The sequence below is a fragment of the Oncorhynchus kisutch genome, linkage group LG14 (assembly GCF_002021735.2).
Source record: "Oncorhynchus kisutch isolate 150728-3 linkage group LG14, Okis_V2, whole genome shotgun sequence".
Taxonomy (NCBI): Eukaryota; Metazoa; Chordata; class Actinopteri; order Salmoniformes; family Salmonidae; genus Oncorhynchus; species Oncorhynchus kisutch.
Genome location: NC_034187.2, coordinates 41883592 through 42171949, shown reverse-complemented (window position 1 = coordinate 42171949; position 288358 = coordinate 41883592). Strand labels below are relative to the sequence as shown.

Here is a 288358-nt window from a genome sequence, read left to right as displayed (position 1 = left end):
TCAGTATATGTGTGCAGAGAGTAGAGTGTTACAAAAATGTCCTTGCTTGAATCATTGCAGCAACTTCAAAATTAAAGCTAAGCAATACTGAATATTTTCCTGTTTCAGAAAATGGAAGTAAGAGTATTGAGCATCTTCCTCCTCCTGGTGGGCTTGACAGCTGTTCATGGTAGTGGTTCATATATAGTGAAGAAGGTAATGAAGGCCTCCCCCCAGTACCAGCCCTACTCTGTGAAGAGCCACGGTAAGAACCAACATCCTAGTCTACATTGCCTAGTATGATACAGGTGATGTCTTTGAAAATCCTGTGATAGTTTCAATGGACAATGTAAGAGTTCAACTATAATCAATGATAAATCTAACATCTTCACACTTTACCACAAATATGCATATATATGTGCACATTTTTCCACTTAACATGTGATTTCCATCTGAGGATGTCCACTTTCATTTCTTGCACAGGGACACTCAGACATACAGTTGAATTAATAAATTACATTTTATTTTTGTGTCATATTGGCAGTAGACAACCCATCCCTTATGGGATCAATTGACACATAAACACACAGCGATAGTAACACAGCGATAGTAACACTTGAATCACATTATCTTGCATACTGTCTGAAGTGAGTATACTGTGTATGCAGTTGTTATGCTCTCATTCAGGCTAAGGAGCCCTATTTCTTCAACAGTCATTTTGTTACAATTCGTAACGCGTTTTAATACCTTCACGATATCTTCACTTCAAATGAGTTTAAATCAAATTTTCTCAGTCAATCTCTTGGTGCCTTCATTAGGTCTTAAGAATTGATTTTAGGATGACCAGTTAGAGCAATGATTCAGCAGTTGATTGATATTAGGATCCCCAGTTAGATCAGTGGTTCAGTTGTATAGAACTTAGTGGGGAATATAGATGTGCTGATATTTTAGTTTTTTTTAAATATTTAACCTTAAAAAAATGGACACTTCAGTACAGATGATGGCTCATTTCAGTCATTTATAAAATGGCAATAAGTTGAGCTGTCTATACATTATTTAATTGTTATCTTCTATATCTTCCATTGTAATGAATAGCTGACTTTGCCCTACCTAACTGATGGTAACAGTACCGATACTAGATTTTTTTAAAGTCATAGATATAGTTAGCTAATGCATTACTAAGGATAAAGACACATATTGTATGATTCTTCTTATGTTTGTTTTAATTAACTATATATATATATATATATATATGACTTTTAAAAATCCAGTATCCAGTAACTGTTACCATCAGTTAGGTAGGGCAAAGTCAGCTATTCATTACAATAGAAGATCTAGAAGATAACAATTAAATAATTTATAGACAGCTCAACATCATTGGTTTCTTGCTGTAGCAAATGGACATTCACTTGTCTTCAACTGTATTTTCATATCATATAAAGTAGTGTGTAAAATAGTATGTGCCTCTTGTTAATATTATACGACTTTAACACCGTCAATTACAGTTCAATCACCCAGAAATGTATAGGCGTGCCTTTCAAAAAGTAGAGACATATGTTTTGATGAATCTAAACTAGGCCTCTACATTTGACCAAGGACATGTCGTTTACACACTGGGTCATGTGACCACATAAACAATTAATTTTAAAAAGACTCTTACAATTCATCATTCTGCTTTATAAATGCTTGTTTTCTCGCCATACTTCAGTTTCTTAAGACAGTTTAAATGTCTATGCAGGTTTGACTTGCACTCTTAATGCTATCATACCCAATGCTTTCGAAGTGGCAATTCCTTAAAAAAAAAAAGATTTAATATTCTAGTTTGCCTTATTAGGCGATTTCCTCCCCCATGCAGGTTTAACATACATGGACAAAAGGGCAATTTCATTGATAAACATTTTGAATAAATGTGCCAAAATTGTTGGAACGACCTTGAGGGAGAGAGTACCCCGACAATTTGCAGTTGATTGGGGGCCATATATAACAAGCATCTCTGAGTAGGAGTGCTGATTCCGGATCAGTTTTGGATCAGATCACAATGAATAAGATTATATGGATAATACATCAAAACTCCTAATTTGAGACACTTGATACATACAGCCCCAGGACTCAGGTTCCCATGTTTCCAGCAAAAGGGGGTGTTAACCAAATGTCAAACTAGAGCGAGATTAAATTGGGAAACACTACTTACTTCTGTCTAGCTAGCTAACTATCCTGCCTACCCAAAACAAAGATGTAGTACACCATTTTGGTAAATGCGGTGAATTCCATTCTGGGAATCTTAGTATAAACAAATAAGGTTTCCACCAAATGTACATGAAATTTGAATATGGAAGCAAAACAGAGCAAAAAAATATGATCGTTCCTCTGACAATTGCTGAGTGTAACACAATACTTTACTTGTTTTAATAAGTTCTAATCCTCTTCATTTTTCATGTCCATAAATTAAAATGCCCATCCTCCATCACTCAAACAAATAGGAGGGCCTGTGCCATGCCAACCCAATTAGATTGAGCAAATACAAAACAAGAATACGTTATTATGAAAACAATACTCCATCCACCATCCACCAATGTATTTCTGGCTATGCCCCTGCTGTACAAATACCAAAAGTGCCTCAATTTGTTGCCTGGGGTGGTCTAGCGGTCTAATCGGCTGCCTTTGATCATATGTACTGTGCAGCTGTGAGCATGGTTTCCGAATCCGACTCAGTGCTCTAGCACCCTCTCTCCTCCTTTCTTTCATCTCTACACCTCTATATCTACACCCTATCCAATAAAACACGACAAATAGGATAAGGTGCCCCACTTGTTTGTAAATTAGTGTTATTATTAGTATTATCTTAGTATTCTTTTTTTTAATTACATCCTGGCACCTAAATGTGCTCAAAGTACCTTGAGGTGCCCACATAGGGTAATGGAAGTCAAAGAATTGTGCTTTTAAAGTGCACTACATTTCTGCCTCCCAATTCTATACACTTCTGAACAAGTATGTGCACTTATATATACTTAATGGATTCAAAAGGAAAAATATATAAATATGCTTACACCTTTCCAATGCTTTAAAATATGTATGGAGGAGTGGACAAATGCACACTTCAGGAGTGGCACACCAATCAGCTCCTAGTCTTAAATTAAAATAATAATAAATGGAGAATGATCGACAATAGTAGCTGACTAAATTATAATTCTATAATTAGGTAGAGACAATTGCCAATAACACATTTACTACAAGAGGATCACTTGGCATCAGTTGTATTAATAAGGTGACTTGTATTTCTCCACAGTGGTGTCAGTGGCAGGAGAGCCCGGTACCCCAGGTGAGCCCGGCCCAGAGGGCCCCCCTGGCCCACCTGGCCCCGCAGGGGAAAGAGCTGTGGGACAGCCCGGACCAGAGGGCCCTGCCGGACCACCCGGACCTGCTGGCTACTCCGCACCTGGCAAACCTGGCTCCCCTGGTGGTCCTGGTAAGCCTGGTGTTCCTGGTGCAGCTGGCGAGAAAGGAAAGGTGGGGGCAGCTGGACTTCAGGGTCCCAGGGGCATGCCTGGACCTGCTGGAAGCCCCGGACCTGCTGGAATCTCTTCCACCGGCATACCTGGACCTCACGGTCTGCCCGGAGCAATGGGACCAAGGGGGGAAACAGGTCTTAAGGGACATCCAGGTGTGCCTGGTTTGTCAGGAGCTAAAGGGGACAGAGGAGTGGGTATCCCAGGGGCACAAGGTGAGACAGGGGCTGTGGGACCTATGGGACCAGCTGGGCAGCCTGGAGCAGTCGGTGTTGGAAAGACAGGAAAGCCAGGATTCCCAGGTGAGGCAGGAAAATCAGGTAGCCCAGGTAGGGATGGGGGCGCTGGTCCCATTGGATTGCCAGGTGCTAAGGGCCACACTGGGGCTCCTGGTGTAGGTCAGCCAGGAAAACCAGGTGATAATGGGGCTCCAGGTATGCCTGGTTCATCTGGTCCTAAAGGTCATCAGGGAGCAACTGGAGCAACTGGTGCTCCTGGTATCCCTGGATATGGAAAGCCAGGAGCAAATGGACAGAAAGGTGAAAGGGGAGTTGTAGGAAGCTCAGGTACAACAGGTCAGAAGGGTGAGCCAGGAGCACATGGATTCACTGGAGCTACTGGTGCTACTGGGCCCATGGGTCCCACTGGTCCTCAGGGTGCAAGAGGCTTCCAGGGAGATACTGGGGCAATGGGTCCCAAAGGTGACACAGGTGAAATGGGACCCCAGGGACCAAAGGGATATAAGGGAGATCAGGGAGCACAAGGTTTCCAGGGCAAGCAAGGTTATACTGGGGCAACAGGGCCAACTGGTGCCACTGGAGCCACTGGAGCTCCAGGTAACAAAGGTGACACTGGCCACACAGGTTCAACTGGTGCTTCAGGTGTCCCAGGACCTGCCGGGCCCAAAGGTTTCCCAGGGCGCAATGGTGAGGCAGGTGAGGCTGGAGCTGCCGGTGCCCCCGGTACCAGAGGCCCGGTTGGGCCTGCTGGTCCCGCAGGTACACCTGGCCTTAAAGGACACCCAGGTTTCCCTGGCACACCTGGCCCAGCTGGACTTGCCGTTAAGGCCACCCCCGGCCCTCAGGGTCCCCCTGGGCTCCCTGGTAGTGATGGTCAGGATGGTGGCCAAGGCCCTGCTGGACCTCCCGGCCCACCTGGTCCTCCTGGCGAGGTCATTTTCGAGAAGAGCATAGGCATGAGTGAGGTAATGGTGCCTACTCTTGTCAAGGTCCCAATGTCTGCTTTCTCTGTTTCCCTGGCTAGTCCTTATCCTCCATCTGGGGAACCCATTAAGTTTGACAATGAGGTGTACAATGCAGAGAATCACTATGACACTACCACTGGGAAGTTCACTTGCCAGGTCCCTGGAGTATACTACTTCTCATACACCATTCACGTGAATGGGGCTCATGCTCTGGTGGCTCTGTACAAGAACGTCAAACCGGTCATGTTCAGCTATGATGAGTACAACAAGGGCTTCCTGGACCAGATGTCCGGTAGCACTGTCCTTATGCTTGATGTGAATGACACAGTCTACCTTCAGATTCCTGATGATGAGGCCAATGGCGTCTTTGCCGCTGAGAACGTCCATTGCTCTTTCTCTGGGTTCCTTATCGCTTCAACGTGATATCGGTGTCACCCAATAACCACACAACAAAATCCGCAAGCTATTTATCAAAGTTATCTCCCTGTCTTTACCAACCAGGCAGTTCTCTCTTTTTGAGGAATAGAAGCATCTCAAATTGAAAATACAAGAAGTGGGTGCTAAGAGGAAGGAAATCTAACACATTATCAGGGATGGGGAGGCAATCAACAAAGTTACCAATGATTCAGAGTTTTATTTTGTGAGTGGAGGCAACATGTGAAATTGAGGTGTTATGGCTATGTTGTGTCCTGAAATGTTCTTATTTCACTTTTTTTTCATTTTTTTTACTGATTACAGCAAGTGATTCTTTGATTTTGTGTATGTCTGTGTTTTTGTACAACCTTTTTTTTGGTGACCAATCAGATACATTCATTACTTTATGTGCACCATGTTGTACCTGACTTCCTTGTATGTGACTTGAATATTGTGAAATGGCAATGGTCAAATTGACCATAAGAAATAAAACAAAATATAACACATCACAAAATACTGACATACAAATGTAAATTGTTTACCAACAACATTGTTATATCTCCAAAGATTAATGTCATGTAAAGCAAAATGACCTAAATAAATGTCTTTAAAAAAAATGGTGTGATTGGGACTTTCAAACAATGCAAAGGCCATTAAAATGCACACATAATACTGATGAAGTTCTTGTCACATAGATGTCATAACATTTAAGGAAAGCCAGGCAGTTAGCTAGTTTACATAAAGGGATAGTGCAAGATTATTTTACATAGCATCAGATGGATACCCTTTTTGCGTCTCTGCGTGCATTTTGAAGGAAGTTGCTAACTAGTGTTAGCGCGATTGCTAACTAGCGTCAGCGCAGTGACTGGAAGTCTATGGGATCTGCTAACATGCTATAACTTATGTGGCAGTGTCATCTCTCTCTCTTTTTCAGAAAGCTCAATTTTCAGAGCAGAACTTTAGCTTGGCTTGTGGGGGCGTCGCAAATTGATGAGGAAGTGGGGGGGGGAGGCATTGCACATGCAAATTAGATGCATAGGAGAACCAATCAAAAATTCGGTCAAAGACACTCAAATCTTTTGCTAACTTCTCTTTTTACAAGTCTGATATAGCAGACCAGTGAGTCACAGCTCGCTGTGTTTAGTCATGTGTGTTTCATGTCAGCCAGGCTTAAGCTGACACTTTCTAACTGAGCGAGGCCGCAAAGCGGGAAAAAACAGCCCGCCCAGCTTCGCTTAGGTCATTATAATTCAAAACACACTAGCTTTTGTTGAGTTTAGTTCATAACTGTATTGACAAGCTAATGGCTGATGTGTCTTTGGTAAATTCAACCAATTTAAATGAAGTATTTGGTGCTGGGAAATTGGATGTAGCAAGGGTTGTGCCTGCATATGACACATTGTGATATTTTAAGGGAAGTCCAAGATCAAGGCTTAACGTTTTCTGTGCAGTGCAACACATGGTTTACAGCTCAAGTTCGATTATGGAAGGAACTACATTTAGTTAATCGTTAAACAATTGGTGCTCATCACATTATCAGATTTCACTATTTGAGACTTTAGACTGCACATTATGCTCATAATGGGGTGTACACAAAGGACTAAATTCCTTTTCACGCATTTTTCGATTTTGTAAGAACAAACGTTTGGAAGATATTTTTAAGCATACTGTATGTGTGTGTAGCCTCACCCCAACCCTAACCCCAACCCTACTGACGGACTGACCCTAACGCCCAGCCATCGCACCCCAGAGCCTTTTTATTACAGGTGGGCAACCAAGGGGTCTACAACTCTGTCCGGGTGTACCCGGATCCCACGGGCTCATGCGTCAATGCCGTGGAGTCACCGTCTCTAATCTCCCCTCCGGTTTCCACATGGCAGAGATGGAAGTGGATCAACCGACTCCACAACTAGCAAAGAACCTAACCCTAACCCGAGTTCGCATCCCACCCCTAAACCTAATCTTAACCCTTACCTGTGTTCGCATCCCACCCCTAACCTTAACCCTTACCCTAACCTGGTTTCGCATCCCACTCCCACCCCTAACCCTAACCTTAACCCTTACCCTAACTCGGATTCGCATTCCACTCCCACCCCCGACCCTAATCCAAACCCAGGTTCGCATCCTGCTCCCAACCTTAACCCTTCCTCCTCATCATCCCATCAACAGAAAATACTCATCCCCTTGGTATCAACATGTTCACATAGAGTCAGACCCCTACATCAAAATAAATAAAACACAACTTCTCCATAGTACAACAAGTTTACCCACCCCTTCAACCTTACAGAATCATTTCAGCATTCAGGAAGAAGAAAAATCTCAAAGACTTACAAAGTTCAGTAACATACCACCACAACCCCCCAAACCCCATACCACCCACTACAGAAAGAGAAAATGAATCTCCAATCCCAACAGTGACACCTCTGCCCCGATCACAGATAGCCTCTCCCTCAGCACCTCTAATGTTATCTATATTATCACCTGTACACTATGAAATAAACACTATCGGTCAAGCAAAACATACAATAGAAACCCGGTTTAAACAACATCTGTACAACATCAAACAAGCATAATTACAGACAGTACTGGTTAATCACTTTCAAGATCACCCCATCACAAACCTCAGTGTATCGGGTCTGCAGTCGGGTCCTGGGTGGACTGGGAGACAGCGAGGGGCAGCAGAACGCAATTGGATCAGAGTTTTAAAAACCATAACACTGGAGGGTTTAAATGAGAAACAGTGATAGGGCTGTGGGGAGGGGTTGGAGGGATTGAACCTTTTCAGTTGTAATACAAAAATTGCAATTATGAAAGAAAGATGTTTTGATGAATAATGTGTATGTTTCTCTGTTAATAAATAGTTATAAAACGGATTGATTTTAGAGCATGCACTTGTTTATTCATGACTTAGAAAATTCATCCCTCCAGAGGCCTGGCCTACTGCTTTTAAGAATCTCTCAGTACCATCGTTGTTTTATTTATGATCCTATGCTGCCATCTAGCGACTCTTATACTGCATTTGAATAACACATTTTATTGAGACATTGGAGGGGCACATAGGAATAGGCCTGTGCACCTAAAAAAACAAACAGTTTATTTTAACCCTACCAAACATAAAACCTAACCCTATAACGCCCATCTCAACATTAACCCTAATCCTAAACCTAACTCCCAACCCTAATCCTAACCCTAACCCCCATCCTAAACCCCGTCCCATCCCATCCCAACCCTAATCCTAACCCCATCCTAACCCCCATCCCAACCCTAACCCCCATCCCAACCCTAACCCTAACCCCATCCCAATCTGGACGTGCTTGTGTGCAAATGGATTTTGTCCCCCCACACCAAAAACGATCAAGACACGCAGGTTGAAATATCAAAACAAACTCTGTGCCTGACCTCATGTTGTTAACCTTGTCTGCCCCTTATAATGTATTGCGATCCCCATTTTGTCACACTCCATAGTTTTATCCATACCGAATAACGTTTTAACAAGCCTTGTGTTACTACAAGGTTGGACTTTTGTCATATTGGGTCACCAATGTATTGTTGTCATGTGTGCCTGACCTTAACTCTAACCCCCCACCAACTTTAATTGCATCCCACTCAAATTCTCCCCTTAATCTGAACCCCTTACCCCAAAACCTGTTTTCTGCCACACGGCATAGCAACAATACGGACCAACCAAAAATTCACAACACCACCTGGGCCACGCCCACCAAACACTAGAGGAGCAGCAAACCCCCTTCCACACACTTCTCATAATTTTACAGTGGGACAACCAGAAACACATCACTCCACAAATGTAACCAAGATTACATCAAAGGTAGGCAAAACACATAGAACACCACACCTGCAGATATACACACATTTTCACTGACCTTAACTCTAACCCTACACCAACGTTAATTGCATCCCACTGAAATTCTTATTTCAATCTGAACCCCTCAACCCAAAACCTGTTTTCTGCCGCAAGGCAGAGTAACAGAACGGACCAATCGAAATGACCCACAACACCTGGGCCATGCCCACCAAACACTAGAGGAGCCGCACACCTCAACTTTACAGGGGGACAACCAGACAACACATTGCTCCACAAACTCAACCAAGACGACAACAAAGGAAAGTAAAACACACAGAACACTGCACCTATAGATACAGTTGAAGTCGGAAGTTTAAATACACTTAGGTTGGAGTTATTATAACTCGTTTTTCAACCACTCCACACATTTCTTGTTAATTAACAAACTATAGTTTTGCAAGTCAGTTAGGACACTTTGTACATGACACAAGTACATTTTCCAACAATTGTTTACAGACAGATTATTTCACTTATAATTCACTGTATCACAAATCCAGTGGGAAAGAAGTTTACACTAAGTTGACTGTGCCTTTAAACAGCTTGTAAAATTCCAGAAAATTATGTCATGGCTTTAGAAGCTTCTGATAGGCTAATTGACATCATTTGAGTCAATTGGAGGTGTACCTGTGGATGTATTTCAAGGCTTACCTTCAAACTCAGTGCCACTTTGCTTGACATCATGGGAAAATCAAAAGAAATCAGCCAAGGAGCAATTTTCAAATGCCTGAAGTACCACGTTCATCTGTACAAACAATGGTAAGCAAGTATAAACACCAGGGGACCACGCAGCTGTCGTACCGCTCAGGAAGGAGACGCGTTCTGTCTCTTACAGATGAACGTACTTTGGTGCGAAAAGTGCAAATCAACCCCAGAACAACAGCAAAGGAACTTGTGAAGATGCTGGAGGAAAGAGATACAAAGTATCTATATCCACAGTGAAACAAGTCCTATATCGACATAACCTGAAAGGCCGCTCGGCAAGAATGAAGCCACTGCTCCAAAACTATCATAAAAAAGCCAGACTATGGTTTGCAACTGCACATAGGGACAAAGATCATACTTTTTGGAGGAATGTCCTCTGGTCTGATGAAACAAAAATAGTTTTATTTGGACCTAATGACCATCGTTATGTTTGGAGGAAAAAGGGGAGGCTTGTAAGCTGAAGAACACCATCCCAACCGTGAAGCACAGGGGTGGCAGCATCATGTTGAGTGGGTGCTTTGCTGCAGGACTGGTGCTCTTCACAAAATAGATTGCACCATGATGCAGGAAAATTATGTGGATTTATTGAAGCAACATCTCAAGACACCATACAGGAAGTTAAAGCTTGGTCGCAAATGGGTTTCCAAATGGACAATGAACCCAAACATACTTCCAAAGTTGTGGCAAAATGGCTTAAGGACAATGAAGTCAAGGTATTGGAGTGGCCATCACAAAGCCCTCATCTCAATCCTATAGAAAATATGTGGGCGGAACTGAAAAAGTGTGTACGAACAAGGAGGCCTACAAACCTAACTCAGTTACACCAGCTCTGTCAGGAGGAATGGACAAAAATTCACCCAACTTATTGTGGGAAGCTTGTGGAAGGCTACCCAAAACGTTTGACCCAAGTAAAACTATTTAAAGGCAATGCTACCAAAAATGTATTGAGTGTATGTACACTTCTGACCCACTGGGAATGTGGTGAAAGAAATAAAAGCTGAAATAAATCATTCTCTCTACTATCATTCTGATATTTCACATTCTTAAAATAAAGTGGTGATCCTAACTGACGCAAGACAGGCATTTTTTTATGAGGATTAAATGGCAGGAATTGTGAAAAACTGAGTATACATAATATAATATACAAATACAATCAAGACAAAGACATAAATTCCACTCACAAAAAGAAACAAAAAAGAAACAGGTTAAATGCAACTATAGAAACCAAATAAAATACCAAAACAATGCTTTCAAAAATTATATGTGATTCCTCCACCATCCTCCCTTGCAACTAACCCACTCCCATCAACAAAAGCTTAATCAAAATCCAAATGTTCCATTCTATAAAAATAAAATATATCTATGTGCTTCTTAAACGATGCTATAAAAATACTCCACACCCTTACCCCCTATTTTTACATTCAAATTTATTTCCAGGTAAGTATACATTTTTCCATGATAGATTAACATCCAAATTCAGAAACAGTTCCACCCACATCTTCTCAGCAGCAGGCCTGTCAGTAACCAGTTATCTAGAAGAAAAAGAAACGCACACCTATTCAGACGAGGTGCTGGCTAGCGGAATAGAAACTTGAAAATAAAAGAGAGCGGCACACTCTAGGAGCTCAGATGCAAAAAAAATAATTATACCAACGTTTCGACAGCCAAGCTGTCTTCATCAGGGTGTAATCACAAACACTGCGGGATGACTCGTTTATATAGTGTCAAAAGACACAAGTGTCTGTAATCATGGCCAAGAGTGGCCTAATATCATTGGTTAATAATCAAATATTAAAATGTCATACAAAGAACAGCATACGAACAACAAATGGATAGCATACGATCATAGATTAATTTGACTACGCAAGTTTACAAACAATTACAATGGCAAGGTCACAATAATCACAAGAATGGCTTCAGGTCAAAGTCTACGTTGAGACCGAAGGGCGCAAGGGTCTTTAAATTAAAGAGGCAGCCTCTCGTTCCCTAACAATTGGATACCATGAAATTACCATGAAATTGGGGAGAAAAGGGGGTAAAATTCCCCCCCCCCAAAAATAAAATAAAATAAAACATTCAGGCCAACTGTGGGCACAAGTCTGGTTAGGAGACACCGCTAGAGACACTGTAATTGTGATGAACTGAGAGAATATTAGGATAGCACTGTAATTCATGAATCATATGCTGTCTGCCTCTGTTCTTACCTCTTTCCCTTTCTGTCTTCTACATCTCTCTCCTTACCTCGTCTTTCTTCCTCATTTTATAATGCACACCATATGTGCATTGAAGTACAGATTGAACTTGTAATATAATAATATATAATATAATATTATATTACAATTATCATAATTAATGTGCATGTAGCATGTATTTATAACACCTGGATAATGAACTTCTTTCAATAAAGCGTTTCACATTCTCCACTGGTTGAAATTAAGTATCTCATTGAAATACTATCCTGTGTCCTCAGATTAATGCAGATGAAGGGAGATAGATATGCATCGTTTTTTTTCTGTATATATGAATTTCAAATCAGCCTTTACTTAAATCATGTTTCTAGTCTATTGCATAGTTACAATGTGTAATCATTGATGTCCCAGTGTCACGATCGTCATAATGATTGGACCAAGGCGCAGCATGCGTAGAGTTACACATATTTTAATTAATAGAAACTCACCAAACAAAATAAACAAGCACAAACGAAACGTGAAGCTACTGGTGTGCACACAGGCAACTATCTGTAGACAAGATCCCACAAATCGCAATGGGGAAAATGGCTACCTAAATATGATCCCCAATCAGAGACAACGATAAACAGCTGTCTCTGATTGGGAACCATACAAGGCCAATATAAACCATTAATCACCTAGATGACCCACCCTAGTCACTATCACCCCCCAACCAACATAGAATAAACAGCTCTCTATGGTCGGGGCGTGACACCCAGGAGCAGGAGTGGTAAACACTGTTGAAGTGTGTAATTGTAATACATACATGCAGACACAGCATCATTCAAATAATGGAGTTTGATAAACCTGGTATTGGATATGACTGAAAAATAATGTCTCACATCTGAACCACATCTTAATATGCCAAGGAAGAGTACATGATCAGTGAATATGTTCAATGTACAGGCTACAATGTGGGGATCTCATGTGTGGTAATAACTACAGTACATGTATATAGGATTTGCATCCTTGGCACAATAAAGTTATTATATTCTACTCTATCCATAGGCTTCATTAATGTCATTCAGACATGAAGTTGATCCAACAGCTATGATAGCTGAGGTTCATAGATTGGTATTAATATTAGTTCAGAACCTAACATTTTACACAGATCGGCTACATACCGTAGCTAGCTACACATCCATAGGCATACAGTTATTTTTATCCTCCATTACACAATAAGCAAGCAAATAGTTAGCTAGCTATGTTACTTCAGCTGCATTGCACGGCAAGGCAAGCTTACACAATTATACATTCAATTTGCAGTAAATGCTTTAGCTAGCTAGATTCGTTACATCCACTGTTTCCCATGACGACAGCCTGGTTGGCTGGTTTTCGCAGGAGTCCCTAAAACATTAAACAACACGAATTACAATGGCATACTCATGTCATAACACCAGCTAGCTAGCTGGCTAATGTTAGCTAGTCAGTTAACTTGCTAAATAGCGATTTCTGTAAATTAACTTTATGACAAAGAAATATGCACAATCGTTTGTCGCTACATTAACTAACATATTCCTCTCAATTGTAATGTTTTTGCTTGACTCGTTATGACGTTATAATTACTTACATTTGCTTCCCGCGTAATGTTTTGTCAGCCATTTTTGCTGAAGAAAGTCACCAGGGATGGGTGGCTCGCATCAAATTTGTTATTGGAACCACTCGATATGATTGGTCATATAAAAACTTTGGGACCCAAATGCATAATGAGTGCTCTAACTCCCTCTTGTGGGAGTCTGGAGCAATTCAGCCTGGACGCTGGGTACCTCTAAGTCCCGTGGTGTAAGCTCAACACTTTTAAAGGAGGAACCACTGTACCAAGCATACAGCACACTGTCCATGACACCAATCAAAATTGAGAAACATAGTATGTCCATTTGCAACATTTTGTTTACCCCAGAGCAGTTCCAAAATCACCGATCGGCGTTCGCGGTAATGCTCCCCATACTTTCAATGCATTTTTCTGCAAAAGGTGGGTAACTGCTCATTTAAAACAGCGTTTACGTGCATTTACCTTCCACTACCCCACTGACTGAGACTTTCCGAACCTCTCTGAGACATAAGACTGATGTTCTTAAATGGACATCATACCCATGTGCAAATTGGTTTCAAACTCCTAAAATGAACATAAGTTCTGCATGACTGTTACTGTCAAAGTTGTGATTCTATTTGAAAATGTCTTTGGCCACCAGTCCCATTTTTTTAACTCCATCATTCCCAATATCACGGATCCGTGATTTGGACTGGTTCTGAACACCTCCTTAGTCGCCTGATTCAGCTACAGTCTTCCAGAACGCGTCATTTGGCATGTCTATTTGTCCTGGATCCGCCCATAGTATCCACAGGCCTGTGCTATGGACGGAGGTTGAGTTAGAGTGTAGTTTATGAGACCAGGAGACATCCCGAAATCAGTTCTCATGGAAACGTCTTTAAAGTCCGGACGGGTTAAACTACAGGAAATGTTACTAATTTCCGCACATGAAATAGTGTCTATAATGTTGTAATAAGCTTACATAGTTGCTGTCACAAACTCCAAACTCCACACAGTTGTCTGATTAGCTGGATATTCATTTCCCACTGAGCCACCCATTTCTGTACTTACAGCACTCTTATAAATAAAAAGTTGATCAGGTTTTTGCTTGCAGGCATTATTAAATTTTTGAATGTCAATAAACAAAGACAATTGTGAAACACTTCAATCTGAGGCTAAATAAGCGGGCAGAGCAAGCAGATGAATGAAAGTAGTGAATTTCAGATTGTTTTGCTATGGCCTGGTTACAATGGCGTAAATACTTGTGTGTGTGTGTGAATTCTCCAAAACCTCTATGATGGTGCATGCAAAGTCCTTTTATGTAAATATAGCAGGTCTATCTGAAGGTGTCTTCCAGGATAGCAGCTGTTGCTGACAGTGAGGATGAAAAAAGACCCACCCCAGCAGATGTAACTTTGTCTAGACACCTGGCCATTAAGGATGTATTTCTCACTTATGGGCATCAGTTCTGCTGGTTGAAATGTAAAATGTTGGCCTCAAATTAATTATCCACCATGCCATGTCTTTAACATTAAATCCATATATTTCTAGTGAGCCACACCTTTTATGGCACTTATTAAAGTACAAAACCGGTGGGGAAAGTGAAGGGGAAAAAAACTGGTTCTTACCCGCTTGTATCTTGTTTTGATGAGGTGATCTGTCAATGGGAAATAGGTAGTATGATATAAAATATTGAAATACTACCGGAAGCATATTTCAGTTTCTGCACCGTTTCTATTAAAATACTGTTTTGAAAGTTTCGAACTCATTGCATCTCTGCTTTAATAGTTGAATGCGTAGTGTACCCTTCAGGTGCTTAGTTACAACACATGGAATATAAAACAAAACTCTGTGTGGCTGTAATGTGGTGCGTGCTGGTGGCAGGGAAGTCAGCCGCAGGAGAATGAACTTGGTAAAAATTGAGCTCTTTAATGAACATTCAAAAAACCTTAGAAAACCAAAGTATACAAAAATAACATAATAGGGTGCAAAACCCATCACACACCAGAACAAATAACACACCTACATAGAAACAAACAATCTCTGACAAGGACATGAAGGGAAACAGAGGGTTAAATACACAACATGTACTGAATGGGATTGGAACCAGGTGTGTACGAAGACAAGACAAAACCAATGGAAAATAAAAAATGGATCAATGATGGCTAGAAGGTCGGTGACGTCGACCGCCAAACACCACCTGAACAAGGAAAGGGACCAACTTCGGCGGAAGCCCCCCCCCCCCCCCCCCCCCCCCCCCTCAGACTCTTGGAGAGGACCAGCCACCACCGGCCTGAGGAGAGACACATGGAACGAGGGGTTAATGTGGAAAACGGGGAGAATCTGTAACCTATAACATACCTCGTTCACTCTCCTCAGGACTTCAGCTTCAGGCAGGGCAGGCGAAGGGGCAGATTTCAGGTCGAGAGCCAGACCAGCCTCACTGCGGTGACGGTCTGCGCCCACTGAAGGTGGACATGAGCCACCACAGGAGCCCTGGTGTGACTCTGATGCCAAGGAGCCAGAACCAGCTGATACACACTGGAAAGGGGTGAGGTTTGTGGAGGAGTGACGAGGTGACGGAGCGAGTTTTGGGCCATCTCTGCCCAGGGCACGAACGCTGCCCACTACCCCGGCCGGTCCTGGCAATAGGACCTCAGAAACCTACCCACATCCTGGTTTACTCTCTCCACCTGCCCGTTGCTCTCGGGGTGAAAACCTGAGGTAAGGCTAACCGAGACCCCCAGACATTCCATGAACGCCTTCCAGACCCTTGAAGTGAACTGGGGACCTCAATCAGACACTAGTAGTGTGTCAACAAGGCCTCCGAAGTCTGTAGGGCCGTAGGGAGACCGGGCAGAGGGAGGAGACGGCAGGACTTAGAGAAACGATCCACAACAACCAGGATAGGTGTGTTTCCCTGTGAAGGAGGAAGATCAGTCAGGAAATCCACTGACAGGTGCGACCATGGCCGTTGTGGAATGGGTAAGGGTTGAAACTTACCTCTGGGCAGGTGTCTAGGAGCCTTGCACTGAACGCACACTGAGCAGGAGGTAACATAAACCCTCACGTCCTTAGCTAAAGTGGGCCACCAGTACTTCTCACTAAGACAGCTCACCATCTGACCTATACCAGGATGACCAGAGGAGTGTGACGTATGGGCCCAATAGATTAGCCAGTCGCGGACAGCAGACGGAATGTACATGCACCCAGCCGGACACTGAAGGGGAGCGGGCTCTGTATGCAACGCCTGCTCAATGCCCGCATCCAGCTCCCACACTACCGGTGCCACCAGGCAAGAGGCCGGCCGGGAGTATGGGAGTGGGATCCATGGGCCGCTTCTCTCTGTCATACAGCCGGGACAATGCGTCTGCCTTAACATTTTGAGAGCCTGGTCTGTATGAAAGGGTAAATACAAAACGGTTGAATGGTCGCCACCTTGCCTGGCGAGGGATCAGTCTCCTTGCCGCCCGGATGTACTCCAGATTACGGTGGTCAATCCAGATGAGAAAAGGGTGTTTTGCCCCCTCAAGCCAATGTCTCCACGCCTTCAAGGCCTTGACGACAGCCAACATCTCCCGTTCCCCCACATCATAGTTTTGCTCCGCCGGGCTGAGCTTCTTCGAGAAGAAGGCACAGGGGCGGAGCTTCGGTTGTGTACCTGAGCACTGCGAGAGCACCGCTCCTATTCCAGCCTGGAACGAGTCCACCTCCACTATGAACTCCAAAGAGGGATCAGGATGGGCCAGCACGGGAGCTGAGGTAAACAGAGGTGACTAAAAGCCCTGTCCGCCTCAGCTGACCACTGCAAGCGCACCGGGCCACCCTTCAGCAGTGAGGTAATGGGAGCTGCCAGCTGTAGCTATGAGCGGTAGCGAGTAACTATACCTCACAGGGATCTGATTCAGACCCCGATAGTCAATATACAGGCACAGACCCCCATCCTTCTTCTTCACAAAAAAGAAACTCAAGGAGGCGGGTGAAGTGGAGGGCCGAATGTACCCCTGACGCAGGAATTCGGAGACATATGCTTCCATAGCCACCATCTCCTCCTGTGACCGAGGCTACATGTGACTCCTGGGAAGTGCAGTGTCTACCAGGAGGTCTATTGCACAATCTCCCCGTCGATGCGGTGGTATTTGAGTCACCTTCTTTTTAGAGAAGGCGAGAGCCAAATCGGCATATTCAGGGGGAATGCGCACGGTGGAGACCTGGTCTGGACTCTCCACCGTTGTCGCACCTACGGAAACCCCTAAACACCTACCTGAGCACTCTCGCGACCACCCCGTGAGAGCCCTCTGTGGCCAAGAAACAGTGGGGTTATGACAGGCTAACCAGGGTAGGCCCAGCACCACAGGAAACGCAGGAGAGTCAATGAGGAAGAGACTAATTCTCTCCGTATGACCCCCCTGTGTCACCATACTCATGGATTCCACTTGGTTCAGGCGGGAAAGGGGCATTCAAGAGAGACCCAGGTTGGGCTGGTGTAGGCGCTGGAAAAACTCCCTGTCTCTCCCAGCGGTCCATAGTTTGGACAATGCGATCCATGGTGGTGCTAAGTTCGTAAAGCATTGCTGCATGCTCCTGGACGCACTCCTCCACCTCAATGGCAGGGGTATCCTCTCCTGCTGACTCCATAGTGTGGTCAGAGATTCTGTCGATCGGTGATGTCGACCCCCGAACAGCACCCGAACAAGGAGAGGGACCTCCGTCGGCGGAAGTCGTGACAGCGGCAGCTGTGCCAGTTGAATTTCAAGCACTTAGGTTCTGTAATAAGCTAAAGTTGACCAAGCTGTGTGTGTCCATTATTTTGTCCAAAATCAAATAACTCCTACTATGTGCCACATAAAAAACTGTCCCCCCCAAAGAGTCATTGATTATGGCAGTCTAACTGTTTGGATGCCCACATTCCAGATGTCACATGGTATCTGTGATCAATGTCTCTGCCCCACCAAGCCAATGACCTGGAAAGCATTCTGGGCTCTGCTGTAAAACCTATATAAATAGCTACACATATTCATTACAAATACTGTCCACAGAGTGTATGCACTTGAGCTTTCTAATGCCTTTTGCAAACAGGAATAGATTATGTTTAGAATGTCAGCGGGGCCATAATGGAAGTACATCCCCAAATCCAGTTCCAGTTGAAACTGTGTCAGTCCTCAGCAATAGGCAAAGATCATAATGGGAAGCCAACACATCTAGGATGACCAGTGATGTAGAAGCTAAAGGACAGAAAACCTGTTTTAAATCTGTCCCACTCAGCTGGCCATGGTTCAGTTGCCTGTGCGAGCGATTTCTAAGGGTGCAGCTCCAAACTCCAGCCCTCAAATGCAGAACGGATCAAAAAACGGATCGTTCCACTTCATGATTGTGTCCCACTTGTTGTTGATTCTTCACAAAAAAATACAGTTTTATATCTTTATGTTTGAAGCCTGAAATGTGGCAAAAGGTCAAGGGGGCCGAATACTTTCGCAAGGCACTGTACATTTCATATAGGCCTATGCCTATCACAAAAATAATAATTTAGTTGTGTTTATGAAGGTAACATTAGAATATGAAAGAAAATATATTTCAAAGAACACAATAGCATTTTCATTAGTTTATGTAACTGTGGACTATATGTACAAATTTAAAAAACACACAAAAAACACCACAATTCAAGTGTAAATAAACGGTTGTGAAATCCGTTGGATGTACTGCCAAATTCTCTAAAACAATGTTGGATGTGGCTTCTGATAGAGAAATGAACATTAAATTTTCTGGCAACAGCTCTGGTGAACATTCCTGCAGTCAGTATGCCAACTGCATGCTCCCTCAAAACTTGAGATCCATGGCATTGTGTTGTGTGGCAAAACTGCACATATTAGAATGCCATTATATTGTCCCCCGCACAAGGTACACCTGTGTATTGATTATGCTGTTTAATCAGCTTCTTGATATGCCACACCTTTCAGGTGGATAGAATTATCTTGGAAAGTTATACATTCTCACTAACAGGGACATAAACAATTTTACACAACATTTTAGAGAAGTAAGCTTTTTGTGCGTACAGAAAAAGGTTCTACAGCTGCAACTGCAAGGCACTACAGAGGGTAATGCGTACAGCCACGTACATCATTGGTTCCGAGCTTCCTGCCATCCAGGACCTCTATACCAGGCAGTGTCAGAGGAAGGCCCAAACAATTGTCAAAGACTCCAGCCACCCAAGTCATAAACCGTTCTCTCTGCTACTGCATGTCAAGCGGTACCGGAGCGCCAAGCCTGGGACCAAAAGGCTCCTTAACAGCTTCTACCCACAAGCCAAAAGACTGCGAACAGTTAATCAAATGGCTACCCAGACTACTTGCATTGACCCCTTATTTTATTTGTATCAATTCTTATTCTTTGCACTGACTCTCTTACATAGACTCAACTCTAACCACACACTCACACATACTTTACTGACACTCCAACACACGCACACATGCATATTGTAGGGGGAGGTATTATTTAATTTCTTGGCAGGGGAAAAAATAGGGAAATAACATTGTAAAAGTAATGACCTGCTAATTTGAAAAAGTAACTAAGTAACTGATTACTTAAATTAAATAACTAACATGTTAAGTTACTTGTTACCACACAAACGTTATCTGAGTACTCTAACAAGTTACAAGTAACACATTACCCCACAACACTGGCCATCACCGGTGAGTAGGCTAGGCTTCAATTTATTTAGTAGCCTATAATATTTAGTCTACAAAACATGCTCTTTACATGACATAGACTGACCAGGTGAATCCAGGTGGAAGCTATGATCCCTAATTGATGTCTCCTGTTGATACTCCCAAGTGGCGCAGCGGTCTAAGTCATTGCATCTTAGTGCTAGAGGCATCACTACAGACCCAAGTTTGATCCTGGGCTGTATCTCAACTGGCCATGATTGAGAGTCCCATATGGTGTCGCACAATTGGCCCAGCGTTGTCTGGGTTAGGGGAGGATTTGGCTGGGGTAGGCTGTCATTGTAAAATAAGAATTTGTTCTTAACTGACTTGCCTACTTAAATAAAAGTTAAATAATATAAATCAACTGTTAAATCCACTTCAAACACTGTAGATGAAGGGGACGGAACAGGTTAAAAAAAAAATTTTTAAGCCTTAGTATAATTGAAAAAGATTGATTATGTATGTGTGCCATTCAGAGGGTGATTGGGCAAGACAAAGGAAGTAAGTGCCTTTGAACGAGGTATGGTAGCAGTTGCCAGGCGCACCGGTTTGAGTGTGTCAAAAATTGCAACGCTGCTTGTTTTTCACGCTCAACAATTTCCTGTGTGTAATCAGGAATGGTCCACCAGCCAATGGACCTCCAACTTCAAGTTTTAATGTCACATGCACAAGTACAGTGAAATACCTTTCTTGCTAACTCAAAACCCAACAATGCAATAATCAGTAACAATTTAATACTAGAAGAAAACACACAAGAAATAAGAAAAACTGTGAAGAACACAATGAGAAAGTAAGTATGCATACTATATATAGGGTCAGTTCCAATACTATATTTACAATTAGCCAGCAGCGTACCACCCTGCACCCCACTGCTGGCTTGCTTCTGAGGCTAAGTAGGGTTGGTCCCTGTCAGTCCCTGGATGGGAGACTAGATGCTGCTGGAAGTGGTGTTGGAGGGCCAGTAGGAGGCACTCTTTCCTCTCGTCTAAAAAATATCCCAATGCCCTCTGTAGGGTGCTGTCTTTTGGATGGGACGTTAAACAGGTGTCCTGACTCTCTGTGGTCATTAAAGATCCCATGGCACTTATCATAAGAGTATGGGTGTTAACACCAGTGTCCTGGCTAAATTCCCAATCAAACCATCACAATCACCTAATAATCCTCAGTGAGGACTAAGAGGGTTGCAGTGGGTATACCAGTTTACAGAGGAGTATAGAGTCCAGTGAAATGTTTTACATTTTTTATTTGACCTTCTCCCCTGTAACTATTCCCCAGGTTGTTGCTGCAAATGAGAATGTGTTCTCAGTCAACTTACCTGGTAAAATAACAGATGAATAAATACAATGTGTAGGGATGCTGGAGGTAGATATGTATAGGGGTAAGGTGAATAGGCAACAGGATATAAGATAAACAGAGTAGTATCAGCTTGTTTGTGTGTGTGTAGAGTCAGTATAAATGTATGTGCATTCAGAAAGTATTCAGACCACTTCACTTGAACCACATTTTGTAACGTTACAGCCTTATTCTTATTCTTTCCCCCCCCTCATCAATCTACACACAATGCCCCATAATGCCAAAGCAAAAACAGGTTTTTAGACATTTTTGCTAATTTATTACAAATAAAAAATGGAAAATGTATTCAGACCCTTTACTCAGTACTTTGTTGAAGCACCTTTGGCAGCCTCAAGTCTTTTTGGGTATGATACTACAAGCTTGGCACACCTGTTTTTTGGGGAGTTTCTCCCATTCCTCTCTGCAGATCCTCTCCAGCTTTGTCAGGTTGGATGGGGAGTCGCTGCACAGCTATTTTTAGGTCTCTCCAGAAGTGTTTGTTCGTGTTCAAGTACGGGGTCTGGCTGGTCCACTCAAGGACATTCAGAGACTTTTCACGAAGCCACCACTGCGTTGTTTTGGCTGTGTGATAAGGGTAGTTGTCCTGTTGGAAGGTGATCCTTCGCGCCAGTGTGAGGTACTGAGCGCTCTGGAGTAGGTTTTCATCAAGAATCTCTGTACTTTGCTCCGATCATCTTTCCCTCTATCCTAGTCTCCCAGTCCCTGCCACTGAAAAACATACCCACAGCATGATGCTGCCACCACCGTGCTTCACTGTTGGGATGGTGCCAGGTTTCCTCCAGATGTGATGCTTGGCATTTAGGCCAAAGAGTTGAATCTTGGTTTCATCAGACCAGAGAATCTTGTTTCTCATGGTCTGAGAGACCTTAAGGTGCCTTTTGGCAAACTCCAAGCAGGCTATCATGTGCCTTTTACTGAGGAGTGGCTTCCGTCTGGCCACTCTACCACAAAGGCCTGATTGGTGGAGTTCTGCACAGATGGTACTTCTGGAAGGTTCTCCCATCTCCACAGAGGAACTCTGGAGCTCTGTCATGGTGACCATCGGGTTCTTGGTCACTTCACTGACCAAGGTCCGTCTCCCCCGATTGATCAGTTTGGACAGGCGGTCACCTCTAGGAAGAGTCTTGGTGGTTCCAAACATCATCCATTTAAGAATGATGGAAGCCACTGTGTTCTTGGGGACCTTCAATACTGCAGACATTTTTTGGTACCCTTCCCCAGATCTGTGCCTCTACCCAATCCTGTCTTGGAGCTCTACAGACAATTCTTTCGACCTCGTGGCTTGGTTTTTGCTCTGACATGCACTGTCAACTGTGGGACCATATATAGACAGGTATGTGCCTGTCCAAATCATGTCCGATCAATTGAATTTACCACAGGTGGACTCCAGTAAAGTTTTTGAGTCTCATAGCAAAGGGTCTGAATTGTAATGAAATAAGGTTTTTCTGTTTTTAATGTTTAATACATTTGCCAAAATTCTAAAAAACAGTTTTTGCTTTGTCATTATGAGGTATCATGTGTAGATTGATGAGGGGGAAAAAAACTATTCAGGCCATTTTAGAATTAGGCTGTAACGTTACAAAATGTGGAAAAAGTCAGGGGGTCTGAATACTTTCCGAATGCACTGTATTATGTGTGTGAGCAGATGATGCAGTGAGTGTGTGTTTGTGTGTAGGGCCCTGTTAGTGTGCATAAACTAAAACTAAAACTAAAAGCTCAATAAAGATACAAGGTTAACTCTGATTGTCCGTGTAGTTATTTTGTTAGCTATTTATCAGTCTTATTGGTGGGAATAAAAGCTGTTCAAGAGCCTGTTGGTGCCAGACTTGATGCACCGGTACTGCTTGCAGTGCAGAAGCAGATAGACGATTGGTAGTTGTCGTCTTTAACGATTTTCCGGGCCTTGCTACAACACCGCCTGATATAGATGCCCTGGATGGCAGGGAGCCTGGCCCTAGTGATGTACTGGGTTGTCCACGCTACCCTCTGTAGAGCCATGCGATCGAGGTAGGTGCTATTGCCACATCAGGCAGTGATGCAGCCAGTCAAATTGCTCTCAATGGTACAGCTGTAGAACCTTTTGAGGATTTGATGACCCATGCCAAACCTTTTCAACCTCCTGAAGGTGAAGAGGTGCTGTCGCGCCTTTGTTCACGACTGTGCATGTGTGTTTGGACCATTTGAAGTATTTAGTGATTTGGACACCGAGGACTAAGCACACAACCCTGGGTTGCGGGTCAGTGTGGCGGAGGTGATGTTGCCTACCCTCTCCACCTGAGGTTGGCCTGTCAGGAAGTCCAGGATCCAGTTGCAGAGCTCCCTCTGTTCAGACCCAACTTGACACAGCTGTGGGAAGCATCCCTGTGGAACACTTTCGACACCTTGTAGAGTGCATGCCCTGACGAATTGAGGGCAAAACTGGGTGCAACTCAATATTAGGAAGGTGTTCCTAATGTTTTGTATACTCAGTGTATATTTTCCTCTCCTAATATTGCAAAATCTGTGTCCCTTCGTAGTCTTTATTGCTCTCGGTTTGTCACTGTCAGAGTAGCCTCTTATTTAAGTTATTTGTGTGGTATTAAAAAATATTCTACTTATGCCTTCTATCATGTAAATGCGTTTATAAAAGTCATTTTTTTCCAGACCCCGCTAAAAGATTCTCCCCATGTGTAGAAATCCCCAAAAAATGCTATAGACATGTTTAATAGCAATGGACATAGCCACGGGAAGATGTTTTGAGTTGGAGGGGCTGGGATAAAAATCCCCTTTATAATAAAGCGTTGCATGAATAAATAATCGCATTTGCGTATTGGCATACAGGTGAGCAGACAGATTACTTAGTTACAGTATGGTGTACAAAACTACACAGGCAGGACAGAGTTTTATGTAATGGCGTACACTTTGCAGCTAAGCCATAAATGCAGATACACACATTTGACATGTTTATGAATGGGATTATTTTCCCACTACAACCTAATTTTACAGGTAATCCAAGCCTTTTTACAAACTTGGATACAATCATGGATTTGTGTAATGTCAATGGAATAGACTGCAGTTATACTATATATCTGTTCTAGACATCTGTTGCCCATATACAATTTTTCTCCCCTCTAAACTGTGAGCAGCCATAGCAATATAAATACTGGTGATGGTTATGGTCTTTGGCATATGTCGAAAAATATACATCGGCTTTATTCACAACCCCTCTCACTCACTGTCCATGCTGAGAAGAAACATGGCTGCTTTGACAGATGGTTTAAAAACACATTTCACAATTTTCGCTGCCTGTGAAGGTACCCAACATAAATAATTCACAATCCTCTTTCTTTGGCTTGGCTCCAGCGTTGCTGCTTCTGAAATGCCATTAACAACAGTGGTCTCTTTAACACTGCTAAGGGCACTAGGGTAGTAGTATGGGCTATTATACAATGGGTGGGTCTAATCCTGAATGCTGATTGGTTAAAACCACATTCCAGCTGTTACCACCATCTAAATCTATGATCTTAAAATGCCTATTTACTCTGGTCCAGCTGACTGCGCAATACATTGTCATCAGCTCAGCCAGGCAATTTTTAAACTTGATCTACAATATAAAAAGCATCTAGACATTGTCTCACATTTCTTTTAGACTAAAATGTAGTTTTCAACAGTGGAGATTTGTATAAACCTTGCTCTCTGTCTCTACCGACATTTGCAGCATTGTTTCAATTTGATCTCCAGCTGTCCCATAGTAATGAACATGTCGGGAGTCGAGATGAGACAGACAGGTAGGCAGCTTTTCTCAGCCAGTCGAAATCATGAATCGGCATCATTTTTATGGATATATACAAAGAACTATCAATAGAAAACAGGTAAAACTAAACAAAGTGCAGCTACTTTGAAGTCGTTCCAATTTCAGTTTGGAGTGATTGTGTTAGCTGTGTTTTTGGCTAGCTCTCAAGCAACAGTGTCCATTTTCTATGCCAGGTGAAATTGCACATCATTAGCTCATTGTTATGGATGTTTCCAAATAAATGTTGATAGAAAACAGGTTAAACAAATGCAAATGCAGCTACTTCGTTGTCATTCTGGCTGCACTGTTTGACGTGACTGTAAGTTAGCCGTAGTTGGCTAGCTGGTAAACACGGGATAAGAACGTTGCCAGCCAATATTGCATAGGAAAATTTAGAATGAGCGACTGGGTCGCCATTGATGAAGAACAAAAAGACTGAATGACTGTCACATCTCTGGCAACCGAACTGATAGAACGAAAAACCAGCCGGCTTGGGTAGCAACCCAACATTTGTGTCGGGACTATATCTTGTGGAAGGATGAAATAGTATAAATAAAGTAAACAAAATAACGTTTTTTTTATGAAAATATGTCAATCATTATTTGAATTTGTTAGTAACCTGTTGTAAAAAAGTGATAATGCACTCGAAGCCGGTGATGCACTGCTGTTAAAGGAAAACTTTAACAGCAGTTACATATCAAGTTTTCAAGATATGTAACTTTCAAAATACAGTAATCTGAAAACTAGATTTTTGACATGGAAAACATGTTGGGACTATATCAACAATGGACTAATGAAACAAATACCAAAATATTGTTTTTGGGTGGAGTTTTCCTTTAAGACTGAGGTAGGTATAATTGGTGGTGTGGTCAATTTTGACCTCTGCTAGGGTTAAGTGGTATTTATTTCCTTTTGTTTTACTCATGTTCACTGTCAGTGTCCAGTTTTGTGACCAACCGCCTCGATTCGGTCTTATGTAGAAAGTTGATAAACTTGTATCTCATTTTTGCGCAAAAATGGTCCTTGAATATTTTTGGTACACCTACTGGAGAGCTCTTCTTTGTCTACACCCAGTTATGAAAGTAGTAGCCTACAATAAGGGAAAACACCAGGTAAAAATACACTTGATCTAGTCCTTGGCCTATATCCTAAACTGAGTTTAGTGCAGGTCATGCTGTTCTTCACATTACCGTCTCTGATAAACACACACTATAAAATAAAAGGTTGATTTGTCACATGCACAAGATATAGAAAGTGTAAACAGTAGAGGGAAATGGTTACTTATCAAAAACAGAAAGATGACGCTTACCTGAGACACTTGTCTAAATTAATGAGTCATGTGAAGGAAATGCTATAACCAACCCCCAGCCATATCTAGCTAAGTCGATGGGTTACTATTGTCTAGACATGTACACATGTTCATGAAATAAAATAGATGGCAATAATCACCCCCAAACACACCTGGCTAAGACAATGGGTCATGTAATAATCTGGAAAAGTGTTTTGTTTAGACACGTAGTCTTTTGTTTAAATATGTAGCTAGCTAACTAAACAATAAACTGGCATAATCCCAACTCATACTATTACCAACCAAAACAAACATAGTCACAGCTGTAGTATTAATCTGCAGGTAGCTAAAGCTAACTAACCAGGTTCAATGTTAGCTAGCTAACATTAGGCTATAACTAAGAACGCAAATGGATTTCTGATTCGAATAATATTACTACACAGATCAGACACGTAATGTTAACTAGCGATCCAGCTAGCGAACAGTACACTTTAACTTGCAATGAAAATCACTTTCTGACAAAAATGACTTACTGAAAATGTAGCTCGACTCTTACCCTTCATTGCAGACTGGAACCATTTAACAAAATTTTATTGGTAGCTTACATCTTGTTTGGTCAGCGTTGTGTCAAGTCCGGTTCACACTGACTGGCGTGTGCAGAAAATAGCAAATCACTTTATCCAACTGATCTGTCGACAGCGCATGCTAAATTCAGGGCATCAATGTTGAGAAAAGTAGCAAAACCTTTGTAGTTCTCGATGGTTAACGTTATATATTTTTAAAATGGCGCAGTAGAAAGGACTTTCAACATATACTGAGCAGCTCACGTTATAAACAAAAGCAATGCTACATGGAAGACCAATCCAAATTCTGGCATGTCTAGCCAATGATTTATCTGAGCCAATTATAGCTAGCGGGAAGGTTCCTGACTTTTTCCATGGCTAAACCAACTAGGCTCATAATTAAAAAAAAATATTTGTATTTACGGATGAAAAACACATTTGTTATTAAGGCACATTAACGTTCAGATGTTCCAGACGGCATTTCTGCCAAAAAGCATACAGAAATAATTTTTGTTTACGTTCAAGTGCCTCTCCATTAAACTAGTAACATGCGACAAACGCTTAGTTTCCTGAAAGTGTTGCACTCACATTGAGGGGGATGTAATGGAGCTGGTCCAAACACACCAACAAAGTTGTGAAGAGGGCACGACAATGCCTATTCCCTCTCAAGAGGCTGAAAAGGTTTGGCATGGGACCTCAGATCCGTTCTACAGCTGCACCATCGAGAGCATTCTGACTCGTTGCATCACCGCTTGTTGATCATTGTGAGGTCAGAGCTTTCGGAACAGCCCTACTTATTGGCCAGAGCGTCCAGTGTACGCTCTGAATGCGAAACACTCTGAATTTATGAACGGACAATCTGACAACACAGCTGTTCTCTCTCTCTTAGATGTCTGGATGTAGCTGGCAAGTTAGTACAGAATGCACAGATCAACCCTTAAAGAGATGGGTGGGGCTAAGGCTTAAGAGGGTGTGAACAATGCTGAATGGGTGTAGACAAAGGGCTCTCCAACAGTAGTACCAAAATATACAAGTTGATCAACTTTCAAAGCAGAATTACTTTCCCATTGTTTCCTCAAATGGAGTGTATGATATACCATTTTGTAGCTATGAGTCTCTACTTTTATCCAGTGTAAAAAACAGAAGTTCAAATGTTGCTACATAAGACAGAATCCAGGCAGTGAGTAATATCTTTTATTTCTATATCTATATACAGTGCCTTTGGAAAGTATTCAGACCCCTAGACTTTTTCCACATTTTGTTGTTACAGCCTTATTCGAAAATGTATTAAATAAAAAAAATCCTCTGCAATCTACACACAATACCCCACAATGACAAAGCAAAAACAGGTTTTTAGATGTTTTTGCCCCAAAAAATTGCGAACATAAAACAGAAATACCTTATTTAAGTATTCAGACCCTTTAGAGCTCAGAGCAGGAGGCACAGATCTGGGAAAGGGTACCAAAAATGTCTTCAGCACTAAAGGTCCCCAAGATCACAGTGGCCTCCATCATTGTTAAATGGAATAAGTATGGAACCACCTAAATTCTTCCTAGAGCTGGCCGCCCAGCCAAACTGAGCAATCGGGGGAGAAGGGCCTTGGTCAGGGAGGTGACCAAGAACCCGATGGTCACTATGACAGAGCTCTAGAGTTCTTCTGTGGAGATGCGAGAAGCTTCCAGAAGGACAACCATCACTGCAGCAATCCACCAATCAGGCCTTTATGGTAAAGTAGCCATAAGGAAGCCACTATTCAGTGAAAGCCACATGACAGCCGCTTGGAGTTTGCCAAAAGGCACCTAAAGGACTCTCAAGATTCTATGGTATGATGAAACCAAGAATGAACTCTTTGGCCGAGAGGAAACCTGGAACCATCCCTACGGTGAAGCGTGGCAGTGGCAGAATCATTCTGTGGGGATGTTTTTCAGCTGGTAGGGACTGGGAGACAAGTCAGGATTGAGGCAAAGATGAGCAAAGAAAAGTACAGAGAGATCTTAGACTGGGACAAAGGTTCACCTTCCGAACAGAGCAACGACCCTAAGCACACAGCCAAGACAACTGAGGAGTGGCTTCAGGACAAGTCTCTGAATGTCCTTGAGTGGCCCAGCCAGAGTCTGGACTTAAACCTGTTCAAATATCTCTGGAGAGACATGAAAATAGCTGTGCAGCAACGCTTCCCAACCTGACAGAGCTTGAGAGGATCTGCAGAGAAGAATGGGAGAAACTTTCCAAAACAGGTTTGCCAAGCTTGTAGCGTCATACCAAAGAAGACTCAAGGCTGTAATCGCTGCCAACGGTGCTTCGACAAAGTATTGACTAAAGGGTCTGAATACTTATGTAAATGTAATATTTCAGTTTTTTATTTGCAATAATTTTGTAAAAATTTCAACAACAATTTTTTTTTTTGCTTTGTCATTATGGGGTATTATAGGTCTGAATACTTTCCGAAGGCACTGTATAATATGTGACCAACCGGCTTGATTCGGTGTTATGTAGCAAAATTTGAAATTGCGTTTTTTACATTGGATAAAAGTAAAGACTCAGAGCTAGAAAATGGTGTATCCTACACTACAGTTGGAGAACAATTGGAAAGTAATTTGTATTGAAAGTTAATAAGCTTGTAACTTCACTTTTGAGAAATTGGCCCTTGAATGTTTTAGTACCTACTGGTGAGCTCTTTGTCTGCACCCATTCAGCATCGTTCACACTTTCCTAAGCTTTAACCCCACCCATCTCTAAGGATTCACGTGAGGCTATTGTCGTGATGTGACTATCCTTAATGTAATGACTGTTATTTATCAAATAATTACCTACTATGTTTAGTTGATACTCAATTAAATTAATCATGTAACAATTAACTCATTAGGAATTTGGGACACCATGGGAAAAGTTATTTAACGTGTTAATATCTCCCGACTTAAACCCTAAAGATATATAAATATCTCTAACATCAATAGCAGTCACACCCTGATCTGTTTCACCTGACGTTGTGCTTGTCACCACCCTCTCCAGGTGTCGCCTATCTTCCCCATTATCCCCTGTGTACTTATACCTGTATTCTGTTTGTCTGTTGCCAGTTAGTCTTGTTTGTCAAGCTTAACAGCATTTGTCCTGTCAGCTCCTGTTTTTTCCTAACCTCTCTTTTCCTTGCCCTCCTGGATTTGACCCTTGTCTGTCCTGTCTCTCTATCCGCCTGCCTGACCACTTCCTGACCCTGAGCCTGCCTGCCGACCTGTACCCTTGCCCCATCTCTGGATTATTGACCCCTGCCTGCCTTGACCCGTCTCCTGCCTGCCCCTTGGACTATTTCCTTTTTTTTGTGAATTTCACCCCTTTTTCTCCCCAATTTCGTGGTATACAATTGTTTTTAGTAGCTACTATCTTGTCTCATCGCTACAACTCCCGTACGGGCTCGGTTGAGATGAAGGTTGAAAGTCATGCGTCCTCCGATACACAAACCAACCAAGCCGCACTGCTTCTTAACACAGCACCATCCAACCCGGAAGCCAACCGCACCAATGTGCCGGAGGAAACACTGTGCACCTGGCAACCTTGGTTAACGCACACTGCGCCCGGCCCGCCACAGGAGTCACTGGTGCGCGATGAGACAAGGATTTCCCTACCGGCCAAACCCTCCCTAAACCGGACGGCGCTAGGCCAATTGTGCGTCGCCCCATGGACCTCCCGGTCGTGGCCGGTTACGACAGAGCCTGGGCGCGAACCCAGAGTCTCTGGTGGCGCAGCTGGCGCTGCAGTACAGCGCCCTTAACCACTGTGCCACCCGGGAGGCACGCCCCTTGGACTATTAAACCATTGTTTATTGAACGTATCTGCATCTGGGTGTTACCTACATAAGGGACACAAACGGCATTTGCTGTATGATTGATGAGGATCTCCATATTGCAAATGTATTATCCCAAACTAGACGTCCGCGAATGTCTTTAAAATACACCAACGGCCTCGGACTGTAGCGAATGGCTACATGGCTACATGGCCATTTCTCCTAAACGGAAAAGACTTTGAAGACTAAACTTGGTGAGCACAGGTTTGGCCTAATGGGCTGTTATCCCAGAAACAAGATGGCGTCGAGGCCCCAACACTTTTTGAGTTAAGGCCATTGTTCTGGGATTAACTTCTTGGCACACCCATCCCGTTAGCGGGATCATTTTCGTCAACATCCGCTGAATTGCAGAGCGCCAAATTCAAATTAAATTACTAAAAATATTTAATTTTCATGAAATCACAAGTGCAATATAGCAAAACACAGTTTAGCTTGTTGTTAATCCACATGGCGTGTCAGATTTCAAAAAAGATTTACAGCAAAAGCTATCCAAGCGTTTATGTTAGGACATCTCTCTCAGCAGACAAAACATTACAAGCAGCAAATCAGATTGGTCACGAAAGTCAGAAAAGCAATAAAATGAATCGCTTACCTTTGATGATCTTTGGATGTTTGCACTCACGAGACTCCCAGTTACACAATAAATGTTCCTTTTGTTCGATAAAGATTATTTTTATATCCAAAAACCTCCATTTGGTTGGCGCGTTTTGTTCAGAAATCCACAGGCAGGTCATGGCGGGCAGACGAAAATTCCAAATAGTATCCGTAAAATTCGTAGAAACATGTCAAACGTTTTTTATAATTAATCCTCGGGTTGTCTGTACAATAAATAATCGATAGTATTTCAACCGGACCGTAGCTTTTTCAATAGGAGAGAGAGAGAAAAAGTCTGCTCCAAGCAGTTGCGCATACAAAACCCTGCTGGCATCAAGCCATCCACTGACGTGATGTGATTGTTCTCGCTCATTTTTCATAATAAAAGGCTGAAACTATGTCTGAAGACTGTTCACACCATTTGGAAGCCATAGGGAAATAAATATGGTTGATATCCCTTTAAATGGAGGGAAGGCATGCAATAGAACAGGGAGATTAATTTCTCTTAGGCACTTCCTGGTTGGATTTTCCTCAGGTTTTTTTGCCAGCAATATCAGTCCTGTTATACCCACAGACAATATTTTGACAGTTTTGGAAACTTTAGAGTTTTCTATCCTAATCTGACAATTATATGCATATTCCAGATTCTGGGCCTGAGAAATAGGCAGTTTCATTTGGGTACGTTTTTCATCCAAACATCAAAATACTGCCCCCTACACTCAACAGGTTAAAGTTCAAAAACAAAAATAGAGCACTAATTTGACCGCTTCAAAGTACATGAACCTACAATGTCAGCAAAAAAAAAGAACCAGCAATTTATCTATCACAATTTACGAGAAATCGTACAATTAGTGATCGTCAAATAATAATAATTTTTTCTTTAAGTTGCAGATACAGTTGCGGCATGTTCAGATGAATCCGTTAAGGCGAGTTCTACGTGATTTCTGTGATTTTCTGAAATCACACACACAGTCAATGGGGAGTAACACAGTAAGGGGCTTACAGACACACAGAGCCTGCAACAGTTACCTTTGTTCGAACTATCAAAGAAGCGTCAGACCTAAAGCTCTGAGACTTTAGAAACCTGTTCTAGAGCTCAAGTCAATAGTGCACGGTGAGTTATGTGGCTCTTTTACATTTTTTTTATTTTATTTAACCTTTATTTAACCAGGAAGGGCTCATTGAGATTTAAAATCTCTTTTTCAAGAGCGTCCTGGCCAAGATAGGCAGCACCAAGTCATTGCAAAAATTACAGACAAACAATAAGAAACTACAAGTAATCTAGTAAAAACCATAGAATTCACAAGAGTATAACAAAATCAAAAACAGCTAATTAAAAACATTGACAGGTCAGGGAATCAGTCTCAAGATCATTCATCAGTGATTTAAAAATACCAATCTGGACAAGTTCTTCCAGTTTAAAAGTATTTTGTAAGGCATTCCAAGACGATGGCGCAGAGTACATAAAAGCCCTTTTACCAAATTCAGTTCGGACATTTGGAACAGTTTGTAGGATAAAGTCCAGCGAAAGAAGAGAGTACCCACCACATTTCTGAACAATAAAAATGCCCAAATAAAAAGGTAGTAAACCCCAAATGGCTTTGTAAATAAAAGTATACCAGTGCCTGAGCCTACGAGTGACCAGCCAACCCTGGTATACAAAGTGCAGTGGTGCGTAAGGATTTTGCAGTTTAAAATAAATCTCAAAGTGCCATGGTAAAGGGTGTCAATTGATCTCAAACACTGAGCGGAATCATTCATATATAAAATATCCCCATAGTCTAGTAAAGGCTGATACTCTCCGCCTTCTGGCTTCAAATGAAAAACAGGCCTTATTCCTAAAATAAAATCCTAATTTCATCTTAAATTTTTTTGTAAATTGAATATGCAATTTAAAAGAGGCCGTCATCAACTTAAATTCCAAGATATTTATGAGGTTACAACCTCAGTCTCCTTGCCCTGACAGGTAGTAATAGGTGAAAGGTTCAGAGGTCTATTTCCTGCTTTAGAAAACACCATTAGTTTAGTTTTGTCAGTATTGAGGATAAGCTTCAATTGACACAAGGTATGTTGAACAGTATAAAAAGCAGTTTGTAAGTTCTGGAAAGCTTTTGTAAGAGACGAGGCACAACGGTAAATAACAGTATCATCAGCATAAAAATTTAATTGCGCATTTTGGACATTTTTGTCTAAATCATTTATATAAATAGTTGTGTTGTGTATTTGGCTATGCCGGATTAAGTGATATGACATGCTATTCGATAAAATAATTTATCCGTAAATAATAATATCACCTGATTGAGCTAATCATGTAAATGTAATTAACTAGAGAGTCGGGCACCACAAAATAATATTTATAGAGCTGTTATCTTCCGAATAAACTCTTAAAGACCTAGTAATATTTTACATCCATAGCAGTCAACATTAATCTTAATCTTACTTCAGTCTCATCTGAAAGTTGTAAATTCTTGGTTATCTGCAAGAACCCTGGCTAACAATTTGAATCAGCAATAAAAAATTGGGTTTAATCATTTATTTACTAAATACCTAACTAATCACACATACACATAATTAAATCATAACTTGATTACAAATTATGTCATAAAGGAAAACGTCCCTAGCGGGCGGAACAGATATGACAGCTTGTTACACAAAGGAAAAGGGGCTGGGTTGAGTGAAAGAGCGGGACACTGAGGAACAATGGGAAAAAGCTGTGCTCTCGTAAATACAGTATCTTATGCATTCTAAATTACCGCCCATTTGGAAAAGGAAAATGCAATGAATATTTACTCTGAGCTGCACTTCAGTAGGTTGGAGGTAGATGGAAGACCGTGTTGCCAAACCGAGTCCTCTGTCATTTGAAGAATGTCTCTGGTGGTCACTTGGATAAATTGTAGTAACGTCATTGTGTGATAGACAGGATACTCTGTCTGTTCCTTCCTAACCTGCGTTTGCAGCTGTGGTCGCTAACTCAACAGCTAGAAGGTATCACTTCGGTAGTGAATAAGAGTTGAAAAGTTCATACCATTCGCAACCAAAGCTCATGCTGATGTTGGCTTCGTTCTGTAGTTATCATCTGAACCATTCTGACATAGGACCGTCACCCTCATATCCCCGGTGACGGAACAGAAAACCAACATCTCTCATTTTAGAAGCTAAAATCACATTTCATAACGTCACAAATAATTTCATATTCAAACATTTAAATTGAACAACAATTCCATGTGAATCCGATAACTCTGATGTGTAGACTTTCCACTGTAGAGTTTATGTAATCTTATCATTGATGAGAATGTCTCAGATGACAACCGAACTGACATCAGATTCATTAAGTACCACCGCATATGTTCAATTGTTCGGATCACCAGAATATAGTTAATTTCCCCCCACATTCTGACGTTCCCCAGAATCTCTATGTTAACCAAGAGCTTTGCGAATGTAACCTTATAGTAAGGTAGAGAGAGGAAAAAGGGGGGAAGAGGTATTTATGACTGTCATAAACCAACCCCCCAGGCCAACGTCATGACAGTTGATTTAGGTGCAATCTTACTGGCAGCAATATCCTTGCCTGTGAAGCCCTTTTTGTGCAAAGCAATGATGACGGCACGTGTTTCCTTGCAGGTAACCGTGGTTGACAGAGGAAGAACAATGATTCCAAGCACCACCCTCCTTTTGAAGCTTCCAGTCTGTTATTCAAACTCAATCAGCATGACAGAGTGATCTCCAGCCTTGTCCTCGTCAATACTCACACCTGTGTTAACGAGAGAATCACTGACAGGATGTCAGCTGGTCCTTTTGTGGCAGGGCTGAAATGCAGTGGAAATGTTTTGGGGGGATTCAGTTCATTTGCATGGCAAAGACGGACTTTGCAATTCATCTGATCACTCTTCATAACATTCTGGAGTATATGCAAATTGCCATCATACAAACTGAGGCAGCAGACTTTGTGAAAATTAATATGTGTCATTCTCTCAACTTTTGGCCACGACTGTATATATTTACATGTTGAAGGTCTTCGTTGGTTATCTCTGTTGGGCCCAGGCCTTCGTGGGCAGGGTTCCGCTTGGTAAGAAGGGGGGCCTTTTCTCCAGATGGTCTTCTACTTCGTTCTCAGGTGTAAGTCTCTGATTGTCCACAAGAGGTCACAATGTCCTCCCTCTTAGTTGTCTGTTTACTTGCACTCTTTCTGGAAGAGTGGTCTTCTGAGGACGGTGTCAATGATCCCATAGTGGTGATGAAAGCAGTGTAGGCAACGATGATTTGAAGAGAATAACTGGATGGTCCTACTAAAATTTACCGTCTTAGACACAGAACAGCTACTCAACCGTAGCATTGATTGTTTAGAGGTCTTTTTCAACCTCATGTTGCAGTTTTCGGGGTTGTGACTAATGTGGACCAAGCGGCAGCTTATGGTCCGTCTAGTCTGGTATGTTAATTCTTAACTCAAACCTCTTATACCCTTGGGTAGAAAGGGGCGTTTACGTCATGCTGACACACTCTCTGGGCTCCCTGGGGTGTGGCTAGTTACGAGGCAAGGTATCATCATTTACTATGATCTAGTTAAAGAAATAAAATCACAATCTTATCTTCACAAAAACATTCTTTATCCTTGATATTTTCTACACAACAAAAAGGGTGTAAACCTGATAAACACAGTGTAAAAGCTCTTCAAGTTACAATGTTTTCATTATATTATTTTAATGGCATCACAAAATAGACATAAATTTTCCACATTCCATCTCTCATCATTCCCAACATTCGGATGTTGAAATATATTGTCCCAGTGTTCATTGTTTGATGTTGAAGTTTACAGTTGCCAGAGTCTCTCTGTAATTTTTAATACTGCAGGGCAAGAGAGAGCAAGTTCTCTCTAAATTTACAACCAGCTGTTAAGTCATAAAAACCGGCCCAACTCCCCCCTCTCCTGTGGGAGAGAGGGGGGTCTGGCTATCTGTCAGCCATTGCCAGTTGATCTGCACCTTTGATCCTCACCAAGGAGAGAGAGTCATGACACCATGGACTAAACAACCAAAGATTTCAAGATTAAAGTCTGGTTTATACTACAGGTGTGTTTGTAAATTTTATCTGGAGTGTCAGAGTGTGCTCTGGGCATTTGTAAACTCAGAGCGTTGTCAAATTGTCCGTGAATAAATCTAGAGCGTTTCACTCTCGGAGCTTTCATAGCACACTCTGGCTGAGGAGTTAGGTCAGAACGCTCGGATCAACCCAACAACAGCAGTCAATCACCCAAGCTAACTGGCTAGCGTTGGCTAGCTTTCTAGCTACTTCCAGACATAAATTAGAGAACAGCTCACTCTGACCATTTTACTCACACTAGCAGAGCTGGTTAGGCTGTTTTTATGTTTTCCAGCACGTTGGTGACTGCAACTGTGCAGCAGGCAACAATTTAATTACGCTTTTTTTGCCAATGTTTACTGACACCGGTCATATTCAACTGTCATATAAATTCGTCGTTATTCTGCGCTCTAGCACACTCAGACAAGAGTGCTCTGAATTCAGAGTAGATAGACAGAGTGAATTCACCAGCTACATTGTCGCAGTGACAACGACATTCTATTGAAATATTTACTTGCATAGTGTTGTATTTTGTTTAGACATGTAGCTAGCTAGCTAAACAATGAATCATAATCCCAACTCATATGATGGCTTCTCCCTCTCTGTCACAGATGCCATGGTTGCCCTTAGTTTGAGGATGTAATCTGGAAACATGTGTTTTATACAACAGCCTTCTGTGTTCTCTTTTAGACTCCGTCTGCATATTTGCAATCAAATGTCAGAATTTTCTCCATCCCCTTAGCTATTATACTCTAATTCCACTGATTTCAAAACTCGGTCCTCCAGAAAGTGGACAGCAACACTTATGCAGTTCTATTACGTGATATCTTTCAAAAAAGAAACATACTGATGTTATAGACTGAAGTGTGCTATGCTACATGGCAGACCATTCTGAACTCATCTCTCAGCATGTCCAGCTCATTCTATCTCAGCCAATCATGGCTAGCGGGAAGGTTGCTGACTTTTTCCATTGCTAAACCAACTAGGCTCCTAATTTAACTATTTTATTTGTATTTACAGATAGCATACACATGTGTTATGAAGGCACATGAAAGTTCACATGTACCAGATGGCATTTCTGCCAAAAGAGGCATTTCGATTTAAAAAATATGTTTACATTCAAATGGTGCTCTGTGAAGTAGTGACGTGCGAGATACGCCTAGTTTCCTGAAACAAGTCACATATGTTATCCAACAACAGGAGCAAGCTCTCGATGTTCAAAATACCAGAGAGCATCATTTAATAACTGTGGATTAAGTTATCACAAGCACATACAGATATCTGCCAAAATTAATGAAACACCAACATAAAGTGTCTTAAAAGGATGTTGGTGTCATGTCTTGTCATATTATGTCTTGTTCCTGTTCTTTCTCTTCACTCTGTCTCCCTCTGCTGGTCGTATTAGGCTACCTTCTCTTTCTCTCCGCCTCCAGCTGTTCCTCATCTCCTCTAACTACCTCGTTCACCCTTTTCCCACCTGTTCCCTTTTTCCCTCTGATTAGGTCTCTATTTCTCTCTCTGTTCCTGCTTCTTTCTTTGTCAGATTCTCGTTTGAGTTTCTCATGCCAGAACCAAACTATCGTCTTGTTTGCTTCACCCTTGTCCCATCCTGTCGGAATCTGCCTGTTCTTCTGATGCTACGTGTGATCAGGTACCTCTGTCCGCTACGACCCGCGCCTACCCAGAGAGACCAGCAGTCTGTCGCCGCAACCCAGCTATTCTCCTCTGCTGCTAAGAAGGGGACTCTTTTGTAAATATCAGAAGGACTTTCTGTTTCATTTGTCGCCCTCTCTGAGGGTTGTCTATTTTGCCATTTTCTACATCTGAAGAGGATCTATGTCTTCCCTGTGTTTTTACATTAAAGGACTCTGTTTTTGTTAAATCGCTTTTGGGTCCTCACTCAAGTGCACAACAGTTGGGCCACCACGATTTGCCAGAACAGCTTCAATGCACCCCACACCAAAACAAATATTTTGTATCCCTTGTTTACTCAAGTGTTTTCTTTATTTTGGCAGTTACCAGTACGCCTAGAGTCGGGGGCCGCAGTTAAAAAATCCATAGGATTTCTTAATCCAGCCCTGGTGCTGGGGACCCTGTTGCAGTCACTGCTTCATAGCTATTCTGTTGTGCTGCATGTTGTGCTGGGTGCTCTGCAAGGGATGGCTCATGGGGGGAGGCATGAGGACCAGGAGTAGTGGTGGCTGGGTCCAGTGGTGATGTGGGCTCTCTGTAGCTTGGGGCACCTTGGATGTTGAGGAGGGGCCCTGGGATTCTTGAAGTGTTGGTTAGAGTCTCTGGGTTTGGTGTATTTAAGGGGGTCCAGTCCAGGGCCGTATCTTTCAGGGCTTTTGCAAAGAACCTAACTCCGTTCTTGGTGAGGCTGAATGTCCCAGTGATGCACTAGGTGCACCTTTGTCAGAGGGGAACAAGCCTGTGATACCTCTGTGTTGATGGTGTCTGATTGGCTGGGGCACATCTAGCCTGGGGAGTTGAGTGAAGTGTGGTTCTGGCTGATGGGAACTCTTTAGTAGCTGCTTGGATCAGAGCATTGGCAATGTTGTCCCTGGATACCGTCACGTTGTTTGTCCCGGTGTGGATCAGGATGTGTCCTGCCTCTTTCAGTCTCTTGTCTGAGAGCAACTCCATGGCAGTGTCTGTGGTGGGGCACCAGAGCTTGATGACTCTTTTCCCAGGGAAGAGACACTTCAGGTCAATGAACTTCCCGTTAGAATCACACGAGTGCAATCCCTGGGTTGTTCCTCTCATTGTTTCAGTGCTGGGCAGGGGTGTGTGTGTCAGTGCTGGGTGGGTCATGGTGTGTGTCGATGTGAGGGGGACAATGTGTGTGTGTGTGATGGGAGGAAGAGGGAGAGGGGGTGGCTGTTTGTCCGGTCTGGTGGCTGATGACCTTTTCCTTCAGCTCTCTCTGTTAGTGATGCAGGTGGCTGTGGTAGTCAGCAACTCTCTCAGCGACAGCACTTCCATTCTGAGGCCCTGGTTGTCCTCCTCCAGTTCTCTCATGGTGGACTATAGCTCCCGAATCTTACTCTGTTGCTGTTTCGTGTGAGATACCAGACTGGTCTCCTCCTCTGTCGGCTGCTGACTGCCTCTGTTCTCCTGTAGGCAAGTCAAGGATTTCCCTCAATGCAGCAAAGTCTCTTTCTAAAACAGACTGTCAATGAGCAATTTGATGTTGGATGAGAGTCTTGGAGAGGGCTGCTGTCAGAGCTTGGAGCGGTGTTCTCCTGGGTTTTGGTCTGTGGAGAGGCTTCTTGCTCCTTTGCTTCTTCTCTGAGGCAATGGAAGTCTTCCTGGAACTTCCTCAGGCTGCTTTCTGACCCATGATGGTGCCGTTATGGTAGATGTTAAAGGTGAAGCACAGGCCGTTTCCATCATTGTCCTCGTTGATTGTTATCTGTTTTTCCAATACCATTCTTTCTGTTTGGGGTATTTCGTGGACAGGGCAGTGTGGAAGGCTGTGGGGCTCTCCCTGTGAAATAAGAGATTTAATGTTTTTTCAGATCTATTATTGAGAAGCTTGCCACCGAGGTCTCAGGTAACTCTCTCTACTTTACTTTCAAAGTTTTTCTTTGTCCTGGAAGAGCAGACATCTGTAGGGTACATCATCTCCAATTATATTTTCTCTTAGTCATTTATTTTCTAGTTCTTTTCCAAGCTTTTTCAGCTTTTTATGGTTCTGTTTTTATCTCAGTTCAGTCTTTCTACTGCAACAGCACCCCAAAAACTTTAGCAAAATCAGCAGGTAATTTTCAACTTCAATTAAAAAAGAAAAGTAAAAGTAGAAGTTACCCATGGCCACGGGGGTACCAGGTCCCATTCTTGTTTTATCTTACTGTAAATCTGTCATTTTCCTCTCCTCTCTGTCTGTCTCTCTCTCTGTCTCAATGCTGATTTGGAGTGTGTAAGTGAGGGACACTTCTACCACTGAAAAGTGTCTCGTTAAAGATACTAGACTAGCCTCAGCTCAGTAACAACTGGGATAAAAACAGATTTTCCATATAATCTTTTCATTTCTTTCCCCTTTTATCTAACCCCCCTAGGCTTCTTCTGATGGAGAGATGTATGACATGAGGTAGGCTACTTTCACTTTTCAACCTCTGTGCTAATGTGCTGAAACACCACAAACCCCTCCTCTCTCTCCCTCCCACTCATCTCTGCCCCTCCTGCTTCATTCAGCTTTGAGGTCCCTCCTGCATGCTGTATTCAGTCAGCATTGGTGGAGGGCTTATTTCTCAATGCATGCTGCTACTGCTCAGAGCTCCAGATGCACAGACCTATTAACAATGTCATCGTACCGGTTGAAAATTAGATGTTAAACATATAAACGGTAAGCAGAGGAGATTGAGGGAAGCATGCGGTCATGAGTGGGTGTGCTGTTTGTGTTTGTGAGTGCGTAAGAGAAAGCTGCCATACAATTTACACATAATGATTGTGAATTCTTTGCTGGAGTCATTTTTATTTGCCTTGTGCTTTGCCTTGTTGCTTTTCTGACACTGTGAAAATTGAACCATTGACTGAGTGGTGAGATGATCAGGGTAAATTGTCAGGCATATTATGAGGCGGAAGCACATAATTCTATGTTTGTAGAATGCATGAAATACAGGAAGTGGACTTGCATGTGTATTTATTCATGCCGTGTGTTGTTGAGAGATCTTACAGTTAGTTTGATAATGGATATGGGTAATAGTGGTGTTAACACTTCTGTATGTAAATTATTTTTACCTTTGCCCATTAAGGTTATTTGTATCATGAATGAAATTGAACTAGGAATTATGGTACGCGAAGCATTTTATCTGTCATTTAGAGACACTTCCCTAGCTTTACAAAAATGGCACCACAGAAAGAGAGAATATGATGACATGAAACTAAGTTGTTATCCTCACTTGAAACTTTCTGTCCAAAACCATGACGATAAGGCTTTGCCAAGCATGGGAGATTGGAGAAGATTTGATTTAGCACAACGCTGAGTGATTTAGAACGCTATTTCCAGATATTGCTCTCAAACGCCTTGATAATGTTGTCGTCAGCATAATGGGACCATTACATTCTTGGAGTTAATTGCCTTCCCCTTAAGACTTAGAAAATGCATTTAGGAGAAGGTGGCGATTTTGCTGTTGAGTGATTCCTCACAAAACCCTGACAGAAAAATTATCATGATTTGGGGAATTTTTAGAAAATATAATCCATATAATAGTCCTTGGGATAAAGGATTGTTGACATATATTTGACATTTGTATCTAAAAGCATAACTGATGAATCATTTATCACAGTTGCCATATTTATTACATTCTGGCCTTACCCAGGCCTCCTTTAAGACTCCATAATGTATAGTCTGTAGATGCTACAAAGCAAACATTGGTGTCATATAAAGCTTCTATAGCACTCCTACACAGAGCTCACTTCAGATAGGCATGAAGGGATACTGTGTAATGTTGAAATATTACTGGCAGGCTACAGATATGCTGCTGATAGTCTAAATATGGATTGTTGAGCATCTTTCGATGGACTATAGACTACCTTGTTGGAAATTATGAGATATACTGTTGAGATGCTACTGAAAGGTTGAAGACATATTGCTGAAATGCTGCTTAGTCTACAGATAGTTTTTTGAACATCTGTAGATGGACTACAGACACTTTCTTGTTGAAAGTCAACAGACATGTTTCTGATAGTCTGTAGATTATTTGGATAGTCCATCTGTAGATGCTCTACAAACTAACTGTTATTCCACCTACTACTGGCCAGCTTGCTTCTCTCGTTAAGTACACCAAACCTTCACTTGTTTTTATTGGCTAATCTGACCAGGTACACCTCACAGGGGCTATGGCCAAAACAGAGTCAAGATTGAAGAAACAACGCTGTTCACACGGTTGTTTTAGGCTTAGGTGAACACTAGCTAGCTAACATCAAAAGCCTCATGGCTAAGCTTCGACTAGCAAAACCCAGTTAAGAAATGCTTCTCCCCAGAGATATTATGACCCCGCTGTACCCAATGGGAAACATACATGCTCAGGCAGCTCTTCTACAAGTCCTGCGAGTGTTGTAAAGTTTTTTCAGTGTACCGGCCTGTGCTGAGCTTAAGTACCGCGACGAGTCCTCACAACTAACGCCAGCTAGCTACCCACATCTGGCTATTGCTAGCTTTGCTCTCGTATTAAGTTTGCCTAGCATTGAGTTGCTTTGTGCCCACTAAGTGAACCAGCCCCACTTTGCAGTGATCTGGTCCGTGACACGGATTATAACAGGCTAGCTAACGCGACATGGCTGGCTCTACCACTGCTAACCTATGCTAGAAGTTTTTGTGCTTACTTACCCAAGTGCCCTTCTCTCCCCTCAGCACCTTTTTTAGGTTCAAGCCAAGGCTGGATGAGTAAATGTCAGTCGCCATCAAGCCCTGTCCGCACTCCATGCCTTCAGCACTTTGCCTCCAGAAATATATCCCTCTCTGTCCCCTTGAAACCAGGGGCACAGTGTCGTGTTATTTTGATAAAAGTGGCTGTCTTTGATGCCACCAGAGGTTGCAGCCAAACTACTTCTGGTGAGCGGGAGTCATCAGGCTTGTGGACAGCTTTTTCTCATAGCAGAGAATTGACATGCTTTTTAAATTTTATATTTTACCTTTATTTAACTAGTCAAGTCATTTAAGAACAAAATCTTATTTTCAATGACTGCCTAGGAACAGTGAGTTAACTACCTTGTTCAGGGGCAGAACAACAGATTTTACTTTGACAGCTCTGGGATTCGATCTTGCAACCTTTCGGTTACTAGTCCAACGCTCTAACCACAAGGCTATGCTGTTATGCCCTAAGTGCTGTCTAATATTACGAGGGGATACAAGCTTCAGTTCACTATGAAATCAATGATTTTTCTTCTGGTTTCTATTTTCAATCGCCAACATCGACTAGACAAAAGTCGCCTACATGCAGCTGAAGTGTGACATGCGCAAGAAAGTGCAGATGTCAGCATGTCAAAATCAAATAAAATGTTATTTGTCACATGCTTCGTAAACAACAAGTGTAGAGTCTCAGCAACACACGAAGCAGAATGGCAATATGTCTTTCGCCATCCACTGTAGCCCTTTCCCCTTGCCTATGGCCTTTTTTCCTCACTGTTAATGCGCAAGCAATCACTGTCAAGTCAGCTCTGAGACGCCTGTTTTTCTCCTGTTTTCCTGTCAGAGGGACCTTCCACTCTTAGAAAAAAAGGTGCTATCTAGAACCTTAAAGGATTCTTTGGCTATTCCCATAGGAGAACCTTTTGTGGTTCCAGGTAGAACCCTTTTGAGTTCCATGTATTACCCTTTACACTGAGGGTTCTAGATGGAACCCAAATAATTTCAAACTTGAAACAGAAAGCGGAACCTTTTTTCTAAGAGTGTAGACGCTTCCCAGTTCTACCGGAGAATAGTTACCAGGGCTCACTATGAAAGCCCTTTTTAGGTTCTGAGGGATGTTTATCCTCTACATGTCAAAGGCGGCTTGGCTTGGCGAACACTCTCCATTGAGCTAGAGATTATTCAGTGTAGTAATATAGTTTTACAAACTGTACTTTATGGGTCTTAGGAAAGAAGGGGGGAACAATGCACTCCCCAGGCGTCAGAGCCCCAGACAGGTATCTAGTAATCCCGAGTCCACAATGATAAATGTTTTCCTTGTCCCGTCTTCACTGCGACTGGTTCACACAACAGGGCCACCTACTCTGGCTCCCCATCTTACAAGAGCAAGAGAATGACAATATACACACCCCTTCAAATTAGAGGATTTGGCTATTTCAGCCACACCTGTTGCTGACAGGTGTATAAAATCAAGCACACAGCCATGCAAACTCCATAGACAAACATTGACAGTAGACTGGCACGTACTAAAGAGCTTAGAGACTTTCAGCATGGGACCGTCATAGGATGCCACCTTTCCAACAAGTCAGTTCGTAAAATTTCTGCCCTGCTAAACCTCCCCTGGTCAGCTGTAAGTGCTGAGAAGTGGAAACATCTAGAAGCAATAATGGCTCAGCCGTGAAGTGGAAGGCCACACAAGCTCACAGAACGGGACCACAGAACGGGAAAGGCCCTTTCCTGTTTCAGCATAACAATGCCCCCGTGCACAAAGTTAGGTCCATACATAAATGGTTTGTCGAGATCGGTGTGGAAGAACTTGACTTGCCTGCACAGAGCCCTGACCTCAACCTCATCGAACATCTTTGGGATGAATTGGAACACTAACTGTGAGCCAGGCCTAATCGCCCAACATCAGTGTCCAACCTCACTAATGCACTTGTGGCTGAATGGAAACATGTCCCCACAGCAATGTTCCAACAGTGGAAACCCTTCCCAGAAGAGTGGAGGCTGTTATAGCAGCAAAGGGGGGACCATCTCCATATTAATGCCCATGATTTTAGAATGACATGTTTGACGAGCAGGAGTTCACATACTTTTGTGTATCTTTGCTCTTGACAAGCATCATCCATGGAGCAGTACCACGATGAGTTACATAGCTGTCCTACTGCCCAGGATTAGGAATACTGCACTGCAGTTGTTTCTAGAGGACGACCGATTAATCGGAATGTCCGATTTCAAGTTTTCATAACAATCGGAAATCGTTTTTTTTGGACACTGATTTTGCCGATGTACACCTTTATTTAATCTTTATTAAACTAGGCAAGTCAGTTAAGAACACATTCTTATTTTCAATGACGGCCTAGGGTCGGTGGGTTAACTGCCTCGTTCAGGGCAGAACAACAGATTTTCTCCTTGTCATCTCGGGGGATCCAATCTTGCAACCTTACAGTTAACTAGTCCAACACAATAACGACCTGCCTCTCTCTCGTTGCACTCCACAATGAGACTGCCTGTTACGCGAATGCAGTAAGCCAAGGTAAGTTGCTAGCTAGCATTACACTTATCTTATAAAAAACAATCAATCATAATCACTAGTTAACTACACACTACACATTATCTAGCGTGTCCTGCCTTGCATATAATCTGACTGAGCATACAAGCATCTAAGTATCTGACTGAGTTGTGGTAGGTAGAAGCAGGCGTGTAAACATGAATTCAAACAGCACTTTAGTGCGTTTTTCCAGCAGCACTTCGTTGTGTGTCAAGCATTGCGCTGTTTATGACTTCAAGCCTATCAACTCCCGAGATGAGGCTGGTGTAACCGAAGTGAAATGGCTGGCTGCTTAGCGCGCGCTAATAGTGTTTCAAATGTCACTCGCTCTGAGCCCGTGGTTGTTTCCCTTGCTCTGCATGGGTAACGCTGCTTCGAGGGTGGCTGTTGTTGTTGTGTTCCTGGTTCGAGCCCAGGGAGGAGCGAGAAGAGGGACGGAAGCTATACTGTTACACTGGCAATACTAAAGTGCCTATAAGAACATCCAATAGTCAAAGGTTAATGAAATACAAATGGTATAGAGGGAAATAGTCCTATCATTCCTATAATAACTACAACCTAAAACTTCTTACCTGGGAATATTGAAGACTCATGTTAAAAGGAACCACCAGCTTTCATATGTTCTCATGTTCTGAGCAAGGAACTCAAACGTTAGCTTTCTTACATAGCACATATTGCATTTTTACTTTCTTCTCTAACACTTTGTTTTTGCATTATTTAAACCAAATTTAACATGTTTCATGATTTATTTGAGGCTAAATTGATTTTATAGATGTATTATATTAAGTTAAAATAAGTGTTCATTCAGTATTGTTGTAATTGTCATTATTACAAATAAATAAATAAAAAATTGTCTGATTAAATCGGTATCGGCTTTTTTGGTCCTCCAATAATCGGTATCGGCATTGAAAAATTATAATCGGTTGACCTTTAGTTGTTTCCTTCTTTCTCCGGCTAGATTGCCTGATATCTTATGTCCTTCCACTGGCTGCTCTAACGAGAAAGCCCTCTTCCAGCATCAATCAGTACTGACTTGCTGCAGACTGGTGGAAGCGACGACCCTGTGAGGCTGCTTAGAGACCCCAACCGCAAAACGATGACCACTCCATTTGGGGTGGGAGAGCTGTCACACCCATGAAAATAGGGTGATGCCGTATGCTTTTCCTCCTATGTTGCCCATCTTCACTTCCCTCATCTTTGAACCCTTCAATGACCAGTGACTTTCCGGTCTAAAGTTACACCCTGCTTACGACCAGTCCTAGCAGCTATCACCATGCAGAGTACCCTAGCAAATGAAGTAATTCTCTATCCGCACCCGGATGCTTTGCCATCAGGTATAGCTGGAGAGAGAGGAGACAGGCCCACAATTCTTGGAAATGAGTGCCAGCTCCCTTATGCACACTCTGTTTTACAGTTGTTTAGTTTTTCTTGGAGAAGTGGTGTGACTAAACACATTGTTACTTCCTACACTTTTCCATGGTCCTATCCTCCTTGTAGGATTTTGGGGATGGAGAGAGGGTTCATCATTAAGGTCCTTTAGCCACTTTCTTTTCCAGCCAAGGCCTCGACAGTGATACAGTTTATCCATACCCCTTAGAGAATTCACAAAGGTTATGTCACTTACGCCCAGTCTCTAAGCCTTTAGCTCATCCTGGGAAGTGTCTATTGTGCTTAACTTCTTTCGGATCATTGGGAAGCTAGCGCCCCACCTCGACAACATCCGGTGAATTTTCAGAGCGCGAAATACAAAAGTAGTAATATTAAACATTCATAAAAATACAAGTGTTATACACAATTCTTTAGCTTAGAATCTTGGTAATCGAACCGCTTTGTTCATAACCCGCCCAGGTGTCACACAACTCGAAAATAGCGATAAAATAAATCACTTATCTTTGAAGATCTTCATCTTTTTGCAATCCAAAGGGTCCCAGTTACACAATGAATGGTCGTTTTGTTCGATAAAGTCATTCTTCATAGCCCAAAAATGTCTGTTAATTTGGCGCGTTTGATTCAGAAATCCACCTGTTCCAACTCGCCCAACATGCCTACAAAGGAATCTAAAATGTTACCTGTAAACTTCATCCAAACAATTCAGACAACGTTTCAAATCCAACATCAGGTACCCTAATATGTAAATAATCAATCAAATTAAAGACGGAATATACTGTGTTCAATACCGGAGAAAAACTATGAGGAGTTTGCACTCATTCACGCGCGCCAAAAGACTAGAGTCCTTCTGAGGGATACTTCGAAAGAATACGAATACTTATTCCTTTTTCCAAAAAAAACAAGCATGACAATATTTCTAAAGACTGTTGATATCTAGTGGAATCCATAGGAACTGCAAAAGGGGACCTAATTAGACTTTCCCATAGAAAAGCATTGAAAAGTCCAATGACCTCAAAAATAAATAATTCCTGGATGGATTGTCCTCTGGGTTTCGCCTGCCAAATCAGTTCTATTATACAGAGACATTATTTGAACAGTTTTAGAAACATTAGAGTTTTCTATCCAATACTACCATGCATATGCATATCCTAGCTTCTGGACCTGAGTAACAGGCAGTTTACTTTGGGCACCTCAGTCATCCAAACCTCTGAATACTGCCCCCTAGCCTCAAAATGTTCAGATCCTTTCACAGCAGCTAATAGCCACTGAAAAGCGTGGAGATGTAATATCCCTCCATCCTCACCTTACTCCTGCTCTTGGCATCCTAAGAGTATTTTTGAACGGACATGCAATCGGACAGGACAGCGCAGAACTGGGAAACACAAAGACAGGTGACAATCAATGCAGCAGCGGGGAACAGAGCTGGGGAACTGACAAATATAGGGGATGTAATAAACAGGTGATGGAGTCCAGGTGAGTCCAATATCGCTGATGCACATGATAAGGGAAGACAGATGTGCGTAATGATGGTGGCAGGCGTGCGTAATGCAGGGTGCCCTCGAGCACCAGGGGGAAAGAGTGGGAGCAGGTGTGACACTACCCCCCCCCCCCCCCCCCCCCCCCCAGGGGCGTCACCTGGGGTCCCACCTTGGCGAGCATAACTGGCCAGCTGAGGAACGGGCGCTGGACAAGCTGGCTGGGCGTAAAATCCGGGTGAACAGTCAGAGGCATGGGAGCCTGTCGAGCCTGCTAGCTAGCTACAGTATGTGTGTATCTGTGTATGGACTCTAAAATGTTTGGTATGAATATTTGTTCCGAACCTATCTATGAACCTCAGCTATCATAGTTGTTGTATCAACTTCAAGTCTGAATGGCATTAATGAAGCCTATGGATACAGTAGAATATAATAACTTTATTGTGCCAAGGAGGCAAGTCTTATATACATGTACTGTAGCTATTACGCATGAGATCCTCACATTGTAGCCTGTACACTGAATATATTAACTGATCATGTACTCTCCCTTGGTAAATAAAGGTGTGGTTCAGGTATGAATCACAATGCATAATCATTGATGTCCCAGGAGCAGGAGTGGTAAACACTGTTGAAGTGTATAATTGTAAAACATACATGCAGACACAGTTTGATAAACCTGGTATTGGATATGACTGATAAATAATGTCTCACAGAAACTATGCTATAGACTAGAAACATGATATAAGTAAAGGCTGATTTGTAATTCATATATACCGGAAAAAAAACTATGCATATCTAACTCCCTTCATCTGCATTAATCTGAGGACACGGGATAGTATTTCAATGAGATACTTCATTTCAACCAGTGGAGAATGTGAAACGCTTTATTGAAAGAAGTTCATTATCCAGGTGTTATAAATACATAACACATGCATTATGATAATTGCAATATTATATTATAAATACAAATTCAATCTGTACTTCAATGCACATATGGTGTGCATTATAAAATGAGGAAGAAAGACGAGGTAGGGAGAGAGGTGTAGCAGATAGAAAGGGAAAGAGGTAAGAACAGAGGCAGACAGCATATTAATGAATTTCAGTGCTTCACTAATATTCTCTCATCACAATTACAGTGTCTTTACTGGTTTCTCCTAACCAGCCTTGGGCCCCCAGTTGGCTCTAAGGTTATCTTAAGAGCGGATGAGGTGGCGATGACGGGACTGGCTTCCTCTCTCACATCAAAACATACCTGCAGACGAGAGACAGATGGATAGAGAGAGAACATGATTAAGCCTTGTTTTGTTTTATTCTAACATGGTCAGTCATCATAATCATCAGGGGGTGAAAAGCAAAACTGACCTTGGACCATTAACTCTGGGACTACTACATCTCTATCCGTATTTATTTATTATGTTCAACATAGGAGGGCCAAGCACAGGAAGCAGCTCTTTCAGTAGTTTAGTTGGAATAGGGTCCAGCATGCAGCTTGAAGGTTTAGAGGCCATGGCTATTTTCATCAATGTGTCAAGAAATATAGTATTTAAAAAACATGAGTGTCTCCCTTGATCTTAGATCCTGGCAGTGTTGTGCAGACTCAGGACAACTGAGCTTTGGAGAAATACGAAGATTAAAAGAGGAGTCCGTATTTGCTTTGCTAATGATCATGATCTTTTCATCAAAGAAGTTCATGAATTTATCACTGCTTAAGTGAAAGCCATCCTCTCTTGGGGAATGCTGCGTTTTAGTTAGCTTGTGTAAAAAATACATTTTGGATAGTTTTTTTTCTCCTCAATTAAGTTGGAAAAATAGGATGATTGAGCAGCAGTGAGGGCTCTTCGCTACTGCACAGTACTGTCTTTCCAAGCTTGTCGGAAGACTTCCAGTTTGGTGTTGCGCCATTTCCGTTCCAATTTTCTGGAAGCTTGCTTCAGGGCTCGGGTATTTTCTGTATACCAGGGAGCTAGTTTCTTATGACAAATGTTTATTGTTTTTAGGGGAGCGGCTGCATCTAAGTTATTACGTAAGGTTAAATTTAGTTCCTCAGTTAGGTGGTTAACTGATTTTTGTACTCTGACATCCTTGGGTAGGTGAAGGGAGTCTGGAAGGGCATCTAGGAATCTTTGGGTTGTCCGAGAATTTTTAGCACGGCTTTTGATGATCCTTGGTTGGGATCTGAGCAGATTATTTGTTGCGACTGCAAATATAAAAAATGGTGGTCCGATAGTCCAGGATTATGAGGGAAAAAATTAAGATCCACAATATTTATTCCACGGGCCAAAACTAGGTCCAGAATATGACTGTGGCAGTGAGTAGGTCCGGACACATGTTGGACAAAACCCATTGAGTCGACGATGGCTCCAAATGTCTTTTGCAGTGGTTCTGTGGACTTTTCCACGTGAATATTAAAGTCACCAAAAATGTGAATATAATCTGCCATGACTACAAGGTCTGATAGGAATTCAGGGAGCTCAGGGAGGAACACTATATCCGGCCTAGGAGGCCTGTAAACAGTAGCTATAAAAAGTGATTGAGTAGGCTGCATAGATTTCATGACAAGAAGCTCAAAAAATGAAAACGCACAAAAAAAAGAATTGTCAATTGAAATTTGCTATCATAAATGTTAGGAACACCTCCACCTTTGCGGGATGCGCAGGAGATATGGTCACTAAAGTAACCAGGCCTCATTTAACACAGTAAATTCATCAAGCTTAAGCCATGTTTCAGTCAGGCCAATCACATCAAGATTATGATCAGTAATTAGTTCATTGACCATAACTGCCTTGGAAGTGAGGGATCTAACGTCAAGTAGCCCTATTTTGAGATGTGAGATATCAATCTATTTCAATAATGACAGGAATGGAGGAGGTCTTTATTCCAGTGAGATTGCTAAGGCGAACACAGACATTTTTAGTTTTGCCCAACCCAGATCGAGGCACAGACACGGTCTCAATGGGGATAGCTGAGCTGACAAAACGGACTGTGCTAGTGGCAGACTCCACTAAGCTGGCAGGCCGGGTAACAGCCTGCTGCCTGGCCTGCACCCTATCGAATGATGGAGCTTGGGGGCCCTCCTTTTCCTATAGAACACGATCAGCTCCTTTGTCTTGCTCACATTGAGGGAGAGGTTGTTGTCCTGGCACCACAATGCCAGGTATCTGACCTCATCCCTATAGGCTGTCTCATCGTTGTCGGTGATCAGGCCTACCACTGTTGTGTCGTCAGCAAACTTAAAGATGGTATTGGAGCCATGTTTGGCCACACAGTCGTGGGTGAACAGGGAGAACAGGGGGTGACTAAGCACGCACCCCTGAGGGGCCCCAGTATTGAAGATCAGCGTAGCAGATGTGTTGTTGCCTACCCTTTAGTCCCAGGGTCTTTAGCTTAGTGATGAGCTTTGTGGGCACTATGGTGTTGAACGCTGAGCTGTAGTCAATGAACAGCATTCTCACACAAGTGTTCCTTTTGTCCAGGTGGGAAAGGGCAGTGTGGAGTGTGATTGCAATTGCATCATCTGTGGATCTGTTGGGGCGGTATGCGAATTGGAGTGGGTCTAGGGTTTCTGGCATGATGGTGTTGATGTGAGCCATGAACTGCCTTTCAAAGCACTTCATGGCTACTGATGTGAGTGCCATGGGGCGGTAATCATTTAGGTAGGTTAGCTTCGCTTTCTTGGACACAGGGACTATGGTGGTCTGCTTGAAACATGCAGGTATTACTCGGTCAGGGAGAGGTTGAAAATGTCAGTGAAGACCACTTGCCAGTTGGTCCGCGCATGCTTTGGGTAGACGTCCTGGTAATCCATCTGGCCCCACGGCTTTGTGAATGTTGACCTGTTGAAAGCTCTTGCTCACAATGGCTATGAAGAGTGTGATCACACAGTCGTCCAGAACAGCTGGTGCTATCATGCATGCTTCAGTGTTGCTTGCCTTGAAGCGAGCATAAAAGGCATTTAGCTCGTCTGGTAGGCCTGCGTCACTGGGTAGCTCGCTGCTGAGTTTCCCTTTGTAGTTTTGAAGCCCTGTCACATCCGATGAGTGTCAGAGCCGGTGTATTAGAATCCAATCTTAGTCTTGTTTTGCCTGTTTGAGGGTTGGTCTGAGGCATCACGCATATTAGACATCGCGCACCAGCACCAGACGTAGCTGCTCTGTCTAACCTATACACAGAGAAGCCAGCCAGCTCTATATTATACATGTTGTCGTTCAGCCACGTCTCGGTGAAACATAAGATATTACAGTTTTGGATGTCCCGTTGGTAGGGTAGTGTTAAATCGTAGATCGTCCAGTTTGTATTCCTAGGATAGCAATCAAATTAAATTGTTTACCTTTGATGAGCTTCGGATGTTTTCACTCATGAGACTCCCAGGTAGATAGCCAAAGTTCATTTTTTCCCAAAAAATCTTCACGTTTGTCTGAGAAATCGCCCAGAAATTGCAGTCACGAAAACGGCGAAAAATATTCCAAATTAGCTCCATAATATCGACAGAAACATGGCAAACGTTGTTTATAATCAATCCTCAAGGTGTTTTTCTAATATCTATTCGATAATATATCCGTCGAGAGTCACCCTGGGAGTCATCAGGTGACCACTTACGCAATGTAGCCGCCTACGGCTATTCTTCAACATAAACTACGTCACAATGCTGTAGACACCTTGGGGAATACGTAGAAAGTGTAAGCTGGTTGATAGCATATTCACAGCTCAATAGGGACTCATTGGAACGCAGCGCTTTGAAAATATGGGGCACTTCCGGATTGGATTTTTCTCAGGCTTTCGCCTGCAACATCAGTTCTGTTATACTCACAGACAATATCTTTACAGTTTTGGAAACGTTAGAGTGTTTTCTATCCAAAGCTGTCAATTATATGCACATTCTAGCATCTTGTCCTGACAAAATATCCCGTTTAAAACGGGAACGTTTTTTTCCCAAAAATGAAAATACTGCCCCTAGAGTCGCAACGGGTTTTAACAGTTTAGGAAACTTTAGAGTGTTTTCTATCCAAATTTACCATATGCATATCATATCTTCTGGGCCCGAGTAGCAGGCAGTTTAATTTGGGCATGCTTTTCATCCAAAATTCCAAATGCTGCCCCTTACTCTAGAGAAGTTAAAGAACACCCTCTGTGTTCTGTTAGACAAGTAACTCTTAATCATTATAGCAGGGGGTGTGAAGCCATAACACATACGTTTTTCCAGCAGCAGACTATGATCGATAATGTCAAAAGCTGCACTGAAGTCTAACAAGACAGCCCCGACAATCATTTTATCATCAATTTCTATCTGCCAATCATCAGTCATTTGTATAAGTGCTGTGCTTGTTAAGTGTCCTTGCATGCTGAAATTATGTTGTCAATTTGTTTACAATGAAATAGCATTGTATATGGTCAAACACAATTTTTTCCAGAAGTTTACTAAGGGTTGGTAACACGCTGATTGGTCGGCTATTTGAGCCAGTAAAGGGGGCTTTACTATTCTTGGGTAGCAGAATGACTTTAGCTTCCCTCCAGGCCTGAGGGCACACACTCTCTAGTAGGCTTAAATTGAATATGTGTCAAATAGGAGTGGCAATATTTTCTGCTATTATCCTCTGTAATTTTCCATCCAGATTGTCAGACCCCAGAGGCTTGTCATTGTTGATAGACAACATTTGTTTCACCTTCCACACTGACTTTATGGAATTCAAAAGTACAATTCTTGTCTTTCATAATTTGGTACGATATACTTGGATGTGCATTATCAGTGTTTAGGCTAGCTGGGCTTTCGCATTTCCCTCCCTATACAGGATCTGTCAGGATCCCAGACAGATAGCAGCGCTCACAGCAATTATGCCAAACAGAGCCGCAGGATTCAAAATAAAATAAAAGTATATAAAACACTGTCAGCTTTTAAATGGAGGTCTTTTGTTCTGGTTTCAGTTTCGTGATCGACAGCGTTCGAAAACTGCGAACATAAGTTGCGCTCTGAAGAAGTTGAGACATTGTGTATGTGTGCCAGTCAATGGTCAATGTTGACATTGAGACTGGTGTTTTGCGTTTACTATTTAATGAAGCTGCCAGTTGAAGACTTGTGAGGCGTCTTTTTCTCAAACTAGACACTAATGTACTTGTCCTCTTACTCAGTTATGCACCAGGACCTCCCACTCCTATTTCTAGGAGTGAAGGTTCTGTGAAGGGAGCAGTACACATCATTGTACCAGATCTTCAGTTTCTTGGCAATTTCTCGCATGGAATAGCCTTCATTTCTCAGAACAAGAATAGACTTACTAGTTTCAGAAGAAAGTTATTTGTTTCTGGCTATTTTGAGCCTGTAATCGTACCCACAATTGCTGATGCTCCAGATACTCAATGAGTCTAAGGAAGGCCAGTTTTATTGCTTCTTTAATCAGCACAACAGTTTTCAGCTGTGCTAACATAATTGCAAAAGGCTTTTCTGTCACGGCTGTGGGAAACTGGTTAAAGGAGTCAGGCGCAGGAGAGCTGAGATGCGTGGACAAGGTATTTAATACAGATCACACCCATATAAACACAATACTATGGTGCGGGAAAAATACCAGAACCACAAAATAAACGGGCGTAATAACAAAACCCGGCAACAAATAACCAGCCGTCAGTAACAGCCTGAACAATAGAACAAACACGCACACAAACATGGGGGAAACCAGAGGGTTAAATAATGACCATGTAATGGGGGGAATTGTAACCAGGTGTGTAGAAAACAAAGACAATACAAATGGAAAATGAAAAGTGGATTGGCGATGCCTAGAATGCCGGTGACGCCAAACGCCCGCTCGAACTTTGAGAGGGACCAACTCTGGCGGAAGTCAGAGTTGGTCCCCCCCCCCCCCCCCCCCCCTTGACGCGCAGCAATCCGGATGGAGATGCTGGAACTCCCGCAGCATCGAAGGGTCCAATACGTCCTCCAACGGCACCCAGCATCTTTCCTCTGGGAACGTACCCCTTCCCCACCCGACGCCTAGAGTCCAGTATGGATCGGCCTTTATACGCCGGGGCCCCCTCGATGTCCAGAGGGGGCGGAGGAACCTCCTTCACCTCAGACTCCTGGAGTGGACCAGCCACCACCGGCCTGAGGAGAGACACATGGAACGAGGAGTTAATACGGTAATCTTGGGGAAGCTGTAAACTGAATTGTGGTTTAATATAATATGCCTACGCTTCTATTTACGCTATTAGCTACATCTTGAGCCTGTCTGTCTATGTTCTGTAGCACAATTGTGCACCTGGCCTCTCTGGTCACACGAAAAGCCAGACTACAAAAGCTTGTTGGATACTTATTTCAACCATTTTTCTTTAGCCTTTTGGAGGAGAGATGCACGCTTGCTCTTGCTTGCTGAATATAAACATGCACAAGTACAGTGAAATGCCTTTTTTGCTAACTCAAAAGATAACAATGCAATAATCAATAACAATGTATTACTAGTAAAATAAGAAAAAATAAATAAAGTAAGTAAAGAAGCATACTAAATACAGGATATATTTAAAGTCCGTTCCAATACCATATGGAGGGATACTGGAGTGATGGAGGTAAACATATATAGGGGTATGGGGACTAGGCAACAGAGTAGCAGCAGTTTGCATGTGAGTGGGTGTGCGGTTGTTTAGAGTCAGTATACATGTATGCGCATATTATGTGTGAGTGAGCAAATTATGGAGTGAGTATTTGTGTGTGTGCTGGAGTGACAGTGTGTGTGAGAGTGTACCTTCACTATCTGGGGGCGGCAAAGTCAGAAAGTCCAGGACCCAATTGCACAGGGCGGGATCGAGACCCAGGGTCTCAAGCTTAATGATGAGTTTGGAGGGTACTATGGTGTTGAATGCTGAGCTGTAGTCAATGAAACTCATTCTTACATTGGTATTCCTCTTGTCCAGATGGGATAGGGCAGTGTGCAGTGCGATGGCATTTGCATCGTCTGTGGACCTATTGGTGCAGTAAGCAAATTGGAGCTGGTCTAGGCTATCAGGTAGGATGGAGGTGGTATGATCCTTGACGAGTCTCTCAAAGCACTTCGGGGCTTTGGGGCGATAGTCATTTAGTTCAGTGAAGCATCGTTGGGCAGATTACGGTTGGGTCTTCCTTTGTAATCCGTAATGGACTGTAGCCCCTACCACATGCAGCAGGCATCAGAGCCTGTGTAAAATGATCCCACCTATTCCTATATTCTCCTTTTGCTCGTTTGATGACTCTGCAAAGGTCATAGTACTTATTCCTGTCTTCGGCCGTAGCATCGGGGTTGTCTACGATAGCTCTGTGAGCGGTAGCCCTGCTCTTAATTTAGCGCCAACCTCTGTGTTAATCCAGGTTTTTTGATTTGGGAAGCATCGAACCCTCACCATACAACGTTGCCGATGCATTTTCTAATGAAGCCGGTGATGGAGGTGGTTAGTTCGTCGATGTGATCGGCGGAATCTCGAAACATATTCCAATCAGCGCTAGCAAAGCAGTCCTGTAGCATACCCTCTGATTCTGATTTGCCGAATGGCGGACGAGGGAGGACCTTGTTTGCTTGCTTGTGGGTAGAATATCATCAGTGGTCTAGGACTTTATCGCCCCTAGTGGTTTTGGAGACGTGTTGATGGAAGTTGGGCATCACGTGTCTTAGTAACGCCAACTTAAAATCACCAGCAACCAGAAAGGCCACCTTTGTGTGTAGGGTTTCCTGCTTGTTTATAGCCTAGTACAGTTTGTTAAGAGCCAGCGTGTTATTTTCATTGTCCCTGGGGTGGAATGTATACAGCAGTCCCGATAACAGCTGAAAACTCCCTCCGGAGGTCGAAGGGTCGGTATTTGACCATTAGGTAGTCCAAGACGGGTGAACAGTGTGTTGACACTTCCACCACCCTGGAATTAGCGCACCAGTTGGAATTGATGAAGTGGCAAGCCCCTCTCCCCCTCGATTTCCCCGACTCCACTGTCCTCTTCGCCCGGTTAATGGAGAATCTATCGAGTTGGATAGCCGTGGGGGGTATCTTGTCTGATAATTCGTTTATTAGTTATGCTTATTAGTTACTGGAATAAGCAATTTCATAAATGTGTCAAGTGCAGCATCTGGTTACTCCTCATTACACACCATAGACCAGCAAATATTCTTTACATCATTAACACAAGAATCACTACAAAACTTATTGTATGAGCTCTTATACACTATATTAGGCCCAGCCTTTGGAACTTTTCCTAGTTTTGACTACTATAATGTGATCACTACATCCTGAGGATCGATTAACAACATTGTAGTTACTCCACAATACTAAACTAATTGACTGAGTGAAAAGAAGGGAGCCTGTACAGAATATAAATATTCCAAAACATGCATCCTGATTAAAGTAATATTGGAAAAATGTGGCAAAGCAATTTACTTTTTGTCCTGAATACACAGTGTTATGTTTGTGGCAAATACAATACAACACATTACTGAGTACCACTCTTAATATTTCCAAACATAGTGGTGGCTGCATCATGTTATAGGTATTGTTGTAATCATTAAGGACTGGGGAGATTTTCAGGATAAAAAAAAGAAACAGAATGGAGCTCAGCACAAGCAAAATCCTAGAGGAAATCATTTGTTTTTGTTTACATTTTAAAAAGGTGACAAATCTGAGTCTCAGTAAATTCCGTTACCATGGGCTTGCCCTTATCGCCTTTGGTGGCGTACACTGGGGATTACATAGGAGCAGCTTGGTGGAGTGTTCAGAATCAATTGCTGTGTTTTGCCCACAGAAAATATGAAAAAAGTTGGACCAAACTGTTTTTAAATTCTTGCCATTCGTACAGCCAGTTTTCACTTTTCTATACAATGCATACTTTTTGCATGGATTTACACCAGTTGCATGTACTTTTTTGGTTTGTTCTCATAGGTACATTTACAATGTAAATACAAATTATAACCTAGTACCGACAACTGTTATACTATATAATGTAAAGTGGAACGGCTACTCCTCCAGTGCATTTTGTAGTTATTACGTGGTGGATCTGGTTCCTTGATTAAAACTTTAAAAGACCATGCTGTTATCCCTGAAAGTTCCACACAGTCTAGCCTATAAGGAGTGATCACATTACATTGTAGTAATTAAAATTGCAGACCTCCATTAGCTCATGAAGTAATGCATCTCGGAGGTATCTCTATCTTACCATCCATGACTCAAAGGCACTAAATAGCCTCCTGACGCTGGCACTAGCCACCACACTAAAGATGGATGTCGCATTGCAGTGACCTTTAGCGCATGTTCAGCAGAATTAAGGATAACTTATCTCCCCCTTTCTCTGAGGGGAAGGAATGCTCAAAGTTGTTGTGTGAAAATGTGTTTACTGTGCTGTGGAGGGTGGGAAATTAGAATGTATGACAATTGAACAAATATTTTGTTCAGGGTTTGTTTGTTGAGTAGCACATGTATTCAGGAGTACGACTAGGCTGCAAACATGGGCCCTTTGAAGACTGTGGAGACATACCTGTTCGTGTTCGTTTACATCCTCCAGTATCAGAGGTGTCTTATGTCGTAGGCCCAGTCCTCTCTTAACTCCCCTGAGGTATTCGATTACAGGTACAATGTCATACACACAGGGAGGGAGTAATAATGGTACCGGAGAGTAAAGAGGGGGGCGGCTAGCCACAGGCACAATTCCTTACTCCAGCAAATTTTCTCTGCGGGTTAGAGAGAAGACCACAGCTAGCGACCGTGTTCAGTGTGTATCCCGGCTCCTTTTTGTTTTCTAGCAGGCAGTGTGAAAGGGAGATTTAAAAATAAAATAAAAATAAAAAAAGGAGTGGTGTCTTTGGAGCGAAAGAGACAGGCGACGAACATTCATTTTGCTGCCTCGCTGTAGTACAGCAACTCTGTTCTGCAAGGCCCCAATGAAGTGTTACTGCAACTCTTTTGGTATTTACATTGAGGCTTTGGCTCTTAAAGCACAGTGATAACGCTTCCCCACAGATATGTATAACTTCATTGTCATGTTTTTATCAGGTTAATGGGTGCCTGCAGCTGGATCGTTTATAGGGTAAATTGCAAGACATTGACAGTATCTCTGCCTATTTTGTTTGTGCCGTTCTCTCAATAAGATGCTATCTGGATGATGTTCAATACTCTGTGGAGTCACAAATTGACACTTGAAGTGTTCTTCTAAAAGAGTTTGTTGTGGGATTAATGGGATTGAAAGTTTGTTTAGTATTTCAAATTCGTTTATGCTCTCAACCACTTTAAAAGCAATCATTAGTGGAGAGTTTTTCTGTAATAACTGTCAAAGCATGCAAAGGCGAAACGTTCCTTTTGACTAATCACTCGGCATAGGCGAGATCCCTGGAGTGGGGACAAGCCTGCACATAAAGGCCTCTAATCCCTTGCAACTGTTGTCATAGTGAATTATTGACAGCCTGAAGTTTCTCTTTCATTTTAGAGGATGTTTAGGAGCCAATTGCTAAAGATGTGTCTGAACTCTGTGGGGAATTAGAGTTGGTACAAATTCATCACGGTCTCCTTTGAGTTTGAAGGAGAGAAAATCAGTGTTAAGTGAATCAGTTACGGAGAAAATGTGTTAGATTAGTGTTGGATAAAATAGTGTTGGAGAAATCAGTGTTAAGAAAGTCAATGTTGGAGAAATCATTGGATATGAGATGTCTGATCACCTCCCACCCTTCAAGCTCCTCTTTTTCCTATCTTAGTATCATATCGTAAATCATGCAGTCAATACTGCCAACATTAGCCATAAATAAAGTAAAAATAGTAGGAAAGCAGCAGCCTGTCACTATTGTGATTCAGCTCCATCTCACAGTTAGCCAACCAGACCTTTTACCTATGACTCCCAGGGGGCACTGTGACAAGGTTAGCAATGCTAGCTAGGCATCTTCTTCAAGCTCCTCCACTGATACCAACCCCAGTCAGTTCAGATGGAGAGTGATGAATAGACACACCATAGGTTCCATATGCAGGATATTGTAACGCTGATCTATATAACCTGCCAGGTCATCGATGCTCAATAGGATTTTGTTATTTGTGGATGCAGCTGTTGATGATTATTAAAGTAACTGTCCAGCGAAAATTCCACGTTTGAAACTTCATATTCCATTAACTCAAACCCAAATGATGTTGTTGACTCATCCTATACTTGTATTTGTTGCCAAATCATAAATAAATAAATATTTTTAAAAAACACCTCAAAAAGGTATGTACAGTGCCTATAGAAAGTGTACACCCCTTTGAAAGTTTTTCACATTTCATTGAGTTAAAGTAAAACGTGGCCTAACAAATTACATAATACACTGCTCAAAAAAATAAAGGGAACACTTAAACAACACAATGTCACTCCAAGTCAATCACACTTCTGTGAAATCAAACTGTCCACTTAGGAAGCAACACTGATTGACAATAAATGTCACATGCTGTTGTGCAAATGGAATAGACAACAGGTGGAAATTATAGGCAATTAGCAAGACACCCCCAATAAAGGAGTGGTTCTGCAGGTGGTGACCACAGACCACTTTTCAGTTCCTATGCTTCCTGGCTGATGTTTTGGTCACTTTTGAATGCTGGCGGTGCTTTCACTCTACTGGTAGCATGAGACGGAGTCTACAACCCACACAAGTGGCTCAGGTAGTGCAGCTCATCCAGGATGGCACATCAATGCGAGCTGTGGCAAGAAGGTATGCTGTGTCTGTCAGCGTGGTGTCCAGAGCATGGAGGCGCTACCAGGAGACAGGCCAGTACATCAGGAGACGTGGAGGAGGCCGTAGGAGGGCAACAACCCAGCAGCAGGACCGCTACCTCCGCCTTTGTGCAAGGAGGAGCAGGAAGAACACTGCCAGAGCCCTACAAAATGACCTCCAGCAGGCCACAATTGTGCATGTGTCTGCTCAAACGGTCAGAAACAGACTCCATGAGGTGGGGGTTGTGCTTACAGCCCAACACCGTGCAAGACGTTTGGCATTTTCCAGAGAACACCAAGATTGGCAAATTCGCCACTGGAGCCCTGTGCTCTTCACAGATGAAAGCAGGTTCACACTGAGCACATGTGACAGAAGTGACAGAGTCTGGAGACGCCGTGGAGAACGTTCTGCTGCCTGCAACATCCTCCAGCATGACCGGTTTGGGGGTGGGTCAGTCATGGTGTGGGGTGGCATTTCTTTGGGGTGCCGCACAGCCCTTCATGTGCTCACCAGAGGTAGCCTGACTGCCATTAGGTACCGAGATGAGATCCTCAGACCCCTTGTGAGACCATATGCTGGTGCGGTTGGCCCTGTGTTCCTCCTAATGCAAGACAATGCTAGACCTCATGTGGCTGGAGTGTGTCAGCAGTTCCTGCAAGAGGAAGGCATTGATGCTATGGACCGCCCGTTCCCCAGACCTGAATCCAATTGAGCACATCTGGGACATCATATCTCGCTCCATCCACCAACGCCACGTTCCACCACAGACTGTCCAGGAGTTGGCGGATGCTTTAGTCCAGGTCTGGGAGGAGATCCCTCAGGAGACCATCCGCCACCTCATCAGGAGCATGCCCAGGCGTTGTAGGGTCATACAGGCACGTGGAGGCCACACACACTACTGAGCCTCATTTTGACTTGTTTTAAGGACATTACATCAAAGTTGGATCAGCCTGTAGTGTGGTTTTCCACTTTAATTTTGAGTGTGACTCCAAATCCAGACCTCCATGGGTTGATAAATTTGATTTCCATTGATACTTTGTGTGATTTTGTTGTCAGCACATTCAACTATGTAATGAAAAAAGTATTTAATAAGAATATTTCATTCATTCAGATCTATGATGTGTTATTTTAGTGTTCCCTTTATTTTTTGGAGCAGTGTAAGTTGTATGGACTCACTCTGTAGAAAATAATAGGGATTGACATGATTTTTGAATGACTACCCCCTTCCTCTGTCCCACATACATACAGTGCCTTCGGAAGGTATTCAGACCCCTAGACTTTTTCCACATTCTGCTACGTTACAGCCTTATTCTAAAAAAATATATATCTATATAATTAAATTCACCTCAGCAGTCTATACACAATACCCCATAATGACAAAGCGAAAACAGGTTTTTAGAAATGTTGCAAATGTATTAAAAATATAAAACAGAAATACCTTATTTACATAAGTATTCAAACCCTTTACTATGAGACTCGACATTGAGCTCCTGTGCATCTTGTTTCCATTGATCATCCTTGAGATGTGTCTTCAATTTGATTGGAGTCCACCTGTGTTAAATTCAATTGATTGGACATGATTTGGAAAGGCACACACCTTTCTATATAAGGTCCCACGGTAGACAGTGCATGTCAGAACAAAAACCAAGCCATGAGGTTGAAGGAATTGCCCGTAGAGCTCGGAGACAGAATTGTGTTGAGAAACATATCTGGGGAAGTTAACCAAAAAATGTCTGCAGCATTGAAGGTCCCCAAGAACACAGTGGCCTCCATCATTCTTAAATGGAAGATGTTTGGCTGAAAATCTCTCTCTCTCTCTGAAAATTACTCCCCAAATACAGGTGTGTCATACCCAAGGAGACTCAATGCTGTAAATGCTATTTATGCAAATGTTATTTCCTTGTTATTTATTTATTTATGTCCTGTGTAAAACGGATTACCAGGACGTGTACTCCGAGCATGCGCTGACCAACAGGCAAGTGTCTTCACTGACATTTTCAACCTCACCCTGTCTGAGTCTGTAAAAACAACATGTTTCAAGCAGACCACCATACTCCTTGTGCCCAAGAACTCTAAGGTAACCTGTCTAAATAACTATCGACCCGTAGCACTCACATCAGTAGCCATGAAGTGCTTTGAAAGGCTGGTCATGGATCACATCAACACCATTATCCCAGAAACTCTAGACCCACTCCAATTTGCATAACGCCCCAACAGATCCACAGATGATGCAACCTGGACAAAAGGAACACCGATATGAGAAATCTAATTGTGATAATTGTGGACTACAGGAATAGGAGGACTGAGCATTCGACGGGACTGTAGTGGAGCAGGTTGAGCACTTCAAGTTCCTTGGTGTCCACATCTCCAACAAACTATCATGGCCCAAACACATTAAGACAGTCTTGAAGAGGGCATGACAAAGCCTATTCCCACTCAGGAGACTGAAAAGATTTGGCATGGGTCCTCAGATCCTGAAAAAGTTTTACAGCCCCACCATCGAGAGTATCCTGACAGGTTGCATCACCGCCTGGTATTGCAACTGCTTGGCCTCCGACCGCAAGGCACTACAGAGGGTAGTGCGTACGGCCCAGTACATCACTGGGAAAAAGCTTCCTGACATCCAGGACCTCTATACCAGGCGGTGTCAGAGGAAGGCCCTATACATTGTCAAAGACTCCAGCCAGCCTAGTCATAGACTGTTCTCTCTGCTACTGCACGGCAAGCGGTACCGGAGTGCCAAGTCTAGGTCCAAAAGGCTTCTTAACAGCTTCTACCCCCAAGCCATAAGACTCCTGAACAGCTAATCAAATGGCTACCCAGACTATTTGCATTGTCCCACATTACCTCGACTAACCTGTACCCCCGCACATTGACTCTGTACCGGTACCCCCTATATATAGCCTCGCTACTGTTATTTTACTGCTGCTCTTTAACTGGCTGTTATTTTTTACTATCACTTATTTTTCTTAAAACTGCATTGTTGGTTAAGGGCTTGTAAGTAAACATTTATTTCACTGTTGTATTCGTTGCATGTGACAAATACAATTTGATTTAAGATCGGTGTGGAAGAAGTTGACTGGGCTGCACAGATCTATGACCTCAACCCCATCGAACACCTTTGGAATGAATTGGAATGCCAACTGAGAGCCAGGCCTAATCACCCAACATCAGTGCCCAACCTCACTAATACTCTTGTGGCTGAATGGAAGCAAGTCCCCGCAGCAATGTTCCAACATCTAGTGGAAAGTCTTCCCCGAAGAGTGGAGGCTGTTATAGCAGCAAAGAGGGACCTTCTCCCTGTTTGGGCGCATGAACCGCTAGCGGGACACCTACGACAACATCCGGTGAAATTGCAGAACACGAAATTCAAAATACAAAAATCGTAACATTAAACATTCATGAAAATACAAGTGTCATACATCATTTAAAATCTTAACTTCTTGTTAATCCAACCACGTCGTCAGATTTCAAAAGGCTTTACGGCGAAAACATACCATGCAATTATCTGAGGACAGCTCCCCACATCAAAATACTTTTTCAACCAGCACAGGCGTTACAAAATCACAAATAGCGATTAAATAAATCACTTACCTTTGAAGATCTTCCTCTGTTTGCAATCCCAAGGGTTTGATAAATTCCTTTATATCCAAAAAAGTCAGTTTAGTTGGCACCAATGATCTCAGTAATCCACTCGATCAACTTGCATACAAACGAATCCAAAAAGTTACGTCCATGTAAGTCAAACGATGTTTCTAATTAATCCTCAGGTACTCTAATATCTAAATAAATTATAATATTTAAGACGGGGAATAGTATGTTCAATAGGGAAGATAAATAACGAAGAGTGCGCACCTCATTCACGCTCCAACAAGACTACTTTTCTAATGAGAGACACCTTGTAGTTTTTCCAACTACTTGCTAATTTCTCAAAAAACAAGCCTGAAACCCTTTCTAAAGACTGTTGACATCTAGTGGAAGCCATAGTAACTGCAAGCTGGGTCCTATCTATTTGTATTTCCCATATGCTAGCACTGAAATGTCCTGTGACCTCAAATAAAGAATATTCAGGATGGATTTTCCTCTGATTTTCGCCTGCCATATCAGTTCTGTTATACTCACAGACATTATTTTAACAGTTGTAGAAACTTCAGAGTGTCTTCTATCCAATGCTACCATTATATGCATATCCTAGCTTCTGGGCCTGAGTAGCAGGCAGTTTACTTTGGGCATGTCAGGCATCCGAAATTCCGAACAATAACCAGTCTCCCAAAGTTGTTTTAATGGGGAGAAGTCTGTCTATAATAAAGCGATGCTCTGCCTTCTGAACAACTCTATCAACAAGGCAGGTCTTACAGGCCCTAGTTTTGTCCTTGACTACAGTTCAGTCATGTGGTAAGGTGACACAAAAAAAGGACTAAGGAAAATTGCAATTGGCTCAGAACAGGGCAGCACGGCTGGCCCTTGGATGTACACAGAGAGCTAATATTAATAACATGCATGTCAATCTCTCCTGGCTGAAAGTGGAGGAGAGATTGACTTCATCACTACTTTTATTTATGAGAGGTATTAACATGTTGAATGCACCGAGCTGTCGGTCTAAACTACTGGCACACTGCTCAGACACCCATGCATACCGCACAAGACATGCCACAAGAGGTCTCTTCACAGTCCCCAAGTCCAGAACAGACTATGGGAGGCACACAGTACTACATAGAGCCATGAGTACATGGAACTCTACTCCACATCAAGTAACTTGAGCAAACAGTAAAATTAGATTTAAAAAACAGATTTAAAAAAACACCTTATGGAACAGCAAGAACTTTGAAGCAACACAAACATTGGCACAGACACATGATAACAAGCACTATACATACACATGGATAGATTTTTTATTTATTTATTATTTTACCTTTATTTAAATAGGCAAGTCAGTTATTAAGAACAAATTCTTATTTTCAATGACGGCCTAGGAACAGTGGGTTAACTGCCTTGTTCAGGGGCAGAACAACAGAATTTTACCTTGTCAGCTCGGGGATTTGATCTTGCAACCTTTCGGTTACTAATCCAACGCTCTAACCACTAGGCTACCTGCACCCCAAAAGATAGATGTGGTGGTGGAGTAGGGGCCTGAGGGCACACAGTGTGTTGTCAAATCTGTGAATGTAATGTTTTAAAATGGTATAAACTGCCCTAATTTTGCTGGACCCCAGGAATTGTAGCTTATGGGGATCCAGAATAAAAACAAATGGCTATGATTTTGGAATGAGATGTTCGACAAGCAGGTGTCCACATACTTTCTCTTCCAAAAATGTTTAATTACACGACATGACCAAAAGTATTTCACTCATATTGTAATTAATTATAAGTCATATTTCATAGAATTGTGTAAACACTGGACAGTTACTGTACTTTAAATGGGACAAATGGAGAGATATGAAAGGGGAGCTCATTAAGTGACATATTGGGGCCACTGGAGAAAATCTTAGTTAATGATGTGTTCATTGATATCCATGAAGAATGAGTTTTTTTTCAATAAGAGCAAGTGATTGCATGAATTCACAGCACATACCATAGTAGTAATGTATTACATGTACACTTGAATCTGCAAAGCTTTTTTTTCTGTGCTCTGTTAGCAGGGTCAACAGTCAACCTAGATAGACAACTGCTTGCTGCCTGACTCCACAGGCAAGACTTACAGCTTGAGTGGTTGGTGATAGAGGTCACACTCTGCATCAGCGTCATCAGCAACTAGAAAACAAATGAAGGTGAATGCACAGCGAAAAATATGAAAAAAATATATATTGGGAAAACAGCTCTCAAAGCCCAGAGAAATGGTTGCAAGCATCAGAAAAGAAGGTAAGGTGGTGGTTTGACTTATAAATGCCATTGATTTCATGTGAATCAATCATATTCATTGGAGAACCCATTCCAAAAGATTTTGTCTCAATACTACCAAAATAATCAAAATGTATTTTCAACTATACACCACCTGTACGACCATCTCACGGTACCAATTTCTCAGTCATCAGTAAAACTTTTAGACATATAACCTTCAAAACCTGGATGTATTATACAGTACCAGTCCAGGGTTTTTCAGAATGTTTTTATATTTTCTACATTGTAGAATAATAGTGAAGACATCAAAACTATGAAATAACACATATGTAATCATGTAGTAACCAAAAAAGTGTTAAACAAATCAAAATATACTTAAAATAGCCACCCTTTGCCTTGATGACAGCTTTGCACACTCTTTGCATTCTCTCAACCAGCTTCATGTCACCTGGAAAGCATTTAAATTAACAGGTGTGCCTGGTTAAAAGTTCATTTGTGGAATGTATTTCCTTAATGTGTTTGAGCCAATCAGTTGTGTTGTGACAAGGTAGGGGTGGTATACAGAAGATAGCCCTATTTGGTAAAATACCAAGTCCATATTATGGCAAGAACAGCTCAAATTAGCAAAGAGAAACTACAGTCCAACATTACTTTAAGACATGAAGGTCACAGTAAACACCGCCACAGTAAAGGAAGACCCAGAGTTACCTCTGCTTCAGAGGATACTTTCATTAGAGTTAACTGTACCTCAGAATGCAGCCCAAATAAATGCTTCACAGAGTTCAAGTAACAGAGACACATCTCAACATCCTCTGTTCAGAGGAGACTGCTTGAATCAGGCCTTCATGGTCGCATTGTTGCAAAGAAACCACTACTAAAGGACACCAATAAGATGAAGAGACTTGGTTGGGCCAAGAAACACGAACTATGGACATTAGACCGGTGGAAAACTGTCCTTTGAGATTTTTGGTTCCAACCGCCGTGTCTTTGTGAGACGCAGAGTAGGTGAACGGATGATATCCGCATGTGTGGTTCCCACCGTGAAGCATGGAGGAGGAGGTGCGATGGTGCTTTGCTGGTGACTCTGTAGCATGGCTAACACAGCATTATGCAGCGATACGCCATCCCATTTGTTTTCAACAGGACAATGACCCAACACACCTCCGGGCTGTGTAAGGGCTATTTGACCAAGAAGGAGCATGATGGAGTGCTGCATCAGATGACCTAGACTCCACAATCACCCGACCTCAACCCAATTTTCGAAGTTTGGGATGAGTTGGACCGCGGAGTGAAGGAAAAGCAGCCAACAAGTGCTCAACATATGTGGGAACTCCTTGAAGACTGTTGGAAAAACATTCCAGGTGAATCTGATTGAGAGAATGCAAAGAGTGTGTGCAAACCTGTTATCAAGGCAAAGGGTGGCTACTTGGAAGAATTTCAAATATGAAATATATTTTGATTTGTTTAACACTTTTTTTGGTTACTACATGATTCCATATGTGTTATTTCATAGTTTTGATGTCTTCACTATTATTCTACAATATAGAAAAATAAATCAGAAAAACCCTGGACTGGTACTGTATAATACATCAGGTTTGGAAGGTTATATGTCTAAAAGTTTAAATAGAATACTGATAACTGAGAATGACTGAGAAATTGGTACCGTGAGTAAGTGGCCTAGTGGTTAGAGCGTTGGACTAGTAACCGAAAGGTTGCAGGATTGAATCCCCGAGCTGGTAAAAAAGGTTAAAAAAATCTGTCGTTCTGCCCCTGAACAAGGCAGTTCGCCCACTGTTCCTAGGCCGTCATTGAAAATAAGAATTTGTTCTTAACTGACTTGCCTAGTTAAATCAAATTAAAATTAAAATAAACTTGTCAAGCTGTTTCTGCACTAGCCAACCAGGCTGTGAGAAAGTCACATGGTCCCTTAAAATGTGCCGTCCTCTGACTTTTATGACATGAGATCAGTGTGCCACTGGCAGCTTGATATTGAACCTCTACAGGGGTACTGTCTCGGTGTCAGAATCTATAGTGCCTTGCAAAAGTATTCAGACCCCTTGGATTTCTTCACATTTTATTGTGTTACAAAGTGGGATCAAAATTGATTTAATTGTATTTTTTTGGTCAATCTACACAAAATATGTCAAACAGCATGTTTTTTATATATATATAAGATTAATACAAATGTAATAACTAAAATATAGTTGTTGCATAAGTATTCAGCTCCCTGCGTCAATACACGTTAGAAATACCTTTGGCATGGATTACTGCTGTGTCTTCTTGGTTAAGTCTATAGGAGCTTTGCACACCTGTATTGTGCCATTTTTGGCCATTTATTCTTTTCAAAATTATTCATGCTCTGTCAAGATGTTGGGGAATATGACTAGACAGCAATTTTCATGTCTTGCCATAGATTTTCAAGCAGATTTAAATCAAAACTGTAACTTGGCCACTCAGGAACATTCACTGTCTTCTTGGTAAGTATCCGGTGTAGATGTGTCCTTCTGAAAGGTGAATTCCTCTCCCAGTCTGGTGTAAAGCAGATCAAAGCAGATTTTTCTCTAGAATTTTGCCTGTGCTTAGCTCCATCCCGTTACTTTTTATCCTGAAAAACTCTGCAGTGTTTGCCGATGTTAAGCATGCCCATACCATGATGCAGCCATCTCCATGCTTGAAAATAAGGAGGCAGTTACTCAGTGATGTGTTGTGTTTTTTTCCCAAACATAAGGCTTTGCAAGTAGACCAAAAACTGTATTCCTTTCTTCTTCATGTTTTGGAATAGTTTTATTCTGTATATTCGTATTCTTCTTTCCACTGTCATTTAGGTCATTATTGTGGAGTCACTACAATGTTGTTGATCAATCCATCAGTTTTCTCCCATCACAGCCATTGAATTCTGTAGCGGTTTTAAAATCACCAATGGCCTCATGGTAACATTCCTGAGCAGTTTCATTCCTGTCCTGCAGCTCAGTTCAAAAGGATGACTGTATCTTTGATGTGTCTGGGTGGTTTAATACATCATCCACAGGATAATTATTAACTTGACCATGCTTAAAGAAATATCCAATTGTCTGATTTGTTATTGTTACCCATCTACCAATCACTGCCCTTCTTTATTTGACCAAGGGACCTTACAGATATTGTATGTATGGGAGACAGAGGTTTACTCGTAAAAAACAAAACAAAAATCACACAAAGTGAGTTCATGTAACTTATTATGTGATTTGTTAAGCCACATTTTACTAATGAACTAATTTAGGCTTACCTAAACAAAAAGGACTGAATAATTATAAACAACTACATTTACTTTGTAACACAAAATCCAAGGGGTCTGAATACTTTTGCAAGGCGCTGTATCAGTCTCCTCTAAATCCCCAGAGCAAACTGCTCCCTGTTCTACGCTCTCTTTCCGATCTACTTTATTTCCAGCCTCTCTGTTTCTTTGTCTGTGTACCTTTCTCTCTCACACACGCGCAAGCACTCACGCACACATTCTCTCTAATCATTTACCAAAGAAAAACGTTTGCACGTTAGAGAAACTCTCCAGAGTTTGTCAGTATTCTCCTGTATAATACAGTACTTTATAAGACCAAACTTATTCACCAACTGAGCAACCCCAGTCACATCCCTCTTCCCACAAACCCCTTATGGCATTGTATCTTGATAGAATCAGAATCTCTTTCTGGTTTGCCAGTGATGACACGCTGGAGATGTGTGTAATGGGACTCACCATTACATTGTGAGCTGCCCTGGTTCCCTATACAGTGGGGAGAACAAGTATTTATACACTGACGATTTTGCAGGTTTTCCTACTTACAAAGCATGTAGAGGTCTGTAATTTTTATCATAGGTACACTGCAACTGTGAGAGACGGAATCTAAAACAAAAATCCAGAAAATCACATTGCATGATTTTTAAGTAATTAATTAGCATTTTATTGCATGACATAAGTATTTGATACATCAGAAAAGCAGAACTTAATATTTGGTACAGAAACTATTGTTTGCAATTACAGAGATCATACATTTCCTGTAGTTCTTGACCAGGTTTGCACACACTGCAACAGGGATTTTGGCCCACTCTTCCATACAGACCTTCTCCAGATCCTTCAGGTTTCGGGGCTGTCACTGGGCAATACGGACTTTCAGCTCCCTCCAAAGATTGTCTATTGGGTTCAGGTCTGGAGACTGGCTAGGCCACTCCAGGACCTTGAGATGCTTCTTACGGAGCCACTCCTTAGTTGCCCTGGCTGTGTGTTTCGGGTCGTTGTCATGCTGGAAGACCCAGCCACGACCCATCTTCAATGCTCTTACTGAGGGTAGGAGGTTGTTGGCCAAGATCGCGATACATGGCCCCATCCATCCTCCCCTCAATACGGTGCAGTCGTCCTGTCCCCTTTGCAGAAAAAAATCCCCAAAGAATGATGTTTCCACCTCCATGCTTCACGGTTAGGATGGTGTTCTTGGGGTTGTACTCATCCTTCTTCTTCCTCCAAACACGGCGAGTGGAGTTTAGACCAAAAAGCTATATTTTTTTTTATTTCAGACCACATGACCTTCTCCCATTCCTCCTCTGGATCATCCAGATGGTCATTGGCAAACTTCAGACGGGCCTGGACATGCGCTGGCTTGAGCAGGGGGACCATGCGTGCGCTGCAGGATTTTAATCCATGACGGCGTAGTGTGTTACTAATGGTTTTCTTTGAGACTGTGGTCCCAGCTCTCTTCAGGTCATTGACCAGGTCATGCCGTGTAGTTCTGGGCTGATCCCTCACTTTCCTCATGATCATTGATGCCCCATGAGGTGAGATCTTGCATGGAGCCCCAGACCGAGGTTGATTGACCGTCATCTTGAACTTCTTCCATTTTCTAATAATTGCGCCAACAGTTGTTGCCTTCTCACCAAGCTGCTTGCCTATTGTCCTGTAGCCCATCCCAGCCTTGTGCAGGTCTACAATTGTATCTCTGATGTCCTTACACAGCTCTCTGGTTTTGGCCATTGTGGAGAGGTTGGAGTCTGTTTGATTGAGTGTGTGGACAGGTGTCTTTTATACAGGCAACGAGTTCAAACAGGTGCAGTTAATAAAAGGTAATGAGTGGAGAACAGGAGGGCTTCTTAAAGAAAAACTAACAGGTCTGTGAGAGCCTATGTGAGAACTTATGTCATGCAATAAAATGCCAATTAAATTACTTAACAATCATACAATGTGATTTTCTGGATTTTTGTTTTAGATTCCGTCTCTCAGTTGAAGTGTACCTATGATAAAAATGACAGACCTCTACATGCTTTGTAAGTAGGAAAACCTGCAAAATCGGCAGTGTATCAAATTCTTGTTCTCCCCACTGTAACTACAGTACCTTGCGAAAGTATTCGGCCCCCTTGAACTTTGCGACCTTTTGCCACATTTCAGGCTTCAAACATAAAGATATAAAACTGTATTTTTTTGTGAAGAATCAACAACAAGTGGGACACAATCATGAAGTGGAACGACATTTATTGGATATTTCAAACTTTTTTAACAAATTAAAAACTGAAAAATTGGGCGTGCAAAATTATTCAGCCCCTTTACTTTCAGTGCAGCAAACTCTCTCCAGAAGTTCAGTGAGGATCTCTGAATGATCCAATGTTGACCTAAATGACTAATGATGATAAATACAATCCACCTGTGTGTAATAAAGTCTCCGTATAAATGCACCTGCACTGTGATAGTCTCAGAGGTCCGTTAAAAGCGCAGAGAGCATCATGAAGAACAAGGAACACACCAGGCAGGTCCGAGATACTGTTGTGAAGAAGTTTAAAGCCGGATTTGGATACAAAAAGATTTCCCAAGCTTTAAACATCCCAAGGAGCACTGTGCAAGCGATAATATTGAAATGGAAGGAGTATCAGACCACTGCAAATCTACCAAGACCTGGCCGTCCCTCTAAACTTTCAGCTCATACAAGGAGAAGACTGATCAGAGATGCAGCCAAGAGGCCCATGATCACTCTGGATGAACTGCAGAGATCTACAGCTGAGGTGGGAGACTCTGTCCATAGGACAACAATCAGTCGTATATTGCACAAATCTGGCCTTTATGGAAGAGTGGCAAGAAGAAAGCCATTTCTTAAAGATATCCATAAAAAGTGTTGTTTAAAGTTTGCCACAAGCCACCTGGGAGACACACCAAACATGTGGAAGAAGGTGCTCTGGTCAGATGAAACCAAAAATGTAACTTTTTGGCATCATTGCAAAACGTTATGTTTGACGTAAAAGCAACACAGCTGAACACACCATCCCCACTGTCAAACATGGTGGTGGCAGCATCATGGTTTGGGCCTGCTTTTCTTCAGCAGGGACAGGGAAGATGGTTAAAATTGATGGGAAGATGGATGGAGCCAAATACAGGACCATTCTGGAAGAAAACCTGATGGAGTCTGCAAAAGACCTGAGAATGGGACGGAGATTTGTCTTCCAACAAGACAATGATCCAAAACATAAAGCTAAATCTACAATGGAATGGTTCAAAAATAAACATATCCAGGTGTTAGAATGGCCAAGTCAAAGTCCAGACCTGAATCTAATCGAGAATCTGTGGAAAGAACTGAAAACTGCTGTTCACAAATGCTCTCCATCCAACCTCACTGAGCTCGAGCTGTTTTGCAAGGAGGAATGGGAAAAAATGCCAGTCTCTCGATCTGCAAAACTGATAGAGACATACCCCAAGCGACTTACAGCTGTAATCGCAGCAAAAGGTGGCGCTACAAAGTATTAACTTAAGGGGGCTGAATAATTTAGCACGCCCAATTTTTCAGTTTTTGATTTGTTAAAAAAGTTTGAAATATCCAATAAATGTCGTTCCACTTCATGATTGTGTCCCACTTGTTGATTCTTCACAAAAAAATTAAGTTTTATATCTTTATGTTTGAAGCCTGAAATGTGGCAAAAGGTCGCAAAGTTCAAGGGGGCCGAATACTTTCGCAAGGCACTGTATCAATGGAAGATCATTACCGCTCGAGCCTCCATCTATCAATACATACCCACGGGCCTTCCTTGGCTAGGACTTTTCACACCATGCTGAATTAGATTTAATCTCCATTTCATACCTCTCTCTTTTGCTCTTATCGATGTCTGACTGTGTTCAGGTTATGCAACAGTACTGTGATCAATTAGTACCTTTTGAGAATTTAGTCACAATTCAGAAGATAGTTGATATGTAGATTACATATTGTATATTGATACATGCGTAGATAATAAATCATATATAATTTTTCTAAATGACTGTGAAATGTTGTTTTGTTCATTCATATCTAATGTACATTATGTCTAGTCATGCAGTTCAATTACCTAAAAGAATATTCAGCAGTTTGGCCACAGCCTAAATGAAGACCTCATGATACCATGAGCTGTTTTGACCCCGTCTGTCTGCCCGTCACTCTACTTCCTGTCTAGTTCTCTACATGATCACAAGGATGATTTTCACAAGCGCCTGTCCTACACCACCCACAAACTAGAGATGGTGGAGTCTGAGTTTGACTCCACCCGTCAGTACCTGGAGACGGAACTCCGTCGAGCCCAAGAAGAGTTGGAGAAATTCACTGACAAACTACGCAGGTATGTCAGCCCTGTTACATGACGTCAGTCCCGGTACACCATGTCAGTCCCGTTATGCCATCTTTATTCTCTTACCAGAGTTCCTGTGTCTAACAAAGCGTGACTATGCCATCTTTCACTTCAACCTAATGAGTCGATGGATTTACTAATCGACTAATTCAACTGCATTGTCTGCATTGGGAATAATCTAATGCAAGGTTCTACAACTATTGTCTATGATCCTATCCCTGCAGTAACATTGCTTGGCTACCCTTCCACATTGCTCTGGCCAACTGATTTTTCTTCTTCCAAGAATAGTCTGGATTTCTCTCCCTCCCCAACAATTTCTATAATGCGAACACATTCTGACATTCTGGTTGGTCCCTGAAACCGATTGGTTACTACATAAGGAAGTTATGAACTTTGATACTCTGATTGGTTCGATTTTTTAGAGACGATCCAATCGCTGATGAATTTGTTTTGTATAATGCCCCTCACTTCGAAGTCACACAAACGACTTCTAGGATGGCAGTTTCAGACTTAATGTATGTAGCGATCGATAGAGCAGTGGAATTCAATTCAGGGTGAGTCATCTGGCAGGCAGGAACACACCTTGATTCAACTAATCAATGGTCTTCAGTCCGGACCATAATTAGCCGAATCATCTGTGTTACTGCAGGGCAAGATGATCGAAAGCCAGTATTAATTCAAATGTAAGTCATTTACAACAGAAGTACATATGTAGCCTGTGGCTTTTCCTTTCGCCAGAGACAAATAAAAATGTTTATTTTATTTTATTAAGAGGTCACATTTTCTGACTTAAAGTAATTGATATTCCCAATTAATAAGGTGAGACGGGAGAATTGAGTTGTTTTAAAAATCACATGTACTTTAACACTGTGCTGTATAGATTTCAAAATGTACATTTGTCTGCTAACTAATAGTAACTAATAGTAACATTCAGAGAAATGTGACCTAAATGTCACTAAATGTGGCTTTTTCACAGTTCTGCCTTAAATCTGAAAAGATCCCGATGTTACAATTAACCCCAATAGCAGGGTTAGTTGAAACAGTATATTGGACATTATCTTTAATAGTAAAAATGAGTAGTAATTCAACAATGTTAAGATTTGAAACTGATATATTTGGATGAAAATACACTAAATTGACAAAATATTGTTATTTTATATTTTAGGCATGATATATTTAAATATCATATTTTGTATAAGCATTCAACATTATTTTTCTAAGGTGTAATCTTAGTTGCACTGCCAACATTTATGTAAAAATCTTAATTTGTCTATATACTATATCATTTTAGGTAAGGGGTAAGTTGTAACACTGTGTTACAACTAACCCCAAGTATACTAATTAAAGGCTTGTAAGAAGAAAAATATATATTATTGTCATGAACTATATTCATCAAAATACCTTATCTTACTGATAACAAATATATACTGTATGTTAGATATATGGAGAATGTTCCACAGATCAATAATCACTTGATTCATGAATTTCAAAATCTTCATAGGCATGTTTGTAAAGACACTAACCAAGCATCGGCTCATTGAATAACACCTTTCTAAGTGGCTTCTATTTGGAGTTGTTTATTCTGTAACCCGTGTCCCCGGTCTCTCCCTGCAATACCAAATGTTTTTTGGCCTACAATTTAACTTGACAGGAAACAAAGAAAAATATATATTTTTTAAAATATAGAATGTGTTATGAGATCAATCATTGTTGAGCAGCCCGAAATATAACCAAATCCACTTCTAAAAGCACCGTCTTCTTCTATAACAGACATTTTTTACAATGAATCTCCAAATGCTTGTATCCAAACCCCCATGAGACTGGGGCCAGTGATAATAACATGCAGAAAGCACTGTGTGCTGACAGAGATAGTAGCCTAATGCTGGTAATGATTTAACTAATGGAAGGTGAAAGAACAGCTTATTCCATTAATCCCACTAATGTTTTAGAAGCCGACCAGACAGTGTTTTGTGCTGGGAAACACACCTCGACCCGCGCTGAAATGTTGCCAAAATCCTCAGCTCATTCACGAGTCATGCATAAGTCCTATGGGTTTGATTCTACATTTTCCATCACCTTTTCTCTCCTAAAAAAAATAATAATTCTGCTTTCATCACATGAAATGCGTTTCTCCATGCTTCAATTGTGATGATTCACATCTAAAAAGTATTACTATACAGTATAGTACAGTAAATCAGATATATCCATTGAATGATCTTGAAATTCAAATAACTGTTTTGGGATTTTCATATTCATCATCTTGAATTAAAGGGCAATGAATAATTTGGTTTTGAAAGCATATTCATACTCAATACTGTTTCATCAATGTATATTCTTTCCTGTCCTGCAGGATCCAGAGCAGTTATGCAGCTCAGCAGAGGATCAATCAAGACCTGGAGGACAAGGTGCACAGGACAGTAAGACACCTGATCAGCCATACACTCTGCTGCTTCCGCCATACACTCTGCTGCTTCAGCCATACACCCTGCTGCTTCAGCCATACACTCTGCTGCTTCAGCCATACACTCTGCTGCTTCAGCCATACACTCTGCTGCTTCAGCCATACACTCTGCTGCTTCAGCCATACACTCTGCTGCTTCAGCCATACACTCTGCTGCTTCAGCCATACACTCTGCTGCTTCAGCCATACACTCCGCTGACACCCGCTTCCAATACCACACAATGTTTTCACTTTTGACACTTTGATTTGTTCCGCCGGTTAAGCTCAATCAAGCAGAACTGAAGTAACGCCATCCTTCACATTTGACTCCACTGAGCCGGTGTACAGTGAAATGACCTAAAAACAACTCTATTGTTCCTAGCAGTTTGTTGCGAGACTCCCAAACAGCATTGTGTCTGCCTCTGACAGTCTATACTGGTGTCAACGAAGAAACTCAGAAACAGCATCTCACCCCCTTCCCGAGACCTGCGAGAAGACCATTTGAATTGGCAACATTTCAACCTTAAAATGGCATTCCTACCTTCATTACTCTGTGCTACATTACATCACCTAGTGTGCCCATAAAGTCCTGTCCCTTAAGCACTTCTTCACACCTAAGAGTCTCCACCTCTTCACAGTTGTGGCGGAGGGGCATTACCAAGATGTTGGTATTGACATTGCAGGGAGAGATTTGTTGCGTCCTAATGCTCCCTGTAAGTACCTCAGCTCTAACTTTGTTCTCATAAATAATGTAGGAGGTGGATGGAGGTTTGCTCTACGCTCCCCACCGGCCACTCCGGTGGCACCCTTGGGGCCCCTGGTGAATACAGCATCTAAGGAATAAGCTCTATTTAGGGCAGCCTGGGGTGCAGCTCCATTGCACCACACTCCAGTGAATTGAGAAATCACGTTTACTTCCCCTGCAACCATTCCAATGATGGTTGCCAAGTTGATGTCTTGATAAGTTACACCTCCGCCGTGCACCTTATGTTGCATTTACAATTGAGTTATTTTAATGTCTCATATCCTTTAAGATAAAAAAGGCTTTAGAATATGAATGTTGCTGATAAGGCTGACCTGTTGGTCAGGGTCTGGCATCAGTGCATGAAAGGGGAAAGCCCCAGCTCTGTTTCACAAAGCAACACATAGAGCATAGCATCACACACGTACGTATGCATGCATGCACGCTTGCATCACACACACCCTCGTCCCTCATGGAGAGACTACATAACAGAAATGGTAGCGTCACATCTGTCAAGACTGCTGAATGCAACGACTAACGAGCAACCGTAGTTCTGGTGCTTTGGTTTCCCGTCACTGGTTATTTTGACTTATCAGGATTGGGTGAAGATGGTACTTAACGTGGGGGCGGGGATTTCAAGCAATGATTTCAAGCAGAACGTTATTGGAAGGGGTGGAGCTTTGTCTGAGATCTTCCGTTTAGGGGGGTTTGAAACTTTGTTAGTCTCGTTAGTATATTTTCCTTATACATCTCCCACCAGAACCTGATCGAGCATCTGACACAATCTCACGCACACACTTACGCACGTGCACACACACGGCTCTGAGGCACCTTGGCCCCTGTAATTGGAGCTTGGACAGATGGGCTCTAGGAGTGAGTGAGTGAGTGCGTTTGTTTGTTTGAAGACGTGTGCGACAGACTGCTAAGAGGCTTACCAGCTTTGTTTTGTAAAATAGAGCCAATATAACATAGGCCAAACAGTAAAAATTATAACAAGAACATCTATCATGAAAATATTAAAAGTAAGAACACCTAAGAATGGGTATATTGATTATCCATACGCCTCCTGAATTGAGGTGGAGCTGTCTCTCTTGGTGATCGGCTATGTGGTCTGTGGTTTGAGATCTTAGATGAGAACTCCAGTATAATTGATCCGAACATGCGGTCTCCGTTGGTGAGAGGCCCCTCTCACCACTCTAAAAGCAATTACATGATCAGAGACGGAGCGCAATCCATGTCCAAATTGATAGAACCTGCCATAGAACCTTGTTAGAAAACTACTACAACTTCTTTTTCTGGGCATATCTCTCCCAATCTCCCCCGACAAGAGCTCCCCTTTCCATTCGTTCCTCCTTCAGACCCCAAAGACACTGTCATTACTGTTCAAGATGAGTCCATGGTCAGGCCTCAGGTCCATATTTAAGACGTACTGTATGACTGTATCATGATTAAAAAGAGATTTTTAATCTCATCACAACAGAAGTTTGAGTCAATGGCTGATTCTCCGTGGCCATTTTAATAGAATACGACTGTGTGAAATTAATGTATTTTCCCAACCACCTCTTCTTAGATGATTAAGATGATTGCCTCAGGCAAGAGATTGTGGTGATAACACTGTCCATACAACATTGTCTCAACATTAACCCTAGATATGCCTATTTGTGGGCTACATGTTTTGTAGGCCTATTATATCCATTGGTGCTGAGGTATAAGAAAACCAATATAACGACATGTAATAGATAGGCTATGACAAATTTCGAACATTGTTCCAGGCAAAGTACTGTATATTATTTACACCAGTTCTACAGTATGTGTATTATTCGCTGTTTCTTCACTCATCGCTCTTTAGCACGTCTGAGTAATCAGAATTGCATTGTCACAAAAGACAACAGCCACAAAATGTATCCTGAATCATATTCTGTCACACACTTCTACTGTATTCCAGTCATGTGATAAAAAAAATAATAATTAAGTGGTTGGCTTTTCAAAGGAATTAGCTTCCTTGGACCTTGGTGCAACTAATCACCATTCATGGCAGGAAGTAGTACAGCATTGCTTCAGAAGCATGCCTCATTGTGATTGCCATTCCTTTTGATGTCCCGAAATTGCATTTTAAGGGCAAAATATTTCTCGAGCAGGAAATGGTCTTAGATAGACACTCGGTGACAAAGAGGTTCAATCAAATCATGCAATTAAAAAGTTCTGGAGGAGAAACTACAGGGAAGGTCATTAGAAAAAAAACTACAAACCAAACGTTTAAAAACAACCAAGTAAGAGAATAGAGTGGGAGGATTTCCACAAGGGTTTCTATTATTTTGCATCGGGACAAGAGTTGTTTGAGACCATGTTACTCAACTAAGGCCCAGAGTTTACCCTGGTCAGGTCACACGATCAGTGAAAAACCCTCCCTGGACCCTGGCTGTGGCGACTCCAGTGTTGACAGAGCTGTGGAGCTGTCTGCCTGGTCAGTGCTGAAAAGCCATTTGGGCAAAGGCCAGAGGAAAGGGCCCTCTCCAGGGTGCTGAACTAGTGCTGCCCAGCCAGCAGCACACTGAACCATATTAAATATCATATTAACTGTACCTTAACTATGTCTAACACTTTTCTAGCTCTACAAAGATCAAAATAGTATTTCGTAGAATACCATTTTGAACTGTATATGGATTAGTAGAATACAAGGCCCCCAGAACAAATGTGTACTCTAATGACTACTTTAATTAGCCCATCAGAATAGAGTGGAAAGCTTAATGAAGCCATGGTTCTATGAGGAAGGGTTAGCTTGCCTCCTCATGACACCAGTGAACAAGGTAATTAGTGGGGCTGAGGCCCCAGGAGTGGTTGTTGTTTTTGTTAGTGTTGTTGTTGTCCAAAGCCACCACACACGATCTGGGGGCGAAATAGCTAACAGCTAATGAATGATTCACATACAGTATGGCACCTTGAGGGTAATATTGCTCTTGTGATCAAGGAGATGTTTGTGTGTGTACTTGCACACAAGCAGGGGTGTGTGTGCCTTTCAAGATCCCGGCTAAGCAGGCAGCTCCCGGCCCTACTGGCACTGCAGTGAGCGGTGCTGACACTCTTAGTCTAATTAGAGTTCTCATCAGGGTGTGCTGCCTTTCTGCCATGCTCACCAGTGTGCCAGAAGAGCCTGTTTTCTGAGCCGTACATTTCTCAATGTGCTATTCGCAGTGCACTCATTAGCCAATGCTTTTCAATGAAAAGTGTAAATTACACCCAGGGGATAGGCATCACAGAACATACAGCTCACCAAATTGGGTTATTGTTGCCACCGTTCTGCTTTTTTGTTTGTTTACCAAGCTTCTTCAAATCAAATTTATTTCTAAAGCCCTTCTTACATTAGCTGATATCTCAAAGTGCTGTACAGAAACACAGCCTAAAACCCCAAACAGCAAGCAATGCAGGTGTAGAAGCAAGGTGGCAAGGAAAAACTCTCTAGAAAGGCCATAAACCTAGGAAGAAACCTAGAGAGGAACCTAGCTATTTTATTTAAAAATGTTTACTTAACCAGGTAGGCTAGTTGAGAACAAGTTCTCATTTACAACTGCGACCTGGCCAAGATAAAGCATAGCAGTGTGAACAGACAACAGAGTTACACATGGAGTAAACAATAAACAAGTCAATAACACAGTAGAAGAAAAAAAATAGTCTATATACATTGTGTGCAAGAGGAGGTAGGCGAATAATTACAATTTTGCAGATTAACACTGGAGTGATAAATGATCAGATGGTCATGTGCAGGTAGAGATACTGGTGTGCAAAAGAGCAGAAAAGTAAATAAATAAAAACAGTATGGGGATGAGGTAGGTAAAATGGGTGGGCTATTTACCGATGGACTATGTACAGCTGCAGCGATCGATTAGCTGCTCAGATAGCAGATGTTTAAAGTTGGTGAGGGAGATAAAAGTCTCCAACTTCAGCGATTTTTGCAATTCGTTCCAGTCACAGGCAGCAGAGAACTGGAAGGAAAGGTGGCCAAATGAGGTGTTGGCTTTAGGGATGATCAGTGAGATACACCTGCTGGAGCGCGTGCTACGGGTGGGTGTTGCCATTGTGACCAGTGAACTGAGATAAGGCGGAGCTTTACCTAGCATGGACTTGTAGATGACCTGGAGCAAGTGGGTCTGGCGACGAATATGTAGCGAGGGCCAGCCGACTAGAGCATACAGGTCGCAGTGGTGGGTGGTATAAGGTGCTTTAGTAACAAAACCGATGGCACTGTGATAAACTGTGTGTGTGTGTGTGTGTGTGTGAGAGAGAGAGAGAGAGTGAGTGAGAACTTCAATTCACACAGGACACCGGATAAGACAGGAGAAATACTCCAGATACAGTGCCTTGCGAAAGTATTCGGCCCCCTTGAACTTTGCGACCTTTTGCCACATTTCAGGCTTCAAACATAAAGATATAAAACTGTATTTTTTTGTGAAGAATCAACAACAAGTGGGACACAATCATGAAGTGGAACGACATTTATTGGATATTTCAAACTTTTTTAACAAATCAAAAACTGAAAAATTGGGCGTGCTAAATTATTCAGCCCCCTTAAGTTAATACTTTGTAGCGCCACCTTTTGCTGCGATTACAGCTGTAAGTCGCTTGGGGTATGTCTCTATCAGTTTTGCAGATCGAGAGACTGAAATTTTTTCCCATTCCTCCTTGCAAAACAGCTCGAGCTCAGTGAGGTTGGATGGAGAGCATTTGTAAACAGTTTTCAGTTCTTTCCACAGATTCTCGATTAGATTCAGGTCTGGACTTTGACTTGGCCATTCTAATACCTGGATATGTTGATTTTTGAACCATTCCATTGTAGATTTTGCTTTATGTTTTGGATCATTGTCTTGTTGGAAGACAAATCTCCGTCCCAGTCTCAGGTCTTTTGCAGACTCCATCAGGTTTTCTTCCAGAATGGTCCTGTATTTGGCTCCATCCATCTTCCCATCAATTTTAACCATCTTCCCTGTCCTTGCTGAAGAAAAGCAGGCCCAAACCATGATGCTGCCACCACCATGTTTGACAGTGGGGATGGTGTGTTCAGGGTGATGAGCTGTGTTGCTTTTACGCCAAACATAACGTTTTGCATTGTTGCCAAAATGTTCAATTTTGGTTTCATCTGACCAGAGCACCTTCTTCCACATGTTTGGTGCGTCTCCCAGGTGGCTTGTGGCAAACTTTAAACAACACTTTTTATGGATATCTTTAAGAAATGGCTTTCTTCTTGCCACTCTTCCATAAAGGCCAGATTTGTGCAATATACGACTGATTGTTGTCCTATGGACAGAGTCTCCCACCTCAGCTGTAGATCTCTGCAGTTCATCCAGAGTGATCATGGGCCTCTTGGCTGCATCTCTGATCAGTCTTCTCCTTGTATGAGCTGAAAGTTTAGAGGGACGGCCAGGTCTTGGTAGATTTGCAGTGGTCTGATACTCCTTCCATTTCAATATTATCGCTTGCACAGTGCTCCTTGGGATGTTTAAAGCTTGGGAAATCTTTTTGTATCCAAATCCGGCTTTAAACTTCTTCACAACAGTATCTCGGACCTGCCTGGTGTGTTCCTTGTTCTTCATGATGCTTTCTGCGCTTTTAACGGACCTCTGAGACTATCACAGTGCAGGTGCATTTATACAGAGACTTGATTACACACAGGTGGATTGTATTTATCATCATTAGTCATTTAGGTCAACATTGGATCATTCAGAGATCCTCACTGAACTTCTGGAGAGAGTTTGCTGCACTGAAAGTAAAGGGGCTGAATAATTTTGCACGCCCAATTTTTCAGTTTTTAATTTGTTAAAAAAGTTCGAAATATCCAATAAATTTCGTTCCACTTCATGATTGTGTCCCACTTGTTGTTGATTCTTCACAAAAAAATACAGTTTTATATCTTCATGTTTGAAGCCTGAAATGTGGCAAAATGTCGCAAAGTTCAAGGGGGCCGAATACTTTCGCAAGGCACTGTATAACAGACTGACCCTATACCCTCGACACATAATCTACTGCAGCATAAATACTGGAGGCTGAGACAGGAGGGGTCGGGAGACACTGTGGCCCCATCCGACGATTCTTCCGGACAGGGCCAAACAGGCAGGATATAACCCCACCCACTTTGCCAAAGCACGAGACCCCACACCACTAGAGGGATATCTTCAACCACCAACTTACCATCCTGAGACAAGGCAGAGTATAGCCCACAAAGAGGGGGGCGCCAACACAGACAGGAAGATCACGTCAGTGACTCAACCCACTCAAGTGATGCACCCCTCCTAGGGACAGCATGGAAGAGCACCAGTAAGCCACTGACTCAGCCCCTGTAATAGGGTTAGAGGCAGAGAATCCCAGTGGAGAGAGGGGAACCGGCCAGGCAGAGACAGCAAGGGCGGTTTGTTGCGCCAGTGCCTTTCCGTTCACCTTCACACTCCTGGGCCAGACTACACTCAATCATAGGACCTACTGAAGAGATGAGTCTTCAATAAAGACTTAAAGGTTGAGACCGAGTCTGTATCTCTCACATGGGTAGGCAGACCATTCCATAAAAATGGAGCTCTATAGGAGAAAGCCCTGCTGTTTGCTTAGAAATTCTAGCAACAGTAAGGAGGCCTGCGTCTTGTGACGGTAGCGTACGTGTAGGTATGTACCACAGGACCAAATCGGAAAAACAGTAGGAGCAAGCCCATGTAATGCTTTGTAGGTTAGCAGTAAAACCTTGAAATCAGTTCTTGCCTTAACAGGAAGCCAGTGTAGAGAGGCTAGCACTGGAGTAATATGATCAAATGTTTTGGTTCTAGTCAAGATTCTAGCAGCTAGTAACTGAAGTTTATTTAGTGCTTTACCCGGGTTGCCGGAAAGTAGAGCATTGCAGTAGTCTAACCTAGAAGTAACAAAAGCATGGATTAATTTTTCTGCATCATTTCTGGACAAAGTTAGATTTTTGCAATGTTATGTAGATGGAAAAAAGGTGTCCTTGAAACAGTCTTGATATGTTCGTCAAGAGAGAGATCAGGGTCCAGAGTAACGCCGGAGGTCCTTCACAGTTTTATTTGAGACGACTGTACAACCATCAAGATTAATTGTCAGATTCAACAGAAGATCGTTTTGTTTCTTGGGACCTAGAACAAGCATCTCTGTTTTGTCCGAGTTTAAAAGTAGAACATTTGCAGCCATCCACTTCCTTGTCTGAAACACAGGCTTCCAGCGAGCGCAATTTTGGGGCTTCACCATGTTTCATCGAAATGTACAGCTGTTTGTCATCAGCATAGCAGTGAAAGTTAACATTATGTTTCCGAATGACATCACCAAGAGGAAAAATATATAGTGAAAACAATAGCAGTCCTAAAATGGAACCTTGAGGAACAAGGTTTACCGTTGATTTGTCAGAGGACAAACCATCCAGAGACAAACTGATATCTTTCCGACAGATAAGATCTAAACCAGGCCAGAACTTGTCTGTGTAGACCAATCTCTCCAAAAGAATGTGGTGATCGATGGTATCAAAAGCAGCACTAAGGTCTAGGAGCACGACAGATGCAGAGCCTCGGTCTGATGCCATTAAAAGGTCATTTACCACCTTCACAAGTGCAGTCTCAGTGCTATGATGGGGTCTAAAACCAGACTGAAGCGTTTCGTATACATTGTTTGTCTTCAGGAAGGCAGTGAGTTGCTGCGCAACAGCTTTTTCAGAAAAAATTGAGAGGAATAGGAGATTCGATATAGGCCAATTTTAATTTATTCATTGATTTTTTATATTTTCTGGGTCAAGGTTTGGCTTTTTCAAGAGAGGCTTTATTACTGCCACTTTTAGTGAGTTTGGTACACATCCGGTGTATAGAGAGCCGTTTATTATGGTCTTGCTAGTTCTCAGCATTTGACGTACCCAACATGCATTACCCGTTATCCATTAGCCAGGCTTGTCACGGATAGATGTAAAAAATCTCAAACAGCAATCAAACTTGTCCTAGATAAAGACATGAACTAAAGCTTCTTCAAAAGATACTGTCTCTCACCCTACGAATTGAACTGGGGCCAGAAGGGAAAAGGAGCTAAAGAAAACCTAAAATATTTTGTTGAAGCACATCAAACTTTAGATTAATTGGCTTTCAAGTCACATATGGCCAGCCCTATCCTTTAGAGACTTGTAGGCATTTCAGAGAATTTTACACCGATTGATCATTGAAAACTTTTGAGCAGGTAGTTATTTATTTCTTGAGAGGCTGATATCCTTTTTTTTCAGGTTACAAATTGTATTTTTTCTCAGAAGCCTGTAAATCTTGTATTCTCTCTCCCCTTCCCCAACTCTAGTATACAGTAATTGCGTCTCGTGGGGGGGGGGGGGTAAGCTCCGTTTGTTGTCAGGTGAAGACAGCAGTTCAGGGGAGACAGACAGGCAGGGGGATATAAAAATAAATAAATAATAAGAACACACTGCAATAGACAATTTAGCTCCAAATTGAGGCCAAAGTGAGGGACAAGGATTGCATCTGCATGTACAAATATGATTTTTCAATATTCACATAAGCCCAGTCGTATTCTGCAGTCTATGATTTAAAAAGTACTCTAACCTCTGTAAATTGCCTTGCTGCCCCATTGTGTGAGGCATTGGTACATCAAATGATCTAACTTTGGCTGGATGTGGATGAAAGTACAGTAGGCTACACTGTCGACTCTATGGGGAACAAAACAATTTCAAGTCAGTCACTGGATGGCCATGACTAGGTCTGTTGCGGTGACCATATTACCACCACAACGCCAGTCATGAGTCAATATACTTAAGTATATTTAAAACCAAATACTTTTACTCAGGTGACTCACTTTTACTTGAGTCATTTTCTTTACTCATGTATGACAATTGGGTACTTTTTCCACTACTGGCCACTTCATATTCTCACTCTCTCCAGACTGGGAGAAAATAGCTGAATAAAATAGAAAGGCCAAGTTCAATTATATTCTTCTTACTATAAAAGCATATAGTATTAAATTAATGGCACGGGAATTAGAAACATATCTTGTCTGCTAAATGAACAAGCCTACAGCCTGTGGCAAGGCACATAGCCAGATTCATGTAAGACGACTCATGTTGTTCTTCTGAAATAAATGTTCTTCACATCATCATGTTTCTTTAAACTTGCCTAAAATAAATAATGAATGTTGTGATGGTGTATATTTAATTGATTTATTACTTTTTTTTTTTAAATGTAGATGTTTGAAAGGTGCTTGTATGTGTGGAGGCCATTACTCACTTTCAACCCCAACAATTGTAATTAAATAAAGCCTCAAACTGTACTGCCAAGATGGTATATGACCATGTCAGTCATCATATGCAAATCTATAATATCCTTCACTCTTTTAATCTATGGGCAACCTCTAGACGATTTCTAATATTCAGATGTTAATCAGCCCATGGCAGAATGTCAATCCAAACAGGTTGCAGATTAGGGTATTCAACTAACCCAAGAAACAGTTGAAGTGAGTCATTCAAATTCAAGCTAAATGTACTGGCTACAACTCACATTTTTACAATTTCCACCTTCCCTGGAGTGGACACTGTCAATACCTTTCTGGCAACTTTACAAACCCATTCCACGTTAGGAAGGGCTAGTTTTGTGAGAGGTGGTTTTGGGATGTGAAAATCTCTGAAAAAAGCCAGGGACAAAGGCGTTAGCAGCTTTGGAGACTCGTGTCAGGAGGAGACTTATGTCAGTCTCCTATGTCGGAGGCCTATAGCAAGACTCACCTTCCCCCAGAGTGAAAAGTGATTACAATGTGGCACATAATGTGCCTGAATGAGACCGCCAAAGCAACATGCCAGAGCAGATTAATGAGAGACTTCCAGAATGGATTTGAATATCAATGCCAACCTGTTGCTTGAACTGACAATAATTGACTTCTATTAAAACTGCTCCCCCACCCCGTGTTTCAAAAACAATCGTGACCCTTTTGCGGTGGAGACTCAATGATGCATCCTTTGTCAAATCCTATCACACAACAGGGGATTAACAATTATTGGGTGAAGGGGGGAAAGGATCTTGTTGGCATGTAATTGTTTGAGGCTAAATCTCAGGAAATACTAAGGTGTCAAACATTGACCATTGCTTTAACCGCTTTAATTACTCAGGACTATGATCGATGCTCCCCCCTCCCCTCTGGCAGAGTAATTGATTTTATATGGGCACTGGCCAGTGGAATCTTATTTTAATTAAGACCTGCTACTGGCATAGAGAGCAGGAACACTGACTGACTGGCTGGCTGCTCAACACCTCTTCTCACTCTCCTTTTTCTTCCTGGTCTTTCAATTCCTCCGCTCGCGCTCCCTTCACTCCTTTAGTCCCAGCACCATGAGGATGAGAAAAGAGCGCTGAGCCGGGAGATCATCACCCTCAACAATCACCTCCTGGAGGCCAAGATCACCATTGAAAAGCTCAGGGGAGACAACGTGAGTATACTGTATAAGCCCGTCGTTGCGCATCGGGGAATCACTGAAACAACTAAACGGCCAGTTAGATGACCAATGCCTGGTGGCGGCCTTGCCACGTGTGCCACCTATAACATGAACCCAACATAAAAACCTGCGCTGATAGTACATTCTTTGAAGTGCTACTGTCTGGAGAGAGACACGTGAAAAAGTATTTGCTCCCTTTCAGATTCTCTATTTTTGATACTGAATGTTATCAGATCTTCAACCAAAACCTAATATTAGATAAAGTGAACCGGAGTTCACAAATAAAACATATTTTGTACTTATTTTACTGATTGAATTAACAAAGTTATGCAACACCCAATTCCCCTGTGTGAAAAAGTAATTGCCCCCTTACACTCAATAACTGGTTTGGCCACCTGTAGATGCAATGACTCCAAGCAAATGCTTCCTGTAGTTGTTGATCAGTCTCTCACACTGCTGTGGAGGAATTTTGGCCCACTCTTACATGCAGCACTGCTTCAACTCATTCATGGATAACATGGGTCCCATTGTGCCTGGCGAAAAGCAAAACACTGCATTCCACAGTAAGAACCTTCTACCAACGGTCAAGCATGGTGGTGGTAATCCCAGACCTAATCCCAATTGAGATGTTGTGGCAGGACATGAAACGAGCAGTTCATGCTTGAAAACCCACAAATGTTGTGGAGTTAAAGTTGCTCTGCGTGGAAGAGGGGGTCAAAATTCCTCCACAGCGACGTGAGAGACTGATCAACAACTACAGGAAGCGTTTGGTTGGAGTCGTTGTAGCAAAAAGGTGGCAAATTACTTCTTCACAGCATACACTACATGCTAGTTCCTTGACATAGACTGACTTGGTGAATTCAGGTGAAAGCTATGATCTCTTATTGATGTGACTTGTTAAATCCACTTCAAATCAGTGTAGCTGAATGGGAGGAGACCAGGTTAAAATACAGATTTTTAAGTCTTGAGACATGAATTGTGTGTGTGTGGGCAAGATAAGTGCCTTTGAACAGGGTATGGTAGTAGGTGCCAGGTGCACTGGTTTGAGTGTGTCAAGAACTGCAATGCTGCTGGGTTTTTCACACAACATTTTCTTGTGTGTATCAAGAATGGTCTACCACCCAAAGGACATCCAGCCAACTTGACAACTGTGGAAAGCATTGGAGTCAACATGGGCCAGCATCCCTGTGGAACGTACCATGTAGAGTTTATGCCCCAACAAATTGAAGCTGTTCTGGGGGCTAAAGGGGGTGCAACTCAATATTAGGAAGGTGTTCATAATGTTTTGTACTCTGTGTACAGTAGTTACTCCTAAATCAATAGGGGATTTGAGACTGTAAGCAGGTTTGAAGCTAGAGTCTGGATTTGGCCCTGGGGACCTACTGTGTCAATCTACGGTCTTAGTCTCGTTGATGTGAATCCCCAAGCATCTGCCTAGCTTCGCACTCTACCTAGCTCTCTGCAGGGCTGCTGTGCTAGCTAGACACATCTGAGCCATTGGGCACGATGAGAATCCCCTTGAATCCAGGGAGGCTGATTGGGGTCAGAATTAGGTCTTACAGGAAAACTTTATCTGGTAGCAGGAGTAGGCAGACATTTTGTCTTAAGGGAATGCTTTGAATTAATTGGAGATGGCGAACTGATTCTAATATGAGGAAGACCAAATAAGTCATTAGGTTGACTCTGGCTGCATTTACAGATGTGGAAGGAAGAGTTGGGTGTAACGGTAAATGTGTCTTTTGTCACCTATTTTGTGTTGTTGTACCTACTTCTGTTAGCAACAGCTTTCACAGCTAGCCATTTTCCTCTGGTTGCAGCCAAAAGCTATTCTCTCAGTTAGCATGGAACTTCTTCACATCAGAGTCCTGAGAGAAAACAACATGGCTGACATTGAGACATCAATGACTGGATGAGACAGGTCTTTGTGCTGCCTTCAAACTACCACAGTCCCAATTGTTCTGTATGTGAGAGAAAAAAATTGCACACAGTTAACTAGAAGGAGAATCAAAGAAATGCCTTTGATGTTTATGAGAGGGCTGTCAGAGTTTGCTGTGTCACAGAGGAGTTGCAGTGGGAAAGCGAGAGCATGGATACAGACTGACAGAGAGGAAGCTTACTAGCCTAGCCTCTAGATCAGAGGAGAAGAGCCCATTTCAGAAGCCCCGTAATGAAATTACAGTGAAGAGCTTTATTTCAATTGAAAAAAGTCCCTCAGAGTTAATACGATTTTGCGGATCATTAATGCCATTGTCAGCGCCACAGGGGCCTGATGAGAAAAACAAGCACTATTTTCTGGGTGGATGGATTTGTTCCGTGGCCGATGATGCGTTTGTTACTTCGATTGGGTTCTCCCAAAGTGTTAGACCCTCAGAGGTTTATATTGAAGTAAACATTTGGGGTTGTCACAAGAGGGTTGAAGGGGAAAACAGCTTCAGGATGTAGCAATCAATCTGGAATAAAACATTTTCGGGGGCATTCTTTTTTGTTTGTCAAGCATTGGTAGGTTAGCAACGCCACATGCTGAAATGACTGTTTGGTCCCATTCTACTTGGTTGTAGTAATACCATGTCATTACATGTAGCAACCTATTTGAAACAAATGTTGGTCAGTTACTCCCACTACAATTTATACACTTCTTAGTCTACATGGCATCCCAACCTATGACTCAACAGTGTTTAATCTTTCCCATTTCCCAGGACCTTTACAGGAAGGACTGTAACCTGGCAGCGCAGCTCCTCCAGTGCTCCAAGTCACACCACAGAGCCCACAAGCTATCCGAGGTGAGTTCTGCGCTGCTCTACACTCACACTAACAAGTAGCCCCACGTATCATTTCCCCTGTTGATTTCACCGTGCAAAACCGCCTAAGACAACATCTAGTCCACTCGAAGGGGAGTAGGAAGTGAGGTATGAGAGAGAGAAAAATCCTCACAGTTCCTCATTAAAAAAAAAATCCTCAAAAGACGTGGGACTACCTTTTAAACATAAGGTCACGCATAAATGGATGAAGTAGTAATGCAGCTATGGTATGAAATTGACAGAGTTATTGAGGTACTGTAGGGTATCAGCATCCACAGCTGCTGACTCATTCGGCTCCCCATAATCATACTCCGATGAAATAACAGTGATTGGCTTTTGAAAGCACATTCCTCCTTTCGAGTCGACAAAGTGACCAATTCCAGAGCATTGACGAATCCATCACAAATGCAGCGATGAATATAGCCGAGTGCGATCAAAGGAATGCGGTATGATTTTCACTGGGACTTAACTCTGCTACCCAGCCAGAGAAAATGTATAGTGTACAGAGGAGCCCCTCGGGAAAGCTGCTGAAAACAGCGTGTTGGAGTGAGACGCATTAACCCTGCAGTCTCACCTACTTTTCCACTCAATTCTCAAATGGGGAAAGCAAGGCTGCAACAAAAAAAATAGCTCCATACCTACTCTGCTAGGTGTCTATTTTCAACAACAACAAAAAAAAAAAGTGGCTATTTTAGATTTTTTTAATTCTTAGCTGGAGACCTTGAGCACTGGTCTAATTTAAATTGAAGCTGCTCCCGGTTATTTTTATTTATTTAATACCCAATAATATCAGAGTGGAATTGTTTGTCGAAATGTTTACAAATGAATAAAAAATGAAAAGCAGAAATGTGTTGAGTCAATAAGTATTCAACCCCTTTGGTATGGCAAGCCTAAATACGTTCAGGAGCCTAAATACATCATTTTTAAAAAATTGACTACCACATCTCTGTACTCCACACATCTGTAAGATCCCTCAGTTGAGCATTTCATTTCAAACACAGCTCAACCACAAAGACCAGGGAGGTTATCCAAAAAGGGCACATATTTGTAGATGGCCCAAAAAATAAGCAGACATTGAATATCCCTTTTAGAGCATTTTGAAGTTATTAAACCACTCTCCATATTTTTAGGATAGTGGAGGTTGCATCATGTTATGGGTATGATGTTAATTGTTTAAAAAAAATTAACGGAATGGATCTAAGCACAGGCAAAATCCTAGAGGAAAATCTGGTTCAGTCTGCTTTCCACCAAACACTGGGAGATGAATTCACCTTTCAGGAGGGCAATAACCTAAACACAAGGCCAAATCTACACTGGAGTTGCTTATCAAGAAGACAGTTAAATGTTCCTGAGTGGCTAAGTTACATTTTCAACTTTAATCTACAGCAAGAATTGATTGGTTGTCTAGCAACGATGAACAACCAATTTGACAGAGCTTGAACATTTTAAAGAATAGTGGGCAAATGTTGCACAATCCAGATGGGTAAAGCCCAGAAAGAGAGACCGCAGTAATCTCTGCCAAAGGTGCTTCTACAAAGTACTCACTCAGGGGTGCGAATACTAATGTAAATGATATATTTGGGGATTTAATTTTCAATAAATGTGCAAACCTTTGGTGTGGTGTATTATGTGTTGATGGGTGGGAACAATTTATAAAAAAAAAATTAAAACATTTTGAATTCAGGCTGTGACAACAAAATGTGGAATAAGTCAAGGGGCATGAATAGTTCAAAGGCATTGTACAAGTGAGGGTTGATGAAAGTGTGTGTCTTGATGTACCTCTGTCCATGCGGATGTGTGTATCCTACAACTTAGCGATTGTAAACTGAGAAATTAGAAAAAGAAGGGCCAAATCACAGTAACGGAGGGGTTGTGGTCGGCAAAGTTCTGACAAGTTCATTAGAGGGTCCCAACGGGTGTCCGAGCTGGCCTGAGTAAACACACAATAATAATTTACTTCTCCAAACTCAAACTCTAGACTGGAGTCTAGGGAACAGCATTGACAAAAACAGCTGTGCGGATGTGGCAAGCATTCGATAATGGCGTGGTTGTGAATATGTATGGGGAGTTTTGATAGTGGTCGTCAGCATTGTATGAATCTATATGCAGTCTATTTTTAGGAATGCTTTGTTGTAGAAAAAGTTATGCTGGTTAAATAGTTAAAACATTACTTTGTTAGAGCAGTAGTAGTCCTCCTTTGTTATTGATTGCTGTCATTTCTGAATCCATCTCTTAATTTCACTCCCATTTCTTCCTTTGTTTGGCCATCCAGGTTTCTTTCCTTCCTCTCTTAGAAATTTTCCTCACCATCCCGCTCTCTCTCTTTCCAGCTGCCCATTGACTTCCAGGAGCGGGTGAGCTCCCACATAGAGAAGCACGGATGCGACGTCACAATGGCACTGTGCCACTCATCCTACTCCGATGCTGTGCCCACCGCCGTCATCGCCAAGGTGCTAGAGAAGCCCGAGCCGGGCAGCAGCTGCCCAGTCACCCACTCAACCAGCCCCCAGCCATTGGTGGACGAGGGCCATGACCATGACTTCGTGACCAATAGCGTGGGCGGTGAAATCTTTCAGCGCCGTACCTCCTTCCGGACTGCCGACCTGTACTGTAGCGACACGGCCCTCTACTGCCCCGGGCGCTGGCAGGAGCGCAGGCAGAGCGTAGAGGTCCACGGCCTCCCCAAGGATCTCTTCCTCCAGGCCCAGAACTCCAACCCTCAGGAGGTGGCCTTCCATTCAGGTAACTTCTCCCAACACAGGGCCCCCTCCTTCCACGGAGAGTTTACTGTGGGCTCCTTGCCGCTCTCTAGCTCCTACTCCAGCTTCAGTCAGGCTTCCGAGGAGGAGAAGGGAGGGGAAGGCTGCGGCGGCGGCACCAGCAGCGCCATGTCCTCCTCCCACCAGGCGCTCTACATGGACTGGCGGGATGGGGGGTACGTTGAACACAAGAGCACCTCTTCTTATGAGAAGGACAGCCCTCCCAGCCTCAGCCTCTTCCCCAAGTCCCACAGCTTCCAGCACATGGCGATGCTGCCTTCCCCCAACCCGGCGAAAGGCGGTGGCGGCTCTTCGCCAGCGTACGTGCACACGCCGTCCTGCAGCTACAGTGAGCCATACCACTCGCCCCACCTAGCATCGTTGCACAGCCAGGGCTCGGCCCAGGGTGGAGGAGGACCCCGGGCGGTGGAGCGCTCGGACAGCCAGGCCAGCATAGGTGTCCCCACCGAAGAAGAACTGTCTGGAAGCTGGAGGCAGCTGAGTGTAGAGGACATCAACTCGTACTCCTACAACTGCAATCCGGGCATGTCTCCCTACAGCTTTTCTGAGCAGCACTTCACCTTCCAGGAGGGGGACGCGAACGTCTCTCTCCACAGCCATGTGCTGGACCAGTGCTTGGCCGCTGCCGTCGGTGGTGGCGGACTCTCACCCAGTCCCAAACACCCCAGCATGGGCCTGCGGGGCAGGCACCATCCCCTTTACAGAGCCAAGGAGGACAGCCAGGACTCAGAGTGCAGCCAGTTCCTCTCAGGAAGCTTGAAGGACAAGGAGAGCGGGACAGCTGGAGCGGCACGGGGGACCATGAACAAGGAACATGTGGATGCGAGCCCCAACAGCTTTGCCGAGTCCTTAGACCACCAAAGCTCCCTGGAAGCCCCCGGTCTGCAGCAGCAACACTACCAGAGGGAGAGAGTGAGGCCCAGCCTAAGCCTAGCTGTTCCCAGGAAGAGTTCTCAGCACCACCAAAAATTTGGAAGCACAGGAACAGGACTTAACAGGAAGGACAGTCTTACCAAGGCCCAGCTGTACGGCACCCTCCTGAACTGAACAGCTCGGTAACACCTTAGACTTGACAGGTATAATGCATTATGATGCGGTTATAATTCATTGTAAGACTTGTCATAAGCACGTATGACCCCTTATAAAAAGTCTTAATATTATCTCAATGGCCAAATAACAGCAATTGTGAGCAAGTTGAAAATATACTTCATAAAAAGCCATAACATATTGTAACCCTTGTAATAAGAAATAAAAAAAGTTCATGAGTGCTTATGACAAGTAATAAAAAAATAAAAAAAATTATGCCGGTTAGCTTGAAGTAGTACTTCCTTTTATGCGTGACGATTATGTACATCATGTTTCCTGTGGCAAACACACAGTTGGTGTGGATTTGAGATGTTTTTGTAATCCGGTGAAGGCAAGCTTCAAGCTGTCAGATGCTACACAGCTGTGTTTTTTTTGGGGGCTGTTTATGTCATGATACGGTGTAGTTATCAGAGAGACCAGACACCAGATTTCCTACAGTATTTCATCCCTTATTCTCTGAGACAGCCATTCAGCAAGCTCAAAGCTATTTCGGAGAAGGCTCACAAGACAAATTATCGCTTAACAATTATGACAGTATTGAGGCAGTAACTATTGTACTAAATACATAAGCTATTAGCATTTGAAGTATGTCAGTAACACAACATAATTTAGTACAAGCATAATGTCTACCATTCATTTTGGCAGACAGACAGTCCTATGCTGTGAGAGCTGAGCGCTCCAAGTTCCCATCAAACCCCTGCTATTGAGAATTTCATTACAATGGCATAAAACCAACTAAAGGCTACATAAACTCCTCAGCAAAAAAGAAAAAAAAGAAACATCCTTTCACTGTCAACTGCGTTTATTTTCAGCAAACTTAACATGTATAAATATAACACGATTCAACAACTGAGACAAGTTCCACAGACATGTGATTAACAGAAATTGAATAATGTGTCCTTGAACAAAGGGGGAGTCAAAATCAAAAGTAACAGTCAGTATCTGGTGTGGCCACCAGCTGCATTAAGTACTGCAGTGCATCTCCACCTCATGGACTGCACCACATGTGCCCGTTCTTGCTGTGAGATGTTACCCCACTCTTCCACCAAGGCACCTGCACCTGCCCTAGCCCTCACCCTCCGATCCAACAGGCCCCAGACGTGCTCAATGGGATTGAGATCCGGGCTCTTTGATTGGCAGAACACTGACATTCCTGTCTTGCAGGAAATCACGCACAAAATGAGCAGTATGGCTGGTGGCAATGTCATGCTGGAGGGTCATGTCAGGATGAGCCTGCAGGAAGGGTACCACAAGAGGGAGGAGGATGTCTTCCCTGTAACGCACAGCGTTGAGATTGCCTGCAATGACAAGCTCAGTCCGATGATGCAGTGAAACACCGCCCCAGACAATGACGGACCCGCCACCTCCAAATCGATCCCACTCCAGATTATAGGCCTCGGCGTAACGCTCATTCCTTTGAAGATCAATGCGAATCCGACCATCACCCCTGGTGAGACAAAACCACGACTCGTCAGTGAAGAGCACTTTTTGCCAGTTCTGTCTAGTCCAGCGACGGTGGGTTTGTGCACATAGGTGACGTTGTTACCGGTGATGTCTGGTGAGGACCTGCCTTACAACAGGCCTACAAGCCCCCAGTCCAGCCTGCTCTCAGCCTATGACAGACAGTCTGAGCACTGATGGAGGGATTGTGCGTTCCTGGTGTAACTCGGGCAGTTGTTGCTGCCATCCTGTACCTGTCCCGCAGGTGTCATGTTCGGATGTACCAATCCTGTGCAGGTGTTGTTACATGTGGTTTTCCACTGCGAGGACCATCAGCTGTCTGTCCTGTCTCCCTGTCTCCCCTGTCTTAGGCGTCTCACAGTACAGACATTGCCATTTATTGCCCTGGCCACATCTGCAGTGCTCATGCCTCCTTGCAGCATGCCTAAGGCACGTTCACGCAGATGAGCAGGGACCCTGGGCATCTTTCTTTTGGTGTTTTTCAGAATCAGTAGAAAGGCCTCTTTAGTGTCCTAAGTTTTCATAACTGTGACCTTAATTTCCTACCGTCTGTAAGCTGTTAGTATCTTAACGACCGTTCCACAGGTGCACGTTCATTAATTGTTTATGGTTCATTGAACAAGCATGGGAAACCGTGTTTAAACCCTTTAAAATGAAGATCTGTGAAGAAATTTGGATTTTTATGAATTATCTTTGAAAGAGGGTTCTGAAAAAGGGACGTTTCTTTATTTGCTGAGTTTATGTATCCTGCGGTCTCGAAAGCTGTTAACTTCTAAGGCCTCATTTTCTCATGTACAAACTGCATGTTGTGCATTTGGAAAGTGTTCAGACCCCTTGACTTTTTCCATATTTTGTAACGTTACAGCCTTATTCTAAAATGGATTGAATCCCCCCCCCTCATCTACACACAATACCCCATAATGACAAAGCAAAAACTGTTTTTTAGAAATGTTTGCAAAATTCTAAAAACATTTAAAACTGAAATATTACATTTATATAAGTATTCAGACCCTTTACTCAGTACTTTGCTGAAGCACTTTGGACAGCGATAACAGCCTGACCAAGGCCCTTCTCCCACGATTCCTCAGTTTTGTCGGGAGTCCAGCTCTAGGAAGAGTTTTGGTGGTTTCAAACTTCTTACATTTAAGAATGATGGAGGTCACTGTGTTCTTGGACTTTTGATGATGCAGAGATTTTTTGGTACCCTTCCCCACATCTGTGCCTCGACACAATCCTGTCTCGGAGCTCTATGGACAATTCCTTCGACCTCATGGCCTGGTTTTTGCTCTGACGTGCAGTGTCAACTGTGGGACCTTATATAGACAGGTACAGTGCCTTGCAAAGTATTAACTTAAGGGGGCTGAATAATTTTGCACGCCCAATTTTTCAGTTTTTGATTTGTTAAAAAAGTTTGAAATATCCAATAAATGTCGTTCCACTTCATGATTGTGTCCCACTTGTTGTTGATTCTTCACAAAAAAATACAGTTTTATATCTTTATGTTTGAAGCCTGAAATGTGGCAAAAGGTCGCAAAGTTCAAGGGGGCCGAATACTTTCGCAAGGCACTGTATGTGCCTTTCCAAATTATGTCCAATCAATTGAATTTACCACAGGTGAACTCCAATCAAGTTGAAGATACATCAAGGATGGTCAATGGAAACAGGATGCACCCGAGCTCAATTTCGAGTCTCATAGTAAAGGGTCTGAAAAGGTGTATTTAATTATTATAATTTTTTCAAATTGCGCCTCAAGAAAAGTAATTGCTGTGTGTAGATTGATGAGGAAAAACTATTTAATCCATTTTAGAATAAGGCTGTAATGTAACAAAATGTGAAAAAAGGGAAGGGGTCTGGATATTTTACGAATGCACTGTATGAAAAGTGTTTAACCTTTTTAACCCTAGAGTGATTTCTTCTAGGCAGCAAATCATGGTTAGCACCTGAACATTGGGGAGAGACTACAGAAATAATTGTTAAATGTCTCTTATCCAATTTACATGCATATTGATACTTAGGAGGAAGACATCTGAATAATAAATGTCATGCACTGGAATTCGATGAATCAAACTGACTTAAATCATTTCAAAGACATATTGTACATTGTAATACAAATGTAACAAGTTGGTGGAGCAGTATGGGGTATTTTCCTTCCAATAATACTGAAAATAAGGAATACATATGTACAATATTATTTCTAGGAAAATATCCCCACAGAACAGACGTTGACAACCCTTTTGATAAAAAGTGAGATACTGATAAAGGATTTAAAAGGTTGCACAGCAGGGTGTAAAATATTCCATGTACCTGGGCTAATTTTACTCTGTCTAAATATTTACATGTAGGAATTTGGCCCGAGCACCTAATGTCTCAACTTCGCAGTTTTGATTGTCCAAATTGGAAAAGAGCATGAATTCAATGCTGTTGCATGAATACCCAACCACTAGCTAGTACATTTTGCCTTAATTCTGTTCAGTAGCAAGTCTTTTTTTTTTCTACACTTCTGACAGTGGTGTGTGTGTGTATATGGTATTAATGTTAATTAATATACCAGCCAGGTTTCCTACTCTAGAATCTTGTTGGCATCAGCCGCATTGGATCTCTAACCAAAACAAAGCATTTCATTCTGACAAGTCCTCTCACTGTGGCTGTTTATTTTATTTTTTATAAACTTTCCCCAAAACTTTAAGACCAGGACACGTTGTTCATGCCCTGGTCTCAGGATACCATCTGGGGGAGGTGGACACCTGCAACATGCTGCTAAAGCCAGGGACAGAGAGAACACAGAGGCAGTTGCCCCCCTCTGTGCACTGGCATCACTGTACCTCTTCCACCAGGTGGCCATTTTGGTACTTTGTCCATTTTTTTTGCAGACCTGATGGTTTCCCTAAATCGAAACTACTGTACAGAAGGGGCCCAGATTCTGATCCCCCATAGACAGAGTATTTTTGATTGTGGATGTAATAAGAATATATACAATCGTTACCATTTATATTTTTATCCTGGTTATGTTGATGTTCTTGACTTTGACCCCTGAATAAATTGTCCTCCTGTCCTGTTCTACCTCAGACTATGTACGAAAAATTACTTTTCAAGGACCAACAGGCCAGCTGGTTGTTTGATGCATGTTTCTATATTTTTGCTGTATGTTTATTTACTTATTAATAAAAGGAGGTTTCTGCATTATGATGCATTAACATAATTATTTGGCAGCCACGTCAAATCAATCCAAATGTTATTGGTCACATACACATTTACCAGATGTTATTGCAGGTTTAGCGAAATGCTTGTGTTCCTAGCTCCAACATTGCGGTAGTATCTAACAATTCACAACAATACACACAAATCAAAAATAATGGAATTAAGAAATATATAAATATTAGGACGAGCAATGTCGAAGTGGCAATGACTAGAATACAGTATATACACATATGAGATGGGTAAAGCAGGATGTAAACATTATTAAAGTGACTAGTGTTCCATTATTAAATTGGCCAGTGATGCCATGTCTATAGGGCTAGCAGCCTCTAAGGTGCAGGGTTGAGTAGCCGGCTAGTGATGGCTATTTAACAGTCGGATGGCCCTGCCTCTCGGTCCCAGCTTTGATGCACCGGTACTGACCTCAATGATAGCGGGGTGAACATGCCGTGGCTCAGGAAGTTCATGTCGTTGATCTTTCTGGCCTTCCTGTGACATCGGGTGTTGTAGGCGTCCTGGAGGGCAGGCTCTGCGGTTGCGGGCGGTGCAGTTGCCGTACCAGGCGGTGATACAGCCCGTCAGGATACTCTCAATTGTGCATCTATAAAAAGTGTGTGAGGGTCTTAGGGGCCAAGCCCAATTTGTTCAGCCTCAAAAGAGGCGCTGTTGTGACTTCTTCACCACACTGCCTGTGGGGGTGGATCATTTCAGTTTGTCAGTGATGTGTACGCAGGGGAACTTGAAGCTTGTGAATAGGGGCGTGCTCACTCTGCTATTTCCTGAAGTACACGATCAGCTCCTTTGTTGACGTTTAGGGAGGTTATTTTCTTGCCAACACTCCGCCAGGGCCCTCACCTCCTCGCTGTAAGCTGTCTCGTCATTGTTAGCTCCACCTTAATACATGGGCAATATAATGTCTAGAAGAGAATGAGCATTATGATGCATTTACCGTTGGAAGTTTACATACACTTAGGTTGGAGTCATTAAAACTAGTTTTTCAACCACTCCACAGATGTCTTGTCAACAAACTATAGTTTTGGCAAGTCGGTTAGGACATCTACTTTGTGCATGACACATTTTTCCAACAATTGTTTACAGACAGATTATTTCACTTATTCACTGTATCACAATTCCAGTGGGTCAGAAGTTTACATACGCTAAGTTGACTGTCTTTAAACAGCTTGGAAAAATCCAGAAAATTGTGTCATGGCTTTAGAAGCTTCTGATAGGCTAATTGACATCATTTGAGTCAAACTCAGTGCAAATCGATCCCAGAACAGCAGCAAAGGACTTTGTGAAGATGCTGGAGACGGGTACAAAAGTATATATATCCACATAACACTCAGCAAGGAAGAAGCCACTGCTCCAAAACCGCCATAAAAAAAACAGACTACAGTTTGCAACTGCACGTGGGGACAAAGATCGTACTTTTGCTTTGCTGCAGGAGGGACTGGTACACTTCACAAAATAGATGGCATCATGAGGTAGGAAAATTATGTGGATATATTGAAGCAACATCTCAAGACATCAGTCAGGAAGTTCAGGCTTGGTCACAAATGGGTCTTCCAAATGGACAATGACCTCAAGCATACTTCCAAAGCGGTGGTAAAATGGCTTAAGTACAACCAAGTCAAGGTATTGGCCATCACAAAGCCCAGAACTCAATCCTATAGAAAATTTGTGTTCAGAACTGAAAAAGTGTTTGTGAGCAAGGACTACAAACCTGACTCATTTACCACAGCTCTGTCAGGATGAATGGGACAAAATTCACCCAACTTATTGTGGGAAGCTTGTGGAAGGCTACCTGAAATGTTAAACCCAAGTTTAAATTGTTTAAGCCAATGCTGCCAAATACTAATTGAGTGTATGTAAAACTTCTGACCCACTGGGAATGTGATGAAAGATATAAAAGCTGAAATAAATAATTATACTATTATTGACATTTCACATTCTTAAAATAAAGTGGTGATCCTAACCGACCTTGGTCTAACCTAACTGAATTTTTACTAGGATTAAATGTCAGGAATTGTGAAAAACAGAGTTTAAATGTATTTGGCTTAGGTGTATGTAAACTTCTGACTTCAACTGTATATAACACTTCAAAATTATACGGCAGCCATGTTAGCTCCCCCATTAATATTACATGGGGGAATATTAAAACAATGCTTAGAATTAGAACAATATTCCACATTTTAAAAATTGTCTGTACTCTTCGAAATATATGGCTCTGATCCATTATATTCGCAGTAACTGTTTCATTCTGGTCGTCCTGCCCTCAAAGCCAATTTCTGGTCCTAGATTGGGGGCACGTCCAGGATCGGCCCTAGATTAAGGGAAGTAAACTGGGTGGCAGGTCGACCAGACTGAACAGTTTGGAGCCTTGCCTCGCTCAGACATACACAGGTGAGAAGAGGAGGACAAACGGAATATCAGCAGTTAAAATGGAGGTAATCTCAAGTAAAATACACTATAATCTTGTAAAATGTAATTGTTGCATTTGACATTATCCGTTACATTTAATCTTAGGTATTTAGATGTCACTCACTACCAACAGCTAGATGTATTTAGGCACACAAATATTCAAACATTTTACACCTTCAGTTGATTTAATCATTGTTACCTGGCCTTGGGGAATACTTATGATTGACAAGCATGGACATTCCTTTGAAAAGTTTCTTTAGTTACCAAATTACTATTGGTAGAGGAAATATACAAGCTGCTGAATTTAGAGAATAATTCTGACTTGCTTTGCAATTCGGTCAGTGACTTAATATGGCAGACGGGCTAGAGCTGCATCCATACCCACTACTGTCTGATGATAATAAACTCCAAGCTTTTAAAAATGTACCCTTTGAAATGTTAATTAAGAAAACCTGTCTTTGATCCTCTACACTGTAATGTGCCCCTGACTGCAAATGATCATCTTCTACAAAGACCACACACAGTACAACACATGACAATGAATGTAGAATTAGGTCAGTACTTTTATTATATTATTATAGCTGTGACAAACAGGGTCATCACGTCGTTCATTTACAATGAGAGTAAGAATCCTGTACACTAATTCCTGAGTAAGCTATGGTACCAAAGTATATTTTACATTTTTGCCTTGACATTTGATTGAAGTTATGATATAAGCTAAGCAATAGACAACTGCCAGCAGTTTGGTCAACAGGTATGTATTTGAATGGAAGCAAATTTCAGTATGAAGAGTAAATTGCCCTTATGGAAATATTCCTGAGCAGTTTCTTTTCTCTCCGGCAGCTCGGATAGGAAGGATGCCTGGATGTTTGTAGTGTCTGGGTGTTATAATTCCTCCCCTTCTTTGTGCCAATCACTGCCAGATCCTGAGCTCGCCACCCCAGTCACACGTTGCCACCACAGCGGGCAGCACAGGGTGCAGAGACACACACATGCATGCCTGCTGGTGTGCGAGCAGCGTGTGCAGCGTCCGAGCACTCTGCTGGTCGTAGAAGTGGACGGAGCCTGTGGAGCTGCCCGTGGCCAGTATGGACCCATCCGGAGAGAAGCCACACCTCACCGCATAGCCCTCAACCTAAACCATCACACCTTACATTAGCAATGAAATCAATTTACACACTATACACACACATCGCAAATGACCCGGGCCCACATTTTCTACTTCAAATCGGACACTTGCAGTGCAAAAAATTATCAAAATTCAGATAGGAATGGGCTATTCATGAAATACAAGTTTACAATAATGCAGCTCGAGATTGCATTGAGGTTGCAATCCTCTACTGTCTGCTTGAGACTCCCCCTATAGTAGTTAGAGCACCTGGTGGAAAAGCCCAAACAATTATTATTGTTATTACTGCTTTGCATGCATTTCCTATTCACACTGTTTTATTACCTCCGTCATGCACATGAGAGGATTTAAGATAAAGACCACCTATGTCTATTGTTAGTAATACACATCTCAGTACTGTTTAGCATATCATTCCCACACAGGGGAAATAACATGCAGAAACAAATAAATGACATGTTTATTCTAATTGGAATGTAAAAATATATATATATATATATATATTAGCACCGTTTAGCAGACAGACCATGTTTTTACACAAAGGACCAACGTTGAAACTACACTAAAGTTGCAGCTGCTTTCTATAGCTAGCCGAAGGCTACTCACTCGTAAGACAAATATTGACAGCAAAACCTCAGCAGGTCCCTTTAATATTTGTATAACATATCTGAATGTCACGTTCTATATGTGACTCATCGGTGTAATTGTTTTTGTTTAACCATGTGCGTTTGTAGAGGACTGTAAATGACAGACCAGAGGGACTACTGCTTTTAGCTATAGAGCGGTTTGTAGAGCGTATGGATCTCCCATGCAACCGTACAGCCTCATCACCACTGACCTTGTGTCCTTCATACCGCCTCCTCTTGTTCATTCTATATGGGCGCTGGGTAGAAAATAGGGCCATGTAGTTGCCATTGCTCTGCGCTACAAAGGAGTCCTGCTGGGGGTGAAGGGCTAGGCTGGGGCACGTGTACCGCTCCTGGATTCAATCAAGTGAATGGGAGAAGGTCAGAACGCATTCAACTGGCTTGGCATTCATACTCAAATGGTACCATCTGTATTTTCTGCCATAAAAACCACCCACATGCACTTAAATAGTCAATAAGACATATGGCTGCATGGACTGACATTTACATACATTACAGGGAGAGGAAAAATGTAGTATCCAACTATTATGGAAAACAAAAACAGAGCTTTAAAGTTACTGTTTTAGTAAAAAGCTGAAGGATAGAGGCTAGAAAAATGTAACTACTCAAATTCATAAACATAGTTATGGATGCAAGGACTTACCATCCATGATATCAACATTGTATACTGAACAAAAATATAAAACAACATATTAAGTGTCGGTCCCATGTTTCACGAGGCATCGTGAAATCTTCCCATATGCACAAAAAGCTTATTTCTCAAAAATGTGCATTTCTCCTTTGTCAAGATAATCCATCCACCTGACAGGTGTGACATATCAAGAAAGCCGATTAAACAGCATTATCATTACAAAGGTGCACCTTGTGCTGGGGACAAAAGACCACCTAAATGTGCAGTCGTGTCACACAACCTAATGCCATAGATGTCTCAAGTTGAGGGAGTGTGCATTTGGCATGCTGACTGCAAGAATGTCCACTAGAGCTGTTGTCAGAGAATTGAATGTTAATTTCTAAGGCGCCTCCAATGTCATTTTAGAGAATTTGGCTCTAAGTCCAACCACGCCAGCACAGAACCCCCTTATCCGGCTTCTTCACCTGTGGGATCATCGGAGACCAGTCACCAGGAAGGCTGATGAAACTGAGAATGTATTTCTGTAATAAACCATTGTGGGGAAAAAAACTCATTCTGATTGGCTAGGCCTGGCTCCCCAGTCAGTGGGGCCTATGCCCTTCTACGCCCCACCCATGGCTTCCTGACCAGTCATGTGAAAACCATAGATTATAGCTTAATATATTTATTTCAATTGACTGATTTCCTTATATGAATTTTAACTCAGTAAAATAGTTGAATGTTGCGTTTATATTTTTGTAACAGTATAGTTTTATTCATGCTTTGAGGCTATATTGTGTTTATTTACATTTACGACTAACATTGGAGTAAAACAATCTAATATTTTCAGTTCTGATGGGGTATGACAAATAAACTAAGCTACATTTCTATGTTATATTCTTCAAGAACCAATGGGTATTTACAGTGGGGCAAAAAAGTATTTAGTCAGCCACCAATTGTGTAAGTTCTCCCACTTAAAAAGATGAGGCCTGTAATTTTCATCATTGGTACACTTCAACTATGACAGACAAAATGAGGGAAAAAAAATCCAGAAAATCACATTGTAGGATTTTTTATGAATTTACAGTGCCTTGCGAAAGTATTCGGCCCCCTTGAACTTTGCGACCTTTTGCCACATTTCAGGCTTCAAACATAAAGATATAAAACTGTATTTTTTTGTGAAGAATCAACAACAAGTGGGACACAATCATGAAGTGGAACGACATTTATTGGATATTTCAAACTTTAACAAATCAAAAACTGAAAAATTTGCCGTGCAAAATTATTCAGCCCCTTTACTTTCAGTGCAGCAAACTCTCCAGAAGTTCAGTGAGGATCTCTGAATGATCCAATGTTGACCTAAATGACTAATGATGATAAATACATTCCACCTGTGTGTAATCAAGTCTCCGTATAAATGCACCTGCACTGTGATAGTCTCAGAGGTCCGTTAAAAGCGCAGAGAGCATCATGAAGAACAAGGAACACACCAGGCAGGTCCGAGATACTGTTGTGAAGAAGTTTAAAGCCGGATTTGGATACAAAATGATTTCCCAAGCTTTAAACATCCCAAGGAGCACTGTGCAAGCGATAATATTGAAATGGAAGGAGTATCAGACCACTGCAAATCTACCAAGACCTGGCCGTCCCTCTAAACTTTCAGCTCATACAAGGAGAAGACTGATCAGAGATGCAGCCAAGAGGCCCATTATCACTCTGGATGAACTGCAGAGATCTACAGCTGAGGTGGGAGACTCTGTCCATAGGACAACAATCAGTCGTATATTGCACAAATCTGGCCTTTATGGAAGAGTGGCAAGAAGAAAGCCATTTCTTAAAGATATCCATAAAAAGTGTTGTTTAAAGTTTGCCACAAGCCACCTGGGAGACACACCAAACATGTGGTCAGATGAAACCAAAATTGAACTTTTTGGCAACAATGCAAAATGTTATGTTTGGCGTAAAAGCAACACAGCGCATCACCCTGAACACACCATCCCCACTGTCAAACATGGTGGTGGCAGCATCATGGTTTGGGCTTGCTTTTCTTCAGCAGGGACAGGGAAGATGGTTAAAATTGATGGGAAGATGGATGGAGCCAAATACAGGACCATTCTGGAAGAAAACCTGATGGAGTCTGCAAAAGACCTGAGACTGGGACGGAGATTTGTCTTCCAACAAGACAATGAAGCAAAATCTACAATGGAATGGTTCAAAAATAAACATATCCAGGTGTTAGAATGGCCGAGTCAAAGTCCAGACCTGAATCCAATCGAGAATCTGTGGAAAGAACTGAAAACTGCTGTTCACAAATGCTCTCCATCCAACCTCACTGAGCTCGAGCTGTTTTGCAAGGAGGAATGGTAAAAAATGTCAGTCTCTCGATGTGCAAAACTGATAGAGACATACCCCAAGCAACTTACAGCTGTAATCGCAGCAAAAGGTGGCGCTACAAAGTATTAACTTAAGGGGGCTGAATAATTTAGCACGCCCAATTTTTCAGTTTTTGATTTGTTAAAAAAGTTTGAAATATCCAATAAATGTCGTTCCACTTCATGATTGTGTCCCACTTGTTGTTGATTCTTCACAAAAAAATACAGTTTTATATCTTTATGTTTGAAGCCTGAAATGTGGCAAAAGGTCGCAAAGTTCAAGGGGGCCGAATACTTTCGCAAGGCACTGTAGTTGCAAATTATGGTGGAAAATAAGTATTTGGTCAATAACAAAAGTTTCTCAATACTTTGTTATATACCCTTTGTTGGCAATGAGAGAGGTCAAACATTTTCTGTAAGTCTTCACAAGGTTTTCACACACAGTTGCTGGTATTTTGGCCCATTCCTCCATGCAGATCTCCTCTAGAGCAGTGATGTTTTGTGGCTGTTGCTGGGCAACACGGACTTTCAACTCCCTCCAAAGATTATCTATGGGGTTGAGATCTGGAGACTGGCTAGGCCACTCCAGGACCTTGAAATGCTTCTTACGAAGCCACTCCTTTGTTGCCCGGGCGGTGTGTTTGGGATCATTGTCATGCTGAAAGACCCAGCCACGTTTCATCTTCAATGCCCTTGCTGATGGAAGGAGGTTTTCACTCAAAATCTCACGATACATTGCCCCATTCCTTCTTTCCTTTACACGGATCAGTCCCTTTGCAGAAAAACAGCCCAAAAGCATGATGTTTCCACCCCCATGCTTCACAGTAGGTATGGTGTTCTTTGGATGCAACTCAGCATTCTTTGTCATCCAAACACAACGAGTTGAGTTTTTACCAAAAAGTTATATTTTAGTTTCATCTGACCATATGACATTCTCCCAATCTTCTTCTGGATCATCCAAATGCTCTCATGTACTGGCATGTACTGGCTTAAGCAGGGGGACACGTCTGGCACTGCAGGATTTGAGTCCCTGGCGGCGTAGTGTGTTACTGATGGTAGGCTTTGTTACTTTAGTCCCAGCTCTCTGCAGGTCATTCACTAGGTCCCCCCGTGTGGTTCTGGGATTTTTGCTCACCGTTCTTGTGATCATTTTGACCCCATGGGGTGAGATCTTGCGTGGAGCCCCAGATCGAGGGAGATTATCAGTGGTCTTGTATGTCTTCCATTTCCTAATAATTGCTCCCACAGTTGATTTCTTCAAACCAAGCTGCTTACCTATTGCAGATTCAGTCTTCCCAGCCTGGTGCAGGTCTACAATTTTGTTTCTGGTGTCCTTTGACAGCTCTTTGGTCTTGGCCATAGTGGAGTTTGGAGTGTGACTGTTTGAGGTTGTGGACAGGTGTCTTTTATACTGTTAACAAGTTCAAACAGGTGCCATTAATACAGGTAATGAGTGGAGGACAGAGGAGCCTCTTAAAGAAGAAGTTACAGGTCTGTGAGAGCCAGAAATCTTGCTTATTTGTAGGTGACCAAATACTTATTTTCCACCATAATTTGCAAATAAATTCATAAAAAATTCTACAATGTGATTTTCTGGATTTTTTTTTCTAATTTTGTCTGTCATAGTTGAAGTGTACCTATGATTAAAATTACAGGCCTCTCATCTTTTTAAGTGGGAGAACTTGCACAATTGGTGGCTGACTAAATACTTTTTTGCCCCACTGTATATATAATTAATTAATTTAAAAGTTTAAAAAAATGATTTACCAATCGTAGATTGACTAAGTACTTTATGACTAGTTAAGAGATTTTATTTGCTTCTTACAGGCACAGTGTGTTTGCAATAGCAGGGACAACATGGCTGGGATGAGACAAGCTATCTAGGCCTTGTCCTGTTGGGAGACAACAATTTGAAACGGCGATAACTAGGGGGGTACTAACTGAAATTGTCCAAAAAGAAACTCTGCAAATTGCTTGGATATGCCCTACTGAACACGACCCTGTTCTTACTTACATGGTAGATCTGATTGGAGACCTTAGCGGTGGTTTGGAAGTCCCAGGCAATGAGCGTGCGCTCGGCAGAGTCCCGGCTGACCGAGTCACTGCTGGTCACAAACTCCCTGCCCCCGGTCAGGAACAGGATGGCCAGAGTCTGCTGGATCCGTGCCCTGTACACCCTCTCCACCTGGGAACACAGAAGATAGGGCATAAATTGAAGGTTGAATAAATACTGCATGTTGTGAAGCTTGGATCCTCTTACAGATATGACTACTCCAATTCCTCTGCAGCATACACTACAGTTCAAAAGTTTGGGGACACTTAGAAATGTCCTTGTTTTTGAAAAATTAACAATGTCTACACTGTATTTCTGATCAATTTTGATGTTATTTTAAAATGGACAAAAAAAATTGCTTTTCATTCAAAAACAAGTACATTTCTAAGTGACCCAAAAATTCTTTGAACAGTAGTGTACATTGACACCTACTGGCAGAAAAAATTACTTTGTCATTAAAATGTACTAGTGGCTAGGCAATTGGGAACATGCCAGTCTGAACTCAGTGTACCACAGTGTAGTGTACCACAGTGTAGATTAGCATGCCTCGACAGTGCTGTTCGCTCAGATGACTCTCGGTGACGGACAGCCACAGCGAGAGATCAGATCTGGGAACAAATATCAAATTGAGTGTTTGACAGAGCCTGCCTAGAGTGCCAGGTGGAGGAGGTTTACACTTTTGGGACTATTCTATTGTTTCCATTATGAAAGTATTTCAAAGAAAACAAATACTATTTGAATCCAGGTCTAACAGGGATAGGCCTATGGTGCTGGAGAGAAGAGATGCGGCTGACCTTGCAGGTACGGGCGTCCCAGGCCTTGACCTCTGCGCTGTAACCCCCACACAGGAACACTTCAGGGTCGTTGGGCTGCACTGCCAAGCACATCACCTTGAACTGGTTCCCCACCTTCACGATCTGCTGTCCTGAGGAACCAAACACAGAAACCACCACCACAAACCTCTAGCAAACAGGAGAGGAGTACGGAAAAATAACAGCTTGGATAAAGCATACATGACAGAGAAATTGGACACAGAGCCACTTCAAAGTCAAAGGAGCCCTCAGATCAAGGAAGGTCCTGCGCCACCCCATAATGTACATCATATATGACAAACCCAGTTAGCACAATGTTTTGGCACAATGAATCAGTGATATCCAAATAAAGTACGAGACATTTGGGAAAGTCCTGTGATATTTTTGGAACTATGCCCTTAACCATGCAGAACAAATTAGTATTTGAAAACCAATAGCAGCTTTTCTCACACACACGTAAAAAAGTCCAGATAAAAAGCTCATTTAAAACAGACAAAGAAATGATAAAGATATTTAAATAACTAAACAAAAATCCACTGTTTTGGCCAGCAAGTGTCAACAAGCTTTTCCTTATTAAATTATAGTGATGTTGAGCTTCAAAACAAACATTTCAGGGCTTAAATATAATCACAACAGCACAAACCTGCATGGGGACCGTTCCAGACTATACCCAGGCAGCAGACATGTCAAAGGCTATGTGAAATGTACCTCAGGGCCATGCGACTCCTCTAAAATCAATCCCACACACAACCAAGACTTCTATAAGCAGTGTTAAAGACTCCCTCAAAAGTGTTAAATTCTAGTAAGTGCCCGACAAAACACCACCCCATATTTAAAATGTGTATTTCCACACAAATTTGTTTAAATGAGAAAGTGTTACCACAAATAACCACAGACAAGGGACTCGCTTATTTATTGGGGAGAGCGAGTTCCTGTCCTATTGATCAGCAAAGTTTGTGGAATATTTCTTCAGGCGTGTGGCCAGGCGGGGTGCATTTCACATCTTTGCCTTTAATGGTTGTGATTTGGGAGGGACCTGAGATCTGTCATCGAGATTCAAAGCTAATGTTTGGGGAGACTATGAGAAACCAGCCTCGTTTGCATAACAAATAAGGCCTTTTGGGTTTTAATTAAGAAACATTGATTAGCTTAGCGGAGTTTGAAGATAAGGGGAGGGGACCGATCTCTGTGCTAGAGCTGGTCTCTGAACTCCTAGCCATATGATCCACAGCCCTGGCCTACATGATACGAGAGAGAGAGAGGACATTGAAGATAGATGGAGCAAAAAAAATTAAAAATCTTTCATTAGAGAAACTACAAAAAGCAGGACACAAGTGGTTGAGCTACATATGATATTATGACCACTTCACATACATTCGTCCCAGAAGGAAGAATCGTCCAAAAACACGATGAATGGCTGAAGGCAAAAGCATAATGTATGAAAGTGGATGCTTTCAAAGTGGAGTTACAGCTTCTGTTGTAAACCACTGCCTGTGAATAAAATTTTAAAAAGCCCAAAAAGCAGCTGCCACTTCTCACTAATGCCCTTCAAATAAAATGCATTTAATCCATCCCTCCAACTCTCGATTGCTACTGAACTGTGACGGTCATTCTGTAGGCCAAATATGAATGCTTTAGGACTCAGTGCACTAGGTGCACGGCGTTTCCTCCGACACATTGGTGCGGCTGGCTTCCGGGATGGATGCGCGCTGCAGTGCGGCTTGGATGGGTTTTGGAGGACACATGGCTCTCGACCGTCGTCTCTCCCGAGCACGTACGGGAGTTGTAGTGATGAGACAAGATGGTAACTACTAACAAAAATTCAAAAAAAAAAGAAAGAAAAGGTGGAAGCATGGTACCATTGAATGCAAACAAATGGCCAAAGCATGTGTTGTGGTACCTTGACCTCAACGGTCCAGATTAAGGGGTCAGATAATGTACAGTGCCTTCGAAAACTATTCAGACTTTTCCAAGATTTTGTTGTGTTACAGCCTGCATTTAAAAAAAAATTATACAATTTTAAATGTTTACAAATTAAAATCTGAAATGTCTTGAGTCAATAAATACCGGACACCTTTGTTATGGCAAGCCTAAATAAGTTCAGGATTAAAAATATGCTTACAAAGTCAAATAATAAGTTGCATGGACTCACTGTGTGCAATAATAGTGTTTAACATGATTTTTGAATGACTACCTCATCTCTGTACAACCACACATACAATTATCTGTAATGTCCCTCAGTCGAGCAGTGAATATTGAACACAGATTCAACCACAAAGACCATAGAGGTTTTCCAATGCCTTGCAAAATAATATTAATATTTATTATTATACCCATAAAAAGAAATTCACAAACGTGTTTACATCCCTGTTAGTGAGCATTTCTCCATTTCCAAGATAATCCATCCACACAGGTGCACCTTGTGCTGGGGACAATAACAGGCCATTCTAAAACATGCAGTTTTGTCACACAACGCCACAGATGTCTCAAGTTGAGGGAGCGTGCAATTGGCATGTTGACAATGTCCACCAGAGTTGTTGCCAGAGAATTTAATGTTAGTTTATCTACCATAAGCTAGTTACAGTTTTCACTTAAATCTCCTTGAAAATCTATGACAAGATCTGAAAATGGTTGTCTAGCAACAATCAACAACCAATTTGACAGAGCATGAAGAATTTTGAAAATCCTTGTCTCATCACGCACCAGCGACTCCTGTGGCGGGCCGGGCGCAGTGTGCGCTAACCAAGGTTGCCAGGTGCACGGTTTCCTCAGACACATTGGTGCGGCTGGCTTCCGGGTTGGATGGCGCGGTGTTAAGAAGCAGTGCGGCTTGGTTGGGTTGTGTATCGGAGGACGCTTGACTTTCAACCTTCATCTCTCCCGAGCCCGTACGGGAGTTGTAGCGTTGAGACAAGATAGTAGCTACTAAAATAATTGGATACCACGAAATTGGGGAGAAAAAGGGGTAAAAAAAAAATATATAAATATAAATAAAAATTAAGAATTTTGAAAATAATAGTTTTTAAATTGGCAAATGTTGTCACTATCCAGGTGTGGAAAGCTCTTAGACTTACCAAGAAAGACTCACAGCTGTAATCACTACCAAAAGTGCTTCTACAAAGTATTGACTCAGGGGTGTGAATACATGTAAATGTGATATTTCAGATTCCAAGAACACAGGATGAGATGTTACTATCCTTTGTGCAAGCACTTCCAAGAGTTAATGAACAGTGAGCCTGGTGAAATTTGGGGAGCGCATCGTCAGTAGTGTACCTTTGGTTCCTAGGGTGTTTCGGCCTTTCACACTATACACCCTCCCCAAAGGCGGCCAGCGACAGGGTGATCAATCCTACGCTTGCGTCCCATTCCCAATTAGTCATAGGAGTTGCCTTGTTGATGATAGCCAACATCCCATGGGACTATGCATGGCAGGGGCGTCCTCCTCCCTGAGTCAAGCATTGTTGACCGCATACCTCCTGGCCCTGTCACTTCGGGGCCCAGCTGGGGTCTTTCCTCTTCATCCAGAGCCACTGACTGCTGCCTTCTGCCGCCTCCGATACAGCTTTGATTGCCGAACGCTGGCTCTGGCCCTTAATTCCAAGGTCTCTAAGCAGTCTGGTTGTAGATGTTGCCACAAAACCTCTGCAGCCCACCTCCACTGGTCGGACTTCTGTGTTCCAGTCATGATGCCGTGCTTCGGCAGCTAGATCGGCATAGCGCAGATGCTTTCGCTCATAACTCATCTACTGAGTCCTCCCAGGGTACTGTGAGCTCAATGATGAAGACCTTCTTGAGCGAACGGGACCAGAGCACCATGTCAGGTCTTAGGGTGGTGGTTGCGATCTCCGGAGGAAACACAAGTTGCCGGCCAATGTCAGCTAGCATTTTCCAGTCAGCGCAGCTGGTCTCGCTCTAATGGTGTCGAGCCGCGCTTCGGTGGTTTAGCCCCTTCGCGGACAAAGTTTGTCCGTAAGGGGTTTGATGCTGCTGGGGGTGGTAGGGAGTTGGTGGCAGCTCGCTTGTCCTCCAGGGCGGACGCAAGGTTTTTAAGGACTTGGTTGTGACGCCAAGTGTAGCGTCCTTGGGTGAGGCTTGTTTTACACCCTGTGAGAATGTGCCTGAGGTTGGCTGGCATGGAACAGAGGGCACAGTCCGGATCTTCACCATACCATTGGTGAAGATTAACTGGAGTTGGAAGGACGTCATATGTTGCTCTGATGGAAAAGCTCAACCGCCTCGCTTCCATGGCCCACAGATCCTTCCAGCTGATCTTCCTCTTCTCCACACTGTCCCATCGAGTCCACTGTCCCTGTTTGGAAAGAGAGACTGCCTTGGCCCACCTTGCAGCCTCCTCCTGATGGCGTACTTCCTGCACTACCATCTTCTGCCGCTCTGGTGCAGTGGCCTTACTCCAAGCAGCACGGCTAGTTAGCCCAAGGCCTCCTCTCCCTTGCTGAACATGACCCACAATGTCAGCATGTCTGAGGGCTGCTGTTGCCTCCTGGACTGCTTTTCCTGGCCTCCATTTGAGGAGTTGCCAAGGTCGGTGCGTTGTTGCTCAACACTGGGTCTCGAGATTCATTCAGTGTCATCTGGAGCCTGGTTTTTGAACACTTGAATTCCTCTGTTAGACTGGTGAGGGGCAGCTTGAGGACACCATCTCCATAGAGGCCGATGGTGGTAAGGCATCGTGGAACTCTGAGCCACATCTTTAAGTAGCCTGTGACTCCTCTTTCCATCTTCTCCACTGTTGAGATTGGAACCTCATACACTGCTAAGGGCCACAACACCCGGGGTAGGAGACCAAACTGCAGACACCAGGCCTTTAACTTTCCAGGTAGCTGGGTGTTGTCGATGGACTGTAGGCTACTACTGATGTCTTTGCGCAGCTGTTGCACCTGGTCTTTGTCCTTCAGGCTTGCATCATACCACCTTCCAAGGCTTTTTACCGGCTGCTCAGACACTGTTGGGATTTGGTCATCTCCGATGAAGAATTTCAGGTCAGAGAGTACTCCCTTCACAATCGAGATGCTGCGTGACTTGGATGGTTTAATCTTCATACGGGCCCAGCTGATGTTCTCGAGTTTTCTGAGCAGTCTCCTGGTGCATGGGACAGTGGTGGTCAATGTTGTAATGTCGTCCATGTAGGCTCTGAGTGGAGGGAGGCGGAAACCAGAATAGACTCGCTGTCCACCAGCAACCCATTTTGAGGATCTGATGATAACCTCCATTGCCATTATGAATGCCAATGGAGAAATGGTACATCCTGCCATTATACCTACATTCAGGCACCATGAGGTGGTGAACTCTGAGGTGGTGAAGCAGAACTGCAGATCCTGGAAGTACGACTTCACCAGGGTTGTGATGGTGTCCGGTATGTGGAAAAATCTGAAGGCAGACCACAGGAGTTCATGGGGCACAGAGCCAAATGCATTGGCGAGGTCGAGAAAGACTACATGGAGGTCCCTTTTCTCCACCTTGGCCATTTGGATCTGGTGCCAGATCATGCTGGAATGTTCCAAGCAGCCAGAGAACCCTGATATTCCTGCCTTCTGTACAGATGTATCGACGTACGCATTCCTTTGCAGGTACTCGGCCATCCTCTGGGCAATGACCCTAAAGAAGATTTTACCCTCGACATTCAGTAAGGAGATTGGGCGGAATTGGCTGATGTTCACTGCATCCTTCTCCTTAGGGATCAGGACCCCGCCTGCCCTACGCCACACTTTGGGTATTATCTTATTTTTCCAAGCTGTTCTCATAAGCCTCCAGAGGAACCTCAGGACGTCTGGTGCGTTCTTATACATACACTTTGTACGGGACTCCATTTGGCCCCGGGGCTGATGCTGTTCTTGCCCCTCGAACTGTGTTTTCCACCTCTTTCCATGTCGGAGGGCTGGTCTCAATATGATGTTCCGGGGGTTCAATGGGTGGGATATCTGATGGGATGGCCAGATGTTCATGTCGCTTTGAGTCAAAGTTTGTTGTTCTCAGGTGCTCCTCTAGGTCTTTCTTTGTTGTTTTTAGAGCTCTACTTTTTTCCTTCGTGAAGAGACTTAAGGAACTTGAAGGGATCTTTATAGAATCGAGTTCTAGTTTGTTCTTTCTTCCTTCTGCGTTTCCGTAGGTTCTCTGCTCTACGGAGGGATGCCAACCGGGTTTTGATATCAGCCTGAAGTGCCTCTATGCCCTCCTTCTCCACTTCCGAGGCCTTCTTCCACTGTTTCTTAAGCTGTCGCCTTTCTTGAACGAGGCGCTTGATTTCTTGTTGCCTCCTGGAAACTGGTGGGGTTGGAACCTTTCTCCCGCCTTTTGCCTCTTCCACTCCAAATCTTTCTGTCCCGTACTCATAGATAATGTCCCCCATCCTCTCCAACTTCTTCTCCACTGTGCCTCAAAGTCTCTCGAGGGTCAAGGTAAGGTCAGTATTCACTGTTTCCCACAACTTCTTGTCACTGGCGCCGGGCCACTTCACATATGGTCTGTGCCCTGGTAGTCTCCTCTCGACTGCAGGTCTGGGAGGCTCGGTGAGTTCCACTCCTGTTGTTGGTTCCACCTCAGTTGTTACTTCGGTGCTTGAGTTTACGTCCTCCATGACAGTGGTACTGATGCACTGCAAACTATGGTTTGCGTCCAGTTGCTGTGGTTCATTCGACTGATTTAATCGCTTTCGCAGAAAGTAATCAATGCGAGGCCTCTGTCTCTCTTTACCCAAACACCCCTTCTTCCCTCTTCCTTCTTTCTGGTGGATCCTCAACCCATGGTGTGATGTAACTTTCCTCCAACCACAGACACATACCTGCATCTGTTTGTGGCCCGCTGTTGCAGCAGAACTTGTGACAGTTGCTGCGGTGTTCTCTTGTGCTGTGCTCTCATTACTCGTAGTCTTTTCCGGTCCAGTCGTTACCATGTTGTCAGCCGATGAGTCATCTTCCGCCCCCGCTCTCGCAGACTCTAGGGGTATTCTCGTATGTTGACTTTCTGTAGCTAAAGCGGGTGTTTCCAACATACTGCGACGCATGGGAAACTACAGAAATGGGAAGCTACCCCATGACTGTCCCAGTGGGGTCTATTCCCTCCTGTCAGCCGTCTCTCCGTGCCACCACAAGGACTTTCCCCTGTTGTCAGCTGATCTTTCTCAGCAGGCACTGGACAAGTCCAGATATTCAGATTCCAAGAACACAGGATGAGATGTTACTATCCTTTGTGCAAGCACTTCCAAGAGTTAATGAACAGTGAGCCTGGTGAAATTTGGGGAGCTCATCATCAGTAGTGTACCTTAGTGTACCTCAGTATTTCATTATCAATAAAAAAACATGTTTTCACTTTCATTATGGGGTAGTGTGTGTAGATGGGTGAGAATTCATTTTATTTAATCCATTTTGAATTCAGGCTGTAACAACAAAATGTGGAATAAGTCAAGGGGTATGAATACTTTCTGAAGGCACTAAGTGCAGGCTCTCCAAAAGCCAGCCAGACAGCCAAGGGCTGTGCTGTTTACATTGACAGCCCATCATCTAAAGAACCCAGCCTTTCTCGTTGCAGCTGAGAGCCTCTGATTTATTGAAGAGCATCAAAAGCCAATGAATCACATCTATTGATTACGAGCTGATGCTCCAAACACAAGCACACCACCCCAGCTCCTCAGTCCACCTGCTATTAACATATATATGCATTTGTGACTGTCAGCGCGGACAACAAACGCTGCTGCATTGATATTCTAATTATCTCAATACCTCACCAAAATGCGCCATCCAGAGGGATATAAATCTAGTCATGGCGGTAGAGGGAGCAAGTGAGCCTAGTCTCCATGCCTGCCAGATAAAGAAGCATCGCATACTGGTATTCATGAGTGCTGACCTGCCAGTGTCAAATTTGACTGATGGAGCCCAACTGTCATTCCAAATGGTCATGAAGAGTCCTTACTGTAATGTTATTTTCAAACCAAACTGAGGTAAACATGTAACTTTTCAAGAACGCTCTGTGGGACATTGTTCCGATAAAACCCTAAAGGGAGCCCAACGGGAGCATCCTCTTATGTCCTAAGGACATCCCCTGTTTGCTGGGTCAGTCCTCTAAATGAGTCAACACACTCCGTGACCAACGACAGGAAGGTAATGTCACAGCAGTCTGGTGCCTGAGGGTTGGCGGTGTGTGGGCATGCTGGATTCTGCCTGTGGATCTGCTATCGATCACTTACCCCGAGCTGCCAGGTTATTTAATGGGCGGGTGAAGCAATTATCCAAGGGCTTTATTGGCAGAATTGACAGCCACGCGGGGAGAGGAAGTGCACACTGCAACGACTAATTATGTGGTGACCTAAAAGATGGGAGAGCCACTGAGAGCTTTAAATCAACGCACGTACTTACATGTGTTTACGGTTGGAAAAAAACACTTAAGAAAATAGGATATGCATTAAAGGAGGATTAAGGGGACGGACTTTACAAGATTTTTCACTTACGTTGGCTATGCCAGTTTAAGGGCACTATCAGCCTTATATCAAATGCTATTTGTCTCAACGATTATCCATAGTTTTCTACATATGGCATTTTTCAAATCTTGGAGAAGTCACTTTAAATAATGGCACTTTAATAATGTTCACATATCTTACATTACTCATCTCATATGTATATACTGTATTTTATACCATCTATTGCATCTTTCCTATGCCGCACGGTCATCGCTCATCCATATATGTACATGTTCTTATTTCATCCCTTTAGATGTGTGTATTAGGTAGTTGTTGTGGAATTGTTAGATATTGCTGCACTGTCGGAACTAGAAGCACAAGCATTTCGCTACACACTCGCATTAACATCTGCTAACCATGTGTATGTGGCCAATTAAAGTTGATTTGATTTGAAATGTAATGTAAAAGGGATACTAGCAGACCTAAACTAATCAAGAAAACACACAAAACATTTTTGGTCACCAATATGAAATACAAGTGACTTGGATTGTCCCAGAGAGTGTTGCTCACCTGTCTCCACGTCCGTCACCATGGCCGTGTTGTCAAAGGAGCCGGTGAGGAGGCGTCGCCCACAGGGGGACCAACAGGCATCTCGCACCGCCCCCGAGTGGGAGGAGTATACCTGCAGGCACTGCCCACTCTCTGCACCATCCCAAATCTGCAAAACAGGGTGTATTCATTAGTGCAAACTAGTGATGCGGGTTGACTCAGAACCCACAGTCTCAGTGGGGTGGACAGGTTTAGGGTCATTAAATATTATGTGGATGAAAGGTGGCATGCGGGTTGAATAAAGAGAACAATATCTTAAAATCCAACTATATTATTCTTGTGAAATGTATAACTATACCTTCATGGCCTAACTGTTCGTGCGTCAATTGCCAAATGTTTTTGGTAACAGGAAGAAAACGTTCATGTCAATCCACGGAGGCAAAAAGGACAATGTTGGAGTTGAATTCAGTAAGAGGAAAGGCACGAAAGGAGAGATGAAAGTAAGGAGGTGGATGGCAAGAAAAGTAATGTTTTGGGAAAAGAATTGTGAAGTGGTAAATGAGGATGTTTTGTGAAGATCTATACAAATTTGACAGTCACAAGATGAGGTCTTCAAATAGGCCTATGGCACGTCAAGGGCACTGTGTGCTCCAGTTCAGATGGGTTAAATGGAAACTGAAATCTGGACACTGACTATAGGTCCATAACCTCTCACATAGCCTTCATATTAACTCCTGCAGAATTAAGCATTTCTTGCAGTAGTCATATGGCAAATGTAGGCAAAGTGTTGAGAAATATGATTAATTTCTTTCAGCATCTTGAGAGAATGCAAATGCTCAGTTAGATACCATCTGTAGAGGTCCCATCATTATTAGCATCAAAGCTGATAGTATTTAAAACACAAAATATGCATCCACATCCAAGCCGAACTGAAATCTTAACAGAAACATGTTGGGTTGTTTTCAAAGCTTTCTATTTCCTTACAAATGGTCAAAACAATATTATATCTCCGTTTTTTATTTTCTTATTGCACTTTCTCCCGTCCCTAATCGTCTTTGCGAACGTGAAAGAAGAGATGAAACTTTACCGATGCTTCAAATAGATTAAAGCATTCAGTCTAAAGATTTATGATATTTTGGTGAGCAAGGGTTAATTGTGTCTTTTAAGGCAACATATAATGACGGAAGAGAAGCTGCTGTGAAAAAGTATTTGCCCCCTTTCTGATTCTCTATTTTTACACTTTAAAATGTTTGTTTTTCTATACGGAATGTTATCAGATTCAACAGAAACCTAATATTAGATAAAAGGGAACCCGAGTTTACAAGTGTAATCTTAGTTTTTACTTACTCTATTTATTTTATTTACAAAGTTGTGCAACGCCCAATTCCCCTGTGTGAAAAAGCGATTGCCCCCTTACACTCAATAACTGGTTGTGCCACCTGTAGATGCAATGACTCCAACCAAATGCTTCCTGTCATTTTGATTAGTATCACATCCCCGTGGAGGAATTTTTGCCCACTCTTGCATGCAAAACTGCTTTAACTCTGCAAAATGTGAGTTTTGCACACCACATCTCAAGTGCGATTAGATGTGGACTTTGACTAGGCCATTCCAAAACTTCAAATTTTTTACTTTTAAGACATTTTCATGTAGACTTGATTATGTGTTTTGGATCACTGTCCAGCTGCATTGGAGCTTAAGCTCACAAAAAACATCTAGTCTACTAGTTTATATTTGCGAGTTAGGGTCGGGTGCGGGCCTCAGATTTTTACATAGTCAGGTGGTTACGGACGGGTTATTAGCAATTGCAGGTGAACAAACAGCTGACCTGCGCACCCCTAGTGCAAACAAATTCAGGTAGTTTGCTCCCCATTTCATCCCATTTGCTTCTGTTTGGTTCCTAGTGAATAGACCCCTGGATACAGTGCAGCGGTTAATTAATTAGAGACAGTCATGTTTTGAGGAACTTTAAAGGTTGTAATGGGAATTCTCATACACCCCAGAGAGAGCACAAAGAGGCTTATTCTGTATCAGAAAAAAGTATGGTTCTTTAAGAGGGTGCTACACTCACACTTCGCCTAAGTAAATCGGTAATATGGGGCGTTTCAAACTAGACAATTTCCCTATAGATTACAGGGGAAAAGATACTCATCGGTTTCTTTCACGGTTCCTCAATTCAAATAAATTAGCCTAAATAAAAAAAGTTGCCTCCCCCACTATCATATTGCTAAGTGTATGCAGGAGGGATCTTTTTTTATTTTATTTTATTTTAACTGTAGATCAAACATCTTTAATTTTAAAAAGTATTTTGCATCCAATAGCACATTGGATCAAGGGTTTGTGCTAAATTAAGTCCACAAGCAAACACTCAAACTACAAAACATGTCCGCCTAGATCAATGGCTTTGGTGGAGAACTAGAGCTATTTGTGAAGGATATTTCGCTCTCCCCTGAGTGAGACAGAGCCTGTGACATGATGACAGGGCCACTGGTCGAATACATCCTGGTGCTCTACCGTCACCTCCAGAGCCAACAGGAATGCTATTTTCAGACTGTGTGAATAAATGTCAATGTGACAAGGCAATTGAGGTAAAGCCGGCAATCCATATCTACTAGTAGGATCACGCTGAGATAATGATCTGGCGGCGAAATTGAAACCAGAGTAAAATCCCTGGGCTGCTGTACGTGTAAACAATCTCACATACTATTTGCTGCCACCCACATTGGGGCCCCAGGCAGCCACACAGTCCTTTAGGATGGCATTGAATTACTTTTGAGGGGGAGAAAGGGTAATCTGAGGCTCTGTGTTCACCTCTCACTTTGGCTGGGAAACAAGTGCATATGCACCAAAAACTGATATGCTTGCATTCATTTGGGCATAGAACTTAGAACATACTAACAACTTTAGCGGTTGAAGACAGTGTCTAGGTTAACACAGAAAATGTATGGATTGCAGCAGACCTTGGGTCAAAAACTATTTGAAATCATTTCAAAAAGTTTAGTTGGTAGAGATTGAGCTGCCCTAGCGAAATGGAAATAATAGATTAGTTGCAAAACTGCAAACTCCTCCCATAGAGGAGCCCCTCCAGACTAAAGCAAACACCAAAAGTAATATGGAAGTAAAGATTTAAATTGGTACTCGTCATGAACGCAGGTCTGGATTGCAGTCTCTCCTTGTTACTGGATTTTTTAAAACATTTTGGTCAACTATCCCTTTAAAAATTCCCAGTGCAGTAAAAAACATGATCTCTGTCTTTTATATATACCGGGTACCAGTCAATAGATTGAACACACCTACTCATTCCTGGGTTTTTCTTTATTTTTTTTATACTATTTTCTACATTATAGAAGAATGAAGACATCAAAACAACACGTGAAATCATGTAGTAACCAATAAAAAATATTTTAAAAAGTGTTAAACAAAATCTAAATAAATTGTATATGTGAGATTCTTCAAAGTAGCCCTTTGCCTTGACGACAGCTTTGCACACTCTTGGCATTCTCAAAACTGCACATTTTAGAGTGGCCTTCTAATTTCCCCCAGCACAAGGTGCACCTGTGTAATGATCATGCTGTTTAAATCAGCGTCTTGATATGCCACACCTGTCAAGTGGATGGATTATCTTGGAAAAAGGAGAAATGCTCACTAACAGGGATAAGCAAATTTTTGCAAACTTTGAGAGAAATAGGTTTTTGTGGATATGGAAAAATGTCTTGGCTCTTATTTGAGCTCATGAAACATGGGACCAACACTTGACGTGTTGCATTTATATTTTTGTTCCGCGTATATTTCCACACTGAGGTTGGAATAATACTGTGAAAATGATGCCCTTTTAGTGTAATGGCTGTCTGAAAAGGCCGACAGAATTGTTAGCCTGTTTTGGTGGGAGGGAGTTTTAGCCTCCCGAGTTCATAGACCAATAAGAGAGAGTTCCAAACCTCTTTGGCAATAACAGCTAGTTTTCAGTTGCCCCCCTCTCAGACCACTCCCTGACAGCACTAGCGAAGTTCGTGAGAAATTGCTCTTTGCTCATTTTTTTTATTTTTTACATTGAATACAAATCACAATAAAGTACTTAATTGTCACCCAGAAATGATTTGATCTTGTATTGGACCTTTAAAGGTGTTTTATTTTATTTACTGACAAATTGGCTTAATTCAGTTGTAGATTAGGGCTTATTTTGAGGGTTTAAAAAAAGCAAGACAGCACTCGCTAATTAATTTATCTAGCTAATTAACTTGGAGTGCCATAAATCAATCTCAAGCAAGAAATAGCTGAATGATTTTGTGATTTGAATGCAGGCTTCTCTGATCCTAGTCGTGAAGAAACAAAGGAATACTGCACCAGCCTGTCACGAGTGTGATTAGGTAGTTTCTACTACTTGACAAGAAGAAGGCTGCAAAAACAGCCCAATGACAACAGAAATAAGTCAAATTCACCCTTTGGAGGTTAGAGGCTTGCTGAACCTGACAAACCCTGATTCAAGTAGGTGGCAATGGTGCCTACTGTCGGTGCCATGGGAGACATCTCAGTGTCAAAAGAAAGCGTCTGCCAGTCCCTTTGGAAAAGTCTCCTCAGGAAACGTCGGAAATTGAGTGGGTGGTCTCATGTGTGAAGGCCAAAACTAATGATGAGAAGTTTCTATGCCATAGCATATCCAGACCCACAGAGGGTCTTTGAAGATCTGTGAGCCAGATCCGTCTCCCTCTATTTCATTATTGAACACTGTACTGCACGGAGCATGAAAGAGCATGGAGAAGTATGACAGCCCCCATACTCCACAGAGAGTCGACAGGAATGTGTGACATGTCAATTCAGGAACAAGCTCCTTCGCTGCTCTGTACCAAACAGAATCCCCTACCAAACAGAAGTTAGAGGCAAATATTTTGGAAATGTAAAGCAGTGAAGACATTTGAGGGAATGCCAGAGCAACACAACAAAAAAAGAGCTGAAAATTAAATATACTGGAGTAGGTGAACTAGTACAATACTATTTCCGTCTATCATGAACAACAGCAACATCTAAACAAGTTCAGCTAAATAATCATAGTAAGAACAACACTGCCCTCTAAAGGAAAAATTCTGACAGTAGGCTGTAAAATGTGTAGGCCTAATGTAGAAAATGAATGTTTGCAACATTTTCCATTTCACTGGTCACTTAAAGTCCTGGCAAATGAAAAAAAAAAAAAATCTGCCTCTTAATGGTTTCTAAGTAACAAAAAATGTGAAAATTGTATTCATGTTAACATAAACAGTATTGCAGACACCTGCTGTAACCATGGTGACTGTGTACAGCTACAAACATCTCTCTACTGCAGCTAAATGACAAATAGTAGCCTACAAAAGACCAGGGCTGGCCAGGGACATAGGGTCCTCTTCTGACCTACCCGGGTCCCCTACTGACCTGTCCCCCCTTCCTCAGCTTGGCACTAATTTTTATTTGGGATTCCCTGGATTAACTTTGCATTGCATATTCCAATTGGGTGGACCATTCAAATTATTTGTGAGATTAATAATCTGTCTAAAGTCTATCATACAAACAATAAATATTGATAAGGGCTCAATTAATTTGCATCCTCAAAATAGGTTTTATTTAAGTAATTGGATGAGGAAAACAATTATGAATCTAGTGTTACTAACTGATCTGTAATCCCCAGCAACAGACAACTAACTCACAAGCCCTGCCGTCTGAGTTAGTCTGCCAAGTGACAGAGGGAGCCTAGCAGCAGTACACTTGCACTCCTGCATGAATAGGCAAATTTCATCATTAATATTTAAATTGTTAATTATACCGAGCCCATTGGTAGCAGGTAGCTAATGCTCTCTGGCGCTGTGCAGGAAACGCACTTTTGCTCTGGATCAAAATATTTCGCTTTCTGCACCAATTGACCTATGGATGAGATGAATAGCTAGCTGGTGGTTCTATTTACAATCACTCTTTCAGTGTCTCACTTTGGGTAACGCCTTGTTAGGGGCAGAGTCTAGGAATATCCAGTCTCACAAAGTCGGTCATAGACGGGTGCAACCGCCAATAGAGAAACAATCGACATCCCGTATAAGGGGTCGTAGTATCTTAACTTCTTTCGTCTTCTTCACGGGTTCAAATTAAGGTCCTCTACTCAGCATCGACTTGGACCTCCGCTTAACTGTTCACAGGTGGACGGTAAAGAACTCAGCCGCCAAGCGCAGGACAGAAGCTTCGTGCTGAGGATTGCCCTCACATGACAGCTCTCGCCTTACCAGCCCAGATACCTGCTTCGTGTTGCTTATTCCCACCAAAGTGGAAGAAAGGAAATATACTCGAGATTCGGTTAGCCAGACTCTAAACTAACATTGCTAGCTAAGAAAGAACGCACATTCTTCAGTTAGTGGTGTGCTTGCTATAGCTAGGCTACTAGTCTCTCGCGTTCCCATACCTCAAATCACGTACTCCCTTGGAGGCCTGGAGATTTTGATTGGATGTTACATTTCAAGACCCCCCCCAAAAATAGCTAGCCACAATGAGGTTTGTTTTGAGAAGCAGCTAGCTAGTTAAGTAGGTTGTCTTCAAGGTTAGCCGAATTCTCAAAATGAACCTCATTGTGGCTAGCTATTTTTTTGGCCTTCAAAAAAATTCTCCAGTGCTCATTTTGTTGACATTTTCAGCCCTCGCACACTGTTGCTCCTATGGCACTAATCTGGTGAGCACCTTTGGAGCTCCAGCCAACATCACTGATTTACAGCGGTTTTCGACCCCTCTTCAGCTAATTTCTGCCATGGAACTTCCCCAAGCTTCCTATTTTAGGGACGAGGCTACTAACCCTCGACGTGAACACTAAGTTAGCTAGCTAAACGCCAGGGAACACTGGCTGCACAGCTAAGTATTGGTGAAGATCTCCCTCCCCGGGAAGTATGCTTGATATAACTAGACTACTGACCCACTGGGCGAACGGACTCGCTAGCTATACAGCTAAGCTTCGAATAGCAGATGCATAGCCCGGGTCTCCATACCAGAGATATGGCTACTTTTACCACTGCACAGGGCGAGTCCCCTGCTGTGATGCAGTTAGCCCACGCAACACTACTAGGCGAAGCTCACTTAAGAAGTATGCCATTCACGTTCTTCAGCTATCAGTGTGCAAGCAATAGCTAGGCAATTGCCAGCCAGCTAATACCAGGGCTAGCACCACAGCTACCGTCCGCCAGTACACACTTTGAGCTAGCTCTTATACCTACACTGGGTAGTGTTACTTTCCCCCTTATGTAGCTTACCAGCGCCCTCGCTGGCTAGGTTGACCAGTTGTGCCTTGGTACTATGGTCGTGGGAGATGTTTCAGCCTGTAAAGAGCAATAGTGTTCTGCGGCTAACTACAGCTATGTGTTTAGCTAGGTGAGTTGTACAGACCCCACGGCCAGGCTTTGAGTAGCTCACATATAAACCAGCTGCCAGAACCTTCTCGCTCAGCATTATGGCTATTGTTTTCCCCGTACTGGACGAACTAAACCAAGCACTCAAATACCTGGAATTATTAGCTAGCTACAGCTAAAACTGAACACTTACAACACACAGCACTACGGTCAAATGAGGCGCAACAATGCTCGCCCCGGATAACATGGTGGAAGCCTGAGTCAGAATAGTAATCTCCTGGGTGAACTAGCTGATCCCAAGTACGACAACCTCACATTTTAGCGTAGTCTACGCTCAGTACCCAAACAGCTAGACCCATCCTACAATCATTGTGGTGCTTGAGTCCATTTCACATCTGCAGTTCGAGCCACTGGAAAGCGTGAAAATTAGATTGCTTGCTTGAAACTGCTTTACCTTTAGCCATTGCATTAGCAAAACAGGTTGGAGAGCTGCATGCAGCGTCAGGCCACAACTACCTATGATTTGCCCCAGCGATATCCAAGGTTTGTCCCTTGTGTTAGTAGTGCTTTATCCCATTGTATAGTGGAAGCTTGTCTAAATCATGGACATTGTTCCAAGGAATCTCTGTTCAAGATATATATAATGTGGCATGCTGGGGTACCCCCCATACATTCGTGAGGTTCTACGAACTGGACGTCACTACACCCTCGTTAGAGCATATAGTGCTTATTGTCCGAACTTCTGAGTGTTGATCCGATCCAGACATGGCTTCAGAGAGTATATGAGCGCTACTCGGTTTGGCTATATCCCCAAAGTGACCGAACGAGTAATTGAAATAGAACTTTAGGTTACCTAATGTAACCCCGGTTCTATGATATTATGAGTGAGGTCTCTCACCGCATTACTCTTCATGCTTTGCGTAAGGAAGATGAACGTACTTAGAAGTGAAGATGGGAGCAGACTACGGCTCCTTATATGGAAAGTGGGTTGGTCCACTATTGGTCATTGCGCCTGTCCGACAGACGTTGTGTGATTGGACCTTCCTAGACTCCATCCCTAAGAGGTGTTACCCAAAGTGAGAGACATCACTCATATCATAGAACCTAGGTTACATTGGGTAAACTTAGGTCTTCCTGGGTCGTTTTAACTTCTTCGATATAGGGGGCGCTCTTAATTTTTGGATAAAGAAAATATATCGAGCCGGATGGCTCGACGCAAGAAGTTAATGCTATGCTAGCTATCAATACTCTTACACAAATGCTTGTGTAGCTATGGTTGAAAAGCATATTTTGAAAATCTGAGATGACAGTGTTGTTAACAAAAGGCTAAGCTTGTGAGCCAATATATTTATTTCATTTGCGATTTTCATGAATAGTTAACGTTGCGTTATGGTAATGAGCTTGAGGCTATGATTACGCTCCCGGATACAGAAAATTAAAACAATTTCTTATCTGGCAAGTTAAGGTAGTCCCTCACAGTTTCATTCCATTTTGTGCCATACGACCCTGGTGAAATGTGGTAGGTAGTAAGTAGTGTTACATGGTACACCGAAACGTCAGTACTTTCTCGATACTAGATCATACTTTTGGGTACTTCTGTCAAATGTGTCCCATCCCATCTACTGATTGAGAGAGGATCAAGTCTGTCTTTCAGCACAGCTGATATTCCCATAGCGCACTCATTGCTAGCTCTAGCCTGCCATGAGGAAACACTGAGCACGGTTACATACAAATGTTCCATTTAAGCTGTTTGTGGGTGCAGCTCTGACAGGACAGCCTTGCAGAAGAAATAACAGCCAGCACAGAGAAGCAGGAGATTAGAAAGTTGAGAGGAGTTTCCCCCCGGTAGTTAACACCATCCCTTTACTGTGGGATTATGTGATCGAATCAATGCAATATTACCCACTTTCAATGCAACATACCGAAACAAAACTAACTATGCAAGACTTTGTATGCAAAACTATGCAAGAGATTTAGTTGTAGGCATAGAGCATCAGATTTTATTGCATTGACAGGCATGACTCAGGCCAGTACTCTACACAGAGTACAGACCAGTGAGCCATAACCAATCAGAGCTGCAGTAGACCTATGCAAATAGACCCTTGCCAGATATGGATATGCCATTCACTTTGAACTGGACTATTTTACAGCATGAGCAGTCACGATTATTACACAATTGTTTTGAGATCAAAGCGGGAGCTGCATGTAGCCACGTGTGCACATTTGTTGATATTCTTTGCTAGTTAGTGCGTTATTGGCCAAGCTATAGCTACTTTGTAGTCAGCAATGTGGGAGTGATTGCTTCCAACAAGAGCAAAGTGTGTACATTTGAAGCGATCTTTGAAAAGTGGTACAGAGATTTTTTTTTTTATGTCTTAAAAAAAAGGTCAGGGTTGTATTTTGAGACAGGCTTGAATAAGCTAAGTAGCCAATAGGCAGAGGGTATTATAATTTGTCTGATTCTCTGTAATGGGAATAATGAGTGGTTTCTTACATTAAACACCACAACAAAATGTTCAGTCACCTTGTCTGAAGGACAAGTGGATAAACAGGTTAATGTCAGACCCTGCGTGTGTTTTTTTCTTCTTCCAAAAGTCTCATGGAATGTAGGCCTACATTGAACACCACACATTGGCCGCTACTGTAAACAATGATAGAACTGCTATATTCATGTTAAAATGTTGATGCATTTTCTCATGCTAGGCCTACATTTTAATCAAATAGCCACAGTAGCCTAGTTGGTCACTGTTAAAACAGTAAATTAAAGTGGGTACAGCTTCAGTGTTCACAGTAAACGCGCGTCTGTAGTTGCACAGAATTCATATAAATAGTTTTAAATTTCCCTAATAATCCTGTTCACGTCTGAAATCAGGCCATAAAAAGAAACATTCTACCAAAGTGACCATGTTAATCAAATTCCATTTGATTCAGAATTCAGACATTTAAAGTTTGTATGTGAAAACTATTTCTAAGATGCATACTTACAGGTGTTTCCTGAACTCTTCACTTGGCATAACAGGGAGGCTTGCTGCTGGCACATGTGCAGATTATGCCGCTTACATGCCCTAATCATTTGAAAGATTGCTCTGAAAACCAGGGTTTTAATTGGTGTATGTATGCTATGCCTACTTCGATTTTGACCTTAAGATAAGCAGAGTAAGATGTTTACATGACCATTTCCATACTCTGCTTACTGCCGTAAATCAATGTAATATCAAATTATTTGCGTGCATGCAAATGTGCTCACCACTGGGAGTTTCTTTGTGTGTGAATGACATCATGGCACTTTTATAAAAGAAGAGACTGCTTCTATGTAAATGTTGTTGATCAGTAAAATAAAATATGTCCCAAATGGAAGGTAAACAGATTGTTTTCCATCTGTAGCCTCATGAAAAACAAGCTCAATGCATTCACGTGTATTGTGAACAGGCCTAGGCTACATCTTGATTTACCCAGTCTATCAATAGAGATTTACCATTCAAATAAATGATTACCATTATGCTGTTATGTAGTTAGACTGGTAAAAAAAAACAAATTGAAATTAATTGTATGATTGTATCATTTATTAATTAAAGCATACATTCAAAAATCTATGGAATTATATTGAACTCAAAAGATATCTGGATCAAGTGCCATCCTGTGACTTTGGCTAATACGCATTCTTTTTTTGTTGTTGCTGTGGTATCATTTGGGCATTGTTTTGGTATGTAGTATCGTGATGGTATCGAGTATTGTGATACTGAACATGGTATCTAAGTCAAAATTCTGGTATCGTGACAACAATAGTAAGTAGTAGTGGAGGAAAGGAAATCCCATGGGTCCTGACACACATTGCTCTGACAGTGACACAGGTGTTTCAATAGGCAGCATGTCTCGCTCTGTTATCATCCATCTTACCGTCTAACCTGGTGAGCCACTTACATTGAACGTCAGATCTGTACACTAATTACCCACTTACCTGTCCCTAGGACTGACAAGTGTAAAATTATGCCTGTGTGTAGGCTATGATCTACCCTACGACATGTATGACCGAAAACATGGAGCACTCAATGGCTCACACACAACATTTACCACATCATCATGGTTACCTTGACAGTCTTGTCCATGGAGGCAGACAGTAGGAGATGGCTGAGCTGGGGCACTGGGCACCACTGGATCATGTTGATTGGAGCCTGGTGGGCCTGGAGGCTGAGCTGCATGCACCTGGGCACCGCTGCCCTGCCAGGCCTGGGCCCCAGGTACGGACGCACCCGCTCAGAGACCTCGGTCAGCAGCCTGGAGACAGTGGACTTATCATTCGTTTCCAAAGAGGTTGGTTCTTCTCTCGTTCCTTGTGTGGCCAACCTCTGTCTCTTAGGAATGTATGGCGAGACACCAAGTGGTGCAGCCGGATGCCTCTTCGCTGTGGTCAAATTAACACAGTATTGTGGAGCAGAGTATGGTTTTGAGTTTGAGCTGTTCTCCACAACCCCTGAGAGACCCAATGGAAGGGGATAAATCTCCCTGTGAGGTTCAGACACTGTCCTACCATCACCACATTGTCCTATTTCCAGTTGTTTGTAATGGGGACTGGGTAATAATGGTCCATAGAAGTTAGAATCCAACCATTTCTGGTTTCCTTGGGACTGCCTGATATCATCCATGGGACAGTTGGCAAGATGAGGGAGTGCTCCGTCATCATCCTCCTGGTCAGAATCATCATAGGCCACTAACGAGGTCATTGTCCTTTCCCCAGAACCCTGTGGGATGTCAATTAAAGACGATTTATTGAGACAGGTTTAAAGCAGTGTTAAATTTTTTTATTTTTTATTAACCTTTATTTAACCAAGTAGGCTAGTTGAGAACAAGTTCTCATTTACAACTGTGACCTGGCCAAGATAAAGCATAGCAGTGTGAACAGACAACACAGAGTTACACATGGAGTAAACAAGTCAATAGCACAGAAAAGGAAAAAAAAGTCTATATACATTGTGTGCAAAAAGCACGAGGTAGGCAAATAATTACAATTTAGCAGATTAACACTGGAGTGATAAATGACCAGATGGTCATGTGCAGGTAGAGATACTGGTGTGCAAAAGAGCAGAAAAGTAAATAAATAAAAACAGTATGGGGATGAGGTAGGTAAATTGGGTGGGCTATTTACCGATGGATTATGTACAGCTGCAGCGATCGGTTAGCTGCTCAGATAGCAGATGTTTAAAGTTGGTGAGGGAGATAAAAGTCTCCAACTTCAGCGATTTTTGCAATTCGTTCCAGTCACAGGCAGCAGAGAACTGGAAGGAAAGGTGGCCAAATGAGGTGTTGGCTTTAGGGATGATCAGTGAGATACACCTGCTGGAGCGCGTGCTACGGGTGGGTGTTGCCATTGTGACCAGTGAACTGAGATAAGGCGGAGCTTTACCTAGCATGGACTTGTATATGACCTGGAACCAGTGGGTCTGGCGACGAATATGTAGCGAGGGCCAGCCGACTAGAGCATACAGGTCGCAGTGGTGGGTGGTATAAGGTGCTTTAGTAACAATCCTGGGTTGTGTTCAACAGAACATTTGACAAAAGTGTGTAACATTGAATTTAACAGAAACAGTACTGAATTACCAGCTGGAAAAAAAGTTGATTATGGTGGCCCAGATGGTGCTTACCGTATAGTGTGCTGCACAAGTTTTGCGATTTAAAATGGCCACACCCATATTGATTCAGGCCACAATTCACCACACCCACCAAACTGGTGCAAGCGTACATACCTCAACATAGACACATTCACTCTTAAATTGAAGCTGGACAAGCTAAGGAAGTTTAGAAGAGGTGAAGTAGACTACAGAGATGGCAAGGTCTTTTCCTGGAGAAAACCAACCTGCAAGAATTCAGATCACACCCACATATGTTTCTTTCAACTTCACGAGCAGTGACGATGAGGATCATCCAAGACACTCCGCGAGGCCGGCTCCTCCCAAGATTTTTTAGGCCAGAAAGACGAGCCACGCAAGGTTCACAAAGAGGTGAAGATGCGGAAGAGGCCGACACAGAGGAGGAGGAAGAAAGCAAGATTATCCAACCACATGGAGCAGGACCAGAACAAGGCTGTGATCAACATTTCTGGAGAACCCCTTTCTGATGACAGTGTAAGGGTCTTGTCTAAACTAATGTATTTTGCTCCCACATACTCAACTAATTAACTTAACTCATATGCATGTGTCTGTGCTGATGTTTGTGTTGCTTTGTGCCAATGTTTTTTTTTTTTTAATCTAATTTTACTGCTTGGTCAAGTTACTTGATGTGGAATAGAGTTCCATGTAGTCATGGCTCTATGTAGTACTGTGTGCCTCCCCATAGTCTGTTCAGGACTTGGGGACTGTGAAGAGACCTCTTGTGGGGTATGCATGGGTCTCTGAGCTGTGTGCCAGTAGTTTAGACCGACAGCTCGGTGCATTCAACATGTCAATACCTCTCATAAATAAAAGTAGTGATGAAGTCAATCTCTCCTCCACTTTCAGCCAGGAGAGATTGACATGCATGTTATTAATATTAGCTCTCTGTGTACATCCAAGGACCAGCTGCCCTGCCCTGTTCTGAGCCTATTACAATTTTCTTAAGTAATTTTTTTGTGGCACCTGACCACACGACTGAACAGTAGTCAAGGTGCGACAAAACTAGCGCCTGTAGGACCTGCCTTGTTGATAGTGTTAAGACATTATGTTTGGTTTGTGTCACTTTTACCCTTTAAAACGGGTTCTCCACATCAAAATGTGTAAATTTGTTTTGTTGCATTCTGGACAAAGTGGATTTAGGCTTAAAATGTGTTTGAGGCCACAGAAACTGACTGACCTGAAACTGGTGTCTGTAGTTGGAAAGGTATTTTGCTTGTACCAGGCCTTCAGATGTAGAAACAAAATAGGTCAATCTTTTGCATACACACACAATAACACACGCACTATACATACTAGAGGTCGACCGATTAGTCGTAATGGCCAATTAATTAGGGCTGATTTCAAGTTTTCATAACAATCGTAAATCTGTCATTTTGGACGCCAATTTTGCCAATATATATATATTTTTTTACACCTTTATCTAATCTTTATTTAACTAGGCAAGTGAGTTAAGAACACATTCTTATTTTCAATGACGACCTAGGGTTAACTGGGTTAACTGCCTTGTTCAGGGGCAGAACGACAGATGTTTACCTTGTCAGCTCAGGGATTCAATCTTGCAACCTTACGGTTAACTAGTCCAACACTCTTAACCACCTGCCTCACGAGGAGCCCACCTGTTACGCGAATGCAGTAAGAAGCCAAGGTAAGTTGCTAGCTAGCATTAAACTTAATCAATCATAATCACTAGTTGTAACTACACATAGTTGATGATATTACTAGTTTATCTAGCGTGTCCTGCGTTGCATGTAATCGATGCAGTGCGCATTCGCGAAAAATGACTGTTGTCGCTCCAACGTGTACCTAACCATAAACACCAATGCCTTTCTTAAAATCAATACAGGGAAGTATACATTTTTAAACATGCATATTTAGCTAAAGGAAATCCAGGTTAGCAGGTGAAATTGTGTCACTTCTCTTGCGTTTGTTGCACGCAGAGTCAGGGTATATGCAACAGTTTGGCTCATTGCGAACTAATTTGCCAGGATTTTACATAATTATGACATAACATTGAAGGTTGTGCAATGTAACAGGAATATTTAGACTGATGGATGCCACACGTTAGATAAAATACGGAACTGTTCCATATTTCACTGAAATAATATTTTTTTTGTTTTCGAGATGATCGTTTCCGGATTTTACCATATTAATGAACTAAGACTCGTATTGCTGTGTGTTATTATGTTATAATTAAGTCTATTATTTGATAGAGCAGTCTGACTGAGCGATGGTGGGCACCAGCAGGCTCATAAGCATTCATTCAAACAGCACTTTCGTGCATTTTACCAGCAGCTCTGCTGTTTATGAATTCAAGCCTATCAACTCCCAAGATTAGGCTGGTGTAACGATGTGATGTGAAATGGCTAGCTAGTTAGCGGGGTGCACGCTAATAGCATTTCGAAAGTTACTCGCTCTGAGACTTGGAGTAGTTGTTTCCCTTGCTCTGCATGGGTAACGCTGCTTCGAGGGTGGCTGTTGTCGTTGTGTTCCTGGTTCGAGCCCAGGTAGGAGCGAGGAGAGGGACGGAAGCTATACTGTTACACTGGCAATACTAAAGTGCCTATAAGAACATCCAATAGTCAAAGGTATATGAAATGCAAACGGTAGAGAGAGAAAGAGTCCTATAATAACTACAACCTAAAACTTCTTACCTGGGAATATTGAAGACTCATCTTAAAAGGAACCACCAGCTTTCATATGTTCTCATGTTCTGAGCAAGGAACTCAAACGTTAGCTTTCTTACATGGCACATATTGCATTTTTACTTCTCCAACACTTTGTTTTTGCATTATTTAAACCAAATTGAACATGTTTCATTATTTATTTGAGGCTAAATTTATTTTATTGATGTATTGTATTAAGTTAAAATAAGTGTTCATTCAGTATTGTTGTAATTGTCATTATTACAAATACATTTTAAAAATCGGACGATTAATCGTATCGGCTTTTTTTGTCCCCCAATAATCGGTATCGGCGTTGAAAAATCATAATCGGTCGACCTCTAACACATACACATGGATTTAGTAATGTAGATACGTGGTAGTGGTGGAGTAGGGGCCTGAGGGCACACAGCAGGTTGTGAAATCTGTGAATGTATTGTAATGTTTTAAAATTGTATAAACTGCCTTAATTTTGCTGGACCCCAGGAAGAGTAGCTGCTGCATAGGCAGCAGCTAATGGGATCCATAATAAAAAACAAAATGTAACCTTTCAAAGACAGAGCAGGATGCAATTGAATCCTTGTCCAAAAATGAACAGAATGTGGTTAAAAAAAGCAGACAGTGGTGCTACAGTAGTGTGGGGTAAGAACAAAATGTGACAGAAGCCTACCGTCAATTATACAATGATGAATTCTACCAATCTCTTACTTTCATCCTTAGAGGCCCTAAAATCGGATTGTTATTACCTTTATTTAACTAGGCAAGTCAGTTACGAACAAATTCTTATTTTCAATGACGGCCTAGGAACAGTCGGTTAACTGCCTTGTGCAGGGGGAGAACGACAGATTTGTACCTTTGTCAGCTCGGGGATTCGATCTTGCAACCTTTCGGATACTAGTCCAACACTCTAACCACTAGGCTACCTGCCGCCCCAATTGAAAGGGGTCCTCACAGAGTTATATTTCAGATAATGAGTTCAGATAAGAGAGCCCCCTCAGGCAGAAAGCCTGATAGAACTCATCTCCAAGTACATTGATTACTTTATTAAGCCTTTTCTGCCATCACTTCTAGCCTTTCTTCAAGACACCACAGATGTGTTGAATAAAATCAAGGAATTGAGGCACAGTTTCAGAGGCACAGCTTCCTTTTCAGTCACCTTGGATGTGGAGTCTTTGTACACCAAAGCTTGCTACAGCCCTTACTACGTTGGATTGTACTTCGATAAATGGGAAAATGACTTCTTTCTGGATCCTTCTAAAAATAAAAAATACAGTTATTTTACCAGATTATATGGTGGGTGTGCTATATTAATGTCTGCCTGTTCTGGTCTGGCTCAGAAGATTCACTTATTTCCTTCCACCAACACCTTAACCCTAACATCAAACTGACTATTGAGTACACCAAAGAGAACCTACATTTTTTGGGATCTTGACATCAGTAAAAATGACAAAGGCTTTTTGCACACAATACAACTTTAAGAAGCCTACAGATGGGAATACCATTGAGGGCACAGAGTTTCCATCCCAAAAGGCTAAAATAGAAAATTCCTTATAGCCAATTCTAAAGAGCCTGCAGAATTTGCAATCAGGAAACAGACTACAGTGTCAAATCTGCTGTATTGGAGAATCGCTTCTTGAGTCGGGGTTCAAATTCTAAAAGGGCCGGATGACTTGACAGAGAGGACTTGTTGCGGAGGGGAGTTCCTCGTGATGCACAAGAGAGCGTGTACTTTTTTTATAAATTATAAACTGGGTGGTTCGAGCCCTGAATGCTGATTGGCTGAAAGCCGTGGTATATCAGACCATATACAATGGGTATGACAAAACAATAATTTTTACTCTTCTAATTACATTAGCAACCAGTTTATAATAGCAATAAGGCACCTCGGGTTTGTGGTATATTGCCAACATACCTTGGCTAAGGGCTGTATCCAAGCACTCCTTGTTGCGTCGTGCATAAGAACAGCCCTTAGGCGTGGTATAATGGCCATAAACCACACCCCTTCGGGCCTTGTTGATTAAATATAGCACAGAACATTAGTCTTTAAAAGAGAATTGGGGAATCATCCAAAGTGATACGCTAATACGTAAAGTCTTCCCAGAGCCACCAGTCATAAGCTTTAAGAGACAAACTCGTCCACAGCTACCTTCCTGGTGACTCTCAAAAGACTAAACCACAAACCCAGCTGGCTCTTTCAAATGCAACCATTGCAGAAATATTGCAGGGAAAAAGTATTTTGTTGACACAGAATATCAAGTCAAACATTTAATTAACTGTAAAACCAGCAGCTTAACAGAAGACAAGTGCCCCAAAAGAGTAGGCAACTAAGACTACCCCATGGCAAGGCACTACAGGTCCTTACACCATGGTAACCCTGCCTCCCTACAAGCTATGGGTATTGATCATGTACCGGCCTCAATCAGAAAAGGGGACCGCCTTAAACCACTAAACCAAAGGGAACTTTTTTGGTCTTACAAACTGCAGGCCACTAAGTACCCTGGTTAAAAATGAAGATATCGATTTCTCCCCATTCCTGTAGGGTCTAGTGGTCCCTTTGCTGTCATCTAGTGGACATATTGCCCAACTACCCTCTGTTTGGAAAGCAGTGGTCCATGTTTGCTGTCATCTAGTGCACTATGAAATGTATAGCTCTCCTACACCCACTCCTATTCAAGGCTAGAACTACTTTGTCTTTTCTAATACTTCTAACTTTAATATTCATTTTTATAACTTATCTATTTCACTTTTGAATGTACAATATTGTTACTAGGTGTTGTCTCATGAATATTGACCAACTACTCTGTAACCATCCCCTCTTCAATCCGCATTGATTGGGGAAAATACAATGTCTTTTGAACAAAGTATCTTTGTACTCCCTGACAAAGGCCATGCAGCCGAAACAAAACCGTTTAAAAAAAATTTGTTCAATTGAACATGCCATACAAATAAAGACATTAGTTAATTATATGAAGAGTGCCTTGGTCCTCCTTCCTTTTTGATGACCAATTTACCAAAGAGCTCCTATCTACAAAGACCTATCGTGTACCTTAGGAGTGCTTCCCTTCCTTTTTTTCTAATGCGTACCACAAAGGCTGTTGAAGAACGGTGCCAGTTTCAGTAAAAACAATCATGCTACATAAACATTGACGTGAACTGAACACACCCTTTGTCTATTACATTGAGGCTTGAGCTCTGTCCATATGCAATTCCCTCTCCACTTCCATCCACTCTGCATAACAATTCACTTCATAAGAGATACTAGTGACATCGGCTGGATTGAAGTGTTGCAGACCACACTACAATCTACATCATTTGCAGTCTACATCAGACAGTTTCCTCCACAATCTACTCCTGGGCTAAAGAGCACTTTCAATAGAGATTGAACATGTTTTTTTTTTTAGTTCATGAGTAGGCATAATATGGGCCACCCAGACAACCGCACGCTACAAAATTTTTTTAATAAAAAATGTGTTTCAGGGATTAGAGAGAAGATGACCGCGGTTGTGTCAAAGGAAAGTAGGCCGGATTCGAACCTATAACAACACTGTAGACGCGTGCCGGAGGCTGCAGCAATACCGCTAGACCAGCCAGGCCAGAAGAACAACTCTTACTTTATATTTCAGTGATTTAGCAGACACTCTCATCCAGTGTGAACTACAAGAGCAATTTGAGTTAAGTGCCTTGCTCAAGGACACAGACGGATGATTTCTCACTTAGACAGCTCAGAGACTCAAACCAGTGACCTTTCGGTTGCTGGCCCAACGCTCTTAACCACTAGGCTACCATCCAATGTAACTTTTTATTTAGACCTTTTTTGGAAGTACCCCGGCTGTGACAACAGAAATGACGACGGTTGCTCAGGGAAACTTCATTATTTGATAAGTACCTAATGTATTTTGACATTATTAAGCTTGACAAGTTTGTGAATGGCAAGATGAATGGCTGCTTCCTGGGCTTAAAGTAGAATTGGCATATTCAACGTCTCCTGGAAGGACGAATTCTAGTTCAGGATGGACCCACATCTCAATCTATGAAAGAAAACTTGAAATAGATGGCAGCATAATTGTTGGATTACTTAATTGAGCAAAAAAATTATTATAATAAACGGAGCATTTTCTAAATTCAAACGGAACCCCTACAACTGGACCAGTCCATTTTACGAGACTCCGGTTTCCACAAATCAAGTTAGAATACGGTATCGCTAAGGTTGGTCGAAAAATTATCTGTGCTACAGCAAACTGTACCTAATGGAAACCTGTAACTTTTTAACCTTTATTCAACTAGGCAAGTCAATTAAGAACACATTTTTATTGACAATGACGGCCTACACCGGACGACGCTGGGACAATTGTGCGCCGCCCTATGGGACTCCCAATCACAGCCGGTTGTGATACAGCCTGGATTCAAACCAGGGTGTCTGTAGTGACACCTCTAGCACTGAGATGCAGTGCCTTAGACCGCTGCGCCCCTCGAGAGTAACTCCCAGTATAATGTATATTTAGAAGAAAAAAAATGCAACACCAAAAAACATTACTTGGTGTTACAATCTGTAGCTATCTTGGCAGCTGAAAAGCTGCTAGCCTAACAGGGCTCTACACTGAACTTCGTTACATGGAGCACATGTGCGTTTAAGTTGAAAAATGTAGGAGCACACAAAGAAATGTAGGAGCACAATGACAAATTTAACGTAACAAGCAATTTTTTTGGTCATGATTCTGTGCTCTGAGTGCAGTGGTGCTCCTAAATTTAAATACTTAAAAGTGCACAACAGTTCTAGTAATTGGTCCTCTTATAGACATTATTAGCAATAGATATTTATTAGCTTTCTGTCAGAGTAGGTCTAATCATGTCACTGGTAGCAATTATCTGCTTTCAGAAACTAGAATACCAAAATGTTTCAAATGTTGCTTTGTTACAAATCCTGCCAACACATTGGGCCCTGTGATCGTTCCAACAGGAATCGGTTCCCAAAACTACATAAATAACAAGGACGTCAACAAACAATGCATACAACGTAGCATGATCAATTCACCTAGCTAACTAGCTGCCGAATAGGCATCAACTCACCACGTAGCTTATTCTTAATGCTTGTCCATAGGCTACCGGTGTGAGGACAGACTTTTTTCGTGGAAAAAAATTATAATAATTGCTCACTCCCTACCTGGTATCTTACTCTGCCGCTATACAACGTTGTATGCGTGTTTTACGAAGTTTTTGGAACCTATTCCTGTTGGAACGTTCCACAAATTATACCCACCCATGAGGAAATGCGTTTTGCACCATTCACTAGACGGCTATTAGCCCAATAACGGACTAAAGGAGCCTAACGTTACTGTACTCATTTTAGTCCAAGGCCCTTCCATGTTCTGTTTAAAGGATAATTTTCTCTGGAAACCAAAACAAACTCCATCTAAACGTGAAACGATTCTCAATTGCGGTAACGGTCCTAGAAACATACATCCCTCTACTTTCACATCACAAATGCAAAACACACCACTTACTGTACACTGAGTGACCCGGTTAACACAGTTGCAGCCTACAGTCATTTTTAGTGGCTTCCGTCTTCGCTGTAAACATGGACATATGGCGGTGTACCGAACCGTAATCATTTAAAGGTGTAGTAATTTTAACTCTTTAAAAAAAAAAAGTATTTATCTAATCTGAAGGATACGTGTCTTATGTTTCCAAAACCATACCGCAAGGAACGCGTCTTAACGTTTAGAGCAAGCTTCGGGGCTCTTAGTATCTTCTGACCGGGGCAGTTTTATCTGCTAAAGCAGTTAGCGTCAATGAATGGGGTAGCTGGCTATTAGTCCATTACATGGGCAAATTGGATAGCTATGTGCTGAAGTCAGAGACAATCGCATAACATTAGTCACACAGTCATTAACTAGCTAGCAAGAAGCTGCCTAGCAATATCCATATTCCTGTATCTATAACAGATATACCGTTACGGGTATGGTAGCTGTAGCTAACGTTACTTACGATTCAGTGAAGTGGTTAAGGAGAAAGTAGAGTAAATGCATGTAACCAATGCGTCCAGCTAAAAATGTTGGATGCCTTCTTCTTCGATGGAGTTTAACTTCTTCTTCGATGAGGATTAACGGCGGTTGACATCCAATATGTTGCATTACCGCCACCTACTAGACTGGAGTACAACTCCCTTATACTTCGCTTGAAAAAATTAAAACGATAACATATACTCTACCATCTGACACTACACTCACACATATATATATATATATTGAATATATAATAACACCACCCTATTCCACTATTTAAATATATTCAACTCTACCTCATGTCAACAACCTGAAAGAATGGGACATCACCACTTAACACACCCTGTAACTCTTCTGATGTCAAGTCTCGCACACCTAATTATCTCTCTGCAGCTGCCACCACAACCTCAATTTTCTGCGACTTATGTCCCAACCCTGCAGTACAGTTGATAACATTGCTATAAATGCTAAAAGTCCATTACTGACACATATATCACTTGTTGGCCTACCCCTCTGTGCTGGTAAAGATCTACTACACACACCACTCCTCACAGGATCCCTCCCCATTGACCCATCTTCCTATACTTTCTTCACTGCCTCAGCATGACAACTTCTGACCTACTCTAACCTTGGAAACCTCAACCTGCCTCTCTCGCACGGGACATTTCTGATCCCCAGCCCCATGGGCACCCCTACAATTACCACATACCACTACTCTCCCCAATGCTACACATTCCTTTGTCTCATGCCCTTCGCATACTTCTCACACTTAGGAACCTTGCTCCAACACACTGCTGCCACACCCCCTTAAGCTTGACACCTATAACAACATAATGTATTCAGCGCAAAAGCTTGTACAGGATAATGTATATATCCTAACATCACTTTGTCTGGCAAAGACTCAACATCAAAACTCAAAAGATGTTTCACCACCCTATCTGCGTCGCACCAAACAATGAGCATCACAAACACCGGGATTCTTCCCCTTCAGTTGGTAAACTTTTAACATTTACTGCTACCCCAGTAATCACTCCATTCAATGGCGCCATTTTCTTGAGAGTGAAACAATTCACATTTCTTGCCCCCATTCGTTTAACACGGAGCACCATCTCCCTCTCACCAGCAGAAACACAAACCATTTTCACAAGACCATTTCACCGATTCCACAGTACCCAACCCTGATTCCACAAATGGATCAGCTAAAAGGCAAGGGTCCACTTTTTCACAAAACTTCACTCCTACTGTCACAGACTCATCTTTATCCTGACCATTGGTGCAAAGCCTAGGACTCCGAAAACTTCACCCCACCTCCCACCTCCAATACTTCGACCTCATTCACTTCCATTTCTCCTCCTGTCTTCAGCTCTCTCTGCTTACACTTTCTGCCATTCTTCTTTAACAAACCATCTCCCTTTTCCCAGCCATTATTAACCAACTCAAGCTCACCGTCTTCCTCTCTCTCTCACTTAAACCTCCTCTGCCTCCCTTTGTCCCTCCATTCCTCCTATGTATTCCAAGTAAACGTCTCCTTATGATAATACTGCACTTCTCCTGACATACATCTTGTTCTTGCTTTTTCAAGGGACGCCATTTATCCGGGTGTCACAATTTCCATACAATCAGCACGAACCCCTCGGGATGTATAGCGCTCAACATTGCATCCCACTTATAAAGCAGTTGTTTAGTCTTGATGTTATTCTTTATTAAAAGCTACCGCAACACTTTTCCATTTCAAACAAGCGCGCTCTTCTAACCACCGCAATGTCTCGATGAAGTTATCCTTTTTTGATAAAACTATACTAAATATATTATCACCAAATAATGTATTAAAACACACATAAGATGGCGCCGAAGAGGATGGCAGACGTTTTACATGCACGTAACCAATTGTGTTATTTTGTTAGTTTTTTTGCTTTGTTTGTAACTTATTTTCTAACCTTATTTTGTATATAATGTTGCTGCTACCGTCTCTTATGACCGAAAATAACTTCTGGACATCAGAACTGGGATTACTCCCCATGAACTGGAAGAAGCCTTTTCCTTCAACGAGTCTGACGAGAAAGATATAATGCTCTCCCGGGAACAGTCCCAGGTCCCCGTCATTTGCGTGAAGAAAAGACAGAGGAAAAAAGGACGCAGATCGGGTTGCCTTTTGAGAATCCGTAGACGAGCGAGTAAAATCCCACTGCCATCAATTCTACTTGCTAACATTCAATCATTGGAAAATAAAATTGATGACCTACGATTACGATTATCCTACCAAAGGAACATTAAGGCACTGTAATATCTTATGTTTCACCGAGTTGTGGCTGAACGACGACACGGATAATATAGAGCTGAAGGGATTTTCAATACACCGGCAGAACAGAGAAGCTACGTCTGGTAGGACGAGGGGTGGGGGTGTATGTCTTTTTGTCAATAACAGCTGGTGCGCAATGTCTAATATTAAAGAAGTCTCGAGGTATTGCTCGCCTGAGGTAGAGTACCTTATGATAAGCTGTAGACCACACTACCGACCAAGAGAGTTCTCATCTATATAATTCATAGCCGTCTATTTACCACCACATGCCGATGCTGGCACTAAGACCGCACACAACCAACTCTATAAGGCCATAAGCAAACAAGAAAATATTGACCCAGAAGCGGTGCTAGTCCTAGTGGCCGGGGACTTTAATGCAGGCAAACTTAAATCAGATTTACCACATTTTTACCAGCATGTCACATGTGCAACCAGAGGGAAAAAAAACTCTAGATCTCCTTTACTCCACACACAGAGATGCATACAAAGCTCTCCCCCGCCCTCCATTTGGCAAATCTGACCATAATTCTATCCTCCTGATTCCTGCTTACAAGCAAAAACTAAAGCAGGAAGTACCAGTGACTCGCTCAATACGGAAGTGGTCAGATGACGCGAATGCTAAGCTACAGGACTGTTTTGCTAGCACAGACTTGAATATGTTCCAGGATTCATCCAATGGCATTGAGGAGTATACCACCACAGTCATCGGCTTCATCAATAAGTAAATCGATGACGTCATTCCCACAGTGAGCGTACATACATATCCCAACCAGAAGCCATGGATTACAGGCAACATCCGCATCGAGCTAAAGGCTAGAGCTGCCGCTTTCAAGGAGCAGGACACTAATGGGGACGCCTATAAGAAATCCCGCTATGCCCTCAAACGAACCATCAAACAAGCAATACAGGATTAAGATTGAATCCTACTACACTGGCTCTGACACTCATCAGATGTGGGAGTGCTTGAAAACTATTACGGACTACAAAGTGAAACACAGACGCGAGCTGCCCAGTGACGTGAGCCTACCAGATGAGCTAAATGCCTTTTTCTGCTCGCTTTGAGGCAAGCAACACTGAATTATGCATGAGAGCACCAGCTGTTCTGGAAGACTGTGAAGACCTTTAAACAGGTCAACATTCACAAAGCCGCGGGGCCAGATGGATTACCAGGACGTGTACTCAAAGCATGCACGGTCCAACTGGCAAGTGTCTTCACTGACATTTTCAACCTCTCCCTGACTGAGTCTGTAATACCTACATGTTTCAAGCAGACCACCATAGACCCTGTACCCAAGGAAGCGAAGGCAACCTGCCTAAATGATTACTGCCCCAGAGCATTCATGTCAGTAGCCATGAAGTGCTGTGAAAGGCTGGTCATGGCTCATATCAACAGCATTCTCCCGGATACCCTAGACCCATTCCAATTCGCATACCGCCCCAACAGATCCACAGATGAAGCAATCTCAATTGCACTCCACATTGCCCTTTCCCACCTGGACAAAAGGAACACCTATGTGAGAATGCTGTTCATTGACTACAGCTCAGCGTTCAACACCATAGTGCCCACAAAGCTCATCACTAAGCTAAGGACCCTGGGACTAAACACCTCCCTCTGCAACTGGATCCTGGACTTCCTGACGGGCCACCCCCAGGTGGTAAGGGTAGACAACAACACGTCTGCCACGCTGATCCTCAACACTGGGGCCCCTTAGGGGTGTGTACGTAGTCCCCTCCTGTACTCCCTGTTCACCCACGACTGCGTGGCCAAACATGACTCCAACGCTATCATTAAGTTTGCTGACGACACAACAGTGGTAGACCTGATCACCGACAACAATGGGACAGCCTATAGGGAGGAAGTCAGAGACCTGGCAGTGTGGTGCCAGGACAACAACCTCTCCCTCAATGTGAGCAAGACAAAGGACCTGATCATGGACTACAGGAAAAGGCTGGCCGTACAGGCCCCCATTAACATCAATGGGGCTGTAGTGGAGCGGGTCGAGAGTTTCAAATCCAAAAGATTTGGCAGGTCCTCAAACAAACAAATGGGTACAAAACTCATCGCGGACCAGAGAAAACGTGCAACATCTATTTAAAATAAACAATTCCGAAAAAAGACATGGGGGGAACAGAGGGTTAAATACACAACATGTAATGAGGGAAATTGAGACCAGGTGTGTGAGAAGACAAGACAAAACAAATGGAAAATGAAAAGTGGATCGATGATGGCTAGACGACCGGCGACGCCGACCGCCGAGCACCGCCCGAACAAGGAGTGGACCCGACTTTGGTGGAAGTCGTGACAGTACCCCCCCCTCCTTGACGCGCGGCTCCAGCAGCGCGCCAACACCGGCCTCAGGGACGACCCGGAGGGTGAGGCCCAGAGCGATCTGGACTGAGACGGTGGAACTCCTGCAACATTGAAGGGTCCAACACGTCCTCGACCGAAACCCAGCACCTCTCCCCCGGACCGTACCCCTCCCACACCACGGGGTACTGAAGGCCCCTCGCCCGACGCCTCGAATCCAGTATGGAGCGAACGGAGTATGCCGGGGCCCCCTCGATGTACAGGGGGCGGAGGAACCTCCAGCACCTGAGACTCCTGGAGTGGGCCAGCCACCACCGTCCTGAGGAGAGACACATGGAACAAGGGGTTAATATGGTAATCGGGGTGAAGCTGTAACCTGTAACAAACCTCGTTCACTCTCCTCAGGACTTTAAATGGCCCCACAAACCGCGGACCCAGCTTCCGGCAGGGCAGGCGGAGTGGCAGGTTTCGAGTCGAGAGCCAGGGCCTCACTGCGGTGACGGTCTACACTGTTTTTCTGGCGCAGCACGGCCCGCTGAAGATGAACACAGGCAGCTACCCATGTCTCCGCGCACCTGAACCATTCGTCCATCACAGGAGCCTCGGTCTGACTCTGATGCCAAGGCGCCAGAACCGGCTGGTACCCCAGTATGCACTGGAAGGGGGAGAGGTTAGTGGAGGAGTGGCGGAGCGAGTTCTGTGCAATCTCGGCCCAGGGCACGAACGCCGCCCACTCCCCCGGCCGGTTCTGATAATAAGACCGCAGAAACCTGCCCACATCCTGGTTTACTCTCTCCACCTGTCCATTACTCTCGGGATGAAATTGAGGCTGATCGAGACCCCCAGATGTTCCATGAACGCCTTCCAGACCCTCGAAGTGAGCTGGGGCCCTCGATCAGACACTATATCCTCAGGCACACCGTATTGCCGGAAGATGTGCGTCAACAAGGCCTCCGCAGTCTGTAGGGCCGTAGGGAGACCGGGCAGAGGGAGGAGACGGCAAGACTTAGAGGACCGATCCACAACGACCAGGATCGCGGTGTTACACTGTGAGGGGGAGATTGGTAAGGAAATCCACCGACAGGTGCGACCACAGCCGTTGTGGAACGGGTAAGGGGTGTAGCTTCCCTCTGGGCAGGTGCCTAGGAGCCTTACACTGGGCGCACACCGAGCAGGAGGAAACATAAACTCTCACGTCCTTAGCCAAGGTAGGCCATCAGTACCTTTCGCTCAAACAGCGCACTCTCCGACCAATCCCAGGATGACCAGAGGAGGGTGACGTGTGGGCCCAATGGATCAACCGGTCATGGACAGCAGACAGGACGTACAGACGGCCAGCGGAACACTGGATGGGAGCGGGCTCTGCACGCAACGCCTGCTCGATGTCCGCATCCAGCTCCCACACCACCGGCGCTACCAGGCAGGAGGCCGAGAGTATGGGAGTATGATCAATGGGCCGCTCCTCTGTGTCATACAGTCGGGACAGTGCGTCTGCCTTCACGTTCTGGGAGCCTGGTCTGTAGGACAGGGTGAAAACAAAACAAGTGAAAAACAAGGCCCACCTTGCCTGACGAGGGTTGAGGCCTTGGTTTAACCCCTTCACGCTGAAGAGGCTTGAATTTTTTAGCTCTAACCTTAGACTTGGCGGTGACTTAGTGTCCCCCTGAGTGACAGAAAACTGAGCCAATCACGGCACAACGCTCCGTATTTTTTGCTGGCTTGCCCCAACACCACAGAAAGCACTGAGCTAGGCTGAAACACCTGCATTTTGGAGGTGGCTTACTCAAGAAAACAAAAGAGAGACCATGTCTGTATGCATCTTTATTAACTCAATGAAAAAAAATTAATATGTGACATGTATTAATGCCAAAATAACAGGCAAAACAAACTAATTTCTTTGCTAAAAATGTGGGGCTCAAAACAGGTGGGGCCCTGCCACATCTGCCATGAATGACGGGTCGCACTGGGCGTGCCCAAATGTTCCTGTGCATTCAGGCAATTTACTGCCTTTAAGTCTCATTTATATAGGAACCACAAGGGATATCAAAGGTCTGTGAAAAGTGTTCAATTTCAACCAGCAGACAACATTTTGATTTTCCCAATAGACATTTGTCAGTTTAGATGTTTAGATTTTACTAAATGTATTCTCATTTGAAGGATCATTTGCAAGAGGGCAGAGAAATTAGTTGCCATTTTATGGGATGTGAAAAAACATGCTGTTAAATCTACATTTGCGTCTCATATATCCAGAAAACACAAAAACAGCTCAGTCAAACATGCATATGGTAACACAAACTGAAAATGTTACTGAGAACCCTGGCGTGTCAGAGAATTACTTTTCCGAGGACCTAGAGGCAGGCAGCCCCTTGGACAGTGTTGATGAAGCTCTTATTTTTTTATTTTTTTTAAACGTACACTTTTATTTAAAGCTTCAGGTAGAGTTATTGTTACATGTCTCTGTCATTCAGTCTATTATTGAAGAATTTCAAGATATTTATGATTTTGGTCAATCACATCTTTTTTCATAGGTCAAGGAGAAGTTGGGTGTACTTGGCATTCCTGAGAATGATATAAAATTTGTAATTGAAGAGCTCCAAAAGGAGGATCTTCTCAAGGCCTGTAACGGTTCTTCATGAACAGATCAGCGTCAGAAGACTATCTTTAAAAACACTTTAAATTATGTTGAACCTGTGCCCTTGTATTTAGGCACTATGCCATTTTTGAGTCAAAGACATTCAAGACACAGTATGAGAAAGATATTTGGGATGGATAGAATATTGCAGACAATGCTTTATTCTTTAGCCTTAATTAAGCATCATCTTTAGCCTTAATTCTAAACTGGGCAAATAAAGAAACGTCCCTTTTTCAGGACCCGGTCTTAAGATAATTCGTAAAAATCCAAATAACTTCACAGATCTTAATTGTAAAGGGTTTAAACACTGTTTCCCATGCTTGTTCAATGAACCACAAACAATTAATGAACATGTACCTGTGAAACGGTCGTTAAGACACTAACAGCTTACAGACGGTAGGCAATTCGGTCACAGTTATGAAAACTTAGGACACTAAAGAGGCCTTTTTACTGACTCTGAAAAACACCAAAAGAAAGATGCCCAGGGTCCTGCTCATCTGCATGAACGTGCCTTAGGCATGCTGCAAGGAGGCATGAGGACTACAGATGTGGCCAGGGCAATACATTTCAATGTCTATACTATGAGACACTTAAGACAGCGCTACAGGGAGGCGGACATCTGATCGTCCTCGCAGAGGAAGACCGCATGTAACAACACCTGCACAAGATCGGTACATCCGAACATCACACCTGCGGGACAGGTACAGGATGGCAACAACAACTGCCTGAGTTACACCAGGAATGCACAATCCCTCCATTAGTGCTCGGACTGTCCGCAATAGGCTGAGAGGGGCTGGACTGAGGGCTTTAAGGCCTATTGTAAGGCAGGTCCTCACCAGACAAGACCGGCAACAACGTCTCCTATGGGCACAAACCCATCGTCATTGGACCAGACAGGACTGGCTCAAAGTGTTCTTCACTGAAGAGTTGCGGTTTTGTCTCACCTGGGGTAATGGTCTGATTCGCGTTTATCATCAAAGGAATGAGCATTACACTCTGGAACGAGGATCGATTTGGAGGTGGAGGGTCTGTCATGGTCTGGGGCAGTGTCACAGCATCATCGGACTGAACTTGTTGTCATTGCAGGCAATCTCAAAGCTGTGCATTATAGGGAAGACATCCTCCTCCCTCATGTGGTACCCTTCCTGCAGGCTCATCCTGACATGACACTCCAGCATGAAAATGCCACCAGCCATACTGCTCGTGATTTCCTGCAAGACAGGAATGTCAGTGTTCTGCCATGACCAGCGAAGAGCCCGGATCTCAATCCCATTGAGCACGTCTGGGACCTGTTGGATCGGAGGGTGAGGGCTAGGGCCATTCCCCCAACAAAATGTCTGAGAACTTGCAGGTACCTTGGTGGAAGAGTGGGGTAACATCTCACAGCAAGAACTGGCAAATCTGGTAAAGTCCATGAAGTGTAGATGCACTGCAGTACTTAATGCAGCTGGTGGCCACACCAGATACTGACTGTTACTTTTGAGTTTGATCCTCCCTTTGTTCAGGGACACATTATTCCATTTCTGTTAGTCACATGTCTGTGGAACTTGTTCAGTTTATGTCTCAGCTGTTGAATCGTGTTATGTTCAAAGAAATATTTACACATATTAAGTTTGCTGAAAATAAACGCAGTTGACAGTGAGAGGACGTTTCTTTTTTTTATATCAAGATGCATTTGAGGTTGCAAATCCTTCAGGACCAGGGAAAAAGAAACACAAGGTGTTTTCTTTCAATCTTACTCTAGGTGACATTTTGCCTTATAACAGGTCAAATATTGATCACATGCAACTAGTCCTTCTGTGCAGAGAGCAAGCTTTTAAGCATTTTGAACAGGAATTAGTTCTTAACCCATCGCTAAGAGATCTTAAGGAGCTAGGGGATGGTGGTATTGTTTTAGCAGATGGACGCGTTTTTATGTGCCATAGCTGGACATAATCTGGAATCTCACAGTATTGGGGCCAAGCGGAAAATTTCAGCCAGCGTACATATTTTTGTCGATACATTGACAGAGCAACATTTGAGTTGAATCCACCGTCAACTGGTTAAACAAGAACTGCCCAGTCCTATAAAGGACATGTCAAGTACATAGAAGCTGGGGTGTCAAATTTGATTCTCTATTTTATACCTTTATTTAACCAGGCAGTCAGTTAAGAACAAATTTGTATTTTCAATGACGGCCTAGGAACAGTGGGTTAACTGCCTTCAGGGGCAGAACGACAGATTTGTACCTTGTCAGCTCAGGGGTTTGAACTCGCAACCTTCCGTTTACTAGTTACTAGTCCTACGCTCTAACCACTAGGCTACCCTGCTGCCCCAGGGTAGCCTAGTGCTACCCGAGCTTAGGTACTTCCACATTTGCCAGCCTGAACTGCCTCCTTGCCTTGGTCATGACCTCTCCGAGGGCATCGTCTCTATTGACCTTACACTGTTCATTAATCATTTGGTCAGTCAAGAGAAACATTTGACATATTTTGAATTTAACCGATGCATCAGCCAATTTAAACACCTTGGGAGTGATGGTAATGACAAACGTCCTGAGATAAGTCCTGGCAGTGAGAAGCTAAGTGAACATTCTGTACAAAACAGGAGGTGATGCAGCATACTTCAGACACTATTGAAGACATTAGGGGATCTAATCATCTTTCTAAAATGTTGTCTGGATGTGCTCTTTGTTTTCACAGATGTTTTGCTGGAGTCATCCACTGGCTCGAAGACCGCCACAGCAGAGGCCGTCAGCAAGTAAAGCAGAAAGGGAGTGGAGAAGAACAGAAACACAATTAATGCACGTCTGTATATGTCAGGAAGATAATGGACTTTGTGTTTTACACCTTAAGTGTTTGAAAATGATCTAGTATGCACTGAAATTGGTACATTTTTGAGGAAGTAATGCCACTTTGGCTGTTTGGAAATGTCTGGTATTTACTCAACTTGAGAGGACAAACCTTGAAGCTTGAATGCATAATTGGACATCTGGGAATAGGAGAAAAATATCCATTGAGATCTTTTCTAACCATAATCTCACATAATTAAAAAGTCCAATTACCCTTCCCAAAACGACATACTCTGCATTTAAACTGGGAGTGAAGGTAATGACAAACCTAAAATAAGGCCAGACAGACATGTTGAGAGTAGGCTTACCCATCTTAGTAGGAAACATGTTTTTTGGAGCTCAACGCGAGGCAATGCAATTTGAGAGTTACCTGTGTCTGAAAGGTTATTTTCAAAGCTAAGATACATACAGTATACCAGCTCCTTTCTTATCTGTAATGCGGTCACTTTCTATGCTGGAACAGTTAAACATGCACCTTATTCAGGACGTTGATCTATTTCGATAATTGATACAATTGAAACCTTTTTGTGGGAAAAAATGGCTTGCATCTGATTGCATGTTTGTCATCACATACAAGCTAGAATACCATTAAACATCATTTTGCAAAATGTATTAATTTGTAAAGTTAGATGCTTGTATTTTCAGATGTACACTTTGATAGGGGAAAGGTGTAACAATGTATGCCGAGAGTCAGGAAGCAAGTTCAGGGAGCGAGTGTTTTAATAAATAAAACGGGACATAATACAAAACAAGAAATACGAACAACGCACAGACAAGAAGCAATGACGCCTGAGGAAGGAACCAAAGGGAGTGACATATAAAGGGCAGGTAATCAAGGAGGTGATGGAGTCCAGGTGAGGGTCATTATGCACGTAATGCTGGTGACAGGTGTGCACCATAACGAGCAGCCTGGTGACCTAGAGGCTGGAGAGGGAGCACATGTGACAGTACCCCCTCCCCAATCCGCAGCTCCAGCCGCAGGGCACCGACCAAGATGGCGATCCCGGTGATCAGGAGCGGACCGGGGGAACCTGTCGATTCGGCTGAGGCGCGGGAGCATGACGACCTAGAGCGCCGGAGAGAGAGCATACGTGACAGTACCCCCTCCCCGGCACTTTTAGCTCCAGCCGCAGGACGCCAACCAAAGGGACAATCCCCTGGGATCCAGACCGGACACCACCGCTGAGGCGCAGAAACCTGACGAACCGGCTGAGATGTGAGAGTCTGATGAGCCGGCTGAGACCTCCCTGGTTGCCTCAGTCGAGGCATGGGAGCCTGTCGAGCCCGCTGAGGCATGGGAGCCTGTCGATCCTGCTGAGGTATGGAAACCCGTTGGGCCAGCTGAGGCAGGGGAACCCGACAAACTGGTTGAGGCCTCCCAGGTAGCTCCGGTTCGGACACCCGGACCCGACATCACCTCCAACAGCAAAACAAACAAAAGAACACTCCCCGATGCTTCCCTTTGTTGAGTCGTCATTCTGTAATGATGTACACTGAGAGTCAGGAAGCAAGTTCAGGGAGTGAATACATTTAATTAATAAATGAACAAACCAAGAAACACGAACAGCGCACCGACATGAAACAGATACAGGAAACAATGACGACTGGGGAAGAAACCAAATGGAGTGACATGTATAGGGCAGGTAATCAAGTAGGTGATGGGAGTCCAGGTGAGTGTCATTATGCGCGTAATGCTGGTGACAGGTGTGCGTCACAACGAGCAGCCTGGTGACCTAGAGGCCGGAGAGGGAGCACACGTGACAAAAGGTGTAGAGTAGGTTTGTAATTGAGGCGTTTGTGATGCAGCCCACTTAGCTCAAGTTTATTTTATGGGAGCTTATTGAATGTGATGGTCACTTTTTTGGTTTGTTTACATTAAACCATGCTTAAGAACATATTATTTGTTTTGTGTTTACTTGTTTTGGTAATGCAAATGTTTACAGTACTATTGGCATGTTACTGTAAAAGCACATACAGCAAAAATAGAATAATAAATTACAGTAATTTAATGCAATTCGAGTAAATCCTGTACATTTTGTAGATACAAGTAATTACTGTAAAATAAAAGCACAATAATATATTCTAATTAGAAAGGTGTATAGGTACTGTAAAAATACAGACAATTGCTGTTATTTATAAACAATAAGTTATTGTAGTACATCTACAGCAACATGTTGTAATTCTAATTTACAGTAAAACTGTTTTACGGTACTTTACTGGCAACTTTTTTGCCGTTAATTTACTGTAATTTCTACAGTAAATGTTTTACAGTGCAGCCAACAAGTGCTCAGCATATGTGGGAACTCCTTCAAGACTGTTGGAAAAACATTCCAGGTGAAGCTGGTTGAGAGAATGCAAAGCGTGTGCAAAGCTGTCATCAAGGCAAAGGGTGGTGTCACGTTCGTCCTATGAATCGGACCAAGGTGCAGCGTGGTATGCGTACATTCTTCTTTATTAAAATAATGAACACTGAACAAACTAACAAAATAACTAAACGAACCGTGAAGCTAATATGAATAGCGCAGACAGGCAACTAAACATAGAACAAGATCCAACTAACACCAAAGGGAAATGGGTACCTAAATATGATCCCCAATCAGAGACAACGATAAACAGCTGCTTCTGATTGGGAACCATGACAGGCCACCATAAACATAGAAATCACCAAGACCTAGAAAACCCTAGACATACAAAAACCCTAGACATACAAAACCATAGACATACAAAAACCATAGACATACAAAAACCCTAGACAATCCAAAAACTAGCGTACCCACCCTAGTCACACCCTGTCCTAACCAAAATATAAAGAAAACAGAGATATCTCAGGTCAGGGCGTGACAGGTGGCTACTTTGAATAATCTAAAATATATTTTTGGTTATTACATGATTCTATATGTGTTATTTCATAGTTTTTATGTCTTCACTATTATTCTACAATGTAGAAAACAGTAAAAATAAAGAAAAACCCTTGAAAGAGTAGGTGTGTCCAAACTTTTATATATTTATAAAATGGGTGGTTCGAGCATGGTAAATCATGCCGTATACCACGGGTATGACAAAAGATGTATTTTTACTGCTCTAATTACGTTGGTAACCATACAGTATGTAACTACATATAAAAGTGGGTAAAACAGTATGTAAACACATATCCTAACTAATGTCAATGCTAACTAATGTCAATGCACCTTTATGACTCAAAGAGTCAACTATAAGTTTAATTTTTTAGCTCTCCTAGCTGTGCTGTTGAGGAACTAGAGCAAGCACACTTGTAGTTGTTTCATTTGGAATTACAACCCTGCATCCCTGCCATCACACAATTAATCACACAATTACTGTTGTTGTTTACGCAATACAAAAACGTCCCATTTATAAATCTCCATATACGGGTAGGAGTGTAAAGGGCTACATGAAATTATACATATTTTTATTATTATTATTATTATTATTGGCCCAGGGTAGACAAAAATGTGATTTTCTTGTGTTTTATATATTTCCACACTATGAGGTTGGGATAACAATGTGAAACTGCGAAAATGATGATAACTCCCTTTTAGGCTAAGAACTGTTTGAAAAGACTGCCTGAAATTTCAGCCTATTCTGGTGGGATTCATTTTTGTTTCTCTTTGACCATTTTAATTGAAAACAATCACAGTACGGTTCTTAATTCTTACACAGAAATGATTTAATGTTGAGATAAAAAACGACTCAATTGGACCTCAATTGAACTATTTTTCAAGAAATCACAGAATAGTTTGACAACCCTGTTTGTAAGCTTTCAAATGACAGGCCACCATAAACATACAAATCACCAAGACCTAGAAAACCCTATAGAAAACCCTAACTCAACTGTTTATCTTTTTCAGCGATGAAGTCATGGATGTCTCTAGCCAAGAATTCTCAACTCCATGATACCCGGTGCAGTTGAGAGGCGAGGAGATGGGTTTTGGCAAAGTGTCGTCTACCTCTGACTACATCGAGTCGGTATCAGTCGATACTTATAAAAATGTCCATTCTTTCATGCATACCTTCTAACTATATTTGTCCTGTGCAGTGGCGACCCGTCATTCAGGGCAGGCGGGGTAGAGCCCCACCTGTTTTGAGCCACATATTTTTTGCAAAAATATATTTTTGGGGGCTTACCTGTTTTGTATGTTATTTTGGTATTAATACATGTCACATATCAGTTTGCAAACAAATGTAAAAAAGAATATATATAATTGAGTTAATAAAGCCACATACAAACATGGCCTTTTTTTTGTTTTCTTGAGTAAGGCAGCTCCAATATGCAGGTGTTTCAGCCTAGTTCAGCGCTTTCTGTGGTGGTGGTGGGGCAAGCCAGCAGAAAATACAGAGCGTTGCGCCGTAATTGGCTCAGGGTTCTGTCACTCATGGGGACTTTACATCACTGCCAAGTGTAAGAGAAGACCTTAAAATTTTAGCCCTTCGGCTGCTGCCATAGAAGTGCCCATCCAAGAAGGCTCAAGGTCATTGGCCACAGATAAAATTACGTCAAATCACGTTATATGTACAGTAGCTCTGATTGGACTGATCATGTCGACATCATACTTTCACAATCTTAGCTAGCAGTCATCATCATGAATCAAGTCGACAATCTACTGGCAAATCCTTTTAAATCCTTGTCATAATATGAAGGAACTATATCTCGGTGATATTTCTGCTGTGTACAGCCTTGACAGATCCCATGGGATGACGCGGTGCACTCTACGCTGATAAGCCCATCCTTTGCCATGTTATAGCCCTATTCAGACAGGTATAACTAGAGATGCTGGTATTGTAATTATTATCAGAGCTTGTGCATTCTTCCAGAGGAGATGATGATTCACACAGGATTAGTTTTCCCAAACTTCTCCCTGTAATTCTTAATTCTTTTCAAATTGCATTGACTCCTACGAAGATATTTCAAAGTTATGTCTGGACAATAATAGGCTACCCCGATAACTCGTGCTTGATTGTCAAACGTATAGGTCTCCCCATAATATTTAAAATGATGAAGTGTGATCTTAATCATTATTTTAGCACAATGTTCGGAGCAGGTGTTCGGTACATGTGCCCGCATGTTCTGGATATGGTGAACCAGTTACCAACACCTGCGCCGAACATTGTGAAACAGGTAATTCATGTTTACCTAAGTAGTTAGATGGTTTGTCATTAAATGTATCAGATAGACATGCTTCTAATAACCGTGCACTATTGACCCATGACTGACAATTTTGAAGTACATTAGCTAAAACCCTAAAATGAGGTGACGTCGGAAGTTTACATACACCTTAGCCAAATACATTTAAACTCAGTTTTTCACAATTCCTGACATTTAATCAGAGTAAAAATTCCCTGTCTTAGGTCAGTTAGGATCACCACTTTATTTTAAGAATGTGAAATGTCAGAATAATAGTAGAGAGAATGAATTATTTCAGCTTTTATTTCTTTCATCACATTCCCAGTGGGTCAGAAGTTTACACACACTCAATTAGTATTTGGTAGCATTGCCTTTAAATTGTTTAACTTGGGTCAAATGTTTCGGGTAGCCTTCCACTATCTTGCCACAATAAGTTGAGTGAATTTTGGCCCATTTCTCCTGACAGAGCTGGTGTAACTGAGTCAGGTTTGTAGGCCTCCTTGCTCGCACACGCTTTTTCAGTTCTGCCTACAAATTTTCTAGAGGATTGAGGTCAGGCTTCGTGATGGCCACTCCAACACCTTGACTTTATGGTCCTTAAGCCACTTTGCCACAACTTTGGAAGTATGCTTGGGGTCATTATCCATTTGGAAGACACACTTCATTAAGTCACGATTCCTATTTGACTTAGCCATGCCTCCTTGCCCAGCAAACATTTCCTCATCTCCCACCCGATCTAATGAAACTATTCTAATGCTTCTCCCGTCATAGGCCTATTCTGCCCTGTTTATCAAAAGTGTTGGAAAAACGCATCAATAATCAACTGACTGGCTTTCTTGATGTCTATAGTATTCTCTCTGGTATGCAATCAGGTTTCCACTCAGGTTATGGATGTGTCACTGCAACCTTAAAGATCCTCAATGATGTCATTGCCCTTGATTCTAAGCAATGTCATGCTGCTATTTTTAGTGACTTGGCCAAAGCTTTTGATACGGTAGACCATTCCATTCTTGTGAGAGTATTGGTGTCTTTGAGGGGGTCTTTGGCCTGGTTTGCTAACTCCCTCTCTCAAAGAATGCAGTGTATAAAGTTAGAAAATCTGCTGTCTCAGCCACTGCCTGTCAGCCACTGCCAAGGGAGTACCCCAAGGCTCAATCCTAGGCCCCACACTCTCCCCAATTTACATCAACAACATAGCTCAGGCAGTAGGAAGCACTCTCATCCATTTAAATGCAGAAGATACAGTCTTATACTTAGTTGTCCCCTCCCCGGATGTTGTGTAAAATGCTCTACAACAAAGCTTTCTTAGTGCAAAACAAGCTTGCTCTACCCTTAACTTTGTTCTGAACACCTCCAAAACAAAGGTTATGTGGTTTGGTAAGGAGAATGCCCCTCTCCCCACAGGTAAACCATCTGAGGGTTTAGAGCTTGAGGTAGTCACCTCATACAAATACTTGGGAGTATGGCTAGACGGTACACTGTCCTTCTCTCAGCACATATCAAAGCTGCAGGCTAAAGTTAAATCTAGACTTGGTTTCCTCTATTGTAATCTCTCCTCTTTCACCCCAGCTGCCAAACTAACCCTAGCCAAACTAACCACCCTACCCATGCTAGATTACGGAGACGTAATTTATAGATCGACAGGTAAGGGTGCTCTCGAACGGCTGGATGTTCTTTACCATTCGGCCATCAGATTTGCCACCAATGCTCCTTATAGGACACATCACTGCACTCTATAATCCTGTAAACTACTGTAAACTGGTCATCTCTGTATACCTGTCGCAAGACCCACTGGTTGATGCTTATTTATAAAACCATTTTAGGCCTCACTCCCCCCTATCTGAGATATCTACTGCAGCCCTCATCCTCTACATACAACACCCGTTCTGCCAGTCACAGTCTGTTAAAAGGTCCCCAAAGCACACACATCCCTTGATCGCTCGTCTTTTCAGTTCGCTGCAGCTAGTGACTGGAACGAGCTGCAACAAACACTCAAACTGGACAGTTTCATCTCAATCTCTTCATTCATAGACTCAATCATGGACACTCTTACTGACAGTTGTGGCCGCTTTGCATGATGTATTGTTGTCTCTACCTTCTTGCCCTTTGTGCTGTTGTCTGTACCCAATCATGTTTGTACCATGTTTTGTGCTGCTATCATGTTGTGTTGCTGCCATGTTGTTGCCATGTTGTGTTGTCATGTGTTGCTGCCTTGCTATGTTGTCATCTTAGGTATCTCTTTATAAAATGTTATGTTGTCTCTCTTGTCGTGATGTGTGTTTTGTCCTATATTTATATTTGATTTATTTTTAATCCCAGCCCTCGTCCCCGCAGGAGGCCTTTTGCCTTTTGGTAGGCCATCATTGTAAATAAGAATTTGTTCTTAACTGACTTGCCTAGTTAAATAAAAGTTAAATAAAATAAAAACAAAAGGTAGTACATGCAGACAAGAGTGTAGGCAAAATGTATTAAATAGGATTTGCATTCGTTTTCAAATATTAATTTAAATCATTTGTCATAGTTTTGCGCTCCCTTTAAAATGATTTGTTTACAAGTTTTGCGGTTTTGAGGTCTTATTTATCACAGCATCCATTATTTCATCCGTCCTCGAAAATATAATGTTTACATTCTCAACTTTATTTTTCATGTTCTCGATTTATTTTATTTTGAGTTTAATACATATGGCGTGAAATTGACCACATACCCGTAGCCTACATATTTTGATTTCCGGTGCACAGTTCTGACTGTCTGCCTGGTGGCCGACATGCATACCTATGCCCCTCCAATCTCCTCTTTCTCGCTTTTTCTTTGCTGTGAAAGATGCGAGAGTTTGTGTTCTCGAAATAGACCACGGGAAATTGTTTTATCCGTTGCAAAAATACTGAATCTTAGGAGTCGATTCCTAGCGGAATTGAAGCTTGACACCCAGAAATGGGAGTTGACACCGGGCAAGGAGTTGAGGAATCGATTATTTTGGAGTCGGCTTCCCACCACTATTCAGAAGCGGCATTCCTTTGCAGACAAGTTAAATGCCCGTTCATTGACTCTTCGAAACTACAGTATCTCTCCAAAGAAGGTTTCGTGGCGGAATTTAAAAAGCCGTAGTGTATACCCTTTCAGACAAACAAACATGCGGTAGCAGAGGCGCTTTCAAGGCGCCACATTCCATATGTCTGAAAGAGGTAGGCTATATGAATGGAGTAGGCTAGTTGAGGATGAGCTACGACGGGACAAATCGTTCTTCTTGAACACCGTTCTTCTTGCAAAGCATGTAAACGTTTTAATCGAACTATTATATTAATCTGACAGTCCACAACAATCACATTGTTGTGTGAATGTAACCATACAGCAACAAACATCGTAATAGTAATAATTATATAAATAATGTTTTAATTGTGTCTGAATTAAGACTAATCAGAGATTGTTTGTGGATGACATGGAGTCACTGACCGAATCACTACAGTATCAAAAAAGAGGGATCAAAAAGCAGGACTCATGCCAAAGATGCCATGATAATAATACAGTACAATTGTTACTCAACAGGCAAGGATATAGCGCATCAGTGTTCCCAGTACAATAAACACATAATGATATATTATCACTTTCTAAAGTGGAGGTGAGGTATATCAAATTTGAGAAATATATAAATATTAGGACGAGCAATGTCGGAGTGGCATTGACTAAAAAACAGTAGAATAGAATACAGTATATACATATGAAATGAGTAAAGTAGTACAGTATGTAAACATTATCTAAGTCACTAGTGTTCCACTATTAAAGTGACCAGTGATTACATGTCTATATAGGGCAGCAGCCTCTAAGGTGCAGGGTTAAGTAACTGAGTGGTAGCCGACTAGTGATGGCTATTTAACAATATGATGGCCTCGAGATAGAAGCTGTTTTTCAGTCTCCCGGTCCCGGCTTTGGTGGACCTGTACTGACCTCGCCTTCTGGATGGTAGCAGGGTGAACAGGCTGTGGCTCGGTTGGGCAAAGACACATTTCTTCAGCCTCCTGAGGTTGAAGAGGCACTGTTCACCACACTGTCTGTGTGGGTTGACCATTTCAAATTGTCAGTGATGTGTTCGCAGAGGGACTTGACATTTTTCACCTTCTGTGGTGACACCTTTTCACCTTCTGTGGTTTCACCTTCTGTGGTCCCGTAGATGTGTATAGGGGCGTGCTCCATCTGCTCTCTCATGAAGTCCATAATTTGTTTTGTTGAGGGAGATGTTATTTTCCTGGCACCACTCCGAAAGGGCCCGTACCTCCTCCCTGTAGGCTGCCTCTTCATTGTTAGTCATTTGCCACTTAAAATGAAATGCTTCTACACCTGCATTGCTTGCTGTTTGGGGTTTTAGGCTGGGTTTCTGTACAGCACTTTGAGATATCAGCTGATGTAAGAAGGGTTTTATAAATACATTTGATTATACAATGTTTGGTTTGTGAGTGTTTTTCAGAATGTCTAATATGCTATAAACGTTGCAATCTTGAATGTGTCTTGGTCAACAATGAACAATATTTGACCCTTAACCTATACTAAAGGTAAACGGTTAGTTAGACTAGGTTGGGGAGAGCTGATCATAAATCAGTTGTTTGGACTCGAAAGTACTGTAATCACAGTTTTTGAACAGAACCCCATGCAAAATCACATCGAGTCACTGAGTATGGGGGCGGTAGGGGTGTTGTCTTCGTCACAGTAATCCGATTGGGCTAAATGCTTCCTCAAAATGGGCTTTGAACTTCACAGGCTATACAGAAATAGAAGACACAGCCGGTGGAAGTATGCTAACTGGGAGAGCCTCAATTAAATTATTAAATTAAAGCATGTACACTAAGCTACTTATCTAGCTTATTCACGAGCTCGCTTGGGAAGCCAGTGATATCACCAACAGCACTTCGCTAACTGTTCTATATCAAGAGGAGACTAGATCGGGCTAGCAGATAGCTAACGTTACAGATGCAGCCATCAAACTACAGGTGGAAACTGATAGCTAGCTAAATTATTCGGCTAGTTTGAAGCATTGCAAGATTGCACCAAGCCAAACCTTTGAATTGGCTAGCCCCTTGTGCTACGAAGAAGAAATACAGGCTCACTGACCGCTAGCAATCTTTTGATTAATTCAAAGACTGAGGGAATGGACTTTACATTGGACTTTGCGGCAGGATGCATAGGAGGTAAGTTTAAACTATAGCCAGCTAGCAAGCACACCCTTAGATATATTGCTTCAATGATTGCTACGTAGCAGCAGCACCGAGTCATGGAAAGGGTTTGCCAAATGCGTCGCGTTGGAATCGTTTTGAATTTACTTAATGATTCGTGGCTAGCTATGATAGTTTGCTAATGCAGAAATGTGCCTAGTGATGGCGCAAGTTTACCAACAAAGAATGGAAAAATACTGAGTACTGTGAGCGTCTTGTCCACTAGTCTAGCACTTTCTTGCCCCCATTGTTGTTTAACTCGCCATATTACATTTACTTAGCTGGCTAAACCTGTTGGTTTCTTAGCTATAGAATATATCTGGTTGATAACCTTTTAATTCTCTCACAACCAAACAATTAACGTTACATTCATTTCAATCCAAACTATGTGCTCATAGTTGGGAGTGGTACAATGGGCAGTCCCTCAAGCACCAACTTAACACGGTGAAAACTGGTGAATGTGAAGTGAACTAACGTTACGTTGTACGTTACGTACAATCTTCAGATTTTTCAGACGGGGGTACTCATTTTTTAAGAGTACCCCCCCCCCCCCCCCCCCCACACAAAATTTAACTAGTTGTATTTCTAGACCTTAGGCGTTGTGAAATAGGACCTGTCTAGCTAAATTACATTGTTCAAATTATTCTCCACAGGAAGTTATTTTCTTGACTAGCTACAAAGATGTGTAATTTGCCTTTAACCCTACCTCCATCTCAAATTATATGAATGTTGTCCGGTTAGCCAGACAGACAAAGTTATTGGCTAATAAACTATATCGTTGAGCATTATTGTGATACTGTCTCAGCTACAGATAATGTCTTGCAAGTGAGGGTCAGACTAATGTACTCTAATCTGAAACTGCCCTAGGCAGGTTTAGTCCTGTGACACACACGGGTGGTGTCAGACAGTATTGCGTTTTCCTCTCTCTAGCAATAATGTCAAGGACAAGGGTACAGTGAACAACTGTTGATGACAGTCCAGATAAGACTGTTTGTTCTTGTGTGTGATGCACTTGATATTCAAACATGCACCCGCCACTGTTGCAACAATACCAGTGGTTGCAACTTAAACCAAAGACTGATAAGCAGTGGAATGCATCTCCATGCTCTCTACTGTAGTGTTATTCACCACTCTCTATGCTATCCTGTTTTGCATATCAGTTTCACATGGCTTTAACTTAGTATAGCATACATTACTTACCAGAAATCAACTGCTTCCAACAAGCAAGTGCTTACTAACAGATCTTTGTCATTTTCAGGTGCTGCAGGTGTTTTGGTTGGCCATCCTTTTGATACTGTAAAGGTGGGTTTATGTTTTCTCACTGGCAAATGCCTGGCACGTGTTTATTTTTCTTAGCTACCGTGGGGTTTATTAAGCCTCGTCGAAAGGGCGAGTTTGAATGACAAATGACCAACAGCATTTGATAGAGAATTAAATAGGCTATGCATGCTCTTTTCCAATCAAAACATTTTAAGAACCACATTTTCTCGGGTACTACTTACAAATAATAAACAGCACTTTTTTCCCCAGACCACACAAACGTGGGTATTTTGGCTGTTTTCTGACCTAGTGACATCAATGGAAATACTGTTCCCGCTACCCCCAAAAAATCTTACTACGAGTCATTATTATGAGATACATTTAGGGGTCTGTATCACATGAATCCAATGTTTTTATTTTACATTTATTTAACTAGGCAAGTCGGATAAGAACAAATTTAATTATTTTCAATGACAGCCTAGGAACAGTGGGTTAGTATAGCCTACATTACGGCCTTGTTCAGCGGCAGAACGACAGATTTGTAACTTGTCAGCTCGGGGATTTGAACTTGCAACCTTTCGGTTACTATTCCAACGCTCTAACCACTAGGCTACTTTGCATCACGCCCTCCTCAACTTTCAAGAATAACCTTATGTATATCCAATTGTCAATGACACGTGTGTGTGTGTGTGTGTGGGAGAGTTGGTGATGTAGTTCTATATTAATGGATTGGAGAGTTGTTGATGTGAGTTGGTGCCTGTTTGATATTGATGTAATTAAATGCAGTCTATTAAAAGGGTCAATCTGGGATTGGTCCATGCATTTTTGGACTTAAGTTAATATATACAGTTGAAGTCGGAAGTTGCCATACCTTCGCCAAATACATTTAATCCTAGTAAAAATTCCCTGTCTTAGGTCAGTTATTATCACTACTTTATTTTAAGAATGTGAAATGTCAGAATAATAGTAGAGATAATTAATTATTTCAGCTTTTATTTCTTTCATCACATTCCCAGAGGGTCAGAAGTTTACAACCCTTAATTAGTATTTGGTAGCATTGCCTTTAATTGTTTAACTTGGGTCAAATGTTTCAGGTAGCCTTCCACAAGCTTCCCACAATAAATTGGGTGAATTTTGTCCCATTCCTCCTGACAGAGCTGGTGTAACTGAGTCAGGTTTACAGGCCTCCTTGCTCGCACACGCCTTTTCAGTTCTGCCCACAAATTTTCTATAGGTTTGAGGTCAGGGCTTTGTGATGGCCACTCCAATACCTTGACTTGTTGTCCTTAAGCCATTTTGCCACAACTTTGGAAGTATGCTTGGTGCCATTGTCCATTTGGAAGACCCATTTGCGATCAAACTTGAATTTCCTGACTGATGTCTTGAGATGTTGCATCAATATATCCACATAATTTTCCATCCTCATGATGCCATCTATTATGCGAAATGCACCAGTCCCTCCTGCAGCAAAGCACCCCCACAACATGATGCTGCCATCCCCGTGCTTCATGGTTGGGATAGTGTTCTTTGGCTTGCAAGTCTCTCCCTTTTTCCTCCAAACATAATGATGGCCATTATGGCCAAACAGTTCTATTTTTGTTTCATCAGACCAGAGGACATTTCTCCAAAAAGTACAATATTTCTCCCCATGTGCAGTTGCAAACCGTAGTCTGGCTTTTTTATGGTGGTTTTGGAGCAGTGGCTTCTTCCTTGCTGAGCGGCCTTTCAGGTTATGTCGATATAGGACTCGTTTTACTGTGGATATAGATTTGTACCCGTTTCCTCCAGCATCTTCACAAGGTCCTTTGCTATTGTTCTGTGATTGATTTGCACTTTTCACACCAAAGTACGTTCATCTCTAGGAGACAGAACGCGTCTCCTTCCTGAGCGGTATGACGGCTGCGTGGTCCCATGGTGTTTATACTTGCGTACTATTGTTTGTACAGATGAACGTGGTACCTACAAGTATGAACCAGACTGTGGAGGTCTACTATTTTTTTTCTGAGGTCTTTGCTGATTTCTTTTGATTTTCCCATGATGTCAAGCAAGTTTGAAAGTAGACCTTGAAAAACATCCACAGGTACACCTCCAATTGACTCAAATGATGTAAATTAGCCTATCAGAAGCTTCTAAATCCATGACATTTTCTGGAATTTTACAAGTTGTTTAAAAGCACATTCAATTTAGTGTATGTAAACTTCTGACCCACTGGAATTGTGATCCAGTGAAATAATCTGTCTGTAAACAATTGTACATGATACAAGTAATTTTTCCAACAAAGTAGATGTCCTAACCGACTTGCAAAAACTATAGTTTGTTAACAAGGAATTTGTGGAGTGGTTGAAACACTTTGGTTGGAGTCATTAAAACTTGTTTATGTCAAATTCCGACTTCAACTGTAGCCATTGATTCTTTAATGTAACTTAGAAATTCCTCATGAGCATTGGTCTTACCCTATCAGAACCCAAAATATAACCTTGGTTTATTATTTGTAAGCAATCACTGTATCATTTCAAGACTACTATTCTTATATCATTGCTGTTCAGTCTTTGCATCCATGTGTGAGATTCCCTGTGTCTATGTTTTTGAGTGGTAAAATTGTTCTCCTGCCCCATTCCTCAGTTATTTACCAAATAAAGTGTGGAAAATGCTTAGTTATTGTTTGAATCCTATATTGTGCTATTAAAAGGTGTTGTTCTGCATGACTATTCCATTTTTATTTTGTTTACTTGGTCATAAAAAGCACATTCTAAACTTCAAACACTTTTCCCCATCTCAAGATGTTAAATGAAAATTACTATAGTAAGTGCCTATTATGTGCCAAATAAAGTAACCGGGTTGACAATTATCTTAAATCAGCCATAAATCCCCTCGGGGCGGGTACCGGAAGCTTGTGTGCGACAGGGAGTGGAAATTGAATGCAAGCTTCACAAAAAAAATGTGATTGCTAAAACATTTCTGTCTATGGGTAACAGGGTTAACGTTATGCTTGACCTGCTCAGTGTTCCCCCCCACAAAACACTAGAAAATGCCCATAAGGGATAGAACCAGCCCACCTGCTTTTACACTGAATATACTTTGATGTTCAATGTTTCTTTTGAGAAACCCATGTTAAAACGACAGTTCACATAACAGGGTTGACCTTAAAATGAGGGGCAGATGTAAATAAATCACATGAACGAAATAATCTTCAGATATACATTTGTTGAAGTAACTAGGGCTTTACAATTATGGTGAGACATTGAGACTTTTTTGGGGGGGATAAGTGGGTTGAAATCCTCCTAGAATTGACACTGGGTTGGTTGACGGAGGGACATGTCAAGGCAGAGGGCAAAGTATTTGGTAAACATGGACTTTGTTCCTTAAGGTAATTTCTAGTAAAGTTATACCAGTCATAGCAATAAAGTTATTTGGGCTCAAAATAGCCCCATGAAATGTATATTATATAGCTGTGGAAACCTAAGAATCAGTAGGCTTAATTGTTTTATTATAAAAATGTCAGTACAAGCCTCATCGTATTTTCATACATGTAATTAGTCTAAGAGCTGTAATTTGCCGACACTGAATCTTCAAATGTGTACTCAATCTCTAAGCAACAAGTTACAACCCGTATCAGGATATTTGTACTTTACACCTTTTTCCCAAGATTTGTATTCATACACATTTTACTATATGGAATACGAAGGTGCCGAGGGAGGGACACCATGTTGATTTTTATCCCTGAACGGGAAGGGCTGTCTTTAACAGCATAAGTGTCACTTTGTTGTAGATGAGGGATAATCTACCTCTGCACGGATGTGTGACCTAGCTAGTAAGTACGGTCAAGGTCTTCTGTTTCTCCCCTGTGTTTTGTAAAAAATATTCTCCAGATGTACAAGCACAGAATACTTTTTGTTTTATATATATAATTTCACCACCGCCACCCCAATCCCATACCTTAGTACACTACATTTGCCAAAAGTAACTTTTTCATGTATTGTCCCTTTTCCTTTGTGTTTTGTATTATTAAATGTGGCAGTATTGTCTTTTTTTTTTATTTTTTATTTTACAAACATTGAGGTGTCCATTTTTTTTTAGGTACGACTCCAAGTTCAGAGTGTGGACAGACCTCTGTACCGCGGCACGTATCACTGCTTCCAGTCTATCGTACGACAAGAGTCTGTGAGTATCGACCACCACCATGACCGACTCAAGTTCCTCACAGTACCAAGTCTGTAGAACTCACCTGATGTGGCCTACGGGCTGGACGTTTGAGACTGCTGTAGTGGGGAAACACTTATTAAATTTTTTAAGTGTGTGTGGGTAGTCACTAGTGGTGAAATCTTTTCATATTCGAATGAATCCGTTTCAAGGTGGTTGGCTCTGCATTGCCATGTGCTCTGTGCAGTGCCAACTACAGTTGCACCATTGGTTAGAACAGGGCTCTACTCAAGTGTCTCTCGTTACAGTCTTGTGCGTCAGCCTAGCAGAGAGCCTATCAGCCAGTCTGGAGGGAGGAGGTTGGGAGAGGTATCAGTAGCCAGGGTTCATCGGAGCGTTGTGCCTGCTGCGCGGCTAAATTAAGAGAACCGTCTTATCACTCGCGCAGGTTGGGAGTTGTGCCAGGTTTTAATGGGGTAGATTCTGCTGGGCTGCCTCAACCTGTTTTTTTGTCGTGATTAGGAATTCCCCCAATGGTGGAGTACTAGTGTTTAAGCTATATCATCATTAAAGGAGTAGAATAGCGGCATATGCAGCACATTAGCATTATACCATTGCTTTATAAAGAGTCTGGCCTTGAACAGCATTTATTGTAGTGAAAGTGTGATTTGGTTAAATAATAATAAATATGCCATATAGCAGATACCTTTATCCAAAACTACTGTTTATCCCCAGTTATTCAGCTTCATTACCTTATTACTTCGGTCCCTCTTTCTGCTGTGTGTCCACAGATGACAGGGCTCTACAAAGGCATCGGCTCCCCCATGATGGGCCTGACCTTCATCAACGCCATTGTGTTCGGTGTCCAGGGCAACGCCATGCGCAGGCTGGGCCACGACACACCGCTCAACCAGTTCCTGGCTGGGGCATCGGCGGGGGCATTGCAGAGCATCATTTGCTGCCCTATGGAGCTGGCCAAGACACGGATGCAGCTGCAGGGCTTGGGCGAGAGGAAGTCCAAGCAGAAGTTGTACAAAAACTCACTGGACTGCCTGGTGCGCATCTACCGGAAGGAGGGCTTCTGCGGAATCAACCGGGGAATGGTGACCACACTGGTCCGTGAGACGCCGGGCTTTGGGATCTACTTCTTGACCTACGATGTCCTGACGCGCCACTTGGGCTGCGAGCCCGACGACCCCTACATGATCCTCAAGTTGCTGTTTGCCGGCGGCATGTCGGGCATCGCCTCGTGGATCTCCACCTACCCTGTGGATGTCATAAAATCGCGGCTCCAGGCGGACGGCGTGGGTGGCCACAACAAGTACAACGGCATTGCAGACTGCATGCGTCAGAGCATGAAGCGGGAGGGCTGGCGGGTGTTCACGCGTGGCCTCACCTCCACACTGCTTCGGGCATTCCCAGTCAACGCCACAACCTTTGCCACCGTGACTCTGTTCCTCATGTACATGCGGAACGACGAGGGCGGCATCACAGACTGCGAGCCCCTACCTGCCCACTCCTCACTCACTGCGAGCCCACAGCAGGCCCAGCCCTCAAGCCTGTGACCTGGGGATGATGGTGCTTCTGCTCTGGTGACCCTGACTGGAGTGGAGGTGGTCCCACAGTGCACCAGTTAAGCTGCTGAGACCTGAGTGACTTGACCACTCGACAAAGGATATTTTTATACAATGTATTTTAAGATTGGAAAACTTAGGTTGTAAATATTTACGTGTCCCTTTTTTGACCCTTGGTTTTCTACAGAGCAGCCTTTTTTTTTCTTTTTTCTCTCAATTGTTTTTTTGTTTGTTGGGTGAATTAATTTGTCACTGGAAGCAATCACACTGAAAAAGTACTCATTACTGAACTGGTCATCCTGGTTACAAACAAAACAACCGTATACATGTATTTATGCACAGCTTAGTATATTTATATTGCAGGGTTGGAGTAACGGATTACATGTAACAAAACAAACTAATCCGTTACCAGCAAAATTATTGTAATACTTTTGAATTCAGAAAGGATGTTTGGGGCCGGGGAAATCTGACTCCTTTCCATTTTCTCCTGACATTCAAATCATCAAGTTTAAAGGGATACTTAAAGATTTGATCTACTTCCCCGGAACTCATGGATACCATTCTTATTTCAGTGTCCAGTATGAAGGAAGTTGGGAGGTAGTTTCGCTAGCCAATGACTGGAAGTCTATGGGTATCTGCTAGCAGATGCCTATAGACTTTGTCATTAAAATGCAACATCCATTATGGCCAGCCCTTAACATTGATTTATCCTGCAATAGATGTCATTCAATTGGTAATATTAATTTGTCTTCTAATCATCGTAAAGGGGAAAGTAACAAAGTAAAGTTTGAGGAATCCAAAAGTTACGTGACTGATTTAGAATTTCACATGTAAACTAGTAATTAACGGATTAACCTACCCAACCCTGCTTATATGCATGTATGTCTGAAAATATGTACATATGCTGTACTGTATACACAAGTAAAGCTTTCCGATGAAAAGACTAACTCTGGAGTCCTATTTTCGAGTACATAGTTTGGAATCCATAAGGGTCCGTTCACATTGCTTGCAGGGAAAAAACTATGCCAGAAAGGAAGCCATTTCATTCGTTCTAATCAATGATTCTGCTGGCTAGGACCAATGAAATGACTTCCTTGCATAGATTTTTACGGCGAGCAGTGTGAACGGAGCCTTAGGCCCACGGGTGAAGAGTATCTTGAGTAACCATTTTGGAAAGCCATTGGACATTAGAGTTGGGTGCGACGTCTGCACAAACTGGTTCCTGATTTACACAACTCTTAGTTCTTTTTGATAATCCTAATTTAAACACTCGGGGGCATCAAGTCAATCATGTCCCAGACCTTGTAAAGGTGGCACCTTATTTTACTGAAACACTCGGCATTAACAAATGTGCTGAAATTATTGCAGTGTTAAGTATGAAATGGCACGACCATATTGCACAGCGAAAGAAGTGAATTGTTTTGATTCAGGACAAGTGTTTTTTACAGTAGCATTATTGTATTTGAGGCAGCACAGTCCCTAGAAAATGTAGCGAATTAAATCAGCCTGATTGTTACATACCAACTTAATATTGAATGATGTACATGTCATGATTTGAGAAATGATCCTACAAGTATGATATGTATGTAAACAAATGTATTAAGGATATCGCATCCTTTCACTGGAGAGGTTAAACTACCTACACTGGATATCAAATTGAATTGCACGTGCATGCGTTTCTCAATAACTAATGACTCGTTTCTATATGCTGGATGACACTGCTTGTACAAGAGTAACGTACTGTATGATGTATTTATACTGTGAATTGGGGTCAGTGCTTTCTCGTCTTATTTCTTTTATGGCACAATTTAAGTGTGATCGTAGACAAGGGCAACTCAACTATATGGAATGCTGCTTCCTATGTTTTACTGTTACAGAAAACCATCAGCATTTTGGTTGTACTGTACAGGTTGGATGGCATATGTCCAATCAGAGCCAGAGTCCAGAAGGGCTCAAGTGCTTGAAAAGGGCAAGTAACTTTTCTTTTGTATGTGTAATGTTTGTTCTTTTATAAGTCTTAATGTCTTGCAACCAAAGCAATATGTGGAAAAAGAAATGGCTGAATAAAAACCTAATAGGAGTCTTCTTTGTCATGTCTTTTCAAGACAAGAATGTAACAAAGTATGTCTGCCAAAGGTCAGGATGCAATACGATTGTGCTTTGTCGTCGGCAATGCACCATTTCAATTAAATTTCCGACTAAGCCGAGCTTGTGCAGCAACGCGTTTACAGTGAACGTTAGAACATTTGCCTTTTAAAAAGGTGCATTGCCAACGGCGCCAGATCGGATTAAATCCTGGCCTAAGCCTTAGCACTCACAGTATCTTTTTTAAGGATTGGATCAGCTTACTATTGCAGAAAGATTGTTGCTTCCATCAATGTAATTGTCTGCATTTCCAATCCCCCATATATTTTTGGTAAATATATATACATTTTTAAGAATATACTTGATTTCCCCCTGCAAACACCATCAATCCCCCAATTGGAGTAAACTAATAGACCTTCAGTTTATACACGTTTAGTTTTTCCTCTTTCTGATGTCCATCCAGTTTGATTTTTATTTAACTGCTATTTCACAAAATGTCTGAACCTATATCCATCTAGTATAGGCAACTCAAACCGAAGGGAACAGTCACTGCTCTAGAACAGGCAGACATTGCTTTTGAAGGCAACCTAGGTCAAAGAATGTGTATATTTTATTCTAGGTCGAACCAGCGACCTTTTGGTTACTGACTCAACCGCTAGGCTACCTGCAGCCCTAAGAAATTGACCAAATTTTGATTTGTCACTGGCCTACACACACAATACCCCTTAACGTGAAAGCGGAATTATGTTTTTAGATTAGATTTTTTCTAATGAATGAAAAACAAATGTATTGAGTCAATTATTCACAACCCCTTTTATGGCAAGCCTAATTAAGTTAATAAGTAGTAAAAATGTGCTTAGCAAGTCACATAAGTTGGATGGAATCGCTGTGTGCAATAATACATTAACTTTTTTTTAATAACAACTGTACCTCAAGTGTACAATTATCTGTAAGGTCCCTCAGTTGAGCAGTGAATTTCAAACACAGATTCAACCAAAAAGACCAGGGAGGTTTTCCAAAGCCTCAAAAAGAAGGGCACCTATTGGGAAGTTTCCTTCCTCTCCGGCAGCTGAGTTAGGAAGGGCGCCTGTATCTTTGTAGTGACTGGGTGTATTGATACACCATCCAAAGTGTAATTAATAACTTCATGTTCAAAGGGATATTCAATGTCTGCTTTATTTTGTTGCCATCTACTAATCTGTGCCCTTCTTTGCAAAACTATTGGAAAACTTCCTGGTCTTTGTGGTGGAATCTGTGCTTGAAATTCACTGCTCTACCAAGGGAACTTACAGATATTTGTACCCCCAAAGATGGGGTACTCATTTAAAAATCAAGTTAAACACTATTATTGCACACAGAGTGAGTCCATGCAACTTGTTAAGCACATTTTTAATCCTGAACTTATTGAGGCTTCCCATAGCAGAATGGTTGAATACTTATTGACAAGACATTTCAGCTTAAATGTTTTATTAATTTGTAGACATCTCAAAAAATATAATCCCTCTGACATTATGGGGATATTGTCTGTAGATCAGTGACGCATCTAAATGTAATCCATTTAAATTGCAGGCTGTAAACCCCACAAAATGTGGAAAAAGTCCAGGGGTGTGAATACTTTCAGAAGGTACTGTATATGACTCCATAGTGCATGTTCGCCCCAGAGTGTCAAATGTTTTTATGTGGGAAAGACCAATGACGTGTCTGTCGTTATGTCTTCTTTATGTAATGAAAGGGTGAACCCTTGTGGTTCAGACAGACTAGTCTTGCCAGACTCAGCAATGCGAAGAGACTAGACAGACATTTTGTATTCTTGGGCGATAATATCTGTCAATGTGTTTTGACCGAATCAAATGACCTTAAACGAATAATAAACAAATACCTCTGATTTCATTGTGAATTTGATTTTGTTACAGAAAAATTGTGAATTTTTATTCCTCCAATCAAAACCTTATATTTGATCTCTTTACAAAATATGAACACAAAGATATTACTCCATTATTTGAACAGAAATTGTAATAACTGAAAATATTTGTTCAACAAAACAGAAATGCACTTATACATTTTACATAGGAGGGAGCGAGTACTTACAACTTGCATTCATCATACCGTACATTCACCTTAGTGTCCGTTATCAAGTCAAGTCTTATTTCAAATGTGCAAGAAATACTCATTTTGTAATGGGGAACGAAGGTGAAGTCCAGGTAGACCATCCCTTATTCAGTATTCTTTATTCCATTTGGTGACTAATGAACACAATTCAAGGCCATGATGCCATTAGAGGTCCTGTTTAAGAGCAAGATTGTAAATTGTCCTTGAGGCACAGATCTAGGATCGGTATACTCTCCCAAAATCCTAACCAGTATCCATTAGGAGGGAAAAGGGCCACCCTGACCTTAGATCAGTGTCAATGGAGATTTAAGCAGTGATGGCTGGCTAAAGGTTGTTCTTCCCGTGTGTGTTTGTAGTCATCAGGGTGGTGTCACAGGAGTAGCGTAGGCAGCGGTAGATCTCATCGGCTCTGGGGCGGCTCACACACGCCCCCTTCTGTAGAGCCTCGATAGAGCTACAAGTAGAGGAGAGAGAGTGTTAATGCTACTGTAGCTAATTATTGTATTCTCTACTATATACACTACATGGCCATGAGTATGGTGGAAACCTGCTCGTTGAAAATCTCATTCCAAAATGGGCATTAATATGGAGTTGGTCAGCCCTTTGCTGCTATAACAGCCTCCACTCTCCTGGGAAGGCTTTCCACTAGATGTTTGAACATTGCTGCAGGGACCTGCTTCCATTCAGCCACAAAAGCCTTAGTAAAGTCGGGCACTGATGTTGGGTGATTTGGCCTGGCTCGCAGTTGGTGTTCCAATTCATCCAAAAGACAATTGATGGGGTTAAGGTCAGAGCTCAGTGCAGGCCAGTCAAGTTCTTCCACACCGATCTCAACAAACCATTTCTGTACGGCCCTCGCTTTGTGCATTTTCATGCTGAAACAGAAAAGTCCCCTCCCCAAACTGTTGCCACATGGTTGGAAGCACAGAATTGTGTAGAATGTCATTGCATGCTCTAGCATTAAGATTTCCCTTCACTGGAACTAAGGGGTCTAGTCCGAACCATGAAAAACAGCCTCAGACCATTATTTATCCACCAAACTTTACAATTCTCACTATGCATTTGGCAAGTAGTGTTTTCCTGGCATCCGCCAAACCCAGATTCGTCCGTCGGACGGCCAGTTAGTGAAGCGTGATGAATCACTCCAGAGAACGCGTTTCAACTGCTCCAGAGTCTATTGGCGGAGAGCTTTACACCACTTCAGCCGATGCCTGGCATTGCACATGGTGATCTTCGGCTTGTGTGCGGCAGCTCGGCCATGGAAACCCACTTCATGAAGCTCCCGACAAACAGTTCTTGTGTGGACGTTGATTCCAGAGGCAGTTTAAACCATAGTGAGTGTTGCAACCAACAGACAAATTTTACGCACTACGTGCTTCAGCACTCGGTGGTCCCGTTCTGTGAGCTTGTGTGGCCTATCTTTTCGTGGCTGAGTCGTTGCTGCTCTTAGATGTTTCCACTTCACAATGACAGAACTTTCAGTTGACCGGGGAATCTCTAGCAGGGCAGAAATTTGACGAACTGACTTGTTGGAGAGGGGGCATCTTATGACGGTGCTACGTTGAAAGTCACTGAGCTCTTCAGTATGGGCCATTCTACTGCCAATGTTTCTCTATTGAGATTGCTTGGCTGTGTGCTCAATTTTATACACCTGTCAGCAACAGGTGTGGCTGAAATAGCTGAATCCACTAATTTGAAGGGGTGTCCACATACTTTTGGCCATGTAGTGTATCTGACAGTATCAAATATTGCTCATATATTGTTATTAAAGATTCTGCAGCACATTAAAGAGACATTGCACAATTGTTCAACTTCATCTCCAGCACCATCCCAACATACTGTATGTGAAAATGGCACATTTCTATGTTTTGTGGGGATAAAAACATTGAGAAAGATAATTGTTGTTGGCTAGCTCCTCTGAACGACATTGTCCTGACTAGTGAGCACATTTTCTATGACGGGCGAAATTGCGCCTCATTAGCTCATTGTTATGGATGTATCCAAATAAATGTCACTAGAAAAAAGCTTAAATATATGCAGCTACTTTGCTGTTATTCTGGTTGTAAGTTAGCCGTAGTTGAGTAGCTAACAAGCAAGGGATAACGTTGCCAGTCAGTATGACAATGGAACATAGATACAGAACAACTGGGTCGCGTCATTGGCAACCGAACTGAAACGAATGACCAGCCGGCTTGGGTTGCAACTCTAGATTTGTGTCGGGACGATAAGAAATAGTATGAATAAATTCATCAAAATAATGTTTTTAATGAAAATATGTCAATCATTGTTTGAATATGTTGGTAACCCATTGTTTAAAAGTGATAATGCCCTCGAAGCATCGACTTCGTCTCGGGCCTAACGACATCGGTGCCAATATATCCTCCAAACACCGGCTTCTCGGGCATTGTCACTAATGCGGGCACTAACATCTAATGATGGCTATACAACATTGGCCTAGGACTATACTTCCTTTAAGTAGGTTTCATGCATACATTGACAAGTCAAATTCAAGGACTTTCAGGGACTTTTTCAAGCACATAATTGTAATTTTCAAGGACCTCAATGTTAAAAAATTGTAGAACACCCCCAATATAGAACCACCCCTCAAAAAAAAATAGAACCAAAAAAAGTTGGAAATTACCACTAATAATAATGAATTTTTTGGGGCCTTGTCAATGCATTGACATTCCAATTATTAGTACATTCTAAAATATGTGAGAATAATGAGGACTTGCCTGGATGCATGCATGGTGATTTTTCTGTAGCCTTTGTGACCAACGCAGGCACCCATTATAAAGACATGAATAGTGGTAACAATCTCACCATTAGAATTTCACCATCCCAGTTTTTATAAATGAGAAAGCCCCCGCCAAAACAGGTTCCTTTTGTAATGGAAGGATTTGTATGTAAAGCCAAGTTGAAGCCATCATTAGATGTTAGTGCCCGCATTAGTGACAATGCCCGAGAAGCCGGTGTTTGGAGGATATATTGGCACCGATGTCGTTAACGCCCGAGGGGTTTGGCATATATTGCAAATATACAGTGCATTCCACTTTTCCACATTTTGTTACATTACAGCCTTATTCTTAAATTGATTAAATTATGTATTTTCTTCATCAATCTACACACAATACCCCATAATGACAAAGTGAAAAATGTATTTAAAATAAAAACGTATTTACATAAGTATTCAGACCCTTTGCTAGGAGACTAGAAATTGAGCTCAGGTGCATCCTGTTTCCATTGTCATCCTTGAGATGTTTCTACAATTTGATTGGAGTCCACCTCTGGTATATTGAATTGATTGGACATGATTTAGAAAGGGGCACACCTGCCTATATAAAAGGTCCAACAGTTGACAATGCATGTCAGAGCAAAAACCAAGCCATGAGGTCGAAGGAATTGTCCATAGAGCTCCGAGACAGGATTGTGTCGTGGCAAGGGTACCAAAAAATGTATGCAGCATTGAAGGTCTCCAAGAACACAATGGCCTCCATAATTCTTAAATGGAAGAAGTTAGGAACCACCAAGACTCTTCCTAGAGCTGGCCGCCCAGCCAAACTGAGCAATAGGGGGAGAAGGGCCTTGGTCAGGTAGGTGACCTAGAACCCAATGGTCACTGACAGAGCTCTAGAGTTCCTCTGTGGAGATGAGAGAACCTTCCAGAAGGACAACCATCTCTGCAGCACTCCACTAATCAGGCCTTTATGGTAGAGTGGCCAGACGGAAGCCACTCCTCAGTAAAAGGCACATGACAGCCTGCTTGGAGTTTGCCAAAAGGCAACTTTTTATTTTAGAAAAAAACATATATATATATATATATATATATATTTCACCTTTACTTAACCAGATAGGCAAGTTAAGAACAAGTTCTCATTTACAACTGCGACCTGGCCAAGATAAAGCAAAGCAGTGCGACAAAAACAACCGAGTTACACATGGAATAAACAAACGTACAGTCGATAACACAATAGAAAAATCTATGTACAGTGTGTTCAAATGTAGAGGAGCAGCGAGGTAGGCAATAAATAGGCCATAGAGGCGAAATAATTACAATTTAGCATTATCACTGGAGTGATAGATGTGCAGATGATGATGTGCAAGTAGAGATCCTGGGGTGCAAAAGAGCAAGAGGGTAAAGTAATAATATGGGGATGAGGTAGTTGGGTGTGCTGTTTACAGATTAGCTGTGTACAGGTACAGCGATCGGTAAGCTGCTCTGACAACTGATGCTTAAAGTTAGAGGGAGATAAAAGACTCCAGCTTCAGTGATTTTTGCAGTTTGTTCCAGTTATTGGCAGCAGAGAACTGGAAGGAAAGGCGGCCAAAGGGAGTGTTGGCTTTGGGGATGACCAGTGAAATATACCTCTACTTTGTGCATGACAAGTAATTTTTCCAACAATTGTTTACAGACAGATTATTTCACTTAATCTCAATTCCAGTCAGTCAGAAGTTTACATACACTAAATTGACTGTGCCTTTAAACAGCGTGGAAAATTCCCGAAAATGATGTCACGGCTTTAGAAGCTGCTGATAGGCTAATTGACATCATTTGAGTCAATTGGAGGTGTGGATGTATTTCAAGGCCCACCTTCAAACTCAGTGCCTCTTGCTTGACATCATGGGAAAATCAAAAGAAATCAGACAAAACCTCAGACAAACAAATTGTAGACCTCCACAAGTCTGGTTCATCCTTGGGAGCAATTTCCAAACGCCTGAAGGTACCAAGTTCAGCTGTACAAACAATAGTACGCAAGTATAGACACCATGGGACCACGCAGCCGTCATACCGCTCAGGAAGGAGACGCGGTCTGTCTCCTAGAGATGAACGTACTTTGGTGCGAAAAGTGCAAATCAATCAGACAGCAAAGGACCTTGTGAAGATGCTGGAGGAAACAGGTACAAAAGTATCTATATCCACAGTAAAACGAGTCCGATATCGACACAACTTGAAAGGCCTCTCAGTAAGGAAGAAGCCACTGCTCCAAAATCCCCATAAAAAAGAGAGACTATGGTTTGCAACTGCACATGGGGACAAAGATCGTGCTTTTTTGGAGAAATGTCCTCTGGTCTGATGAAACAAAAATAGAGCTGTTTGGCCATAATTACCAACGTTATGTTTGGAGGAAAAAGGCGGAGGCTTGCAAGCCGAAGAACACCATCCCAACCGTGAAGCACAGGGGGTGGCGGCATCATGTTGTGGGGGTGCTTTGCTGCACTTCACAAAATAGATGGCCTCATGAGGAAGGAAATTTGAGGATATATTGAAGCAATCTCAAGACATCAGTCAGGAAGTTAAAGCTTGTTCACAAATGGGTCTGCCAAATGGACAATGACACCAAGAAAACTTCCAAAGTTATGTCAAAATGGCCAAAGGACAACAACGTCAAGGTATTGGAGGGGCCATCACAAAGCCCTGTCCTCAATCCTCAGATCTCAATCCTATAGAAAATTTGTGGGCAGAACTGAAAAAGCGTGTGCGAGCAAGGAGGCCTACAAAACTGGCTCAGTTACACCAGCTCTGTCAGGAGGAATGGGCCCATATTCACCCAACTTATTGTGGGAAGCTTGTGGAAGGCTACCCGAAACTATGACCTAAGTTAAACAATTTAAAGGCAATGCTACCAAATACTAATTGAGTGTATGTAAACTTCTGACCCACAGAAATAAATCACTCTACTATTATTTTGACATTTCACATTCTTAAAATAAAGTGGTGATCCTAACTGACCTAAGACAGATCATTTTTACTAGGATTAAATGTCAGGAATTGTGAAAATCTGGGAGTTTAAATGTATTTGGCTAAGGTGTATGTAAACTTCCGACTTCAACTGTATTTTCCAGCACTTGCGCTGTTGTTGCATCGCATGTGCTATCACAACAGCTGTTCCTCACTTGACTGTCATTCAGAAAATTCCTTCATGGATCAGATGATGTGTAATAATATCACAACATAATTAAACAGCTCCACACCAAATGCGCATCCAACGAGTATTATGCATAATTATTGAAGAGTCACATTATTGACAGTATCAATTTAGGTTTTAAGTATCACAGTAAGGTGACTCTTTCGGTTAGAAGCATTCAATTTTGCAATGGCATGCATTTATGTGCCCATAAAAACTGTTTTCATCCCGTAACATAAGGAGACACAAAATGTTACACTGCATTTCCGAGATCTCTTTTACAAAAAGCTGTCTGACAGCTAGAGCCAGGATTCAAGTTTTATTTAACTAGGCAAGTCAGTTAAGAACAAATTATTATTTACAATGACTGCCTACCCCTACCCCAAACTGCCTCTGGAAGCAATGTCCGCACAAAAACTGTTTGTCGGGAGCTTCATGAAATGGTTTTCTAAGATCACCATGAGCAATTTCAAACGTCGGCTAGAGTGGTGTAAAACCCGCCGGCATTGGACTCTGGAGCAGTGGAAACGTGTTCTCTGGAGTGATGACTCACGCTTCACTATCTGGGTTTGGCGGATGCCAGGAAAACGCTACCTGCCCGAATGCATAGTGCCCACTGTAAAGTTTGGTGGAGGAGGAATAATGGTCCTTTCCTGTTTCAGCATGATAATGCCCCCAGGCACAAAGGCATAATGCCCCCAGGCATACAGAAATGGTGTCGAGATTGGTGTGGAAGAACTTGACTGGCCTGTGCAGACCCCTGACTTCAACCCCACTGAACACCTTTGGGATGAATTGGAACACCGACTGTGAGCTAGGCCTAATTGCCCAACATCAGTGGCCAACCTTACTAACACTCTTGTGTCTGAATGGAGGCAAGTCCCCACAGCAATGTTCCATAATCTAGAGGAAAGCCTTCCCAGAAGAGTGGTAGCAGCAGAGGGGGGACCAACTCCATATTAATGCCGATGATTTTGGAATTAAATGTTCGACGAGCAGGTGTCCTCATACAACAGAAAACCGAGGTAACAATACTTAGAGAGATGACTAAGCTAAGAACCCTGGGACTAAACACCTCCCTCTGCAACTGGATCCTGGACTTCCTGACAGGCCACTCCCAGGTGGTAAGGGTAGGCAACAACATGTCTGCCACGCTGATTCTCAACACTGGGGCCCCTCAGGGGTGTGTACTCAGTCCCCTCCTGTACTCCCTGTTCACCCACGACTGCGTGGCCAAACATGATTCCAACACCATCATTAAGTTTGCTGACGACACAACAGTGGTAGGCACAATCCCCGACAACGATGAGACAGCCTATAGGGAGGTGGTCAGAGAACTGGCAGTGTTGTCCTGGCACCACAACCTCTCCCTCAACGTGAGCAGGATAAAGGAGCTGATCGTGCGCTACAGGAAAAGGCGAGCCGAACAGGCCCCCATTAAACACCTGCATTACTTGCTGTTTGGGGGTTTAGGCTGGGTTTCTGTACAGCACTTTGAGATATCAGCTGATGTACGAAGGGCTATATCAATAAATTTGATTTGAACATCGACAGGGCTGAAGTGGAGCGGGTCGAGAGTTTCAAGTTCCTTGGTGTCCACATCACTAACTAACTATCATGGTCCAAACACACCAAGACAGTCGTGAGGAGGGCATGACAAAACCTTTTCCCCTTCCGGAGACTGAAAAGACTTGGCATGGGTCCCCACATCCTCAAGAAGTTCTTCCTGCCATCCAGGACCTATATACTAGGCGGTGTCAGAGGAAAGCCCATAAAATTGTCAGAGGCTCCATTCACCCAAGTCATAGACTGTTTTCTCTGCTACCACACGGCAAGCGGTACCGGAGCGCCAAGTTTAGGCCCAAAAGGCTCCTTAACAGCTTCTACCCCCAAGCCATAAGACTGTTGAACAATTAATCAAATGGCCACTGGACTATTTACATTGACCCCCCCCCCCCCCCCCCATTTGTTTTGTACACTGCTGTTACTCGCTGTTTATTATCTATGCATACCACCCCTAACTACATGTACAAATTACCTCAACTAACTTGCACTGACTCTGTACCGGTACCCCCTGTATATAGCCTTGTTATATGTTACCTTTTTACTTTAGTTTATTTGGTAAATATTTTCTTAACTCTTCTTGAACTGCACTATTGGTTAAGGGCTTGTAAGTAAGCATTTCACCGTAAGATCTACCTACACTTGTTGTATTCGGCGCATGACCAATAAAGTATGATTTGATAACAGAGGTAATGCTAACTGACACAATAACAGAGATGCTAACAGAGCTAATAATGCTAACAGTGATGCTAACAATAGCAGTTTATTTCCCCTACCTGTTGACCAGTTGGCCCACAGATATGAAGCTGTGGCTCATGTTGAGGGCGTTGACATAGCTGACACAGGGCAGCGTTCGGTAGAAGAGTAGCGCCTGCTGCCGGTGACCTTTGACCTCTAATGGCACGCTAATAGCCTGGCCCTTCCTCTGCTCCACTCGGGCCAGTTCAGCCAGTAGGGTGGCACTCTCCTCAGGCCCCCTACTCACCAGGAGTCGGACGCCTGCCCTCACCAAGCTGGCCAGTGTGCTGTCATAGTAGCGTGTAGGTTGGAAAGGACGGGAAGCTTCACCTATGGGAAGAAGGCAAGGAAAATACTGTCATGTGGGATCTTTCTGGTTATTGTGTTACAATCAATATTTTATCAAACTTCCATATACATTCTGTCATCGCTAGACACACTTGATATAGCTTGCCCTCCTGTCCGCGTCATTAAAAGTTGGGCACGCAGTTCGGAATCAGAAAGCTCTTTGTTTACCTAGCAGTGAGTGAATATGTTTACATGTAACTTCAAACGCAGCTCATGCAAGTTAACAAACATTGCAGATGTCATCAGAGGATTGATTACCTAGCAAGCCAACGAGGCAAGGTAAAATATCACAAATAGAGCTAGATCAAGCCAGAAGAATAATATACTTGTTGAACATATGGCTATAGCCATCAGTCCTGCATGTTTTCATGGTCATCACTCACTGTTAAAGAGTGACTGCCCTTAAAAAACATATTCTTGTTTTGAAAATGGCCTACGTGGCATTGATAAGACTTAGAAACATTTATTCTAGTGCCAAAATTGACTAAAGTGTAAATAGGTTAATTATGGTCATAAAGTCTGTCTCGTCCAAAACTGAGGTTTGCGAGATGATGAAAAAAATGGTAGGTCATGGAATGAAGGATACCGTAACAGTTTTCCATGGATTGGCAGTACCCACGTAATCATAAATTCAGAGTGCAGGTACACGCGACCCAATCATTAACGCCCATGGTCAATTAGCTTTGACATACGATATCCCAATGGGTCTAGTTAGGGACCATCAGTAAATTCAACAATATTTTAAATGGTCAATTGCTCCAAACCTCAAACCAACTATACATTGTAGAAATTCATATGCAAATATTGAAAGCATTTAATGAGACAACTAAAAGATGTGCAAGATGGAAATATTGTCCCATTTACATTGTGTAATTTATTGACAGTCCCCAAGTATTCCCAGAGATGGGCTATCCAAAGTCAAACCAGCTTTGCCATGGTCGCACACCAGCCGGCTGAAGCTAATTGGCAAAATAATTTGTCTAACTCTTCCTACCTGCGAACACACACAAGAGACACCCACATCAAACCAACTCACTTCTGAATTAGTCCGCTAACATTTCTTAATGAACCAAATCTAAAACGAGGCCAAATAAGGAAGTGCGGTTGCCCTTTAAGTTTGTCAAGGTCCCGACTTTAGCGTTAGCTATCCCACTTCAAGAGCTTTTTGGTGCTGGTGCATCATTTCGTATGTGACATTTGCTTGTGGAAAGGATCCAAATGAAAACACAGCAAGCTGGGCGAGCCAAATCAAGTGACTTCTGTCACAATCAAACAAAAGTGACGTGACAAGCATAATGTAGAAAATCAGGAAGTGACCCCACAGGAAGTTTTCCCAGTCAACAGGTCTGTCAAAAAGTGAGTGCGTGCCCTCCCTCACTTGGTTTGGTGCGGTCCTTCTCTACGATGAGACAGACCCGCTCAAATAGGCTCTGCAAACTGGTCACCCTCTCCACAAGCCGTTTGCGGTTCGGCATCCCGGCCAACTCCGACTGGCACTGCCTTTCGACCGCCATGCGGTTACTGACCACGAAGTCGCAGCCGTCCAGCGAGCACACGTGGGCCGCGACAGCGCAACGCTGGCGCAGGCTGGAGACCACATCCACGCAGGCTGTGATACAGCGGCTGTCCACCAGTACAGCGACAAGGCCCGATGGGTTCGATGACGAGGCAGGGGGCTTGCTTAGAGTGGCGGCCTGACCGAAGGAGCTCTGGACGTGGGGTGCTGAGGACGTGGAGGAGGTAGCCTGGGGAAAGACACAACATAGACATTTAGGGAGATATCTAATTAATTACTACTTCTGAAATCCAGATTCCCGGAAGATTCTATTCCATTCTTTTATTGTAGGAAAAGTTTGGCCTAGAAGGATGAAAATAGGTAGAACAGTTGTTGTTTGTGCTCTGTACGGATTCAAACATCTGTTATTTACAGTAACTAAATATCCATTGGTACGTGACGCTAGGTGAATCTATTACAGTTTACTAACATCATAGTACATAGATTAGCATCTAACATATCTGTGTGACCTATATGGCTGTGTATACACGGGCAGCCCAATCAGATTTTATCTCACTATTTGGTCTTTCGACCAATCAGGACAGCTCTGTAAAAGAGTGGATGTGATTGGTCAAAAGACCAATTAGTGGGGAAAAAATAGCAGAATTGAGCTGCCTGTGTAAACACAACCTATTTGGCCTATATCATGTGGCCCATATCAGTACATTACCACATTACCTGTGGCTGTTTACTTGAGAGCAACAGAGACTCCGAATGCTCAAAGTCCAGCTCCTCAGACAGGAGGGCCTGCTGATGGAGCCTCTGGCGACACCTCTCTTCTTGCTGCTCCTCTCTAGGTCCCCTCACGGAGCTCACTGAGGAGGTCCTGCTGGTTCCACTTGGGGCGCTAGGCTCCATCACAGAGTTCATAGAGGAGGACCTGGCTCCACTGAGGACTCTAGGCCCCACCACACAGCTCGCTGTGGAGGCTCTGGTGGATCCACCAGGGGGCACCTGCTGCCGTGGAGCTTTAAACACCCAGTCATTCTGTTGCTGTAACTCAGTTAGCCTGCAGATGGCAGCAACACCTTCAGCTTTCACACTATTTCTACTTTTCTCCACTTCTTCTTCCGAGCTGGAGTCCACCAAATGCACTATGCGGGAGCGCTTGTTTTTCCCAGCAGGATTAGGTTGAGGGTCAGCAGCCCTCTTGTCCAGAGTGGCAGGCCCGCTCCCAGCCTGAGCCCTGATGTTTCGGATCAGCGCCTTGCGTCTGGTGGGGTACTGCCTCCTCCCCTCCACAAAGGAGTCCTCGTAGACAAGTTCCAATGGGACCTCCTCATCCTCCTCGCCGAGCTCTTCCTCATCACTGCCCCTCACCACAAAGCTGTCCTCCGCGTATGTCTCGTCCAGCTCAGGCACCTATGGACAGTTTGGAGAGAAGCTTAAGCAAAACATTATAAAGTGATTGAATCGGCTAACTTGGTTTCTGTCCTTCTATTCATTGTTTCTTTAAAAACTTTAAGAAATTTTAAAAAATAATGTTTTCTCTAATCCAACAAAAAAGGGTTAAGTGGCTTGAAAAATCCAAGGTCCAGTGGGGTTTAAAGTAAAAAAGCCTTTATTTATCCTTCATAAACACCTATAGATTTCAGCATAAAGAATTCATCAGAAAAAAAAGTCAACTTGAGTGCAGTTGTATTTATTAAGGATCCCCATTGGCAGCAGCTACATTTCCTGGGGTCCAGCAAAATTAAGGCACTTTATACAATTTTAAAACATTACAATATATTCACAAATTTCACAACACACTGTGTGCTCTCAGGCCCCTACTCCACCACTACCACATATCTACAGTACAAAATCCATGTGTATGTATTGTGTGTGTGTGTGTGTGTGCGCATGTGTCTGTGCCAATGTTTGTGTTGCTTCACGCTGTTCCATAAGGTGTTTTTTTAATCTGTTTTTTAAATCAGATTCTACTGCTTGCTGTGGAAAAGACTTCCATGTAGTCATGGCTCTATGTAGTACTGTGTGCCTCCCCATCGTCTGTTCTGGACTTGGGGACTGTGAAGAGACCTCTTGTGGCATGTCTTGTGGGGTATGCATGGGTGTCTGAGCTGTGTGCCAGTAGTTTAGACCGACAGCTCGGTGCATTCAACATGTCAATACCTCTCATAAATAAAAGTAGTGATGAAGTCAATCTCTCCTCCACTTTCAGCCAGGAGAGATTGACATGCATATTATTAATATTAGCTCTCTGTGTACATCCAAGGACCAGCTGTCCTGCCCTGTTCTGAGCCAATTGCATTTTTTAAAAGTCATTTTTTGTGGCACCTGACCACACGACTGAACAGTAGTCAAGGTGTGACAAAACTAGCGCCTGTAGGACCTGCCTTGTTGATAGTGTTGTTAAGAAGGCAGAGCATCGCATTATTATAGACTACTTCTCCTCATCTTAGCTACTACTGCATCAATATGTTTTGACCATGACAGTTTACAATCTAGGGTTACTCCAAGCAGTTTAGTCATCTCAACTTGCTCAATTTCCACATAATTTATTACAAGGTTTAGTAGAGGTTTAGGGTCTAGTTACTGTTTTGTTTAGAGAGTGAAAAGGGTACAGTTGATTAAAAATCATAGAATAAAACTCTAAGGGACAGTTTCCCAAACACAGCCAAGTCCTAGACTAAAAATCATGTTCAATGGACTAACCTCTGTCTGGGAAACCAGCCCTAAGATTAATAGACACCAAAGAAATCCTGATAATCCTACCTGAGAGAAGATGTCCATGTTGTGGTTTAGCTTGTAGATCATTTTGAACTTGCCAGCCACAGCAGGGCTTCTCACTGACTTTAGGTAAACCCCCTGCATCTCAGAATCTGTCCCACAGGGAGATACAATGGGAGATACAATGAGAGAGAGTGTGTGTGTGTGTGTGTGTGTGTGTGTGTGTGTGTGTGTGTGTGTGTGTGTGTGTGTGTGTGTGTGTGTGTGTGTGTGTGTGTGTGTGTGTGTGTGTGTGTGTGTGTGTGTGTTGGGTCATGTTACAATACATAGTGCAACAGAAAATGAAAGTGAGCGATTCTTAGTTATCTCCCCATTTTAGAAACGCTTTATTCTATTTCATGCCCAGTGAGTGAACTGTATAATAGGTGACTACCCGTATAACAACTGTATAACATAACAAGAGACTTTGGGTCCATGAAAAGCGCTGTATAAAACCCATGTTGTTGTTGCTATTATTGTTCTTATTATATTTGACCCCTCACCGTTGATTCCCTGGGAGCACTGGGTGTTGCTCACAACGAAGCCCTCCAGTGAGCGGTTCTGCTCTTCACCGTCCTCTTCGTCAGATGACACCTCCCCCCCCTCGGACAGCGCCGCCTCCTCGTCCAGAAAGTGACGGGCTCCTCGGTGGTGGTGCTGCACGGCCTGCTGGGAAGGAAATGTTGATTAGAAGGAGTAGATTACTGTATTGTCCAACGTACATATGACCAACAAAAATATCTTCTGCTTTATACCAAACCCTCCAAAAGACACAGAGGTTGGAGCAATTCGTCAACAAACAGAGAAGGTAGTTGAACAACAACACACTTAAAAATGACCCTGGGCTACTGACCAGCACGTCTCACGTGAGATGTATTTGACACCTGACTGACCTTAGCTTTCCCATGCGACGCGGATGGTTTCACAGCCACACGGGGGGGCGCTCTTGGCTGTCGAACAGAGGTATTCTGGAAGTCATCGTCAGACATTGCCTCCCCCTCCCCCTCGCTCTCATCTGACTGGAAAAGAGGGTTTAAAGGACATGGTCAAAGCCATATTAACTTTATAATGACGGTCAGAAAAAGAAAAAAAGTGTTCAACATTCATTGTAATCCACAAGTATTTACTTGATGCTAGCTTGTACTGAATTAAGTAAAAGATCATTGAGAGGAAGAGAAACAGACACACAAGCGGCTAGAAGCGACGAGTTTGATGACGATACTTTAGTGATAGTGGTTGTAGTAATTATCTTACAATGCGTGCCGCCGCATGCTTTGACTTCCTGGTCACTTGTAAAGGAGAATCCACATCACTGAGAAGCATTGACTGAGAGAGGAAATAGAACAAACAATGGATAAACAGAATCATCAATCATCAGAATCATTTGAATATATATATTTTTTTCCATCTCTCAAACAAAAAACGTTTTTTTCCCCCAGACACTTCTGCATTTGTATCATTGATATTCTACATAAGACGCAAAGTGTAAATCTTTAGTTTAGAAGCCCACGTGACTATTCTGACCCACTTATGCTTTCTACGGCCTTTCTTTATCTCTGGCAAGGCCATGTATGCAACTCTGTGGTGAATAGTCTTGTATTGTCAAAACCAGAGTTGTCTCAGAGAAAACAGATGCTTTCCTAAAAGAGGCCAGTCTGAATGGAGAAATTGAAACAAAATAGATCTTCGCAAAAGCAGTCTGTGAGCCTGTTGCCATGCCGACAACAGACAGACTATGCTTAAAGGCTTATATAGAGAAGTGAGATACATCAGACCTCTCAATATTCCAACAAAGTATGGTATCATTACTATTATATTGAGCACTTCTTAAATTGGGCACATATGCTATACAGCCATGGCAAACAAAGTGTGGAAAAGATAAGAGGACGGAAATTTGACATGGTAGGTTACATAATAGAAATGGATGATTGTACAGTTTTGATTGTAGTGCAACTCAATGCACTACTACTGAACAAAAATATAAACGCAACATGCAACCATTTCAATGATTTTTACTGAGTTACAGTTCCATATAAGGAAATCAGTCAATTGAAATAAATTCATTTGGACCTAATCTATGAATTTCACATGAATGGAAATATCGATATGCATCTGTTGGTCAGATACCTTAGGTAAAAAAGGTAGGGGTGTGAATCAGAAAACCAGTCAGTATCTGGTGTGACCATTTGCCTCATGCAGCGTGACACATTTCCTTTGCATAGAGTTGATCACGCTGTTGATTGTGGCCTGTGGAATGTTGTCCCACTCTTCAATGGCTGTGCAAAGTTGCTGGATATTGGCGGGAACTGGAACACACCGTTGTACACGTCGATCCAGAGCATCCCAAACGTGCTCAATGGGTGACGTGTCTGGTGAGAATGCAGGCCATGGAAGAACTGGGATATTTTCAGCTTCCAGGAATTGTGTACAGATCCTTGTGATATGTGGCCGTGCAATATCATGCTGAAACGTGGTGATGGCAGTGGATGTCTGGCACAACAATGGGCCTAAGGATCTCCTCACAGTATCACTGTGCATTCAAATTACCATCAATAAAATGAATTTGTGTTCGTTGTCAGTTACTTATGCCTGCCCATACCATAACCCCACCACCACCATGGGGCACTCTATTCACAACATTGACTACAGCCCATTGAAGTCGGTTACGACGCTGAACTGCAATCAGGTCAAGACCCTGGTGAGGATGACGAGCGCGCAGATGAGCTTCCCTGGGAGCTGTCCGGGTGGCTGGTCTCAGGCAATCCCGCATGTGAAGAAGCCGGATGAGGGGGTCCTGGGCTGGTGTGGTTACACGTGGTCTACGTTTGGTGAGGCCGGTTGAACGTTCTGCCAAATTCTCTAAAACAGTAAGCATGTCAATTGCACGCTCCCTCAAAACTTGAGACATCTTGTGGCATTGTGTTGTGTGACAAAACTGCACATTTTTGAGTGGCCTTTTATTGTCCCCAGCACAAGGTGCACCTGTGTACTGTCATGCTGTTTAACCCGCTTCTTAATATGCCACACCTGTCAGGTGTATTAATTATCTTGGCACAGGAGAAATGCTCACTAACAGAGATGTAAACACATTTGGGAACAACATTTGAGCATATAGGAAACTTCTGAGACCAACACTTTACATGTTACGTTTATATTGGTTGTTCAGTATACGCAAGTTAGAAAAATAAACATTAACACCACGACATGACTAGAATTAGAGACCTAGTGCACGTGTTCACCAGACCTACATTTGGTGGTTGTGTTTGACAGAATGAAGATGCATTACTGAAGGCTTACTATATAGTCCTTGATACACAGGGGGGAAAGTAGCTAATTGGGACTTACCACGGGAGAAGACAAGGGGTTCGCCTTGACATGATGATGAACCCGCTTACGGGTGATAACCTCCTCCTCACTGTCACTGGTGCACAGGCCTGCGGCGGGGGACAACAAATCATAATGCACATGCCCGAAGAGCTTACCCACTCACAGGCACAAACAGTCAATGCAAAGGAGTACCAATCTGACCTATCGCTCATGATGCGCTACCTTGATGAGATGTGTTGGTCAGATTGTCAGAACACCTGCTAATTTCTCAACCAGGTATACATATTAACAAGGTGGCTTAGTTGTTTGTGAACGGGAAACTAGGGGACACAATGAAATCAAGCACCTGTAATAGTTGGGAGTGAACTAACCTGGATGAGGGGGGTCCAAGATGGATTTGTGAGACAAACTGTGTCCCATCTCTATTGAACCATTTCTTGGGTCCCCCACCTGAGCTTTGAGAGTCTGGGCATTCTGTAAGGTCCCCGGGCATTTCCTCTTTAAGAATGAGAACGAAGTGGATGGGGTGGTGGAAAGACCAGGCAGGAGAACTCGCCTCGGTCCTAATGTGGGGATTGGTGAGAACAGAGCTCCGCTCTTGGAGGTCAGAGGAGAGGTCTGAGGCGAAGCCAGAGCAGAGGTGTCTGCCCTCTTCCTTCCCAGACAGGCTGACAGGGGTGTGGACACGCTCTTCCTATGGAAACTAAAGGGGGGAGTGGATGAGCCAGAGATTTTTGGCTCATTCACTGTGGAGGAAAGGGATGCTTCCTGTTTTTTGGACCCAGGGGGTGAAGGTTTTGAGGGGAACTGACTAGGAGCAGCCTCTGTGTCCCCTTCATCCTCCTCCCAGCCCAAGTCAAAGTTGACAGAGAACAAATCCTGAGAACAGACAAAGTTCTCAAAGTCCTGAGCAGGTTCCTGCTGCGCTACAGGAGAAGCATGGCTACAACTAGGTTTGACCTGATACACCATCTTTGTTTCTGTCACACTTTTACTTGACCCTATTAACCATTCCCTCTCCGGAGCCTTCAGGGGGCTAGGTATTCGGATACTGACGTTCTCTGGCGTAGGGATGTCCGGAATGGTCATCTGGAGGAAGGTGCCGTCATCTCCAAACAGGTCCATGCTCTCGTCCAGGTTGGTTTTAGAGTGCTGGGCTTTAGGCTGAGTGGGATGACATGATGGCTTGAAGTCTGCTTTGTCATCCATATCCTCCTCCTTTATGTCATTGCTGTCATCCTCGAAGACCTCATCCCAGCTAGGGCTGCCAAGGGCACTTTCCCTACCCATGCTTTCTGCTGGCACAGTAATGGGTGATGAAGGGGAGTGCTGCTGATGAGGTGGTTCGCAATGGCTTTCACAGTCTAGAGAACCAACGTCTAAATCAACATTGGGAGATTGAGAAGCAGGATCGGCAAAGTCCTCATCCACTTCCAGGGAGAAATTCACGTGGAATGTCTGACCTACATCCAGGAGTTCACCCAGAGGTTCAACCGGAAGTGTATGTGAACAGTCCTTGGTGGTGAAGGGGGTGGGCCCAGGGTCAAACTGAGGGCTGTCCAGGTCAAAGTGCAAAGCTGGAGGAGACCTAGACAGAAGCTCTGTCACGTTGACTAGAATGACCCTCAAGCTCTCTAACTTCTGTCTCAGGGGCTGCAACTTGGGGACAGCAGCATCCCATTTGGGCAAGTAAAACAACGCCTCCAGTTCAGAATCTTCATCTGACTTGGGTTCACGGTCTGCAATTGATGTCAACTGATTGAGGTCAATCTGTTCTACAGCAGCAATGCAGTTCACTGAGTCGCTCTCCAAATCCCTTGGAGAATTGACCTCTGAATTTTCACTCTCGTTGTTGAGTATGATACAGTCAAAATCCATGTCCATGATTGGCTGGTCACCCGTGGAGGAGAGTGGCCAGAGGCCTGGGTGATCTCTGAGGTCATGAGTCACCTCCTTGTGACATTCTGAAGGGACTCTGTTCTTTATCAGGGTCCATGGAGAGACTAAGGTTGTCTCTGCTTTAGAAATGCTTTCCCTCTGAACTTCCTTTTTGAGTTCTACACGGTCTAGATCAGCTGAGGAAAGGCAGGAAGTCTTCTGCTTGTGGCTCAGGTTGGCCATTTTGGTTCTGGATTTTGTCATTTTTCCCTCTTTCTGCTTCTTTCCTTTGGTGGACTTTTCCTGCTGTGCTTCCTCCGTGAGGCCTATGACATCTGCTTTGTGGAGGTGGGGCAGCAGCTCCAACTCATATCTGCTTTCACCCTGTCAGATAAAACAAACACGACAATGAATTTAACTACAAAACTTTTTTCTTATTCTTAAAAAGTTTGGTTGAAGTCTGGCAAATTTCATCAGATTGTATCATAACGCAAGTTACAGATGTAATACTTCCCTGGTACGACACACAGAGTTGACTGGTTATATAAACAACAAGACATTTGACACAGTGCCTTTAGAAAGTAATCATATCCCTAGACTTATTCCACATGTTGTGTTACAGCCGGACTTCAAATCAAAGTGAAAACATGTTATCAGTATTCAGTAGGCTACGTCTTCATTCAGCGGATATGAGAAGTAGCATTAGGTTTAATGCTTAAACAAGCCTGATGTTTTATGTTGTGTACAGTGCCTTCCGAAAGCATTAATACCCCTGGACTTATTCCACATTGTTGTGGCAGCCTGAATTCAACATGGAATAAATCACTCATCTACACACAAGTTTTAGCAAATGTATTGAAAATTAAAACACAGAAATAGTATTCACACCCCTTTTACTATGTAAAAGCACCTTTGGCAGCGGTTACGGCTATGAGTGTTTCTGGTTAAGTCTAAGAGCTTTGCACACCTGGATTGTGCAAAATGTCCCATTATTTTCAGAATTCTTCAAGCTCTGTCAAATTGGTTGACAACCATTTTCAGGTCTTGCCATACACTTTCAGATTTATGTCAAAACTGTAACTCGGCCACTCCGGAAAATTCACTATGTTCTTGGTAAGCAACTCCAGTGTATATTTGGCTTTGTATTTAAGGTTATTGTCATACTCAAAGGTCAATTGATCTCCCAGTGTCTGGTTGAAAGTAGACTGAACCAGGTTTTCCTCTAGGATTTTGCCTTTGTTTAGCTCCATTCCATTAATTTTATTATCATGAAAAACTCAACAATTCTTAACAAATAACAACTCTTAACAATCACAAGCATACCCCTAACATGATGTAGCCAGCACTAAGCTGTAATGTGTTATGTTTAATGCAAATCCAATACACTTTGTATTCAGGATCTTTTGCAGTATTGCTTTAGTGCCTTGTTACAAACAGGATACATGTTTTTTTTCATTCTATCAATTAGGTTAGTATGGTGGAGTTAACTGAAATGTTGTTGATCCATCCTCAGTTTTCTCCCATCACAGCAATTAAACTCTAACAGTTTTTTAAGTCACCATTGGCCTCATGGTGAAATCCCTGAGTGGTTTCCTTCCTCTCCGGCAACTGAGTTAGGAAGGACGCATGTATCTTTACAGTGACTGGATGTATTGATACACCACCCAAAGTGTAATTTGTAACTACCATGCTCAAAGGGTTATTTTTACCCATCTAGATGCTGTTCTTTGCGAGACATTGGAAAACCTCCCTTGTCTTAGTGTTTGGACCCGTGCTTGAAATTCACTGCTCGACTGAGGGCCCTTACTGATAATTGTATGTGTGGGGTATAGAGATGAGGTAGTCATTAAAAAAATCAGGTTAAACACTATTATAGTCCATGCAACTTATTATGTGACTTGTTAACCACATTTTTACTCTTGAATGTATTTTGGCTTGGCATAATAAAAGGGGTTGAATACTTATTGACTGAAGACATTTCAGCTTTTCAATTTCAATCCATTTGTAAATGTGACAAATAACATAATTCCACTTGGACATTAAGGGATATTGTGTGTAGGCCAGTGACCAAAAATATCTAAACTCAGGAAAAAAAAGAAACGTCCCTTTTTCAGGACCCTGTCTTTCATAGATAATTCATAAAAAATCCAAATAACTTCACAGATCGTAAAGGGTTTAAACACTGTTTCCCATGCTTGTTCAATGAACCATAAACAATTAATGAACGTGCACCTGTGGAACGGTCGTTAAGATACTAACAGCTTACAGACGGTAGGCAATTAAGGTCACAGTTAAAACTTAGGACACTAAAGAGGCCTTTCTACTGACTATGAAAACCACCAAAAGAAAGATGCCCAGGGTCCCTGCTCATCTGTGTGAACGTGCCTTAGGCATGCTGCAAGGAGGCATGAGGACTGCAGATATGGCCAGGGCAATAAATGGCAATGTCCGTACTGTGAGACGCCTAAGACAGCGCTACAGGGAGACACGACGGACAGCTGATCGTCCTCAGAGTGGCAGACCACGTGTAACAACACCTGCACAGGATCGGTACATCCAAACATCACACCTGCGGGACAGGTACAGGATGGCAACAACAACTGCCCGAGTTACAACAGGAACGTACAATCCCTCCATCAGTGCTCAGACTCTCCTAAATAGGCTGAGATAGGCCTACAAGCCCTCAGTCCAGCCTGTTGTAAGACAGACCAGACATCACAGGCAACAACGCACAAATCCACCATCGCAGGACCAGACAGGACTAGCAAAAAATGCTCTTCACTGACGAGTCGCGGTTTTGTCTCACCAGGGGCGTCAGATTTGCGTTTATCGTCAAAGGAATGAGTGTTACACTGAGGCCTGTAATCTGGAGCGGGATCGATTTGGAGTTGGAGGGTCCGTCATGGTCCGGGGCTGTGTGTCACAGCATCATTGGACTGAGCTTGTTGTCATTGCAGGCAATCTCAACGCTGTGCGTTACAGGGAAGACATCCTCCTCCCTCATTGTGGTACCCTTCCTGCAGGCTCATCCTGACATGACCCTCCAGCATGACAATGCGACCAGCCATACTGCTCGTTCTGTGCGTGATCTCCTGAAAGACAGGAATGTCAGTGTTCTGCCATGGCCAGCGAAGAGCCTGGATCTCAATCCCATTGAGCACGTCTGGGACCTGTTGGATCGGAGGGTGAGGGCTAGGGCCATTCCCCACAGAAATGTCTGGGAACTTGCAGGTGCCTTGGTGGAAGAGTGGGTTAACATCTCACAGCAAGAACTGGCAAATCTGATGCAGTCCATGAGGAGGAGATGCGCTGCAGTACTTAATGCAGCTGGTGGCCACACCAGATACTGAATGTTCCTTTTGAGTTTGACCCCCCTTTGTTCAGGGACACATTATTCCATTTCTATTAGTCACGTCTGTGGAACTTGTTCAGTTTATGTCTCAGTTGTTGAATGTTGTTATGTTCATACAAATATTTACACGTTAATTTTGCTAAAAATAAACATAGTTGACAGTGAGAGGATGTTTCTTTTTCGCTGAGTTTATTTAATCCATTTTAAATTCAGGCAGTAACACAACAAGATGTGGGAAAAAGTCATGGGGTGTGAATACTTTCTGAAGGCACTGTATCTGACCTGCAAGTGATCCAGACACAGTGAGCCTAAAGTGGACTAACGGGAGCACAACAGAACTCGACGCCAGAAACCGAGGTGTAAGAGAAAGATGGGGTGTAAAGTTATGCCGGCATTTCAGCGAGGGTACGATTTAAGATAATAAAAATTTCAAATCACATTTTACTTGTCACATGCAACAGGTGTAGACTATCTTGAAATGCTTACTTACGAGCCCTTTCCCAACAATGTAGAGTTAAAAAGTTAAACAATTATAATAAAACATTCGACAAAAAAGGAAATAGTAACAATAAAATAACAATAACGAGGATATATACAAGGATTACCGGTCAAGTCAATGTACGAGGTTATTGAGGTAATTATGTACATGTACTCTCGTTAGGGGTAAAAGTGACTAGTCAATCAGGATAGATGATATACAGAGTAGCAACAGTGCATGTGAAGAGTGAAAGTGTGCATGTGTTTATGAGCGTATGTAGTGTGTGTGTGTGTGTGTGTGTGTGTGTGTGTGTATTGGAGTGTCAGTGTAGTGTATGTGAGTGTGTGGGTAGAGTCCTGTGAGTGTGCATAGAAACAGTGCAAGAGAGTCACTGCAAAATAAAGGGGGATCAACACATATTCCAGGTAGCCATTATAGTAATCATTAACTGTTCAGCAGTCTTATGGCTTGGGGGGTAGAAACTGTTCATGAGCCAGATTTGGTGCTCCGGTACCACTTGCCGTGTGGCAGCAGAGAGAACAATCTATGGCTTGGGTGGATGTAGTCTGACAATTTAGGACCTTCCTCTGACACCGCATGGTATAGAGGTCCAGAGTGCCTGGGATGATGGTGGTGATGTGAGCCATGACCAGCCTTTCAAAGCATTTGACGGCTACAGATGTGAGTGCTACGGGGCGATAGACATTTAGATGGTCCCTGTGCCCAAGAACTCCAAGGTAACCTATTGTGTAATTTGTTTGAAACATGTCGGTATTACAGACTGGGTCAGGGAGAGGTTGAAAATGTCAGTGAAGACACTTGCAAACTGGTCAGCGTATGCTTTGAGTACGCGTCCTGGTAATCCATCTGGCCCTGCGGCCTTGTGAATGTTAACCTCACATCGGCTACGGACAGTGTGATCACACAGTCGTCCGGACAAGCTGGTGCTCTCATGCATGGTTCAGTGTTGCTTGCCTTGAAGCGAGCATAGAAGGCATTTAGCTCGTCTGGTAGGCTCGCTTCACTGGGCAGCTTGGAGCTGGATTTCCCTTTGTAATCTGTGATAGTTTGCACGCCCTGCCACATCCGACGAGTGTCAGAGCCTTAGTCCTGTATTGAAGCTCTGCCCTGTTTGATGGTTCGTTGGAGGGTGTAGTGGATAAGCGTCTGGATTAGTGTTCCGCTCCTTGAAAGCAGCAGCTCTGCTCAGTGCAGATGTTGCCTGTAATCCATGGCTTCTGGTTGGGATATAAACATACGGTCACTGTGGTGATGTCGTCATCAATGCACCTATTAATTAAGCCGGTGACTGATGTGGTAAACTCCTCAAAGTCCTGTAGCTTAACATCCACTTCATCAGACCACTTCAGTATTGAGCGCGTTACTGGTACTTCCGGATTGAGTTTGTTCTTGTAAAATCAGAAGGATAGAGTTCTGGTCAGATTTTCCAAATGGAGGGCGAGGGAGAGCTTTGTATGCGTCTGTGTGTGGAATAAAGGTGATCTAGAGTTTTTTGGCCTCCAGTTCCACAGGTGACGTGATGATCGTGGACTTCAGGAAACAGCAGAGGGAGAGCAGAGGGAACCCCCCCTATCTTCATCGACGGGACAGTAGTGGAGAAGGTGGAAAGTTTTAAGTTCCTCGGCATACACATCACGGACAAACTGAAATGGTCCACCCACACAGACAGCGTGGTGAAGAAGGCGCAACAGCGCCGCTTCAACCTCAGGAGGCTGAAGAAATTTGGCTTGTCACCAACAACACTCAAAACTTTTACAGATGCACAATCGAGAGCATCCTGTCAGGCTGTATCACCGCCTGGTTCGGCAACTGCTCCGCCCACAACCGTAAGGCTCTCCAGAGGGTAGCATCACCGGGGGCAAACTACCTGCCCTCCAGGACACCTACACCACCCGATGTCACAGGAAGGCCAAAAAGATCATCAAGCACAACAACCACCCGAGCCACTGCCTGTTCACCCACTATCATCCAGAAAGCGAGGTCAGTGCAAGTGCATCAACACTGGGACCGAGAAATTGAAAAACAGCTTCTATCTCAAGCCCATCAGAATGTTAAACAGCCATCACTAACATTGAGTGGCTGCTGCCAACATACTGACTCAAATCTCTAGTCACTTTAATAATAAAAAATTTGATGTAATAAATGTATCTATGAGATGAGATGAGTAATGTAAGGTATGTAAACATTATTTAAAGTGACTAGTGTATATACTGTACTCTATACCAACTACTGCATCTTGCCTATGCCGTTCGGCCATCGCTCATCCATATATTTATATGTACATATTCTTATTCATTCCTTTACACTTGTGTGTAAAAGGTAGTTGTTGTGAAATTGTTAGATTACTTGTTTGATATTACTGCATGGTCGGAACTAGAAGCACAAGCATTTCACTACACTCACATTAACCATGTGTATGTGACCAATACAATTTGATTTTGATTAGATTTGACATGAGGTAAAATTGATTTCCTGAATTGTCTTGTTTGCTTATGGCCCTATATAGCTTGTTGAATGTGGTCTTAGTGTCAGCATTGGTTTGTGGTGGTAAATAGACAGCTACAAAAAAAAACATATGTGAAAATTCTTGTTAAATAGTATGGTCTACAGCTTATCATAAGGTATTTTAACTCAGGCGAGTAGAACCTCGAGACTTCCTTAATATTAGAGATGGCGCACCAGCTGTTGTTAACAAAAGAGACACATACCCACCCCCCTTGAGTTTGCCGTTCTGTCCTGCCGATGTACAGAAAGAACAGCTAGATTTATATTTTCCATGTCCTTGTTCAACCATGACTCGGAGAAACAGGATATTACAGTTCTTCAGATCACGTTGATAGGATAGCCTCGAATGGAGCTCGTCCAGTTTATGCTCCACTGATTGCACATTCGCCAACAGAACGGAAGGTAGAGGCGGTTTATCCACTCACAACGTAATCTCGTCAGGTATCCAGCACACCATCCTCTATAACCCTGCCTCTTCTTTTTCAGAGACTCTGGGATTTAGGCCTGGTCCGGGATGAGCAGTATGTCCTTTGCCGCAGACTCTTTGAAGTAGAAATCCTCATCCAAATCGAGGTTAGTGATCGCTGTTCTGGTGTTCAGAATCTCTTTTCGGTCATAGAAAACGATGGAAGGAAACATTATGTACAAAAAAAGTTACAATCAGCACAATTAGCAAAATAGCACAATTGGTCAGGAGACAGTAAAAGTGCTGCTATTCCCTCCAGTGACATTAGGAGCGGGAGGAGGATAGGTCAGGGTCCTCAGTGGTCTTATGAAAGGACTTAAGCCCAAGAACGTGAGTGTATATCCCTCTACATGTATAGTAAGGTGTGTCAGGTCAACTGGTTGTAATTTGTATGATAAATGTGTGACTCATGTATGATGGCAAAGAAAAATGACCATCCTTGGATGGACAAGAAATGTTTATTCTATTCTATTCTATTCTATGATGATGGAGAAAAAATGGGTAGCCAGTTAACACTGGTCATTTAATCAACCTATCAACATCCAGGTGATGAAGGATGGATACGACAGCTAGGACAGTATCCAACTGTGGTGCCTTACAAATGGACCACTATGCATTCCAGACCATTCTACCTGATGACTGGTAGAGAACAGCAGAACACAGCTGTAGTCGGGGCGTTGCCCCCTTCCACTACAGCTAAAACATGCCACACTAGTACAGCACTGCTGTTGACTTACACCACATGACCAAAAGTATGTGGACACCTGCTCGTCAAACATCTCATTCCAAAATCATGGGAATTAATATGGAGTTGGTCCCCCCCTTTGCTGCGATAACAACCTCTACTCTTCTGGGAAGGCTTTCCACTAGATGTTGGAACATTGCTGCGGGGACTTCCATTCAGCCACAAGAGCACTAGTGATGTTGGGCACTGATGTTGGGCGATTAGGCCTGGCTCAGAGTCGGCGTTCCCATTAATCCCGAAGGACAGTCAAGTTCTTTCACACCAATCTAGACAAACCATTTCTGTATGGACCTCGCTTTGTGCATGGGGGCATTGTCATGCTGAAACAGGAAAGGGCCTTCCCCAAACTGTTGCCACAAAACTGGAAGCACTGTAGCGTTAAGATTTCCCTTCACTGGAACTAAGGGGCCTAGCCAGGATCATGAAAAACAGCCGCAGACCATTATTCTTCCTCTACCAAACTTTACAGTTGGCACTATGCATTTGGGCAGGTAGCGTTCTCCTGGCATCCGCCAAACCCAGATTCGTCCGACGGACTGCCAGATGGTGAAGCGTGATATATCACTCCAGAGAACGTGTTTCCACTGCTCCAGAGTCCAATGATGGCAAGCTTCACACCACTGTAGCCAAATCTTGGCATTGCGCATGGTGATCTTAGGCTTGTGTGTAGCTGCACGGCCATGGAAACCCATTGTATGAAGCTCCCGACTAACAGTTCTTGTGCTGACGGTGCATCCAGAGACAACTTGGATAGACTTCATGGCTGAGCCGTTGTTGCTCCTGGACATTTCCACTTCACAATAACAGCACTTACAGATGACGGTTCCATGCTGAAAGTCACAGAGCTTCAGTAAGGCCATTCTACTGCCAATGCTTGTCTATGGAGATTGCATGGCTGTGTGCTCAATTTTATACACCTGTCAGCAACAGGTGTGGTTGAAATAGCTGAATCCACTAATTTGAAGGGGTGTCCACATACTTTGGTATATATAGTGTACCTCTCCAGCACATCCACTCAGGGAGTTAAACACTGAGGGTATAGATAGAGCTCAAAACGGGGAAGTGGCCTAGTTATGAGTTATACGTAGATCGCGCCTCTTGGCAAACACATTTAATTATATTGACAGTTGTGAACTACGCTAAGGGAGGCAGAACGCAGCTGGGGTTAGAGAACACAACGTATGGGACATTTTAGTGTTTGTTAGATTGAGGCTGTGATACATCAGCCTTGTAAACCAGCCTGATCACTTTGCTCACGTCTGTTTCAATTGAAGTACGCAGCTATAGATAAAACGGGCAATCTGAAGTTCAAACAAAGCAGAAACCCTACCAGTTCCACCATTGTTTTGGTAAACAACTGAGTGATGGGGCTGGAGAAATTTACCCACCCTCAAATGTTTCTGTTTCACACTTCAAAACGTTCATGCAGCACAATCAGGCATTGTATTTGACTTATTTAATAACACCCTAAGCTTATTGTACTGCATATTTACAGAAGGGGATAAAACAGGAAAGAAACTAAGCTAAACCACTAAACTGTTTGTTTACAATTGCTTTAAAAGGGTAATTATATACCAGAATCTAAATTTGTCAGACCTCCAGAGTAGTCCAATGTAAATATGAGTCCACATCGCACACCATTGGTTGTGTGGATCCAGCTTACATGCCTTCACCCCAAATGCATGGATTAGATGAGCCCCGCAAAACCGGAAATTGCATGGTGCCTATCTTTTCCATTCATTTTAGAGCTTGTGGAGTTTTGCTGGATCTACAAAACAGATGGTCTGAGACGTCTGGATTCATCTTGACATCAAACTACTTTTGAGGTCTGAAAACATCTCACAAGATGTGACTTTGGAATTTAATGTCACTTTAACGTTTATTCCTATTTTACCCATATTTGACTTGTTAGTACTGCCTTGTTACATCAGATTTTGCACTGGTGCAAACACATAGTCAATCTGATCCTTAATTTCCCTTGAAATTCAAAGTCCTTGATTAGATATGACTCACATGTTCAAATATAAATGCCAATGTAAAAAATTACAGACAGAAGCAGATAATGTGATAAAACACATTGCAAACGTCTGAAACGCAATTATCATTTCAACTCTGGTGAGAGAGCAATTGGGTCATTGGACTGAATTCCCTTTTCGATGGACCAGACAATGTCCTTGGTCTTTCGCTCAAACAATTGACCAGTTTGCTCGAGTGAATGTCATTATTAAATTAACCACAAGCCAGTGTAAACTGGAACATCAATATAAAACATTGGACCAACATTTGATCATTGGGTTCACATTGTTTGAGTTCACAATTTACATGAGTGCTGCTGAGCTGCGAGTTCCAGGCGCCCGCCCGCCCAGTCTAGTAAATTGAAATGAAATCCAATCCAGAGTTCATCCCGTTCCATAGTGACAGCCAAACCCCTCTGTTTTCCCTTACCAATGAACACCAAACAAAACACTGCTGGTTTGGAGTGGACAGGCCCCTCTTATGTTCATCACAGAGGCAACAGGGTGTCAGGCTCCCCATCTCTTTCACTCTAATCTCTGCTCTTCCTAGCTCAGCCCGTGTTCGTGCATATCTAGGTCACCCAGGGCTGGCCTACTTAGTGCTTCCTGGGCTTACAAATTCTGAGAAACGTAATAATTCTGAGAAAAGCGAGGGAGAGACAGCCTGTCTGCCTGCTCTGTGTCTCCCTCTCACCCCATCATAAAAGGCAAATGAAAAAAGGGAGGAGACAGGAAAATGAAAAACGCAGCATGGCTGCGTGTGTGCACGGACTCGAACAGAGAGAGGTCTTCAAATGAAAAGGGATCGCTTTTTTTTTTATAAACAAAAAACCTTTCCCTTTGAAATTGGGGTGTTTTTGTTGCGTTGCCACGGTCATTGGTTTTAAAAGGTGAGGGCAGGAGGGGAGAGGAAAGCAGCGCAGGCGAAAGAACGAATGCAAAGGCCTTTACGATTTAGGCCATGTAACTAAGCCCTGGCTAATATCATCGGCCCTCTGAATAAGCCTTAAAGAAAAGAGCGAGGGGGAGGCGGGACTGGAATAAGCTAAACAGAATACCAATAAATAGGGAAGTCGAGCTCATCCTATGAAGCCCCCGTTGGAAAAACTATGAAAGTTGTTTGGAATAAAGGAAACAGCAGCCCCCCCCCCCATCCACATCGACGGGACAGCAGTGGAGAAGGTAGAAAGTTTTAAGTTCCTCAGCGTACACATCACGGACAAACTGAAATGTTCCACCCACATAGACAGTGTGGTGAAAAAGGCGTAACAGCGCCTCTTCAACCTCAGGAGGCTGAAGAAATTTGGCTTGTTGCCTAAAACTCTCAAACCTTTACAATTGAGAGCATACTGTCGGGCTGTAATCACCGCCTGGTACAGCAACTGCACCGCCCACAACCGCAAGGCTCTCCAGAGGGTGGTGCGGTCTGCACAACACATCACTGTGGGAAAACTACCTGCCCTCCAGGACACCTACACCACCCGATGTCACAGGAAAGCCAAAAAGATCATCAAGGACAACAGCTACCCGAGCCACTGCCTGTTCACCCCGCTACCATCCAGAAGGCGAGGTCAGTACAGATGCATCAAAGCTGGGACCGAGAGACTGAAAAACAGCTTCTATCTCAAGGCCATCAGATTGTTAAACAGCCATCACTAAACACAGGCTGCACAAACAAACAATATTTTATACCATCTATTGCATCTTGCTTATGATGCTCTGTCATTGCTCATCCATATATTTATATGTATATATTCTTATTCCATTCCTTCACTTAGATGTGTGTATTAGGTAGTTGCTGTAGAATTGTTAGATTACATGTTAGATATTGCTGCACTGCCGGAACTAGAAGCACAAGCATTTCGCTACACTCGCATTAACATCTGCTAACATGTGTATGTGACCAATAACATGTGATTTGATGATCGTGGATTGGTCTAATGTGGGAAATATAAACGGTGGTGAAAAATCAAGCTACACTACTTTTAGATAACTGATGTTTCAACAGTTTGAAATGGAAATTAACTGTGGCCTATATACGCAAGGCCTATTTTGTGGTTGTTTGCGAATTACACTTTGGTGAGATGGATGACCACAAATAGAGCTTCTACATGCACTGAAAATGTCCTCGTCGAGATTGATCCGTTTGTGATGTTGAGATTGTGATGCCTACAACAAGCCTACAACACATAGGGGCCTATTTGTCGGCCCAAATATCTCCACGGTGAACAAACGAGAGGAACAAACTGGCACGACGTCTCGTTAACCTGTGGAGAAGGAAACGTTCCAAAATAGCTTATTAGGATAAGGTGAAAACTAGATCCACCCGAAACAAACCTAGGGCTCTAAAGGACTGAATATCAGCTGTCTTTGAATGAAAGGCAAATGTCAGTACAATGGAGCTCTCCGATAATCTTTTAAAGCTATACGAACGATCCAATGTTTTTGAAACAGCTGACAGACATTTCCCTAATATTTGAGACTTGTTATTGAGTTTTTACCCGAAATTGTAACATTCTGAAATTGTGGCAATAGCGGAAACCTATCCTCCCCACCAAAACATGTCAAATGTAGATCATACAAATAAGATATGTTTTTTCATTTGTAACATTGTGTGGTGATTTCAGAGGTGGCACCCAAAAAAAATCCCTTAAAGTACTACTCAAGTAGTTTTTTGGGGGTCTCTGTTCTTTAATTTACTATTTTATATTTTTGACAACTTTTACTTGTACTCCACTACATTCCTAAAGAGAATAAGGTACGTTTTACTCCATACATTTCCTCTGACACAGCAAAGTACTCGTTAAATTTAGAATGCTTAGCAGGACAGGAAAATAGTCCAATTCGCGCACCTATCAAGAGAACATCCCTGGTCATCCCTACAGCCTCTGATCTGGCAGAATCACTAAACACACATGCTTCATTTGTAAATTATGTTGTGTTGGAGTGTGCCCCTGGCTATCAGTAAATAAATAAACGAATACAAATTGTGCCATCTGGTTTGCTTAATATAAAGAATGTGAAATAATTTATACATACTTATACTTTTTGAACAGAAGCATATTTTAGCAGTGACAATGACTTTTGGTACTTGAGTAAAAGTAATTGGTTTAAATATACTTAAGTACTATTTTACTGAGTGACTTTCACTTGAGTCTTTTTCTATTAAGGTATCTTTACTTTTACTCAAGTATGACGATTGGGTACTTTTCCCACCCCTGACTGCAGTTTAAAGTTTGTATGAGTAGGGTTAAATCGTACATTTTTGATCGGCTAACGTTACTTGACGAAGACATGCTTTTAGCAACTCTGCTTAAGTCATGAAGCTAAAATGTAATGAGTGTAGCCACTGACCACTGATTAAAAGCGGTGGTTCGCGCTTTCAGTTTTGCGTGATTGCTACCATCAATCTACGGTTTCTGGTTGGGGAAGGTTTTAATACTCGCCGTGGGTACAACATCAACGATGCACTTGCTAATAAACTCGCTCACCGAATCAGCGTACACGTCAATGTTGTTCTTCGAAGCTATTCGGAACATATCCCAGTCCTCGTGATCGAAGCAATCTTGAAGCGTGGAATCAGATTGGTCGGACCAGCGTAGAACAGACCTGAGCATGGGCGTTTCCTGTTCTAGTTTCTGTCAATAGGCTGGGAACAAAATGGAGTCGTGGTCAGATTTCCCCGAAAGGGAGGGCAAGGGAGGGCTTTGTATGTGTCGCAGAAGTTAGAGTAACAATGATCCGGGATTTTGCCAGCCCGGGTCGCGCATTCGATATGCTGATAAACTTTAGGGAGCCTTGTTTTCAGATTAGCTTTGTTAAAATCCCCAGCTACAATAAATGCAGCCTCGGGATATGTGGTTTCCAGTTTACATAGAATCCAATGACCATGGCCATCGAGGAATCTGCTTGGGGAGGGTATACACACGACTGTGATTATAAGCGAAGATAATTATTTTGGTAGATAACGCGGTCGGCATTTGATTGTAAAGAATTCTAGGTCAGGTGAACAAAAGGACTTCAGTTCCAGTACGTTGTTATGATAACACCACGACTCGTTTATCATAAGGCATACACCCCCGCCCACCTTACCAAAGAGACGTTTGTTTCTGTCTGCGCAATGCGTGAAGAACGAAGGAGACTGTACGGACTCTGATAACGAATCCCAAGTGAGCTATGTTTCAATGAAGCAGAGAATGATGCAATCTCTGAAGTCTCTCTGGAAGGCAACCCTTGCTCGGATTTCGTCTACCTTGATGTCAAGAGACTGGACATTGGCGAGTAGTATACTCGGGAGCAGTGGGCGATGTGCCCATCTACGGAGCCTGACCAGAAGATCGCCCCTTCTGCGGTGCCGCTGTTTTGGGTCACCTGCTGGGATCCGATCCATTGTCCTGGGTGGTGGACCAAACAGAGGATCCGCTTCGGGAAAGTAGTATTCGTGGTCATAATGTTGGTAAGTTGACGTTGCTCTTATATCCAATAGTTCCTCCCGGCTGTATGTAATAAGACTTAAGATTTCCTGGGGTAACAGTGTAAGAAATAATAAAAATTAAAAATACTGCATAGTTTCCTAAGAACGTGATGCGAGGCAGCCATCTCTGTCGGCACCGGATGTTTATGTGGATATATTGAAGCAAACATCTCAAGACATCAGTCAGGAAGTTAAAGCATGGTCGCAAATCGGTCTTCCAAATGGACAATGACCCCAAGCATACTTCCAAAGTTGTGGCAAATTGGCTTAAGGACAACAAAGTCAAGGTATTGGGAGTGGCTATCACAATGCCCTGACCTCAATCCTATAGAAAATGTGTGGGCAGAACTGAAAAAGCATGTGCGAGCAAGGAGGCCTACAAACCTGACTCAGTTACACCAGCTTTGTCAGGAAGAATGGGCCAAAATAAACCCAACTTATTGTGGGAAGCTTGTGGAAGGCTACCTGAAACATTTGACCCAAGTTAAATAATTTAAAGGCAATGCTACCAAATACTAATTGAGTGTATGTAAACTTCTGACCCATTGGTAATGTGATGAAATAAATAAAAGCTGAAATAAATCTCTACTATAATTCTGACATTTCACATTCTTAAAATAAAGTGGTGATCCAAACTGACCTAAGACAGGGAATTTTAACTCAAATTAAATGTCAGGAATTGTGAAAAACTGAGATGAAATGTATTTGGCTAAAGTGTATGTAAACTTCCGACTTCAACTGTATATGGATGGGTAGATGGATGACCCCCTCTGAGGTTGCCCTCCCTCTCACCTCTTCCTGGCGCAGGCCGTCAATGAGCTCCATGACCTTGGTGAAGTGGTGGCAGCGGTTGGAGTGGTCCACAATGTGAGTGGGGAAGGGCTGGTTCTGCCAGTGTCTCCACTCCCACAGAGACAGCTCCCTGGTTGGCCCGCTGGAGAGCAGCTCCACCTACAGCCACATACACAACATAATCATAAAATATACCACTTAGCAGATATTATCCAAAGAGATAATGGGGCGGCAGGTAGTGGTTAGCTCGTTGGGCCAGTAACCGAAAGGTTGGTGGATCGAATCCCCGAGCTGACAAGGTAAAAATCTGTCATTCTGCCCCTGAACAAGGCAGGGCCACTGTTCCTAGGCCGTCATTGTAAATAAGAATTTGTTCTTAACTGACCTGGCTAGTTACATAAAGGTAAAAACATATTTAAAAAAAAATCTAAGATACGTGAGTGCATACATTTGTAGTGTGTGTGTGTGTGTGACTGGCCAATGTGTTTGATCCGTGCAAGAATTTAACCCATGACTCACCCGAGGTGGCGAGCCTTCCTGTTTTGAGAGGAAGCGGGACCGTCTTAGAATGGGTGGAGCCTCCCCCTCCCCCAGTTTCATCGTAGACTCCCAGTGAGTGAGCTCAGAGGGGCTAAGGAAGCCATCCTTCTTCACACTCTCCTGGTGCCCGACTAGATCATTAAAACACAAGGGGGAAGCCGCCTTTATACTCCATAGCTGAGAGGCCCGTTGTCTGTCTTTCAACTGTTACAAAAGCTTACAATACAGGTACATCAAATTAATAACATCAAATTAATCAGAAATACAGTGTAGATTGTTAATGTTGTAAATGACTGTTGCAGCTGGAAACAGCAGCCCATTATCAGCAACCATCACTCCTGTGTTCCAATGGCACGTTGTGTTAGCTAATCCAAGTTTGTCATTTTAAAAGGCTAATTGATCATTAGAAAACCCTTTTGCAATTATGTTAGCACAGCTGAAAACAGTTGTGCTGATTTAAAGAAGCAATAAATCTGGCCTTCTTTAGACTAGTTGAGTATCTGGAGCATCAGCATTTGTGGGCTCGATTATAGGCTCAAAATGGCCAGAAACAAAGCACTTTCTTCTGAAACTCGTCAGTCTATTCTTGTTCTGAGACATGAAGGCCTCTGTATGCCTTTGTAGATTTTGCATTTAAAATCAGCCGTTTCCAGCTACAATAGTCATTTACAACATTAACAATGTCTACACTGTATTTCTGATCACTTTTATGTTATTTTAATAGACCAATTTTTTTTTTTCTTTCAAAAGCAAGGACATTTCTATGTGACCCCTAACTTTTGAACAGTAGTGTATGTCAAATGAAAAATATTTAGTTAAAATGCAAACATTGCTCTGCTCTGGACAAGATGCCCAAATATTTGGAGCACAGTGATAACACCACCAAGACTATTATCTATGAGAGTCTTTGCTGTCGGTTCGATTCAACCACAGACATACCAAGAGCCCCAGCCTCTCTTACCTAGATCATGCGGAAGAATAAAGGACTCACGTTGGCCCTCCAAGGAGTGGGACCTGCGCCCCCTCCAACCCCCGGCGAGCCGCCCGCTGCTCTCCCGGTGGTCAAACTGGCCACAGGTGATGTGCATCTTGTGCAGGGCGGGATGCACCCCGTCGGGCAGCATGCGGGGGTTGTGGGGGAACATGTGGAAACTGTGGCTGTTCCCCACGATGGACTTGTACACCCTGCGCTTGTTGCTCTGGCTCTGGTTGTAGGTCTGAGGGGGAAACAAAAAGATGTCCGACAAAGAATCGGGTGGTTGCAGATTAGGGGGTCCGCGCTCAAACAAAGAGCGTTTCAAAACGTAGTCAAGATTATTTAAAGCGATTTCATGCTTACAATGCGTTCAGAACGTATTCACACTTTTCCCACATTTTGTTGTTTTACAGCCTGAATTTTTAAAAGTATGAATTTTTAATGTGTCGTCACTGGCCTACACACAATACCCGATGGTGTCAAAGTGATTTGCTTAACAAGTCACATAATAAGTTTCATGGACTCACTCTGTGTGCAATAATAGTGTCTAACATGACCTTTTTAAATTGACTACCTCATCTCTGTACCTCACACATGCAATTATCTAGAAGATCCCTCAGTCAAGCAGTGAATTTCTAACACGGATTCAACCACAAAGACCAGGAGGTTTTCCAATGCCTCACAAAGACCAGGAGGTTTTCCAATGCCTCACAAAGACGGGCATCTATTGATAGATGGGTAAAAAGAAAAAAAAAAGACATTGAATATCCCTTTGAGAATGTTGCAGTTAATTACACTTTGTAAGATGTATCCATACACCCTGTCACTACAAGGATACAGGCGTCCTTCCTAACTAAGGGATTTCACCATATGGCCAATGGTGGCTGTGAAAGGAGAAAACTAAGGATGGATCAACAACATTTTGTAGTTACTCCACAATACTAACCTAATTGACAGAGTGAAAAGAAGGAAGCCTGAACAGAATTACAAATATTCCAAAACATGCATCCTGTTTGCAACAAGGCACTGAATTAGTACTGCAATAAATGTGGCAAAGCAATTAACTTTTAGTCCTGAATACAAACTGTTATGTTTGGGGCAAATCCGTTACAACACAAACTTCTAAAAACTTGTTTTCACGATTACGAGGTATTGTGTGTAGATGGGCGAGAGGATATATATTTATATATATTTTTAAATCCATATTGAATTCAGGCTGTAACACAACAAAATGGGGAATAAGTCAACGAGTATGAATACTTTCTGATAGCACTGTATCTGTTAATTCTAGACGCAACTCTAGAGCAAAATGTTTTTGGCGGTTGATCAATGTGTGACAAAACAGGATAAGCATGGATTCTTAAAGCAGTGCCATGTAACACAAAGTGCACTTGAGGATGTTTGGTCTATCTTCGTTACAACAAAGGAAACCAATATAAAAACGGTGAGATGCCTGGGAAGGAGCCAGACACTTGTAAACACTAGACAGAGACTCCAGAGCCAAAATCCGTCAGACACAAAAGACTGGACCCGGTTGGGGGTTGTGGAATTTGGTATTTTGAAAGAGTGGAAAGACAGCTAGATCTAGAGCACACTTTGTACCTCAGTCTCGCCCTCTCTATTCAACTGTCTAAATAAATAAATAAATACGATGGAAAAAAAATAAGGACATTCCATTGACCTGGTCCTAGTGCCGTCTTGCTAACCCTTATGTTAATTGTCATGCCAAACATAAACAATCATAGGATTGACCGTAGAGGTACAGCGCAAACAGATGTGGGACCATTCCTAAGATTCCAAAGGCAGGAGTTGTCGCTCACTCTCTCCTCTCGTCCCTCGGCCAAGATGACCACTATGCGTCCCTGGCGTTTGCGTCCGGTGCGGCCCATGCGCTGAACCAGGCGGATGGGACTCCTCTGGGCGTCGAAGCACACGATGAGGTCCACCTCGCCGATGTCCAGCCCCTCCTCGCCCACGCAGGTGGACACCAGGGTGTTGAAGCCCCCCTCCCGAAACCTCCGCATCACCTTCGGTACAGAAATCGATACATTTTATCAGGATGACAGAAATGTTCACTGTGCCTGTATGTGAAGTCAATCACAAACATGTATGTCTGTGCTGTCAAGTCATGTGGTCCTAATGATTTAGTGGGTAAGAGCATGGTGATAGCAACACGAGGGTTGTGGAATCGATTCCAGCATGGGGTCAGTGCCACAAATCCTGAATATGAGTCACTGAATGGTGCTGAATTACCATATTTGCACGCGCACACACACACACCTGTGAATATATACTGTACTTTGTTTGCATCAATAAATTACTGAACCATTATACTGGTAATTGAATCCAGCACAGTTTAGGATTAAGGTAAATGTTTCCTTATACAGCAGCTCTCATGAAGGCACAGAGCTGAAGGCACAGTGCTACTGTACTCTGTGACATCATGTCCTCGGTGCCTCAGGGAGTTGAAGAGGAGCTGAACAGGCCTATGCATTAACTGCGTGTCTCTGTACAAAACAGAAGCCTTAAAATATTCAGGAGTCAGGACCAATGCAATTTATCGACGACCTGCAGAGGAATGGTACTTATGAGCGGCATAACATTTTGTGCTAAAGTACAAATGGGGGGGGGGGGGGGGGGGGCGACCAGCTAGTTCTTCAAACGCTACTGTCGGCTATGTTCCTGTAAGTTAATGGTGGGTGCTACATTAAGCCTAGAGGCTAACAGTTTAGCCATTCAATTGATTTGCTGGTGGTTTTTGAAGAACATAAAACATATCATTTATAAAAGAATCTTTACCTGAACTGGCTGCTTTCTTTCTTTATCGTAAATCGCCGTACCTTCTCCATTGTATACAGGCCTACCTACATTATATTATACATGTGGTACAGGTGTGAAAATATATTTCTACCAGCACACCAGTCTCCCATACCCTACCTATGCAAATGAATCAACAAAACTCTTTGGGTCTCCTTAACGTACATATTGTCATGAATTTTACTTGTGATTTCAACTTGAAAGTGTTATTGTGTATGTATTGTAATATCCACGTATTTCAGTATATTTGACTGCCCTGTGGATATCAGTACATTGAAATAAATAAATTTAACTAAATATTGGCAACTCGCCAACACACAGTGACAAGACAGAGCAGGATGTGTTAACTATCTAAGCTAAGCATACACTGTCTGCCAGTCAGGAATAGAGAACGCTGAGGGCCTGAGAAGACAAGCCTAATTTGGTCAATGTTGTAGCCGTCTCCAGGACACACAAAAAAACACCTTAGCTTCAGTCAGAGCTGCTAAGCAACCACGTTGGATAACATTGAATGTAACATTGAATGTTTGTGCCGTTTAGCTTTGCTCAATACAGGTATTTGGGAGGCACTTTCCAGTGTGTCCTTTGTTGGTTCATTTGGACCAAATCCCAGTACAAGCACAATGTAAACCAAGCCATGTTAATCAAATACTACCCTTTTTAATTACGTTATCCTGGCGTGACCTTGAGCTTGTGTCATCAGTCTTGTCACCTGGTGTGACAGTGGCACATGCATTGTGTTGTTTAGTATTTATCAAAATCAAATCGCATTTTATTTGCCACATGCGCCGAACACAACAGGTGTAGACCTTACAGTGAAATGCTTACTTACAAGCCCTTGACCAACAATGCAGTTTTATGAAGAATAAGTGTTAAAGAAAGTATTTACTAAAATAAAAAAACCTCAAATTAAATTATTAAAAAAATTATTAAAGAGCGACAACACAATAACAGTAACGAGGCTATATACGGAGGTTACGGGTACAGAGTCAATGTGTGGCGGCGCGGGTTAGTCGAGGTAATATCAGACATCTTATTGAGGAGATGGGACGCATAGAAGGAGGTAAGTGAAGAGAGGGGTTGTAAACAAAGCAGCCGTAGGTCTGGGATTCAAAGCAACACGGCAACATACTCGCAGGCCTATGCACTGAAGGTGGTGGTCCAAAAGAGTTCTTCGACTGTACACATGGGAAAACCCTTTGAAGAACCCTTTTGGGTTACAGGTAGGACGCTCTGTGAAAAAGTTCTTCAAAGGGTTCTTCCATGTGGACAATCGAATAACCCCGTTAGGTTCTGGATAGAACATAGATTGTTTTTACCTCCAGCTGCTCCTTCTGGGTGAACCCTTTGACCCCCTTCCCTGCCGAGGCCTGGCCCATAAAGGTCATGACTTTGACCAGGGGCAGGTGGCGATTTAACATGGTGGCAATCTCCTGCACACTCTCCCGGAACGACGAAAAGATCATCACACGTGTGCTCACTTCCTGGGGCCCAGAGCCTGGACCAATCAAAGAGGAGAGGGAAAAGAGAAAGAGGTTACTTACAACCAATGGAAAGGGGGCAACCAGCGCTCACTTCATGTAGTTGGAAATTCAGTATACGTCTTAATTTCCTTTTAGGCAACATTTCATACTGAAATACACACTGCATACATTTGGTTAGTGCCATCCTCAGTGCGTGTGTGTGCTCTTACAACCGATGAACTGCTTATTAAGTGCATCTGATACTACTCAAAGCAAATACGGACTAACAACACCTGGAGCACACTGACTTTAACCATGCCATTCAAGCCTGCGGTTTACCTCGGCTCTAGTTAAATATCTTAAAAGGATGAGTCATCGCTAAGAGTCGGGTGCAGTTAGTCGCTACTAACAAGAGAGTAAATTACCAGTGCTGGAGCTCTCAGCCCATGTTTTAAAGTGCCCTAGCACTACCTCATCAAGCTTCTGCAGTTTGGGGTGGCTGTAGATGAAGGGCTCCTCGGGGCCTGGAAGCAAAGCGCAATACACGGCAATCAGGTCCGTCAGGGCCCACGACACCCTTCATAATAAACATTGACAATTAGGAGAAGCATTGGTAACGCTTGTTTTTTGTTTTTTTTTACAGCCAGCTGTTGAACAGGTAGTTATTTAGAAATGACTTGTTACAATGGTACTTGACTAATAATTGCGTAATAATTACACTCTGGTTTCTTTGAATTTCATCGACACAAGCATCACTATGCACCATTTGGTACCAGGTAGTTCTTTGAGGTAAGTACCAAAAAAATACTTATTGTTACCAGTTTCTTAGTATTCACCATGTAAATACCAGGAAAGTACCAGCCTGGCTGTAAAATAAAGTGTTATCATGTGGCTTCAAAAACTGTAGGAACAGGGCTGTAGGAACGGTATCCTACCGGTGGGCTTTACAAACATGGCCGCCATCTCCTGGTACAGGTCCATGAAGGTGGCGTTGCGCTGTAGCTCGTTCCTGGCTCGAGACTTCTCTGAGTTGGCATAAATAGAGAAATCACCTGAGCAGAATGCAAGCTATCACTTAAGTGAGTGAGTGAGTAGGGAGGTGCCTTCTACCTACCTTTGGTGCCATCCATGATGCCCTGGACATAGAGGAAGAGGGAGCGCAGGCCCATTTGGAGCAGCAGCTCATAGCCATGGTACAGGCTGATACACAGGGCAAAGTCCCCCTCCAGAGCGCCTTGCTGAGCCCCCTGTTAACAGCCAGGACCACAAAGAGAGGCTTAACGTGTGTAGCTTGACTTAATTTGACAGCAAGACAGAACATGACGTAACTTGACATCGATTTGCAAGTCAATTTGACATTGGATTTCCATCGCAAAACAGCTTGATCAGAGAAGAAAATGAATAGGGGTTACTCTGAGGACATTCCTGCTCCAAAAAAGATGAGCATTGGTTGGCTATGTGTTACAAAATGTTCATAAAGTTATTAAAAGTATAGTGTATGTCAAGGATTGCCTTTCTCTCTGTGTGTGTGTATATGTGTGTGTGTTGTGTGGTGGTGGTGGTGGCACTGTGTGCCTGCATGCATCCGTGTGTATACCGCACCGTGACGTGGGGCGGAGGGTTCTTGCGGAACTGTTCCCGGGCCAGGATGAGCTGGTACTTGGTGAGGGAGCGCAAGTCGCGGTGAGACATCGCCCTGTTCTGGATCAGACGGCCCGTGAACCGTTCCAGTACCTGGAACAACAATGGGCGACACAGACAGGATAAGTCGAGCGCCTAATTCAACAAATGCAATACAAAACCGAAGAAGGCTCTGCAATTATCTGTTCCCTATTTCAGAGCGAGGCAGATTTATTTTTATTTTTGTGGCCACAATATTCATATCCTTTAATCTTCCCAGCAGGAGATTGAAGTCTCCAACAGGAAGCCCTGGAACCAGTGTGACTGCAATTATTCAGAATAAGATAAGTCAATTATAGGCTGGTATAGAAGAAAAATAAGAAAAGAATGCTTTGTATGGAGTCCTCGATTCACATAAGTCGCTACTCACATTATTTACAGAACCGATAATTCCAGTGACCTTTTACATCGCAAAAGCATATTAGATAGATACCAATTGAAGATATTTTGGTCACACACACACACAAACACATTAGGGAGGATTTCCCCCAATCAAGGTGAGGATTTCAACCGATTGGACATAGTAGTCATAGACTGGTTTCTCTGCTACCGCACGGCAAGCGCTACAGGAGCGCCACATCTAGGTCCAAGAGGCTTCTAAACAGCTTCTATCCCCAAGCCATAAGACTCCTGAACTCCTGAACATCTAATCAAATGGTTACCCAGAGTATTTGCATTCCCCCCCTGCCTCTTCTACGCTGCTACTCTCTGTTATTATCTATGCATAGTCACTTTATTAACTTTACCTACATGTACATATTACCTCAATTACCTCGACTAACCGGTAATTAATTATTGGTACCCCCTGTATATAGCCTCGCTATTGTTATTTTACTGCTGCTCTTTAATTATGTTACTTTTATTACTGACTTTTATTTGTTTGTATTTTCTTAAAACTGCATTGTTGGTTAAGGGCTTGTAAGTAAGCATTTCACTAAGGTAAATTAAAACTGTAAAAACGGCGCATGTGACAAATACAATTTGATTTGGCATGGGTCCCCAGATCCTCAAAAAGGTTCTACAGGTGCACCATCGAGAGCATCCTGACTGGTTGCATCACTGCCTGGTATGGCAACTGCAGAGGGTAGTGCGTACGGTCCAGTATATCACTGGGGCCAAGCTTCCTGCCATCCAGGACCTACAGTGGGGCAAAAAAGTATTTAGTCAGCCACCAATTGTGCAAGTTCTTCCACTTAAAAAGATGAGAGAGGCCTGTAATTTTCATCATAGGTACACTTCAACTATGACAGACAAAACGAGGGGAAAAAAATCCAGAAAATCACATTGTAGGATTTTTAATGAATTTATTTGCAAATTATGGTGGAAAATAAGTATTTGGTCAATAACAAAAGTTTATCTCAATACTTTGTTATATACCCTTTGTTGGCAATGACAGAGGTCAAATATTTTCTGGAAGTCTTCACAAGGTTTTCACACTATTGCTGGTATTTTGGCCCATTCCTCCATGCAGATCTCCTCTAGAGCAGTGATGTTTTGGGGCTGTTGCTGGGCAACACGGACTTTCAACTCCCTCCAAAGATGTTCTATGGGGTTGAGATCTGGAGACTGGCTAGGCCACTCCAGGACCTTGAAATGCTTCTTACGAAGCCACTCCTTCATTGTCCGGGCGGTGTGTTTGGGATCATTGTCATGCTGAAAGACCCAGCCACGTTTCATCTTCAATGCCCTTGCTGATGGAAGGAGGTTTTCACTCAAAATCTCATGATACATGGCCCCATTCATTCTTTCCTTTACACGGATCAGTCGTCCTGGTCCCTTTGCAGAAAAACAGCCCTAAAAAGCATGATGTTTCCACCCCCATGCTTCACAGTAGGTATGGTGTTCTTTGGATGCAACTCAGCATTCTTTGTCCTCCAAACATGACGAGTTGAGTTTACCAAAAAGTTATATTTTGGTTTCATCTGACCATATGACATTCTCCCAATCTTCTTCTGGATCATCCAAATGCTCTCTAGCAAACTTCAGACGGGCCTGGACATGTACTGGCTTAAGCAGGGGGACACGTCTGGCACTACAAGATTTGAGTCCCTGGCGGCGTAGTGTGTTACTGATGGTAGGCTTTGTTACTTTGGTCCCAGCTCTCTGCAGGTCATTCACTAGGTCCCCCCATGTGGTTCTGGGATTTTTGCTCACCAATCTTCTGATCATTTTGACCCCACGGGGTGAGATCTTGCGTGGAGCCCCAGATCGAGGGAGATTGTCAGTGGTCTTGTATGTCTTCCATTTCCTAATAATTTCTCCCACAGTTTATTTCTTCAAACCAAGCTGCTTACCTATTGCAGATTCAGTCTTCCCAGCCTGGTGCAGGTCTACAATTTTGTTTCTGGTGTCCTTTGACAGCTCTTTGGTCTTGGCCATAGTAGTTTGGAGTGTGACTGTTTGAGGTTGTGGTGTCTTTTATACTGATAACAAGTTCAAACAGGTGCCATTAATACAGGTAACGAGTGGAGGACAAGAGGAGCCTCTTAAAGAAGAAGTTACAGGTCTGTGAGAGCCAGAAATCTTGCTTGTTTGTAGGTGACCAAATACTTATTTTCCACCATAATTTGCAAATAAATTCATTTAAAAAAATCCTACAAAGTGATTTTCTGGATTTGTTTTCTCATTTTCTCGGTCATAGTTGAAGTGTACTTATGATGAAAATTACAGGCCTCTCTCATCTTTTTAAGTGGGAGAACTTGCACAATTGGTGGCTGACTAAATACTTTTTTGCCCCACTGTATATACTAGGCGGTGTCAGAGGAAGTCCCAAAAAATGTCTAAGACTACAGTCACCCAAGTCGTAGACTGTTCTCTCTGCTACCACACGGCAAGCGGTACCAGAGAGCCAACTCTAGGTCCAAAAGGCTCCTTAACAGCTTCTACCCCCAAGCCAGAAGGCTACTGAACAATTAATGAAATGGACACCCAGACAATTTGTATTGACACCCCCCTCCCCTTTGTTTTTACACTGCTGCTACTCTCTGTTTATTATCTATGCAGTCACATTACCCCTACCTATGAACAAATTACATCGACTAACCTGTACCCTCCCCCCCCCCCACCCCACACACACACATTGACTCGGTACCCCCTGGGCCCACGAGTGGCACAGCGGTCTAAGTCATTGAATCTCAGTGCAAGAGGCGTCATTACAGATCCTGGTTCGATTCCAGGCTGCATCACAACCGGCCGTGATTGGGAGTCACATAGGGTGGCGCACAACTGGCCCAGCGTAGTCTGGGTTTGGTCGGGGTAGGTTGTCATTGTAAATTGACTTGCCTCGTTAAATAAAAAGGTTACATTTAAAAATATTAAATTGTTTTTTTTTTAAATAGCCTTGTTATTTGATTACTTAATTATTTAGCATATATTTTCTCACTACATTTTCTCAAAAACAGCATTGTTGGTTAAGGGCTTGTAAGTATGCATTTCATGGTAAGGTTGTTTTCGGTGCATATGACAAATACAATTTGACATACAGTGCATTCGTAAAGTATTCAGACCCCTTTAATTTTTCCACATTTTGTTACATTACAGCCTTATTCTGAAATGTATTCAATTGGTTTTATTTTCGTCATCAATCTACACAATATCTCATAATGACTGACTAAAGAACTGAAATATCACATTTACTGTACATTAGTGTACAAACCCTTTACTCAGTACTTTGTTGATGCATCTTTGGCAGCGATTACAGTCTCAAGTCTTGCTTGGTATGATTCTACAAGCTTGACGCTACGATTTTTCTCTTGAAGATCCTCTCCAGCCATGTCAGGTTGGATGGAGAGCGTCACTTCACAGCTATTTTCAGGTCTCAAGATTGTGTTCATGTCCGGGCTTTGGCTGGCCACTCAAGGATATTCAGAGACTTGTCCTGAAGCCTCTCCTGCATTGTCTTGGCTGTGTGCTTAGGGTTGTTGTCCAGTTGGAAGGTGAACCTTCATCCCAGTCAGAGGTCCTGAGCGCTCTGGAGCAGGTTTTCATCAAGGATCTCTGCACTTTGCTCCGTTCAGCTTTCCCTTGATCCCGACTAGTCTCCCAGTCCCTGCTTCCGAAAAACATTCTCCCATCTCCACTGAGGAACTCTGTCAGAGTGACCATCTGGTTCTTGGTCAACCCCCTGACCAAGGTTCTTCCCGCCCGATTGCTAAGTTTGGCCGGGTTCCATCAAATGCTGCAGAAATGTTTTGGTACCCTTCCCCAGATTTGTGCATACACAATCTTCTCTCGGAGCGATTCCTTCAACCTCATGGATAGGTTGGACATGATTTTCCAAATTATGTCCAATCATTTGAATTTACCACAGGTGGACTCCAATCAAATTGTAGAAACATCTCAAGGACGATCAATGGAAACAGGATGCACCGGAGCTCAATTTCGAGTGTTATAGCAAAGGGTCTGAATACTTATGTAAATAAGGTATTTCTGTTATTTTTTTTAAATACATTTGCAAACATTTCTAAAAAACAGTTTTTGCTTAGTCATTGTGGGGTATTGTGTATTGAAAATATTTATTGAATCAATTTTAGAATAAGGCTGTAAAGTAACAAAGTGTAGAAAAAGTCAAGGGCCCAAAAAGCTCATCACTAAGCAAAGGACCCTGGGACGAAAGGGTAGACAACATCTCCACCCCACTGATCCTCAACACTGGGGCCCCACAAGGGTGCGTTCTCAGCCCTCTCCTGTACTCCCCGTTCACCCATGACTGCGTGGCCATGCACGCCTCCAACCCAATAATCAAGTTTGCAGACGACACTACAGTGGTAGGCTTGATTACCAACGACGAGACGGCCTACAGGGAGGAGGTGAGGGCCCTCGGAGTGTGGTGTCAGGAAAATAACCTCACACTCAACGTCAACAAAACAAAGGAGATGATCGTGGACTTCAGGAAACAGCAGAGGGAGCACCCCCCTATCCAAATCAATGGGACAGTAGTGGAGAAGGTGGAAAGTTTTAAGTTCCTCGGCGTACACATCACGGACAAACTGAAATGGTCCACCCACACAGACAGCATGGTGAAGAAGGCGCAACAGCGCCTCTTCAACCTCAGGAGGCTGAAGAAATTTGGCTTGTCACCAAAAACACTCAAACTTCTACAGATGCACAATCGAGAGCATCCTGTCAGGCTGTATCACCACCTGGCTCGGCAACTGCTCCGCCCACAACCGTAAGGCTTTCCAGAGGGTAGTGAGGTCGGCACAACGCATTACCGGGGGAAAACGACCTGCCCTCCAGGACACCTACACCACCCGATGTCACAGGAAGCCCAAAAAGATCATCAAGGACAACAACCACCTGAGCCACTGCCTGTTCACCCACTATCATCCAGAAGGCGAGGTCAGTACAGGTGCATCAAAGCAGGGACCGAGAGACTGAAAAACAGCTTCTATCTCAAGGCCATCAGACTGTTAAACAGCCTTGACAAACATTGAGTGGCTGCTGCCAACATACTGACTCAAATCTCTAGTCACTTTAATAATTAAAAAATTGGATGTAATAAATGTATCACTAGTCACTTTAAACAATGCCACTTTATATTTTGTTTACATACCTTACATTACTCATCTCATATGCATATACTGTACTCTATACCATCTACTGATGTTCGGCCATTGCTCATCCATATATTTATATGTACATATTCTTATTCATTCCTTTATACTTGTGTGCAAAAGGTACTTGTTAGATATTACTGCATGGTCAGAACTAGAAGCATAAGCATTTTGCTACTCTCGCATTAACATCTGCTAACCATGTGTATGTGATCAATAAAATGTGATTTGATGTCTGTTGACAATATAATGGCATAATGATCCACAGTGGGTGAAGGTCAGAGCCACATCTCTTTATTTGATTCTGGCAAAGGTGTTTTATAGTGCTGCAGCCATAGAAATCCATCATGAGTTTAATTGCCAGGGTTAGAGGCCCATTAAGCCCCTTCTACAGATTATATTTCTATGGCTGCATCCACGTCGCCCAAAAATTAAGGTACAAGATGGCGCCAATAGACATGGTCGCCCTGTTCATGGCTCCTAAGCAACTTTGTTACAAGCATATCGCTACACCCGCAACAACATCTGCTAAACATGTGTATGCGATCAATACATTTGAAATTATTTGAACAATAAAAGATCCCCTGAATCAAAACCTGCTTTGAGCAGTTGTGTGTCACTTGTGTGTACTTAACCAGAGTGTACGTTTATGTTTAGTGCGCGATGACAGACCAAACATTCAGGTTTTTTTTTTCCTTCTCTTCTGGGTTTTCTCCCAAACATTCTGTGTTAATTTGCCACCAGCATCATCACATCTGCACTTCTGCCAAAATTTCACACAGCAGATGTCAGGACTCATGGTTGGAGCAGAGTAACAAACACAGCAGACAGACTGTGCATGTTTCCCATGCTCATACTACTGCATGCCCAATACATTACTTATTTCTAAGTATACTGAACAAAAATAAACACAACATGTAAAGTGTTGGTATCATGTTTCATGAGCTGAAATAAAAGATCCCAGAAATTTCCATACGCATAAAAAAAACGTACTTCTCTCAAATTTTGGGCGCAAATTTATTTACATCCCTGTTATTGAGCATTTCTCCTGTGCCAAGATAATTCATCCATCCAGGTGTTGCATATCAAGAATCTGATTAAACAGAATGATAATTATACAGATGCACCTTGTGCTGGGGACAGTAAAAGGCCACTTTAAAATGTGCAGCTTTGTCTCACAAAACAATGCCACAGATGTCTCAAGTTGAGGGAGCGTGCAGCTGATGAAACTGGGTTTACACAACTGAAGAATTTCTTCAAACTGTCAGAAACTGTCTCAGGGAAGCTCATTTGCATGCTCGTTGTCCTCACCAGGGTCTTGACCTGTAACGTCGCTAGCTGACGTCAACGTTGTGAACAGAGTAACCCATGGTAGTGTTGGGGTAATGGTATGGGGCAGGCATAACCTACGGACAACGAACACAATTGCATTTTATCGATTGCAATTTGAATGCACAGAGATACCGTGACAAGATCCTGAGGCCCATTGTCGTGCCATTCATCTGCAGCCATCACCACGTTTCAGCATATAATGCACAGCCCCATGTCTCAAGAATCTATGCACAATTCCTGGAAGCTGAAAATATCCCAGTTCTTCCATGGCCTGCATTCTCCCCAGACACATCACCCATTGAGCACGTTTGGGATGCTCTAGATCGACGTGTATGACAGCATGTTCCATTGAAGAGTGAGACAACATTCCACAGGTCACAATCAACAGCGTGATCAACTCTATGCGAAGGAGATTTGTGTCACGCTGCATGAGACAAATGGTGGTCACACCAGATACTGATTGGGTATCTGATCCATGCCACCTTTTTTTTAAGGTATCTGTGATCAACAGATGCATATCTGTATTCCCAGTCATGCAAAATCCATAGATTAGGTCCTAATGAATTTATTTAAAATTGACTGACTTCCTTATATGGAACTGTAACTCAGTAAAATCTCTGAAATGGTTGCATGTTGCGTTTATATTTTTGTTCAGTGTAGTATGCTAGTGACCGTCCGTTGACCTGAAGAAAGGTCATAGGTAAAGCAAGTGAATTAAAGGTGAAGCAACAGGGCAAGGTGCACAGGGGGTGGGGGCCCTGGGTGCACATTTTGGTTTTGCCTTAGCACTACACAGCTGATTCAAATAACCAACTCATCCTCAAGCTTTGATTATTTGAATCAGCTGTGTAGTGCTTCAACCAAAACGTGGATAATTTTTTATTTATTCTCATTATAACCCATATAATTATCATTATAGTCTAAAGACCAGCTTTCCCATGAGCTCCATTTCAGACACCCACCAGTTGGCAGACAGAACTCATGAGCTGCAGGAACGGGAGGATGGTGAGTACTGCTACCCACAACACTGACAGCTCGTGTTCATATACAGTGGCATTATGAAGCCATTCGAATTCAGTGGAAGGAAAGAGAAGATAAGCGGAGTGGGCGGGGAATCGTTGAGTGAAGCGAGCATGGGCCTGGGAGCTGAACAGGGACTAAAGTTGGGGAAAGCGGAATTTTATGCAAATCTTCTGCGATATCGCGGCGTGAGTGACCAATCGAAGCTCGCCATAACTTTCAGCCCCTACTGGATTTGCTGACAATGGCTGTTGATACCAAGCTCTAACTAGGTTGCTTGCTAGCACCCCCATGAAGGCGAAGCTAGCATGGCTAGCCGAGTGCCACTAGTACAGTCTATTTTGGCCGTGAGGCTTACAGAGCAAACTCGGTGAAGGAGCTCTCTCCTCATTGGCTGAGCGAGTGTGGAGTTCGGTGAGGTGGGAGACAATCGAGTGGCCTTTCTTCTTTGTAGCTATTAATTTACAGGCCAATACACTGCTGCATGTCTACAATGGATGCCGATGCACAGGATCTGTGTCATGGCCCAAGTTAGATGAGATAATTATCACCGCAAGTGAAAGTGGTCAAGAGGTCAACAGGCTTAACTTGACTATAAATAAACGTGTTTTTTGGGATTGCAGCCCTACTTTAGGGCCAAGTTACCCCAGATGACCACTGACTGACCAGCTGGTTTTGAGTGTGCCCCATGTATCACATTACAGAGCAGAAGATTATATAAAATGTCCTCATGTCAGCATATTCTCTATCACTCTTTAATAACCATGTCCCTTCCCATCTCCCATACTCAATGGACTCAAGATAATTCATTCATGATATGCATTTCTGGCCAAAGATGTGCGAGAGAAACAATTCTCCCAGTTACTGAAATCAAACACCATCCCACTCTGATTTATGTGCAAAACAAGATTTGTACCTAATTTACTGTCTACCCGATAAAAAAAAAAATAGCAATTGTTAATGACAAAGGGAACGCAGAACATCTGAATTCAGGAAAAGATGTTCAGGTGAATGAACTTCAGCATTTATCAAGTCTTGCAGTAGGAGTGGCCAGGTGTCATGTGGTGTTTGTTCCACTATCTATAAACGTCAAGATAGGTTCACCAGCCTATGGAAAGCAGCGCGTTATGACAGGCAAGGTATTTGTCTTGCAGTCTTCGACGATTAATAACTTCAGTAGAATAAGTTTGAAATGGTTTCTGTAAATAGAATATAGGTTGCACAGCTGTGTAGATAAAACGAGCACGTCAAGACTAGAGCAAAAATGGCCCTGAAGTTTTCCTAAATCGGATTTAACCCGGATCAGAATCCGAGAACGCGCTCGGATTTACCACCAAAAGCTGTCTTTCTTTAGACCCAACAGTACACATTTGCTTTGAAATACGTTTATTTAAGTTTTTTTTCTCTCCCAAGAGTGGAGAATGCATCCTGGCAATTGTCGAATGAATGGAGGTGGTGGACTCGATGGTATCGGCGGTGGAGACGAATCCGTATTTGGGACGATCACTCTAGAGGATCTGGAATCTTTTTCGGAAGACCAGCTGTCAGATTCGGGCAATGGAAGTCTGGAAGAGGAGAGTGAGACGATGGAGGACGAAGGGCAGCAAGACCGATTGCTGCGCTACTGGCAGGACGCTGCTCGAGGACACCAAGTCGAAGTGCCTCGAGGTAAAGCATTTGGGATTTAGAGCACACACTGTGCAGTTCGAATTTAGAAAGTAGTGGATTTTGTATGGGCAATTATGTTGAGGCAATGCTATATGGACAGTATAAACAAAACGGTTGACACCGTTTATTGTGACAACAATTGTGCAAAGTTGGCTACTTTTGTTTTTATTCCCGTTTCATCAATTGACCTAGTTCTGCGTGAGAGATCTGCTGCGAACTCGAACTATTCCTGTAGTCGACGTCATCAGGGTGCCAGACGCTACTTTTTTCCCCCCACAAATAGACATACAGTGATCATCATTAACCTCTTAAACCATTGTCGACGTTGTTTAAACTCTCCGTCGATGTTGACGGCTGTCAAAACAGTGCATTGTGGGTAATGTGCTGTGTCCCAGCCAAGAAACGGGACACATTGTATCAGGGCTCAAGACAATGTATACATTCACAAAAACGGTACTATTGTCACTAGGCTAGTTAAGGAACACTGAAATGTATTAAACATGTATAATGTACTAGAGCTACATGAAATCCTAGGCTGTGAAATGCTAATGTCATGTGTGAAACTGAGGGGCTAGCCTAGTAAAATGAGTGCTTGTTGCAGCAACATGACAGATTTCACTTAAAGCCCCTGATCCTTTTGCCCCTCAACAAACTCTGATCCAACAGATTACCACTCTGCAAGCCATTTTGGCAGGCATCCGCATGCGGGGTCACTGTTCATATCTCTTCAACACATTATGCCAATGACATTTTAAGAAATGCATCTGTTAAGAAATCGTTTTCCTAACAAATCTTGAAGGTGGGAAAATGGTGACAAGTCAGTGGAAAAACGAAATGGAAAAAGAGTTACATTTCAATAAAACTGTATTCATCCGTGAGGGACAATCATTTCTGTGCATACAAGGAGAGGGAAATAGGGCTGATCAGGGGTCAGTGAATGTTGAGGTCAAACCGCCCCCCATTCAAGATTTACCGTTAGGTTGTAATGTTATCAGTGGGGAGTGTTTGTTTTCACGGGGATGACAGGCATGGATAGTTTTGATAAAAGAAAATTCTACTTAAAAAAAAACATTTACAGAGCCTCTGCAGTACCCCTGCTGACTCCTGTTTGAATACCTCTGCTGTAAAACAAAAAATGCTGAATTGAATGTGGTACTTAAGAGTTGAAAAATGGATGGTTTTACCCCCCAATTTTTTAAAATCTTATTATTATTGTTGGACATAAACAAAACACCTGGAAATCAGATCCAGGTGATTTTTATTTAAGACATCTGTTCAAGTATTCCCATGCATAATAGAAAGAAACGTGATCATATACAATTGTAAGCCAGGTTTGAAATTGTTTTTGTCAAACATATTGGTCTTCTTGATGTCAATTTGACATCATGTTCCTGCCGCCCGACCATCCTCAAGGAAAGGGGGGGGGGGGGGGGGTAAAAAATATCGTCCCGTGGCTGAATCTAGTTGATGATCCCTGCCACATAGCCTACAAAAATACCAGGTTGAAAGACACTGTTCTGTTCTGGCGAATGTGAATATTTTGTCCTGAATCCCCTGTAAGGTTAACATGAGGCAACAACACTGAGTGACCCAATTTCCCCTGTCTGCATGTACAGTAAAACAAAGGATAGACCCCCTATTGCACACACAAGCCAGATGGCTGGCTGTACTATGACCCCGATTTGTACCCAGAACTGCTTATATTTCTGAAAGGAAACGGAGCAAAATTGTGCCTGACCTACTAGGTCGTCTGGAATGCAGACTGGGTTTGCAGCAGGCAGTCAGCAGCAAAATGACAGAGGGCTGAAAGGGTACACCCAGACTGGGCTGTCTATGCTGCTGTCCCCAGAGCAAAGTCAAAACCTCTGAGCCTAAATAGTACTACTGCTGTTCAGTCTACATTCTAGGTATCCCCTCCACTACAGTCCAGTAGGGCAGTATGTATGTTCAGTAGGGAACACGCTAGAGTCGAGCCAAAACCTCTGAGCATGACTAGTATCACTGTTTTATCTCGATTCTAGCAATTCAAACCTGCAGTCTGGGGTTGTGTTCAGTAGGGCACACTACTAAAACATTATTGGACATATCCACAGCCCCTCTTGAGTTTTTGAGTTGGTTTTCTCAAATGTATTGCCTAATGAACACAACTAGGGCTGCGCGATATCAAATGAATTAGATTAATTCTAATGTTTGTTTGGGCACTATATTCCAAAAGCCTATATTGTAAGAATAAAGTTTATATATTTTTTTATTTTATGAGTGTTTATGTTCACTTGTTGTCTTTTTGGTCATCTTTTTTGCATCTTCTGTGCAATAGCTTGTAGGCTGTGTACCTTCCAATTCTCTCTCTCTCTCTCACACACACACACACACACACACACACACACACCACTTACAGAAAAACAGATGAGAGATCATGTTTTCCTCTCTGACAAGCGGATTGAACTCGCTATTTGCATTTGAGGTTTGGTCCAACAGAAAATCGGTCATATGGAAACCTTTTAACACCCTTTTTATGTTTCAACTCCTCAAATTGCGAGTAGAACAGACACTACTAAAAACAAGTATGAATGAACATAGATTCTGGAAAATATATGCTTGGTTTGTCTCGTGCAGTTCCGCTAGCAGCATATTAGCAGAAGATTCTAGCTGTCTAGTCTGTCTTATAGATGATCGATAAGCATAAAACACAATTATATAAAGGAATTGGCAACTCTCATTCGGAGAAAGGTAGGCCACTTGATTTCACATCTGAAGAAAGTGGACAAGCATGCTTTTCAAACAGTTGGAGACAGAAGGATGTGTTCATAACAATGCAACTGTTCTACCTTTGTTAGCAAATAGATCCAAGTTGGCTAAACTTGAAGTATAAACGATTAGCTGGCTACTGGGCATTAATATGGAGTTGGTCCCCCCCTTTGCTGCTATAACAGCCTCCACTCTTCTGGGAATGCTTTCCACTAGATGTTGGAACATTGCTGCAGGGACTTGCTTACATTCAACCACAAGAGCATTCGTGAGGTCGGGCATTGATGTAGGGCGATTAGGCCTGGTTCGCAGTCGGCGTTCCAATTTATCCCGAAGGTGTTCGATGGGGTTGAGGTCAGGGCTCTGTGCAGGCCAGTCAAGTTCTTCCACACTAATCTCAACAAACCATTTTCTGTATGGATCTTGCTTGGTGCATGGGGGAATTGTTATGCTGAAACAGGAAAGGGCTTTCCCCCAAACTGTTGCCACAACGTTGGAAGCACAGAATCATCTAGAATGTCATTGTATGCTGTAGGGTTAAGATTTCCCTTCACTGGAACTAACGCGCCTAGCCAGAACCATGAAAAACAGCCCCAGACCATTAATCCTCTATCCCCTATGCATTGGGGCAGGTAGCGTACTCCTGGCAACCGCCAAACCCAGATTTGTCCGCCGTACTGCCAGATGGTGAAGCGTGATACAACGCGTTTCCACTGCTCCAGAGTCCAATGGCGGCAAGCTTTACACCACTCCAGCCGACACTTGGTATTGCGCATGGTGATCTTAGGCTTGTGGTGCGGCTGCTCGGCCATGGTAACCCATTTTATGAAGCTCCCGACTAAAAGTTCTTGTGCTGACGTTGCTTCCAGAGGCAATTAGGAACTCGGTAGTGAGTGTTGCAACCCACCACTTCAGCACTCTGTGGTCTCATTCTGTGAGCTTGTGTGGCCTACCACTTCGCAGCTGAGCCATTATTACTCCTACACATTTCCACTTCACAATAACAGCACTTAGAGTTGACCGGGGCAGCTCTATCAGAGCAGAAATTTGATGAACTGACTTGATGGAAAGGTGGCATCCTATGACGGTGCCACGTTGTTCTTCAGTAAGGCCATTCTAGTGCCAATGTTTGTCTATGGAGATTGCATGGCATTGTGCTCAATTTTATACAACTGTCAGCTGTGGCTAAAATAGCCAAATCCAGTCATTTGAAGGGGTGTCTACATAATTTTGTATATATCGTGAATCGCCCATAAGTCCGAAAAAAAAATACAAAAATAAAGATATGATTATTAGGCCATATTGCCCAGCCCTAAACACAACCCAGGTTGAAGTAGGCTAGTGTCAAAGCCACAGGTTAGAAATGAATGCCCTTTTGTTTGGATGTGTAGGCTGCTGAACACCGAGTTATGGTATGCTGCTTATGGAGTTCCAGTTAGGCTCTCTCCTCTGACTAATTAACTTGAGACTTAGCATGGAGCCGCTGTTGAGGCATTAAAAGGCTTAACAGATGAGCTATAGCCTAACCTGCTCTGGGTAAGGGAAAGCTTGGGCTATTAAATCCTGTCCTGAAATACTGTGGGTTACAATGTTGTACAGTAAACCTCTGCCCACTCCCCCACTCGCTCTTGGGCTTTGAATGGTGCTCAAAAGGTGTTTTAGTCCATTTATTAAGATCTTCCCATCTGTGTCCATTGTAATACCACCATAGTAAAACACTGACAGACTACACTTTGGTTTGCGCAACACTCGATTGAAGGAGTTTGTCGGCAGGTTGCCTAGTGGTTAGAGCATTGGCCCAGTAACCGAAATGTTGCTAGATCGAATCCCTGAGCTGACAAGGTAAAAATAATCTGTCGTTCTGCCCCTGAACATGGAAGTTAACCCACTGTTCCTAGGCCGTCATTGTAAATAAGAATTTGTTCTGACTTGCCTAGTTAAATAAAAAACAAGTCACTCTGGATAAGAGCATCTGCTAAATAACAAATAAAATATATGCTGTTTTTAAACCAGAGATGTTGGTTCTAAGGGGCACTTAAAGAAACAATGACCCTCCTTATCAAACATATTAGGGGACAGTCATAATGAGTCACCCATGTATGATCATGCACATCACCCCACCATCATCTACTGGCCATCTGCTCTCTGAGAAGTTGTAGGCCTAATGTGTTGAAATGACAATAGAGCCATTAGCCGATACCTTATCTGCTACAAATAGTTGGAGTGGGATACATTGCCGCATATGCAACTAAATAGTTTTGCTGTGCGACATGGAGTAAATCCTATATTAAATTACTTTTTAGTTGTTGTAAGGCTTTGCTGTACCATTATTTCCCCGAGCAGATTTATTAGCGCCATGCTTGCACCATTAATGCAGCAAACTGCCGGTTTCTAAAGATCTGACCCATATTACCAGCATAATGGTTCTTCCTCTGTCATGGGGAATTATAAAATAATCTACTTCTATGCAAATGTTGATCAGTACAATAAAAAGTGCTACATGGAAGGGAAACACATTTGTGGCTTTACAGATGACGTCAGCCCCCAAAAAAGCTAAATAACTCAATGCATGCACACTTCTATTGAATATGCATTCACCTGTATTGAGAATAGGCCTAGGATACATCTGGATTTACCCAGTTTATCAGTTTTATAGGCTTGGGTGGTATAATACACACACAATATACTTTTATTTATTTATTTATTTATTTATAGCTACTTTAAGTAAATACCTGCAGTCAACTTATGCAATACGTTAGATAAGCCTAAAGAAGATTGCATTCTTCATTTCACCGGTCACATTAGGAAGTTTACCTGTAGTTCCCAGTCAGTGGTATTTGTTTTCAAGCCCACAACGACGAGAGAACGGCGCCTTGCGTGTCACTCACTGTTGTGCAGCATGCGCGAGGTGACGTAGTTAATATCGAATTAAATGATTTCCAGCTAGATATCTTAAACTAAGTTACCTGCCTAAAGTGTTCTAAATGCCCTGTAGTTGTGCATTTGGTTTGCTAATTTAGTAGCTAGTTAGCTATTGTGCTAAGTGGTGAGCTTCTTCCCAAATCAAGCTTTGTTTGGTAACAGTAGAGAAACCCCTCCTGAATCAAGAGCCTTTATGTCTAATTGTTTTGTGCATGCAGCAAACTGAGTAGCATTTTTGTTGTTACTTGTATATTTTATGAGCTGGGATGTCTGTCCTGCAAATACTTTAGGTCAGAACTGTAAAAAAGTTTCCAATGCGCTCGTTAGCATTCTCTATTGGATTTTACATGTACTTGTTAGCATTGCTAACCTTCGGTTACCAGAGGCTGTCGGGTATGAAATTAGTGCCCCTTGTGTTCAGTGCCGGTATTGCAAAACATCCCGGGATGACACAAGGTCGATATGAAGGTATGACAATCTGGATACTGCCCAAGCCTACTGTAGACTAACACTATAGGCCAGCGGTTCCCAAACTTTTTTGAACCACGACCCCAATTTGATATCTGAAAATTCTCAGATTCTCACGACCCCAACCATGTGAAATGTAATTAATGTAATTAACAACCAATGTTTACTTTTTGATTTGGGGTAATGGCCATCAATTGAAAAACTAACAGTATTTCTGATTGTCTTCTCAACTCACCGTCACATACTTTTAAATGTGGGGCTATGACAGTCAATTGGAAATTAGTCTGGCGTTACATCTAACATGGATCGATATTTGATTTTAATGCAGGCGAGCACACTGAATCCAGCTTCACACAGATATGAGCTGGCGAAGGGTACCATGAGTTTTATGGTGCTTTCAAGACAACTGGGAACACAAGGTCAAATCATGACGTCACTGATCTTCAGGTCGGAAAGTCGGAGCTCTAAAATGAGGCCAGAGTTGGATGACTGTTCAAAAGATTTTTCCCACAGCTAGTTTCTTTTCTCCCGAGTTCCCAGTTGTCTTGAACACTCATTAGTTTCCCATTAGTTTTGACCGCTGCATTAAAGCACAGAGGGAGGCGGCAGGTATTCCCTTTGAATCAAACACAAACTCCTAAGTGACCAGTGAATGCGTTGTCAGCAGCATTCGGCCACATGACAGTTCGATTTCACTTACCGGCATGTCAACAGAGCCATGATCATAGTCAAGCAGATTGGGAAGTAGGTACCAAAATGCTCTTTCAAGCTTTGGAGGCGAGCAGTCATTACTCATGTGGGAAACTGACTGATGCTGTTTTCTGTAATAAACATGCACAGCCGAGGGAAGGGAGGCATTGTTCGCTAGTGTGTGGATTCAGAGCATAGCAGGCCTAGCCGTTCACCGTGGGAATGATTCAAGTGATCTAATTTTATCTTTCAAATTTGAATAATTTATTTGATTAAGGTTAACCACACAAGATTGTCTCTCAAAATCATGTATATTTTTTCCCCTTCAGGATTTTGGAAATTCTCCCGCGACCCCATTTTTATATTGGACGACCCCTAGTTTGGGAATGGCGACTATAGTCTATAGACTGCAATAGGAAACCAATACTTCTTGTACTACTACTATCTACAGTCATGCCATAGGGGTCTATATTTCAGCACCTTGGCCTCTGCCTCAACTAGTTTGACCTCTTAGGCAGGTTGGCAGACAACACAACGTTTTTCTTAATCTATGGAGCCCAAGTCAGGATTGGAAATGTAAGAAAATGGGGTGTTTTGTTAGTAGCACTACAGCATTGTCATCAAGCATACAGCTTAACTCCACATTTGTTGTGCTTGAAGGTAGGGTTGCAAAATTCCCCACTTTTACCCAAAAACATGAAGGTCCTGGACTATGACGACCCTACTAGAAGCAACTCGATAAAAATGAACCAAGTCTGTTTTTATCTCAAACAGACATGGCCGAGCCCATCCAGCAGATCACTAGCAACAACAATGGACAACACGACCGGGAGCGCGTGCCCTTCACCCTCATCACTCATAAGGAGAAGGCAAGTCTATCATCTGACAAATTCACCAACGAACAATATCTACTCTGCCAGCCCAGCAATAAGACTCATTGTAAAATGTGTGGTCCTGTTTGGCTGCAGGGATCACACATACATTTTTTGTATGTTACACTAAGTCTGCTAATTTTATAAACGTTTTATTATTGGACAATTCACACTAAATTCTAGGCAATTGTCACACGCTTTGCAGAAAACAGATGTACACTAACAGTGAAATGCTTACTTACAGGTACATTTCCAACAATGAAGAGTTAAAGAGAAAAGCCAAAATAGTGACACCGAGGAATACAGCAAATGTGTAAAAAAATAACATGGCTATAGATAAGGAGCAGAAAATAAGTTACATAGAGGCAGTACTAGTACCAAGTTGATGTGCAGGGATACAAGCTAACTGAGGTAGCTATGTACTGTACATTTACAATACCGGTCAAAAGTTTGGACACCTACTTATTCAAGGGTTTTGATTCATTGTTTTACTATTTTATACATTGTAGAATACTAGTAAAGACAACTATGAAATAACAAATGGAATCATGTAGTAACAAAGTGTTAAACAAATAAAAATATATTTTGATATTCTTCAAAGTAGCCATCCTTTGCCATTGACAGCTTTGCAAACTCTCTCAACCAGTTTAGCCTGGCCTCAACCAGTTTAACAGTCTTGAAGGAGTTCCCACATATGCTGAGCACTTGTTGGCTGCTTTTCCTTCACTCTGCGGTTCAACTCATCCAAATTGGGTTGAGGCCGGGTCATCTGTGGAGGCCGGGTCATCTGATCCCTCTTGGTCAAATATCCCTTACACAGCCTTGAGGTGTGTTTTTGGTTATTGTCCTGTTGAAAAAGTGTTTAGTCCCACTAAGCCCAAAACAGATGGAGTTGCTGCGGTAGCCATGCTGGTTAAGTGTGCCTTGAACTCTAAATAAATCACAGACAGTACCACCAGCAAAGCACACCCACACCACCTCCTCCAAGATTCACGGTGTCCTCAGTTGCAACACTTACTACCGAGTTCCAATCTGCCTCTGGAAGCAATATCAGCACAATAACTGTTCGTCGGGAAATCCATGAAATGGGTCTCCATGGCTGAGCACACAAGCCTAAGATGCAATGCCAAGTTTCGGCTGGAGTGGTGTAAAGCTCGCCGCTATTACTCAGTACTTTGTTGAAGCACCTTTTGCAGCGATTACAGCCTCAAGTCTTCTTGGTACACATGTATTTGGGGAGTTTCTCCCATTCTTCTCTGCAGATCCTCTCAAGCTCTGTCAGATTGGATGGGGAGCGTCGCTGCACAGCTATTTTCATGTCTCAACAGATGTTCGATCAGGTTCAAGTCGGTCTCTGGCTGGGCCACTCGATGGGTTATTAGCAATTGCGGGCGGGTGAACAAACCGCTGATCCACGCATCATTAATAGTGACCCAGCCAAATTCATGAGCCTGAGCCTTTGTCTGTCTATACAGTGTGGGGACGTGCTTTATGAGAAACGCCACTATGAGAAGGCCCACTGGGCGTGCATCACGGTTCACGAGGACACCTACGAGCAGAGCATCTGTTACGGTTTCATGAAGCTCATGAGATACATCTGCCAGCAGAACTCCTCAGGTGAGTCCAAAGCAGCCTTTACAGTTGTCATCGAGTCTTTATTCTTCAAACGTCATCCTTGTTTAGCCAAATCTACTGCAGACTCTTGGTTGTTTGTGTCCTGTCCTTAGGTACCTATCTGGGTATGACCATCCCTATCCTGACGGTGATCCGCACAGACGAGAACCACTCTGTCTTGTCCAGTGACGTCACTGTGGCCTACTACCTGCCCACAGAATACCAAGCCCAGCCACCCCAGCCTTCTGACACTGAAATAAGCATTGAGGAATGGCCTGCCACTACTGTATACACAAGGTTGGCGATTATGTTGTGCTGCCTGATACATTTTATGACAATACAATATGGAAGTAGATACGTTAACATCAAATTGTAATCATTACTGGAGCCACTTTGTCAGTTTGAGGCATGAACAAGTTCAGCTTCTGGCAAACTGTTTTGGCCTGCAGTTAGCCAAGAAGTTAGCTTACTGGGAATCTCGGAACCAAATCGTATGTACGTAACTAGCTAGCTACTCTATTGGACACAAACATTTGTTAAGTCAGTCACGAGAGACTAACTAGCTAAAGTTATTGACATTATTTCAGTCAATCAGCCACCACTCCAACACTTTTTGTAGACATCATACAGTTGCTTCATGCTTCCAAATATGACAAAGTGGCTCCAGTCGTGTTTCCATTTAGCCCATTGTGACATTCACTTTCATGGCATATTGTATTGGACAATCTCATTGGAATTTATACAGCAGAATGGGTAGGGAGGTTAAAATACCTTAAACGCACAGCTCCATTACTTGAATCAAATCTCATTAAATTCCTATGTGCCCCTTTCTCGCTCCAGGGCCTTCGCTGGTGCTACGAACGAGGTGACCATCATCAACGAGATCCGCTCCATGGCGGAAGTGCTTGACTCCCCCGCCATATGCGTGAATGACTCATTCATTGTCGCCGGCTACACTAACCCCGCGGCGGTAAACCGACAGAACGAGATTTGGTTCCTGGAGCAGCCTTGAGGGCCAGCCTGACCTTAACCTCTCCTCCTGAACTTGACCCACCCAACACCCCGTCCTTATCTGACCCTACCGATTCACCCCTAATGGAAACCCATTCCCATTTTAGAAAGAGAAGAGACTTTGGGACTTTGCTGAAAAAGGTCCTTATTACCAGTTCTGAGCAAGGCTGCATCATTTGGGTCCATTAATCCTCTAGAGTCTAAACCTGGAAGGGGGTGGGGTTCTACTAAGCTGACATATGGAATTGTTTTAAGATGGTCATACAAAGGATCACTTACATATTTGATTTTAGGACCCAAAAATATAAAATTATTTGAGGAAACATTGAATTTGGCCTTACTGCTATTAGCCCATAAACACATTGAATTACAGATTCATACAGGGAAAAACATCTACTGGAAGTTTGTTTTGAAGTGTCTTATATCTGAGAGATGAGATCTGGAAACTAGAGGTCAACCGATTATGATTTTTCAACGCCGATACCGATTTTTGGAGGACAAAAAAAAAAAGATTAATCGGCCGATTTTTAAAATGTATTTGTAATAATGACAATTACAACAATACTGAATGAACACTTATTTTAACTTAATATAATACATCAATAAAATCAATTTAGCCTCAAATAAATAATGAAACATTATTTGTTGTTCAATTTGGTTTAAATAATGCAAAAACAAAGTGTTGGAGAAGTAAAAATGCAATATGTGCCATGTAAGAAAGCTAACGTTTGAGTTCCTTGCTCAGAACATGAGAACATATGAAAGCTGGTGGTTCCTTTTAACATGAGTCTTCAATATTCCCAGGTAAGAAGTTTTAGGTTGTAGTTATTATAGGACTATTTCTCTCTATACCATTTGTATTCCATATACCTTTGACTATTGGATGTTCTTATAGGCACTTTAGTATTACCAGTGTAACAGTATAGCTTCTGTCCCTCTCCTCGCTCCTACCTGGGCTCGAACCAGGAACACAACGACAACAGCTACCCTCGAAGCAGCGTTACCCATGCAGAGCAAGGGAAACAACTACTCCAAGTCTCAGAGCGAGTAACGTTCGAAACGCTATTAGCGCTCACCCCGCTAACTAGCTAGCCATTTCACATCACATCGTTACACCAGCCTAATCTTGGGAGTTGATAGGCTTGAATTCATAAACAGCAGAGCTGCTGGCAAAACGCACAGAAGTGCTGTTTGAATGAATGCTTATGAGCCTGCTGGTGCCTACCACCGCTCAGTCAGACTGCTCTATCAAATCATAGACTTAATTATAACATAATAACACACAGAAATACAAGCCTTAGTTCATTAATATGGTCAAATCCGGAAACGATCATCTTGAAAACAAAAAAAATATGATTTCAGTGAAATATGGAACAGTTCCGTATTTTATCTAACGGGTGGCATCCATCAGTCTAAATATTCCTGTTACAATGCACAACCTTCAATGTCATGTCATAATTATGTAGAATTCTGGCAAATTAGTTCGCAATGAGCCAGGTGGCCCAAACTGTTGCATATACCCTGACTCGGCGTGCAATGAACGCAAGAGAAGTGACAATTTCACCTGGTTAATATTGCCTGCTAACCTGGATTTCTTTTAGCTAAATATGCAGGTTTAAAAATATATACTTCTGTGTATTGATTTTAAGAAAGGCATTGATGTTTATGGTTAGGTACACATTGGAGCAACGAGTCCTTTTTCGATTATATGCAACACAGGACACGCTAGATAAACTAGTAATATCATCAACCATGTGTAGTTATAACTAGTTATTATGATTGATTAAGTTTAATGCTAGCTAGCAACTTACCTTAGCTTCTTACTGCAATAGCGTAACAGGTGGGCTCCTCGAGAGGCAGGTGTTAGAGCGTTGGACTAGTTAACCATAAGGTTGCAAGATTGAATCCCTGAGATGACAAGGTAAAAATCTGTCGTTCTGCCCCTGAACAAGGCAGTTAACCCACCGTTACTAGGCCGTCATTGAAAATAAGAATGTGTTAACTGACTTGCATAGTTAAATAAAGATTAAAGGTGTGAAAAAATATATAAAACATTTTTAAAAATCGGCATCCAAATTTACAGATTTCCGATTGTTATGAAAACTTTAAAATCGGCCATTCCTATTAATCGGTCGACCCATTTAACCCCTTTTTTTAGGCACTAAACTACTTCCATACACACGTGTACAAAACATTAAGAACACCTTCCTAATATTGAGTTGCACCGCGCATTTTGCTCTCAAATGCCTCAATTCGTCGGGATATGGACTCTACAAGGAGTCGAAAGCGTTCCACAGGGATGCTGGCCCATGTTGACTCCAATGCTTCCCACAGTTGTGCGAAGTTGGCAGATGTCCTTTGGGTGGTGGACCATTATTGATACACACAGGAAACTGTTGAGCGTGAAAAAACCCAGCAGGTTGTAGTTCCTGACACAAACCGGTGCGCCTGGCACCTACTACTATACCCCTTTCAAAGGCACTTCAATCTTTTGTCTTGCCCATTCAACCTCAATGGCACACATACACAATCCAGGTGGTTAAAAAGTACCCAATTGTCATATGAGTAAAAGTAAAAGATACCTTAATAGAAAAGGACTCAAGTAAATGTGAGTCACTCAGTAAAATCTTACTTAAGTCTAAAAGTATTTGGTTTTAAATATCAAAAGTAGAATGTAATTGCTAAAATATGCTTAAGTATCAAAAGTGAGTATAAATAATTTCAAATTCCTTATATTAAGCAAACCAGATGACACCATTTGTATTTATTGATGAATAGCCAGGGGCACGCTCCAACAATTTATAAATGAAGCATGCATTTAGTGAGTCCACAATATCAGAGGCGGTAGGGATGAAACCAAACCAAAATCACTGACCTTTGCTGTATAACAATCAAGCATGCTATCTGCTGCATACTACATTTCTCTATGATCGGAGTCAACGCATTCCTCATTCTTAAAGACGGGGTTCCTTCTGCCATTAATCCTTGGGAGGGTTTCCTAAATGTTTTTTTCAGGTTGCCTAAGTCCAAACAGTGAAAAATATTCTTTGGGCTGATAACTTTTTGGACAATGGAAAAATTATTTCAGTGTAAACTTAAACTACTAAATAAAACTAGATGGACCTATATTTTATTTTTATTTTTGAGAACTAACAATCACCTAAAGGAAATAAATGTTTAAAAAAATCCAAAAACTATTCATTTAGCAGTATAGATTGTTTTAAAGCATAGTAACACATTAGCCATGGCAAAATGCAATAGAACTGTAGGAAATTAGCTTTAAAAATGTAGACTCAGCTAAATAACATTGCCAGGAGCAGCAGCACAAATATTGAGATGAGCAAGATGCAAGTCTTCAGTCATACAGTTATCTGCACATGTGCACGCACGGGTTCGCTTCACTCTTACAGCGTGGGCGCCACGGAACCAAAAGAGCGGAAATGTACCCACTATGCTGTTTACTTTCTGCATCTACGTCATATCACTAAGTCTACCTTTAAAACTGCAAAATTCTCTCCGCTACATGGCAGGATGTAGAATTGCAGGAAATGTGCTTTAAACTGCAAAATTTCTCAGGTGCATGGCAAAATGTCTAGAATTGCTGGAAATGAACTTAAATGCAAAAAAATCTGCTAGATGGGGGGGGCTCAAATTCTCTGGAATTCAGCCACGCTGACGGCCTGACCGTTTCCCCTGCTATGCCTACCAACTAAGCCTCTTTGTGATACAGAAAAACCCTGCTTAAAGACGACGTTCAAACTACAGTACAATATTACTTCTTTCTGTCTCTTTACATACGGTTCCAATCCAGACATTGCTTTGTGTCAATGTTTGTGCACGCTTCTCATCAGCAGTAACAAGTAACATTGAAAAGAGAGGAAAAGCATAGAGCACTTAAATAGAGCAACCTATCGTGTATAGTATTTTTATTCGAAGTAAGAAAAGTAACGTTTTTTTTAGTTCACAGCATTTAACAATTAACCCAATTTAACAAAAATCCATTAACTCAAAATAAGATTTTAGGAGGTATTATCGATCTTCACAAATATTTTGTAATAAAACCAATGACTAAGTGGATTCATTTAACGTCAAAGTGATCATTTGTATCATATCTATTTTGTTGACTCAACAATACATAGATCTATCATTCTTGTTTTAGAGGAGAATTAGGCCTATACTGATTAACACCGGACTATATAGTAAAGTAGCTGTGACGACGTCAGTCACAGACAGTACTGTACGTCAGGTAACTAACTGTACCTTGCCAAATCATCACTGTGTAAAGACTTGTTCAGGAGATCATCTTTCTCATTGCCCAGTGAGCCCCAGCTCAGTGCCTGAGAGAGCAGGAAATCTCCAGAGGGAACATCTGACATGTCTGCCAAATGACTTAATTCCCACTCAAAATACATAACCTACAAAAGAGGGAACGGAAATAAATATTCTTTCCCATGACAAGGGAATAATTGTGGGCTCAATTACTTGTGTGAAACACAATCCCTCACAAGCGGGATCCCATGCACAATATATCATGGAGCCTCAAGTAGGCTCAGGCTGTCACATTGATACTATGCAATGAGGCGCCCAGGGAGAGGCAAACATACCACTGTTAGTCAATGTTGAGGGCAACTAGTCTAGACCATGGAGGAGATGCTTGCCGAGGCAAACCTACTTTGAGTGAGTCAATGTTGAGGCCATGGCATCTTGTCTAGACCATAAACCATGAAAGTAACTTTGGAAATTCAGCACATCAGACAAGAGGTGCACCAACTACAGGCGGCACCACACGGGTCCAGTCTCCTCCTCGCCAGAGGCTGTCTGGAATGCTGGCTCATGGGGAGCACCTATCGGAGCGTTCATTTATCTGATTCGCATAGCAGCGCCAGTCACTTCAGCTCCAGTGGCTTGACAGGTGACACTGATTGAGGTTGGAGCTACAGTGCTGGATGAGTAGCTGGTGGATTGGCCCTTTGCTCTACAGCCACAACATTCTACCACTCCAGCCAATTGAGACCAATTAGTCTGAAATGGGCACATTGCCAAACAACTACAGTGCACCCTGGTATGCAGCTTCTCACTATATTGTTAGAAATAATAAATTAAGTTGTACCACACTGAGATGGCAAAAGAGAATGTTTACTCCCAAGTACGGGACAGTTGAAAAAAAACATCCTGCAATAACAAATCTCAGCCAGATGATGGTGACAGTGCACCAACACAAATATCACATAACCCAGGATCAAAAGGGAACCAGCCTCAAAAGGCCACTCCTTCACCACAAAGTTCAAAAAGCTAACAAGACAGACGTTATTATTGTGTCTTGGAAGGCTCTACAGCTGTCATACAGATAGGAACACTGTTTACCTTTCTAGTTGACATAAGCTACATCACATTTCCAGGAAAACAATCTGTGCCACCAAGTCTGTTATGAGAGGATCTATGGTGCCTACCTGTAGGTAGAGGGCCTGGTGCCCGGCCAGCGACTCCCCCAAGGGAACCACCACCTTCTCCAGGCTGCGCTGGTGGGAGTGGGCCTGGATGTCAGGGCTCTCTTCAGACCGCAGCTCAATGTGGGAAATCAGCAGGTTGGATATGACTTGCTGCACTGACTGGAGAGGAAGACAGTCAGGAGTGAGTTGATAGATTTCTAGGAAGTAGGTCATTTGGGTGATAATCCTACATAATGTGAATACTATTGAGGTGGAATATAATTTCTGTTCTCTTGTAAATGGTTGAAGTGGTACATCATTACAGAATGCCAGTGCATAATGTCATGTTAGTCCATTTAATACCATTTTGAAAGCATCATAAGGTCAAAATAATAGTTGTAAACATCCTCAGTGTTGTGGAAGAGGCTGTGCTGCTCACATTTGTGTCTCCACCTGGCGTGGCGCTGAGTGCCAGGATGCGAAACTGTTGAGTCTGGCTCCCCAACTGTCTTACCACCTGAGGAGAGAAGCAGTGACAACATGCTATTATTCCCGCAATTTAACAGTCACTAGAGAATAGATTTAAGGTGTCACAAAAACAATATCTGAGAAATAACATGGCGGTTTGATTGGGGGTATTTTTCTCACAAGGTCTCTCAAACAGGCACCTCTGCTGTTGATAATTATTGCTGCCATCACTAGCACATTAGAGGCTGCTGCCCCATATACATAGAATTGAAATCACTGGCCACTTTAATAAATGGAACACTAGTCACTTTAATAATGTTTACATATTTTGCATTACCCATCTCATATGTATATACTGTATTCTATTCTTCTGTATCTTAGTCTATGCCACTGATATTGCTCGCCCAAATATTTATATACTCTTAATTCTATTCCTTTACTTAGATTTGTGTGTATAATGTTGTGAAATTGTTAGATATTATTTGTTAGATATTACTGCACTGTCAGAGCTAGAAACACAAGCATTTCGCTACACCCGCAATAACATCTGCTAAACACGTGTATGCGACCAATAACATTTGATTTGATTTTGAGGACAGCAATGAAAATAAGCATCTGGGCTTTATTGTGTTTTCTTGTATGCATGTGATTCTGTCACCGGCTGGACAAGCCTATTACTTTTAATCATCTAATAAATTCTATCAATCAATCAATCAATCCCTCTGGTTGTAACTGGAGCCAGTATCAGTTATAGAACAGTGGTGAAATAGCTTACCTCTGGTCTGTAATGGTCATTGACATAAATGTAAAGCTCAACACAAACTACACAGAAACATTCTCAGGTATGGTTTTAAGTGTTAGATACCTGGCAATAGGCATGATTCCCCAGTGCCTTGTGAGCCTCGTCAATCACCACACACTTGACGTGCAGCGCGGGGCAGGTGGCTCGAGAAAGGTCGTTCACCAACACCTGGGGAGTGAGGAAGAAGATGCGCCTGGACCTCCACAGTTCCTGCCTCTGCTGAGCCTGCGTGCTCCCTGGTGGAAAAGGAATGGAAATGTCAGACAAGACATGTTTTATGGCCTTGCCATGGTCCTGCTTAAACACGTTTAAGATACATGTGTGGCAACTTACCTGTCAACTCTGCCATGTGTGTCTGTGGAATACCCATCACTTTGTAGCACGCTTCTATTTGTTGTGCCACCAGGGGTTTTGTTGGTGCCATGAAAACTATCTTTCCAGATGGATACCATCGATAAAAGTTGTACATTACCACAGCAGCAATGAAAGTCTTGCCCAGGCCAGTGGGGAGGCATACCAGCGTATTCTGAAATAAAGCTGCCTCCGATATCTTTAGTTGGTAGTCCCTTATGGGATAGTTGGTGGGGTAGATCCATACCTTTGCAGAGGAGCTGTCAAGGCCAGGGAAGTCTTTGTAATATGTTGATCCACTTGAGCTTATCTGTGTGAGACAAGTGCTCTCAACATTTGTTTTGTGTCTACTATGTTGTCCAAGTTTTCCATCAATTTGCAAAGACTTTTCCGCCTCATAAACAGCAACTACCATTAAATCATCATCATCTTCATCATCATCATCAGCAGCAGCAGCAGCAACAACAACAACCTCCTCGACATCTCTCACCTCGCTGTCAGCTGTGGACCCCTGATCAAATTCACCCCATAGCGTGTTACGGGGCGCCAGGGGCGGCAAAGTTATACCAGTCACCCTTTTCTGAGTCTTGACTGAGGCTGCTGTGCTGCTGTTTTGCGTTGTTTTTCGTCGTCCGGAAGACTGCTTTACATTATTCGTTTGACTAACCTTTTGCGGAACAGATGCTCCCCACGTCTGGAACAAAGTCATTTGGTTCACACCACTCATTTTCGCGTGTGGCGTTGATTTTTAGCAAGACGCCATACGGAGACCAGACAGCGAAATATTTTTGGACAGCCGTAGCGTTACGAAGTTTGCAAAAATAAGTACTTCCGGGGTCGCTCACATATTTTTCAAAATAAACACCAATAGCGACATAACGCAGAAATGACTAATAATAGCTTTGAATATATTAGACATATAGACGAGTTTCCAACGTATAAGGAGATGTTGATATATATTTTAAATTACACATTTCACGAAGGGACTTTCATTTTCACTTGACGTGATTGTGACACCGGAAAAGGAACAAAACTCGGTTTATTTCCCGCGAACTTTGCCTCGTTACCATAGCAATGGAGGGACGCGAGTGTACTTTCATACTTTTTCAGGTAAAAGCAGCTAGCTAGCTAACTAACTAGCTGGCTGGCTGGCTGGCTGGCTGGCCGGCCGGCGTATCCAAACAAAGAATGCTCGTTTGCTTACCCGTGTTGTCTTGCTACTATAGCTGCGTGCATGTTGCTTGAAAGCAGCTTCAAAGCTAACTTTAGCTAATGTTGGCTGGCAGCGGGGACTGAGTGTGGGTGGGAGGCTTAAGTTACTAGCTAACGTTAACAACGTAACACGATGCGTTGTAGCTGCTTGCTTAATACAGTAATACCGTATTGTAGCTAACTACAGTCTCTGTTGAACAGTGTTGTATTCACAAAATGTATGTAGCTAGCTTTTTATGATAGTGTAGATTCCCTGTATGTGAATGTAATCTGCCAAACGGTCTGAACCTTTATGGCACAGTAGGAAAGTGTACTACAACATGCTCTGTAACATACAGTACAGTATCCAATTGTTTGTTCATGCCCTAGCTGTACCCTTGCTCTAAAGTCAGGTAGATTCTCCCAGGAGCCTCCTTCATTTGATGGAAGTGTTTCCATTTGCTTTGGGAATAGAGGCTTCTCCGGAGAGGTGGAATAGTGTGGTCAATGCCATTCTGTATACAACAGACCCTGCCAATAGTTCTTGAGGGACCTAAATGGCAGAGGTGGAAACGTGCTCTCCCAGTTAGTGAAGGGTTGTTGGTTCAAACGTAGCTCTAGTTGTCAATTGCGACACTACTACTAGCGAACAAGTTTAACCTCACCAGGTGTTGTAGCCAACACTAACACAGTGGTCACCTCACCCCTTTCCCACAGGCACACGCTCGTGGATATCTGATGAGAAAGGAGATCAACTGCGCACGTTCAGAGTTTGAGGACATTGTGAGAGATATCGATGGAGAAGTGAACCACTTAGAGTGGAAGGGGCACATTATTGCCATTCCTCACTTCAAAGACGTAAGCATTTTAAGGTTTCAAATCAAATGTAATTGGATGGGTACACACATTCTGCTGATGTTATCGTGGGTGTAGCGAAACTCTTATAGTGCATTCGGAAAGTATTTAGGCCCCTTTACTTTTTCCACATTTTGTTACAGTTTGGCCAGGTGGCCAGCTCTGGGAAGAGTCTTGGTGGTTCCAAACTTCTTCCATTTAAGAATGATGGAGGCCACTATGTTCTTAGGGACCTTCAATGCTGCATACATTGTTTTGGTACCCTTCCCCAGATTTGTGCCTCGACACAATCCTGTCTCGGCGCTCCACAGACCATTCTTTCGACCTCAAGGCTTGTTTTTTGCTCTGACATACACTGTCAACTGTGGGACTTTATATAGACAGGTGTGTGCCTTTCCAAATCATGTCCAATCAATTGAATTTACCACAGGTGGACTCCAGTCAAGTTGTAGAAACATCTCAAGGATGATCAATGGAAACAGAATGCACCTTTTGGGTCTCATTGCAAAGGGTCAGAATACTTATGTAAATAAGGTATTTCAGTGTTTTATTTGTAATATATTTTCAAAAATGTCTAAACCTGATTATGCTTTGTTATTGTTTGGAGATTGGATAATATTAAAAGACAAAATCGAATCATTCTAGAATAATAATAAGAATTCTAGAATGTAACGTAACAAAATGTGGAAAAAGTCTAGGGGTCTGAATACCTTCCGAATGCACTGTATCTTCAACAGTGCAGTAATAACTAACAATACACAAACAAAAGCAACGTAAAAAATATTAGAATGAGCAATGTCTGTGTAATATAAATATATGTACACTACCAGTCAAAAGTTTTAGAACACCTACTCATTCAAGGGTTTTTCTTTATTATGACTATTTTCTACATTGTAGAATAAATGGGAATATATGAAAACTTTGACATAACACAAATGGATCATGTAGTAAACAAAAAAAGTGTATTTGAGATTCTTCAAAGTAGCCACCCTTTGCCTTTGACAGCTTTGCACACTCTTGGAATTAACTCAACCAGCTTCATGAGGAATGCTTTTCTAACGGTCTTGAAGGAGTTCCCACATATGTTGAGCACTTGTTGGCTGCTTTTCCTTCACTCTGCGGTCCAACTCATCCCAAACCATCTCAATTGGGTTGAGGTCGTAACTGAGTCAGGTTTGTAGGCCTCCTTGTCCACACACGCTTTTTCAGTTCTGCCCACAAATGTTCTATAGGATTGAGGTCAGGGCTTTGTGATGGCCACTCCAATACCTTGACTTTGTTGTCCTTATGCGATTTTGTCACAGATTTGGAAGTATGCTTTGGGTCATTGTCCATTTGGAAGAACCATTTGCCACCAAGCTTTAACTTCCTGACTGATGTCTTGAGATGTTGCTTCAATATATCCACATAATTTTCCATCCTCATGATGCCATCTATTTTGTGAAGTGCACCAGTCCCTTCTGTAGCAAAGCACCCCCACAACATGATGGTGTTCTTCAGCTTGCAAGCCTCCCCCTTTTTCCTCCAAACATAACGATGGTCATTATGGCCAAACAGTTCTATTTTTGTTTCATCAGACCAGAGAACATTTCTCCAAAAAGTACGATCTTTGTCCCCATGTGTAGTTAGTTGCAAACCGTAGTCTGGCTTATTTATGGCGGTTTTGGAGCAGTGGCTTCTTCCTTGCTGAACGGCCTTTCAAGTTACGTTGATATAGGACTCCTTTTTACTGTGGATATAGATACTTTTTGGACCTGTTTCCTCCAGCATCTTCATTGATTTGAACTTCTCGCATCAAAGAACGTTCATCTCTAGGAGACAGAACGCGTCTCCTTCCTGAGCAGTATGACGGCTGTGTGGTCCCATGGTGTTTATACTTGCGTACTATTGTTTGTACAGATGGACGTGGTACCTTCAAGCATTTGGAAATTGCTGCCAAGGATGAACCAGACTTGTGGAGGTATACAATTTATTTTCTGAGGTCTTGGCTGATTTCTTTTGATTTCCCCTTGATGTCAAGCAAAGAGGCACTGAGTTTGAAGGTAGGCCTTGAAATACATCCACAGGTACACCTCCAATTGACTCAAATGATGTCAATTAACCTATCAGAAGCTTCAAAAGCCATGCCATCATTTTCTGGAATTTTCCAAGCTATTTAAAGGCACAGTCAACTTAGTGTATGTAAACTTCTGACCAACTGGAATTGTGATACAGTGAATTATAAGTCAAATAATCTGTCTGTAAACAATTGTTGGAAAAAATGACTTTTGTCATGCACAAAGTAGATGTCCTAACCGACTTGACAAAACTATGGTTTGTTAACAAGAAATTTGTGGAGTGGTTGAAAAACGAGTTTTAATGTCTCCAACCTAAGTGTATGTAAACTTCCGACTTCAACTGTACCTTCCTCCTGCAGATAACCATTAACTTCTGGTGTAGCCCTAAGCACTCAATATTTCAATAGGATCCCTGATATAATGTAAACATTATAAATGACCCTCTCTCCCTCAGTGACATGACTAAGTATATATCCTATTCTCAGAACCCAAAGGGTGGCTATTTGAAGAATCAAATATAAAATATATTTTGATTTGTTTAACACTGTTTTGGTTACTACATTATTCCATATGTGTTATTTCATAGGTTTGATGTCTTCACTTTTATTCTACAATGTAGAAAATAGTAAAATTAAAGAAAAACTCTTGAATGAGTAGGTGTTCTAAAACTTGTGTGTGTGTGTAGACATTATGGAGTGACAGTATATGAATAGAAAAGGTGTGTACAGCAGTAGTTATATAGGTTGAGCCTTCACTAGAATACAGTGTGTATATACATGTGAAGTGGGTAAAACAATATGTAAACATTATTAAAGTGACCGGTGTTCAATGACTACGTGCAGCAGTCTCTAAGGTGCAGGGCTGAGTACCGGATGGTAGCCTGACTAAAGTTCAGGGCCGGGTACTGGGTGAAGGCCGGCTAGTGGTGACTATTTAACAGTCTGATGGCCTGGAAATAGAAGCTGTTTTTCAACCTCTCAACCCCAGCTTTGATGCACCTGTACTGGCTCCACCGTCTGGTAGCGTGGTGAACAAACCATGGCTCGGGTGGCTGAGGTCCTTGATGAGTTTGCCATTCTCTCGAAGACCGTAAGTTCTGCTTTTCATTTTCTGCGCCGTTTGTGTATCTAGCAAATGTTATTGTACTCTACCATACAGGATGGCCCATCTGGTATCTTCACCAAAAAACATGCGGAAGAAGCACCAGACAGGGGAAGCCATCCTCTGGAGCAGCCAGGGGAGAGAGAAGGGGCACAGCTTATGTCCGATAGGCTAGAACCAGAGAGAGATGACCCCTACAGCCATGGACGGGCATCCATCTCCAGGGGCTCCTCCAGGCCTTCTTCTTGTCCACCTGGGGGTGAGGGGGAGACTGAGGGCAGTCAGGGGGAGCAACTGGATGGAGGAGGCGTGCTGGAGAGCACAGGGGATACGACCACTGTCTGGAGCAGTCTGGGTCGAGATGGTTGTTTTCAGAAAGGTAAGGTGTGCGTGGGTCAAATAAAAGTTTAGTGTGTGTGAATCCAAATATGCTTGTTTTTAGAGACTTTATACTCATTGTTTTTAGGGCATGTAAGTTAATGACTTGCTCTAAACGTGTCTGCCTTTTCCCAGGTTCCCAGCGGTGGCGTAGTCTGGCCCAGGACGAGTCCCATACCCCTGAAGCCTTGCAGCTACACAGGAACACTCTGGCCATGGAGATGCTATGGCTTCAACAAGCTATTGCCAGCCGTAAAAAAGTGAAAGCCGTTTTCTCTAATTTGATGTCATTGTCGCATTGTTTTCATTGATTGTGTTGAAGAATAAGACCAATATTCAATGCAAGGTTAACAATTACATTATCTTTCTCTTCTCTCTCTCTCTCTCTCTCTCTCTCAGTACCTGTCACTGAAAGAGAGTCTGAATATTTCCTAATGGCAGAGGACCAAGGAGAGGCTGTTTCTCTAAACTGGACATTGATCTGAAGGACTGAATCTTTCCCCATGTTGATACATGAAATTATGTTAAGATACATAAATAATCATATACCAAATAAATTAATCTAGCTATCCCACACTGGGAGGGGTATAAAAAATGTTTTTTTGGGGGGGGGTATTTATTCAAGATGTGTATGAGTGGCACAGAGTGAATGTTTGGGGAAAACATGAATAATGTTTATGTTTGTAACTATCCATTGATGGCGTGGTCAAGTATATTATAGCTATGTTTTTTAATAAGAATAATACTTGGGTTGTTGCTGTCAGTGCTACATGTGATGTTGCTTCACGTCACTGCTATTGTCTTCATCGTTCCATATAACTATGGTGATCTCCATTCTTTTCAAACAAGTTACGGGAGAGATTCAAGGGAATTCCTGCTGCCTTTATAGTGTATCTCAGGTGATCCACACAAGCTCGTATTTCCCATTGAGACCACATACTCAATACAATCATTAAAGTGCAGTTATACAATTCAACATACTGTTCTTGTTTGTGTGGATATCGACAACACAAAAGCTGCTTTCTTGACAGCCCATAAAAGGTCAAGCAAGGGAGAATGTTTGAAATGGATGAATGGAAAAGGTACTTCAAGTCAACTCCCAGAGCCAAACCTATTGTAGAGGTGTTGTCCTTGAGCTTTAACTACTGTTTCCGTTGTACATACTACAGAACTAGCATTAGGCTTCACTTGTGAATTTGACCATGTCAATTCAACGGGTTTTTTAAATGTTTTTTTGAAGATGATGCATAAGTTTATGGTTTCTTATTTATTCAGCTTACAACACTGTCCCCTTGCTCTCTCTCTGTCTATTGCTCCTGCACTCTCCCTCTTCTTGTCGTTTGTTGCTGCTGATGGTTTTGCCCACAAAGCCAGTCATTGCTGGCCCTGCTGCCATGGCAACCAGGAAATACAGCCGCCAGAGATGTGTGTGTGTGTGAGAGAGAGAGCAGAGAAAGCGGGTGAGTCCAGAGCTGTGAGAGACCACCACACAGAACACAACAACAGAAGGGGGTCTCACCTAATTCAAACATTTCGACACTCTTCTAGCCTTCTGCGGTTTGAGTGTATGAGAGGTGGTGTGTTAGACCCCGAGCAGACGGGGATAAAGACAGCATCTGGTGAAATGGCTTCTAGTGGGTCAGCAACTCTCCTCCTGCCTCCGGTCAAGAGCGTGATGGTCTACAGGAACGGTGACCCCTTCTCCTCTGGCAGGAGGTTCGTGGTCAACCATCGACAGGTGGCCACCATGGAGGCATTCCTCAATGACGTGACCCACTGCATCCAGGCTCCACTAGCCTTGTGAGGACCCTGTACTCCCCCCCCCCCCCCCCCCCCCCCCATCAGGATCACCGGGTTAGGGAGCTGCATGACCCCCTAGTAGTCTACCAGGCAGGATTATGAATTCTCTGGAAATGGTCTTAATTCTACACCTGTATGTTCAATGGTCCATTTATTCATGTCGACCATGTATGTCTACCATGACTTGTGTAAATGCCTAGATACAGTAGGTTACATTATTTTTGTCAAAGTTAACGTTTCCTATGAGATGTAATGCAATTGTGTGCTCAATACACATGAAGCTCGTAAACCATTGTGCAAATATTTTATACAGACATGGGTCAAGCACTCTATGTCTCATTGACGTTGGGGATGACGTGTGAACCCTTGACATGTCTCTTGGTTTCTCCGTCCAGTTATTTGAACCCAGGGCTGAAGAAGCAGCCTGTACCCAGAGAAGGAGCTCAGGGTAAGGTTCGATATGCTTTTCTGTGTGTGGCGGCTCTCTGTCGGGTCCATTACTCATGAATCCAGGCCTAACCCATCTCGGACTCGCCACTGGAACGCTCCGAGGGGGGTGGTCACACTAACACACCCACTGAAATCAGGTGGATCAGAACCGGTACCAAGACAAATATGTAAATAAGCACCATAATAACGTCAATGTTCTGTGCTGTATTCAAGCTGTCACCCGGTGTCTTAGGTAATTGTTGGCCCATTTCAATAGCTCTCTCTTATCATCAGATACATTCACATATCAAAGGAGGATAGGTCTTGATGAGTTAACATTATGCAAAGGACTCTCGGACGTGTCACGGATGCTTGTCATGCAAGGCCATTTCAAGCGCAGCATCTCAATAGCCATTCGCACAATGGAAAGGGCTTGCTTTTTATTCAGTCCAATTGGTTGGATAGCAAGATATGAATGTATTTCATTTTCAGCTGTGGAGTGTGTGTACTGCTTTGGAGCAATATCGTACTCCTAAAAATAATATAAATCTCCATTATCTGACTGGGACCAGAAAGGCCACCATAACGTGCCCGTCAGCATTCTTTCTCTACACCACTGAGTTAATATGAAACAGTAGATAGGCGATTGTGTGACACTTGGGTTGGCACAGACGTTGTTTTTCCACTGTGTTATCAGGGCTCTGAACATGCCTGGGCAGGCCTGATACACAGCCTACAGATGTAGGATCTTAGTTTGAGCCAGTTTGCTACAGTAGGTAAATAATCCTACAGCAACAGGAAACGTGAATTAGCATGTGGATTATAATTCATGGCCATTTTTTATTGGGGTTGATACATTTCTCATTAGGGCAAATCAAGTCTGAAATTTCAAAGTGGAAATGACAAACTTTCTAAAAACCCAACAACCTTTTTAAAACAAGTTTGCATTTCCTGCTGTGCTTGCAACAAAAGAGTAATCAAATTAAGATCCTACACCTGTACGCAGCCCCTCACTGACAGCCCCCATGCCTACCGCTCGGTTTAAATACAACAACGTTGCATAGTGCCACATCAAAGTGGAAACACTGTAGAAACATTATTATCCGTCTGTGGCTAGGTTTAGTTTGAAGTATTGATTTTGTTGTTATATTATGTGGTCAGAAACAAGTGATATTAACAGGGCTTGCCTCAATAGCCTTTGGGCCTAATAGTAAGGTCAGTGGCAATTTTGTGGTCAGAGTGGCTATATTGTTTAGTTATTCATTCAAGTGGGCCACTCAAGATAGATGTGTAGATGTGTTATTGGCCAGGATGACGTATGTTGCCATGGACACTGCCCTCTGACTGAAGGGTGCGTGGCCCTAAGTAAGTGATAACCGCTTATTGTGAAATGTCTGTGGGTGAATGTTCTGTTCTGTAATTAATAAAACTGGTATTTTTACATTTGAGTCATTTTGCAGACGCTCTGATCCAGAGCAACTTACACAAGCATTTAGAGTCAAGTGCCTTGCTCAAAGGCACAGATGGATTTTTCACCTAGTCGTCTCGAGATTTGAACCAACAACCTTTCAGTTACTGGCCCAACGCTCTTAACCACCTGGTGTTAAATTATATCAAAATGGATAGTTGCTATATTAATGATTTTATCAAATTGTATTATTTGGCATTCACTGCTCAGAGGAGGTTGTATTTCTGCCTTGTCTTTTTTTCTGACTCACAAATCTGTCTAGAACTACAGTGCTGTAGTTTATTTGTAATGTATTCTGTTGTCTTTTTGTCCAAGGCAATATTACTCCACAGACCGAATGTGAGAGTAAAATGGAGAAAGTATATTCCTCTACCCTGTATCATAAAGTGAGTTTCCCTATTAACCTGCTCACCCATTCATAATCTCATAGTATACACATTGCATATAGAAACATACAATTTATTTGTGTGAGTTCCTCTACAGTGTTTTCCCTCAACAGGAGATCTCCTCTGCTTGCCATTCCGGTTCATCATTTCTCTCACGGAGGGCCTGATTTGAATAGGAATTAGATATCAGAGGTGGAACCACAAGAAAGCAACTTGTGGGCATGATGTGGCCCCTGGGCCACATGTTTGAGACCCCTGGCATAGTGTAAAGTATTGTATTCATGATTGTGTCTGTACACACGATGATTTATCGTTCATGTCTCTCTGTGTGTGTGTGTGTGTGTGTGTGCATTGCAGCCCAGGCCAGTGTGTTCAAAGGATGTGTACAGAGGAGGAGAGAGGAGGTGCAGGGGGCTGAGGAGGTGCTGGAGAATGAGAACACAGCAGTAGATCTCCCTGTTAACCAGGTATACCTCTTTTCTCTCCTCCACTCTTATTGTCCTCCTTACCCAAAGCCCTCCGTTCCAGGACAGCAACCACCCCCCTCCACTCCACGTTCCAACTTCTACCCTCAGGTTCCAGATACAAACCAGACTAAAAAGCAACTGATACAAGCACTCCTTTGTACCCACCGGCTAAAACATGTTAAACACTTGGCCCAAGTAGGGATAGGGAATTAAATGGTGCAGTATCTGATTTTCGGATGCATTCTATTGCCTGAAGAAGAAACAAAATCTATGTAATATGTGTTTTTTTTTTAAATGTTACCCCTGCCTGCAACCACATTTCCCTCTGGGGACAATGAAGTTTGAACTGTTATTTCTTCCCTTAAGTAGTGTAATTGGACCATCTTTCACTTCTCTCCTTGAAATTATGTATGAGGTTTATTATACTGACAAAATATATAAATGCAACGTAAATGTAAAGGGTTGGTTTCATGAGCAGAAATAAAGATCCCAGAAATGTTCCATATGCACAATAAGCTTCTTTGTCTAACATTTTGTGCACAAATTTGTTCATATCCCTGTTGGTGAGCATTTTTCCTTTGCCAAAATAATGCATCCACCTGACAGGTGTGGCATATCAAGAAGCTCATTAAACTGTGCTTGGGACAATAAAAGGCCACTCTAAAATGTGCAGTTTTGTCACACAACGCAATGTCATGCTGACTGCAGGAACGTCCACCAGAGCTGTTGCCTAAGAAATGAATGTTTGTTTCTCTATCATAAGCCGCCTACAACATTGTTTTAGAGAATTTGGAAGTACCTCCTACCAGCCTCACAACCGCAAACCACGTGTAGGGCATATTTTGGGCGAGCGGTTTGCTAATGTCAACGTTGTGAACAAAGTGCCCCATGGTGGCGGTGGGGTTATAGCATGGGCAGGCATAAGCTATGGACAACGAACACTATTGCATTTTATCGATGGCAATTTGAATGCACAGAGATACTGTGATGAGATCCTGAGACCCATTGTCGTGTCACTCATCCGCCACCATCACCACGTGTTTCAGCGTGATAATGCACGGCCCCATGTCGCAAAGATCTGTACACAATTCCTGGAAGCTGAAAATGTCTGTTCTTCCATGGCCTGCATTCTCACCAGAAGTGTCACCTATTGAGCATGTTTGGGATGCTATGGATCGACATGTACAACAGCGTGCTCCAGTTTCTGCTAATATCCAGCAACTTCGTAAAACCAATGAATTGGAGTTGGAGAACATTCCACAGGCCACAATTAACAGCTTTATCAGCTTTGCAAAGGAGATGTGTCATGCTGCATAAGGCAAATGGTGGTCACACCAGATACTGACTGGTTTTCTGAACTTCCTGACTGATGTCTTGAGATGTTGCTTCAATGTATCCACATCATTTTCCATCCTCTGATGCCATCTATTTTATGAAGTGCACCAGTCCCTCCTGCAGCGAAGCACCACCACAACATGATGCTGCCACCCCCGTGCTTCATGGTTGGGATAGGGTGTTCTTCGGCTTGCAAGCTTCCCCTTTTCCCTCCAAACATAACGATGGTCATTATGGCCAAACAGTTCTATTTTTGTGTCATCAGACCAGAGGACATTTCTCCAAAAAGTACAATCTTTGTCCCCATGTGCAGTTGCAAACCGTAGTCTGGCTTTTTTATAGTGGTTTTGGGGCAGTTGCTTCCTCCTTGCTGAGCAGCCTTTCAGGTTATGTCGATATAGGACTCGTTTTACTGTAGGTATAGATACTTTTGTACCTGTTTCCTCCAGCATCTTCACAAGGTCCATTGCTGTTGTTCTGGGATTGATTTGCACTTTTCGTAACAAAGTAGGTTCATCTCTAGGAGACAGAACACGTCTCCTTCCTGAGCGGTATGATGGCTGCGTGGTCCCATGGTGATTTTACTTGCGTACTATTGTTTGTACAGATGAACGTGGTACCTTCAGGCGTTTGGAAATTGCTCCCAAGGATGAACCAGACTTGTGGAGCTCCACAATTTTTTTCTGAGGTCTTGGCTGATTTCTTTAGATTTTCCCATCATGTCAAGCAAAGAGGCACTGAGTTTGAAGGTAGAACTTAAAATACATCCACAGGTACACCTCCGATTGACTCAAATGATGTCAATTAGCCTATCAGAAGCTTCTAAAGCCATGACATAATTTTCTGGAATTTTCCAAGCTGTTTAAAGGCACAGTCAACTTAGTGTATGTAAACTTCTGACCCACTGGAATTGTGATACAGTAAAATAATCTGTCTGTAAACAATTGTTGGAAAAATTACTTGTGTCATGCACAAGGTAGATGTCCTAACCGACTTGCCAAAACTATAGTTTATTAACAAGACATTTGTGGAGTGGTTGAAAAACGAGTTTTAATGACTCCAACCTAAGTGTATGTGAACTTCCAACTTCCACTGTATGTAAGGTTTGTTGGTCTAGTGTATAGTTTAGCAAACTGGAATATGTATTGTTGTGTCTATCTTTTAGAGTGTGTCAGAGAGAGTGGAGGATGAGGGCCTAATTGGCAGAGATCCTCCTCATTCCAACAGCAGAGATCAGGTGTGTTTCTTTCTGGGATCGCTTTATTCCTTGAGTAACATGAGGTTTTATCACAGTTAACACAAGATGTTGAAAGACTTCTCTTTAACATTTGTTTAACCAAACATACACTACCGTTCAAAAGTTAGGGGTCACTTAGAAATGTCCTTGTTTTTGAAAGAAAACACTTTTTTGTCCATTAAAATAACATCAAAATGATCAAAAATACAGTGTAGACATTGTTAATGTTGTGAATGACTATTGTAGCTGGAGATGGCAGAAGTTTTATGGAACATCTACATAGGTGTACAAAGGCCCATTATCAGCAACCATCACTCCTGTGTTCCAATGACACGTTGTGTTCGCTAATCCAAGTTTATCATTTTAAAAGGCTACTTGATCATTAGAAAACCCTTTTGCAATTATGTTAGCACAACTGAAAACTGTAGTGCTGATTAAAGAAGCAATAAAACTGACCTTTAGACTAGTTGAGTATCTGAAGCATTAGCATTTGTGGGTTCGATTCTCCACCCCGCTGATCCTCAAAACTGGGGCCCCACAAGGGTGCGTTCTCAGCCCTCTCCTGTACTCCCCGTTCACCCATGACTGCGTGGTCATGCACGCCTCCAACTCAATCATCAAGTTTGCAGACAACACTACAGTGGTAGGCTTGATTACCAACAATGACGAGACAGCCTACAGGGAGGAGGTGAGGGCCCTCTGAGTGTGGTGTCAGGAAAATAACCTCACACTCAATGTCAACAAAACAAAGGACTTCAGGAAACAGCAGAGGGAGCAGCCTCCTATCCACATTGACGGGACAGTAGTGGAGAAGGTGGAAAGTTTTAAGTTCCTCGACGTACACATCACGGACAAACTGAAATGGTCCACCCTCACAGACAGTGTGGTGAAGGCGCAGCAATGCCTCTTCAACCTCAGGAGGCTGAAGAAATTTGGCTTGTCACCAAAAACACTCAAACTTTTACAGATGCACAATCGAGAGCATCCTGTCGGGCTGTATCACCGCCTGGTACGGCTGACTGCTCCACCCACAACCGTAAGGCTCTAAAAAAGGGTAGTGAGGTCGGCACAACACATCACCGGGGGCAAACGACCTGCCCTCCAGGACACCTACACCACCCGATGTCACAGGAAGGCCAAAAAGATCATCAAGGACAACAACCACCCGAGCCACTGCCTGTTCACCCCGCTATCATCCAGAAGGCGAGGTTAGTACAGGTGCATCAAAGGGACCGAGAGACTGAAAAACAGCTTCTATCTCAAGGCCATCAGACTGTTAAAACAGCCATCACTAACATTGAGTGGCTGCTGCCAACATACTGACTCAAATCTCTAGCCACTTTAATAATGGAAAAATTGATATAAATGTATCACTAGCCACTTTTAACAATGCCACTTTATATAATGTTTACATACCCTACATTACTCATCTCATATGTATATACTGTACTCTATACCATCTACTGCATCTTGCCTATGCCATTCGGCCATCGCTCATTCATATATTTTATGTACATATTCTTATTCATTCCTTTACACTTGTGTGTATAAGGTAGTTGTGAAATTGTTAGCTTAGATTACTTCTTAGATATTACTGCATGGTCGGAACTAGAAGCACAAGCATTTCGCTACACTCGCATTAACATCTGCTAACCATGTGTATGTGACAAATAAGATTTGATTTGGTCTGATGAAACAAAAATAGAACTGTTTGGCCATAATGACCATCATTATGTTTGGAGGAAAAAGAGGGAGGCTTGCAAGCCAAAGAACACCATCCCAACCATGAAGCAGAACTGGTGCATTTCACAAAATAGATGGGATCATTAGTATGGAAAATGATGTGTATATATTGAAGCAACATCTCAAGACATCAGGAAGTTAAAGCTTGGTCGCAAATGGGTCTTCCAAATGGACAATGACCCTAAGCATACATCCAAAGTTGTGGCAAAATGGGTGGCCATCACAAAGCCCTGACCTCAATCCCACAGAAAATTTGTGGGCAGAACCGAAAAGCGTGTGCGAGCAAGGAGGCCTACAAACCTGACACCAGGTCTGTCAGGAGGAATGGGCCAAAATTCACCCAACTTACTGTAGGGAGCTTGTGGAAGGCTACCCGGAACATTTGACCCAAGTTAAACAATTTCAAGGCAGTGCTACCAAATACTAATTGAGTGTATGTAAACTTTTGACCCACTGGGAATGTGATGAAAGAAAAAAAATCTCAAATAATTCACTCTCTACTATTATTCTGACATTTCACATTCTTAAAATAAAGTGGTGATCCTAATTTACCTAAGACAGGGAATTTTTTACTAGGATTAAATGGCAGGAATTGTGAAAAGCTGAGTTTAAATGTATTTGGCTAAGTTGTATGTAAACTTCCAAATTCAACTGTATGTTAGCACAGCTGAAAACTGGCCTTTAGACTGGTTGAGTATCTGGAGCATCAGCATTTGTGGGTTCGTTTACAGGCTCAAAATGGCCAGAAACAAATCATTTTCTTCTGAAACTCATCAGTCTATACTTGTTCTGAGAAATTAAGGCTATTCCATGCGAGAAATTGCCAAAAAACTGATGATCTCGTGCAGCGCTATGTACTACTCCCTTCACACAACAGCCAAACTGGCTCTAACCAGAATAGAAATATGAGTGTGAGGCCCCGATGCACAACTGAGCAAGAGGACAAGTACATTTAGATTGTTTCTCAAACTAGACAGACGCCTCACAAGTCCTCAACTAGCAGCTTCATTAAATAGTACCCGCAAAACACCATTCTCAACATCAACAGCGAAGAGGCGACTCCGGGATGCTGACCTTGGCCAATAAAAATAAAAGATTAAGATGGGCAAAAGAACACATACTGCCTAGAAGGCCAGCATCCTGGAGTCGCCTCTTCACTGTTGAGACCCTTGTTTTGCTGGTACTGAAGCTGCCAATTGAGGACTTGTTATGCGATTGTTTCTCAAACTAGACACTCTAATGTACTGGTCCTCTTGCTCAGTTGTGCACCGGGGCCTCACACTCAATTCTGGTTAGAGCCAGTTTGCGCTGTTCTGTGAAGTGGGTAGTACACAGCGTTGTATGAGATCTTCAGTTTCTTGGCAAATTATCGCATGGAATAGCCTTCATTTTGCAGAACAAGAATAGACTGACGAGTTTCAGAAGAAAGTTCTTTGTTTCTGGCCATTTTGACCTGTAATCCCACAATTGCTGATGCTCCAGATACTCAACTAACCAGTTTTATTGCTTCTTTAATCAGAACATCAGTTTTCAGCTGTGCTAACAATGGTAAAAGGGTTTTCTAATGATCAATTAGCTAATCTAAATGTATCATTTTAAAAGGCTAACACAACGTGCCATTGGAACACAGGAGTGATTGGTTGGTGATAATGGGCCTTTGTACGCCTTTTATCTGCCATTTCCCGCTACAATAGTCATTTACAACATTAACAATGTCTACACTGTATTTCTGAGTGACCCCAAACTTTTGAACGGTAGTGTACATTGAATGTAAAGAATTCCTCTTCATCAAAATACACTTGGAAATATACCAAATGAAATATTTTATCTTACAAAAACAGCAACGTCCTCTGATTGTACAGTACAAGCATTTTGGGTAAAATGCCATTATTTCTGAATAAAAAGTGCAATAAAACAGCGAACAGACTACAGTTTTTCCCCACTCAACATATCACCTTGCATGGAACGCATATCAAAATAAGTTACATTAAGACATTACAATGTAATAACGGTTTCTCTGACCTTGGTATACAGTAGCAGCACTGTGATTTCAAGATGTGAACTCTAGTTGGTCTATGTTCAACACTAACACATTGACTGTGGTCTTCTATAGGCCTATAGCCTAGTGTTTCTATGGGCAGTATTCACACAACATGGCAGCAAAGTGGCAAGAATGGTTGGCTCGGCCTTAACTAGATAGGCAATAAATCTGGACCCTGGCTGGAATAAACCCCACTTGAACTCTGTCACAGTTGTTATAAGGTGTGAAAGCCACAACATTGTGCATGATGAGTTCCCACTAAGCTCATTTGCATTCTCTTCTACATATTGTCCAATCACTCTACTGCCTGGCTGGTGTAGGTCAGGATTGTGTCCAGTAGGGAGAAAACGTTTTGAAACAGGGACTGGGGAGGTAGCTTACTACTTGAACTTGTCCAATAAGAAGCTGTCATTTTCATTATCTGTTACAAAATGTTGTGTTCTACAGCGATATGCTTTGGTCCCTTTGGATAGCCTAAACACCGCTGTAGTTGAAATATGTTACATAAAGTCACTTCTATTGAAGACATAACTAAGCCTATAGAAAGTACCCTAGACAAGAAACAATAACTTGAACTAGGTGGTGTGTGATAGAACCTTTTAAAATGTGTCTAGTCATATTTTTTTAGAGCGAGACCCATAGAGATATACAGTACTGTGCTGATACAGTATCTATTTCTATGGTGAGACCTTTGTGCCATTCTGCTGCCCCTTGTTCTCAGTCTCACTGATGGAGCTCACTATGCATAGAGTGATGCCCACCATGGTGAGGACCATCCCTCCAACAGCTCCTGCAACAAACAAACACACAGAGACAGCATGTGAAAAATGAGACAATCCTCAATGCAATGTGTGCTAAGGCTAACCAAACAGCCCAGAGAGCGATGGCAATGTTGTAGAATGTGTGCCATTATGTTTGGAGAGTGGTGACCACACAACCACACAACACTTACTTTTCCCTCCAAACTCCTCCCCGAGTAGCTTCCCAGTGAGCATGGTGAAGAGGAAGGTGAGGGAGTTGGCCACGGGCACAGCCAGAGACAGATCTGTATGAGGGGAGGGGGAGGTGGGGGGGCAAAAAAAGAGTGAGGTAGAAAAATCTGCATCTAGGGGCAACTTCAATCATGCGATTTGGAGATAAGAGAAACCTGAGGAGGATGAGATTGTGAGCAGTCGATGTGTAAAACAGTCATCCTCTAGTTCAATATGTCTTAGTAGTAAGATGTAGCTCACCTGTGGCGGCAAGAGTGAAGTAGTACACCAAGGACCCACTCTGATTCAGTAGGAATGGTATCAGGTACTGCAAATGTAAAGGGACACGTTGTTATAGGCTACATCTGCTATAAATAACAGGAAAAGCATGGAAAGTGTATTTGCATCAATTAAGAATTACATCCAAGACTATAGGCCTAAATGGAAAAAGTTTTAGTCCCTCTCCAAATACAAGTGTCAATTTACCTTGATGTTTAAAAACAGGAACTTAACCTCTGCCAGGAAGTGAAGAAACTTGCTATCCTTTTTCACATGTTCAATCCCCTCTGTGCCTCTCTTCAGAAATGGGTTGGTGCAGCCCCACAGCACAGCTACCAGCAGGAGGCATAGTACCTCCACTAGAAATTAAATGTCTGTCAATCATCTGTCTTGATTAAATTGGATTCAAACTGTTAATTCTAAGTTTATGATAAACACAATTTCAGTTGATAATGGTACTCATGTTGGACAAACAACAATGCCTATGTGCACTGCCAACAACCACTCAATTATTATATTTGTCTTATCACCTAAAACCCTCACAAACTTTTGAAATCTTATTTTCCACCATAATTTGCAAATAAATTCATTAAAAAATCCTACAATGTGATTTTCTGGATTTGTTTTTCTCATTTTGTCTGTCATAGTTGAAGTGTACCTATGATGAAAATTACAGGCCTCTCTCATCTTTTTAAATGGGAGAACTTGCACAATTGGTGGCTGACTAAATACTTTTTTGCCCCACTGTACTGTTCTATACTATTCTACGGTATCTCAATCACTTAATAATGTTCACATATCTGGCATTACTCATCTCACATACTGTATTCTATACTTCTATCTTAGTCCATTCCATTCCGCTCTGACAAATATATAGTCTTAAATCATTCCTACTTAGATTTGTGTGTAGTGGGTATATGTTGTGTCATTTGTTAGATATTACTGCATTGTCGGAGCTAGATGCACAAGCATTTAGCTACACCCGCAATAACATCTGCCTATCACGTGTATTTGATTTGATATTATGGCCAGAAAAGTGAGAGTACAAAAAGATAAAGCTCTCTAGCTTATGACATTTGCTCAAGATGTATTTTTGCCGCCACAGGTGAGCTACATCTTACTACTATATATTTCCCCACGATCTGTTGAACTGTTTCAAAACGTGTGAATTTAACGACCATGTAAATATATTCAAACTCGTTTATACCTTGATTGAAACCTAGCTACAAGTTACTAACTTTTGACTTTCCCTTAGCTAGATAATGCTACCCGGAAGCTGCCTAGCAAAGCCCTCGCTAACGCTAATTCGTTTTCTCTTGTAATTCAGTTATCGGCTTCAACCTCAGTAAATAATCAATCCAGCAAGCTCGGTTTCATTGTGTGACTAATACAATAAATAAGGACTGTTAGAGAGCCATGTGTAAGTATATAGCTACGCTAGTATACCCGATTTACTAGCTAGCTACTGTACTTACCCACGGACACCATTGTTAAAAACGAGTACTGAGTCGCATTCAAGTCACCTACGGTAAACAGTTCTACAACGTTGGTTGGACACTCCGTCAAACGTAGTAATTATATCTGATCGTTTTATTTCAGAAGCGAAATAAAAGCATAAAATGTAAATATATATATTTTGTCAAGCATTATAGTCTTAATCAATTTACTGTAAAATCTTAAACTGGAACAGACAGTTTGAACTACCTTGCAGATATAAAACAAACAATCATATCAGTCAAAAATATCAAATTCCCAGTTTATGCTAGAACACCAACTTTAAAAGAGGTTTTAAAAATAGGTTATATTTCACTCAAAAATTAATTGACATAGAATAAGAAATTAATGCCCGGTTTAATATGTATTTTTATTAGATTTTATTTAACCTTTATTTAACTAGGAAAGTCAGGCAAATATAACTCATTCACCAATACATTCCTTGGTATTAGGTTGTAAATCACAGCTGGCCTGGTAAGATTTGCTGCTTCCACTTATTCAGTTCCAGCCGTTACCACGAGCCCATCCTCCCCAATTAAGGTGGCACCAACATTCTGTAATTTTCGTGGTTGTTTGATCAATAGGACTGTAAAATTCCCAAATGTAAGATGACTCCCGTGGTATTTACATATTTGCATAAATCGATTTAGGTATATGTATTTTGTGGCTTTTGGCAAATGCTTTCTAATGATCTAAAGTGCCGTTGTTGCTAGTGCCTGCAAACACACAGCCCAGTTCAAAGTGAATGATGGCCGTATGGCTTATTTGCATATAAGCTTACTGTAGCACTGCTTTGACTATGGTGCACAGGTCTGTGTAGAGTCCGGTGCTGAGGTCCATTCAGTTCGCTTGAACGTTTGCTACACTGCGGAACGTTTTGTACAGATTGACACGTTTCCCAAAAACGTTCTTGTATGTTCTTGAACAGCCTTTGACTTATTTTTGCTTACATTTGGTGTGTGTGGCTAGGTGTGGGCTGAAGCAATGAGTGGACATATTTAAAGGGCGGTAGCCATGCTGACAGTGTTCCCCAACCCACTACCCAACACCTCCCAGTTTGTCAACTGGTCGTTCAGTACAGCACTGTTTCTGTTCAAGTGAACATTACAGAATGCAAAAATGTACTATCAATTGTCCAACCCATGGCTGCTAAAGAATTTTCACAAATGCTTTACTCCACATCATTCCCAAACATTCCATGAAAGTATGAAAATGTGAAAATGACCATATGTAAGATCTAATTTCTCAAACATTAAAAACATTCAAATACATGTCATTCTTCCTGAGGGTGAATATGAACAGATTTGAATAAGATTTAATGATGCTAAAATGCTGTCAGTTCCACTTTAAATGACGCCCAAACGCATTGCAACTTAAAAGTAATGGAGATCTGTAAATGCAGCCTCAAAATTCTGCCATTGGCTACTTTCTACCAGATGAGGGCACTGAATCTTAGAGTATTCTCAAGCTGTTGACACCCGTTGAGCCATTCATTCAAAGTCAATAGAAAACTGTCTGCGAAATACCGAGGCAAATTTTTTTTTAAATATTGGATATTTGGTGGATATTCGGTTTTCTCTTGGCAAAGCGTGCCACGACTATGAAAACGATATATTCTGCATCAGGGGAGGATGTAGAAAAACATTTTTTTTAGTTAACATATATTTCTTTAAAAAAAACATCTTCAAATTTCAATCTTCAATAGCTCTTAAAGCGTGCCATGACCATGAAAAAATATATTTTCTGAATCAATTGTTTGAGCTATTAAAGATTGAACCCCTCCCCATAAAAATCGAAATGGTGTGTATTTTTCTCCATCCTCCGCTGATTCAGAATATATTATTTCCATAGACATGGCATGCTATAAAAAATGTTTAAAAGCTATTGAAGATTGAAATCTGAAAAATAAAAAAATCTACATTTATAAAAAATATAAAGTGTGGATTTTTCTCCATCCACCTCTGATTCAGAGTATACCATTTTCATAGTCATTGCATGCTTGGTTAAATAGCTATTGATGAGAGAAGAACAAATATCTACTAACTATCCAATATAAAACATATTTTACCTCTGTCTGCTACAGTGCATTGAAGGTCCCCAAGAACACAGTGGCCTCCATTAAATGGAAGAGGTTTGGAACCACTAAGATTTCATAGTGGCCCCCCGGCCAAACTAAGCAATCGGGGGAGAAGGGCCTTGTTCGGGGAAGTGACGAGGAAACCCAATGGTCCAGAGTTCCTCGGTGGAGATGGGAGAACCTTCAAGAAGGACAACCATCTCTGCAGCACTCCACCAATCAGGCTTTTATACTCCAATCAGGCTTTTATACTACAGTGGCCAGACGGAAGCCACTCCTCAGTTAAAGGCACAAGACAGTCCGCTTGCCAAAAGGCACCTGAAGGACTCTCAGACCATGAGAAACAATAGTATCTGGTCTGATGAAACCAAGATTGACCTCTTTGTCCTGAATGCCCAGCGTCACGTCTAAAGGAAACCTGGCATTATCCCTACGGTGCAGCATGGTGGCGGCAACATCATGCCTTGGGGATGTTTTTCAGCGGCTGAGACTGGGAGACTAATCAGGGTCGAGGGGAAAGATGAACGGAGCAAAGTACAGAGAGATCCTTGATGAAAACCTGCTCCAGAGTGCTCAGGACCTCAGACTGGGGCGAAGGTTCACCTTCCAACAGAACAGTGACCCTAAGCACACAGCCAAGACAACGCAGGATTGGCTTCGGGACAAGTCTCTGAATGTCCTTGAGTGGCCCAACCAGAGCCCGGACTTGAACCCAATCGAACATCTAGGGAGAGACCTGAAAATAGCTGTGTAGCAACACTCCCCATCCAACCTGACAGAGCTTGAGAGGATCTGCAGAGAAGAATGGGAGAAACTCCCAAATACAGGTGTGCCAAGCCTGTAACGTCATACTCAAGAACACTGGAGGCTGTAATCGCTGCCAAATATGCTTCAAACAAAGTACTGAGTAAAGGGTCTGAATACTTATGGAAATGTGATATTTCATTTATTTTTTATATATTTTTTACTTGCAAAAATGTCTAAAAACCTTTATCATTATGGGGTATTGTGTGTAGATTGATGAGGGGGGGGAAACTATGCAATCCATTTTAGAATAAGGCTGTCACGTAACAAAATGTGTCAAATGTAAAGGGGTCTGAACACTTTCCGAATGCACTGTAAATGACGAAATGCAAATGTGATCATATTCAAGCAGAAACATGCACACACTTTTTTTTAGAAATATCAAGATTTATTTTCAATACTTATTTCAATGAAATAACCACAAGCAAAAATAATCACAGGATAGGGTGAGTGAAAAGTGCAAAATCCTTTGGAATCAAACTAATTGGGACTTATTATTTCATAATTGTATGCTATCTAGATCTCCACAGGGATTCAAACCAGTATCGACTTTTCACAGAAACATTCTCATGATTTTTCCTGAAAACCACAACAACATTATTCAGATAAAAAAGAAAGAATAATAATCTTACATCAGAATAATGTGAATACATGTAAAACCCTGTGAACAACTCCCTCACAGAAATGTACGCACACAGAAAAACTAGACATGATACCATGTTCATGCCGTAAATCTTGTACACATCTCTCCTCCAACGCTTATCCTCATGGTTGTTGGTAGCACAGCTGCAAATGCACAGACAGCAGGATAATTTTGTCCATGTTCTGAACACTGTAGTCAAGAAAGCAATTGTTTATGTCCACAGGAGTGTCCATGCATATTCATTGCGTTCTTATAGCACCACTTTGTTCATAATAAAGATGTTCTTTTCAAGCATTATATGCTGACTTTGTCACCTGTCCAATACGTTAGCGGCCTGCTATGTATTCCCTAGTGATGGAGTATCATGTATGGTGACTACTGTCGAATCGCTGATTCTGCTTTGTTGCTCCAAGTTGTTTTGGTCCAGGCTGTTTAGTTCCACTCGGGGCAGCCGGAATCCATTTTCGGACATACTACTTGACAGCGCAAAGCTCCCCAAGGGCATGCTCGTCTGCACTGTAGAAGAGGACGTCTTCTGTCGAGGTGGCCCTTTGGAGCCTGTACCCAGCACTCTGGACGCATGTGTCCGCCTGGTGAAGGGTAAAATACATATAAAGATCCATCTTAGGGCCCTGAGTTTTACCTGATAATATAACCTGTCAAAGCCCTCACTATAGCAGAATAGATTATACATTGCATTTTAAAATTCTAGTTAATTTCTAATGACTAATCACAAAAAAACATCTGGATTAGCAGAACATTTACACTCAATAAAACATTTGATAAAACATAATTGAGTTGGTATAGCACAGTTATCCTATGAGATCCATAACATTTTCTGAAGCATCAGGATCACCAGTGTGCAGGAGTTTTGCTTCATATTCAGTGTTTTCAGTTTTTCTCCATGCACCTTCTAGCACTATAGGTGTGTGAGTTTACTTTTCAATTGTACAGCCCTCGAAGAACCAATCACACACATCTGTCGGAGATACTTGCCCGCGGGTCATTTTCGAGCATGTCAAACTTCCTCACACTTGTGAGCAGGGGAATGTGGTGAGATATCTCACTGATAATATCAGAGATATCTTGTTTTGATATCTCACAGTGGGATATGGCCAACTCCCGTATCGCACATCCTCTCAGAAGAATGGATAGTATGCACGAAAGAATGCGCAGTCACGTCTAGCCGGTAGAACCTCATAAAAGTTTGAGGGGTTTGCCAAACAAGCCTCATCGTAAATCTCCTGCAATGAGATTCCTGTTAAACAGTGCCCAATATAATAGCTTCCACAATCCAATGTGATAACCATTGATTGGAGAAGGGCCTTCCCTTGCAGGGAGGCACCCAGGACACAAAGAGTTGGTTGCTCTTGCGCAAAGCTCTTGTTCTATCCAAAATATATGTGCAATACTCATACTGGACACAAACGGTGGAACCGTTCTTCTTTGGTCGAAGGGAAAGGCGGTGGGTGGAAAACCACAAGCTCCAAGGCAAGAAAATGGTTATTGCCCTGACCTTAGGCATCAAGGCAGGGTTGGGAAACAAGGAAACCTTGGAAAAGCCCCGGGAAAACTGTAAGGCACTCACTCTCTTTGCAAATGTAAAAACAGTGTTAAAGGACATATATCTCCACACTTTCCAGCAGCTAAAAAGTCTGGACGTAAGCGATGTGCCCCCTTCATGAAACAAGATAACAGGGGGTGTTTTCCCACCATGTTATTGTTGAAGCCTATATGATAGGCCGAGATAGCGGCTAGATAGACCTTAACAGTGGATAAAGCCTTCCCCCTGTCCATAAGATCCTGCAAAAAGCATAACACCTCGGATACAGGACATTGGTAAGGAATGATCTGTTTTTGGTCACACCACTTCTAAAAAACATGCACCACTTGTTTTCACGCAGCGGGCGTGTAGAAGGGGCCCTGGCACTCTGCATAGTCAATGACTCAAAGAGGCAGGCCTGTCACATCCAGATTGAACCTCATGGGCCAGGCCCAGAGGGCCATGGGTGTTGCAGGTGAGGGTGGACAATGTCTCAGTTCACTTGGGTCAGAATATCCCTGTATAACGAGAGTTGCCAGGGCTCGTCGTACAGCAGGATAATGATCTCTGCTAACCAGAGCTTGCCTGGCCATCGAGGGGCTGCCAAGTTGAGTCACTGGAGAAAAAACGGATCATCTCTGTTCGAGACTAAACTATCAACGGGTCCTGAAAAACTGTAGTATCCTATGTTTCTCGGAGTCGTGGCTGAACGAGGACATGGATATACAACTCGCTGGTTTTCATCTGCATTGTCAAGACCGGACAGCAGACTTGGGTAAGGCGAGAGGGGGAGAGGTGTGTCTGTTTGTTAACAACAGCTGGTGTGCGATCTCTAACATTACGGAAGTCTCAAGTTTTTGATTCCCTGAGTTAGAATAACGTATGATAAGCTGCAGACCATATTATTTACCAAGATAGTTTATGTATATTTTTGGTAGCTGTCTATTTATCACAACAAACCGATGCTGACACTAAGACCGCACTCAATGAGCTGTATAGGGCCATAAGCAAACAAGAAAATGAAAATTCAGAGGCAGTGTTTCTCATGGCCGTTGATTTTAATGCAGTAAAACTGAAATCCGTTTTAACAAATTTTTTACCAGCATGTCACCTGTGCAACTAGAGGCAACAAAACTCTAGATCAACTTTACTCCACATACAGAAACACATAAAAGGCCCTCCCTTTGGCAAATCATACCATAACTCTATCCTTCTGATTCCTGCTTACAAGCAAAAACTCAAACAGGAAGTACCAGTGATGCAGAAGACAAGAGCTGAAAAACCTGCGCTTGTCAGCGTAACCTTGCAGCACACCTGTGAACAGTTGAACCTGAAAACAGATCAAGTCGTGCTGAGCAGCCTAGAGTACTACTCTTCATGATGAGGAAGAGCGATGAGAATGACCAGAGGTCAGGCGAGTGGCTCTTCAGTATGAGGGGAGGGGCTCATCTTTTTTGCCACTAGACCTGTCTGTCTCCGACACACACGTGTGTGTGTGTGATTGGTTCTTTGAGCTTCTAGAGATTCTGGTGAATCGCACTGTGAGATTTAGAAAACAAACAATTGAAAGGGACCCTGCAATGGCTGACTGTGTCACTGAGCATGTAATTGAGGCCTATTTATATGAAATGCAGCCTGACCTGTTGTATGTCCTCAGGGTGACAAGTAGTATGGTTAGAAGGATAATGATCCCGATGACAATGACAGCAATCATAGCCCCTGAACCTGGGGAAATGAGCAAAGAGGTAACAATGTTATTTGTTTGTGAGATTGAATGGTCATTTAGTATACTGTCATCCACATTCGTTCGTCAGCCATCTTGCATGCTGCCTCTCATTGTTAATAGCATTGTTGGGAGGCATTGTAGATGTATCCTTTAGTGAACGGGTCGAGTTTCAGTTGTTACCACTCCCTTGCAGTACATCTTGATTAGATTGTGTGACGCACTGGGATGTTATTTATAAGCACATGCTTATCTTAACTAGGGCTGTAATTTCCTATTGATTAAAAATGTCACAGGGGAGGTGTTAAATGATTACTACTACTTGGTGTCATTGTGAAACTATTACAAATAGTGTATTCACTTCTGAAATGTAACAAAAACGGCAAATAAAATGGTGCTAACAAACAGTTCTCACACACACCAGCCAGGTCACATACAGTACACATGCATGCACGCACACAACACATGCACGCACACACACACACACACACACACACACACACACACACACACACACACACACACACACACACACACACACACGCCCACTTACTCTGAGTGAGTATTTGTTCTTTGGACTTGGTGGTGATTGTGGTATTGGAGAATACTGTAGTAAAGTTGGTCACAGGTGAGACAGTTGAAGTCATCTTCAACAATATCCTGTGCAGACAGAGCAAACATTCAGCGTGTCATCTGATGATTCCGGGACCTGCAATAAACCTTCACAGGAAACCTTCACAAACCTTCACATTGATGATTAGGATTCCCTCTAACTACAGTTGGGTGCATTAAAAAGGTACAAACTTGTCATGCAAAGAGGATACTATATATCTGCAATAAAATTCCACATTTCATATATAAAATGTAAAAAATGATTACATAGGTAATTGCTAGATGATTGCTAATGAACTTGGCGTCACCCTGCGAGAGAGTGGTTATTGTTAGATGATTGATAATGAACTTAGCGTTTGGTGTCACCCTGCAGAGAGTCTGTCACATTAACGATGTGCCTGCAGCATAGGCATTTTGAAATCTAAGCATGGAGCCTATTCAGTCATAGGAATTATATGAAAATTGACATGAGTCAGAGTCATTAACGTCCTACATTTTATGAGTTCAAGAGCCACCTGAGGAACGCCTGCCATATCCTCGCCAACAAAACGGGTGAGGAAAATAGAGAAAGGAAGAGAAAGAGTGGGCAGAGAAAGACAGAATACAAGTGGGTGGAATGAATTAATGAACACATGACAAAAGCCACTGGAATGAAGTTGCCCTACCTTGGGCACCCATTTAGGCTATACCTGAGCATTAACCATATTGTATAATGGAGTGGTGATACAGTACCATAGAAATATCATCAATTATATTTGTATCGGTAATACTATGTGTTTCTCCTCGTTCCCGTGTATCGTTCGTTTCCCAGAAAACACGTTTCCAGACGCATGTTGGACTGACGGGCCCTGATCAAAATAAAAAATAACCTTGTTTACGTCATATCCTCTGTCTGTTACCTTGGTGCAGATTATACAACATATTTTACAACATATTGTGCATCACTCTAAATGTAAAACATCCTATTTTTTTCCCCAAGAATGCCTATCTGAAATGCAGACAATATGATGACATTGTGAAGATGATGGACATTGTGAACACCTACACTGTGAACACCTACATGAAACAATATGTGCAGATCTGTGATGTCATAGTAAATATGGATGAAATATTTCCGTGGCCTTCCACATGACAAGGTCGAAAGCTGCAATTAGTCACCATATTTAAATGAATTTACTTGGTTACAATGATCTAATCTACGTATCATGTTGGTGAAGTGATCATCAATCGTCAATTGTCAACAGTGTTGCAGCCAAAACACTGTTGAGAATTGAGTTACATAGATCTACAGAACAATACAGATGAGACTCTCAGTGCTATCTCTTTTGGCACAAAACCTTCCCATTATTTCCTTTTGAAATTCCCTTTCTAAATGCTGGTTTAAAAATTGTTGTTGATTGAGGTGCTCGCCACAAACATGAATAAATATTTAACAGATGACTTATTTTTTTGTGAGGAAGGGGCATCCGTTAAACATAGAATTGAGTTTGTATGGCCTTAGCTATATACAGTGTTTCACTGAGTAGACACAGGACATGGATGTCTCCCTTTTACTCTAGAGATTGAGTGTTTTGTAGTTTATCTTGCTAGCCCCTTATCTCGGTTTCACTCTGCCTAATTCATGATTTGACCTTTGACCAGATCTTTGTAGTAGAAAATAAGTATCAGATATATTTATTTAAAAAATGAGATGGTAAACAGCGGGGGAAATGAATGGAGATATGCATAATGCTCGAAGCATGGGTATTCCTTGCCAATCAAATTCACATTGCTGTGTCATGCGGTTGCATAGCCATTCGCCGCGCACTCCCTTCTAGAAAGTCAGTTTATGAGTCGAGAAACTGCTTATTTTCTTCGGAAGTTCATAATGTTAGGATTTCAAAGCTACAGTGCATTAGGAAAGTATTCAGACCCCTTTTCCAAACTTTGTTACAGCCTTATTCGAAAATGGATTAAATAGTTTTTTTCCCCCCTCATCAATCTAGACATAATACCCCATAATGACAAAGCGAAAGCAGGTTTTTAGAAATTTTTGCAAATGTATACTTAAAAAAAAAAGAAGCCTGATTTAGATAAGTATTCAGACCCTTTGCTATGAGGCTCGAAATTGAGCTCAGGTGAATCCTGTTTCCATTTGTCATCCTTGAGATGTTTCTAAAACTTGATTGGACTTGTAAATTCAATTGATTGGACATGATTTGGAAAGGCACACACCTGTGTTGTCCCACAGTTGACAGTGCATGTCAGAGCAGAAACCAAGGTCGAAGGAATTGTCCGTAGAGCTCAGAGTGTCACACCCTGATCTGTTTCACCTGTCTTTGTGATTGTCTCCACCCCCCTCCAGGTGTCACCCATCTTCCCCTTTATCCCCCGTGTATTTATACCTGTGTTCTCTGTCTGACCCTGAGCCTGCCTGCCTGCCGTACATGTACCAATTTCCCCACCTCTGGATTAGCGACCTCTGCTTGACCTGACCCTGAGCCTGCCCGCCGTCCTGTACCTTTGCCCCTGTTGCTGTAATAAACATTGTTACTTCGACACGGTCTGCATCTGGGTCTTACCTTGATACCTGATACCGAGACATGATTGTGTCGAGGCACAGATCTGGGGAAGGGTACCAAAAAATATTTGCAGCATTGAAGGTCCCCAAGAACACAGTGGCCTCCATCATTCTTAAATGGAAGAACCACCAAGACTCTTCCTAGAGCTGGCCAATTGGGGGAGAAGGGCTTTGGTCAGGGAGATGTCCAAGAACCCGATGATTACACTGACAAAGCTCCAGAGTTCCTCTTTGGAGATGGGAGAACCTTCCAGAAGGACAACCATCTCTACAGCACTCCACAAATCAGGCCATTATGGTAGAGTGGTCAGATGGAAGCCACTCCTCAGTAAAAGGCACATGACAGCCCGCTTGGAGTTTGCCAAAAGACACCTAATGGACTCGCAGACCATGAGAAACAAGATTCTCTGGTCTGATGAAACCAAGATTGAACTCTTTGGCCTGAATGCCAAGCGTCACATCTGGAGGAAACCTGGCACCATCCCTACTGTGAAGCATCATGCTGTGGGGATGTTTTTCAGCTGCGGGGACTGGGAGACCAGGTTTGAGGAAAAGATGAACGGAGCAAAAAGTACAGAAAGGACCTCGGTGAAAACCTGCTCCAGAGCTCTCAGTAGCTCAGACTGGGGCGAAGGTTCACCTTCCAACAGGACAACGATCCTAAACACACAGCCAAGACAACGCAGGACAAGTCTCTGAATGTCCTTAAGTGGCCTAGCCAGAGTCCAGACTTGAACCCGATCGAACATCATAGCTGTGCAGCAACACTCCCTATCCAACCTGACAGAGCTTAAGAGGATCTGCAGAGAAGAATAGGAGCAACTCCCAAAATACAGGTGTAAGACTTGAGGCTGTAATCACAGCCAAAGGTGCTTCAGCAAAGTACTGAGTAAAGGGTCTGAATACTTAAGTAAATATGATATTTCAGTTTTTTATTTGTAATAAATTTGCTTCCTTTTCTAAGAACATGTTTCTGCTCATCATTATGGGGTATTGTGTGCAGATTGATGTGGGGAAACAACAATTGAATCAATTTTAGAATAAGGCTGTAATGTAACAAAATGTGGAAAAGGTAAAGGGGTCTGAATACTTTCCGATTGCACTATATATATGATATTATGGAGAACAAATTAATAGTCTCACCTCTCATGCTGGGTGGTTGAGCTAGCGCCCTATTGACCCCCATTTATCTGAACAGGTGCTTCAAAAGAGAACAAGATTTGCATTGGCTATAAAAAGCTCAGAACCCTGGAACACGGAAGATCAGACTCTGTTCCACTAGTACTACTCCCGCGCACATTCTCACACACACGTGCATGCTCATGTGCACGGATGCCTGCTTGCACACACGCACACACACACACACTCACACACTCAGAGAATCAAAAAGCCAGCACCATTCCTAGCTGATTACATTCAAATGGATTCACCACCACAATTTCATAACAGCAATTATATTTCCCGCGCTGGGAGTGTAGCTGCCTCCTCTACTGATGCAAAGCCTTGTAGAACTGTTCAGGGGCAGGACCAGGGAGGCTCCACGTCAGTTTTCCATAAATCCAAACTACTGTCCAGAGTGATGAACATGTTGGCAGTGAGTCTAGTCTAGTCTCTGCTTCACCTCTATCAGCATAACAACCTCATAGCAACTTCCCCCCGATATAACATTGTATGGACAGATCCTAGATCAGCACTGAGTCTCCATACAGCATGGCCTCTAGCGAGTGAGATCATGTTGCATTTAACACACAGATCTGAAGTGTTTAAAAGTCTCCGTAGTGACTGACTTTATATTGTAAAATAATCACAATTTAAGTGGGATATTATTTTCATTCAATCCAACCCTTATGAATCAACAACCATTCATGTTATCGTGCTAGCCCTCATTTCATATATCTTTACAGTGCTTATATGTGCAAAGAAGAACAATTATCCTATAATGCCAGATCCTATTCCTTCTCAAGATCTTTTGTTGACGTTCTCAATGCTTGGTAAGACACCCTTGCTCTAACAAAACCTCAATAACGTAGTAGAAAAGTGAGTCGAAGGATCAGTGGTGCACCTCCTTGATGAACCATTCTCTGTGTTGCCCATGGGTAAGACTGAATCAAATAATATTGTTGTTGTCCCATGCTAACTTAGGGTATATTAATGTGACTTAAGTTAGCATTTGTTGACAGCAGCCAAGTAAACAAATGGATTGCATGTCTCTTGTCCAAAGACTCCTTACAGGGTAAGGAAGCGGATGTGTCATTTTGCAATTTGGGTGAACTGTCCCTTTATCAACCATTTTTGGTGTTGCCCACGGTTATGATGGAACCAAGACAGTATTGCCGTCTCAGCCAGTATCTGAGGTTTATTTAAAACCCCTCAGGTTAAAAGAGTCCAATGCCCAACACTATCCCAACTACCTCTGTGACAGCCTGTGTCATATCCTACTAAGCAAGGTATAACTATAGGCTACTGATCTGATTCTGGACCTGTCTTAACAACCACAAAACTAACTAAAAACCATCACCACAATATTTAAAAGCTGGCTCCAGACCAGTGCTTCCGGGTACTCTCTGCCTGGTGACAACACCCACTGCCAGGTTCACTCAGAGGTCAGCAGTCAGAATTTCACTTCCAGGGCCACTCTAGGATGACATCCGCATGGCTTTCCCATTTAACTCAACTGATGCCAAACAGAGAGATGTGATCTGTACAGCTGGAATTAGATTGGGCCATTGGTGCAAATGAATACATTTTGACTCTCAACTTTGTGAAACAATATCTGAGCCAACTGACAAATAGTCTTATTTTCAGAAACAGCAAAAAATAGGCCAAGATTTACCTCAAGTAATGTTTCCAATTCCAATTTTGCCACACTTCATCTGTCTCCTAACTCTGCAGCAAATATCACACAACTCTCTCATGTTGACTCAACATTAGGTCATGGGCGATTACTAATGACAAACTCTATTTATCAGCTTTGCTATTTACTGAGGTAACAGCCATTGATAACTTATGGATCACATGCTGTATAGGTGAGTCACGGACGTTCTAGGGATATTCTCTGGACTTTTGGAGATCAATAAGCAACCATATGCCATTGGTATTGAAACGTTGAGAAAATTTGCTCAACTATAGCACAGTAGGCCAGCAGTGCCAAAACCTGGTTAAACTAGACTGAACACTGCATTGCATTAACCAGGCTAGCAATGACCTACCTTACACCTGAACTTATTCAACAACCAACCCACTGGGCAAAAACAGGTTGAAACAACGTTGTTTCCACATATATTTTTAACCATAATCAATGTGATGACGTTGAATCAACTTGGAAAACTGATTGGATTTGCAAAAAGTCATCAACGCAAGGGCATTTCGTCTTTTTTTTCACCAAACTTTTAACCTACATTCAATGACACGATGAAGTTTTTTTTTGTTGATTTCACGTTGAATTCATGTTACTCAACCAAATGGAAATCAAAACTAGACATTGAACTGACGTCTGTGCCCAGTGGAAATAATCCACTGAACATAAACCCGACTGACTGACTGTAAACTCTGACTTCAACTGTGCCTTTTGTTCTATTTGCTGTTCTTCCTCTTTTCCACCCATACTTCTCTCTAACCCCTCTGTGACCCTTCCAGCCGCATGTGTGTTGTTCCACAAACCACAAACCCCCCATTGTAAGCATAATATCCTCTCCATTTCCCTCTGCAAACAAATCATGTTTTATTGTTCTTTTCATACAATTGACTTCCAACAGACAAGCGCCGCAGTACAATTTAGTTTCCTCAAAAAACATTTTTAAATGTCCAGATTTAAGCCACAGTACAGTGAGCAACCTTAATCAAACGAAGGTCTGAGTCAATATTGAACCAGTCAATATGGCACAGGTGCACCTAGTCGTTCCGCTCTTCATATAAGGGCATAAAGCAATAACGTCGGCAATGTTTCATTGGTTCCTAGTTTTCCACTGCAGGTTTGATTAATTGTCACCTACAGCCCACTTTTCAGGCCCCGGTGGCTTGATCCTTGAAGAGCACCATCTAGGCCCCAGGCACTCAACCATTTAAACATTGCCTTTACTGAGAGTCGCAAGAACACTGCTTCTAGAAGTGATGAGAATGTATTGTATCCAAATCCAAAATCAGTGTGATATTTAATCTTGCAATTAAGTTATGTAAAACATTAAGAACTTATCTGTAATGGCAAAATGTATTAAATGTATCAACATAGGGATTTCTGGCACTTCCTGTATAGTTTACAAAACATTAAGAACACCTGCTGTTTCCATGACACATTCACCTGGTGAATCCAACTCAATATTAGGAAGGTATTCTTAATGTTTTGTAAACAAATAATAATACACAAACGTATGTGGACACCCCTTCAAATGAGTGAATTAGGCTATTTCAGCCACATCGTTGCTGACAGGTCTATAAAATCTAACATATATACAGCACCAGTCAACAGTTTGGACAGACCTACTCGTTCAAGGGTTTATCTTTATTTGTACTATTTTCTACATTGTAGAATAATAGTGAAGACATCAAAACTATGAAATAACACATACGGAATCATGTAGTAACCAAAAATGTGTTAAACAAATCAAAATATATTTGAGATTTGAGATTCTTCAAAGTAGTCACCCTTTGCCTTGATGACAGCATTGCACACTCTTGGCATTCTCTCAACCAACTTCACCTGGAATGCTTTTCCAATAGTCTTGAAGGAGTTCCCACATATACTGAGCACTTGTTGCCTGCTTTTCCTTCAATCTGCGATCCAACTCATCCCAAACTATCTCAATTGGGTTAAGGTTGGGTGATTGTGGAGGCCAGGTCATCTGATGCAGCACTCCATCACTCTTCTTCTTGGTCAAATAGCCCTTACACAGCCTGGAGGTGTGTTGGGTCATTGTCCTGTTGAAAAACAAAGGATAGTCCCACTAAGCTCAAACCATAAGGGATGGCGTATCACTGCAGAATGCTTTGGTAGCCTTGAATTCTAAATAAATCACAGACAGTGTCACCAGCAAAGCACCACCACACCTCCCCCTCCATGCTTCACGGTGGGAACCACACATGCAGAGATCATCCGTTCATCTACTCTGCATCTCAAAGACACCGCGGTTGAAACCAAACATCTCACATTTTGACTCATCAATTCTGCCGGTCTAATGTCCATTTCTCATGTTTCTTGGCCCAACCAAGTCTCTTCTTATTATTGGTGTCCTTTAGTAGTGGTTTCTTTGAAGCAATGCGACCATGAAGGCCTGATTCACACAGTCTGAACATTTGATGTTTAGATGTGTCTATTCCTTGAACTCTTAAGCATTTATTTGTGCTGCAATTTCCGAGGCTGGTAACTCTAATGAACTTATCCTCTGCAGCAGCAGAGGTAACTCTGGGTCTTCCTTTCCTGTGGCGGGCCTCATGAGAGCCAGTTTCGTCATAGCGCTTGATGGTGTTTGCGACAGCACTTGAAGAAACTTTCAAAGTTCTTGACATTTTCCGGGTTGACTGACCTATGTGTTATTTCATAGTTTTAATGTCTTCACTACAATGTCAAAAATAGTAAAAATAAAGAAAAACCCTTGAATGAGTAGGTGTGTCCAAACTTTGACTGGTACTATGGTACTATATTTGGACACACCTCATTCAAGGGTTTTTCTTAATTTTTACTATTTTCTGCATATATATATATACATATATATGCTCGAGCACACAGCCATGCAATCTCCATAGACAAACATTGGCAGTAGAATGGCCTTACTGAAGAGCTCAGTGACTTTCAACATGGCACCATCATATATCTCATATCATATATCATCATATATATATATATATATATATGAAATTGACTACTGATGGACAGTATGTGACAAAAATATATTTATAGGATTTCACAAAATGAGACTTCCAACGATGAACTGTGCCACCAACAAGACGTTCATCTGGGACGATCTAACACTATTCATTTGATATTAGGCACATAATGAGTTCATAAAACCACTTAAATATAGTGGCACTGTGTGTAGAATAGCATCCTCAAAAAAGTCAAGGACTCGATTACCTTTTCTGTAGCAACTGGAGAGAACCAAGGACAGCAGAATGGCAGGGCACTGATCTACTTTTAGAACAATGCTGAGAGGAAGCAGTCTTCATATACAAGAAAATGTACACATTAAGCTATGTACTGTAATTACACGGTACATTTTGTCATTTCAATGTGAAACAAATATGCTATATGGGAATAATTGTTGATTGAAAATATTTTTACTGCTTTCATAAGAAAGATTTCATCATTCATTCATTCATTCATTCATTCATTCATTCATTCATTCATTCATTCATTCATTCATCCCTGTATGTTTTTTATTTTGATGATATATGTCATGTCATGACATTACAAAATAATAACACAACATATTCCACCCTCTGTGAATGATATGATATGTCCAAGAAGTGAAAACTTATTTTCAGAAAAAGTCATCTCATAACGCTACCTTGTCAGCCTCTATCCCAAAGCATTGATCTTTCCCAGTCCCCTTCAACAATCAACGTGGTGATAAGCGCCTCAGTAACGTTATTCCCATGAATCAGGCATCCGACCCAGACAGGAAGAGTGAGAACGAGACATCAAACTTTTCAGCCGTATTAGCAGCGCAACTAGTATTCCAAATCCTTACTACCCCTCTCTGGAATGTCAGCTATTCTGGCTTCGGCATTCCACCTGAGACTCACCTGCTGCTTGTCGGTCGCCACGTCGTCTAGGACTTACCCCCCCCCCCCCCCATCCCCTTGCGAGTTCTAGCCCACTCCCAGATTAGCTTGTCTGTGAGCCAGTGTAGTAACTAACTCACATAAAGACACCACAGAGACCCGGCAGACTGGTAGAGATAGAGTATATGGGGAAGAAAGTGAGAGACCTTTATCACTACTTTCCCTCTTTCAGATTGCTCACCTGTCTCAGATTTTCTGTCCCAGACGTTTCTTCCAGGAGCCTCAGAAGAAGCACCTGCCCCCCACTCCCTCAGCCACAGTGGACATAGTCCACTCAGGAATCCGTCGAAGCTGGGGGGAGGGGATTGGAGCAGAGAGAAGTGGGCTACTGTGCCAAATTAAAAATGATTTGAAAGTGGAAAGCGTAAAAAAAGTCCAAAAAGACCCGCAGAAACGACACACTTCACGCACAGTGTTGGAAGAAGACAAAACACAACAGAATGTTGGTTGGTTGGATAGTTTCTGTTGCTTCTGTGTGGAGTGTGTGTAGAGGCTGGACGCCACGCTGCATGGTAACTGTAATTCTGAGCAGCTGGTTTTTCAGGTCCGACTGCCTGGCCCTAGGCGTGCCTTGGCCACTACTGCATGCATTGATTAAAGCGACGCTCCTCCAGTCTCAGGGTGCCTGCCTAGCTATATACCTCTGCTCCAGCCTGCCTGTCTCAAATCTCTGGAGTTCTCAATTGCATCCAGAGGGTGCGGCTTTGTGTGTGTATTATTGTGTGTGTGTGTGTGTGTGTGTGTGTGTGTGTGTGTGTGTGTGTGTGTGTGTGTGTGTGTGTAGGTGCCCCAACCTCGAAAGACAAAAACCATTACAGTCCATGTAAGGATGGCATGTATGCTGTAACTCTGTAAATGCAGCGTTGTGTCTTTGTCTGTGTGTGTGTGTGTGTGTGTGTGTGTGTGTGTGTGTGTGTGTGTGTGTGTGTGTGTGTGTGTGTGTGTGTCTGTATGTTCATCGTATGAAGTCTCTCTGAAACGTTCCATTGCCCGTAACTTCAAGGAATTAATGGATGTTTTTGGATTGGTCACTAACTAAATGACTAAAACAATCAAAATAATGTAAAGTGCCTTCAGAAAGTATTCATAGCTGACTTATTCCACATTTGGCAGTGTTACAGCCTGAATATAATCTCACCCATCTACAGTACACACACTACCCCATAATGACAAAGTGAAAACATGTTTTTGTTTTTTTAAATGTCTGTACATTTCTTGAAAATGAAATATAGAAATATCTAATTTACATAAGTATTAACACCCATGAGTCAATACATGCTAGAATCACCTTTGGGAGCGATTACAGCTTCGAGTCTTTCTGGGTAAGTCTCCATGAACTTTGCACACCATAATATTTGCACATTATAATTGTTTTTATTCTTTGAGCTCTGTCAAGTTGGTTGTTCACTGCTAAACAGCCATTTTCAACTCTTCCCATAGATTTTCAAACTGTTTTAAGTCAAAACTGTAAGCATCTCCAGTGTATATTTGGCCTTGTGTTCTAATTAAGTTATTGTCCTGCTGAAAGTTGAAGTTGTGTCCCAGTGTCTGTTGGAAAGCAGACTGAACCAGGTTTTCCTCTAATCTCTAGTCCTTGCCAAAGACAATGAATTGAATTTAGGCTTGCCATAACAACATGGCTGAATATTTACTGACTCATGACATTTCAGCTATTCTTCTTTAATTTATTTGTTAAAAAAATCTACTTCAACGTTATGGGGTATTGTATGTAGGCCAGTGACACAACATCTCAATTGAATCCATTTTAAATTCAGGCTGTAACAAAGCAAAATGTGGAGAAAGTCAAGGGGTGTGTATACTTTCTGAAGGCACTGTATGTAATGGTATGCCTTTTCCCTTTCAGAAAGCCACAGCCCTCACCCCATGGGGGATATTCATTACTAAGACAAACAGCCTCAATGAAAGGCTTGCCCAAGAAGTGTCTCGCTGAATGGAAACATGTTTTCTCTCTCTGGGAAGAATTGTCTTTTCTCTCCTCCTTTCTCCTCTCTTCTCACCAGATCCAATGACAGGCAGCAATGGCTTTCCTAGCCTTGCCAACTATTCAAAAGACACGCTAGCTGTTAGCCTCATGTTACCTGCAGACCTGGGTTCAAATACTATTCTAAATATTTCAAAAACGTTTTAACGTTTCCTCTAACCTTTCTGGAGTACAAAATGGGTGGGTTTTCAGTTTGGTAACTATTCTATTGATCCGTTAAACCAGGCAAACTCAATCAAGCCCAGATAATGTAGTTGAAATGATTTCAAATAGTATTTGAACCCAAGTCTGTTTACCTATGGAGGCTAAGTTGAGGCCCTACCCTTATGGAAAAAAACAAATGAATGTGATCACGTGTGATCTTATGTGAAGTTAATGTGATAACGTGACAACATGTAAGGCAACATGTGATAACACGAAACTACACATGTGAAAACGTGATCACATGTGAAGTGTTCCAAAAACACGCTTTCACATGATTTCACATGTGAAATTACATGCAAAATCATGGGATTTTTCTCTAAGGGTAGCTAATTACTTTCCCTCTTTTATGAGAAGGTGTAACTAAGCTTCATTAGTGGACAGGTATTGTTCTGCTGCCTGCTCCCAAAAGGATAAACTCTGTTTGACTGCCTGCTTGCGCATTCCCCAAATTCACAGGTGGAAAAATGTTTTTATAATCAGGAATCATTACTTAAGCCAGTTCTAAAGATGTGGATTGGATTTCATACAGACACAGAAGAAGAATGAATGCAAAATCTTTCAAAATGGTATCCCTTTTGTTTTGATCTCACTCCAATACAAACAGTCAGTAGGGGATGCAGTGACTGTTGTTTGTTGATTTATTACCGATTAATAACTGATTAATTGCTTTTCACAGTTGAATTGAGTTAACGATTAATCATTGACAGTGAACACCATGCTGCTCTGCAGAGATTGGTTATGCCATATTCCTGACTATTTATCTGTATCCATTTTTGGTTTGGTGCCATTGAGATATCACACCACTATACGGCTCAATTGATTGCTAGTTTAGCCCCTACAGAGAGTACAAAGTATTCCATACAGTACATATATGATGTTCCCTATTCAAGTTTACATATATTCCAGACAAACAGAAATCTGCTACTTCAGTACGGTCAAAGGTGAGTCAAAGCGTCTTTACAATAGCAAGGCAACCTTCGTGCACTTCTCCCATCACGAGGTATAGACTCAAGTGTTGACATTAGCCTCCTTCGTCTGCCTTTATCTCTTTATGGCATTAACAGCTTATTTTCAGCATGGCCAAGGCAGACAGAAGAGGTGTGATATGACAGGGACCTGGAATAAATAAATCGATATAGGGCCTATGTGTTCTGTCAATTCCTTTGCCCCATTATACTAATTTAGGCCTTGAAAGATTATATTCTTACTACAAAACACTATGGGCCAGTTTCCAGGACACAGATTACAGTAAGACTACTCCCTGACTAAAAAGCAAGAGGAGGAGAATCTCCATTGAAAAAGTGTCATAGGCTCAATCTGTTGTATATTTTGCCTGTGATTTTCAAATGTAGTGATTATGAGCACAATACATTGACACCCGTTGCTTGTCATTTGATACAACGATCCTCATAGTTGGTGCAAGTGAACTATCACATTCAGCATATCTTCCTTCTGAGTAAAACACGGGGGGGGGGTTATTGGGCTGAGGAATTCCCCACAACGAAGAGAAGGGCTGTGGTGAAGACTAAGGCGTTGTCCCAAATGGTTCCCTATTCCAGATGTAGTGCACTTCTTTTGACAAGGGCCCATAGGGCGACTGTCACTTGGGGGTGTATCTTAGAAGACATGATGCAGAACGGGCCTCCACACAGACTGGATTTCTACACCTGCTGGAAAGGAGGAAGAAGCTCACATTCTTCCAAGTGTATAAACTACGACACGGATGTTTTTCATGGTGGAAGTGGTCATACCTCTGTTGTACACTGGTCCTTTGAGACATAGCATGGAAAGGTGATGTGTGTGTGTGTGTGTGCGCATGCCTTCATGTGTGTGTGGGGAAAGTACAACCAGTCCTGTAGAGCAATAGCAATGGAGCTGATCAATGACCAGCTGTCTCAATGCATGAGGGTAAACACACCCGGGTCTTTCCACTAGGTCATAATCCATCTCCTAACTGGGAAAGGTAGATATCATTCACACAGTTACCCCATAATATATGGCGTAATTCATACCCCTTGACTTATTCCACATTTTTATTGTGTCACAGACTGAATTCAAATTCAAATGGTCTCTATCTCACACACCCCATAATGACAAAGTGAAAACATGTTTTTAGAAATGTTTTTTCAAATGTATTGAAAATAAAATAAATAAATATCTAATTTACTTAATTAAGTCTTCACACCCCTCAGTCAACACATGTTAGGATCACCGATTACATCTGTGAGTCTTTAAGAGCTTTGCACACCTGGATTGTACAATATTTGCACACGACTTTTTACCCCCTTTTTTGTGATATCAAATGGGTAATTACAGTCTTGTCCCATCGCTGCAACCCCCCGTATGGACTTGGGAGAGGCGACGGTCGAGAACCATGCGTCATCCGAAACACGTCCCTGCCAAGCCGCATTGTTTCTTGACACACTGCTTGCTTAACCCGGAAGCCTGATGCACCAATGTATCAGAGGAAACACCATACAACTGGTGACCAAAGTCAGCGTGCATGCGCCCAACCCGTCACAAGGAGTTGCTAGAGCGCAATGGGACAGGGACATATCCCGGCCGGCTAAACCCTCCCCTAACCCGGGCGACGTTGGGCCAATTGTGTGCCACCTCATGGGTCTCCCGGTCACGGCCGGCCACGACACAGCCTGGGATCGAACCCGACCCAGTAGTGACACCTTAAGCACTGCGATTCAGTGCCTTAGACCACCGTGCCACTTGGGAGGCCCCCACATTATTCTTTTTTTTAATTCTTCAAACTCTGTCAAGTTGGTTGTTGATCATTGCTAGACAGCCATTTTCATGTCTTGCCATAGATTGTCGAGACGATTTAAGACAAAACTGTAACTACACCGGTCAGGAACATTCAATGTCACCTTGGTAAGCAACTCCAGTGTATATTTGGCTTTGTGTTTTAGGTTATTGTCCTGAAATTGGCTCCCAGTGTCTGTTGGAAAGCAGATAGAACTAGGTTTTCCTCTAGGGTTTTGCCTGTGCTGAGATCTGTTCCATTAATTTTTATCCTAAAGAACTCCATACCCATTATGATGCTGCCACCACCATGCTTGAAAATATGAAGAGTGGTCGTCAGTGCTGGTTTGTGTTGGATTTGCCCCATACATTATGCTTTGTATTCAGGACAGAAAGTTACTTTCGTTGCCACTTTGCTTCAGTGCCTCATTGCATACAGGATGCATGTTTTGGAATTTGTATTTGGTTCCTTCTGTTCAGTCTGTCATTTATGTTAGTATTGTGGAGTAACTAGAATGTTGTTTATCCATTCTCAGTTTTCTCCTATGACAGCCATGAAACTCTGTAACTGTTTTAAAGTCCCCATTGGTGACTGACCTTAGATATCTCTGTTTTTCTATATATTTTGGTTAGGTCAGGGTGTGACTAGGGTGGGTACTCTAGTTTTTGTATGTCTAGAGTTTTTGTATGTCTAGGGGCTTTTGTATGTCTATGTTGGCCTGATATGGTTCCCAATCAGAGACTGTTTATCGTTGCCTCTGATTGGGGATGATATTTAGGAAGCCATTTTCCTCATTTGTGTTGTGGGATCTTGTCTATGTATAGTTGCCTTAGTGCACATCAGTAGCATCATGTTTTGTTCGATTGTTTGTTGTTTTGTTCAGTGAGTTTCGATTTATTAAAATTATGTGGAACTCTACTCACGCTGCTGTTGTTCAGATATTGTTACTCTTGTTACTCTTTTTACGTACAGATCCTTCAGAAAGTTTTCACTTGGACTTTTCCCAAATTTTGTTGTGTTTCAAAGTGGTATTAAAATGGATTTAATTGTAATTTTTGGTCAACGATCTAGACAAAATACTCTGTAATGTAAAAGTGGGTGCAAAGTTCTAACCTTTTTTTGTATTTATCAAAACTAAAACACAAATTTACACTGAGTTTACCAAACATTAGGAACACCTAATAACTATACCTACATTGTCACGCCCTGACCTTAGTTATCTTTGTTTTCTTTATTATTTTGGTTAGGTCAGGGAGTGACGAGAGTGGTTTGTTTAGTTTTTGTATTGTCTAGGGGTTTTGGTAGTCTAGGTGTTTATATGTCTATGGTTGCCTAGATTAGTTCTCAATCAGAAACAGCTGTTTATCGTTGTCTCTGATTGGGGACCATATTTAGGTCGCCATGTTCCTTGGGTAGTTTATGGGTTCTTAGTCTGTTTAGTTGCCTGTCTGTACTAGCCATAATAGCTTCACGGTTCATTTTGTTGTTTTGTTCAGTATTCGTTCTTCCATTAAAATAAGTATGTACGCTTACCACGCTGTGCCTTGGTCTCCTCTATACGACGACCGTGACATACATGTACATATTACCTAATTTACCTCGACACCGGTGACCCCGCACATTAATATTGGCTCTGTACCAGTACCCCCGTACTGGTTATAGCCCCGCTATTATTATTTACTGCTGCTCTCTAATTACTTTTTTTGTTGTATTTTCTTAAAACTACATTGTTGGTTAAAACTTGTTATGGCTGCATCCCTTGTTCTCAATTTCCACCTGAAGACATACCCTAATCTAACTGCCTGTAGCTCAGCCCCAGAAGCAAGGATATGCATATTCTTGGTATCATTTGAATGGAAACATTCGGAAGTTTGTGGAAATGTTAATTCTTGTGACTCTCAAACCCGGATCCGGGAGCGTAATCATCGCCTGACACGAATTAGCATAACGCAACGGACATAAATCTTCCTAGAAAATCTTCCTATTCATGAAAATCACAAGTGAAATATATTGGAACACAGCTTAGCCTTGTGTTAATCACCCTGTCATCTCAGATTTTCAAAATATGCTTTACAGCCAACGCTAGACAAGTATTTGTGTAAGTTTATCATAGCCTAGCATAGCAATATGCCTTGCTAGCAGCAGGCAACCTTGTCACGGAAATCAGAAAAGCAATCCAATTAAATTGTTTACCTTTGATGAACTTCGGATGTTTTCACTCACGAGACTCCCAGGTAGACAGCCAAAGTTCATTTTTTCCCAAAATATTACTTTTGTAGGCGAAATAGCTCCGTTTGTTCTTCACTTTTGGCTTAGAAATCGCCCGGAAATTGTGGTCACCACAAAGCCAAAAAATATTCCAAATTAGCTCCATAATATCGACAGAAACATGGCAAACGTTGTTTAGAATCCATCCTCAAGGTGTTTTTCTAATATCTATTCGATAATATATACGTCAGGACAATACATTTTTCACTAGGACCGATTGGAGTAATGGCTACCTCTGTATTTTATGCGAGAATCTCTCTCGGAGCCACCATGTGACCACTTACGCAATGTGTGGGTAATGTGTGCCTACGGCTATTCTTCAACAGAAATGCGTAAAACTACGTCACAATGCTGTAGACACCTTGGGGAATACGTAGAAAGCGTAAACTCGTTGATGGTACATTCACAGCTGAATAGGGAGTCATTGGAAGTCACCCAGGTGTCCCACACAAGTTGCCCAAATGTACCCAAGTGGCCGAATTGGTGAAATGACCTATAACTATATCCAACATATCAAAAGGCAATTCTAACACACACAAAAACAATATTACATTTTTTAATGAAAATATTAGAAAAAAAAACATTAAAAAAACAGGGGTAGACCGTTTGGAAGTCCTCCACACAATATTTTGCTGCCTGTGCCATATCCCATAGCAGTCTCTTTCTGATGTAAAGCAGAGGCAAACTGAACAAGTGGTGCAGGTGATGGGGGACTTCATGTGACACAGAACACAACGACGCCTCCATGCTGTGCCCTTTTGGCCCGGAGGCACAGTCATGCCTGCAGTAATGAACTGTGGCATATGAACACCACTGGAGGCAGGAGTAGAGGGGGCAGAGGTAGAGCGGGCAGCTTGGCACTGGGGGTTCCCAGTCGGAGTCGCTATCACTGTGAAAGAAAACCTTTGTATTGAAGATATTTGTATTGTATGAGCCTTTTATCATCACATAAAATAAACAGATATGTATTGTATAGAGCAGAGAGAACAGTCGCTAAGGTGAAGTGCTGAGCCATTCAACTCCGGCCATTGTTGTGGGCCTGCCCTCCCCCCAACAGCACCCAATGGCTTTTTCATATGGAAATGGAGAGGAGTAGCAGGCGCAGTGGCCATGTGTGTGTTTGCTGTTCTGCTACATTCCATTTGAATAAAAAATGGAAAATACATATATCTGACATGGAATATATATACACTGCTCAAAAAAATAAAGGGAACACTAAAATAACACATCCTAGATCTGAATGAATGAAATATTCTAAATACTTTTTTCTGTACATAGTTGAATGTGCTGACAACAAAATCACACAAAAATTATCAATGGAAATCAAATTGATCAACCCATGGAGGTCTGGATTTGGAGTCACACTCAAAATTAAAGTGGAAAACCACACTACAGGCTGATCCAACTTTGATGTAATGTCCTTAAAACAAGTCAAGATTAGGCTCAGTAGTGTGTGTGGCCTCCACGTGCCTGTATGACCTCCCTACAACGCCTGGGCATGCTCCTGATGAGGTGGCGGATGGTCTCCTGAGGGATCTCCTAAAGCATCCGCCAACCCCTGGACAGTCTGTGGTGCAACGTGGCGTTGGTGGATGGAGCGAGACATGATGTCCCAGATGTGCTCAATTGGATTCAGGTCTGGGGAATGGGCGGGCCAGTCCATAGCATCAATGTCTTCCTCTTGCAGGAACTGCTGACACACTCCATCCACATGAGGTCTAGCATTGTCTTGCATTAGGAGGAACCCAGGGCCAACCACACCAGCATATGGTCTCACAAGGGGTCTGAGGATCTCATCTCGGTACCTAATGGCAGTCAGGCTACCTCTGGCGGGCACATGGAGGGCTGTGCGGCCCCCCAAAGAAATGCCACCCCACACCATGACTGACCCACCGCCAAACCGGTCATGCTGGAGGATGTTGCAGGCAGCAGAACGTTCTCCACAGCGTCTCCAGACTGTCACGTCTGTCACATGTGCTCAGTGTGAACACTGCTTTCATCTGTGAAGAGCACAGGGTGCCAGTGGTGAATTTGCCAATCTTGGTGTTCTCTGGCAAATGCCAAACGTCCTGCACGGTGTTGGGCTGTAAGCACAACCCCCACCTGTGGACGTCAGGCCCTCATACCACCCTCATGGAGTCTGTTTCTGACCGTTTGAGCAGACACATGCACATTTGTGGCCTGCTGGAGGTCATTTTACAGGGCTCTGGCAGTGCCCCTCCTGCTCCTCCTTGCACAAAGGCGGAGGTAGCGGTCCTGCTGCTGGGTTGTTGCCCTCATATGGCCTCCTCCACGTCTCCTGATGTACTGTCCTGTCTCCTGGTAGCGCCTCCATGCCCTGGACACTACACTGACAGACATCTCGCATTGATGTGCCATCCTGGATGAGCTGCACTACCTGAGCCACTTGTGTGGGTTGTAGACTCCGTTTCATGCTACCACTAGAGTGAAAGCACCGCCAGCATTCAAAAGTGACCAAAACATCAGCCAGGAAGCATAGGAACTGAGAAGTGGTCTGTGGTCCCCACCTGCAGAACCACTCCTTTATTGGGGGTGTCTTGCTAAATGTCTATAATTTCCACCTGTTGTCTATTCCATTTGCACAACAGCATGTGAAATTTATTGTCAATCAGTGTTGCTTCCTAAGTGGACAGTTTGATTTCACAGAAGTGTGATTGACTTGGAGTTACATTGTGTTGTTTAAGTGTTCCCTTTATTTTTTTGAGCAGTGTATATATATATACACATACATATACACACACCCAAACAAACCAACACACACACACACACACACACACACACACACACACACACACACACACACACACACACACACACACACACACACACACACACACACACACACACACACACACGCGCACACACACACACACACACACACACACACACACACACACACACACACACACACACACACACACACACACACACACACACACACACACACACACACCCAAACAAACCAACAAACAAACAATACACACTCACACTCAGGTTATGGGTCGTACACATACATACACACACACATACACTATAGCCAATGTGTACTTTACACATTTCATCACACAATTGCAAATTGCAAAAAGAAATGGCAAAAAATATATATATTGTATATATATTTATACTTCATAAAACGGCATTAGCACTTACCCGTCCAGAAGTACGTCCTGTCCTTGCAGAAACAGCTCCTCAATGTTTGAATCATAACACTCAAAGATTCCTCAAACAAAAAATCTGTCTCACTTTCCCGATCAATCTCTTCTATAATCTGGTGCAAATCTGTATACTTAGACTTGGACTTCGCTTTTCCTGATTTATTCGCCATGATGTCTTCAATGAAATCGTTGAAAAAACACTTTCCAAAATACTACTTTCCAAAACACTGCCTAACTTAACAAGCGTGACTTTAACTACTCTGATGGTCAAGGCGAGAATGAAGTTCGTTACGCGTGCGTTTACAAACAAGGGATGGTGGTCCAACCCATAACCATCACATACTGGCGTTTACCTCAGCTCATTGGCTATCTAACCAGCTAGATTTCAGGAAGATCAGTGGTCATTGGGCAGAAATACAGTCAATCAACGAAGCTTCGCTAATATTATTAGTGCGCAATGAAGTCATTGCTCATTGTCTTCAAATCAGTTCACTTCGGTCAATACTCCCTGCAGAAAAAACAATCAAGTTTGGCTGTGTTGCAAACATCCAGAGGGTTGCACTGAAGCCAACTATGACTAGATAAACGATTGTTTTAGGCTATAAAAATAGATTTTATCAAAGAAAATGGCACTTCATTTGACCACTGGGACCCTCAGGAAGAGAAATAAGAGCAAGATATCAGAATGTAAGTCATGATTTTACCTTCAGATGTGATTAAGTCAAAACTGTCATGGCGGAAAATGTTTTTTGTTGTTGATCGCTCTTCTCAAACAAGCATGGTATTTGTTCTCTGTAATAGCTATTTTAAATCGGAAAAAGTAGTTTGATCATCAAGATTATAATATTTTGAAGGATGTAAGACACTTGCATTTTCAAGAATGTTTAATGTTACGTCGTTGTATCTTTAGTTAGTCACTCTGAAATGTCCCCCGATGTTGATCCCTGTACGGGGATCGCAGCCATAAGAGGATTTATGGGCTTGTAAGTTAGCATTTCACTGTAATACCTGTTGTATTCGGTGCATGTGACAAATTCAATTTGATTTGACCTATTGAGTTGCACCCCCTCTGCTTCCCACAGTTTGGTCAAGTTGGCTGTTGGATCATTCTTGAACACACAGGAAACTGTTGAGCGTGAATAACCCAGCAGCAGTTCTTGACACAAACCAGTGCGCCTGGCACCTACTACCCGTTCAAAGGCACTTACATATTTTGTCTTGCCTGGTCACCCTCTGAATGGCACACATACACAATCCATGTCTCAATTGTCTCAATACTTAAAACTCCTTCTTTAACCTGTCATCTACACAAATTGAAGTGGATTTAACAACTGACATCAATAAGAGATCATAGCTTTCACCTGGATTCATCTGGTCAGTTTGTCAGGGAAAGAGCAGGTGTTCTTAATGTTTAGTATACTCAGTGTGTCTTAATTAGATAAGTATTCACCCCCCTGAGTCAATACATGTTAGAAACACCTTTGGCAGCGATTACAGCTGTGAATCCTTTTGGGTAAGTCTGTAAGAACTTTGCACACCTTGATTGTGAAATATTTGCCCATTATAATTTTTTTCAATTACATATATATATATATATATATATATATATATATATATATATATATAAAAACTCCCTAGAAAGGCAGGAACCTAGGAAGGAACCATATATATACACTATATACAAACCTTTCTGGACACACCTTCAAATGAGTGGATTTGGCTATTTCATCCACAACCGTTGCTGACAGGTGTATCAAATTGAGCACAAAGCCATACAATCTACTTAGACAAATATTGGCAGTAGAATGGCCTTACTGAAGAGCTCAGTGACTTTCAATGTGGCACCATCATAGGATACAACCTTTCCAACAAGTCAGTTCGTAAAATGTCTGCCCTGCTAGAGCTGCCCCAGTCAAATGTTATTCTTAAGTGGAAATGTCTAGGAGCAGCCGCGAAGTGGTAGGCCGCACAAGCTCACAGAACGAGACCGCTCAGTGCTGAACGGTGTACATATCGTCTGTCCTCGGTTGCAACACTCACTACCGAGTTCCAAACTGCCTCCGGAAGCAACATCACCACAACAACAACTGTTCATCTGGGACTGCTCGGCCATGGGTTTCCTTAGCATACAGCATACAATTAAATTCTAGACGATTCTGTGCTTCCAACTTTGTGGCAACAGTTTGGGGAAGGCCCTTTCTTGTTTGAGCATGACAAAACCCCTGTGCACAAACCGAGGTCCATACAGATATGTTTTGTCGAGATCAGTGTGGAAGAACTTGACTGGCCTGCACAGAGTCCTGACCTCAACCCCATCAAACACCTTTGGGATGAATTGGAACGCCGACTGCAAGCCAGGCCTAATCGCCCAACATCAGTGCCTGACCTCACTAATGCTCTTGTGGCTGAATGGAAGCAAGTCACGAAGCAATGAACTCATGGACACAAGGAATCAATAGAACATAGCTCAGAGATGCACAAAAACAATATAACATTAAAAATGGGCTTATCTTTCCTTTAAGCAAATGTTTGTAAAACTTATTTAGGTTTGCCATAACAAAGGGGTTGAATACTTATTGACTCAAGACATTTGACCTTTTCATTTTTAAATCATTTGCTTGAAAAAAATTCTACAACAACAAAAAATCCACTTTTACATTTTGGGGTGTTGTGTGTTGATCAGTGACACAAAATCTAAATGTAGTAAATGTTTCATTCAGGCTGTAGCAGTAACATTTGGGAAAAGTAAAGGGGTGTGAGTAGTTTCTGAAGGCACTGTATGGGGTATTACTCTAAAACAAGAATATAATTACACTGAAATTAAGGTGTATCTGGGCAATATAATGTAAACTATAACGTGTTACCATACTATTACCATGTTAACACCACTTTATTTTGAGCTGTGATGTAAAATGCAACGCTATAGCTTTTAGCAGCCTTTTTACGCTTTTGATCAAACATAGGTTAAAGCAGTGTTCACTATTAAGAACAGTAGCCAGACCAATCATACCCATTACA

The 288358-nt window shown here is 42.5% G+C and overlaps 8 protein-coding genes across 15 annotated transcripts in view; 5 read left to right on the top strand and 3 right to left on the bottom strand.

Moving 5' to 3' along the window:
* col10a1a (collagen, type X, alpha 1a) overlaps nt 1-5720 on the top strand; it is a 6134-nt gene extending 414 nt beyond the window's left edge. Inside the window, exons 2-3 of the mRNA XM_020470333.2 lie at nt 109-244; nt 3266-5720. Of these exons, the coding sequence (XP_020325922.1) occupies nt 109-244; nt 3266-5112 (1983 nt within the window). The 3' untranslated portion in view covers nt 5113-5720. The remainder of the gene's footprint in view (nt 1-108; nt 245-3265) is intronic.
* Nucleotides 5721-74219: 68499 nt separating this feature from the next.
* LOC109878133 (brain-enriched guanylate kinase-associated protein-like) lies at nt 74220-95621 on the top strand. The gene is made up of 5 exons (XM_031787563.1): nt 74220-74474; nt 76834-76900; nt 88002-88109; nt 90812-90895; nt 93244-95621. Exons 1-5 carry the CDS (start codon nt 74377-74379, stop codon nt 94738-94740), a joined length of 1854 nt encoding a protein of 617 aa, XP_031643423.1. The 5' UTR covers nt 74220-74376; the 3' UTR covers nt 94741-95621.
* A 6768-nt stretch (nt 95622-102389) lies between these two features.
* wdr25 (WD repeat domain 25) lies at nt 102390-140197 on the bottom strand. 3 transcript variants are annotated; one of them, XM_031788433.1, is made up of 8 exons: nt 140072-140173; nt 131633-132650; nt 129870-130520; nt 118457-118604; nt 109459-109589; nt 108626-108796; nt 103821-103961; nt 102390-102991 (listed from the first exon to the last, which is right to left on the bottom strand). In XM_031788433.1, exons 3-8 carry the CDS (start codon nt 130500-130502, stop codon nt 102770-102772), a joined length of 1446 nt encoding a protein of 481 aa, XP_031644293.1. In that variant the 5' UTR covers nt 130503-130520; nt 131633-132650; nt 140072-140173; the 3' UTR covers nt 102390-102769. The 3 variants fall into 3 exon arrangements, with proteins under 3 accessions (XP_031644293.1, XP_031644292.1, XP_031644291.1); XM_031788432.1 differs by lacking the exon at nt 131633-132650 and having other exon boundaries at nt 140072-140197; XM_031788431.1 differs by lacking the exons at nt 131633-132650; nt 140072-140173 and adding an exon at nt 139588-139716.
* A 19806-nt stretch (nt 140198-160003) lies between these two features.
* Nucleotides 160004-171442, top strand: LOC109878136 (mitochondrial basic amino acids transporter-like). Its single transcript, XM_020470350.2, has 4 exons — nt 160004-160474; nt 161757-161800; nt 165836-165919; nt 166690-171442. The coding sequence occupies exons 1-4, from the start codon at nt 160435-160437 to the stop codon at nt 167461-167463; spliced, it is 942 nt and encodes a 313-aa protein (XP_020325939.1). The 5' UTR covers nt 160004-160434; the 3' UTR covers nt 167464-171442.
* Nucleotides 171443-171454: 12 nt separating this feature from the next.
* On the bottom strand, nt 171455-239811 carry fancm (FA complementation group M). 5 transcript variants are annotated; one of them, XM_031788425.1, is made up of 23 exons: nt 238947-239811; nt 238677-238849; nt 237783-237860; nt 237365-237523; nt 211937-212068; nt 211449-211581; nt 211270-211359; nt 210760-210858; nt 210191-210369; nt 207875-208081; nt 206040-206295; nt 205058-205209; nt 204539-204697; nt 188184-190074; nt 187831-187919; nt 185740-185811; nt 185379-185504; nt 184989-185154; nt 184492-184598; nt 182455-183138; nt 181600-181966; nt 179912-180203; nt 171455-172120 (listed from the first exon to the last, which is right to left on the bottom strand). In XM_031788425.1, the coding sequence occupies exons 1-23, from the start codon at nt 239689-239691 to the stop codon at nt 171991-171993; spliced, it is 6486 nt and encodes a 2161-aa protein (XP_031644285.1). In that variant the 5' UTR covers nt 239692-239811; the 3' UTR covers nt 171455-171990. The 5 variants fall into 5 exon arrangements, with proteins under 5 accessions (XP_031644285.1, XP_031644287.1, XP_020325930.1 ...); XM_031788427.1 differs by having other exon boundaries at nt 184989-185151; XM_020470341.2 differs by having other exon boundaries at nt 206070-206295.
* Nucleotides 220976-232550, top strand: LOC109878128 (heme-binding protein 1-like). The gene is made up of 6 exons (XM_020470342.2): nt 220976-221060; nt 221335-221589; nt 229192-229286; nt 230765-230906; nt 231017-231200; nt 231744-232550. Exons 2-6 carry the CDS (start codon nt 221343-221345, stop codon nt 231913-231915), a joined length of 840 nt encoding a protein of 279 aa, XP_020325931.1. The 5' UTR covers nt 220976-221060; nt 221335-221342; the 3' UTR covers nt 231916-232550.
* Nucleotides 239812-239911: 100 nt separating the features above from the next.
* On the top strand, nt 239912-245522 carry iqcc (IQ motif containing C). Of its 2 annotated transcripts, none has more exons than XM_020470343.2 (5): nt 239912-240074; nt 240873-241013; nt 244226-244547; nt 244682-244806; nt 244946-245522. In XM_020470343.2, the coding sequence occupies exons 1-5, from the start codon at nt 240039-240041 to the stop codon at nt 244979-244981; spliced, it is 660 nt and encodes a 219-aa protein (XP_020325932.1). In that variant the 5' UTR covers nt 239912-240038; the 3' UTR covers nt 244982-245522. The 2 variants fall into 2 exon arrangements, with proteins under 2 accessions (XP_020325932.1, XP_031644290.1); XM_031788430.1 differs by lacking the exon at nt 239912-240074 and adding an exon at nt 244055-244156 and having other exon boundaries at nt 240902-241013.
* Nucleotides 245523-255215: 9693 nt separating this feature from the next.
* On the bottom strand, nt 255216-258255 carry tmem234 (transmembrane protein 234). The gene is made up of 5 exons (XM_020470359.2): nt 258178-258255; nt 256910-257061; nt 256685-256751; nt 256405-256497; nt 255216-256242 (listed from the first exon to the last, which is right to left on the bottom strand). Exons 1-5 carry the CDS (start codon nt 258188-258190, stop codon nt 256130-256132), a joined length of 438 nt encoding a protein of 145 aa, XP_020325948.1. The 5' UTR covers nt 258191-258255; the 3' UTR covers nt 255216-256129.
* Between the last annotated feature and the right edge of the window lie 30103 nt (nt 258256-288358).

Excerpts from the sequence above, each read along its gene's own strand:
- LOC109878133 (XM_031787563.1), top strand. The coding sequence starts at position 74,377 with ATGGTGGAGTCTGAGTTTGACTCCACCCGTCAGTACCTGGAGACGGAA. Across the intron at positions 76,901-88,001 it reads AGGACAAGGTGCACAGGACA|TCCCAGCACCATGAGGATGA; the intron begins GTAAGACACCTG and ends TCACTCCTTTAG. Across the intron at positions 88,110-90,811 it reads AAAAGCTCAGGGGAGACAAC|GACCTTTACAGGAAGGACTG; the intron begins GTGAGTATACTG and ends CCCATTTCCCAG.
- tmem234 (XM_020470359.2), bottom strand. Across the intron at positions 256,752-256,909 it reads TCCTGTTTTTAAACATCAAG|TACCTGATACCATTCCTACT; the intron begins GTAAATTGACAC and ends TTACATTTGCAG. Across the intron at positions 256,243-256,404 it reads GGAGGAGTTTGGAGGGAAAA|GAGCTGTTGGAGGGATGGTC; the intron begins GTAAGTGTTGTG and ends TGTTTGTTGCAG.
- LOC109878128 (XM_020470342.2), top strand. The coding sequence starts at position 221,343 with ATGCATCCTGGCAATTGTCGAATGAATGGAGGTGGTGGACTCGATGGT. Across the intron at positions 229,287-230,764 it reads TCATCACTCATAAGGAGAAG|TGTGGGGACGTGCTTTATGA; the intron begins GCAAGTCTATCA and ends CTGTCTATACAG. Across the intron at positions 230,907-231,016 it reads CTGCCAGCAGAACTCCTCAG|GTACCTATCTGGGTATGACC; the intron begins GTGAGTCCAAAG and ends TCCTGTCCTTAG.
- fancm (XM_031788425.1), bottom strand. The coding sequence starts at position 239,691 with ATGAGTGGTGTGAACCAAATGACTTTGTTCCAGACGTGGGGAGCATCT. Across the intron at positions 190,075-204,538 it reads ACGGCCTGCGCCAGGAAGAG|GGTGAAAGCAGATATGAGTT; the intron begins GTGAGAGGGAGG and ends TTTATCTGACAG. Across the intron at positions 180,204-181,599 it reads GAAGGACCGCACCAAACCAA|GTGAAGCTTCCCGTCCTTTC; the intron begins GTGAGGGAGGGC and ends TTCTTCCCATAG.
- LOC109878136 (XM_020470350.2), top strand. The coding sequence starts at position 160,435 with ATGGACTTTACATTGGACTTTGCGGCAGGATGCATAGGAG. Across the intron at positions 160,475-161,756 it reads TGCGGCAGGATGCATAGGAG|GTGCTGCAGGTGTTTTGGTT; the intron begins GTAAGTTTAAAC and ends TGTCATTTTCAG. Across the intron at positions 161,801-165,835 it reads ATCCTTTTGATACTGTAAAG|GTACGACTCCAAGTTCAGAG; the intron begins GTGGGTTTATGT and ends ATTTTTTTTTAG.
- wdr25 (XM_031788431.1), bottom strand. The coding sequence starts at position 139,695 with ATGATTACGGTTCGGTACACCGCCATATGTCCATGTTTACAGCGAAGA. Across the intron at positions 109,590-118,456 it reads GGTGACGGACGTGGAGACAG|GACAGCAGATCGTGAAGGTG; the intron begins GTGAGCAACACT and ends TTGGTTCCTCAG. Across the intron at positions 102,992-103,820 it reads GGCGGTATGAAGGACACAAG|GTTGAGGGCTATGCGGTGAG; the intron begins GTCAGTGGTGAT and ends GTGATGGTTTAG.
- iqcc (XM_020470343.2), top strand. The coding sequence starts at position 240,039 with ATGGAGGGACGCGAGTGTACTTTCATACTTTTTCAG. Across the intron at positions 241,014-244,225 it reads CCATTCCTCACTTCAAAGAC|GATGGCCCATCTGGTATCTT; the intron begins GTAAGCATTTTA and ends TCTACCATACAG. Across the intron at positions 244,548-244,681 it reads AGATGGTTGTTTTCAGAAAG|GTTCCCAGCGGTGGCGTAGT; the intron begins GTAAGGTGTGCG and ends GCCTTTTCCCAG.